The following is a 288358-nucleotide window of genomic DNA, read 5'->3' as shown; positions in this document are numbered from 1 at the left end:
AAAGGATGAAATATGTGTTATGACATCATAATACAGGCTCTGCCCTTTTATAGTTGTGTCACAGTATCAGCCCCAAGTAGACATAGGTTGGAATTTGCATCATGAATTAGCGATGCAAAAATTTCAACATTGGCCCTGCCTTGTTGTCCCCTGCAGATGTCAATTTGGTAGTAATAATGGCACATTTCCATTCATTAAAAGGAAAAGGAAACATAACACTGTTGCTGACTGTCACTTGTGCCAGATTCTAGTACCAAAACACAACAGTGATGATTGTTGTCATCATTGTTGTATATTTGACTTGATTCATGGCTTTTGCTTGAATGACAGGTTGAAATTAGTGTCTAGTTATTCAGTAATGTTGCAGTGATTATTTTCAAACTGTTAACAAGTTCTCTTCTGTTGTATGAAAATATGAGATGCGCTCACACATCTTTCTCTGTTTCTAGAAGGGAAAATTCATTATCTCTTTCTACCCAAAGAGTTACTCTTGGTGGGTCCCTGGAGGAAAACTCTTGGAAAATAGTACACATAAATTACAAAGTAAGAATCTTGGAACTGGAGACTCTTGGACAATTTGTCACAAACAAGAATAGTATACAGGCAAGCATCAAAGTATTTCATGTAGGCCTAGGGGATACCATGGCATAGAATCTAGATGGTAAAGCTTCACATTCCTGGATTGTGAAGTTTTGTACCTTGGCAATGTAACCATAAATGTAACCATAAAATCTGACTTGTCTGGTGAAATATTATGGTATAATGCATAAGAATACCAATAAGGAGGGTATGCAAGGTGTAGCAATCTTTTAGGCTAAGCATGTACATTATTGGCACAAGAGAGATTGAAAAAGAACCATTTTTCCTTGCTGTATTGTTATTAATAAAGATAATACAGGTTCAACAACAGAGTTGCCCCAAACAGAGAGATGAATGGTAAATAAATTTAATAAATACAATAAATAAGTATTAAATTAGAAAGCTATTTCTATACCAATTGTGTAGCAGTATAACTGCATTTTTAGAGGGTATGCTGTATGTAACACCAGCAAGACTTCTGTACAGTTTAGTGGTTTAAGGACTATGAAAGGAAAATCTCCCCTGGCTTTCAATTTGACTCATTTACAATTCCTCACTTTCCTTAGCCAGTTGAGAGAAGAAAAAGAAGAGCAGAAGAAACAGTAGGAAAGAAGAGACAGACAGAGAGACAGAGACAGAGAAATTGTGTGGTTTCAGCATTGTGGGAATTCAGAGATTGAATGTACTAGATTAGCACACTAATCCAGAATCCAGAATATCAACGTAGCAAAATCTAGTCACCCAAATCCCCAAAATTTTCCTCTGTCTGATCTATGTCAACTGGATTACAACTAAACTACATTTACCTGTCTTGCCCTGATCCAATATGATGAAGGCAACTCTAGAATGTAAGATACTGAAGGGGAAAAATGTTCATCCAATAATGATGTAACTGGAAAGTATAGATAACTATTTTTGTGGGGTCCTTGGTGCTCTCTGAGTTTGGTTGTTTTCTTGCAGATGTTTCATCGTTAGGAGCACTGATGATGTTACCTAGTTTGAGTAAAGAAATAAAAAACAAGAAAAAAACCAAGCTCAGAGACCACCTCATTTCTGATCCACAAATAATCTCCTTCATTGGAACTATTGCTTTATGAAAGATGGTGGTATATTTACTTAAAACAAATGCATTGCCTGCTGACCGAAGGCTTAACAGAACTATATTATATTTTATTATTTTTATTCGGGTTTGTATTCATTTCTTTTCTTTCTTTTTTTTTACTTTTTTAAGGAAGATCTTTAAAAGTCTGCTGCCAAAAATGGTGATTTGCAGCTGAATTTTAACAGCATGATCTTGAAGGGGCTCAGAGGGCTGGAAATGGGATGGTGGTTTGCCCATTCCTGCAGTAGTCAGCATGAATGTTTCAGCATAAATATGTCACAAATGTCTTACCAGGCTACAACACAGCAAAACTTTCCCCATTGTGGTCTCAGACACACCACAAGGTGACTCGCATTTGAATCAGTAAAAAGGCTTCTAAGCAACTTTAGCTGTTTTGTAGCAGAGCGTATTTTTTTGAGCAGTGCATCTAATTCACTGAATAAGGCAACAAAAGTGAACCCTGGTTTGTTGTGATTTGCCAGATCTTCTGTATTAATAAATACATTTGGGGGTTTAGCCGTTCAGAAATTTGTACTTGGAGACAACCGTGACCACCAACTCTTCATTACATTCTGGAAAGCGTCAAGAAAAAAAAAATGTAAAACTAAACCATAATCTTGTTCAATTGATTTATTGATGCTGATTTGTTTGTTCTCTTTTCCCTCCCATCTTCTTTAAAGAGCGGGCATATGAGAAGCAGGAAATTACTGCAAATCTAGAATTTCTAATGCTTTTGTATGCATAAGAATTGTTTATAATAGCAAGTCAGGGGTTGATCTAAAAATGCATATTTAGCAAAACAAACTATTATGGATGGAAGCAATAGAAAAACAAAAGAAGTATGCACTATTTCAGGCTCCCTGAGGCACATCCTATAAGCTTCTAGTTGCTTGTCAAAAAGGTTCTCAGGCAGAATTTATTATGATCTTAAATCACTGGAAGTACAAAGAAATGGTACTCCCTTAAATCACTGGGGGAACATATCCAGAAGACCCAGCATGAAATCATAAATGTTGGGAATTCTTTTATGGCATCCAAACCAAGCAAACATTCAGCTCCCAATAAGGGAATATATTTTGCATCACAGCATCAGGTTGCCATCTCCCTAGATACTCTCCATCAGGATGCAACCTACAATTGAGATACCACCTGCTTTTCTCAAACTAGAACCAAACTCTTGCTTCAGCAACCACAAGAGAAGCCCCAAGACATTTGGGGCTTGTGATGTTCCCCACATGAAACTGGGAATGAGAAGACAAGCCTCTGTTTGGACTGTCTTCCTTGTCTTAGTGCATTTAGGAAGGTTGGTTTTTTTTGTTTTTTGTTTTGACAATCATCTTTGAAGAAGAAGAGCTGTAGTTTCTGCTTTGGGGGACAGCCACCGTTTCATCAACTCACAAGCTTCTTGGGTTCCTTTGATGCCTCTTGAGTTGTTGCTCGGTTACTTTTTCAGATCCTCATTTCATTATTTTCTAGGGCTTGTTTCCTTATGTTGAGTCATGCAAGAAGACAGTGTGATGCACTCCTGGTGTGATGATGAAATTGGTCCTGAGTCTGCACTGGTCTGTAGCAGCTTATAATTACTGTCAAAGAAGAAAGAGTCTAACCCTGACAGGAGCAGCCTGCAACAAATCAATATTTTACAGGTAGCCTGTGTGGAAGGCATGACACGTTGACACTCAGAAGGCAAGCAGGTGGGAAGGTGAAGACAAAAAAGAATGCAAGAGAGAGAATTTATCCTGACACCCTGGGAAAGGTGTTTCCGCCTGAGCTTGAGTGAAAACATGCACAAAACACAGCGCCTAATACTCTGTCTCCAGGCTAGGTAGCCTCCTTTACAAGAGATGTCATTTTCCACCTGCTTTCCCTGCAGAGCTTTCACTACACAATGCAGAAAAAAAAAACCAGTAACTGGTCTTTGGAAAGTCTGCAGGGAAACAGATGGCACACGGTGCACTGTACCAATGCAGGGTCTCTCAAAGGAAATTACGCTGGAAAATGGCTTCTCGGTGTAAATTCAGTGTGTGTATCTGTCTCCCAAGACTGCTTTCACTTTCCAGACTAACCCACAGTCCTGGGTTTCCTGATCTCCAAGTGATCTCTTATCCAATGTCCCCATGGTAAATTTGGGAGGTGGAGGGGTAAGGCAAAGGCAGGCAAGGCTCTCCACTTATATATATATACATCCAGCTAAATTCTGCAGGATTCTGCTTCTGCATAAATGAGCTAAACACTGCAGTTTATACAAAGACTCTCTCCATCCTATTCCCTTTCTAGAGGTTGTTGTGCAGAGTGCAGAAAAGGAATAAGACATGGTGGTGGTGGGAGAAATGAAATTAATGAGATAAGAAAACAAAGCATAGCTAAACTGGTTTCTACCTCATTTGCTAGATCTTTCCATAACTCCCTGTCTGGCCAAACCATGCTTGATTTTGTCAAGCTACCTCTCTCTTTCCCCTCCGTCCCTTTTAAAATTTCATCAAATCCATCTAGTCAGTTTTTTAATTTTGATTTCATTATAGCCATGTTAAGATTTATTTCTTCAGATAGCTCTTGTTTCTGAGATTGTTTCAAAAAAGTTTAATTATTAGTCTTGATCTGATTGTTTATTTGATTGATTGATTCAAGGAAGGAAGGAAGGAAGGAAGGAAGGAAGGAAGGAAGGAAGGAAGGAAGGAAGGAAGGAAGGAAGGAAGGAAGGCATTTTTAAGACTATATAACTCCAAGAAGATTTTGGACAGCCCAAATACTTAGGTCAAAAACACAAAAAACTTTATGACCATTCAGATTAATAATATACTTAAATTTCTGTACAGAAGGAAAAAGGGAAGTTAAGGAATATTATTAATTTGAATGGTATACACACACACACACACACACACACACATACACACACATATACATAGATACACACACATATGTTCCATTGGAAGTTATAATCTATTGATATCACTATAAAGTGTAAGGCATTATTAATCATCATCAATCTTCTGGTATGCCAGGCTGGATTATCATGGTAAATCTAAGTCCTGTTAACGATATCTGCAGTATATTACATTAGAAAATTAGAAAACTAAAACATACCATGGACCTTTTCTGAATGTTATTTAAGGAAAAACAGATAACATCAGAATATAGCAGTGACTAAAGATTGGTATACTAACAAAGGAAACAGAAGAAATTTTTGCTGTAGTCCAAGAAAACTATGCATAAATGCCATCAAGGCATAAAAATAGAAAACACCACTTTGGATAGTAAATCCAATTGTACAGAGATAAAGATGAAACAGTTGGTCATATAATAACTGAATACAGCCAAATTGCAGAGACTGATTACCCCAAAAAGCATGATCGAGTTGGGAAGACATTACAACTGGCATTGTTATATTTTTAAAAATGGATCTGCCGCCAGTAGACATGAAACCATCAATAAAGACATTAAAAATAATAACAAAAATGTTGTTTAAGTACTAAAATTCAAAGTGATGAACACTTGGAACATAACACATCAGATCCTACTATCATTGAAAATAATCATATTTGATTTATTGATGTATTGGCTCCAAAAGAGAGTAATGCTAAAGACAAAAAATTGGAGAAGATTAACAAATAACGAGACTTACAAATAGAGATCACAAAAATTTGAAAGACATTGTCAATAGTGGTCAATTGGAGTACCAGTACCAGTCACAGTACAAAACCATAAGGACTTAGAAATAATTTGGATTGTCTAACTTGAAATAACACCCTAACTGTAAACAATAAAACTGTGGGGCATCTCATATGTACATAATTAGATATTACCTTTATGATTCCCAAACCCTTGGATAGGGCTCATATTAGGAAGACGAAAATCAGCCATCGCTGGCTGTGATACACAATGAGTAGAATTAGAATACTAATACTATTGCAATTTTCAACAAGGTGCTTAACAACCCATTCAAAATAAATAATGTGAAACCTTAATTTAGCAGACCTGAGCACAATGGATTTTGTATGCAATGGACCAAATTTCCACAACAATTTACTTCATTTGCATAATGAACCTATCATGCAAATGATGTAAATCACTGCAATTGTGTATTTTTGTATTTAATGGATATTCATGAATAACAGAGATCCCTTCCCTCAAATTAGTGTATTAAAATAAGGTTTTACTGTAATAAATGAAAATGAAGTACGCTGCACAGCAGAACTCCAGCTTCAAACAAAACTATACTTTCAACAATGCCTCTGGGTCCAATGTAGATAAATGGCATTCAATAGTAATAATCATAATGGCAATAATGAGTAGATATATTCTGGGATTTTTTGGGGAAATCTATCTACCCACCCAGAAAAAGAAAGAAAAGATGAGTTGGGACAGAAGATTTCAATAAATAGGTGTGTATTTTATGATTGGCAACATCAGATTTGGTAACTATTTATGGAAGGACCCATCAGAAAATGTGTCACTAATGCAAAGAGTTGGAGAACACTTTGATTATTGTACACTTAGGCATATTCTTATTGGAATAACAAAATATTTGTTTGGTTATATAAGGACACTAGATAATTATATATGTTCACTGAAAATAGATGAAATCTTGGTAATTTATTCTAGAAGTTCTAAACTAAATATGAAAAAGGCTATCATATCATCTTGATTTACTTCCACTCCTCCTTTACAAGCCAAATTAAATCATTTTGAGGGCAATTTATTAAGTTACAATCAAAAAGATCTGAGTAGCATTAAAAAGATTAAATTAAAATTTAATTTAAAATGTAAAATTTTACAATTAAAAATACACTAATGCAATTAAAAAGATAATGAATACGAACTAAAACAATATGAGAATACTGTAAAAGAAAAAAAATGGAAAGAAAATAGAAATAAAGAAAATAAAAGAAATAAAAAAGGAAGGAAATATAGCAAGAAAAGGCTTCTTCATCACAAATCAAAACAATTTTAGTAACTTATCACCCTCTCTTAAAATACAACAAATGACCTCTTCCTCCCATATCCCATCTTACATCCCTCAACAATCTTGATTTTTAATCCCTTCCAATAATGTTATAGAACTTGATTTCAGCTATAACATATACTATAAGGACTGTAACAGTCACTATGTAGGACAGATAGGTAGAAGTCCATCCATAAATACCAAATAGTAAACAGAAGATATAATGAAAACTGCTTAATTGCATAACATAAAGACAGATTCAGCCAAGTCACCTTTCAAACGGGAAGCTCTGAACATCCTAGACCAAGCCAAATCCAAAAATGTTAGGGAATGTCTGGAAGCTTGGCATTTAGAAAATCAGCCAACAATTGGCATATAGAAATAAACCATATTTACACACCATTTAAAGAGACAACAAAAAGAAAAAAAAAAGACTAGAACATTCCTTCCAGCATAATACCACCAGCTATGCAGGTATTAATATCAGACAATCAAGCAGAAAATAATACCATGATCAAGACTTTTCATAGAATGGGGATTAGAACCATGCAGGCACTATATAAATTTCAGTCTTTCACATTTAAATTTAAAAGGCAAGGTCATCTTCAAATTTTGCTTGAGTCCTAGTTACTTCACACATAAGTCTCTGGAGGATTGCCACTGCCTTTTTCAGATCTTTTCCCAGTTTCACAATCTAGCCTATAACTTTTATACTCCCTGGATTCAGAAGTACTATCTGGATTTTTAAGACCTGACAGGTTGATCAGGTGGTATCACTTGCAGAGACATGATGGCATATTAACATAAAGGCCTGAATAACATGTGTAAGCACTGAAGAAATTGAGGAAATCTTTGCCACTATGTTACACTAACCTTGTTCATCCCCCTCAGAAAAGGGATGATAAAGGTTGCAGTCCATGATTTTTGGAGAAATAACTGTTGAAGCAGGTCTCTGTAAAACCAGTTTATTCTCATCATAAACTCCACTTTTCCATAAACCACCTTTCTCCAGGCAACACAGCAGAAAAACAATGGTTATTATGTTTCACATGAAAAAAACCTAGAGGTTTAAAAGCTACCTTGAAGGAGTGCTTTGATTCTAATAAATAAAAAAGGCAAACCAAGCATTTTAAATGGTGCACCCCACATTTCTAAAATTCACCACATAATATTTGGCTGTTCTCTTGAGGACACAGCGTCTATCTAATGACAAGAAAATGTAAAATATAAACCAGGAGAGTCTTATATACCTTGTGTTTTCAGACAGCCTCTTTTCAAAATATTTTTTCCCCAAAAAGTTTTTTTTAATTTTAAAACAAATCCATCTTTCAATTATACGGTGTGTCGACTGGGTACATATATCTTGTGCATATGTTTATATTTTGTATAGGTTTCTCACTGAAGTTATATTCATGTTACAACCTACTCAACCTTATTTATCTTATCATTATAACATTATCATTTAATTTCTTACTTTATTTTCCAATCATTTATAAAATAAATCCCATATCATGTAATATTCCACTTCTTCTTGTTCTTTAATTGCTAGTATTAATCTACTCATTTCTGCACATTCCAATATTTTCATAATCACCTCTTCCTCTATTGGAATCTTTTCATTTTTTCCAGTTTTGTGCAAATACAATTCTAGCTGCTGTTAATATATGTATAATTCAAAATATTGATGTTTGATTGTTAGGCTGACATCTTTCGTGCAAGATTATAGGCAACGCATCTGTAACACTGTTTTCAGAAACAGTAAAGACAGCTGTTGGAAGGATAATTTTTCAGATTGAGCCAAACATCTACCTTCAGTCCACTTCAAGTTTCTGAAAATTCACAGTTCCTTCAACATCACAATCAGGATAGGAAAGCTTGGTAAATTGCAGATGCCATCTATTAGGTAGTCCTTAACTCAGGACTGCAACTGAGCCCAAAAATTATATTTATTTATTTTATTTTATTTTTCTCAATTGCTTACAAGATAATAGGTAAAAGTAAAAATATAGTTATGAATACATGGATACATATAAGAAAAATAAAAGAAAAGAAAAGAAACAATAGGACAGGGACGGTAGGCACATTGGTGTGCTTATGCACGCCCCCTACAGACCTCTTAGGAAAGGGGTGAGGTCAACAGTAGACAGTCTAAGGTGAAAGTTTTTGGGGTTTGGGGAAAAAACCACAGAGTCAGGTAGAGTATTCCAGACATTGACCACTCTGTTGCTGAAGTCGTATTTCCTGCAATCAAGTTTGGTGCGATTAACCTTGGGTTTGTATCTTTGTTTGCTCTTGTGTTGTTATGGTTGAAGCTGAAGTATTCATTGACAGGTAGGACATTGCAATGTATGATTTTATATACTATACTTAGATCGGACTGAAGGCGACGTAGTTCCAAGGTTTTCTAGGTCTAGAATTTCGAGTCTGGTGGCATAAGGTATTCTGCAATGAGTAGAGGAGTAGAGAACTCTTCTTGTGAAATATTTCTGGACTTTCTCAACTGTATTAATATCAGATACGTAATGCGGGTTCCAGACTGATGACCTGTATTCAAGTGTTGGTCTAGCAAATGTTTTGTATGCTCTAGTTAGTAGTGTAATATTACCAGAGAAAAAGCTACGTAATATTAGGTTAACAACTCTTAACGCCTTTTTGGCTATGTATTTACAGTGGGCTCTGGCACTTAGATCATTAGAGATGAGCACTCCAAGGTTCTTGACAAAGTTTGGATCATCAACAAGGTCTTGACTGTTCAGCTTGTATTTTATTTTCTGATTTTTTTTGCCAATATGTAAGACAGAGCATTTATTTGTTGAGATTTGAAGTTGCCATTTGTTTGACCATTCTGATACATAGTCAAGATCTTTTTGTAGGGTAGCAGTATTGTCTGTGGTGTTGAATAGCTTTACATCATCAGCGAAGAGAACGCAGTTGCTTTTAATTTGATCACAGAGGTCATTTATGTAGAATATGAAGAGAGTTGGTCCTAGAACACTGCTTTGGGGGACACCACTGTTGACACGTACAGAATTTGATAGGATGCTCCCAATTTTGACCATTTGTTGTCTGTTTGACAGGAATGCTTCTATCCAGTTATGCAGGTGTCCAGAGATGCCGTAAGATTTTAGTTTTAGGAGTAGTTTGTCGTGTACCACTGAATCAAAGGCTTTACAGAAGTCTATGTAGATTGATATTGGTAAGTGAGAAAACTGTTAAGTGATTTTTTGCCCCATTTTACAATTTTTCTCGCCACATTTGTTAAGTGAATCATTTCAGTTCTTAAAAAGTAACACAGTTGTTAAGTGAACCTGGTTTCCCCATTGACTTCACTTGTTGGAAGGTTGCAGAATGGGATCACATGACTCTGGGACACTGCAACCATCATAAATGTGAGTCAGTTGTCAAGCATCAAATGTAAATCACATGACCAGTGGGGATACTACAACAGTCATAAGTGTGAAAAATTGTCATGTTTTTCAGTGCCATTGTAACTTTGATGAGTCACTAAATGAACTCAAGGATTACCTGTGCCTCAGATGGGACCACAAAAATGGACCTTCTTAGTGGTTGCTCCTTCTCAACAGAACACCATTCTTGCTGTTCTTCCAAAAGGCCCTAAGACATGGTTTATCAGCAGGCCTGGGGATCATAATGGAGATGAAGCTAATGAAGTGGTTGATCTGATGGTAGGGGTGTATTTTATGGGTTTTTAAAGTTTTAAAAGATAGAGCTAGCATGGAGATTGAATCTATTATATTGGTAAGAGATTACAAGAAACAAACACTGATATGTGATCCAGGATGAATTATTTTTAGCTTTGGGGATGATTTGAGACAGATAAGATACTGTGGTAGGGCTTCCAGAAGTGGATTACAATAAGTTGGTTAACAGAGAGTTTTGAAACTTTAACCTTGTCTTGTTTCTTCTTCTTCTTCTTCTTCTTCTTCTTCTTCTTCTTCTTCTTCTTCTTCTTCTTCTTCTTCTTCTTCTTCTTCTTCTTCTTCTTCTTCTTCTTCTTCTTCTTCTTCTTCTTCTTCTTCCTCCTCCTCCTCCTCCTCCTCCTCCTCCTCCTCCTCCTCCTCCTCCTCCTCCTCCTCCTCCTCCCCATTTTGTCAATCTGATATATAGAAGACAGGTCAATAAGTTGCAAAAAATTCACCAGTTTAAAAATTGGGGGGGGCTGTTTCACAAAGGATGGGAATCAATATTGAAGTAATGTATTAATCAGTATTCAGTTAGGAGGATAATGTGTCCATAGGTGTTGGTTTTTTCCTCCTTTCTTTTTGATGTACTTTTTAATGCCTTCATTGTTTTGTTTACTTTTCTTTTTTCTGCTTTGAAAAACAAATAAGCCTCAAGAAGTATTTCAAAATCAAGCAACAAAATATCCTCCAGACAGCCACTCAGTGTAATTTTATCTCGTATTTTTGCTTTTGATTTTGGTCATTGAAAAGAAATAGCACATCTATTAAAAGTGACCAGTAGGTCACACTTCTCAGAAGAAATTTATCTTTGTGAAGTATATGTTGAGAATTGTGAATGTTGTGATCCTACCACATCTAGAGTTGTTGTGGACAAATAGAAATAGCCAAATATTTATAATGAAAGACACACATCCCTAATCCCTGACCGCTACCCACTTTCCACTCTGTACATTGTATAACAATACAGTTACAATATACATGAAATAGCCACAGATGCTTTCCCCCTGCTTCAGATTAATAGCACTTGATTCCTGGTGTTCTTATATAACATTTTGACCCAGTCAATTAGTCGTTCAGGTACATGGTGATCCCGGAGGGCATATCAGATCAGTTGGTGTGGGACATGATCAAATGCCTTCTTCAGGTCTAGGAATGCCATATGTGGTGCTTGTCTCTTCTCATGATGTTTTTCTATGAGCTGGTGGGCTTCAAAGATGGCATTAGTTGTTCCACAGCCTTTGACAAAGCCGCATTGGTTGATCATGAGTTGGGCAATGCTGCAAATGCATTGATCAAGGATTCTCTCAAAGATCTTCATAGTATGAGAAAGAGGGCAGATTGGGCGATAGTTGGCACAGTCAGCTGGGTCACCCTTGTTCTTGAAAATGGGAACTGTTATGCTTGTTGACCAATCAGTTGCTACATGGCCAGTATTCGTTACAGCATTGAAGAACTCAGTCAGCAAAGTATCTCAGCATTTTGGTGTGGCACCAATTACAGAGAAGATGAAATAAGGCCAGCTATGCTGGTATGGACATGTCCAGAGAGCAGTACCTTCCACTGTTGCCAAGACAGCCTACCAACTAGAAGTCAATGGCCAGCAACCTCGAGGCTGTCCAAAACATAGATAGCAAGATACCATCAACAAATATATGCAAGCCACAGGCCTGCACCCCAGAGATGCAGCTGACCATGCAAAGTACTGTTCAGTGATCTGAAAAGTGGACCCTGCACCTGCAGGAATACGCTAGGAAGAAGAAGGAGGAGGACGTTAATATTTTTTCCAAGTTTCATATTTTGACTGAAATTCTGTAATTCTGGAGGTGGGGGTGGAGGATGTATGTGTGTAAAAGAGAAAAAAAAGAATAAGTAATGGTTTGGTTACAGCCAGTTTGCAATGGTTAGTTTCAGTGATTCAGACAGATGGACAAGAATAAATAAAGCATATTCTTGAGTTTCTATAGCACATCCATTGTAGCTTCTCACCCATCATCCGAAGTAACAGTCTAACTATAAGCTGCCAAAAGGTTTACAAATTAATCGCAAAATCTTCCTATGAAGGCAGGTCTGGAATCTATTCACTGCCCTTCCTAAACAGTTTAAGAACAGCATTCTGGAAGCAGGGCCCAGGACCAACCTTGTAAAATTCAGTTTGCAAGAATTTTCTTCACAGGAAGATAAGATATTTGAGTGTGTAGCACTTTTCCAATTCTAGTTTCAGTTTCTGTTCAAATATTCTGATTATTTTCAATGAGATTTTGTGTATGGGTGTATACAGATATAAATTTACAGTGAGAACACATACATGCTACAGAACTAGAAACATCTGACTAAATCAAAATGCCCTTCTTCACCTCCACCTCATACAGTGATCAGGTAAGATACATGGTTATTGTACCCCAGATATCAGTGTTCCATACCACTGTTTGTTTCTCATTAGCAAACATTTTCTTTAAATTATCTTGGATGTTCATTAAATAATATCAGCTACTTAGAACCAACGGATAATTATGAGTTTAATGAAGCATGTAGTAGCTTGCTCAAGTCTAACACTCGCTTCTCTGCTGGGACTCCATTTTATTCTGCACTTATCCTTCAGCAAAGCTACTCTACAAAGTCACTTTGGCAATAAGAAGTATTTAATTAGATTAATGAATTTTTATCACCTCTCTCAGGGATTAGGCTTGTTAAATCCTGGCGACCAAAGAACAACAGATTTTTTATTACTAAATACTTGGGGATGCGCTAGTTCTACTGCCATGGCAGCCCTCATATTCTGTCTGCTTTGAGAAGGATTTTGTTTTATTTTACCTTTTAAGGCCCCTTGACAGGTTTTGGAGATTTGGCAGGGGTGGAATTGGTGCCTTCAGCTGAAATAGAGAATATAAATGCGAACAAGAGTATACTTGAGCCTCAGACAGTTTGGGGGGTGGGGTGTGTGACTTTCTTTCCAAGTTTGAACTGTGACACAGAAGAGTTCTTCAAATATTTCATGGCAAACCTTTGTGAAGGAACAATGCAAACATTAAATCCAGATTCCCGTTAGATCACTGGTTTCATGAGCACCTGCACTGATAGAGCCTAGCCTGCTTCTGACCAAAATGGACCTTATGGAGACACCTAATAGGGTCTGTCACAGCAGGTGTTTGGGATCCCTTCCCTGAAAACGGACACTTGAAATCATTTTCTCCGTAACAAATTTAGTGCAGACTAGGTAAGATAAGTGTTTGCATGAAAGATGTTGTACCATTTCCACAAGCACTGTCAGCAATTCCTTTCTACAAACACTATCTACTTGGAAATCAGCATTTATTCTGCTTGCGTTGAGACCAGGCCCAAAGATGAAACAATGAGATACAGTTAAGTCCAATTCTTTATTTGCGTCACCTAATAGACAGAATCTTGCCAAACTAACATCGTACCTTTCTAAGCTGCTACATAGATATATCCAGAGAAAAGTGAGGATATGGATACTCTGAAATCGTTTCCCCTCCCCTGTCCACCTCAGACTGCAGTCTCTTGGTCCAAATCTTTTTCTGGGAAAGCTCTGAGTTAGCCAAATCCTCCCTTTCTGCTATTGCAGTAGTACATTCCATCCAGCTAGATACCAACGATAAACTTCCTTCTTTCTAATATATATTTGTCTCATGACAGATGATGATGATGGTGATGATGATGATGATGATGATGATGATGATAACAATGACCATATTTGTGAGACTGCCTGCCAGATTTCAGGATCCAATCTGAGTCAGTCATCAGGACCAGTGGTTTAGTCTTTAGAGCTTTTGGACTCGTGCTGGAGCCCATCCTCAGGAAACTTCTCTCACACCAGAATGTGAGACCCAGATTGGATCCTGCAACATTATCCTGGGACGTGTATATTTGTCTTCATTAGTGCCTGTCAGATTGCATAGGATAGGCCTGTTCCAGGTTCCTTCCCTGAAATCTTGCCACCTCCAAAACGTAGGGTCCTTGGTGCTTTCTGAAGTTGGTTGTTTTCTTGCAGATGTTTCACGATCCAAACTAGGTAATACCATCACTTCTGATGTTTCCTAGTTTGGGTAATGAGGCGTCTGCAAGAAAACAACCAAGCTCAGAGAGTACCAAGGACTCCTCATTTCAACCCTGAGCTACAAATATTCTCCTGTGCCTTTTCCTTAGCTGCCCTTACCTTAGGGAGCACCCTCCTCCTTGTGAATCAGCAGGCCCCCACCCTTTTAGCCTTTCAGAAGATCATCAGCTTCCAAAGATCTTCATCACTCGTGGCCTGTTTATAACCGGATGTTAGGATGGAATGAAGATATTTAGAGTTAGCTGTGGGACATCTAAAGAGAATGACTGAGGTGCTGGCTTTTTGTTTTATGGTTTATGATGTTATAGTTATTGGGTTTATTATAATTGTGAGCTACTTGGAATTGTCTAAAAAGGAATTGTTTAAGGCCTTACAAATTTTAAAATAAATCAATAAAATGCTATTCTGGTTGGTGATTTACATTCCACCATTCTCTTCCCAGGTCTTCCATTCAGCCACTTTATGTAAACAGTGTTCTGCTTTGGTCACTGATTCAGGAGTCCCGTTGTGGTCATTAGAACTTACTATCTGATAAGTAGGCAAAGAATAAATCTAAAAGCAAGAGTAGACAATATGTCAAAACAGAGTTAAGCACTGGTGATATTACCTAGTTGGATAATGAAGCACCTGCAAGCCAACAACCAAGCTCAAAGATCTCCTAGAACTCCCCAAGTTCAGCCTGAGCTACAGATATTCTCTCCTATTGGAATAGTAAGTGCAGTTTAAAGGAAAACAGAAAAGTAATACCAGAGAAGTCACATTTAAGTGTTAATTAAATATTCTTCTTCCTTCTCCAATTCATCTCAGCTCTTAGCAGTTCCATAGACACATCCATCCAGTGTTCTAGCAACAGTGCAAAAGTAATTAATCATTGCCTGTGCTGTCCAGACAGTTTAGAGTTAATGGGATTTGGGATAGTTAGTTAGGATTTGAGAGCTGTCCCCTTAAGGGAATACATCATGGAAAATGTACTTAAGGTATCCTGGGAAATGTAGTTCATGTCATGTGGCCACATCTGTAATCCTGATGGGTCACTAAATTGACCCTTGTTGGGTTGGGGAAGGCTCCCTTACTCTTGCCTGAACACAGCCTCATGGTAGCAGCTCTACCCCCTGCCTCTACGATATGGGATGAAAGAGATAACCATCTTTCTACACCACAATTCAGATATGCAAAGGATTGGACATTAAGAAGAACCTCGTCATAAATGTGAGTTGATAGGATGCCTGATGAACCAATAAAAAAGACTTCGTATGGATGCTTTGTGGAGTTACCCTGTCTGCTTTATGCCATCCAGACATTAATAAGCAGAACATTGCCTTTTTTAAAAAAAACTTTCGCAACTACCCTACTATCTAAATTCTGATTGTCTAAAATGCAGGTAAAATCGAAGATTCACAATGAAATGACTCTCTCTCCATAGACAATGCTGGGATCGTATTCTGCATAACTTCCCTTCTCTTCCTATAAAATAAATGTTTAAGTTGCATTGTAGGAAGGTTGTTACTTTGTTTTGCATGAACTTGAATGAATATTTCTTCAAGGCTGCAAGCTTCTATTGTGCCCAGTTGTTTCTGATTATTGTAACCTCAGAGCAAGGAAGGAATCATCAGGGAGAAAAAGAGAAGAGAAAGGGTCTGTGAAGTCATCCCCTTGTACAAAGCTCTGGTAAAGCAAAAGAAAGGTGTGGGAGTTAATGAAAAAGGATCAATCATTAAAAGGGAAAGGCAGGATCAGTAGATGGATCTAGGCAGAAATGAATCAGTGAATCTCAGTTTTCCTGCATGGACGGCAAGTGCAAGAGGCAGGGGAACAACTGGTCACGTCCTTTGTGATGGCCAGATTGCAAACTGAGCACCAGTCCAGCCTCGTTGACAAACCACTGAAATTTGAGCTGAAATTTCTAAAATTAAGACACAGCCGGGAGGACCACGGGAGAGAAGCAGTTTGGGTGGCAATGCTGAATTGCCCCCAGTCTGGTTTGCAAAGATTCTGGCACTGCTAGGAAAGAAGCAGCAGCGAGCTTGCTACAAAGACATTTATCTGTATTCTGCAGAGTGCCTGGCTGAGTAATAAAGTCACCTTCTCCAGAACCCTTTTGCCCAAGAGTGAACTCCATCCTTCACAGCCTGTTTGAAAGAGTCTTCTAAAGTGTCTGCATGAATAATACGGGAACACGAGCTACTTGTAAAAATTTTAAAGAAGCGAGATTCAAAGAGAAATGGTAAGAAGGCGGGGAAGGCAAAGAAGATAAAAAGAAAAGGGAGGGAATTGAAAGAGGTCAAAAACAAACTTCGTAGCTAAACCCTGAAGAAACTTGGCATGAAGTTGGATTCAAGTTAGTGAAAGGTGCAAGGTGGAAAAAAAAAAAAAAGAAGCATCTGCCACCTCTGAAAATGGCAGAGGGAGATAGAAAAGGGTATTTTTGTTTTGTGACTGTGAAAACATGGCAGCAGGCAGGGCAGGCACAACTAGACAAAATTCCTGGAAAGGGTATTTTGGCACCTCTTCTCCAGTGTAGCATCTTTGTTCCAACTCCCTTCCTCTCCCTTCTCCCTTCTAAAATTATTACAATTCATTTTCATTGCTCGGATGTCATTGCTCAACACCTTTCCTACAGAATTTAAGACGAGGAACCTTTTTTATCCATCTCCCTTCATAGATAAATTATTATTCATTTGTAAGCAATGATAACCAATTGTATCAGCAGCGGAGATATAATCTATCAAGCACCTATACAAAGAAAAAACCTGATGTAGGAGATGAGTAGGCAGAGCCTGGAGGCAGAGTCATTAGGTGAAGGCTCCCCTCACATATACATGCTAGTCATTCCGGCTCTAGGGGGCAGTGCTCATCTCCATTGCAAAGCCGAAGAGCCAGCGCTGTCCGAAGACATCTCCGTGGTTATATGGCTGGCATGTCTAAATACCGAAGGCACAAAGAATGCTGTTACCTTCCCACCAAAGGTGGTCCTTATTTTTCTACTTGCATTTTTACATGCTTTCGAAGTGCTAGGTTGCCAGAAGCTGGGACAAGTAACAGGAGCTCACTCCATTATGCGATGCTAGGGATTAGAACTGCCGAACTGCTGACCTTTCTGATCGACAAACTCAGCGTCTTAGCCACTGAACCATCGTGTCCCTTCTAGAATCATCGTGTCCCTTCTAGAATCATCGTGTCCCTTCTAGAATCATCGTGTCCACAAACACAGCCCCTCTCCCTCAGCTCTGTTAAATCTTATCTAGCACAAATTTGGTCAACTAATGGTTGACTAGATTCTTGTCTATAGGCTTGAGTAATACATCTTCTTAACTGGGACTTATGTGTGATCCTGATTCTTCACACCTCATACCTCTTTTTTTTAAAGGATAACCATATGATTATAGTAACCAATACCAGCTAAGTTTAATGTTAATACCTATGACAGTGAGATTTGGACAAGAATTGTGCATACAACCCAGCCAATTCTCTACCACTACCTCCAAATAAATGTGAGTGGGGTTTCCTGCCAAGTACATATGTATGGCTTTGTAGTCTCGAATTTTATTTATTTTGTGTGTGTGTGTTTTGCGAGGAGCAAATTGAACATTTTATCTAGTTTCAAAAGATGTAAATGCGATTTGGACAATTGGTTTTCAATACTTGAAAACTGTGAGGTGACTCTTCTGCATTTTTAAATTATTTATTATTATCTATTTTTCCTCCATTTTTTGCATGTTTGGTACATTACAAACCAATAACAAATACTATGTCAGCATATTCCTCTTACATAATTTGTTTGTTTTTGATCTGTTTACAAAGCAAGGAGAGGAATACATCCACTCCAAATGCTGACTTATGAGAAAGTTATTTTTTAAACCAGACATTTAGACCTTTTACAAATAAGTATCAGAAAACATTGGAAAAATTCAAATGACCACCTGGAGTGAGAGACAAACACAATCAGAGAATGCATAAAATAACTGGCCTCTAAAGCAGTTTGGAATGCCACCTGATAGATCTTTAATATAAGTGGACAAAGAAGCATTATGCATACAGAAGTTAATGCTTCACATATTGCAAAAGAAATATAACTAAAAATTAATTGCAAGACATCTGTACCTATGGCTGATACAATCCTAGCGTCTGACCATCCTTAGCCAGCTTCACATTTGCTTTGGTGCAAAATTTAAATCACAATCCAGGGTTTATGATACTTTTGTTCCGGCATTTGCAGACTTTCAAAGGGGCCAAAAGACATTTGCCCAGGCTTGTTTAGCATTTGTCTAAGCTCATTTAACTTTAGCCTTCTATGTAGCCATACAAACTTCAATGCTGCCCCCCACTTTCCACTGGGCTTGCAAGAAAACTGATAGCAATGCATTCAGCTATCCAGCATAGATCTTCACACCTCTTGTGTATAGAGAGATACCAGCTTCAATGGCTGTTCTACAGCTGCACATCTGCAATTTGCAGAATAGTTTATAGCTGCACCATCTATTTGTGACAAGCATGAGCCACGTGAGACAGAGAGAGGGAGAGAGACAGAAACAGAGACAGAGAGAGACAGAGAGAGAGAGACAGACAGACACACACATACAGAGAGAGAGAGAGAGAGAGAGAGATGCAAGACCTGAGTGCCTGCTTTGCTTCTCAGCTTTAGAAAGTCACAATGAAGTAGTTAGAAAGGTGATTTGTAGTGTGATTAAAGTACAGTTAGAAAATTGTTACTTCTATTCTCACCTTTAAAAAACCCCTGAAATGTGCAAAAAAAGGTGCAAACAGGGTGGTAGTGGTGAATGTTTTTAGTTGCTTGCATCTTTAGTCATAAAGACTAAAATGAAAGAACTGAACCACCCAAAATTGTCCATTGGCTACTCAACTTGGAAAAGTGAGGGACTCAAGGGCAGCCTGAAGGTTGCTCATTCTTGCTTTAATATATAAGTTAGGCACAATTGTAAACAAAACACTAGACCTCCATCCTTTTAATTTTATAAGAGCTTCTCTTGAGTTCCCAGGGATACTCTGGGAAATAAAGATGATATGGCAGATAGGTCCTTGCCATTTAATTTCTAAATAAAAATGATCTACAATGAAATAAGTGTAGGTGGAACAAAGAACCTAATAGGCAGAATGGAGGCCCAGTTTCCAAAGCGGCATGAGATGGTTCTGAAAATAAGTACCAGTAACTGGTCTTCATGAGTTATTTTGGTGTGACTTTTTATATACTTGGCATGTACATGATATCTAGTGCAAAAGATAAACTGGAATTCCAGGACCAAGCTGGATAAAAATAAACCCTCATCAATAATTCTGAAATATCAAGGGTAGAAAGGGAAACAGAAACCTAAGAGGGAGTGAAATGGATAAATAGGCAAAGAATTAGGTAGGAAGAAAGCCAAAAGAAATAGAAACTACTTGTAATATGTATCCTCACCCCTGTAAATTAATGGCAAAAATACTTTTCAACTGAGGAAAACAGTATCCATGCACTGAAATTAAAATAATCACCCACCTAATAACACAATAAATAAACAAATCCCGGTGATTGTGAGAATGGAAAAGAAAGACAGGATATGAAGGTGCCTAGGCATAAGAACACTTGTGACTAAGATATAATGCTATTTTTCATTTCATTTATCAGCAGCTAAAAAGACACCGCTTAAAAATAGCTGAGTGGTTGCCTTTGTGCTAATATAATTTAGCACTACCGTTTGAGTGGCAGCTCTGATTCATCAAGGTAGCAAGATCTGTCCTGGTTCAGGCAGCTTTTCTTTATGTGAAGACAGCCAAGTGAGTGGAGATTAAGACTCGCCTCCTGGGAAAGCCAATCCTATGTCAAGACCACCCCCTGGTGGCCGGATGGGAGAAGCCCAGATGGAGAGGAAAGCAAAAAAAAAAGGAGAAAGTCCGTTTTATAGCTCCACTTAAGATTCTATTTTTTTTTATTTTTTGGCTAAAAAAAATCTAATAAGAATAAAGGTTCCCTGGGTTCTTATTTAAAATCTGGGCGCAATTCAGCTACACTGATAACAATGATAAAATTATATTCAAATGCTTGTATGCTGACATACTGTGTGTGTGTGTGTGTGTGTGTGTGAGAGAGAGAGAGAGAGAGAGAGACAGACAGACAGACAGACAGACAGACAGAGATCTTATATATCCCTTGTCTGAAAAACCACAGGTCAAGCCAATTGCAAATCAGAATGAACTGATGTGATGTCTGTATACAATCCACTTATGAAACACTAAAGCCAATGGGGAAAGCAGCGTAAGGCCTGCCACACAGTATAGAAAAATCCTGCACTTCAAAATAATTTGCCCTCCTGTGAAGTGCCACTGTGAACAAGGCAGGTGGGTATTGTTCTCATTCGCAAAGTTGTGTCGGTTGCCATATAAAAATAATGGCAATTATTTACATGAGTTTCCAGATCGAGACTTGACGAAAAGAGCCGTTTTAGACATCAGAGCTGGGAATGTTACAGATTTGCCTTGATTCTTGCTCTGTGTACTGGGGCACACTTGGGTAGATGGGCTGGTTTAATACATTTTTTCAGAAAGTGGGAGAGACCTGTGATTATTTTCTCTTTTTCCTGTAGTAATGAGAACCAACCTTTTCAGCTTAGCATTAGTACAACTGTGAATATTAGACAAAGTTAGGAACAATCCAAGTTGCTTACACTCTTCTCAAAAAATGCTGGATGTGGTAGGGACAGTAGTGGGGTAATAGAGGGAAACAACAGGTGGTCCTTGTTTAACAACTGTCTCATTTAGCGACTGTTTGCAGTTACAGCAATGATGAAAATTAACTTTGCAACCAGCCCTTGCATTTATGACCTTGGCAGGTCTGTAAAGCAAAGGAAAACCCGAAGCAAGATCATAAACACAGTCATAAACTCACCACTTTGCTTAACGATCAACTTGCCAGTCCCAGTTGTGGTCTTTAACCGAGGATTATGCATTTGTTACCTTTCAGACGTGGCTTTTTCTATGCACAAATAGAAGTGTGATCAGTAGTGGCCAGGTGCTAAACTGAAATTGCTGTTTAATATTTTGCAGAACAAATAGTTGCCTCTAATGCTTAAATATAAACACTTAGGTGGGAGGAGGAAACGAGTCAATCATATAATAAATGGCATAGTCTTCCTATCTTTCCCCTTTCCCTGAAAGCGTTTTCAGTCACTGGTTTATTAGGGGCCCGCTTTTGAACGCATTTACCAGTAAGTACATCTGACTGCTTTTCAATCTTAACTTCCAGATAACTATAATTCTAGTCATTGATCTAGGAGCCCTTCTGGCAAAGAGATCTTTGCATAAAATTGTTTATTGTTTTGAGACTTGGAATGGAAGACTAGATCAATCAAGGCCCATTCACACAAGTAAATTGGCATCTTCAAGATGCTATCCGGTTAGTACCAAACCACAGTTAGGGGGCTGCTCGCTCATCTAGGACAGAACCCTAACGAAAAAGTGTTCAGCAGGCCTTTTTCTTGAGACATAACCATGTGCTGAGGGGCATGTAAGCAAAGCATTTCCAGCAGAGGCCTGCAATGAGATAAGCGTGTTTGCGGGGCGTGGGGGGGGTGTATTTGTGGCATGGTCATTTCTGACGGCTCTGTGGGTGCAGCTTATTCTGACCCATCATCCTTGATGGAAATATGTTCACATATTGAATTGCATCTGCTTAAAATCACCTTTGAGATGAGCTGTAGAAGAAGAACAAATGTCTGTGCAAGGACTTTGAAGCCCATACAGACTAGACTGGTTTTCTAACACTGCAGGTACCAGGAATATCATTATTCTTGTCATCCTAAAACAGCATACATCTGAGAGTACCAGGGTTATTTTAGAGAGCCTCCTACCTTTTCTTTTGGCCCTGGCTAGGGTGTCCCACCTTCAGCTTTGCAAACTGAATTGTAACTTCTTCTTTTTAACTAGCTTCAATCTATTTTACATTCTGCAAAGAAGGGTTTTCTAGGAAGATGTTTGCAGATATCTTGCCCCTCCTACTGTTCATAATTATAAAGTAATCAGTGATTCACTGCTCAGTCATTCTAACTTCTGCAAGAATGCTGGCTTTGCTTTCACCTTTCCTTCCTCTTCTCTTTCACCTTAATTCATTTCAGATGCACATTCTTATGACATACTCAGTGCCTATATGGGTCTCGGTAGTGGATGCACCAGTCAGATCTACCTTGAAAAAAGGAATCACAGCTCCAGAAAATGCTTATTGAGGATGGAATTTTTAAAATTAAATTGTTCTGCAAGAGAAGGGGCTGTGAAAGAGACATTAGAGTTAACGAGCACAGTAACAAGGTCAATTTCAATATCAGAATCTTTATGCACTATAAAAAGCATTGGATTAACCGTTGTAGAAGTTCGTCACCATATCAAAGCATTATGACAGCCTGAGATACTATTGCCATTATAGTACAAACGAAGGAACATAGATATCTATTCTTCTGTCCTTACAAAATCATAAACTCTCTCATGTACAACTGTCCAGATGTGTGTGGCTTTTTTAAAAAATATGGCCTTCAAGAACATGGGGAATAGCTACTGTATAGTGGCTGACAATTCAACACACCACGCAATTTTAAAATATTTGCACAGGTACGCAGGAAAGGAATTTAGTTTGTATATCTATTCCTAGTTCACATATCAAAATAAAATTTCTAATAACCATTCCATCAACCAAGCAAACTGGAGTTAGGATTTGGCAAATAAGAAATGGCAAAGGAAGGATGGTTATAGGCAAGGAAAACCTCAATGATAAATGAACATAGTGAAGAAAGAAACATAAGATCATAAGAAGTGCCTGCTGGATCGAACCACTGGCCCATCTAGTCCAGTGGTCTGGTCTCATGGTGGTCAATCAACCGCACAGGAAATCCGACTGGTCTCATAGCAGTTGATCTCATCCCACTCCCATCAAGGTTAATAGCTATTAATCCTCATGATTTCTATAAATAGGCCCCAACCAGTGGTGGGATTCCATTTTTTTTACTACCAGTTCTGTGGCCATGGCTTGGTGGGCATGGCGGGGGAAAGATACTGTAAAATCTCCAGTCAGAGGTGGTTTTTGCTGGTTCTCCAAACTACTCAAAATTTCTGCTACTGGTTCTCCAGAACTGGTCAGAACCTGCTGAATACCACCTCTGGCCCCAACCTTTTTTTTGAAGCTAGCCAAGCTGGTAACACATCATGGGAGCAAATTCCAAACTTTAATTACACGTATTTAAAAATATATTTCCTTTGTCTGTCCTGATTCTTCCAAGATTCCATTTCATTGGTAGGTCTCTGAGGAAAATGGTTTCTCCATGTTCACTTTATCCAGACAAGGAATAGTTTTCTACCCCTCAATCAGGTCCTGTCTCATTCACCTCTTTTCTCGACTAAAAGGCCTCATATGTCACAAACCTTTCTTGTAGGGAAGTTACTCCAACTGCTTAATAATCCTAGAACCACATACAATATTCTAAAAGCAGTCATACCATTGATTTACATAATGGTGTGATGATATTGGCATCTCTATTTTCCATACCGTTTTTATTAACATGCTGTTGGCCATTTTTTTACAGCAGATGCATATTGAGTTGAGTCGACCACTGAACTCTTCACCATTATTCCAAGATCTCTTTTTCTCTTCAGTCATTGCTAGTTCTGGTCCAACTCAAGTGTATGAATGGTTAGGCTTTTTAGCACCAATGCTTATTATTTAACATTTGCTCAGATTGAGTATCACCTGCCACTTTGATACCTCTTCCCCTAAAGGCAGAGAGATTCCTTTGTAGCTCTTCACAGTCCCTTATTGTTTTTACCACTCTGAACAATTTAATGATCTCAGCAAACTTTGGCTATTCCACTACTCACACTAATTGCCAATCATTTAGAAACACCAATCCTAGGACAGAACCCTGGGAGATCCTCCTAGCTATATCCTTCTATATATTCCTACTCTTTGTTTTCTATTCCTTCACCTGTGGATAAATATCCACAAGAGGATCTGGCCTTTTATTCCATAGCTGATAAGATTGCTGAGAAGTCTTTGATGAGGGACTTTATCAAAGGCTTTTGGAAAAATCTAAGTAGATGAAGTCTAATTACACCACATTCCTGCTCCAGTTTCAAAACTGCGTTTTCCTGCTTCTGTTAGCTCAAGCCCTGCTGTCCAGTGTACCCTTAATTTTCTTCTAGGAAGTGTTGATTGGCTACTTTATAAACACAGCTCATTTTCCTGAATAAAGTCTGTTGTACTGGAGGGAGAAAGGTGGAAAGAAAGGGCCGGGGAGGGGAAGGAGACAGAGAGGGGGAGAGGGAGAGAGAGGTTTTCAATATGAGCACCATTTTATCATATTATATAGTGCACTAGTGTTTTTTTTAATGTAAAAGCTCAAGTTTTGGGGTTTTTTAAAAAGGATTTTCTGGTTTTTCAACTGGAAACATTTTGCATGTTAGACAAGTGTTGGAAGCACTGTGGTAGGAGAAAAGACCTGCTACAGTAGAGCTCTCTGTAGCAAAAATGCATTCAGGAAAGCAAGAAAAACGCTAGAAAAATATTTTAGTGTGGTGTGTGCATATATGTGCATGTTGATGCTTAAACTCTACGCAAATATGTTGTATTTATGCAGGTATATTTACACAACACAGGGGATACTGTATAGGCAAACATACACAATTAGAAATTGCTTTTCCAGAACAGGAAGATGAGATGGCCCAACTGCAGGGGACTTATCCAGTGGGAAGACCTAGCTTACTGTCTGGACTGAAAACTTTACAAGCTGCTGCCCAGGGATTTGCGTCCACATCGGATTCTTTCAAACCAGGTTTTCATTCAAACCAACAAAAGCCCAGGAAAGGAGTAGCATAAAGATGTAGTGCAGAAATGTCCTCAGTCAGGAAAACTTTTGTTTGAAGGAGAGAAATGTTATCTTTGAATGTCTGAGCTACCACTGAAAGTAGGGAAGTGGGGAGGGGGGCAGGGGGGGCTTGCCTGCCCATTCATCAGGGTCTGATCTAATATCCTGTAATCTGGAGCAGAAACATGTTTAATAATGCGTGTTGGTTTTTCTTCTGCAGCCAATGCAGCAGAATGATGTAATCGCAACAAAACAGCAACGGGACTTATTTGTGGATCGTGATTCCTACAATTTAATTTCTTATAACACAATTTTCCCTGAGGTGAAATTGGAAAGTTCTTATGAATCATCTTCATCCTGTGAGAACCAGGCTTATTTTACTAGAGAATCCTTAGGAATCCATGACCTACAGAATCACAACAGGAACTAATTGAGTATCTTCAAAACACACTGGTTCTGTTTCTCAGTTACTTAAGATTTAGTTCAACATTTTGTATTTTTTTCCTATAATACATCTTGAACCTCGGTAAAGACAACCCAGCATGGCCTCTAACTACATTTTGCAAAGACTTTGACAAATACATAAAGTTGAATTCAATATTACTGGTTTTTTATTTTAATACAGCAATAACTTCAGCTTTATAAATCTCTTTGTTTATCTTGTGTACAGAGAACGAGAATGGATATGTCTTCATGTTATCTTCCTTTTTGCAAAGAGATTTTAATTTAATTTTGGGCTGTGTGGCATTTATTTTACCAGTTATGATTAAACGAATTCTTCAAGGGACACTAGAAAGGTAATTGAAGGTGACCCCTATAATCTCCTGGAAATATTTACATGTATGGCCTTCTATCCAGCTAAGATGTGAAATGCCATTGAACAAGATTAGAGAGGGTGTGTAGACAGTGTCAATGTGACTTGCTATACGAGAAGATTTTTTAATATATATTTAAAAGACTGCAAATAAAGTAGAAAGCATGCTATAATTTGGAGAAATAAGGATTAAAGATTCCCCACTCGTCCTGTTTTTACATATTGAGATAACAACATGGAATCATTCCAAACAAAAATAAAGCCTACATAGGAGACTAAAGGGATGCAGATAAATCCCTACAGCTTCTTGTAATAGATGCAATGTTAGTGTCATGTTTGTGTGTGGCCGTAAATAGTTTTAGGTTTCAAGTTGGTATAATCAGGAGAGATTGTTGCTTGATGCACTGTGATGCACCAATAGCGTCAGTCCTGGAATACAAAGAGCCCTGGGATAGAGGAGCACCAAACCAGCTCTCACTGCTTATCAACTTCTAATATATGAATTGTCAAAACTTCAGTGCGCGAGCTGCTCACCTGTGGTGCTGGCAGCTTTATTTTCTCAAAGATTACTTGAGCTTTATGTAATTGGTAAGCATAAACCTTGCCAGTGCTGCTGTGCAAATAAAATAAAACTGACGAAGTTAGGAAGCCCAGTGGGCAGTAACACAGAATATGTATATAGGTGGCCTGATGACAGACATGAGAAGAAGCTGTGATTGAGTTTATCCTTAAATTCCTCAGAATAGATGCTAAAGGTTATTTCTAGACTGTATAAATTCAGGCTGTGGGGACCAAATCTAATATTATGTGAGCAAATGTCTGTTTATGCAATGGGACTTCTCCTCATTTTGTCTTCTTATTTGTCCCAGCACAAGCTCAAATCCTACATGGAGGGAGCTCACAGAGAGGCATCACATGATTCTGTTCCAGGTATGTTGGAGAAAGGGAGGGAGGAGGCAGTGGTGGGGTTCAAAATATTTTACTACTGGTAAAATACTACTGGCTTGGTGGGCGAGGCAGGGGAAGGATACTGTAAAATCTCCAGTCAGAGGTACTTTTTCCCGGTTCTCCAAACTATCCAAAATTTCCACTACCCGTTCTCCAGAACTGGTCAGAACCAGCTGAATACCACCTCTGGAAGGAGGGAGGGAGGGAGGGAGGAAGGAAGGAAGGAAGGAAGGAAGGAAAGAAGGAAAGAAGGAAGGAAGGAAAATATCGGCTCCTTTAAAAAACAGAGACTTCAAAAGAAAATTCAGCTTGGCTTTCTTTTTCTTAGACATATTGAAATTCTATATGAATTTGTTTATTTAATAAATAAAAGTCTACTGTGTAGTTCAACAGAGCATACAAACTAAGCCTTGGATTGTTAATTGTTTGTGGTGTCTTTGGTTGTTTTTTTTTAAAGGTAAAGTTGAGTAAAGAAATGTCTGCAAGCAAACAACCAGCTCAGAGAGCACCGAGGACTTCACAGTTCAACCCAGAGCTACACGTGTTCTCTTCTATTATTAAACATTTGCCTGTCTCTTTTCCCCTTACTTTGTATGAATCTCCCCAAAAGAAAATTTGCCTTGCTTTTTGAAGAACATTCTTTACACTTTACTTCAACCAGCACCTGAAAGTTCATACTTGACTATCCCACTGAAGTTTTAACACTAGCAGCATAGGCCAACCTATATGCAAATAATATAAACATGGGTACCCTGTATGCATAATACGAGTCTATAAGTTATGAACATGCCTCATATAACTGACACAACAACCTTCCAATTTGATGTCTACCTGAGAAACTGGATCTATAGACCTTGAAATCACCAGACATTATGTCCATTAGTTTGTTCCTGCTTATGCAAAGATGATTATATTGTCCAGTTGGGGGAGCCAGTAAAATCATCTCTTGATGTTCCCCTGCACCTCTTCTGATTTTTATCCAGAACTGATTACAGTGGGAAAGTGCTCTAGTCACACAAGATCTAAAGTTCTATTAAATAATTTACAAAGCAGGGGCGTCTCTATTGGATGATGCCCAAGAGAACCTTTATTTAATTAATGTTAATATTAATGCTTTCCTATTTATGATTTTATGCCATTGTAAGCTGGCCAGAGTCACTCTGAATACTGAGACAGGTGGCATATAAATAAATAAACTGGGACATGAAGCCAATTATATCAAAGATGGTTTATGTGCTCTACAGCAACTCTCAAAATTCAGGTGATATGACTGTTGGCCATATTTATCACAAATTTTGGGAGATACAATCCTAAGTCACCTGGAAAGTACTATGCAGAACATAGATCGATGTCTTCCAATGAGCCTTTATTGCAATACTGAATGTGATCAGCTCGTTTAGATCTTACTTGCAGGGTGCAGCTTCTATAAATGTTAGCAGGACCATTACCCAACTTCCCAGATCCTGTAAAAGACCCTGTCCAGGACAGAGAGCAGTTCTTTAACAATCTAGTGATGCCTTCCAGCTTGCCCAAATCTAAGGCTTCCTAACTTTTATGATATGTAAAGTACTAGCTAGGCATAATCAATGGCAGCTGGGTAGGGTAGCTATGGAGTCTGATGTATTTACTGCAAGTGCTGCAAAGTCTGTGCATATTTATATGGCAATGAGCTGCTTCAGCATCCTGAATCATTCTCAGCAGTCACAGAAGAACAATTGAGAGTAGACTTATGCAGGCAAGTACAATTTTTAAGAGTTACTGCCATGGTAGCATTCGACAGGAGTGCTTTTCCACTTCTATAACACAGGAAAGGAAACCATCAGCATTTTTAATCTTTAAAAAAAAAAATGAGGAGGAGGTGAACAGCCATTTGACCCTGCAAACAAACAAATAAAAAATATATGTGCCAGAATACAAAATAGACCACTAAAAAGCCATAACTCAACAGAACTAAATACATTATCCTATGAATGACCTCAAGTTGCAAAATTTAGACATAGCAAGAAAAATATTTGGAAACCGGCAAAAGTAACAGTGAGATACTTTGTGTCACTATCAACTAAACTGACCATGCACTTTACAGTTGAAATGATGCACAAATTCAATTTTGGAACCCATCTAGGAGAAACTGAGATACAATGAAAATTGATATGCATATGTTCCATTTGTAAAAAAAATGCACATGAAGTTCATACAGTGAACAATAATTACAAGTTCGTCAGCTTCTAAGGTATTTAAAATAAAATGCATGCTTTTTTTTCTGAAGAAAAGCTTCTATTGGCCATCATCCATTTATAGTTAGTGAAAACCACTCATAAAGTTTACCTTACTGGATGGAATTCAAATATAAACAAACAAACATGGAATGAAGCTAAGGCTATCTGGTCAAAATTGAGCCCTATCAGATTTCTTTTCCAAGTTTGCTATACATTTATACATTAAAGAAGAAATAGAACAGTTCTTCTGTTCAGTAAGAAATGTTCTGTCTAATTTGAGATAGCAAGAAAGATAGGCATACTTTTAAAAAAATTAAAGGATATTTTATAACCTGTGGGATAATATTGGTGTTTAGTACTGGATATGCTGACCAATTTTGCACAATTCAAAGTCCAGGCCACAAAAGCCTAATATATGATCCTTAAATTTTGTTCATCTAATTTTAATTTTTAATATGACCCAGAGCAAAAATAATTAAATGCACAATGAATGGCTAATAAGGTAAGCCACAATATTTTAATTTAATTCAAACACAATGAGAATGAATTTAATTTTGATTTTCATCCTGACCTTGCCTACTACTTTTTGGAGTGTGGCATTCAGCATGCCATTTATAAGAGACCAAGTGTGGATCTCAGTGTTTTTTTTTAAATGACTACCCTTATGCTAAGCTGTAAATAATTTGTTATTATAATTATAATCAAAATCTGAATTATTTTCATCTTCTATGCTTCCTGCTCGCATAAACTGAACAGAAGAATGCCTGGGCTATAAATATCGGTAGAGTTAAGTGACTAACAAATTTATGCAACTATTACAATATTGTTTTGACCCTTAATTCCTACAGTTAGTAGGAGTTTATTACCAATTAGGATTTTTTTTCTTTAAATTCAGAAAGGAAGGGACTGATACATCACATGATAATTCATTGTTTATCATGCTTGAAGACAACTATAATAAGATGTGGAAGATGGGTTTCATATCCATGTTCTTGGGTGCAACTGCTATAACTCTTAACAGAGGTGATTCAACTTTAAGCCTTCCAAGCAGATTATAAGAGATGTCGTTGGTTCTGGTCTATTGTTTCTGTACTACATTCTTGATCATTAGTCACTATAATACCATCCCACCATTTGGCTGGATTTATTTTGCATTAATTTAGTAGAGAATCCTCTCTACCCTGTCTGCTCCAATAATTCTTCATATGGTCCTTTTAAATTAAAATGATTATATATTTAAAATAATTACTCTATTCCATCCATTACCCTGTTCTATACTCTCTCCTTATGGAATACTTCCATGTCAACATGGAGAGTAAAAAACTAACCGGCTGCCTTCCCTTGATTTTTAATCCTCTCTAATCTGTTCCAGGATTGCTAACATTTTCTACTTTGGTTCATTATCAAAATATATTCCTAGTGTAATTTTTTTAAACCATAATATTGCTTTTATTTCTTATCTCACAAAAAGGATTATCTGTGATGGACGAGTCACAAAGAAGAGAATTTATCTTTATGAACATGATGCTGCTAAATGTTTCTCTGCATGACATTGATATCATGGCTCTCTCATACCTAACTAACATTAGGTCTTCTAGTCAGGGCTGAGCTTCCAAAATTTTAGCAACAGGTCCTCTGCCCAGTTGCTGCGTGAGCATAACCATGGTGGGCATGGCCTAGTCGGTCTCCTACACAATGGTGGGGGGAGGGTGTTTTTGCCCTCCCCGGGCTCCAGAGGCTTTCCTCAAGCCTCTGGGAGGGCGAAAACGGCCTCCCTGGGCTACAGAGGCTCTCTGGAAGCCAGAAAAGGGCCTGTTTCCAGCCTTCCCGAACTTCTGGGAGGCCCGTTTTTCGCCCTCCCTAAGCCTCCACATGTGCCATGAACTTACCTGCATCTAAAACAAGCCAGGTGGGGACTCCTGGGAGGGGCAGGGCAGGGTGGGTGGGGTCAGGAGTGGGATTTGGGGGTTCTCCGAACTGTGCATAATCTTAGCTAGAGGATCTCCCAAACCCTTGCGAACCCACATCAGCCCACCCCTGCTTCTAGCCCAACCAAGGCTGAATATTTGTTACCATCCCTATAAATGGTCTTCTCTTCTTTTGAAGATCTCCAGAGATGGAGTATCTACAACTCAAGGGAGGTCCTTTCTTGTTTGGCCACAAATTTGTTTAGATATTAAAGTAAAGAGGGAGAAAACTCCCACTACAGCAGCTTTGGTGGGCAGAAAAGGAAGATCAAGAAAAGGAAGAGGATCAAGAAAAGTAACAAGGGAGGAAGGTGCTGGTATGTAGAGTCAGAGGGCCCCAGAGGCCATTTTGTCCAAGATTGCTCAATTATGGTAGTCTGTATTGCATTAGGACAGCCTGTTCCACATATTTGTAGTGGTGCCATGGCGTTCTTGCAATGTGATTGTGAAAAGCTTGCTCATTCACAAAATGGATGGCAGATCAGGTCATTCCCATTCAGTGTCTTCTAATTTACCTTTTTTTGGGGGGACGACAAAAAGACATATTTTCAACTAAAGGACTAGGTTGGAAATACACTCCACTTTTTTTTTTTAAAGAAAACAATCAGGAGCATGTTTGGAAAGAAAGATGATGTTCAAGTCAGTCATTTAGGTTTCCACATGCAAGGTTCGTAGTCTGCGCCTGTAGTCCTACCCTTCTTCCTATTTCAGATAGAGGAAAGCTATAAAGTAGTGGTTGCCAAAGTGGGCGGTACCGCCCCCTGGGGGGGTGGGATGCCTTAGGGGGGGCACTAAGAGGCAATGGGCCTGGCAGGGGGAGCGCTAAGAGGCAGCAGGGGGGATGTTCGAGGCGCCGGCCCTGCAGGTTCACTCATTGACTGTAGCACCACTCTGGAGACAGCGCCTCCAATGCGGAAGCGGTTGCACGTTATGTGCCGCCGCGGCCGCATTCAATGCGCTGCATCCTGCCGCCTCTTCTGTCTTCCTGCCTGCCTGCCTACCACCTATCTATCTATCTATCTATCTATCTATCTATCTATCTATCTATCTATCTATCTATCATCAATATATCTATCTATCTATCTGCCTGCCTCTCTCTCTCTCTCCTCCCCCCTCCATCCATCCATCCATGTTCGAAGTGCTGGCCCCGCAGGCACATTGGGAAAGTAGAGCAAAGCCGGTCTGGGAGGGAGAGAGGGAGGGAGGGAAGGGGGGAGGGAGGGAGAGAGAGAGAGAGAAAGAGAGACCTGAAGCATCAGATTGAATGAGACCTAGTTTAGACTGAGGCCCTTTTCCACATTGAAACATCTTTGCCAGCACATTGAAACCTCTTTGGCTTCTATTAAAGGTTTTGTGGATGAAACATGGTCAAGACTATCAGGAATCTCTCACATTTTGTTGAGGCTTTAAATAGGATCCATTGGACCAGATCTCCACCCTACAAAATTACTTTTCCCCAATGTATTACGGTGCCAATTCTGAAGAAGGCAAAACTAGAAGGTAAATTACAAGGAGAAGACACACACACACACACACACACACACTCCCTTCTAACCCTGCTGAAGCAGGTTATTGGACTAGAATAGATATCTCATTATCTTTCTCCTCCCTCCCTCCCTCCCTCCCTCCCTCCCTCCTTCTTTATTTCTTTTTCTTTCTGTCCCTTCCTTCCATCTCCCCTTCTTTGTCCCTTTTTCTTTCTTTCCCTTTTCTCTTTCTTTTCTTCCTCTCTTCCTCTTTCTCTCTCTCTTTTCTCTCTTTCTTTCCCTCTCTCAGGCTCACCCCTTTAGATCAGGAGTCGCCAAACGTTTGGACCTCAGGGGCCACCAGACTCATCATTTTAAATCCCGGAGACCACTAATATGAATTTTGACTGACAGTGGCTTTCTGGCGTTGGTGGGAGAGAGAGAGAGATCTGATCCAACTTCTCTCTCTCCCTCTCTCTCTCACACACACAGGCAGAGATGGGATTTAGACCCCTGATCTAAAGCTGTCAAAACTCCAAAAACAGGTCAAGTAGCTCTGGGGAGACCAGTCATAAATTAGAACACTTGCTAAACAACTGGCCATTAAGTGAGGACCACTTGTATTTGGTTTGCCAGTCACCCACCCAGTCACATGACCAGCAAACCACGCCTACCCAGTCACATGACCAGCAAGCCACACCCTCAAATTAGGCCATGCCCACAGAAATTTGAATCCCTCCCCTGGGTGGGGGGCACCGAGGATGAGTTTGTAGCACCAAGGGGGCGGTGGACTTAAAAAGTTTGGGAACCACTGCTATAAAGAATCAAGAGAAATTGAAAAACTGGTATCCACAGATGCCTTGTTCCCGATCTTAGGTATAGTTTTGTCACTGCATGTTTCTTAACTTCACCTCTTGGCCTGAGTGGAAGTTTGGAGTCAACCCAGATACCAGAGTAGCTGCTCTTTAACTTCTCTTCCTTGCTGCTGGAAACAGAGCTGAAAGCTAGGCCCACAGTAATCTGAAGGAAGGTGCTAAGCTAAATTTCAGAAATGATACTTTAAATGAAAGCAGTAAACCTCTTGTTTTTCTCCTGTTCCATTGCTGTTGTTCTTGACAGTTCTGTGCAAATCTGAAGGGAGAAGGGAAATGACTCTTCAAATGCAAGCACTGGGGAAAGACTGTGCATTTATTTGTACGTTGTTTGTATCTCTTTTTTTCTTTCCCATGTCACAAGATTTTTAGATCACTAACAAGTTTGAATGGCTGTTTAAATATGTTAGAGATTCTTTTTCCCCAGTGTGTTAACTGGTGCTATATTTATTCTAGCTTGAGATACAAGTTGTACTTTACTCCCTCTGAAATTCGATCCTGATTTATGTTCAAAGGCCGTAAAATAAAGGTAATGTCTTAAATAAGATTTTGTGAGGGAGAATGCACAGATAACTAGGCAAAGAACCTACATAAAGATATGAAAATACAATGAGTGTGTGTGTGAGAGAGAGAGAGAGACACAGAGAGATATTTTAAACTGAAATTGCCATTGTGCCATTTCATCTCATTCTTATTCTCTCTCACTACAAAACCAGGTTTTACTTTGTGTGGGTGCTCGCACGCTTGTGTAGATGCCTCTGCTTGTGTGCTTGAATCTGATCTTCTTTCAATGAAGCCCTTACCAAGCTGGCTAAGTGCTGGAAAGCTTATGTTTTCCAGCATTACAGATGTCTGCCTGTTGAGTCACATGGCAGAACCAGCCTATGAGGCTCCCCCGAGCCCAACGTGGAACCAAAATCGTTTGGTGCCCGATCCAAAACAGCCGTATCCCTTTCCAGTTCATTAGGAGGGCCTATTGTGTGCACCACATTTATCTGCCATCACTGCTGCTTGTGAGCAAATGGGAAAGGAAGTGCCAGCCTCCTTCTTCAAGCTTGCCCTCTGAATACTGGAAAGGGAGCCCAGCCATTGAGTGACAGATGGTCTTTGAATGATATACAGAACCTCTGCCCTTGGGCCTGCCTGCGGGAGCTGTTTTGGATTGTTGCCCCTAAGATGGGGAGGTTACTCTGTGATATGCGATTATTCCATAATCATTTTAATTATTTTTGCCTGTTTCTCAAAACAATAGTTGCCGCTTTTTTTTTTCCCTTTTTTTTTTTTACACTCACTGACTTGTGACACAAGCATTCTGTTTTTGTTTGTCTGAGGTGGTTTTGTTTCCCTTCCCCCACCCCCTTTCTTTTTTCTTTTAAACCAGGAGGAGAACATCGCTGCCTTATGTGCAAGAGGATTAACAACCCAGTCTTGTAGCTCTTCCCATTTTATAAATAATCCTTGTCCAAATAAAATTGCGCCTGTCTGGAAAAAGCGAGGTCCAGGCCGTACGCTGGGCCTGCACAATGGGAAGTTGAAAAAAAGAAAACTGGAAGAATTAAAGTGCGGTGTATTTTTTGTGGAGACTGTCAGAGAAGCAAGTCCCTCCCCTCCCCCCCAGCTGCTCTTTAACTCCTCTGCCGCCACCGCAGAGAACAGGCCTGCAGGAGCCTCATTTACATGCATATGGGTGCCTGATTGGATCTGTTCAAAGGTACAGTCAGAGTCAGTCAGATTGTATATGATGTGCATATAAATGAAGATCCCCAAAGTGGAGCATGGTGCTTCAGGAGAGAAAGGGAAAATATGCTTGCTATGGTTCATCCAAAGGTCCAATAGGAACTTGGAGCTTTTTTTATTTTAATGGGTTTAAAGATAAGCAGAAAGGAAACACACACACACTCACGCACGCACACACGCACAGAGAAGTTCAGTTAGCACTGCCTGGTTTCTCCTATAGGTGCCATGGTGTGCCACAAGGACGATCAGATTTGCTTCTTTGACAGCATGTAAAATGGGGACAACATAGCAATGGCGGCATTTTGGGTAGCCACCAAATTCTGTCGCATAGCGATTTTATCAAGCCCTGATAAAATCCTAGCCCAAAATAATGCCGTATGCAGGTATTCATGGTTCAACTTGTGCTCCCGTGCAAGCACAGGGATTTCTCTGCTATTCCCTTTCTATTTTATAAGTCCAGGAAAGGTAGAACATGATGGATGAATGGATGGATGGATGGATGGAAGGAAGGAGAGAAGGGAGGAAGGAAGGAAGGAAAATTCTAATCTACTTCATTCATATTTGATGAAGTTTATTTTATTCTTCTTGTTAATAGAAACTAACTTACTTATATTCAGCAAGATCCGAAGATATGGTATATGTTTTTATGCATTATTTATTTATTTAGCATATGGCAAAAATGTTAGAAAGCACATCACAATTACCTTCTCAATGGGCAAATGTAAAACCATTTACCCTATTTACAAATTCAAAGGTAGACTATTTACATAGTCAATATATATTGGACGATAAGGAGAAGCTTCCCCAAAGAATGTAGGAATCCTAAATTTGGGCGTCCTTGGGCAAGGCCACAGAGTCAGCTAATTCTTCCACAATGGCAGCCAGACAATGAAAAGACCTCAGGAAAACAGTCATTTTAAGGGCTGGGCATACAGAGGTTTTGGGCCAACCAGCTGAATAATGCAAATCAACAAAGAAAGAAGAAGCAGACCTAAGTGCTTTTATGCAAAAGATCCCAGATTCAGTCTTTAGTATTATCAATTGCAAGAAATTGAATTGACAACCACTCTTAGTTAAGCTTCCTTCAGATCAGAGGTCATGCTGATTATGTACCACCAAGTCATTGTTGACGCTTAGTGACCACTTCCAATGGTTTATCCATTGCCATTGTAACTATCCATCCACTCCTTGGATGTTCAAGGCAGTAAACAACAACAGATATAAACATATACAAACAGCCTCACCCAAAAATTTTTGTGTGTGTGTGTGTGTGTGTGTGTAATCATGAGTGGGATTCAAATTTTGTAACAACCAGTTCTGTTGGCATGGCTAGGTGGGCATGGTTAGGTGGGCGTGGCCATGTGACTGGGTGGGTGTGGCTTTTGGGGGGCAGCAAGGCCCCTATCTTTGGGCCTTCTGGGCCTCATGGAAGCCTCCTGGGGGGCATTTTTGCTCCCAAAAGGCTTCCCTGGGGCTTAGGAAGGAAAAAAAGGAGCATGGGGGGACACGCAGCACCCCCTGCTCTCTGTTTTGGCACCTCCTGGGCCACAGGAGAGCCTCCTGGGCAAAGCAGTAAGTAAGCAAGCGGAAAAAGAAGTACCTTAAGGAGTGACTGGGCGGGGAAGAATGCAGTCAGCGATGCTGGGCATGCACACAATGTTGTGCATGCGCGATAAGGAGTGACTGGGCAGGGAGAGAAGGGGCAGGCGGAGTGGGGGGCAGCTAGGGACACGATTTGATGGTTCTCTGAACTGTGCAGAATCATAACAACCAGGTCTGTAGAACCGGTCTGAACCGGTAGAATCCCACCCATGTGTAAACAAAACAATAATAACACAGTTAAAAATCAGAGCTAAAATAATCAACCAATTCAGAAATCCTGGATGAAAAGGAACTCCTTTCCTAAATGAAAAGAATGTGCAGTTGAATTGCAGCTCCTCGGGGCATGCATGTTCTTGATTGGCATGATTATGCAGGGGAAATTGTTTCCCTATTTAGTCCTATAAATTGATCTTTGGAGTCATCTTTAACAAGGTTTTCACCTGTTGACATATTGCCCAGACAGATGCATACTAAGATAAAGATACCTTAACCTGAATGTTCAGTCATCTAGATGATTCAAGAAAACCAATAATGATATTGCTGCATTATAAAAAATAGACTGTCCGTGGCTAAGGAAAGAATAAAATAGCCATAATTGCTGTGAGCGCAAGGGCCCACCAAATTATTAAATACATTATTAAAGGTAAAAGTTTCCCTTGTCCAGTTATTACCAACTTTAGGAGTGATGCTCATCTCTGTTTCTTAGACAAAGGAGCCAGAATTATTAAAAAAACACTTCTGTGGTCATGTGGACAGCATGACTATATACTGAGGCTCACGGAATGCTATTACTTTCCCACCAAAATGGTACCTATTTATCTACTTGCATTTGCATGCTATTGAACTGCTAGATGGGCAGGAGCTGGTACAAATAACAGGAGCTCACCCACATTGTACAGCACTTGGGTCTCAAACCTAGACTGTCAGTTTTCTTTAACTGCTGAGTCATCGCGTCCCCTAAGTACATTGTTAAAAGGACTAAATTGAGGACTACATATGAATAAAACTATCCAAAGTTAAAAAAATTCTTCAAGAATCTCAATAAATTATTTTAGTCTATACTAATGCCCTCTGAGCAGAAACAAATATGAATATGTAAAATTCAGTTATCTCTCCTTAAAGTTTTATTTTTTTATCTATGCTCACAGATTGCATTCTTTTTCTTTTTCTTTGCCTTTGCCTTTTCTTTTTATTTTGCTCTCATCTTGTAGCTTCAGTGTTAAATTAGGATTTCAGGTCTAAATTTGACTTTCTGAGAATAACACTTGAAAATGTTTCCTGCTTGTTTTATCTTCAATAAGTCAGATCTTTGCACTCAGAGATTAGGTTTATATACCAAACTTCAGATAGAGGCTTAGGATTCCATGTGAGTTCAAAATTAGGATTCTGGGTTAGGATTAATTCCAGTGGTGGGATTCAAATAATTTAACAACTGGTTCGCCCAGCATCAGGTTGGCTGTTGTGGGAGGCATGGCCCATCCCAGTCCTCCAGCTCTGCCACAGATGTGGAATGAGCCTCCCGCAATGGCCAACCTGACCCTGGGTGAACTGGTTATTAAATTACCCCCACCCCCGCTATCAAAGTGGATCCTGGGCACTGTGCTGCAATGGAGAAATGGGCAACGAAGCTGTCGGCACAAGGGAAGGAGGAGGAGCAAGGAGAAGAAAGAGGAAAAGCGCCCTTCTCATTCCCTCCATTGTCCATTTCTCCATTGCAGCACAGTGCCCAGGATCCACTTTGACAGCTGGGGGGGAGGTTGGGAGTTGGGGGATAATTTAACAACCGGTTCACCTGAATCGGTACAAACCGGCTGAATTCCACCACTGATTAATTCCCCCAATTTTCACCCAAATTGTACTGACTGGGGAATTATGGGAGTTCAGCTCCACCTATCTGATGCCTTGGGTAGAAAATGGGGTAGCAAATCTATGATTGCACAAAACCAATTAAATGTGGGCATTGTTTGAGCGAGAAAGAAAAAGGGAGTGCATGAGGGGAATGAGAACAGTAATAATAGGCAGATTCCAGAAAGCATCATGACTGAAGCATCATTATCAACCCAGCAGATACATCTTTCAAGTTCTCAAGATGAAAGAACCAGTTATATTGCCTTCCAAGAATACTCTCCTCCCCCACTCACCACCAAAAAAGAGAAAGCAATTCAATCAGATTCACTAAGGGTTTTCCATCAGTATAAGAAGTACTTAGATTAGGTGGGTCAATAATAGGATAATGAACTTGGAATATAGTTGTCACTGAAATTTACCAAGCAATATTTTATGGAAATGAAAATCAGTAAATCTGTTAAAATGGTTATAATACCATTTTAGTCCCATGTGAAAGGCAAAATTTATTTATATAATCTGAGCAGAAAGAAGTTAAAATAAAAGCTTAATACTTTGATTGTTCTTTTGCTACAGAGTTGCATGAAATGTTTTTTGCTCATATTACCTGAAGAAAATTTGCTTGTTTGTTTGTTTCTTTGTTTGTTTATGGAATTTTAGCCCATCCCAAATGTTACAACTCTGGGCAACTTACAAATACATGGTAAAAATACAATGGAAAAGAAAACATTAAAGCAAGTATCATCAGAAAGTCCAGACAATGCTACCATTTTGAACAAACAGAATGTCGCCCACTCTAATCCAGGGCCTATTTAACTAGGGCCAGTTTGGGGATTGCATGAATCAGGGAAGAGGAGATGACATTCTCGAGAGCATATTATCTTATACTTTGTAACTTCATCTGCATCGCAGATTCATCACCTTCAGTACAGGTAGTCCTCAACTTACAACAGTTCAATAAGCGAACGTTGGAAGTTACAAGGGCACTGAAAAAAGTGACTTATGAGCATTTTTCACACTTACGACAATGGTCAAGTGATCAAAATTCAGATATTTGGCAACTGATTCATATTTCTGGAAGTTGCAATATCCTAGGGTCCAGTGGTGGTATTCTACTGGTTCAACCCAGTTCGGACAAACTGGTAGCTTTGACGATCAGCTGCTAGGCCCTCCCACCTGCCTCGGCTCTATACTGTCCTTTATTTCCTGCTTTTTCACGCAGCACAGCCAATTGCCGCACGTCAGCTGTTTTACACAGGACTTGCAGCAGAAGGTGAGTTGCAAACAATGTGCGTGCACACACTGAACTGGTAGGAAAACTTTTTGAAACCCACCACTGCTAGAGATCCAAAAGCTAGAGATCCAAAAGACTAGACCCCTGGACTATAAGGTCCCTTCCAACTCTGATTGTATGTTATCTGAATAAACCATTAACAGGTTGGACTTTCATGTGGCCATACATCATACTTTTCAAAGCCCTAGAGCAGGGATTCATCAAACACATCAAACAAAAACAACCAAACCATATTATGGCTTAGCATGAAGTGTAAATGTTATGACCAGTTCTCCCCTTTCCATGTAGAGAGCTTCTGGCTTATCCCACAAGTGGCAGAGTTCTCAGCTATCGAATCAACTTTGTACTCACTTTTGAAGCCTATTCTCTCAGATCTCTGATTGATGCTTCCCATTGGTAAAAACAAAAGCTACATCAATTGTGTTCTGTTGGAACCCTGTCCGTGTTTATTACCTGGCAAGCTTGACTGAGAATCCTCATTCCTCCCTTTTTGTAATAATGGTTGGAAGGTAACATAGGCAGAATGACTACAAAAACTAGAGATCTAAGACGGAATGACCTATTGAAAGGCAACTGCTCTTCTAAAAAACAGAGCTGTCAAGGTCACTGAACCCAACTTGTCCTGACTAACTAGCTGACCAACACCCACTCAGAGCCAAAATGCTACAGCTCAGGTCACTAGATTTAATTTCCCAACCTTAAGTCCAAGAGTAAATAGCTGCGTCCACCTCCCACTTCTTATGTAGAGCCAGAAATATGTGAAAACTGGCTGAAATTCTATTTGCCCTCACTTAACTTGGCATAAGATCTATTACACTTTCTGAAGCAAGCCCGTGGAAGTATTTAATAACAGAATAGCTCAGGGCCATTGATTCCTCAAAATCGTGTGCATTCCCACACATATGTGAGCATCACAGGTGCATAATATTAATGCAAGAGTTACCCCAAATAAAAGAATGTGTTAAGAGAAGCAGGGGACAGCCAGCATCTCTTGACGCAGAATAGTGGAAGAATATACAGCATGCATAGAACAAAGGCTCTTCAGAGTTACTGAGATTCAAGTAAGACTTTGATGCTTAATACAAAAGACAAAACCGCCCACAACATCCAGCTGCTACTATATCACACAATGATACAGTATGAATGAGAGATACACAAAATTTCCTGCGTGCATATGTCACCAGCCAAACACTGGGCTTTAATAATTTTATGCACTTCAAAAATGCACTCAACCAGGGGAGATAAAATTGTCTGTTTCTGTGTGATTTAAACACCACCATAATAATACCAGCTACATGACCCTTGCCTATTTGTATTTAAGCAGTGCAGCTGCAGGCAGAATCAAGGAAAATGTTTCTTGCTAGTCGATGCAGTAGCAAAGATTCACATACATTAGAAGTACCAATACACATTTCCAACAACGTTGTGCTAAAAGATACAAATAGTTGTACCTCTTGACCCCAGCCCCAGTGGAGAAGCTGTTCACAGAAGCCAAGAGTCCATTAGGATTTGGATGGGAGAAAATAGGCTTAAGTTAAATCCTGGTAAGATGAAAGTATTGTTTCTGTATCAAGGTTCATCCGGGTTCTCTGTATTGTGTCTGGATGGGAATGTATTGCTCCAGAAGGGTCCATGATTTGGGTATCCTTCCAGGACTTGTAGCTCCTGCTGGATCAGCAGGTGGAAGTTGTGCATGGAGTAGTTTACCCAGCTGTAATTAGTGTACTAGTTGTGACTTACTTTACTTACCTGACTATGTTAATTCACATGCATAGACTACTGCAACATACGCTACATAGGGTTGCCTTAAAGACCACCCAAAACCTTCAATTGATGAAAAAGGCAGTGGCCCAGACGTTCATGAATAGTTGCAAGTATGCCTATATTAATATGTATTTTGTGGCTAATATATGGCTTCCTAACACCTTCCAAGTGTGTCAGCTTTGAAAGGTGGACTAGACAGGGAACATGGCCAGATGACCTAATTCTACTTTAGTGTTGGATTATATTAACAGAATGTTGCAAGTGCATTTCTCCCCTTGTGCAAGAAACTGAAAGTGCACTTCTGAACATGCATTTCTCCCTTGTCCAAGGGAGGACTTTGGTGTGAGCTACTTGTCCTATCCATATTCCTGCTCTGGGCTAAGTAGCTTTTTATCGTATTGTTTCCTTGATTGCATCTCTTTTCCCAGTCCCCCAAGATTATTTCTACTTATCATAACAGAGTGCAATATAACAGAATAACAGAGTTGGAAGGGACCTTGGAGGTCTTCTAGTCCAAACCCCTGAAAGATAAAATGCTGGTTTTAACCAATACAGCTGTTTAGGGTTTGGTGACTCACACTTGTGACCGTTGCTGCATCCCAAGGTCATGTGATCATCTTTTGCAACCATCTGATAAGCAAAGTCAATGCGGAAGCCAGATTCACTTAACAACCAAGTTACTAACTTACCAATTGTAGTGATTCACTTAACAACTGTGGCAAGAAAGATCATGAAGTGGGGCAAAACTCACTTAACAAATGTTTCACTTAACAACAGAAATTTTGGGTTCCATTGTGGTTGTGAATTGAGGACTACCTGTATTACAGGAAATCAAACCAAACTGCTCACCAGAAGCACAAAATTGGAGCTTAGATATTTGGGACATGTAATGTGATGCTTAAAAGGTGTTGGATAAGACTTTGATGATGCAGAAAATGGAAAAAGAGGATGGTTGGATAGTATCATTGATAACAGAGGTATAAGCTTAGGATTTCAAAGAAGCAATTACTAAGAGACAATCCTTGTGAAATTGTATCAGCCAATTTGCAAAGATCTGCAAGGGACTGAACAACTATAAAACAGCTCTAAAAATGGAATGGGCAGCCTGTGGCCCTAAATCTCCATTTTTGCCCTTGAAGGCCAAAAATTGATGGATCACTTCCTGCCATAAAACTCCTGCCTGGGGTAGACACACACAAAGCAACTGTAATGTAAACCCTAAAATAACATCTTAAAAACAAAATAGAACCCCACCCAAAAAAAACCTTTCCAATGTCCCATATAACACTGTAGTTTCTTCCCCAAACCCCAAAAACTTTAACCTTAGACTGTCTACTATTGACCTCACCCCTTTCCTAAGAGGCCTGTAGGGGGCGTGCATAAGCGCACCAACGTGCCTACCGTTCCTGTCCTATTGTTTCTCTTATTCTTCTTTTATTTTTCTTATATGTACCCATTTCATGTATTCACAACTATGTATACACTTATACTTATTATCTTGTAAACAATTGGCAAATCAAATAAAATAAATAAAAAAATAAAAATAAATAAACACAGAAAGAAGTGGTTCAACTCATATGTGTGTGTTGGAACCTCATCCACATTAGATCAGTGGCCCCTCACTGGCAACTCTTGATTCAATACAGGCCATATACATTAAAAAGTTATTTGCCTCTGCTGTAAAACAAATGTGCAAAATTTGGGGGTTATATGTGCTTTCAAAATGAAGGAATTGGAACAAGGAGTTCCAGTATAGAGAAAGAGAGGATTTCACACAGCCGTAATTCTATTTAGATTGCTGTCGGTGACAGGCAGAACTTACTTAAAGATATTTGTGTGCTTTCCCGTTACTCATTCATGCAAATAAAGATAGCCCTTGAAGCGCTGCCCTTGTAATCATCCACCTTGCCCTTTGTAGCTGTGGAGAGGCTGCTAAATTAAAAATCCGGCTGCGCTGGCAGAGGTGGACTTTTTTATATAGCACCAAGATAATTATTCAGACATATGTTTACAACCGCAAGGTTACATTTCTGAAGACTTTTAAAAAGTGAAGTATGCCAACTTCTGACTAGTAATATTTCTACTTATATCACCAAAGAGTTTGATTACATTTTCTACTGAACTCTTTCTGTTTGACCATCACCCATGTGAACTGCTCGCTGCTTCCAGGAACGGATGACATCATCCTCCTTGCACTGCCAGCCCATTGCAAATGCATCTCAAACCTGGGCTTTCCAGCATGGATTCAAAACTCTTGTTTCTAACCTGATCTATCTAAAGACCTCCAAACTGGTCTCCAGTGCTTCCTTCCGTTCTAACAGCAGCCTTGGCTCTGATTGAGTGCAGCATATAGCAGGACCTTCCCATCAACTCATTTCATTCTGGGCTGCTGGTTTTCTACGTTCTCTGCTGGTCACTACTTATTGTGTATATTTATAATCTTGAATTTGATCCACATAAGCTCATTAAGTCAATAAAATATCCTCAAATCTAGACTCTTATTGTTCTTTCCACCTTTCCATTCAGTGGTGGGATTCAATTTTTTTTTACTACCGGTTCTGTGGGCGTGGCTTGGTGGGAGTGATAGGGGAAGGATACTGTAATATCTCCATTTCCTCCACACTCCTGGGGGAAGGTTACTGCAAAATCCCATTCCCTCCCCACCCCACTAATCTGCTTTCCAACTCTGTTCTCCTGTGGCAGGGCAACAAAAGAAGACCCAGCCTCAGCTGGGACTCTGGAGGCAGAGAATAGATGGGGGCTGGGGCCAGTCAGTGGTGGTATTTGCCATTTCTCTGAACTACTCAAAATTTCCGCTACCGGTTCTCCAGAACTGGTCAGTACCTGTTGAATACCACCTGTTTCCATTTCTGGACAGCCATTCTACTAGGTTGCATGAGGTCTGTTCCTGTAGCTTTCCCAGCCTCTATCCTTATTTTGCATAACTTCTCTTTCTTTAAAATAAAAAAATTAATCTGCAATGTAGGGACACTGCTATCTGGTTTCATCAGTTATCATTTGCTACATAGGGAGGGAGGGAGGGAGGGAGGGAGGGAAGAAGGAAGGAAGGAAGGAAGGAAGGAAGGAAGGAAGGAAGGAAGGAAGGAAGGAAGGAAGGAAGGAAGGAAGGAAGGAAGGAAGGAAGGAAGGAAGGAAGGAAGGAAGGAAGGAAGGAAGGAAGGAAGGACCTGTTTCCTATGTCTTTGGTTATCATAGCATTGGAGTCATGGCAATATCATAAAGCAAAAACATATAAAATAAAAAGGTCTTAAGATATTGTGAGGGTAAAGGTGAAGGCAAACATCTGGAAAAGCAAAGAAAGAGCATGGGGATTAGTGAGGAGAGATTAATCCATAAAGGAGAAGGTCGTCACCAACAGACCAGTCCATACAAAAGTTAGCCACTAAGGTTTGCCTTCCCTGCTGGATGGAAATGAAAAGAAGCATGGGAATTATGAGTCAGGGCTTGGGGTGGCAATAGTATGGACTGAGCACCAGCCTGGTCAATACAGAATTTCTGAAGCTGACTTAAGAAATATGTGGAATCAACACAGGAGACAAGCAGCCTAGCCTGTGGTACCAAATTGCGCCAAGTTATCACCTTGTGTGGTTTTTTTAAAAAACTATTTTATTAATGCAGAGGGGGGCAATCAATCATCTATAAGGTCATGCTTTATTTGATGCATCCAAATGGGAATTCAAGGGCTCTTGCAAGCTATCCAATATATATAAATGGAATTCTGTGCATGGATTTCAAGGTTAATAATAATCCAGTGCAGGCAGAAGATTACTTGTATGAATGGCTGTAGTAGCAATGTTGAGAATGAATTTATGGGACAGGGTCTTTTTGTAAAACTTTGGCCCAACAGTTCCCATCAATACAAGTCTTCAGATCGGCTCTCTAGACTCCCTTGTTTACCTAAATATGAGATAGCATTTTGAAATAACCCACTATATATATCAATGATGAACAACATTTTAGTGCCCAAGGCAGGGATGGGATTCTACTGGTTTGGACCAGTTCTATAGAACCAGTTGTTATGATTCTGTGCAGTTCAGAGAATCAGCAAATCGTGCCCCTGCCTGGCCCTGCCCCTCACCGCCGTCCCTTCTTCTCCCTGTCCAGTCAGTCCTTATTACGCATGTGCGACACCGTAAGGTATTTCTTTTTCCCCCCTCTCGACGATCAGCTGTTCCAATGAACAGCTGTTCCAGGATTCCCCCCCACTGTCTTACTGCTTCGCCCAGGAGGCTTCCAGGAGGCCCAGGAGGCAAAAGTGGGCAGGGGGCAGGGGGGCTGCCCCCTCATGCTCCATTTTTTGCCTTCCTGGGCCCCAGGGAAGCTTCCTGGGAACAAAAATGGCCCCCCAGGAGGCTTTCCTGAGGCCCAGAAGGCCAAAAAAAATGGGGGTGGCTGTAAAAAAGAAGAAGCCGCCACACCCACCCAATCATATGGCCGTGCCCACCCAGCCATGTCCGCAGAAACGGTTGTTTAAAAATTTGAATCCCACCCCTGGCCCAAGTTCTGTGTTTAATATTTAGGGTGATGTTATGCAGGTATTATGAGGACTGTGGTGTTTGATTACAAGTGGGGTTCTAGTTCCAGGTTCTAGTCATAGAGGCTTGCTGGGTGATTATGGGCCAATCATTCTAGAAGTCAATCTGACCATACAAAGTTATTGCACATATAATGATACCTGCAGAACACCACCTTAAAATTGCATACTATATTCGAACATGGTCAACTTCGTCATTTGTTCATTGTATTGCTCAGGCTTTTCAAATAAGATATCTATGGAGACACTACAGTGGAATAGCCTTACATCAGCCTTCCACATACCTCAAAGGAAGATTTTATAAACGTCCAGTGGAGTAGTGTCTCTGCCTCTGTGGTGCTCCAGAAGTTGAAGCATAAGTCAAAAAAAAAAGAAAAATTACAAAGCTCAGATCTGATTTTATGATTGCAACCACAGGTAAAGAGTGAATCTATTCCACCATCTAGGTTAAGCAACTCAGCTGGCTAATGAAATCTATGCTAATTTGGTAGAGAAGGAGAATGGGATGGAAATGGTGACTTTTAGGCACTTATAAAACCTGCAAAGTTTTGGTAAGTAAGATTTCTTTAATTCTTTATATAACCCACTCAATAATTTAAGCAGAAGCACTGAAAAAAAAAAGATTTCAACATGTTGAAGAGTTTTACAAATATTTGGAAAAATCATAATAAGATCATCAACAACAAAGCCATCAGCTCATAAAGGGAGCCTGACTAAGCAATAGGACAGAACCAAACTACTCTCTCGTGGAATGAAAACGCTGTTTAGGACATGCTAGAAATGTGGGGCTAAAAGCAACTTTCTTTGGATCTTCTTGATATCTAGGCAACATGTCCATAGAGCTGTTACTTAGCAGAGCATCTTGAGTGACCCCAGCAATTAAATCTTTAATTCATGCTTGTATCAATGAAGGCTGACATCTGTTAATACTCTTGGGTACAAGCTGTTGTATAAGGACAACGGAACAATATCATGGCTGTAGTATCGTGGCATGAAGTACCTTAACTGCAGAGCTGCTTGTCACCTTAGCAAAGGCTCAGATGTCTCCTGTTTAGAACCCATCTCCGCAGGGTATGCATTTTTTGCTATATTAAGCTGACAACCCCACAGTGATATTAATGGAGCTGCCAAGGTACACGCTTTTCTTGAAAACATGAGGCCCAAATCAGGGGTGGGATTCAACCAGTGTAACTACCAATTCGGTGATTATGTTTTGCACGCACATGCATTTGAAAAGGCACTTTTCCCCTGCTTTTTCAACCTCAGCTGTGCCACGCAAAGCAGCTGAGGTTGAAAAAGCAGGAAATAAAGATCAGGTAACAGCCTGGGCAGGCGAGTGGGCCAAACAGCAGCAAACACAGAACTGGTTCGGTGTCTGCTGCTCTTCAGAGCTACTGGTTCTATGGAGCCGGGCAAAACCGGTAACATCCCACCCCTGCCCCAAATGAATAAAAATGAAGCATCCTTTACATTGAACTCAACCCTTGACGATTTCATAGACACATCCCTCGCTGTAGTATGGAAATGGTTTCTCACTACCTTATTTTCAAATGACTTTTTCTCTTTCCAGTGTAACCTGTATTCTTAGGATTTCCTACTGGCCTCCCACCTCACTACTTGCTATGATTCATCCTGCTTGGCCTTTCAAATGAAGCTTAACTGTGCAATCAAATGAAATAGGACATTCCACCTGCTGTTGGTGTATTTTCCTCTTTATATAACTTCAGTGCAGTCTGAAAGATGAACATAATCCCAGAAGAAGTTTAAACCTTTTACCTGGCTCGTTTTCCCCTGAACAGTGCACATACTCACAACTATACATATCCTATAGCTGGTCTTTGCCTATGAAGCCCCTACTAACTACAGAGTGAAACACCAGCTACAGAAGCCACCCCACAAGAAATCACAAGACAATAGTCACAGCCACGTCACCTCACCTAAGTATCTTTCTATGTGTATCGCAGCGCATGATGCCTAGTTCCTCACCCGCTAATATAAACTGTGACTATTTAGTGCACGGGTGTCAAACTCACTGCGTCACATTGCCATCACGTGATGCTTTGCAATGTTTTTCCCATTCGTGGAGCTGGGGTGGGTATGGCCTGCACATGATGCATCTGGCTCATGGGCCACCAGTTTGACACCCCTGATTTAGCATAGCCAACAAAGAGGTTACAATACATCTCAACTAAGCTTTAAATGAATTCCCATTTTGTTGCCTTCCATGTAGTGAGAGTGTGATGTGGAAGAAAGAGTGGATGGGTGTGTAAAGCTATAGTTTCAGATATAGAGCTATAGATGACATATAGATGATAAAGATATGTTTATATTTATTTATAAATTTTACAGATATAGCTATAGATGATATCTAGAGATAGATGATAGATAGATAGATAGATAGATAGATAGATAGATAGATAGATAGATAGATAGATAGATAGATAGATAGATAGATAGATAGATAGATAGATAGATAGATAGAGATAGATAGATAGATAGATAGATAGATAGATAGATAGATAGATAGATAGATAGATAGATAGATAGATATAGATAGATAGATAGATAATAAAGTCTCTTTTGTTAGATTTACCCCACTTCTAAAGCAGAGAGAGGGTAGCTTCTTCCTACATCCCTGACACGATTGCTCAGGTTGCTTTCAGAATCCAAAAATCCAAGAAATATATTCACAGATGTTCCCTTGTTTATTTGTTGACTCTGTGTAATTTGTTTGCCCTAATTTGTTTTTGTCTGTCAAGGGACTTCCCTTTTTAATTTTCCTTTCTCTGTTTACCCCTCTTTGTGGAGCAGCGGTCTGTTAAGCTGTGAGAGGCACATGCCAAATTAAAAAAAAAAAAATATAAAAAAAGAGGCACTGCAGATTGTTTTAAGCCTAGGCTGCCCCTTTGGGCCTGCAGGCCTTGCTTAAAGCCTGCACCTGCTCCTTCCCCAGAGACGGAGGGCTCCTGATCTTTATCCCTTGCCTTGAAGCTGCCTGATTCCTATTATCCAAAGTCAAACAGCGTTTTCTACATTCACGCCTCCAGCACTTGGCATGAAATTAATAAGCCTGGCTGATATATTTCCCTGGAAGCCTGCCACTCTTTAACAGTGGTGTTAGATTAAAAATTTTGGCATGGTTAATGAACAGGGAAAAGTCAGAGGCAAAAGTTTCATGCAGCAATGCAAAGATTTGGGAGGGGGGGGATGCTGTTATGAAAAGAATACCAACTTTGTTCACATTTTCTGAATGCCATCCTAATTACTAGATCTAGACAACACACTCAACAGAAGAGAGGGAGCTGGAAGAAAGGGCAAGTTCTCATCCTGCCCCGGCGTTTAGATTTTTATCACCAGTCTTTTCAAATTGCACACTACTCTGCTATATTATCTCAAAAAGCAATAATAGTGCTAAAAAGAAAAGAGAAGAAATGCTATCTTGTTGTTAGCTGGAGTCCCAGAAAAGCCCATGCCAAAAACATTCAGATTCACATTTGAACAAAAGGGACATGATTTCCAAACTTTGTGAAGATTAAGACGTTGACATTTTTAACTAAGGACAAGATTTAAGCTAAGGAGTATAACGAGAATATTGCATAAATATAAGCATGTGCCATGGAATTCAAGCACAAACAAATTCTCACCTGGAGACCAGTTTGAGATGCCGTCTGCCTCAGAATTAAATGTATTTACTTATTGAACAAAACAGCATTAACTGGAATCAGTTCCTGCATAATATTCAAATCTCGTGAATTGAATGTGCTCTATCCCTTTAAGAACAGCCCAAAGCTTGTATCCTCCTCTTTTCCTGTCTTGCTTTAGCTATCATCACCAATTTGATTGGGGTTAGAGGATATGGTCTGCAGAACTACAGATCACCTTCACGTGTGTGTCTTCAGGTAAGTTTTTGACTCCTGACAACTGCCTGGACTGGTCCCTGCAGTTTACTTGGCACGATTTCAGATACGGTTTGCCACTGCTTTCTTTCTAGGGCTGAGAGACAGTGACTGGCTCAAGGTCATCCAGACAACTTTGTGACTAGAACTTATAATATCCTGGTTTCTAGTCTGAGGCCTTAACCACTAGCCCAAACTGGCTCTTCCAGAGAGTCAGTAGCTGCCAGCAAAAAGAGATACAGAGCACTCTAATAGCAATAGACTTAGACTTATTTACCTCTTCTTGGTACTTTTCAGCCCTCTCTAAGCGATTTACAGAGTCAGCATATTGCCCCCCAACAATCTGGGTCCTCATTTTACCCACCGCAGAAGGATGGAAGTCTGAGTCAACCCTGAGCCTGATGATATTTGAACTTCCAAATTGCAGGGAGCCGGCAGGCAGCAGAAGTAGCCTGCAATACAGCACTCCAACCACTGTGCCACCGTGGCTCTTTTAATGCTTTGTACAATGTGCTCACAGCCCACTCTGATAGCCCATATCTAATAAAACTGAATTATATTGAGTTACACCTCTCTGAGATTATGAGAAATGATGGAAATTATGGCCCAGCCAACTGTTCTACAGAGCAAAAGAGAGAGAAATTCTGCATGAAGCCCTGTTGTCAAATATGGGTCATTTGACGAGAGCATAAAGTTAACCAGAGCTCTATTCTTTTATTCACAAAAAAGCCCTGGAACACCCCATCCTCTGAGATCGGACTGGTCTCCACCTTCAAGCCCTCATCTCTTCTCCCAAGCATTGGAATGAGATGAGACTGAAGCCCACAGCTGCTGTTGTTATTGTTAGGAGCTGTTGCTTTTTAGGGCCTCGGGTGAAAGAGGTGCTTTTTTTTTTTTTTTTTGAGATGCGGGGGGGTAGGGCAATTATTCCATATTATTAACAATCTTATTGTTATTGCTGTGAGACACTCAGAGCTATGTCATATGGTATAATTTACATAGTATCTAAGATGGGCCACCATATAAGTTTCCTAAACAAATTTACAAAGTTAGGGTTGTTCATGTTTGTTCTCTGTCCTCCAGTGATAACTTTTGCAGATTTTTGCAGCTCAGATCTGATAGCCCAATTTTAGTGTCACAGACTTTTTCCACAGAAACTTAAAAATCTTCCCTTAGCCGTAGGTTACTGAAACCAAAGGGAGATCTTATTTTTACTGTATTTCTTTTTTGTTGTTGTTGTTGTTGTTATTATTTTCATTGCCTAGTGCAAATTGATTGTCATGAGCAGGAAGCGGGGGGGAAAAATCCAGCAGGAACATGACTGTGAGGAACGCAGGGGTGGGATTCTACCAGTTCTGTCCGGCTCTACAGAACCGGTAGCTCTGAAGAGTAGCAGACACAGAACCGGTTCTGTGTCTGCTGCTGTTTTGGCTCACCCGCTTGCCCGGGCTCTTACCTGTCCTTTATTTCCTGCTTTTTCAACTGCAGCTGCTTTGCACGGCACAGCTGCAGTTGAAAAAGCTGGGGGGAAAAAGGGCTTTTCCCACCACTGTGCACCCGCACGCAGCGCTGCTCAGCTGTCTGGGCAGCTCAGCAGGTCGTAAATTGTGCACGCGATGCAGAGCAACAGAACCGGTAGTTATACCAGTCGGATCCCATCCCTGGAGGGAAGGGTTATATCTCCTCTAGATGGGCTGTAGTCAGTGGTGAAATGCTACTAGTTGGACCCATCCAGCTGAACCCGTAGTAAAAACAAACTCCGACGATCTGCTGAGAGGAGAAAGAAGAGAAAAGTGCTGGATCAGCCCTCCCACCCGTCTCTGCGCTTTTCTGTTCTTTATCCTCTCAGCTGATTGGCACAGTAGAGCCTCAGCTGGTGTTTGGAAAGCTGCACACGCACACATTACGTGTGCATGCGTGAAGTGCCCGATCACCGAACCGGTAGGGAAACTGGCGGAATCCCACCACTGGCTGTGATATCATGACTAAAATACATATCCTGCATCCAGTACTATTTTTGAACAAAATGCTAACCTGCTTGCTAACTACATAATTAAAGTAATACACAATTGGCCTACAGACATTTTTCATTATGTTTGTTTGTTGTTTCCCAACTTTGTTATTTTTATAAATAACTCAAGCCTAAAGCAACAACCTTGTGAAGTGATTTTGGTTGAGAGAGTGACTGGCCCAAAGTCACCCAGCTGGCTTTCAAGGCGTAAAGTGGGAGTGGAATATCCTGATTTCTAGGACTTCCATATTTCCCAGACTCATTGGGGAGTTGCGTGGAATATAAATTTTAAAAAATGTTCATAACCATAACAATCTGTGTTGTGAAAACTCAGATTGCGCAATTGCAGGAAAGCTATATACAGAAAAGTTTAATTCTTTGCTGCCATCCTGTGATGAAACATTACCAGTCTGTTTAAAATGGCATCTTTTTCTCTTTAAAGGCTTTCTCGGAAATAAGTTTAGTGATATTTAATGCTCATTTAAGTTCCACTCTCCTTTGGTCTTGTTGCCATCTAAGGCTATCTAGAATAATTCCTATCACATGATCCCATAGGAATTATATAATATTTAGCACACTGAATGCCTGGATCTTCAATTCACAACCAGCTCTTAATTATTGAGTAAGGATAATGAACATGTGTCTTTCTCAAAAGAGTTTTGAAATTGTGGAGTCCCTGATGCTCTCTGACCTTGGTTGTTTGTTTGCAGATGTTTCATTACCCAACTACATAACATCAGTGTGAGTAAGTGTGGGGTTTGCTCCCTATTTGTATACCGTACCTCACTCTGCCAGTATTGGTAGAGGTGGTTTTTTTTCCTGGTACTACTTTGATTAAGATACTGGGTTTTTGTTTGTTTGTTTGTTTGATTGATTGTCTGTTTGTCTCTTTTGGTAGTTTCTTAATTAGGGTATTATGTTTTCTGCTTGGAATTTTGCCTGTGTTAATCCCTGCTTATTTAACTAATAGGTCCTGGAGATGATGTGTTCTGGTCTTTTTCTTTGTTTCTTAGCTTTTTTTATTGCCTTGGTTTCTTATTGTATATTAATTGGTGTTTAAATGTGGTTAGTTTTGCTATTTGTCTAGTGATAGCTAATGCTTCTGAGAGCCAAACTTCTAGGAATACTCTAAACTTTTGGATTTAGCTTAGTCTACGGTGCTCACAGTTTCCTAGCTGAAACTTATGGTTGAGTCTGTCCGTGTGTTGTAAGATTAAGGAGTTTTGAAATTCCTAACAGCAAGGATAATTAACCAGTGGAACAGCTTGCCTTTAAAAGTTGTGGGTGCTTCATCACTGGAGGTTTTTAAGAAGAGACTAGACAGTCACTTGTCTGAAATGGTATAGGGTCTCCTGTTTGAGCAGGGGGCTGGACTAGAAGACCTCCAAGGTCCCTTCCAGCTTTATTCTGATTGAGATTGAGATTGGTTTTAGTTCTCTAGAATATGTCTCCACCAAATAATTTTGTCTTGTTTCCCCAACTCTTTTTCCCCTCAAGAATTTTCCAAGATAAGGTAGCAACAGGTGATGCATATATCTTCCATCTCACATTCTTATTCAGAGTATGTCAGTATGATGACATGTATTCAAGGGAATACAAATGTTTTCATTATACTTTTCTCCTTTAACTGGCATATTCTGGATTTTGGATTTAACATTTGCAAATAGGTCTGAAAGTGTTCTCCTACTGTGAGAAGAAACTGCCATCACATTGAATTGGCTGCATTGTCACTTTCAGGCAATTGTAGATGCTTTGGATAATTTAAACCATTATTTCCAGAAGCATATCTTCCTTTTGAAGTATCTAAATCTTTCTTCTATGATAGCTTTCCTCAATCTGGTAGCAGTGTTTACATGGCTGAGGAGGAACTTGAAGCTGCATTTCCTTAGTTCTCGCCTCATGCCTTAACCATTACTTTAGTCTTTGGAAGTCACAGAACTCAGCACAAACTGTAATAGTCATACAAGTGACAATGCTGTCATTCACATAAACCCATTCAAATCAGATCTCTAAGCAGTTCATGAAAGATCTCTGTGAACATAATACCAACAGGAAACTCCTGGTTCTACTAGGGCCAATATCTGAGAGTACAGGTCTGTCCTCTTCAAAGCAATCTCCTTTCTCAAAGGAGATAGATCTTAAACCTTCATAAACATTCATAAAAAATGTCAATTTAATATCTCTTCCGTCCATTGCTAAAGTAATATTACAAGTACCCAATATCCAGCTGATTCTCTCTGACCTGGTTTGTAGTAGATTGACAATACATAGCCTTTGGGTTAGGGTTTGCCATCGTGAAGAAAGATGTTTGTAAGACACAATGTCATGTGACTGCATTACTTAACAATAATCTCGGCATTCCCATTTTAGTCGTAACCCCAAGACATGACAGTCATTAAATGGGAAGTGGAAGGTGTCCCTAGTAAGAAGCACAAAGATGTTGCAAGAGTGCTATAGAATTGTGGTGAATGCCCTGGGAGGGTCTGCGCATATTGCATGTGAGTTAGGAGAAACTAGAAGAGGCTTGGGAGGCCCGGCACAAAATACACAAAGAGTAAGAAGGCACAGGAAATTTAATGGAATGACTTGCAATCTTCCCCTAGCAACTTTGCCTCTGGGAAACTGGCAGGGAAAGTAACAAGTAACAATAACATTATGGTGGGATACTGCAACCACCTTCCAAGCATCTGGATTGTGGGATTCTACCAGTTCGCACCTATTCGCTAGAACTGGTTGTTAACATTCTAAGCAGTTCAGAGAACCGGTTGTTAGAAGAAATTACTGGCCTAATCCTGTAAGGAAGGCAGGAAGGAAACATTCTGGTGTTGCTTACAGAAACTGCCTCTCCGTTAACCCTTATTACATTCTTGGCAGGACTAGACTTCCTGTCTCAGGAACTTCTCTGGAATTTTTTTTCCCTCCTTTGCTGGTACTTTGCTTGTGTGACCATTCAAAGTTACAATGGCACTGAAAAAAGTGACTTATAACCATTTTTCACACTTACGACTGTTGCAGCATCCCCACAGTCATGAGAGGCCAGGCAAGGAGATGCCTCTATGTGAGTGATATTGAGTTGGCCACACCCAGCCAATAACATGACCACCAAGCCACATCCACCAGTCATAAGACCACCAAGTCACACCCACCAACTAAGACACGCCCACAGAAACAGTTGTTAAAAAATTTGAATCCCACCCATGGCATCTGGATTGTGGGATCACGTGACTGTGGGATCTGCGACAGCTGTAGTTTTGAGGACCAGTTGTAAGTATCATTTGTTCAATGTTGTCGCTACTTCAAATTGTTGTCAAAAAAGTAATCAGTAAGCAAAGACTATCTGTAGTCCCGATTATCTACAAATCAGGCTGTATTTTCTGTAAATTTTTCCAGACTCTCTAGATCAGGGGTCGCCAACCTTTTTGACTTCAGGGACCACCAAACTCATAATTTTAGATCCCAGGGACCACTAACCGGTTCTGTGGGCATGGCCTAATTTGTGGGTGTGGCTTGGTGGTCATGTGACTGGCTGGGCATGGCTTGTATTTAAATATTATAAATATTTATATAAATATTGATTTTTTTATAAAAAAGAGCAACTTTTACCCAAAATCAGGCAAAGCAGGCAGGCAGATTGAGTTGCTCACAGAATCACAGATTCATTCAGAGATCTATCTATCTGCCATTGGCTAGCTCAGTCTGTCACAAAACATTTGCTTGCAAGCAAACTCCTAAAATTTACTAGCAAGCAAACTCACAAAATTAACTCACAACACACCATGTATGTAAATATTGATTTATTTTTTTTATAAAAAAAGCAGGCAATTGAGTTGCTCACAGAATCCATTCAGTAAATTATCTATCTGCCATTGGCTAGCTCAGTCTCTCAAATTTGCTTGCTGTGAGTCTACACTGAATTTGCTTGCAAGCAAACCTTCAGTCCTAAGGAAGGTTCGGCTGTGCTTAGCTAGAAAGCAAGAAATCCAACCATTTCCTGCTTCCTAGCTAATCTAAATCTCCCGGCACAGCAGAACAGATGATGGTCGGAAAAAGGAAAAATAGCAATTTTAGCAGGCAAGTTTGCTGGGTAAGGAGTGAGTGGGCAGGGAGCGTTCCTGCGGGCCATGTGGGCTGAGCAGCCTTGTGTTTCTGAGCAGTCTGGATTAATTGCTTTGTGGGGGTGCTCTGGGGGTAGATTTCTCTGTGGCCCACCAAAATTTTCTCAAGGCCCACCTGTGGGCCGCGGCCCACCAGTTGGCAACCGCTGCTCTAGACAAAACCTTCATAGCTAATTCTTCTATATAGGTAGTACTCCACTTACAGCCATAATTGGACCCAGAACAGGGATGGGATGCTACCAGTTCGGCCCAGTTCTATAGAACCGATAGCTCCGAAGACCAACTGACACCGAACCAGTTCGCTGCGATGATCTTCTGGTCGTCTGTTTGGCCCACCCACCCGCCTGGGATCAAGGCTGTGCTTTATTCCCTGCTTTTTCCTCCTCAGCTGCTTTGCGCGGCAGAGCTGAGTGCCACTCGTCAGCTGGAGCAGGTGACTGCTTGCTGGACCCGGTAATTTGTAAGTAATGTGCATGCACATGTAATGTGCACCTGCATGCAGCACGCATTTGGCATGCATGACCGCGAAGCAAACCAGTTGTTATGCCGGTAGGATCCCACCTCTGGCCCAGAACCTTAGTCATTGAGTAAAGTGACATTAAGCAAGATGCCACATGACCACTATGCTCAGTGCCCCTGTTCCAAGACCATAATGACTGCAAATGGTGGTTAAATGACCAGTCGTAAGACAAGGACTACCTTGTACAAGTCTCTACATAAAACAGAGTTTACAGTTGTTCTTTGTGGATAAGGTTATCTAAATATAAAAGTCTAGTATGGATTGGTAGATTGGATTAAGAGATCCATACTTCACCCATGTAGCTTTTTACCACCTATTAAGCTTCTCATTTAGACTGTTAAGACATGGATTTTTAGAATATGGACAACCTCAAAGATTTGGTCAAGCCCACATTGGTGAAAACATCTCATAAACTAAAAATCCTTCTGCTTCAAAAATTGTGCATGTTAACTAAATGTTTATTCTTGGTTTTTTAAAATGTCCATTACCAGTAATAATAACATGGAAGGATGAAAGGAAAATTTAAAAGATAGCAGAAATAGTTTGAGCATTTTCTTTTTAGACCAGAAAGAAAATTATGCAATATCGTTTTAAAAAGTACATTTATAAAATACTTTGAGAATGTACAAAAGTGAAGAAGAGATCCATATCTTTCTTTTTCTTTCCTTTTCTTTATTTTTGTCTCTCTCTCTCATCTCTTTTCTATGGTCTTGGGAAGAATTTAAATCTTAAGTTTGTAAAAGGTACTAGAAAAGAGACATCTGGAACAGGGGTGGGATTCAAATTGTTTCACAACTGGTTCTGTGGGCATGGCTTAGTTGGTGGGTGTGGCTTGGTGGTCATGTGACTGGGTGGGCATGGTCAACTCGATGTCACTCACATCAAAGGGTGTTTCTCCTTGCCTGGCCTCTCATGGCAGCGGGGATGCTGCAATGGTCATAAGTGTGAAAAATGGTCATAAGTCACTTTTCTCGGTGCCATTGTAACTTTGAATGGTCACTAAATGAACTGTTGTAAATCAAGGATTAGCTGTACAAAAATACAAAAAGCTTCTTTGCTTGCAGAAAGCTGCCCTAAATACCAATCATTAGATTAAAAATACCTGCAAGCTGGAGTTACAAATCAGGCAGGGTGCCAGAGCACCTTGAGGAATTAAAATAGTTAAAATACAATGGTAACTATCAGCAGCCAACTCTTGCTCATAAAGTGAAACCCTTTAGCAGAGAGGTCATTTAAGCTCTCCAGAAAGAGCACACCCAGGAGAAGCAATCCTTAGATCCATTTGCACCACTTAAAGATACCAGCTGGTCTCACTCACCTCCCAAGATATCCTAAGGAAATCATCCAGGTTTAAGGAAAGGTCACATGCCCCCCAGAAAGGCAATAAAAAAATCAGTGCCAAGCTTGCATCCTGCCTCTTGGAAGTACACCCCAAAAGGACAGTGCCAGATACCACTAAAGCAGTGAAGGAAGACCCCCTCCCCAGATAGAAAAAGAAACCATGAGGTAGCAAAAAATTCAAACAGAATACAAATAATTAAATCACAACAGTAGCTGTTGCTTGTTAAACCAATCACCAGAACAAATAGACACAGGAACTAGCCAGATTTCTCAAACCAGTTTCTTTTCAGGAACAGAGATTAATCTTTTTCCTTTTAAACAAAGCTGAATAGGGAAAATTATCCCATCAATAAACACAGGATTAAATGTCACCAAGCACAGAATTAAACTTCACCAAAAACCAGTTTTAGACCAAAACTCAGAAAAGATATGTAAACATGTTTGAATGTCAATCTTTCTAGCTAGCCAAGAAGTATTTCCAGGGGAGTATTTCCTCCCAATAGCAGTGTAAAAAACTTAAAACAACCCTTCCCCTTTAAGTATCAAGAGAAAAAAAACCTCCTTCAGAGACAGTAAGTCTAGGCATACTGCCAAGAATGTAATAAGGGTGGAAAAAAACAAAAGGAGATTTCTTCTAACTATCTGTTCTCCGAACTGCTTAGAAAGTTAACAAGGGGTTCTATAGAACTGGTCAGAACCGGTAGAATCCCACCCCTGATCTGGAACAAAATGTAGCTATGTGGAGTAATTCTGGGCTGAATCTGAATTAGGCAGTAAGATACTCCTCTGGTCACTTCATTTCCCCAGGGAATGGATGTGGTAGCATTCTGCTGAAAATACACAGTAGGGAGAAAAAAAATCCCTGGCAAGAATTATTTGTCTTCTGATCTTCAACAACAATAATTTTACACAGTTGTCTTGGAAACATGCTCACCCACATCCTATTACCTCCCAAATTCTTAAACTGTCTTATTCCAATTCCACTAGATTTCTGTCTCATCTTTCCCCTGAAAATGGAGGGAAAAATGGAAATTTTTCTCTCTCTTTGTCTCTTTACACTGCCTTCAGAGACAACTCAGAAACCAGCCACTCTAACTAGAAATGGCAAAATATTTTCACTTACAATTTTTCCCTGACATTTATTAAAAAGCTATTTCTCCATTTACCAATTATTTGATTAGACATTTTCTCCCCTTTTTTCTCTTTTTTGCTTCAACCTCTTCTCTGTAGTTTAAAATAAATTGCTTTCACATTTTGCCATGAGTGCCTCCTTTTCTTTTCTGCAAAAAGAATACATTATCTAAACATAGAATCTCAAAAACTTCATTCTACTTCTTCTTCTTTCTCTCCCTCTGTCTCCCTCTGTCTCTCTCTTTCTTTTTAATGTTCTATACATCTTGTCTAAGTCAAGCTCTATGCAAATGATGGAAGACAAGATTGAGCAACCTTAATAACATCCGCAAAACCTGTTCACTAATATGCTCCTATTTTAGTTAAATAAAATATTCCTATTTAGCCTTCAAAAAAATAATAAGCTCCAGCCTTCTTGTAGTTCAAGTGCTATTCTGGAAGTTGCAAGCAGATAGTAAAATACAATTAAAATTAAGAGAGTGGAAAATATTAATATTGCATCACTAGAGTATAGTAAAATGCCCTGCATGGAACAATTCTACAGACACAACCATAAGAAATAAAGGATATACAGTATGTACTGGTAGGTTTGCATAGTTTCCTAGCAGAGAATGAACATATTAAAAAATATCTTGCACCTGCATTTGTCTGAGTTGGTATCTGGAAGTATTAATCAATAACTTGCAAAAAGAAAAAGAGAAGACAATTTGTGGTGTTGTGTCAGCCTTCAAGATAAACACCAAATTCATGAATGCTATCACTATTTTTATTATAAGATCGCGATAACAAAATCTTGCAAATCTTAATGAGTTTCCTCCTCCATACCTTTATTTTTCATGAGAATTAGGGAGGGTCTTGTCTAAAATGCTCACTCAGATTATAATTCTGTTCTGGATTCAGATTTCTTTTATCTGAATATGTCCCGGTAGCTTCAAGACAGCCTCAGTTCTGAAGAAATTATACTTATCCTTTATCCCTAAAAAAAATTTCTTTTTTCTCATTTAATTTCAAAACTTTGTAACTTTTCTCCACCTTTTCTCTTTCTTTCTTCCCCCAACAAACCTTTCTAGCCCCCCTTCTAGCCCCCCTTCTTCTAGCCTCTGCCTTACTGGCTTCCCTTCTCTGTCGCATTCCTCTTCCCTTTTGTTTACCATCCTTATATTGATTTTGCACCTTGTTTTTCCCTTTCTTAAATGTTTTTTTAAATCTTAAGTCCTTTATTTCTCTTCTTTTTCCTCTTCCTTCCCTCTTGGTCGAGTTCTGAGATTTATTAAAGATGGCTTCCTTTCTTTGTTCTTCTTCTGCTGTCTTCATCTGTTGCAATGTTTGTTGATAATTAATAAGCGCCATTTCTAAAAAAAGGAAGGCTTCTTTCAAACCAGCTTTACCATTTTGTTTTGCTTGCTCATAGTCTTTTCTCAGTTCCTCGATAGAAGAAGCCATTATAAATCTTTTCTTTTCTTTTCTCTTACAACAGCCAAAATATTCCAAAGGAAAAATAAGACAATCCCAAAGTTCCCAGTCAGTCCAAACCAAGACAGAGTTCCCACTCTCTCCTCCTGGGGTAGTATCAATTAAAGAAAAGGAAAGTCCAAATCTGTTTCTTAAAGTCTTATTACAATATATTTTAGTCTTTCAATCCTTAAGGCATCTCCTCCAACAAAGTCTTAGCATACAAATATTTTTTTTTAAGTCCTCTCTTTTCCCACTCACCGCTTAGAGCCAGTTTTCACCTAAAAAAAATAGGTTTCTTAATGTTCACTTTTTATTCCGTAAAAAAAAGAGGGTAAGCTATCCTTTCAGCACCATTAAACTGCCGCTTTTTTCCTCTTCTCGAAGGTATCATTCAGAAAGTCATACTTTTCAGGAATTTTGTTAAATATGTCTTAGAGTCCTAGGAACCAAGAAAGACTTTCTCCTCTCAAGCACTTTCTCCACTTCCTCCTGCGCATTCTTACCCGGCTGCCAGCTTCTTTGTGGCGGCCATTACAGACGCCGCTGCACTGTCCTGGGAAAAGGGGTTCTGCCGGCCAGGGAGGGGTCTGCAACACCCCAAACCCTTCTCCGGATCCCCTACCTTCAGCTGCCCCTGCAGGGCAGCCTAGCTCGTACCCGTCTGGGTCGGAGCCCCAAAAACGGCTAGCGCGGCAGGGATCGCGCAACCGCAAATCCCTGCCGCTCGCGAAGCCGACAAACCGGAAACTCCCAAAGTCCATTTCTTCAAAGAGATTTTGCAAGGTACATAAGATGACATTGTAGTATTGTATCTGAAATAGAAAATTTAAATGGTTTGAGAGTTGATAAGAGATTAAAATGTTGGAATGTTAATAATGATTGGTTTGAAAATATAATATGAGGGGAGATTTAGAATATTAAACTTTAATTAAAGAGTTTATTAAGATTATGGTATTGATGTTATTATAAAACTTTCATTATAGTATTTTGTTTTTAATATTTAAATCTATTGCTTAACTAGGTATTTAATTGTTTTAGATGTATTATTCAGTTAGAATGTACCAAGCAAAATGGGATTGGGTATTTTAAAGATTAATTTGATTAATTTAGTGGGGAGATAGAAAGGCATCATACTCTGATTAGTGATTTCAGGAGAAATTTCTTTCTTTTTAAAAGGAATGAGACAAAGGTATAATAGAGAATGGACAAAAGATATAAATATAATGACTCAAATTAAGATGATTAATTAAGATAGAATCAAGAAGAGTGAAATATGTGGAGAAGTTAATATAGAAGACTTAGAATGGTAAATAAAATAAGTAATGATATGTAAGATGAGCTTGAATATAATTGAAGTCCATGAAAAGAGAGATACCTGGGTCCAAGTTACTTTCCAAAAAGATCTTTTATATGTTTTGTGTGTTGTGTGATTATGTTGTTTTTTTGGGGAGAAAATTAATAAAACCTTGTAGAAATATAGAATGAGAATAATGGTAACTAAGTCAGAAAGAAGTAGATGAAATAATAATAATAAAATTGAATAAGAGTGAAGAGAAATAAAGGGAAATTGGATAAGAGGTTTTTGTATGTTTATATGGAAATGGTTTAAAATAGAATTATAGTTTACCTGACTTGTTAAATTTATAATGGAAAAAGGTTTAAACATGTAATGGAAAATGATGACTTGTGTGTTTTGAAAATTAATAAAACTTGTTTAAAAAAAAAAAAAAAGACAGCCTCAGTTCTCAACATGGTGGTTGCCCTGTCCCTGTTCTGCCAATTACACTTTGAAGAAATAAAATCAATCAAGGAAAGCAGGCAAAACATGGCCTTTAGAATTCTTTCCAAAATTTTTGCCAGCAGCAGTTGTAAGGTGTCTCTCTTTTCTATTACATAATGAAATAAAATGTTTGTTCAAGTATGTGTGTTGTGCCAGAAGTGGTATTCAGCAGATTCTGACCAGTTCTGGAGAACCGGTAGCAGACATTTTGAGTAGTTCGGAGAACTGGCAAATACCACCTCTGACTGGAGATTTTACAGTATCCTTCCCTGTTGCGGTAATTCCCCGTTAGGAGAATAAGCGCATACAGGGAGACGTATAGAGAGTAGTGTTTGAATAATACACACACAGTACACAGATACACTGTGCAGTAAATGTAGGTTTTTACTTCCAGAAAGTTTAAGCAAAGTTCAAAATAAGCAGTCCAAAAGTCATTCACAGGTAAATCAGTCAGTTTTTCAATCCAGGGATAATCCAGTAACAAAGTCCAGTGTCAAAAACAGTTCAGTATCAGACTTACATCAAATTCCAGTAATATCAGTCAATTAGAAGAAATGGAGCAACGGCAATACTTTCCAACAGAAGGAAGCAGAGATACACTCACACTCTCTTCTGAGACTCAGACTAAACAACCCAGGTTTCTGGCTCCATCTTATGGCCGTTTGAGAAACCACACCTAATTGCAGTTTTGCATTTTCTTAAAGATACAGTTTTAAAATGTTTATCCTGGTTTATATATTTCTAACCGAAATAGCTGTTAGGTGACTCATATTCCTAACATTCCCCTGCCATGCCCACCAAGCCACACCCACAGAACCAGTAGTAAAAAAATTTGAATCCCACCACTGTGTTGTGCAGCATCTGTGCATGACGTAAGATAAGAAGATAAGATAAGAAGAACTTTATTGTCATTGTACAAGTACAACGAAACTGTGGATGCACCCCAGGAACTGTTCACAATACAATAAAACTAGGGCACTTAAAGATGAAGATAAGAAAAATAGAGTACCCGCATCTTCATTTGCAATTAGAGAATACAATATCTATGAATATACACAAAATATACATCCAACACTGACTGTGACACTTTTCCAAGTGTAATACACAAGAGATGGATTGTATTGTAATATGTTATTATACATCTGAATGAGGTATTGCTATTTCACATCTTTTCACATCTTAATAAAGTAGTGACTTTGTATTTATTTGCAGTTCGGATGACCCAGGGAAAGAAACTATTTGTTAGTCTAGTGGTGTGGGATTTTATTGACCTAAAGTGCCGTCCAAAAGGCAGCAGGTCAAAAAGATAATTGCCAGGGTGTGAGGGGTCTTCTATGATGGCCTTGATTCTGCTTTGGCAATGGGACCTGGCTAAGTTTTCCAGGGAGGGCAGAGGGCAACCAATGATCTTTTGAGCTGTGTTTATCACCCTCTGTACAGTTTTCCTGTCCTCAGCTGAGGAGCCTGCATACCACACACCCAGACAGTATGTCAGAGTACTCTCCCCAGAGGCTTTATAGAAAGCCAGCAACAGCTTCTTATCCAGATTGTTTTTCCTGAGAACCCACTGCTGAGCTTTCTTCACTATGGCCTTGGTGTTAGGGGACCAGGAGATATCAGCTGAAATATGGATGCCAAGGAATCTGATCGTAGGGACAGTTTCCACTCGTTCTCTGTTGATGATGAGTGGGGCGTGGTCCTGTCCATGTTTCCTGAAGTCCATAATCAGTTCTTTGGTTTTATGGACATTTAGTGACAGATTGTTCTGTGAACACCAGACAGACAGGTTCTCTACTTCTGCTCTACATGCCGTCTCATCCTCTCCGGAGATGAGACCAATCACGGTCGTGTCGTCCGCAAACTTTATGTGTTTGTTGCGTGGCTTGGTGAACAGTCAAAGGTGTACAAGGCATATAGCAGAGGGCTCAAGACACAACCCTGGGGCGAACCAGTACTGAGTGTAATAGTGGAAGAAAGGTGGGGGCCAAGTCTAACAGACTGTGGTCTGTTTGTCAAAAAGTTCTTAATCCAGGAGCACGTGGGGGTGGGGACCTGCAGATTATACAGTTTGGTTATTAGTATATCTGTGATGATAGTGTTAAATGCAGAGCTGTAGTCCACAAAGAGCATCCTCACAGAGCTCTGTTTGTTCTCCAGATGACTCAGCGCTCTATGAAGTGTGATGGCCACAGCATCCTCTATAGATCAGTTTGCTCTATAAGCAAACTGATGTTGATCAAAGGAGGGTGGGAGGCAAGCTCTGATGTGCTGTGAAACTAGTTGCTCAAAAACCTTCATGATGGAGCTTGTTAACGCTATGGGCCTATAGTCATTGAGAGTGTTTATATTTGTTTTTTGGGGGAATGGGGATGATGATTGCAGCTTTCAGGCATTGTGGGATGATGCCATGTGTTAAAGATACATTGAACAGCTCTGTAAGTATTTCTGCCAACTGGTCAGCACACACTTTAACTACTGCACCAGGAATGCCATCAGGCCCTGCAGCTTTCCTGGGATTTACTGCTCTCAGTGTTTTTCTCACCTCATGCACCCGAAGAGAAAGAGGTGCAGTGTCATAGTCCTCGTGAGGCAGTAGTCCAGGTTCTTGATGGTCTCAAAGCGTGCAAAAAAGCTGTTTAGCTCCTCTGCCAGAGTGCTACTGCTCTCACTGTTTGTTGGGCCCTGGCCTTTATAGTTGGTCAGGGCCTGTATCCCCCTCCACATCTGCCGTGGTTCACTGTCAGTAAAGTGGCCCTCGACCTTCCTCCTATACATCTCCTTAGCATGTTTGATGCCCCTTCTCAGCTCAGCTCTGGCAGTGCTATACTGTGAGGTGTCACCTGCTCTAAAAGCCAGGTCACGGGCCCTGATCAGAATCTGGACTTTGCTGGTCATCCAGTGTTTCCTGTTTGGGAAGGTCCGTATGCGTTTGTCCACAGTGACATTTTCTACACAGGTCTTCATGTAGAAAAGCACAGTCTCTGTGTATAACTCGAAGTCCTGTTGCTTGAAGATACTCCAAGCTGTGCGGGCAAAACAATCCTGAAGCTGGGAGATAGTATTTTCAGGCAAGCATCTAATAGTTTGACTGCTTGGTTTTGTTCTCTTCCTAAGGGGAGTGTAGGCTGGTAGTAAAAGCAGGATGAAATGGTCTGATTGTGCTAAGTGTGTGTTCTCTGGGAAGATCACAACAGGGGAGCAAACGCTCTTTTCCAGGTCACATGACTAGAAGCGAGAAGCAGTTGACAGCATTCTAAGCTGCTGCCCAATTACCTTTCTCCTAGGGATCCAAGGAAGGATTTTAATTATTTTGCTGGTGTTTTTCATTGCATCTCCAATCGAATCTAAACTGTTGGTGTACTTAGTATTTCTTTTGCCAGCTTTTTCTACTATACCAAATTTTGTTCCATTTCCTTCTGGTTTTAGAGAGTTATCCTGCCAGTGGACAGATGGACAGTTTTAGAATCACAGGCTTGTTTACACATTTTTGTTCCAGAATTCCATCGAGCTGGAAAGAATCAAAAGAGAGGGGAGGTCACATGATGTAGCACTTTTTATTACACTAGAGGTTCAAGATATGCATACCATTTTGTTGGCCACTGAGACATTCTTGGGAGACTCTCGGGAATCTTTTTGGACTATACTTAAGAAATTGTGGCCTATCTCATACATCTGTTTGTTATTTATTAAGAGCCATGATGGTGCAGTGGTTAGAATGCAGTATTGCAGGCTAACACTGCTCACCCTGCCAGGAGTTCAGTTCTGAATAGCTCAGGATTGACTCAGCCTTCCATCCTTCCAAGGTCAGTCAAATTGTTGGGGGCAATAGGCTGACTCTGTAAACTGCTTAGAGAGGGCTGTAAAGCACTGTGAAGCGATATATAAGTCTAAGTGCTATAGCTATCTGTTATAATATATAATATAACTGACATAACAATGAAATCTAAGCATAAGGAATGAGAAACAGGAAGGATATAACATGAGCAACATGAACATTGTGTTCTATGCATTGTTTACAATATTTATAAATATGAAGCCCAAAAAAGAGGGGGGTTACAGAATAATTTTTGCCTCCTATATCAAGAATGCACAATGTATTGGACCTGTTCAGTGCTTTGGAGTGATCTTCAAAAAGTACTTTGGAGCGTACAGGAGCATGAATGGAACACCTGACTGCAATACACACACAAAAAGCTGTACCTTTTCCCAGAAAATTGCTATGAAAAGCTGGGGAAAGATGCTTTATAATATTGCCCGTGGGTGCTACATTCACATTCTGAGGCAGCATTTGGAGATAAATCCAAACCATTGCATATCCCTAATGAGCAGTACTTGAAAATAAAACCTCTCTTCTAAAATAAAACAATCCTTTCTCTGGAATAATAGGCAGTAGTTCAAAATAAAATTTCCATCTAAATCAGAAAAGCCCTGCCCTGTATAATAAGTGATGCTTCAAAATAAATTTTCTATTATCAGTCAGAGAAACCCCCACACTTCCTGGTCCAGAAGTGGACTAATAAGCAGTTTAAGGTCTTTGACATCAGAAGCAAACCTGCCAAGTACCTCCTAAAAGCCAGACCAAATATTGCCTTCACCTACACATAATAAAATTGTTTTTGCAACTGTGAGGGAGGGACCCATGTGAAAAGGATATTGAACCGGTTTGGTCATATAGAGAGAAATTGTGTTTGTTCCTAGTGAAAGTGAGAAAGAAACACATTTAGTAGAAAGGTTAAACATTTCACTCTAAATAAGATGTAACTTTCTTAACATGTGAAAATAAATGTGAAAGCCAACATGTAACTTTCTTAACATGTGAAAATAAATGTGAAAGCCAACATGATAGCTAAGGTGTCCATCAAGTCATCTTTTCAGATCCATTCCTAAACCACAAAAGTTCATGTTGACCTTGTTGTCTTTCAGTTGTTCAGTTATTCTCTAAAAGCCTCCCTCACAAGCTTCCTCTAGTGGAGATTAAAGAAGATGCACATGTAACTTGCCTTGAGTTCTTGGAGAAAAATTGACCTGTAAATCTAACAATATATATGATACTGTCTTTCTTGGTAAGGCATTTTGCTGATTAAGAAATATGTCATGATAGCTGTGGCAGAAAATTAGCACCCACCCCTCTCCTAGAATAATGAAATATTTTGAGTAATATTAAAAAGGCAGAATATTTTATTTCCCTGGATGAGAAATGGAGAAACATGCTCTTGGAAAGCAGCCCTCACCTTCCTTAATAACCGATAGCAGATGTCAGCACTTAAGAGATAAAGAGATAGATAGCTCTATTCATAGGCAAATACCTTCACCCAAGATCCAACAAAGATAGGATTAGCCCTCAGCCACAGTAGGAATTGCCCAAAGCCCCTTCATTGCATCACCCTTCAAACTTCAACCAAATGTAGCTCAAACATCTAGGATTTGTACTTTGCCTATAGAGCCAGCTATGACCCCTACATAACCCCTAAATGGCACCATGGGAGTCTGACAACAGCCAATAGAAAACATGTTCTTGCACAAGTACAGGAAGCTCAAGTGCAAAGCCCAAGAGAAGGTATAAAAACCCCTCACTCTCAACTCCATGTAGTCAGCTGCTCCATGAACCCATGTGGTTCTGCTTCATCATTAAACCATCTTTCCAAACAGCCTCCAGCCTCCATTTTGTCTCCAGTGCCTTTCTCCCAGCTTGGAACTGAACCAGATGGATAGTTCTTCCAACACTGTATTTCTGGTAACAACTCTGTGTACAGAGAGAAGTTGGTTTGTTCTGGGACATCTGTGGCATTTATAACAAAGATTCAAACTATTTCCTGTTTCCTAGTTCAGTTGTAGAGCTCATTACAGATTTGAAGTTTTATTTCAGATCAGATATTTACAAAATCAGCTACTCAGTCACTCTTAAGATCTTGCTGGGATTCTGTCCGTTCAAGTCAGGATGCAAAGTATCAACAGCTTGTCGAATTATTTTTGGCTTGTGATATCTTTCCATTGATGGCAATATAAAATGCAGTGAAAACAAAATAAGTGCAAGCCACTTATTGCCATTCAGTATCTCCTACCTCAGACTAGTATCTCATTAGTGCAACCCTGAAGTAGGGCAGAAGATACACTATTTAATAAGGAGGTCACATGACCTCCCAAAATATCAGCCGTATCCTAGCATTTGCAGTACATTGAGTCATTTTCAGCAGGCCACGACATAGAACAGGGGCAAGGAAATGACACAGTGAATCAGGATTGCTCAAGAAACAGCTTTGGGAACATCACATAAAACACATCTCTTCAAGGTATTTCAAAGCAAATGAATTTATGAAAAATAATGAATATTCCTTCTTGAGGTCTGTTCTCTATGTTATACCTAACATATGCAGTGCATTGTTAATCTAAGAAAGAAGCCCAGAGCACCTTTTTCCAGCTGAATCCATTATGTTCAGTTTTCTCTGCCTGTAGCGTAACAGTTCCACATATACTACAGGGTTACCTGACTTTTATACCATTGGCATTACACTCACACATTTTACCTCTGTGACTCACATGAATTTCACCTATGAGGTCATAAACTGAAAGATTCAAGCTCTGTGTGCCCAGAATCAATGCAGCACAATCATGGTTGGAGACAAGAATTTGTACTAGCTTATCTTCTCTTTCTGCAAAACAGAAAGAAGGAAAATAGGTCTAACAATTAGACTTGAAGCTAACTTGAAATAAAGCCATTGTACTTGAAGGCAATATACCTTGAGCAGTATAGAAACAATACTCTTTCTTCATAAACACCTTGGAAGCTTCTGAAAACAGCCTCTCTAGTGGCAATAATTATGGATAGTACATTAAGCTGGACTAATTTAATATAGAAGGCATGTTTTTAAATGCCATAAAGGCAGTGGTTCCTAAACTGTTTGACCCAGTTACCTATTTCTCAATCTTCACTAATGTCATTACGCATGCACATATAGAAAAATCAGACTGTTGTTTTGCACAAGCCTCTTGGCAACAGCAGGGCGAAATTGTCAACTCACAAATAAGCAATTACAAATTGCTCTGTTACCCCAGGATATGGCCAAATTGTCCTCTTGGGGGGAATTATCCCTGTTTAAGAACCATTGCTTTAGACTGTGTGTCGATACCCCTACACAGTAACACCACGAATCCTTGGATATGATGATCAGCACCTGAGAATGAGATTTCCCCAAAGAAATCTAGTAAAAGACAGGATGAGTTAAACTAAAGCATGAATAATGTTTATGGTTTGGGTGCCATAACTCTACTTCCTGACCTTCTTGGGGGCTCAGGCTGTTCCATTAATGTTATTTAATCCTTTTTTTTAATTGTCTGACACACAACACAAAACTAAATGAAGAAAAAAAATCTAGTTGGTACTAGCAGATTCCATTAAAATTGACTTTGCTCAGGAGAGACAAAAAGGAAGATGATACAGAAAGAGAGGACAAGAAAGAAAGAATTCAGGAAAAAAATAGTTTAGGAGGATTTTCACAAAACTTTGTTGACAGGGGAACAACAGTGGCATTGGGTAGGAAAAATAATAAGGTACATTGAATTACCTTCCTGGTAGAAAAGAAAAAAAGGAAACAGAAACCTGAGATTGGTTAATTGACCCTGATGCTTAAAGAGTTTGCCACTTTGTACAAGGCTGTGACCTCAATATTAAGAAGACTCAAATTGTTTTATTAGTACTATTTGATATGCATTGAAAAGTAAAGTAAAATAAAAGTAAATTTCTGTAATAGAAATTCTGTGTCATTAGACGAATGCAGAATAAAGTCAGTAGGTGATACTTAATGACATCTTACTAAATTTAAATTTAGAGGTGGAAATATACCCAGTAAAGGGGAAAAAATCATCGGGACTGAAAAAGGTCAAGTTAAAGCCTTGTACGCCAAAGTGAAGGATTATGTTTTCATCTTATTTGTATTTTTTCTACTGAGGAAAAGATTTGACATGAAGAATATAAATGTTATACTTTAAATTGGGCAGATAGACAGCAAGATTTTGAAGGGTGTCAGTGTGATCATTGTGTGTTGATACATGTTTCATAACTGAAGATCCTTCTTAGCTCTTTTTTGATATTATCCAGTGACCTATCACCTGGTTTGTGATGTTAAAGAAATAAAGCCATAGGGCCTGAGGGTTCCACAAGGAAAAGAAAACAAAGAAAGAAAATACTGCATAGCTTAATCCCCCCCCCCCCCACAGCTGTTTGCTTTCTTTCTGAGGAACAAATCCTGACCTTGATTACTCTGTACAACTCTTCACATTAAACAGGACCAGAGATGGTGTTGCTAGCCTTCATTTGTCGTGTGAGAAGTGAAACCAATCGAAGTACACAGAGAAGGCATAAAGCATGGTACAGAACTGAAAAATCACATCCCCCTTTCTGCATCAGTCCTTCTAACATTAAAAGTTCAACCGGGGAAAGAGGCCAACTGATTACAATATACATATAAATATACTGGAGCCTGTTCACTTAATTCAAGTGTTTGACTACCCTCCAGTGGTCCCTATCAGAATAGCATAGGACAGTTTCCCTGTAAGAAAAGCAAAACTAAAAAGAAGGTGTTAAAAAAAATCCCCTAAAAGCAATTTGTATAATAATGCATGGTACTCAAGCATTGGTCTGAATTAATAACCAAAATATAAAGGACATTTTCAAGCTAATAGTCAATGCCACCTTAGCAGCAGCAGCAGCAGCAGCAAAATACTGGTTGGTGCGATTTAGTATTTAGCAGCAAATTGTTGAATATTCTAAATTGTGGAAAACATGGCAAAATATATGAATGAGAATGAAAGTAAAAGAAGGTCAGTAGAGGCATTAAAAAGGATTAGTAGGTAGTTAGGCTGTCAGGTAGCAGCTGGCCTTCAGGAGTTTTCAGGCTTTACAGCAGAAACCAGGCTTATTACCATATCAGTAACTGTGAGAGGGATCTTGGAGTCTTAGTGGACAACCAATTAAATATGAGCCAACAGTGTGCAGCGGCAACCAAAAAAGCCAACACAATCCTAAATTGCATTAACAGAGGGATTCAATAAAGATCACGTGAGGTACTAATATCACTCTATAAAGACTTCATAAGACCACACCTAGAATACTGCATCCACTTTTGGTCACTACACTATAAAAATGATGTGGAGACTCTAGTCTAGAAAGAGTGAAGACAAGAGCAATCAAGATGATTAAGGGACTGTAGGCTAAAACATATGAAGAACAGTTACAGGAACTGGGCATGGCTAGTCTAGTGAAGAGAAGGACCAGGGAAGACATGAGAGCAGTGTTCCGATATTTGAGGGACTATGACAGAGGGGAGGGGGTCAACCTACTTTTCACAGTACCTGAAGGCCAGACAAGGAATGATGGATGGAAACTGATCAAGGAGAGATTCAACCTAGAAATAAGGAGAAATTTTCTGACAGTGAGAACAATCAACCAATGGAACAGCTTGCCCTCAGAAGTTGTGGGTGCTTCATCACTGGAAGTTTTCAAGAAGAGCCTGGACTGCTCTGTCAGAAATGGTGTATGGTCTCATGCTTAGGCAGGGTTTGGACTAGATGATCTACTGGTCAGAACCTGCTGAATACCACCTCTACCAGGAGTAGAAATAAGGCTCCTAGGGCTTCCCAAGAAACATCTCAGGACCGGTATGCTGGCAAAGTAAAGTACCTATGTACACAGTCAAGTGAACAGACAATCGGGGTTTCTTGAAAGCAACCATGCCAAGCTTTGCAGAAAATGTGACTGCTGTAGCAGCTCATGATAAGGATTTTCACCTGAGTCAGCATGCTTTGTAAAAGTTTGGCTCAGGTGCTTTGTAAGCAATACTATTCCTTTGTTTTATCTTTTATCCTAAACTAGAAACGGAAAATCCATGATAGAAGAAGGCCTTCAGTTAACAATGCTTTACTGAAGGGTAGGGCATCTCTGTCCAGCACTGTCACGCACACAAAAATTCCATACTAGATGCCGATTTGAACCTGCCCAACACCCTGGTATTTTCTCTTCCATTCATGTCTCTTTCCCTTGTTCTTTTTAGTTGAGACAATTATGAGCCATAATCAGGAAAAGGAGAAAGAAGGAGCAAAAAATAAGGGAGCTGATCTTTTTAATTGTTTACTAATTTCATTACATTAAAAGGCAAGTTTGGAACAGCAGGCAAAGCACTTCTTCCAGAATTCTTTCCAATTGCTTCTTGGCAAAGGCCATTGGATAGGAATTGTATTCTGTGTAATCAAGTAGTTCTGCATATGGAGCAGTGGTGGGATTCAAATATTTTTGCCACCGGTTGGTGGGTGTGGCTTGGTAGGCGCACTTTGCGCACGTGCACATACTTTGTGTGTGTGTGTGTGCGCGCATGCCAAATGTGCACTTTGCGCAGGCACAAAGGCATTCTAACTCACCTCCTGCAAGCCTGCACGATCCCGGTTGCTTCAGCAGCTGCCGCGCGGCACTCTTCTGTGCTGCGCAAAGCAGCTGTGCTTCAAATTCAGTGGATAAAGGTGAGTATGGGAGCCCAGGTGGGAGGGTGGGCCCAACAGCAGAGCAGTGGAGAGAACCAGTTCGGTCACCACTGCTCATCGCTGCTACCGGCTCTGTAGAACCAGGCCAAACCGGTAGAATACCACCACTGATATGGAGACTTGCTCCCCAGAATGCATGCATATGTTGCCTCTGTGTGCTTGAGAGAGTTTGGATGCATGTGTTGTGTCTGTCTGTGTATTTGTGGGTGTCCACTGAGAAGCATGGGGCAGACAGCATCTGCTCTATTCTGGGTCATGTCACCAGGAAGAAAGAGGGGTGACTTAGAATGGAAGAGCTGGTAGCATTCCAAGCTTCTCCCCAATTATGTCTCCCCCATGGAGCCATGACCAGTTCTGGCCTATTTGTCTTACCTGAAGTTTCTTTTGCCAGTCTCTTCCGCCATAACAAATTTGATAGCATCCTACTCTGGTTTAGGACAGTTATCCTGCTAGCAAATGGGTAGACAGAGAGTCCCTAAAATTCCAAATGCTGTTGGATTGGGAAAAAATAATGAATTAGGGAAATCATGCAGAGTATGGCTTCTGGAATTCCTTCCAACACCATGACCAGCAGTGTCCATAAGCAATAATGTTTTCTTCTATGTAACAAAGTGTTTTGTTATGCCTGTGTGTTTCTGCTCTCACCTTGTACTGTGTCTCTGAACGTTTGTGTCATGTACACACTGAAAAACATGGGGCAATTTACATAACCTCTGCTCTGGAATCACATGACTAGGATGGAGTAGGAAAGGAGGGCATTGAATAGAGAAGTTGACAAGCTGCCCAGAATTATCCTGTGGTAAGATGGGTGGCCAATAAATGTTTACAAACAACAAATAGAATTTATAGCTAACTGCTAATTTCATAGAGATATATTTGGGGCTTTCCCTAGGATATTTTTCTGCACAGTCCCAGGTTAGATCCAGATCATCTTTCTTCTACTGGCTTCTCCTCCCTTTATCAAAGTTGCTGGGTATTCAGTTCATTTTTTTTTTTTTTTTTTTTTGCAAAGTTATCCTAGTGAATGACAGGCAGACAAATAGATGGAATCCCAAGTCACTTCATACAATTTCTTTCCAATATTTGACTGAGTTGGAAAGAATTAAAAAGAGCCAGTTTAGGGGTTTTTTCTGCATATTTGGAATAAGTTTATCATGAAGAACAAAGGGATTGTATAACTCTTCAGATTTCATATTTGAACAGCCTTTTTTATAATTATCCAATTTTGACATGATTGCAGTTGTTGTATCCATGTTGTTATTTTTATACAGACAGATTTTTCTAACCATGAAACGGTGTGTTCTGAAATTCTGGTCAGTTGGAAGGTCAGTGTATATTGTGTGCATTGGTGGGAGAAGGAAGGAAGGAAGGAAGGAAGGAAGGAAGGAAGGAAGGAAGGAAGGAAGGAAGGAGGGAGGGAGGGAGGGAGGGAGGGAGGGAGGGAGGAAGGAAGGAAGGAAGGAAGGAAGGAGGGAGGGAGGGAGGGAGGGAGGGAGGAAGGAAGGAAGGAAGGAAGGAAGGAAGGAAGGAAGGAAGGAAGGAAGGAAAGAGATACAAATATGTGCATAAATTCACCCAGAGAGAAATATTTGGATATTGTTGTCAAAATAATATGTATCCAATATCCACAACCCAGATTTATATGAATCCTTGCTGGTCTGCGTGGAAGATGGGGCACAAATTGATAATAAATGACAGTGCCACCACAGACAAGTCATGCTATTTCATACCAATTTCTCTTTTTTTTAACTAGAAATAATTTAGATTTCCTATGCATTAAATATATCTTCAAAATATACTTATTTTTCATTTTAATTCCTGAAAATGTTTTGTGGCAAACATAACTGACACTTCCAGTTTATTGCAAGGGCATGGCAATGACTTTAAATTATCTTTGGCTAAAATAAAGGCACCAAGGAAACTGAGAGTTGACAATAGGGCTCAGCAGTATTTGTACCTGAAAGCAAAAAGTAATTTGAAGTCCACGGAGTAGGGATCAGAATATGTTACAGTTCCTAAAATCAAACACATTTTTCCTAAGATCTTGCAGCAACCATGGGAGGCAGCCATGAAATCCTAGGGGAAAAATTGCTTTAAGAAAACAAGTGCTGTGACCACACCTTGAATGCTCTGAGTATTCTGTCCTTGCATCCAAATATGGCACCACACTCAAATATTATCTTTATGAAAACAATACAGATCTCTAACAAGAGAGATCAGACTCTTCCAATATTTCTGCGATTCTCAGTATAGCAACTACAGGCATTTACATCCTACAGGCACCTCAGTTAGCCCCTGCCAGACTATGTCCTAACTGATTAAAAAAAAAAGAGTTTATAATTACAAGCAGGGATGCTGCAAAGCACCAGATCCCAGCATTATTTTTGTTATCAAGTATATAACACCAGTGCTTCCTTTGAAGGCATGACCGTCATCTAAGAGTTCGGAGGAAGCTGCCAAATTTCTTCACCACTTCATCTTCTAATAAATCTGTGTATTTTGACTAGCCATATTCAGCATTACTTGTCATTTTGTGAAAACATCCACAACCTGGTCTTTCACTTTTTCCTTTGAAAACATTAGTGTATTGAGTAAGGGATGGATGGATGGAGGGATGGATGGATGGATGGATGGATGGAGCAATGAGTATTGTTCTGCCTGAGGCTCTCATCCATATAAGTTAATCAGAAGAGTATTTAAATGAATATACATTCACCTTAAACAAGGAAAAGGAGACATGGATATTTCAGAGCTATCAAAAAGACAGATTATCACTGCCTCAGAGGAGGGAATGTGTTAATGTAAGACCAATAAACCAATCACTTTGGCTTTTTTGTTCAATAAAACATAATGAGCTCTAACAAAAGTTCTTCAGATTTCACCCATGTAAATTACATTAAAACCTTGAAACGGAAAATACTGTACACTGAGCCTTTAAGTACACTTTTGATTTTCTGTTTTGTTAGTTTCTATTTTCACTGCATAACATCACAGAATTAGAAAAGGTCATTCTACACCATCAGATATACGGTAAATCTCTGTTCAGTGCAGATACTCTATCCAGATTAAAGCATTCTGGCAAGTGGGTAACTAGCCTCTCGAACATGTCTGATGGAGAAGAGAGATACATTGACATATGACATTTGACGTGATAGATGGATGGATGGAAGGAAGGAAGGAAGGAAGGAAGGAAGGAAGGAAGGAAGGAAGGAAGGAAGGAAGGAAGGAAAGAAAGAAAGAAAGAAAGAAAGAAAGAAAGAAAGAAAGAAAGAAAGAAAGAAAGAAAGAAAGAAAGAAAGAAAGAAAGAAAGAAAGAAAGAAGAGAGGTCTAAGACTTGTAGTTTGTGCAACTTTCTATTTCTCAATACTTGATGCAAGAAGAAAAACATGACAAACAACATTTCGGATAGCTATTCATTATAATTTACACTTCAACTACGTATGCATTGAAGCCAAATATACAGAATTCCACATATATATATATATGTATGTACACACACACATTAATCAACAGAGTGCACAATTTAAAAGTATGTTACACTCAAGTGCACAAGTTTAAACATGGCTTTAAAAACTAGTAGTCATAACAGTGCTAGAATAATGACTGCCTCATGTAACAATCCACAGCATTGGTTGGTCGCATACTAATGTGCAATTGGTAGTTTTACACATAATGCTGATAGTTTCAGTAAAACAGTGTTGGCTTCCATTTTCATATCAGCATTGCATTCTTTCCACCATCACAATGACCCTGTCATTTTTCAATGTTCTTAAAATTGAAATCATGAACAAGTTATTGGGACAAAAAATTCAGACGAGTTGTGAGAGAAAGCACTCAGGAGAAAAACAAAAAAGAACAGTGCAACAGCATAAATTCCTGCATTCTTTAGTGAAGTTTAAGCAATAGCACCAAAATCATAGCAGTCAAAATCCTGGTTATTTTGTAATACAGACATTTAATGGTTTGAACAATGAACATGAAGGATGTTCTATCACTACTTCATCCAAACATTACTGAAGTGGATGTAAGATCCATTTATATGAGAGCCAATGTATTGTAGCGGTTAATTGTATGACTAAGAGTGAGAACAACCAGGTTCTAGTCCATCCTCTGGCATAGAAGTTCACCAGAAACTTTAGCTCAGGGGTGTCAAACTCACGGGCCTCAGGACGGATGTGTCATGTGCTGGCCACACCCCTGCCCAGTTTAGCTAAAGGGAAAAAAAGTCCCGATACATCACGTGATGCCGCCATGAAGATGTGAGTTTGACGCCCCTGCTTTAGCTAGTCTCTTTTTTAACCTAACAATAACTACATTACAGGAAAAGGGGGAAGAGAGAGTTGCATTTACACTGGTTTAAGGTCCTGAAGGAAAGGCAAGATATAAATTTAGCAAACAAAACAAAGAACAGCAATTATGATATTTGGAAAGGATACATTTAATTTAATTTACACATATATTACTAATTTAATTTTTTGACCTTGAAATGGTCCCTCACACAACTTGCAGCAAACTTTGCTTTAACCATACATATTGTGCAGCACAAATGGTGACATCAGCTTCTCAGGCAGTTGATGTGATCATTTATACCATGGAAAAATATTTCATGTTAACATACCTCAGTCAAATATGCATAACTGAACTTTCATCTGGATATATCTCCATTTGCTAAATTTATGTTTAGCTGTATATTGAAGGGCATTATGAACATAATTTCATGAGAATAAATATAAACATATAGAGCAAATGAGAAAGATTTTCAAGGAGGCTTTCATTACTCACACAATATAAAGAAAATACCAATTTAAGGTATTGATATTCATTCCAATAGGAAATTTCATTCATTCATTCATTCATTCATTCTTGCTGGATGATAGGATATTGGTAGTTGTTAATGGCATAAAAGCAAAATGCACAATGCTTCTAGTTAGTGTGATGTATATTGAGCAGTTATGTTAACAACATACTGTATATCATAGCTCCCGCTCCATACAAAACTCCATTATATTCTAGATGTCAAATGGAAAATCCAAAGAAGTTTAATCTTGGACAGCAACAAGAACAAGAACAAACAGAAATATTTTTAAAAATCTCCCAAGCTACTACTAACTTTAGGTAAACACGTATTAGTAAAGATACAACATGTCCTCTCTTAGGTTTGCAAACTCAAAATTGCTTCCTTAGCATTATTTTGGTGAAGAAAAAGTACTATTTAAGTGGTCGTATATTTACCTGAAACCATCATTGAATTTACAGTGCAAAATTAAATTATTATGTTGAGTGGTTTGTAGTGATCAAGACAAGGAAGTAGTCAACTTCCCTATCATTGATTATGGACGACAAGGAGAAAATTTTAAAAGAGAACAGAATGGTTATAATCGGATTTATTGACAAACTATCTTAATAAAACTTCCTTATCCCTTTGATTTTCTTTGAAAAAATATTATTATTTACTTGGAGAGATGTTGTATTGGATTTTTTCCCTTCATATTTGACTTCTATCCTTGAAAACACTTTTGACAGAAAGGTGGAGTATAAATTCAATAAACAAGTACTGGATTGTCAGATGAGAGGGGCTGTTCCCAGTTCCACAATGGGTCAACTTGGAACATTTTTTTCCTTAGGCTATATTTAAAATATTTTCAGATTTAAAAAAACTAAATTATTTTGCTTTATTATTTGGGGGGGAGGGGGTACAGATTTCTTTTGGTCTGGCTGAACCAATCCAATGTAATCCAAATGATAATTATTAACCAGATCGATCTCCATAAAGAGATTTAAAGGCACCAAGAACCAAATTAAGTACTCAGTTTTTCAGACTCTGGGACTAGGAAAAATAACTGTGGAAGTCAGGATGGGCCAAACACCAAAGGGCTTAGGACTACCTGCTCTAGACTAGATCATACTACATATGTATCTCTAGGTGTATAGCAGGTGACACAGAACTCAATAAAATATATGCACTGGTATTGTTCTAATTTAAACTAGTACAGTGGAGCATTATTTATACAGAGAAATGTGAAAGTATTTGAAGGAAAATAATGTTATTTGTTTATTAATTTAAAAAAGTATGCAAAGAAGGCAATGCATTGAACTTGAATACTCTGCAGTGAGTGTGTGGGTGCTACAGAGTCTTTCTGCAGTTCCTGTATAAAATATGTATATATTTATACATATATAAATATGTGTATATTCATGTATGTTTCTGCATTAATCCCCCCCCCCTCCAAATTTAACTTCTCTTGTAACTATATATTTTAAGACACATCTTGATACAGCTGTCCTGGATTTTCTTTTCCTCAGCAGCCGTCCTTCAGGATGGAAATGAATCCAATAAAGCAAATGACGCCCACTGAGCCCACATAAAATCTAAAGAGCCATTAGCCCAACTATTTGTCTACAGCAATTATGTAAATGGGAATCAGTGAGGAAATTATCTCAGAAATTCTGAGATTCTCAGCATTTCTGTCTATTTGGAATGCATTTGAGACTTTCTTGAAAGACGTTTGCTGCTCCTTCATCCTCGGCTGTGGTGAGATTTGCTAGTAAGACTGCTGTGACAAGGAACACTTTTGCAAAATGTTGTCCAGTATAGCAGCTATTTTCTTTCCTGAGCTGGTAAGATTCAGCAATGGTTCTCCACCATGTGTTACAATATATCCCTCTTGACTACTGCAATATCCTCTACATGAGGCTACCCTTGATAAGCATCTGAAAGATGCAGCTAATTGATATAAGATACAGGGACCATACTGACAGATCGCTGCCCAATATCTACGGACCGTTGGGGTGAAAGGGTGGGCTAGCATTTACAAAAATGAAATACGAAATGAATGAATCAATGGTCCTGTACTGAAAGAATTGAAGTGGTTGCCAGCTGCTTACAAGGCACAACTTTAAACATTGGAAATAACCTTTGAAGTCCTAAGTAGTTTAGGGTCTGACTATTAGTGACCCTGTCTCCTCTTAAAAACCTTCCAGGCCCTTCCATAACACAGACAACTACAGCAAATGAATTTCATCAAAATAGCAAAAACTCTTTTCCATACCTAGTCACAACGCAAAAGAAAAGGGAACGATTGTACATTGCCACATTGCATCTCAACTATCCCACCCAATAGTCACCCATATTTTAAAGATACACCCAATTGTCAGAACCCTGTGTTTCTGGCATGCACAAGAAAGCTTCAAGGGTGGACTGCTGGGGGTTCGCAGGAGTTCAGGAGTGCCCCTAGCTAAGATTCTGTATAGTTCAGAGAACCCCCAAATCCCACTCCTGGCTGGCCCCACCCACCCCGCTTTGCCCAGGAGTCCCTACGTGGTCCGTTTTGGATGCAGGTAAGTGCAGGGCACACACGAAGGCTCAGGAAGGGCGAAAAGTGGGCCTCCCGGAAGTTTGGGAAGGCCGGAAATGGGCCGTTTCCGGCTTCCAGAGAGTCTCCTGAGTCCAGGGAGGCCATTTTCTTTCTTGTGGAGGCTTGAGGAAAGCCTCCAGAGCCCAGGGAGGGCAAAAACACCCCTTCCGCGCCATGGTGCTAGAGGCTGACTAAGCCATGCCCACCATGGCCACGCCCACCCAGCAACCGGACAGAGAATCCTTTGCTAAAATTTTAGAACCTCACCTCAGGAAAGCTTACTTCTGCTTTGCTATGTTATTTGCCTCTCATTCTCTCAGCACTGAGAATATGTGAAAAGGGCATTTCTTTCACTAGATTTTTAATTGTCCTGTTCTAAGAAATGGTATTCAGCTTCTTCTAGATCCTTTCCCCTAAAGATAGACCAGGAGTGCTGGTAGATTTGGATCTTCTAGGCCCAAATGCCTTTTCCACTATGCTCTTAATTTATTTTTTTAACTTGGTTGCTGTTCATTTTATTTATTCACTGCCACACTCCCAGGGACTCTGGGCAGTTCACCAGATAAAAACATAGACAAATACCGAATATAACAATAAAGACAAAAGGAACAAAAAAAAACCAGCATACCAGATAACAAGAAATATGCCCACGTGGCTCCAAAGAGGCTTCAACTACAGTCACCCTGGAAAAAAAAAAGTCAAATCTTCAAAAGATCTTCCAAAGCAGGATGGGAACCACCCAGATCTTGGGGGAATTTTATAGGGCATACTGCAATAAAGAAGGTACACTTCAGGGTCCCAAGAGATGCCATTGTCTAAATGAAGGCACCCAGTGTGTGCTACACTAATGCATAACAGCAAATTTACCAGAGCAGGATGGTAGGAGGGTAGAGGAAAGGATCACTTATGCTTGTTTTTATGAACTCCATATCTTACTCATCAGTAGAACACAGTGATAAATTGTCTAGTGGGAACAGAAGATTATATTCTGTTCTGTGATCAAACAGGCTGACCCATGGCTGACAAGCAATGGAGAATCAGATTTGAAATAGCTATATCAGATTCCGGTCCATAACCAGACACAATTCCAAGTACTGATAGTTTTATACCAGAGATCTCCAAACTTGGCAACTTTAAGACTTTAAGGCTGGCTGAAGAATTCTGGCAGTTAAAGTCCACAAGTCTTAAAGTTGCCAAGTTTGAAGACCCCTGTCTTATACAAAGCAATAAATTGCTTAGCAATTAAGTAATTCAAGCTCTTTCATCTCTAAAGTAAACCTCTTTCAGATATACAGATCTGGTCCAGAGGTCCTTTGCCTGATTTGACAAGAATGGAGTAATTCACAGTCCAGGTACTCTAAAAAAAACTTGGTTTGCAACTGTGCTAAGCCTTGCCTTGATTTCAGTAGTCTTTGACTTATGACCATTTATTTAAAGAACATTCAAAGTTATGACAGCACTGAAGAAAGTCACTTATGACCAGTTCTTGCACTTACATCCTTTGCAGCATCCTTAGTCATGGGATGAAAATTTGGGCATTTGGCAACCGGCATGTATTTACAATGGTTGCAGCAACTTGGAATCTCATCGGCACCATTTGTGCAGAATGGGAAAACTCATCACGGTCAAGTCACTGCGGGACAACAACACTCCCTGTGGGACATTTCAACAATTTAATCATTTAAAATAATCTTAAGAACATTTTATTTTTTTGTCAATCCCATTTCATTTTGTCCTTCCTTTTGCATTTTTTACTTAATGATTCTATTCCATTAATTCTTCAATATTAGTGTAACTCTTGTCCTGTAGCAAATTGTTCCATGGTGAGTTGGCCCACAGCAAGTTGGCCGCATTGAGTTGTCCTAGAACTCCATTTGTAACCTTCCCCAGCCAGCTTCCAATGAGCAAAGTCAATGAGGGATTCACTTAGCAACATGATTCACTTAGCAACCATGGCAAAATGGTTGTAAAATCCAGTGTGACTCACTTAATGACTACCTTGCTTAACAACATAGGTTAAGTCTCAATTATAGTATTACATTGAGGACTGTATGCTTTTTTAAAACCTGAGAGTTATAGAACCTAGAATCATACATCTAAGTTTCACAAGGTTTACAACCCAATGAATTCATGTACTATGCTAAACCAAAACCGAACAAACTACATATTGTCTCAGTGTGTTATATGATTTAATATCTGCTAACTTTTCAATAAGTTGGATTTTTTTTTTCTTCATGGGCTTCTCAGATTTCATTTGGTATAGAATTTTCCTTGGATTAGGCCAGTGTCGTGTATTATATTTATTCATCTGTATATTCATTCAGATCTACTTACATGAATTGGAAGGCTTTCGGTAAATAGTGTCATTTGATTGAAGAGAAAGATATTTGTAAAACAAAGATATTAATCTGCATATCAAAGGCTACCTGGCCATTGCAATGAAATGGTATTTCAGAGGAAGGAAACAAGATTCCTTCTTTCACAAAACTTAGGACTTCCGTTGGAGCCATCTCCAAATAATAAGACAATCGACAAGGCACAAGGGATTTAATGCAATTGTCAACCTTTCAGTTCTTTTGGGTATATATGAAAGCAGCAAAAAAAGAACACAAGAGGGAAGAAAGGTGAGAGAGAAAGAGGTCTTGTTAACTTCAATGAAAATTCCAGTATAGCAATAGCACTTAGACTTATATACTGCTTCGTAGTGCTTTACAGCCCTCCCAAAATGGTTTACAGAGTCAGCATATTGCCCCCAACAAACAGTCTTCATTTTACCCACTTCTGAAGGATGGAAGGCTGAGTCGACCTGAAGCCTGGTGGGATTTGAACTGCCAAATTGTAGGCAGCTGGCTACAGAAGTAGCTTGCAGTACTGCACTCTAACTACTGAGCCACGGAGGCTCCTTTGAATGCTCCACTCTTATTAGGGTTGGTCACACAGTCAGCCAGACGTTTAGACTGGATTTGGCTTTTTTATCCACCCATCGAGTCCTTCTCAAGGATCCGAGATAGGCACGCATTATTATTATTATTATTCCAATTTTTGAAATCTAATAGAAGCAAACAAATTTTGTATAGATTTCTAAGTTCAGCTATTATTCATATCCTATACTATGAAGAAGATATGGATTATTCAGCGATTCAACCAATTCAACCGATGGTTTTATGAAAGAGAAATGGCACTGCATGCTTTGTCAATTACTTTTGTTTGCAAAGAAATGGGGGAACTGTGTGCCTCTTGTGCCTATTAGACTCTTCAGTGGCTTTCAGTACCATCAACCATACTATTCTTCTGGACCACTTGCAGAAATTGGTGGCGCTATTTTATGGCAGTTCTGCTCCCACATCAGTAGGCAGTTTCAGCAGTCGGGGCCTGCACTCAAGCTCCAGAAACTTCAGCAAAAGTTCTTCAGGACTCCGTGACCTTCCCCATTTTCTTTAACATCTCCTGATGGGGTGGAAAGAGGAGGTCAATCAGCATTTTGGGGGTGGTGAGGTGTCATCAGAATACATTACCACTCTAGCCCAAGTCCTAAAGGCCTTGAACTGCACAGAGGGCAGGACAAGAAACAATGGTTGGAAACTAATCAAAGAGAGAAGCAACCTGGAATTTAAGGAGAAACTTCTTAACAGTGAGGACAATTAACCAGTGGAAGAGGTTGCCTGTAGAAATCGTGGGCGGTCCATCACTGGATGTTTTTAAGAAGAGTCTAGACCAGGGGGGTGGCTGGTGGTTGTCCAACCGCCTCTGAAAAATCGCGCCATTGGTCGCCAGCGGCCGCCCCTGAAACGCGGGCGGGGGCCCTGTGCCGGGGCCCCAAGTGCAAAACAGTGCGGCGTCTAGGGGTAGGAAAGAAAAGGCAAAGGCCCAGCTGGGGTTAACCACTTAGGTGACCTCTCCGTGAGTCCCCCCTCCCCTTTTTTCCGGGGCTTCGGCTACTTGCAAAGGCAAGCTTGCAGGCTGGGGGGGAGTTTCCTGCCGAGCGGGAGGGTTCCACCCGGAGGGGGGCGGGCACCTAGCTAGGCGTGGTGGGCGCCCGCCTTGGGCCCGTTCCGCTCGGCGGTCCTGCTGCCCACCCCTGGTCTAGACACTCACTTATCTCAAATTGTATAGGTTTTCCTGCTTGAGCAGGGGGCTGGACTAGAAGACCTCCAAGGTCCCTTCCAACTCATTCTGTTCTGCTCTGTTCTGTTCTAGAATCCTGGACACTGTGAAGATCTGGGTGCGGGTTTCACCTACGCTAGCAATAGAAAACTGTGGTCAGAGTAATTTTTGCTCAGCTCCATCTGGACAAGCCTACTGTGACTCTACTTGGACCAAGATGCCTAGTAATGGTAATCCTTGCCTTGATTACCACATGATGGTAGGAATATAACAGTCCTTACAATAGAGACATGCTCTACATCAGGGGTGTCCAACCTTGGCAACTTTAAGACTTGTGGACTTCAACTCCCAGAGTTCCTCAGCCAGCTTTGCTGGCTGAGGAGCTCTGGGAGTTGAAGTCCACAAATCTTAAAATTGCCAAGGTTGGACACCCCTGCTCTACATTTTCTACATTAGTTGCAGCTAGTTACAGCTGGTATAAAATGCAGCAGCTGGACTACTGATGGGAAGTCACTACACAGGTTGCCAGAAGGGTTTCAAGCACTCACTTCAAAAAGCTGTTCCCTGAAAAGTTATTCGCTTTTGAGCTCTGGGACTTTTGAAGACAAATGCTTTAGTAGAATTGAACTTGCCTATGCAGTCCAATCATTAAGAGTGGACCTGATATAGATCCCTTCCTCCAGAGGTACATGGGCTCAGGCCACAAACCTCCTTCAACCCAAAGAATGAATAGCCCCATACCTGCTGGCATTTGGTAAACAGGCTAAAATATTTTTTTTTATTGCAGCATGCACTTAGCCAGTTGATTAGATTAGTCTAAGGGAAACTATGATGGTTACTATTGATTTTGAATGATATTATTTTATCAGCTTTTATTTATTTTTTAACAAGTGAGCTTTTATTTTTGTATTTCTCTTTTGCTCTTGATTTTGTTGCACCTCATCCAGAATCTATTAGGATGGGTTAGACATATTGATAAAAAAAAATAAGTAAGCACTGATCGCAGGACTGCATGCAACGGGTATATAGGAGACACAGCAAACAAAATCCATTAAATATAAGGGGGGGAAAGTGACATCATCTATGTCTGATGAAAGGCTCATTTTAAGAAAAAATGAGGAGAGAGGGAATCCTACAGTAAAGCTTAACAGATACTAAAGCCTCTTGAAAACCGTTTGGGTTAAAAAAATAGAGGAGTAGGAATATCAATTATCAATATAATAAAGTCCAGAATCAATCTCCACAAAACAAAGGCATGTTCTTTGCAAGGAGAGGCATAATAAATAGTATTCCTACAGTTAAATAAATATCATTTCCCTTAAATAACTGTAAGCGCACCTAACAGATATCAACCCAAGGAACAGACTTTATAGCTCCTAGCAGCATTTCCTCTTCCCAAAATTAAACCCTGCATAGTTATATAGTAACATTGATAGTGTGTTTGAAAAATGCTTTAGAAACTTGCCTACAGGGTGAACAAAAGAACTAAAAACAAAGTACAGGTAGTCTTCGACTTACAATCACAATTGAGCCCAAAATGTCTGCTTCAAAGTGAGACATTTATTAAGTGAATTTTGCCCATTTTACGACCTTTCTTGCCACGTTTGTGAAATGAATCGGTTGCAGCTGTTAAGTTAGTAACACGGCTGTTGGTTGAATCTGGCTTCCCCATTGAATTTGCTCATCAGAAGGTCACGAAAGGTGATCATATGACCACAGGACAGTGCACCTGTCATAAACTTTGAGTCTGTTGCCAATCATCTGAATTTTGATCACATGACCATGAGGATGCTGCAACAGTCATAAGTGCGAAAAACGGTTGTAAGCCACTTTTTTCAATGTCATCATAACTTTGAAGGGTCACAACGAATTGTAGCAAGTCGAGAACCACCTGTATTTTACATATACAACTGTGATACTACATCCCAACATATAGCAGTTGTTTACAATATGCATCTAGCCAAACCTGATTGTCCAGGTGATTAGCCCCAAACAAAAATCTTACTATGATTCTAATCAATAGGTGTTGCATGAAAAGACATTCATGGACTGGAATGCTATCAGTGGGAAGATGCAGTCTGTTGCAAGATCTTACTAAGTAAGAGGCTCCTTGTGTAAAGTGGAAAAGCAGGGCATAAATCCAAGGCAGAAATACATGAATGCAATCATTCATCTCAATGAAAGAAAGTAAAATTTGGTTACTGCTCTTGGGTAAAGACTGTCTGCTTCTGCGTTCTGGTGGTCAACGAGAATCAAGTCTGCTTCAATATGCCCAACCAATTCTTCCACCCTCACATAACTTGATCTTGCAATATTTTTGGTATAATTAATTATTATATTCTAGTCTGAATAATTATGGCAGCAGAATTGATACAAAGGAACAAACCAAGGAGGATGCATTTTCTCCTTTAAAAATGCAAGGCTATCAAAATACATTTAAAAATAAAAATACATTTTTTCAGAGAGGACCAATAAATGATTGATTTCACTGCAAAAACAAACATTACTTTTTTCTTTTGAGAAACATTTCTTTGAGACCACGTATTTGAAGAACCTGTTTTACTACCTCTGCAAGGGGTCACCTGGCACACCCCAAGTGAAAAGACGTTACCATTCCTCATTGTGCTGATTTCACCACAATGTATCCTGGGGAAGAGAAAGTCCACTGAGGAGGAGGTTAGAACATCCAAATGAGATTTTCTTGGCCCTTATCTCCTCTACATCATTCTGGGAAGTTCTGCATATTTATTTTTTAACGTGAATCCTCATTCCCACCCACCCCCCATTACCTTCCTTGTCATCTTTCCAATTCCATCATGACCGTTATTAAAACCGGTTGGCCTAGGATCTGTGGGGGCTCTTTCCTAAGATGGAAAAAAAATGAAATGGTCCAAAGAACATATGAAGATAGCGTTGCGCGTAACGGTCTCTTCCCGACCAACAAGGGGCTCTTTGAAACCTGAGTCCGTTTGCCTGAGTCCCAAGAAGTACTGACGCTTCTGACACAAAATGGCGCAGGGTATTTTAGACACGTCATTTGCATGGTTCATGATCTGTGCAGTCATCCATATCCACATCAGAATCAAAGAGGGAGTGCCCTGTGTAATCGGTATCAGGCGTTCGGGAAAAACTGTTTTCAGGTCCTTCGTCATCAAATGTTTCTGTCCTTGAATAAAAACTGAAGTCCAGCAGTGGGTGGCTTTTGCTTGCTTCGCTGCTTTCTTCTGATTCATACAGCGTGTTGTCTTCCTCATGGTGCCACTCCGGCCAGAATTTTCTTCTTATTCTCTCACAGTACATAGCCAGGTTGATCAATTCTCCTGGAAAAACACCAAGAAGGGACGGAGAATATGGTTTACCACACTGTGAATCTTCAAACTAGAATACAGGTAGTCCTCGGCTTACAACGGTTCATTTAGTGGTCGTTTAAGATTACAACAAGCACTGAAAAAAAGGAACTTAGGACCATTTTTCACACTTATGACTATGTCAGCATCCCAGTGGTCATGTGATTTTACATTTGGATGCTTGACAACTGGATTCATACTTATGACGGTTACAGTGTCCTGGGACCAGGTGATCCCCTTTGGTGACCTTCTGACAAGGAAAGTCAGTGGGGAAGACAGATTAACAACTGTGCTACTAATTTAACAACTGCAATGGTTCACTTAACAAATGTGGTAAGAAACATTGTAAAATGGGGCAAAACTCTCTTAACTCTCTCTTAGCCACATAAATTTTGGCCTCAATTGTGATGATAAGTTGAGGACAGCCTGTATTTACATTCTCAAAAAGAGTAGAGAGACTGGTAAGAGAATACATTCGTAATATATTTGAACCACCAGATGGCAGCATTGTTTAAAAATTAGAGAGGGGGGGGAGAGAGGGGGGGAGGGAGGGAGGGAGGGAGATATCCTTGTCCATTCTTCCCCAGAATGTCTAAGTATATGAGAGAAGGACATAGAAAGCAGAGGAGAAGAAAGGAATAGCTACATAAATTTCTCTCAAAACAGCAGGATGCTTTGCATATGAACATCACTTATGAATTGCTTGTCACAGTATGAACTGTCTTATTGCTATGAGCCCAAAATTACAGCTTTAGTTTTATGCATAATGATTTGGTTTGCTGGTGGGGGGGGGGGAATGTAGCATGAGCATCTATGGTGGAGGGCCATGGACAACTTCCCTCCCACTCCTAATAAGCCGTAAATCCCAAATGTTCCTCTTTTTCATTTTTTAAAAAGAGCCAGCCTCTAGAAATATATTTAAAAAAAAACATATAATCAATCTTCTGATGGTTTTGGAAGCTTTTCAACGTCTTTAGCTCCTGAATGAAGAGTCCTCGCAATGATTCACACAGAGCTGCTCTAAAGAAGGGTTTTAATCTTCCTGGTGGGAAGAAATTGCTTTTTTTTTTTTTTCCTGCAAAACAATTCAGAGAGCCACAGCTTGGCATTGCTGTGATAACTCAGTAATGTGTCTACCCAAGCCAAATACAGAAGAGTTCATCTTTTTAGCTTGAACCTTTAAAAAAAAAAAAGGCAATGATTTTTTCCCCCTGAATTTCTAAACATGCAAAGTTCCAATGCCTGTGGAGCAAATCTATCCGTGTAATATTCATGTTGCAAAAAGCAGGATGGTGAGCGAGAGATTATGATAGTCCTGCAAGCTAATCCAATAAGGTAAAGACCATCTTCAAGAGTGGAGGGTAGGGAATGGAGTATGAGGATTATGCACAATCCTCTGGTGTTTGAGATTTAGTCTCCTGAAATATTGGGACTTGTGCTGGGGGGGGAGGAATACTATGAAGTTTACTGATTTATTTATGAATTTTCTGTTGTTTTCTAATTAATAGCAAAAAGCAAAAGCAGAAGAGCAGAACAGAAAAATGATAGTGATAGTGATCCATCCATTATTAAACAGAAGGCGGGGGGGATGATACACAAAATGTGCTCTAGCAAAAAGTGAAAAAATACAACAAAAAACCCCATAGTATATGTCTTTATAACAATAAACAATTGCAATTCTATATGCACTTTTCTAATGCAAATATTGTTCAAGGATGTATATCTTTCTAATACATTTATCTCTCCTTTTAACCTACTATTACTGTCTAAATGAGTTCCATAATTCATTATACATGTCCATACAAAGTCTTGTATTTTTTTTATAGAAATATGGAAATTGTTTACCGAATGAAGTTGTCTATAGCAGCAATGGGGGCATGTTGTTATGAGCAGAATTAAACAAGGCATGAAATTTTCTTTTCTCTCGCCTCTTGAGTGAGGCTTTTCCTGCTCTTTGGTGCTAAGGAGAGTTTAGCTCATAAATTGATCTCTTTTCCTACAACTAGCTGTCCTTGGGTGATTTGAAGTTTTGCTAAGGGTTTGGATGGCAGGCCAGCAGAAAATTCCAGAGTCAGGCTTACAACGGGAAGTGGTGACGAAATCCCAAGAGAAAAATCAAAGGATCACTCTTCCATGTTGTCGTTTTGGGGTCACCACAATTAGAGCTCACCCTGAGGAACTCTTCTCTGTGTCACTCTAGTAGGACACAACTTTTTGTGGAGACATCTAGTCTTTACAAGAGAACAAGAGAACTTAATGATAGGAAGCAAGCCATATCAAAAGCCATGTCAAGTGCTAATAGCTGAAAGAAACTGGAAAAAAAGGCTTTTAGTTATGTATTTCTTTTATCTTTATCTTCACAATAGCATAAAAAGTAACTGTTTGCCTCACCTTATTAAGTATTATAATTGTTTTCCTTTATCCGGTCCAAGACTGGTATTATGTAGATCTGGATAGCTTTCTCAGATTTCAGTCATTATAGTTTTTAGCTGCAAAATATCTAGATCAGGGGTGTCCAACCTTGGCAACTTTAAGACTTGTGGACTTCAACTCCCAGAGTTCCTCAGCCAGCTGGCTGAGGAACTCTGGGAGTTGAAGTCCACAAGTCTTAAAATTGCCAAGGTTGGACACCCCTGATCTAGATGCTAGATTTGCCAGTGAAAAAGAAGAGTGGACCTAATATACCAATGTTCCAAGATCAGACTAATTTATCTTGGTAGACTTGTTACTCAGCATCCTAGATCACAGGAACCGCTATAAATAAATGCAGTTCTTTAACCATGTCAGGTTTCTTTTTCACTCTTTATAAAAGGTTCTTTCTAAGATAAAGTAAACAACTATACTCAGTAACAGATCTGTTACAGAGAGGTTCTGGAATCTGGATTTTATCCAAAATCTTCATGGAAGTCTGACACCAGGCCAGTTGGTTTCCACACTACGGGGCAAGTTATTTATGACTTCCATGTTCTTATTCGAGAACGTAGGCCTTTTAATGACAAATCATTCAGTTCAATTCAATTCAAATAGAACTGTAGTATTTATTTTAAAAAAGGTGATGTTGAAGTCCTGTTGCTAAAAATAACCACAGCATATTATAGAAAGAAAATGAACATATAAATCACACACATATTCCACTTTTGAGGGAATACGCAGTGATGGCTAACCATTTCGGCACCAAGTGGCCAAAGCATTTGTGCGCATCACCAAAACGCAATGCGCCCACGTCCCCTGTGCATGTGTCCTGCTCCCACCCATGCGCACGCATCTCCCATGTATGCAAGTGCATCTCCCTTGCATGTGCCCCCACCCCAAGCATATGCATGCATCCCCATGCATGCGCCCCACCCCCACGCATGCACCGCTCCCCCCCACGCTGCATGGTAGAGACCTGAAGACCAGCTGGCCAGCAAGAGGAGCGTGCGCATGCATGGTAGAGTTGAGCTAGGCAACAGCTCGCATGCCCGCAGAGAGGGCTCTGCATGCCACCTGTGGCATGCATGCCATAGGTTCGCCATCATGGGAATAAGGTAAAGGGTGGATGTCCATGATTTAGAGTCTTTAAGAATTGTTACATTTGCCCATACTGTAAGACTCAGTTTCACTTTAGACGAATAACAACATGCATTTAATGTGCAGCCTGTGCACCATCCATTGCAAACATTTGTTGCTAGGGTTATCAGAGGCAGCTGTCAATTTTTAATAGAAAAAAATGGGGTATATGCTTTCAGAATAAATGAATGGAACACACAGTTGCAACATCAGAACTATATCAAAAGCAGCGATGGTGCTTGTTCTCCTTATTATGTCACACTTCCTTGAACAAATACTTGTCCTTCTGCAAAACTCTATCCCATTAACCAGTGAATTCATGGCCCATGGGACAGGTTAATGAGAAGCCTTACCATATTGGCTTCCATACATTATTTGTGAGGATCACCCTAACATTTTTTTTATAAATTAACTTTATACTGTTATAACACTGTTGCCTTTAGATTTGTTGAATTACAAGTCCCAGAAAACTCCATTAGCATTGATTAGATAAACTGGGACTTGTGGAACCTGGATTCCAATATCAATCTGAACAAAGTGGTCTAAATTATCTGTGGCCCTCTGGAAGGCTGTTAAAGCAAAAACCTTGGAGGCAGCAGGAAATTCCAATGGAATGTACTTGCAAACTAACACTATACCATCCATTATATCCACAGTTCATAACCTGTGCATCCTTTTACCGTATTAGTAGATGTTACTCTCATATGAGGAATTCTGAATATATATTTTCTTAATCATCAAAGCACTATGCTAGCTAAAGAAATCAGAATAAAATAATCTAGTTAAAATTATGGTGGAAACATCCTTCCCCTTGAAACAGCTTTAAACTCTGAAGAAGCCATCAGCTGTCACTGACAATAATTTAAATTATAGCATTCTCACCAAAGAATTAGTTTCTAAATGTATTCTTAGCCTCTCTGAGGCACTGTACTTTAGCAGCTAAGTCACTAAATTTGGCTCTTAATCTCACAACACCTTTGTATCTTTGGCTGGTAAACTTTAGTTGCACTGAGTCCAGATCTCTGTCACTGCAATGCAAAGGCAGCTTCCATTTTAGTAGAAAGTACTAAATATTAAGTTTAGAAGCTCAAGATAGGCTTCTGTTGCACAGACATTGTCAAAATATTTGGAACAAGTGCAAATTGTCCCTTTGAAAAGTATAGGCAGGTTGGTGTCTCAGGATGAAAGGAAGTAGGAAAACAGAAAATTATAGCATTCGATTTTATATTTTCATTCTGCCTTTATTATTTTTATAAATAATTCAGGGCAGCAAATATACGAATGCTTCTTCCGCCTCCAATTTTTCTATACAACATTAACCCTGTGAGGTGTGCTGGACTGAGAGAGAGTGATTGGCCCAAAGTCACCCAATTGTGTGACATGCCTAAGGTAGTATTAGAATCCACACTAGCCTGGTGCCTTTAACCATTAGATCAAACTAGCTGCTCACTATTAAAAACTCAAGACATTTTGCTAAAGAACTAGTAGGTACTGAGCTTAGTAAAGCAAATAAAACTTTTAATTATCTTACTATTCTGTTTGTAGCAATTCACTTTATTTTTAGTTTCAGAGAAGGAAACCTTCCATTTTAACTTTCGTAACTACAGCTAGAAGTTGGAACACCTTTTACTTTCTCTGAAAGCCCAAATTACTCAGTAATACTATAAAGCGGTTATTTACTATACTAAAAAGATGCCTTATACACACCTCTGTTTGATATCCTTTTATTTCCATGCTGGCTAAGCATTTGCGTGCAATTGTGCATGTATGTATATATATACATACATATTCTGGAATGATACACCACTCACATATTTTTTGTCTTTCTGATTCCTACATCATTACTTTGGTCAACATTTTCAGATGTCATTAGAAGAACATTCGTATGCTCCTGTTATAAGTTTGAAAGCATATGGAGGAGATCTGGCATAGTTTTCAATGACCAATATAAGTTGTTAGATTTAGAAGCAGCACCTACATTGAGTGGTCCTTTGTTTCCCTCATGACAAATGAACTGAGATATGGAAAACATCCAATGCTGAAAAAAATATGGCCATGAAGCTGACCCAGAATAGGAGCTGTGGGGTTTTTTCCTCTTATCACCATCCTATGTTCTTCCTGGATTTAAAGCATTCATACCTTTAATGAGGCGCTCCGGTCTAGTTCCAGGCAACGTCCACATTGCTTGAGCCAGATGACCAAACACCGTAGCATCTAAAGTAGAAAGCCTGGGTCCCATGATGTACTTTTTATCACCTAGAAAATAAACAGATGTCAAAAAACATTTAAGAGGGTTGTGATATTTTACTTCACTTGTCTTTCTTAATGCATGCCCTATGTTTCAGTCTCATATTGCTTCATGCTTGCTAATGCCTTCACAAAGGTAAACGTAGCAGTCACCACCTGATGGTTTGCACTGATACATATATTCTATAAAATGGAACTAGTTGTTGTGAACTCTAGTCATTCATGGATTTTTCACTAATTAACCCATTTTTAAAAAGAGTATGGAACATTCAGTATATGTTTGGCTATATCTGAAGCCTGTTGCTCTTAAGAATTTTACAGATTTGGGTTGACACAGTTTTTTTCATAGCCATATTGGCTCTTGTGTATATGTATATACATTAAAACACACATATACACACACTCCATTGTATATGCATTGTTGCATTTGATAAGATTTGTGTATGAGATGACCAGGCTGAACCCAAGGGAGGGGTCAAACGCACCATCAGTCTTTAGTCCCTTCGCGCCCATAAGAGGTCTAAATCCAGCCCCCCTTGAATTCTTTTGACTCTTATCTACCGACAATTTGCTTTGACAGTTAGTAGTTCAGATTCTTGTACAGAGCATGAACTTGCAATAAACTTTTATATTCATTTTAAACTGCCTGGACTTCCCATTTTTCCTCCGCTTGACAATTTGTTTTCCCCAATGCAGTTGATTCTTAGTTATGGCAAAAATCATAATTTTCAAACAACGTTTTTTTAGCCAGTAAACAGTAGTCTTTCCAGGTGACTGGGCAAAATGCAAATGATGATGCCCAATCCCAGGAACATACCATTCCCTCACAATGCCAACAAAAGTAAGAGCTTATGCAGTATGAAATTCTTGGACAATGCAATATCTCACTATGTATTTCCTGCCCAAAGAAATTCCTTGTGCACTTTTTGCAGTGGAAATGATATCACGCCAAACAGTCTTGGTCTATAAATGGGAATAACAATCCCTCAGTCATTGTTGGAATGGAACTGAATTAATCAACCTTGCTGATAGAAATGGAAAACTGTATCTTCAAGGAACAACTCATGTGACTCAACTCAGCCATGGAGCTTCTCCAACAGGGCTTCAATAGGCACTGAACATTTAGGTGACTCAAAGCGGTTTTTATTTTTAATGACAGGGGAGTTTTATAATAACTCATTATACTTTCTGGAAAACAATCTGAATCTTAGAATTTTGATACAGGCCTCCAGTAACCTCTAATTTGCTGTCTCTTTCATCAGAAAGTTACTTCGCATAGATGTGATTCAGATTTAACAGGCAACACTATATTGGATTGGATTGGATTGAATACTTTCTTTGCCCAAGTATGATTAGACACACAACAAATTTATCTCGGGTGCAGAAGCGCTTAGTGTACATGCAAAGCAACAGAATAATAATAATAATTATCATCATAATACCAATATGAGGGGGTGGTAAAGAAGAAAATAAGAAGGATAAATTATAATACTATAGCCATACTACTTGGGTAGATATACATAGACATTAGATAGCACTGTATGAATTAGGTGTTCAGCAGAAAGATGGCACAAGGGGGGGAAAAAACTGTCCATGTGTTTTGTTTTGGCATGCAAGGCTCTATAGAGCTGTCTCAAGGGGAGGAGGTAAAACAGTTTATGTCCAGGATGTGAGGAATCTCAAAAATTTTTTAGCCCTCCTTCTGACCCATGCAGTATACAGGTCTTCTGTGAAAGGCAGGCTGGTTGCAATAGTTTTTTCTGCAGTCTTAATTATCCGTTGGTTGCTGTACTAAACCAGACAGTTATAGAAGTACAAATGACATGTGCAAATCTTTCCAAACCTTGTGCTATTAAATAAAATGAATGTTTCTTATAATGTCTCATATTAAACCTTAATGCGGAAACTGTGCATTAGAGGTATTGATGAACATATGCCATAATGATAAGCCAGGAGCCTTCATATCCTTTCAAGAAATTAAAAGGTTTCTGGAAAGGAATTTGACAGCTTCTGACTTGGGCCAACTCTTCATTCTAAGTTAGAAGTTTCAAGTTTCAATGGATTTGTACATGTCAACTCATTCCATTCCAATGAATTGCAGTACTGTAAGCTACACAAGGAACTGCACAAAGAATAATACTTCCAAACAATTTGGGTAGGTAAGTCAAACTGATTCTTGCAGAGTTAATTATCAAATAAATCATAAGTAAGTATTACTACTGAAGTGACTCGTCAATTTCAGTACCAAGCTGAAGAATAGCATGTTAAAATATAGCCTGCACAGTTTGTGGCCCTTTAACTCCAAAAATGTTTAACTAAGCCAGTATAACAGAGAAATACTGACTTAATAGAAACTTTAGTTAGGATTGTTCTCAGTGGAACAGGAAAAATTGTACTATAATATACGTAGTCCTCAACACAGACCCTTAATGGAGCCTGCCCATTATGGTCTTATGTCTTAATGGTTGTAAAATGGGTCAGTCATGTGGCCTATTGGATTTTACAACCTTTTTTGTGGCAACAATGTCAAGGACTCTCTGTACTTCATGCCAGTTTAACTGAATGGGTCATTAGTCATGCAGGCCCATGTAAATTCAATAAGTTCACAACAGTCACATGACTAGCTAAAAGTAATAATCTGAAGTTTAACCAAATACCAGAAATTGCAAAAGAAGAAAGATTGTGCCTAGAGAACTTAATGAAATGTACTATTCATTACCCAGAAGACTGGCCAACGAGCGCATATCTTTCTCCATCAGCTTGTATATTTCTTCCTCAGAAAAGCGGCCAATGCCATGTCCGTACATTTCCCGCTTCACAATTCCTTTGGTTATGTGGCAGAGAATCCACTTCAGTAGGTCACTAAAGGGACCACCAAGAGAAAGCATCTTCTGGGTCTCATGGAGATTGTCCACCCATTGGCAATAGGCTAAGGTCCTAAACATTGAAGACAACCACAACATTGATTTCCAGCAGTGCTATAACTGCAGTAAAGAAATACAGAAAATGAGAAGACAGCAGCTTCCCCACCGTTGACTTTATTGTACTAGATGGACAAAGCACTTCAAAGAAGAAGCACCAACTGGCTATCGAGCAACACCAACCTATCTTTGTGTTCAGAAACAAACTTTAGCAGTCAAGCTCTTATGGAAAATACCAGGTTAGGAAAGAATGGACTACAACGTCTTACTGTTGACTGCACTTTCAAAAAGGGAGTGGGGGGGAACTGGGTAATTAAATGATTTATTAAATTATTTGCTTTAATAAAATTTGCAACATTTTCTTTAAAAGACTGAGGTTTGTCTAAAAGATTTTCATGCAGAAGTAGAAATGGTTCAACGGTCTACTGCAGCTTCCTCCAAACTAATATCCTATTGATACTTTGGACTTCTCTATAAAAATGGTGAGCATTTGCAGAGATGGAATCCAAAACAACTGGAAGAATGCAGGTTGGAGAATTCATGGTTGTAATTCTTATGAAAGGATTTTATATGCCCACATTACAATATTTGCCCTTGGTCACTTTTTGGACACATCTAGTGCTACTTTCCACCTCACATTCTCTTTCAACTTTAAGGATTGATGCTCCCATTTCATATATTCCTTTTTCCTTTGCTCCCAACCCCCTTTTTTCATTTTGAAAAAAACATATTGTTTAGATTGCTGGCTTGTAAGTATCAAGCATCTCATGTTTATAACTGTTGGTGAGCCTTCTAGGTGATTTTTGGTGGAAGAGCAGGATGAAGCTGCTTGATGTTAAACAAATATTCTATCTATGGAAAACTGATGAAAGTACAACCTCTATTGTAAAAAATGAGTTGATCCCTTTTTTGCTCTTCCAATGTCAGCAACTGCAAATGAATGACGAGGAAAAAGTTGTGAAGCAAAGGAATTGTCACACAGATGGATAATAACAGATGGCACAAATATTTGAGTGTGAAAATTATGTTGCGTGGGATTGTTAATTCTCCTTCACAGCAGTAACCTCACATAGCCCTCTCTTGAATATGTCACAGAATAAACCCTAGCTTCAAAAGGAGAGAGAGAGAATGCTATGAAAACAGGCTCAGTAGTTTCCCAACAATATGCGGGATGAAATATTTATAAAGCCCAGAGTATTTTCTAAGTGGGATCAGGTCAGGTCACATCCTGACAGAGCTTATCTACTCCCTCTCCCTTTGCTCACAACTTTTGAATCAAGTTAAATTACCTCAGCTGATGTTAGAGAACTTGGCTGGGAGTGAGGACAAGGGAATGCAGACCATTATGGCTGATGACAGGCCTTTCTCATAAAACAGGCTTTGCATAATATAAATACTGGAAATCCTTGACTTATGACAATAATTGAACCCAACCTTTTTTGTTGCTAAATGAGACATTTGTTAAGTGAGTTTTGCTCCATTTTGCGACCATTCTTGCCACAGTTGTTAGGTGACCCACTGCGGGTGTTAAGCTAGTAACATGGATGTTAAATCAATATGGCTTCCCCATTGACTTTACTGGTCAGAAAGTCGCAAAAGGTGATCACATGACCCCAGGACACTACAATGCTCATAAATATGAACCAGTTACCAAGCATCCAAATTTTGATCATATGACATGGGGATACTGCAATGGTCATAAGTTTGAAAAACAGTCACTCAAGTCATTCTTTTCAGTGCCATTGTAACTTTAAATCAGAGGTCTCCAAACTTGGCAACTTTAAGACTTGTGGACTTCAACTCCCAGAATTCTGGAAGTTGAAGTCCACAAGTCTTAAAGTTGCCAAATTTGGAGACTTCTGATTTAAATGGTCACTAAACAAATTGCTATAAGTCAAGGACTACCTGTAACACCAAATACACCTATCAGGCACTCCGGCCAGGTGATTTTGAGAACTCTTGAAAAGATTGATATTGAGAATTCAATAGTTTTGTTAGTGCTAGCAGAAATCATTCGGGAATAGCTACAAAATGACCCACATTGAGTTATTTCCTTGTTTTAAGGGTAGGAGTGGGTTCATCCAGGACAGAGCACACTGACCCATACAAATTAGATCTGCCGAGAGCTTGGAGAGAAGAGAGAAAAACACCAGGAGAAAGAGCAGATACTTTGCGGATTTGCATCTTAATTATTTACAAAGAGAAGCATCTCATTCAAATGGAAGGAAAAAAACATGCATCAATAGAGGCACGTACAAAGCGGGATAACAAGGGAGTGATTTGTCCTTTGCTCCTGTGGCCTGAGCCTCTGCTGCTGAGCAGGAAGGCTTAAGAAAGATTCCAAAGATGTAAAAGTATTTTACATTTGACCTGCACTGATGTGTTTTCCTTAAATTACCAGGAACCTACCAATTGCATTTGTAAGCAGGTATTTTGGTTCCATCTCATTTTCTTCCTTATACACTATTTGACTCATTTATCTTTTTCCCCCCTTATTCACTTGATATGCAAGGGGCGTGAGAGCCCTCAGGATGCTAGAAAATAATTTTAAAACTGTTCCAAATGCTTTTGTCAAAAAGCTATCCTTTCAAACAAACCAAGAGAAAAACTCTGCATTTGCCTGCAGGCATATTTCAAAAGGTACACGTTGAATTCTGTTCTTCAACTTGCACCTGCTAGTTTTGTGAAAGACAAATATGCACCCACTGTCTCAAACCCTGGACCATATATTCTGATAGCAAACCTCCCTTCAGCAGAGTGTTTTTGTGTTTTCATCTCTTCCTTCTACCCCATCAACTAATTGATGCATTAGCCTATTTTGGGAAACACTTTGGTTGGGAAGAACATTAACTCCACATAAGACAAGGTATTTTTAGAAACACGAAACCCCTCTACGGTGCTTTGCGTATTTCATTATCATCAATCCTCCACATCAGGAAGAAGAAAACATTCTGTTGGCTCAATGCGAATTAAGAATAATAAAAAAGAATAATCTGGGTGCAAATTAATGACAGGAAACGGGGCTATAAATTTTCAGTCACTTTTATTATTTTTCATCTAATCGTTTTATAACTATTGCATCCCTTTTTAGCCCATTAAATAAACTAATGGATATAAACTTAGGAAATGGCACATTTTGGAGAGTCATTGCAAAATCTAAAAAGTGGTAGGGGTGTGTGTGTGTGTGTGTGTGTGTTTTATGCACGTTTTCACTCACTTCTCCTTTAAATAGGGGTTTTAATTTCTTATTTATTTTAATTTCTTCCCTTTGGTTTTATTCCTCATTTATCCCACTTTTTATTATGTCCCTGCCTATTGGGGCTACAAAAAGTTGGTTAATGTGTGCCAGCAGGCCCAGGCACCACATGCTTAGTTACAAGGGTTAAATTGGAGAGACGGATATCTTCTTCTGAAAGTGGGTAAAACTTTCCATGGGGTTAGAGACTCTTACAACAGAGAACTTCCAAATGTGCATTAAGTCTAAGTGTATTCAAGTACTTTGAACAAAATCTCCCTTAAGGTCTTGCCATACAGGTAGCCAAAGGGAGAAACACATTGGCAGCAGGCTCACTGCACATACTGCATGCACCTCACAAAAAGTATGTGGTCCACTGTAAATGTCTCACAGGGCCATTAAACGCAGCTACATCCTTTAATTCTTTCAAGAGCACTCCTATTCGTATGTCAACTTACCAGTAGAAGTGCTCCTCCACCATTTTTGTTACTGCTCTAGAAACAGCTCTCTCATGTGGGCCAAGGTGTTTGTTTAAATTCACTCCAAGCTTCTCTTCCAAAAAATCAATAATGAACTCTGTGCCGGATACCTTTTTGCGATTGTATTCGATCCATGGCATTTTCCCTTGGGGAGAAAGCTTTCCATCAAAGTAGTTCTGTGAAGCAAAACAACAAAACAAAAATAAAGCAATCACATGGAAGCTAAGTCAGGTTCAGCTCTTGCAATGAATTCAATTTCACTCCTCCATAAAATTGGCATGATCACCTAATGGCATCTCAAACCTGTTTGCATATTAAATCAGGTTTTCTCTGGCACAAATGTCAAAATAAAGGGTTCCAAATCTCCCTCCCTCCCTCTCTCTCTCCCTCCCCCCCCCTTTCCTCTCTCTTCTCTCTCTCCTGATATTGAGGTTGCAAAATCCCCCCCAAAATACAGAAAATACTGATTCTCTGGTATCATCTAATGGTCATTCATAGCCCAGATGTAAGAGCCCCTAAGATCGAGGTAGGTTCTATCATGAAGCATAGGGAAACAATCTACAGCAAAGCAATCTATTTCAAATCTGGGAGGTAGGACAGTATAGAAAGCCAAAACGTCTCTCTGACTAGTTCAGTAAGTATTAAGACAAAAGGAAAGATACAGTCTTTGGGCTCTGCTGCAGTCTCTTTAACATCTTGGGATGACAATCCTTAACAAAAAGTGTTGTTGTGGGGAAAATGGGAGAAGGAAGGAGTATTGGTATGTTCATCACTTTCAGCTTTATATGAAAAAACAGCAGGATAAATATCTTTTTCAAATGTGCAAGTGGAAAACAAGCAATCCCTTTTCATTCCCTAGGCTTTTAAAAACTGTGCTAGTTAACGTGTATTAACATTCCTTTTTTATTTATTTATATATCTATATCTATTAATTACTTTATCTAACAATCATATTTAGGAACTGCCTCCCTCACAGAATGACCCTTAAGCTGGCACCCATGTGTTCTTTATCTCAAAGGTGCTTTTTCAAGAGTCAACTGGACTTCCTTTGTTTTTCATTGAAGACATTTCACGGTTCATCAAAAACGCTTCTTCAGTTCTAATGTGTTCTTATTTGGGTTTTTGTATTATGAAAACATTTTTATAAATATTTTTTTAAAAATATACTTTTCATGTGGTAGCTATAAAGACAGAAGGAGAACACCATCAAGGACTTTTTAAGAAACAAGATCTTACCAGAGGATTGGTAATAGTATCCCTGCCACTGTTATTACTATTGCTACTACTATTACGACAAGTAGTAATAATAATACACAAATGAAGGCAAATATACGTGTCTCAGGATAATGTTGCAGGATCCAATCTGGGTTGGTCACTCGGACCAGAAGTTTTGTCTTCCAAGCTTTCAGATGCATCCTGGAGCCAATCTTCAGAGAACTTCTCTCTAGAGTTAGGGCTAAGTTCCCTAAAGATGGTCTCCAGCCCAAGTTGGATGACAAAACCTCTCTTCCCAGTGACCAGCCCAGATTGGATCTTGCAATAATAATACAGGAAACCTAAAAAGTGTACATAACACATAGATATTTCCATATGCTTTATTTTATTTCGTTTGCATAATTTTAAGATACAAATAGTATAATTTTCTACACAGCACCTATTGGATGAGAATGTCAAAGGTAGCAAACAAAGAGTTATGATGGAATTCCCACTCTTTTTATCCATCTGTAACTGCCACATGGACATTCAAAAACAGAGGTGGAGCTTCCATCATAATCCTCTATCTTCAATCTTTCCTAGTTTTGACACCCTCACACTGCAGATGCTACTGCTTCTGATTATATATTTAGAACCAAAAAGAACACTAAATTACATCGAGTTAGGGAAGCTAAATAATTCTGCTTGTTGATGATACACCAGTTGATGATACACCAGATTACCTGGTAAGGCAAATCAGCCATCCTCAAGTAAGTCTCCATTTTCAAGCAGAAAGGAGATAAACTGGGAATGCCATTATTTGGCCTTGAGAATTGATGTAGGATGATGGCATCTTTTGAATCGACTTCTTGTTCTTTCCTAGAAGAAAAATAAGCAAGGTTTAAAAAGCAGAAAACATTACATCTTGGATATTCATCAAAGTACATAACACACACAAACTACATTGTAGTTGCTCAGACAGGAACTCTATCTGTCTTGTCTGAGATTACTGGCATTGTTATTTATCATTTCTTAAGTTTCTAAGAGGCACTTTGTAATAGCAAAGTAATCCAATAAGCCAAACTGAATTTGTATTGGAAATTACAAGCCTTTCCAAGTTTTACTTATTTATTTGTGTGTGTGTATGGTGATGTGATTATGATTACAATAATAATAATAATAATAATAATAATAATAATAATAATAATAATAATAATAATAATAATAATAATGTTCTCTAGGTATGGCTTGCATTGTAGGTTCAAGTCCATTTAGTTGATATCATATATTTCATGCTACAGTAATTTAAAAGCGTATGAATATTAAAGTTAATTAAAACAATACAGGCTTGTAGTAGACAAAGTTTGCAACTTTAATCCTAAACTATTCAGCTAAACGTTAACTTGGGTTTTATTTCTATATTATTTCTTTCAATACCTTATGGTATTAAATGAATTTACTTTATATCTACTGAATTAGCCTTGTACCATAATTAATCCAAGTCTTTTAACTTAGTGGAAAATGGTTTCAAAATAAATGTTAACTAGGAATGCAATCTTGCTGGGGACAAACTTATTATTTGGACTTCACAATACAGAAATCAGCAAACTGTTCTACATTTAGTATCGTTGATTGTTTAGTTTTACTACTGTAGATAGTTTAATTGGTCAGTTATAAAATAATTATTTATTTTACTTATTCATTTTATTTCTATTCTGTTCTTTCCCCAAAAAGCCCATGCCACTACATAATAAAGAAAAACTAAAATGAGTATTCATAATTTTAAAAATAAAAGTACACACCAAAAGCACAGCGTAATTATTATGTTGCATTTCTCTCAAAGTCCAGATAAAACATGCAGAATTTAGTTGAACTATTGATAAATAGAGACATCACCCTGCATAAGGCATTAGAATACAACGCATTGTTCATCCAATTGTTTCATTTGTTGTGATACCAAGACAGATGTCTTCATAAACTAGAAGATCATTTCAAAGAGAATTATAGACCTTTGTTCCCATACTGCCAGTACTGCCTTTGATTATCTTGTTGTATTCACACACACTATGCTATGACATACAAAAAGCTCTTATCTTACAATTGGGCAATTGGGACCAGAATTTCCATAGCTAACTAAGGCAATTGAGTCAACCCAACTGTGTGACCTTTGTGCCACAACTGTTAAGCAAATCATGTAGTTGTTTAAGCAAATCCGGCTTCTCCCATTGATTTTGCTTCTTGGAAGCCAGCTGGGTAGGTGGCAAATGGTGATCATGTGACCCTGGGACACTGCAACTGTTGTAATATTGCCACTTGCTAAGTGTCTGAATTTTGATCACACGACCTTGGGAATGCTGTGATGGTCATAAGTGCAAGGATTGGTTGTAAGCCAGTTTTTTCAATACCATTGTAACTTTGAATGGTTACTAAACAAGTGGCTGTAAATTAAGTGACCACCTGTTGTATGGTTTGCTTTTGTTTTGACTTAGTACAAGGATGAACAACCCATGACTAGAGAACTATGTAACACCTCCAAGACTCCATACTGAAATTCAATAGCCAAGTACCAACTTTTGATGGTCCTTTGTATTTGTGCCCCAAAATGCAAAATAACCATGATTGCTTTATAATCCTAGTTCTCGTTTTAAATCCCTGCCCAAGTAGAAAAAGGCCAAATTGTATATAAACACTTCGTCATTACAATCAGTTGCATTATTTACAAATATCATATGCATGATTCTGCATTTCAGCCACAACACCCTTGTCATCACGTACCTTAATTCTTGAATCCCTTTCCCTCCCTCCACTCATCACTTAGGGGAAAATCTTATTCCAGCAGAATAGGCTAATAATGCATTATGCCAGTTTCAGAATTTGATGTGGATATGTTCCAGCCAACTTCCAGGAGACCGGACCGAAATTTAGCTTCAGTTCCAGAAAATAAACATTACATCAATACCAAGAGACTGAGAGCAGACATTGGCTTTTAGGCTGAAATATAAATTATTTTTCAAAAAAAAAAACACCACTAAGAAGACAAAACTAGTGAAAGAGAAAGCAAAAACAATCTCCTTTTCTATTCACCCTTCTCTCATCCTTCTTAGGAAGTTTTGTCACACCAACCTATGGATTCTTCAATTTCCTCTGAGGCAATAAAAACAAAAATGGCTTGTTGTAGATTTTCCTGGAACTATTTCCTTTTTGCAGACCATTGAGAGAAACTCTCATAACACCCATGATTCTGTGGGACAATCTTGGTCCTTTGGAGACTCCATCTTCTACAATATGGCCAACTTTCTTTCACTTGGACATCCTTTTATTTACAGGTTCAAGGAAAGAGAGAGAGATTTTTATTATTCTGAGAGCTAGATTTTTATTATTTTTTATTTTTATATTTTGGGGTGGGATGTAGGGTCTTGCTCAGTAAACATGCCAGACAACCCTATAAAGGTTTAATGAATTGGTCCAATGGCTTAATTTATTAATAACAAGAAAGAGAGGTGAGAATGCTTGGGACAACTTGTGATCCGCAGGCTTCTGAGCTCTGCTTTGCAACAGAATATTAATTGAGGCTGAATACACAATCTCTCTTTGTTTGGGAACTGGGATCCAGAGAACACAACCCTCCACCAGATTCTCCTTCTGGTTTGCAGATTCCAACAAGAAGCAAAAAAGACTCTTGTGTTCTTATCTGTGCTGCTCATAATGGGTACAAGATTCATGAGGGATCTTCGTATCTACACTGTAAGTGAATATGTCAGTGGCTTTATTGCTATATATACTGTTCTCAAACACACTCTGTAGCAAATGATGTTTTGAAACACTGACTGATTGTTGCTGTTACAAGAATATGCTTTTATGATGACTCAGGCCAACACAAATCATATTTCAGGATCAATCCATACTACAAGCTTGCGGAAAATATAGCATAAAGATATGTTTTCCCTACTTTGAGTTAGCTTATTCTAATTATTTAACTATTTTTATTTATTTACTGGGGATTAAAGGCCACTCCAATCCAACAAGACTCTGAAAGGTTCACATTCCCTTCTTCATTTAGAACAGCATAAAAAATAACAGAACTGGACTAAATTATAGACTAAGACTAAGACTATGAAAATAAATAACATCCAAGCACAACCCTGCATATGGGATTTCCATCAATACTCCATAATAGCTAAAACATTGTTTAGTATTATCTATACTGCTACCCTGATTTGTCTTTATTTTGCATAGATGGACAAAGCTTTTAGATATAACAGGTGTCTATTTTATGTGACTTATGCAAATGATGGCTATTTTACCTAGCAGAATTAATCTGTCAGAACAATTTCCAGGACCATCTCCTCCCATTAATCAATAAATTTACCTGTAGATTGCTGCACCAGGTACCACCCCATAACAATTACAATTTGAAGCCATGGTTCTCAAATAAAAACTTTCTCTGATATAGAGCTGTCCTGAACTAATGGGATTCCCAGAATTCCCACCCAACGTAACTAATGGTCACGGAGTTCAGGAATTCTTTTTGTAACTGTCTGCACTTATCTGGAGAACTCTGAATTGGTGAATGCTACTTAGCAGCAATAATAAAAACTACAATGCCTTATGGAGATATTTTAGTTATATTCATCAACTGAGTTTGCTTCCAAAATTCAAATTCTTATACATAATCTTCCCTCTCTCCTTTCTTCCCACAAGAACGCTTGTGGTTGAGTTTAGAAAGAGCAATCAGCACCTAATCACTCAGTGGACTGAAGGTGGATTTGACTTTAAATCTCTCTGGTGCTAGTCTAACACCTTAACTAGACCAAACAATCTAATATCCTGGGGTACAGCAGCTAGAGTCACATAACTAATCTATGGAGAATCACAGAGATGACCTTTCGTCAATTACAAAAATATCTTTTAAGTTCAAAGTTCAAAGCCTTTATTGTCATTGTACATCATGTATACAACAAAATTGGTTTAGCCTCTATTGGTGCAGTCCGTATAATGTTTCTTGTTTCTTAAGCCTGGGAAGCAAAGAAAACATCAGAAAGAAATTCATAGCGATTCCCTCTTAACACCCTGGGGTATAACAAGGAAAGAAAGGAAAAACACAGTCAAGCTTTGAAGATTCTGTTATGATAGCCTACCTCCGGACATTCTTGTAAAGTCTGTTCTACCCCCAAGGGCTGACCTAACCAGAACATTCCTTATTCTCTTAAGTTCATTTTAAGTTCTTTCCAGCTTTACAACAACCACAAGTTGCCTTAGAGATTAATTTGAGTTCAATGCTGTAAATATATTCTCCAGTAATGTAATTCAAGATAGCAGTACATATGTACCTTTTCAGAAAAGAGCCTATTAAGTGGGATTTATTCATGATTAGGATTGTCCTATTACAAGGTAATGCTAGACATATCTGTTCAAGCCCTGCCCCCTGAATTTATTTGGTCTTACTCTCAAATATATAATCAACTATGCATTTGATTAGGATTTAAAAATCAACCAGTACATAAATCAGATCAGTTAAAGGCAGGGGTAGGATGCTACCGGTTCTGCCCGGTTCTATAGAACCGGTAGCTCTGAAGAACAACAGACATCAAAATGATTCTGTGTTTGCTGCTGTTTGGCCCACCAGCCTGCCTGGGCTCTTACCTGTCCTTTATTTCCTGCTTTTTGAACCTCAGCTGCTTTGCGTGGCACAACTGAGTTTGAAAAAGCAGGGGGGGAAAGGCTTTTTAAACACTGAGCACCCGCGTGCAGCTCTTTTCAGCTGTCCGGGCGCACAGCTGATGGGTTTTTTTACACGCACTTACAGCAAAAAATAGTCACCGAACCAGTAGTAACACCAGTTGAATCCCACCCCTGGTTAAAGGTAGGATAATCACCTATACTAATTTTTTCTAACTATTTTCTTCAGATATTTAAGAATTCTGGATTTATGATGAAACTTCAAACAAGCCTTAAATTGTTGCCTTAAGGAAACACATTTAAGAGTTTTCTATGACAAAAATCTAAATCCCATGAGCCATTATGGAAGACATATAATACCCAAGTAAGAAAGATATACAATGATTTCCTTTAAAACAATTATATATAATTGTTTATGTTTGTAATTTAGTCATTGTAAAACAATTAATTAATCAAATACGTAAAAATGTATGCTTCAATGTCTCCACTAGCAATTCGTGAAAGTTTGGATACCATATTAAGACCATTTTATAACCAGGTCATGAGAATATAAAGCAATTCACATTAGGCATTAACTGGTTAAATTAATATCAACTTCCTTTTTTATACTTTATTATACTGGGGAGATAATTTAGTAGTTATGCAGATATGATTGTCACCAATCTTACTTTGCAATGTATCATTGATGAGAGTTCAAAACCTGATTAGCCAATTTTTAACATCAAAACAACCACAAATATATTATTCAGAATGTACTATGTGAAACAATGCTAATATAGACTCGATCTGGATAGACCCAGCTTTGAATCTCTGCCCAGTTATATAATCCTTTTTAATTGCTTTTTGAGAAATCATCAGTGCAGTCTACCCTACCACACAGAGTAATTGTGAAAATAAAATTGAAAGGGGGGTGGGCGGAAATGCAGGACAAGGACAATATAAATGAAACAAAACAAATATATCTAATCAGCTCCAAATAAACTGATCCTCAGATTTACCATGATTTTAAAAAACACTGGAAGATCAAAAGATAGAAGAGCTGGACTTTGGTAATTCTAGGAATCCTCTTTCTTGAAGCACCCTACAAATTCTCAAGTCATATATCTATCGTACTATATTGCCTTGAACTTAGAGGTGTTTTCTTCTGAAGAGATATGAATTAGTGCCATTAAAATGACAAAAGCAACACTGGCATCGTGCCACAACTCTACCCCTTTGGTGCATGCATGAGATGTTGTGGTGCCCAAAGGAAAGCTGTGCCACTTGGGATACAAGTAAGCAGTGTCAAGTGTTTTACGTGTTATGGGCACAGAAGGGCAATTAAATCTGTCAGCCTTTTCTAGAGAGGTGTTTTTGAGTACAATAGTTGCTCCCGCAAAATGTTTAAATAACTATCTCCAAATTCAGCAGGACATTAAAGCTAGCATTTTTTAATAGAATTCGATGGAAATATGTTCTTGAAGGGAAATTAGAGAGGTAAAATCACTTATATTAAGACTGGTACAGAATTTCAAAATACTGAAAGCATTGTAACATAATCATGTTATAAAAACATAACAATATATAGCACAGCTATATTTTAGAACTCCCTTTTTTACATTTTCAGGTCATTCAGTTATATGCTGCTGTTCACTGATCTGTATGACTCAATTTCACTGAATGTGAGCCAAATTCTATTTTACTGTTTGTAAAAGTTACCATGACCTCACCATATTGATCATAAAGCTATTTTTACTTTTTCTTCACTTTATGTTGTATGCTTTAAAATTTTATATTGCTTTTAGCAAAACATTGCTAAATGTTTGACCACAATAAAGTCTGAATTGTGATAGAAAACAGGCAGTGTTTTCTTTGGTTAGTTTCACCCTCCCTGCAGACTTTGATGGATAGTCTTTCAGTGCCTCTCCAAAAGTTTCCATAAAACTGTCAATTTTAATGTGATTGAAAAACAAAATTATTTACATACATAGGAAGTCATCATCAATTTCACTCAAATAAATGCAAGTTTAATGAACCAAAATTTACTTTTTGTCTGGCTGCATCTATTTGCCATGGTCCTGCCTACTTTTGGAATTTGGCTCTCGGCAGGTCACTCTAAACCCAAATATGATTCTTGGTCTGAAAAAAGGTTATTTTTTTTCTTATGAGTTATTGTCTCCAATATTTGCAGTTTATGGGGATGGGGAACTACCTTAATGAAGTTAAGGTTAATGAAGAGAAAACTGTTATAAAGAGAAATCTGAACTTTAAAACATTGTAATTTGTTACCAATAACTGAACTGATACTGGGTATAAAGTAATTATGTGGCTAAGCTACTGGTCTTAGCATTTGCAATGTATTTTAAAAGTTGCAATTACTCAGTGCTTGTTGATTCAGAGTTGAGAGTGGCAAAAACCACCACAACAAACTTTTATCAGCACCCATAAAACTATCACAATATAGGATAGTTTCAATGTTGTCCAGAATTTCTTCCTTTTTTCAAGAGGGATGCTAAACCCTTGGAGAAAGAGGCAGGTCACAATGGAGGTTGGAAATAGCGTTTTAACAGTTTCCTATTAAGATTACACACACAAAGAAAGAGAAAACAGACTTTCCCACTACAGTACTGACTTTTGATGATTGGGTGTGTAGTGCAGCATAAAATTTGGTGGTCTTTGAAATGAGGAAAGGCTGATCATCCCAAAATTTGCAAAGCCATGTACAACAGCTGAAATGTCTTTAATCTTCTTCTATTTTCACCACCATCCCACTCCCCCCCCCATTCTATTTATTCATTTACCCAATTCAGGTATTTTTAAGGAAATAGAAACAGCTATTGTTAAATATCACCATCTATCTCGTATTTACTAAATACATTTCAGCATAAATATTAACTTGCTTAGTATGCAAATCTGTATAAATCGTATTACCACAGTTCTGTACAACTGTTCTTGTGTTGTTTCCATTAATTCAGTGAAGATCATGGGAAACTTTGTAGTGGGCCTGTTTCTATATTTCTAACCAATATGGCAGCTAAACAGGCCTAGGCCTGATTTCTATGTTGCGTGAGAGACATTAAGGAATACAATAGGCTTTGCCTAGACTGGGGAACTAAAAACATGTTTGTTATTGTCAGAGAAAGCTACAAGGATGTGTCCATCCAAAGTGCAGGTTGACAAGAAGACTTCTATTTTGTGTACAAAGTACTCATGACTAACTTACATCACCAAAACTGGTCCTCTAAACTAGATCATAATTGAATGTCGACTCCTAATGTTTTATGGTGATATTATTTCTTTTACAATCTCTGTTTATGTTCAGAGGCCCTGCCCAGGGGCCCTGCCCAGGGGCTTAAATGCTGGCATCCAAAGTAGATTTTGCAGTACAGAAACAAATTAAATTAAGGAACGCATTCTTAAAACCCGATTATTTGTATCCTAACCCTGCCCTCCCCACGCCTTCCCAGCCCACTGTCAAAGAAAACCTGGCTCTAAGGAAAACATAATCTTCAAGACCAGGCCCCTTTTGTGTTATCGGCATCTATGACTGACTTCCAAAAAAACCAACAACAAAACCCCGGGTCTCTCGCTCACCTAATAGCCAGGAGTTCGTGGAACAGATAGGCAGCAGCGGCGAGCAGGGCCCCCCCAGTCAAATAAAGGGTTTTCTTCCACCACGAATCAGATCCCAGCCCTGTCATGATCCCGCCGTAATCCTGCAGTGGGAAAGCAAGGATTTCCCCATAAAAGGAAAAGTGATCGTCGGACCCCGTGCACCAAAGGCTCTGATTCCTGCTTAGATCCACCACGCACGACCTGGATGAGGTGAAGCCAACCCCCCAGGGCATGCTGCGCGACGCGGGCTTTGCTAGCTCCCGTTTGCCCACCGACCGAGGCCAGGGCCGTCTGCATGAGGTAGAAACCGGGCGGCGTCAAGGTGCTGACGGCAGGGGCAAGCCGGGAGTTCGGCAACAGAGGAAGAGGAAGAGGAGGAGGAGGAAGAGAAAAGGGAGAGCGCGGCGGCAGCGAAGGCTCTGCCGAGTGTCCTTGGCGAGCTCTGCAACATCAGCACCACCATCCCCGGCGGCGGCGGCGGCGGCGGTACTTTTTCCTCGCCGCTACCTCTCGGTCTTTATGTCTTCGCTCGGAGGCGGGAGGGAGGGAGGTGATGTCATGGCTTTCAATCTGTCTAAAAACCCGCGGGCGAGTCCAGTCCGTGGAAAATTAAACACGAAAGCAAGCGAGATTAACGGAGAGAGGAAGGCGGAGGTCACTCGTTAAGCGAAGGACACGATTTTAGGGGGAGTTCCCGGCACCGGGAAAGAAGGCAGACCGAAGGATGGTTAGGAGATATATACCGTTCCGGGTGGAAGCGGAGCTCTTGTTCTATTGGTTCATTTTGTTGTTGTTGTTGTTATGTCCTGCATCTTTCGTGGCATCAGCCAAGGATTATGTCACGTGGTCTCCCCTCCAAGCGGTGAGCAGCACCTTCGGAGCAAAAATATAATCGCTTCCGTTTGCTACAAGGCGACCTTTGTGGCTTAGCATCTACGTGTTTCCGCATTTTATACGACCCCCGTATCCCACTCTCTCTCTCTCTCCCTTCGAGATTTGAGTTTCTGTTCTGCAGGCTTTATTTGGCCCAACACAAGGTCATGGGGGAAATTGGGGGGTCCAAGATCACTGTACCTGTAAAGTTAGGAGAGGTAATTTTGAAAATAAATCTCTTACAGCAAGGAAATGTGGCAAGTGGGATGATATAAGCCATTCCATTTCTTCTGCAAGCCTAATATTGGGACTCATTGCAGCCATTTCTCTCTTACTAAGGCAATTGGCCTTTTCTATAATCAAATTCTCATGTTTCCGTTTTTGTTTAAGAAACATTCTTGTACATGAAAGAATCAGTTCCAGAAAGTACTCATCCGCATCCCTAATTCTTTGCAAGTCTTTGCACACAGAAAAACCATTATTGCATACAACTGAATGTACGCATTGAGTTTTTCTTGCAAAAATTAGCCAAATTTGAATGAAAGAATTGAGTATCTAAGCTGCAAGATTGCCAAAGACAAACCCAAGAACAACTTGCTCTACTTCTCTTGCTCTCTCGAAGTTTATAGCAGGATCCCTTCTTGTGACTTAAAGCAACCCCTGGGCTGAGGCCCACTACTAGGCTGTGGCCTATTGGCATTGGCCCATGTAGCCCAGTTCCCCTCTCCCCACCTCCCACCCCAGCTGCCTGCCAAGTCACAAAAGTTGGGGACTGTTTACTTAAAACATTTTCTAATATCATCCAGCCATTATTGAGATGTCCAGAATAGGATTAATTAGCATTATTAATTAGCATTATTTCAACACAACCAGATTCTACAATAAGCTATATTAATAAGGGGCCTATCTCTGCTAGTACATCTTTTTATCAGCTTAAGTGCTCCAAACAATAGTAAGGAGTGGAGGAGGATGTTTCTTTACCTAGCAAATACGTACAGTATTTAATATTCTCTAGTGACATCTTAATAAGGTATCTCCTCTCAACCTTTTACTCGAAAGATAAAAAGCTTGGTTTAATTCTTTGGGTTACCAAGATGGATTTTACTTTGGTTTCTAAAATAATCCAGTGAAATAATCACCAGCTTTCAGGTATCTTTGGAACACTTTATTGTTTATCCCAAACAGGAACAGATTAAATAATTGAAACCATTTCTAAGACGACTGCTTCCGAGCCAAAATTCAAGTTGAGAATAATACAGCACTCCTGTAGTACCCATTGCTCCTTGCTCTTGAGAACTAGGGAAAACTTATAGCAGAACTGCTTGTATGAGGTAGTTCTTCCTCACATACATAAATCCTAAAAGCTAATTATTTAGGGACAAAGCAGAAAGGGCTTTATCTGCTCACCCCCTGGACTGCTATTGTTTAAATATAAATTATGATGATGATGATGATGTTATCCATTCAGTTGTGTCCAACTCTTGGCAATTCTAAGGTGTCGCCACATCTTCCAATCTTGCACTACATCTTTGTTCTATGCTCCGGTTGGTGTCATCTTTGATGGTGTCCAGCCACTGTGTTCTTTGGGGGGCTGGTTTCCTTTTACACTAATTCTTCCAAACATAATTGCTTTCTCCAATGAATTCCTCTGCATGATATAGCCAAAATAAGTGAGATGCAGTTTTGTCATTACACCTTCCAGTGACATGTCTGGTGTTATTTGCTCCGGTACTTGCTTGGAATATTCATGAGCCTTCTCCAAAATCAGTTTCTGGATAATATTGTTGAAGACAGCCTTTGGCAAGGAATAAAATCCTTTAGATGCACGAGTTTAGCTACTTTAACAGGGCAGAGCAGAGGACACTGAAGTCTCCATTCAAGAAATAGAATATAGTAACTTGAAGTTCACTGAATAAATTAAACTTGGCAAACAGTTTCTCTTTGCAAACAACTACTGAAGTGTACAATCTTGTCTTTTTTTTGCTATATATGGAAAAAGGGTCATTACTTTAACTGCTGGGCATCAAAGGCTCTATTATAACCTCATATAAAATATTTATGCTAGCTAATGCTTAAAATGGTTGTGCTTGTTCTTAAACATGATGGGTGCAATGCAGATCTTAGATCTTCTAAGACTACACCTTAGCTATTTCTATTTCAAAACATTTTTGAAGTGGTCTGTAATTACTGTCCTTTCAATACAAAATATGCTTCATCCGTTGTGAAGCATATTTTGCAACCCATGTTTCTTAAAGTATGTTACATCAACACCCAACAAAATAATTCTGAGCACTTTTGTAGCCAAGGTAAAAGTGAAGATGAAACAGTGGCAGAACCCAGACACTGAACACTTTAAAGGTATTTTTCAGTGGCGCAAATCTGACTAGACCATCCGTGACCTATTTGCAGGTGTCATAGTTTCTTTCTGCCCATAAAGTAACCATGCATTCAAAGAAGCAAGCTGTGATCATCTCCCACCAGTTAGGATCATTTCCCCCTTCCTACTGTCCCAAATTTCTTCATTTAACACTCCATTACTACCTTCCACCATAAAGCAGATAGTTACTGAAACAGATATAGAAAAAGTGAAATTACTTTCTAACACCTAGAAAATCTCTGTGAAGGGAAGAAAGTTTGATAAAACGTGAAAGGTTTATATTCCCAATAAACAATTCACAGAATGCATCCCATTCCCTTGTTCTGCTTTACTACATCAAAGACTGTACTTAGGCTCTTTGTGTGCATCAATGTCATGAACCAAAGCTGTAACAATCAGACTCATACATCACACTAAACCATGTTGTCTTTGTATTTTGTCTTAGCATGGTATGTGAGCTCAAATTAGATTTATTTAATAAAAGTGTTTAAAAGCCATTATATCATTCAATGTACCAGCCAGTCACAAGTTGTCATTAAAGCGTTCTGGGCGGCAGATACATTTTAAATTTCAACAACCCATTATGGACACTTCTGCAATTGATTTCTGTGAGATTTATCCACAAATCCATACATATATACATATGAACTCAGCAACAAAGCACCAAATTAGCAGGCCCACACACAAAGGAAATTTTCTACCACCGCTGTTTATTTCAGTTCTTTTTTTCTGAGTAGATGTCTACAGCTGCCCGCTATTTTTATTACTAAGGAAATGCATGAAACCTGTTTGGTTCCCACTGCATTTTTAGAAATAAAGATGATGGCAGGGACAAAATGCTTTCTGCAGCATTTCAATGTCACTTTTTTAATTAAAAGAGGGGTGTTTTTTTGAGGGAGGGGTTAATACTAAGAAGGACAGGTGAGGCTTGGCAATTAGCATTACCAAATTTGGGCTTCAAATTCCAGATAGCCACTGGAGGGCAGCAGAGTTAAAAAAAAATTGCATCACTTTTCTGCCCTCTAGTGGTAATCTGAATTTTTGGTGGCCCTATCCCAGGGTGGGCAAACTATGGCCTGCGGGCCACATCCGGCCCGTTGGTCTTTTTTTATGTGGCCCGCCGAAGATTGGTCCGTATGTAACCGCGGCCACTTTTGGCTGCTTTCAGACGCGTTGAGAGGAGGTGGTTGAGGCGGAGGCGGGTGGTGGAGAGCAAGTAGGGCGCCTGGCGGGCTTGTCAGGCAGAGCAGGAAACGGGGGCAGGAGCCGGCGGAGCGAAGAGAGCTACCCCAAGGAGCAACTGGTGGCCGGAGCGGCCGGGACTGGCAGTGGCGGCGAGGGCCCGACCTGCACAGGGGGGCTGGGGCGGTTTTCTCCTGCGCCCGGCTTCGGAGCGCCCACCGTGTGATCTTGGGCATCTGGCTCGCTGCGCCCTAGGCGCGCCTTTCCCTCACCTCTCGGCCAGCAGCAGCAGCTCTGCCGCCACCTCCTTCCTCCCCTAACGCCCGCTGTTGTGATGCGTATTCCCGTAGACCCGAGCACCAGCAGGCGCTCACACCTCCCTCCATGGCCTTCCCCTGCGGTAAGATGGGAGAGAACAGCGGCGCCCTCAGCGCCCGGTCCCGGGACCTCGCAGCCAGACCGAGGTGTGTTCGGTGGTGGACGCCCTGGCCGATCATCCGGGAGAACTGGTGAGGCCCGACAGCCCCAACTTCTTGTGCTTGGTGCTGCTTTCCCACTGGAGATGCAACAAGACCCTCCCGTGGCCTTCAAGGTAAGCCGGGAGGGGAGGCTGGGCGGAGCCGGCAGGTCCTGGGAGAGGCGCGCAGATGTTTCCTGCTGAGCGGGCTTCCCAAGCGCCCGGGAGGACTCGTGGTTTAATGGCAAAGCGGCGGCGGAATGGGCGCTCGGTGGGTGGGGGAAAGGCAAGCGAAAGCCTCCCCACACACACACCTCGGCAAGCGGTTTGCAGGGTTAGCCAGCAGTTTCTCAAGAGACTGAAGGCAGTCTGCTCCCCCAATTAGACGTTGGTTCAAGAGGAAGGGTCAGCCCTGCTACTAATTGGTGGTTCACAGTTTATCCGTGGGCACCGGAGGAGTTATGTTTTGGGGGTGGGCATTTATTTATTTTTATCTTATAAGTGGCCAACTTTTGTAAGCTGAGGGGGTACATTCATACACACATACACACACACAGTCGTTTATTCGTAGGGGAAGAATCTGTCTATCTATCTATCTATCTATCTATCTATCTATCTATCTATCTATCTATCTATCTATCTATGTTGTGCAAATTTAACTATGATGCCAAACTTGAGTTTTGGAGGATGTCTCGGAGAAAAAAATAGTTATTTTTCCTACCCCGAGTACGGCAGGCGTCTCTCCCACTTAAAAACAAAACTCTTTCCTCCCTCGCTTTGAAAAGGGGAACTGTTAACAAATGCAGTTTTTATATGTATCGTATCTTGTGCTGACCCGGCCCGTCCGTCAAATTTTAAAAGTCAATGCGGCCCCCGAGCCAAAAAGTTTGCCCACCCCTGCCCTATCCTATAGTAGCTGAATAAATGGGTAACTTGGAACTTCCAATTATGAATTCTAGGCCCCCAGAATTGGTCTTTACATAGAATTTGGCCTCACTCTCTTTAGAGCTGTAACATTATGCTCAGATGAAGTGAACCTTGGGGGAAAAAAACAAGTTAGCGATGTATATGATTTTACATTTAAAAATAGGCCACCTGTTGAATTTGAGTAATGATTGTACAAATGGCAATAAAAGCCAATAATTTTAAAGTTTTAAAAGCAATCATTCTGACAACTATTTCAGACTTCCAGCAAGTTGCACAGAATGTTTATCCATAAATATCTGATACTATGAACAATAATTCCTCTACCATGTATGCTGAGATGGCAGCAAATCCTTTAGCCAACACTTTGAAAACAAGGTTGCTTGCCCCTTACTGATTTATTACAGCTATTTATCACATCTTCTTCCGTGCTTCTGTAGCAACTATGGACTTCGTCTTAGCTAGCAGTTCCGATGTTAGCTTCTGCTTGTTGATGCTCTATGGAGGCTTCCTTCAAATCCAGTTGTTCTTGCAGGCTTGATTTAATTGCATGGAGTGCATAGTTAATGCTAGTGTTTCCAATCCAACTCCAGGATCCAAAAAGGGGGTTGTATAACATGCCTTTGACCACCTTAACTGAAAAACCATCTGCAGATAAGGAAAAGAAAGGGACAGGTTGAGACAATTTATGTTTTCAAAAGGTATCATTTACACTGAATGTCTCCAAGCTCTTGCAATGGTGAAATTGCTATAGGCAGCCCTCATTTATCAACTATAATTGGGACCAGCTGCTCTGTTAAGTGATAAGATCACTAAGTGGGAAACCATGTGACCATGACTGTGCTTTCTTTTTCTCAAGTCCTCCACCTTTTGGAAAGCTCACCTGGGTCTGCTGTGATAGCCAGCTTGAATGTGGCAAGACTAATCAGTTTTACACATCTGGCTTTTGTCTGCTTCCAAACTCACTCCCTCTCCTTCAGAATGATCACCTTGGCATTGGGGTAAAGCAGGAAATGAACTAAAGTTTGTATTTATATGCATTGGTGAGAGAGAAAGTAAACAGACAGTGGGGAAAACACATTGAAAGCAATGTGCTGATGTTGGGAGTCCCAAGTACACTATGCAAACAGTCCAATATATTCTCCATTGTGTGCCTGTTTATTCTTTTGTAATCCCTTCCTCTCCAATCTCTCCACTCTGGGGGTATGGGGGGTGATGGTAGAACCAAAGCAATTTCTGAAAACAATCTCTTGTATGCTGACTTTTTTTATTCTCCCCTCCTCCCACTGAAGAATGAAGAATTTGGAGAGGAAGGGATTATGAAAACACAAACAATGAACACAATGGGGAATATATGGAAAAAGTAGTAGCAGTAGTAGTAGTGGAGTGGATGTTAAAATTGCTTAATCAGAGAATTTTAACATGGAATAAAATATGCCCTAGAAAAGCAAGTTCATGGCCAAGAAACATTTTTTATCTCCCCCGTAAAATAATCAGCTTTATTCAAGTCTCCTATGAATCAGTAATGATAAAAGTTGCAGATCAACTTTTCTGGAAGGCACCAAATTGCCTTCCTCTCCTTCAACTTGGAATTCTCCAGATGTGCTATGACTTCAACTCCCTGAATTCTCAACCAGTAATGCCAACAATGAATTGGCTGAGCTGGACGAGACCAGATTGAACAAAGATGCACTACCAGATATTAACTTTTCATTTTTCAAAATAATCTGACCAAAGTGTTTTCTTTACGCAACATATTACAGATAACTCAAAGTCAACAAGTAGCCATATTTAAAGGATTCCATATGATTGCTTGCTTCCTTGAGATGTAATACCTACTTGATTCCAGAAGACGCTCTAACTCTTCAGGTGATATGAATTTCTCCCAGTCATGAGTGCCTGCTGGAACAATTCCCAGTAATTTCTCAGCAACGATAATGCCAAAAACATAGGAGAGCTGAGTTTTGTTCAGTGTAGTAATAAAGAGGGAACCTTCAGGCTAATGTAAAACAAAGGGCAATTTGCAAATTGGTTATTTATACAACTACCAATAAAAAGCATATAAAGAATATAATTGCAAGATTTGGTTAAAAAAAGTTAATACAAAAAGTTTAAGTCAGTGAAATCTGCATATGGATAAAAGGACTCTACTGGGGGAAAAAGTCACGTAGCTGAAAAAAATGAATGCTATTTACCCAAATCCCTAGGGAAAAATTTAATACTGTACAAAATAAATAAATAAAATTCATATGTATTCACTAGATTGCCTAGATCAATCTTTTCAGAATAGAAAGGGAACACTATGAAGGTTGTGACTGTATTCAGTCTAGATAATCAGAATATATAAGCCAAATTTATAAGCCAAATTTTACTTTGGAGCAATGAGCCACTAAATTAAAAAGAAACATAAATGGGGAAAAAAGTATAGTTAAAAAAAGTATAGCACTGAGATGTACTTTATCATTTTTTAAAACTTACTTTTAATACTTTGCCAAAGCATTTGATGAACTTTTCAACATCAGCCACATGTTCTACTACTTCAGAAGCAACAATTATGTCAAATTTTTCTGATCCCTCTTCCACAATATCCTCTAGTGTACAGGCTCTGTACTGAATTCTTTTGGTAAGGGCTGGATCATATGATTTATGCAGTTCTGCTGTCCGGATGTTGTCTTCCAAAGGATCTATTCCAGTAACTGAAGCTCCCAGTCTAGCTAAGGGCTAATACCATAAATAAATGTCATTTTATCCTGTATTAAACTATGAAAAAATCTCCACATCACTGACAAATATAGCTAAAGTTACTTAAGCTTAATAATGCTCATGCTTCCTTGCCCTCTAAAAATAAATATTGCACTAATAAAATATGAATCCTAACATTTTGTTATGGAACTTTTTGTTGGTTATCCTCGTTGGATATTCTTAAAATGTTGACAAACCCACCCACTCCCCAAAAAAGTTTCTTAGACCTTTGCCTTAGACTAATTCTGCCTCTTATTTTCTAATTGATTAAATGAGACATAATTATAATTAAATTGAAATTACAGTATTTAAGTATACTAATATTTTTTAAAGTTTAGGAGAAAAAAAGGGCCATCTGCCCAAAACTGAAATTTAATATCACTCAAATAGATTAATGGCAAATGTGGTCGAAATTTCAATAAAGCAGAAAAATTTAAAGCCAACATTCATTCCATGCTGTGGGAGTGTTTGGGAGACATTCTACTATAGCCAAGAAATGCACAATTTTGGAGTTAGGAATCACACAGGTGAATAGAGTCATTCTAATGCTTGCACATCTTCAAAAGCACAGACATATTAAGTCCCCTTACATTTGCCATATACTAGTTCCTTTCTATCTTAATAGCCTACTGCAGATGGTGGAGTTCCCTCTGTAATCAGCAATGGTGAAGCCAACTATACAGCCCACTGATGAAGTATTTTGCTGGCTAGTAAGGACCAGGTTTCCTGCGCTAAATGGCAATATAAATATGTTTCTTGCTAGCTACCTAATCTGGATAAAATGTAACACCATTTTCCATGATGCAGAAAGCAAATGTCTTTGTGGTTTCAAAGATAGTTAACTTTAGCTAAACAGGGTTTTTAAAGAAATAAAAAAAATATTTAAAAGCTTGGCATTTCCTCCTATTAATTAAAGGCAGAAGAGAAGGACATTCATCATCATCAAATGTGCAATTGCTACCTCAGTAAGTAGTCCACCACCGCAGCCAACATCTAGGATCTTCATGCTAAAGAGTGGGCTTCCTAGCTCATGGTCGTTTCTCAGATTCAATATAGTATCTCTTATACAAAATAGAAAACAAATATGATTTAATTTTTAAAAAGACTCTTGCATATTACCACAACTGCAACATTTTATTCTTTTAAAGTGTCATAAAGAGAAAAATCAATTTATTATCAACAACTTTGTTTTCAACATACACTATTACAATATTTACCACCACACACCTCCAAAAGCAACATTTACTCAGAAAAATAGCTGAAACTAATTACAATATTCCCTAATTAATATTGTCACCATCCTGCAAAGAGTGATGGTAAAATTCAGGAACGGACTTCTCAGTTTATATATATACCATTAATTATACAGTGGATATAAAGTCTACACATCCCTACTAAAATGGCAGGTTTTTGAGATGTAAAAAAAATTAGACCAAATCACTTCAGATTTCCACATTTCTTATAACATATAAGCTATACAATTCATTTAAAAACAAACTGAAATCTTTTCAGGGGAAAAATAAAAATATACACGGTTGCATATGTGTGCACACCATCTTATAAGTAGGGATGTAGCTGTGTTCAGAATTAAATAATCACATTCAAACTGATGTTAAATAGTAATGAGTACACACCTGCCATCAATTAAAGTGACTCTGATCAAGCCCATATAAAGTTCAGCTGTTCTAGTAGGATTTATCTGGCATTTACAACAAAAGGTTTGCAAAGAGTTTACAAAGCATCAGTACAACCTTATTGTTGGAAGGTATTGGTCAGGAGAAGGGTACAAAAACTTTCTAAAGCATTGGATATACCATGGAACACAGTGAAGATAGTCATCAACAAATAGAGAAAACATGGCACAACAATGACATTACCAAGAACTGGGTGACCCTCCAAAATCGATGAAAAAGAAAACTCATCTGAGAGGCTGCCAAAAGGTTTACAGAAACATTAAAGAAGCTGCACAAATTTCTGGCAAATATTGTGTACTACATGGGACAACAATTTCCCATAATCTTTGTATGTATGGGCTGTGAGGTAGGGTGCAAGATGGAAGTCTTTTCTTACAAAGAAAAACATCCAAGCCCAGCTACATTTTGCAAAACCTACATCAAATCTGACAAAAGCATGTGGGAAAATATGTTATGGTCTGATGAGATCAAGTTGAACTTTTTGGGCATAATTCCAAAAAATATGTTTAGTACAAAAAGAACACACTGCATCACCAAAAATATACCATACCCACAGTGAAGTATGATGGTGGCAGCATTATGCTTCAGAGCTGCTTTTCTTCAGGTAGAACTGGGGCTTCAGTTAAAGTGGAGGGAATTAGGAACAGTTTCAATCAATCGATTTTGCACAAAACCTAAAGACTGCTTCTAAAATCCTGAAGAGGAAGAAGAATTTCACCTTTCAACACCACAAATACTCAAAGTAACAAAGGGATGGCTTTACCAGAAGATCAAACTTTTGGAATGGTCCAGCCAGAGTCCAAACTTGAATCCAATTGAAAATGTATGCGGTGGCTGGATAAAAGGGCTGCACACAGGATATGCCCTCACAATCTCACAGATATGGAGCGCTTGTGCAAGGAAGAGTGGGCAAAGATTCTCAAGGCAAGAGGAGCTATGCTGATAAATTGAATGCTGTCATAAAATCAAAAGGTGCTTCAACAAAGTATTACTTTAAGGGTGTGCACACTTATGCAACCATATAATTTTAAGAGATGGGGTTTTTTTTTACTTTTTCCCCTACAAAATTTTCAGATTGTTTTCAACTGAATAGTACAACTTACGTTATATTACAGGTGGGTCAAATTCTAAAGTGATATATCTTGGTCTGATTTATTTTTTATATTTCAAAAAAACTGGCGTGTGTGTAAACTTTTTATATCCACTATATTTTAGTTTTGGGATCCACATAAGCTTTAACTAAACAGTAAGTAAGGTTATGATTCAATTTCAAAAGTTGATTATTCTTAACTAATTTCAAATTTCTGGCAAAAGATTGAAAATATTTTAAAATTTTACCTAATAAAAGGAACTCTAATATCATTCATAGAATGCAGGGCTGCATATTCTCCATCCTCATTCCACCACTTGTGTGCCAGCCTTTGGAATCTTCTAAGTTCTTCTGGGTCTACTGTTTGCCAAGTGCTATATGGTTGACCTGTAAATTTTCTAAACAAAAGTTTCATCAAGTCAAACACAATTAACAAAAATGATTGTAAAGTGCAACAAATAACTTTGTTTGTGGAAAACATGGATTTTTCAAACCCATACAATATACACTTTTGAATACTTAGTTTCACTCTTATCAAAAAGTGGAAGAAGTAGATAAATTCAGATTGCAGCAGGAACAATCATTCTGTTCTACACACGGAAATATCTGAGAAAATGCTGAGGCATTTGGGTTTTTTTAGGATAACACAACACTAATACATAAAAATTATGAATGAGATAATGGAAACAGCAAAATAAAAGCTTCTCTTTCAAATAGTATTTTGGAACTACAGTTCCACTGACTGACAAAAAGCAATATTTCAGGTACTCTATCATGAATTAATTCATGCAGTGTTACAAAAGGTGGTGACATATTGTCTTAAATTTAAAGGATGCAAACAAACAAGAATTAAATCTTAAAGTTACATAATATAATCTCCATATTCAAGAAATGATTAATGAGAGTTTGAATATCAGTGGGCACCACAGGTGATCTTCATGTCCTGTTTTTGAACATCAAAAAGCATCTGCCCAACTTCTGTTGGGTTTGATGGTACTTTGGTTAGGCCCAGCAAAACACTTCTTAAAAGTCCTGTTCATAGTAACGTATTATGTTATACATAATTATAACAAGTTCCAGATGTTGGAATTTTGAATCAATATGCTATAAGCAATCCATATGCTGGGAAAGTAATGTTCTTTATCTAGTGTGATGTTTGGTTTGTTGGAAGATGTGAAACTTCAAGTTTACAGAACAACAAGAATTGGGAGGGACCTTGGAGGCCTTCTAGTCCAATCCCCTGCTCAAGCAGGAAACCCTACACCATTTCAGACAAATGATTGTCCAATCTCTTCTTAAGAATCTTCAATGATGGAGCACCCACAACTTCTGGAGACAAGTTGTTCCACTGATTGTTCTGACTGACAGGAAATTTCTCCTTAGTTCTAGGTTGGTTCTCTCTTTAATTAGTTTCCATCCATTCCTTCTTCTCCTGCCTTAAGATAATTTGGAGAATAGGTTGACCCCCTCTTCTTTTTGGCAGCCTCTTAGATACTGAAACACTGCTATCATGTCAATTCTAGTCTTTCTTTTCATTAAACTAGACATATCAAATTTCTGCAACCGTTCTTTATATGTTTTAGCCTCAAGTCCCTTAATCATCTTTGTTGCTCTTCTTTGCACTCTTTCTGGAGTTCCAATATTTTTTTTTACATCATGGTGTAAAACTGGAAGTCCCAGTGCATCCAGAGGGCATTAGTTTAGTGCACTATAATTTCCTACATATGAACACTATATAAAAAAGAACAACTAGAATGTTCTTACAAATGATAATTTATTATGAAACACATTTTCACATTTTCCATAAAAATAATTATGAATAATTACCAGTAAATCAAAATATTATACTTACATTTTGCTTCTTACTTTAGTCAAATTTACAAGTTCACCATAGTTTAACTGAACCTTAATAGAAAAGGATTCTTGAAATATCTGATGTTGACTTCTGTGATTACCTGATAAAAAGCAATACTTTTAATGTACAGGTTTTCCAAAGAGCGATTACAAGAAACATATTTTAAGGGCACATTTGTTAAAGCCATAATAAATTTGTTTGTGACCATAGACTAATTCCAATAATAAATATTGATTGACTAAAATCCATTAGTAAACCAGATTCCTCATTTCTCCAATTTCCCATTCATTCCTGAAATCTGGAGAGATGTTTACAGGATATACAGTATATAGAGGGGACAGGAGAGTGAATGGAATTCCATTTATAGAATACTGGATTCAGGAAATCTTGATTTAAATATGTGTACTATGAAGTGATTATCTTAATAATACATAAGACATTTCTTTATATGCATGCCAATTTTATTTTTACATTTTAAATGTATTTTTGAACAAACATTTAACAAAAATTATCAAGAAACCTGACATTAACCTAATGTCACAAATACGTGTTTGTTTTTATAGTGGTTGGTATTCTTAGTGAAATTCCACCTCACTCACCCTAATTTCTAATATTAAAATTATTTATTAATTATAAATATATTTTGTAATATGTATGTATAGTAGGTATTTGTATAAAATAAATCAACTGGTGACGTACAGATTAATGATGTACAAAGACATACCCAAAACCTAAAGGCAAACTTATTTAGCTGTCTTACTCTATTTCATTTACTACTTATCTCTACCACTGACTGAGTAGGATAAACAGATCTCTGCTCTGAAGATTTAGCTTTGACAGAAGACATTAATCGCAGGATTATACGAGGTCTAAAAGTCAGGCAGCATTTGGATTAAATTCTTACCTGCTAGTAATGATAAACATGGTCAGTCAATAACTGACTGGCCATGTTTACAAGTAAGGACCTTTTTCTTCATTTGAAAATGGGATGATAGTCTCTGTTCTTTTTATGTTACCGTCACTAGCCCGTAAGAATTTAATTCTGTATGACAGTTGTATTAATTTTTGCCTACCTATGTCTGCAAGTAAAAAAGAAAGTTGTTCAAATTTGTGAAAATTTTTACTCCAGTCTGACATATCATCCCAAAATACCACAATTCTGTATTAACTTTGTCATTCTTATAGTTCAGGGTGAGAATATATATTTTAACCAATACAATGATGTTACATAAGAAAAGGGTTTGCAAATACCAATGGATCTGCATAACTTTCACCTAGGAATACAATGGCTCAGAAGCAGACAAAAATGACCAATTAGGCAAAAATGCAACAGATGCCATCTATATTCGATTTGTTAAAGTGTGAGGGGGGGCAATTTCTTTCAATTTAAAGCCCGAGGCCCAAAGACAGATAAACAGATCAACGCGGATAGCCTTCCCACCTGATGCTTTTAAGAGAGGTTGAAGATAAGCACCCCAAGGTTGGCGGTTAACTCGGGAAAGGCTGCCGAACACTCTTCGAAGAGGTTTTTCTCATCCTCCTCCTTAAAATCTTCGAAGATTTTAAAGGCCAACAACCCCAAATCTCCACCGCAGTTACCCTCGATTGCAGGCAGCCGAGGCCAGGCCACTCAGGTTAAGAGGCGAGGAAAAAGGTCTTGGACTCACCCGATGACTCCCAGAGATTCAAGGGGCGCCCACAAATCACCCGGCTTCGCGTCATGTGGGCGTGGGGAGCCCACAGCCGCCTTGCCCCCCATAGCGAGCTCCTAGCCCAGCCCTCCATGAGGTACGACGGCTTCCCGGGTAACCGGAGTGGAGGAGCGGCGGGCTGGCTCTGCCGAGCGCGGCTCCACCTCCGGGCTCCCGCTCGCCAATAGGCCTGCCCGTTTCTCGGCTTGGCTCCAGCCTCCAGTTCCGGGGAGGAGATATTTCGTCGCTTTTGACCTGACCTTCCTCGAAATAGCTTCGGAGGGAGCGTGGAAGCGCTCCGGCCGGTTGTTGAAGAGGAAGAAGACCGAAGATGCTCGCAAGCTTTTCTTCTGACCTCCAAATCTTCAACCGGACTGCGGTTTGGGAGGCGAGCTGGGCGCCAGAAGCCTAAGCGTAGCAAAGCTTCTTCCACAACCCAAGCAAACGAGCTCATTTGGGGGGGCGGGCGGGGGGCGACGACTACTACAGCACGCCTGCAGTACCTCTGGGTACCGAAAACCAAAAGCGGGACAGGTGCAATGTAGTAGTAGGAAGGGAAGATGGCGGGGGGCCGGGAGCGTAGTCCTCAGGGAGCATCTTATTGGGCCAAGCATCCTATTGGGCCAAGCATCTTATTGTGATTGTTGCGAGATTAAAATGAAGATGCACCCACGTAATCCGCCCTGAACCTTTGAGAGAAAAGGCAGCAAAGAAGGAATAAAAACAAAATGACTCTGTAAAGCGAACGATAGATCCTTTATAGTGCAATGCACTGTCGAGGTTTCCTTCACACCTCCGGAAAAAAAAGGGGAAGCTGCGGCCATGTTTTTGCTTGCTTCTAAATAGCAATAGCACTTAGACTTGTATACCGCTTCACGGTGCTTTACAGCCTTCGCTAAGCAGTTTAGTGGCATCATACAGGTAGTCCTCGACTTACGACCACAATTGAGCCCAAATTTTCTGTTGATACATTTGTTCAGAGAGTTTTGCCCCATCTTACAACCTTTCTTGCCTCAGTTAAGTGAATTGCTGCAGTTGATAAATTAGTAACTTATCAACGGTTAAGTGAATATGACTTCCCCATTGACTTTGCTTGTCAGGTCACAAAAGGTGATCACATGACATTGGGACACTGTAACCGTCATAAATATGAAGCAATTGCGCAGCATCTGAATTTTGAGCGCATGATCAGGGGGATGCTGCAAAGATCGTGTGAAAAATGGTCGCAAGTCACTTTTTTCATTGCCGTTGTAACTTTGAAGGGTCACTAAATGAACTGTTGTGAGGACTACCTGTATTGCCCCCAACAATCAGTCCTCACTTTACTGATCTCAGAAGGATGGAAGGCTGAGTGACCCTTGAGCCGGTGAGAATCGAAATACAGGCAGTCAGTAGAAGGAGCCTGCAATACTGTATTATAGCCACGTTATAACCACTTGGCCACCATGGCTCTACATCAGGACTGTCAAACTCGCAGGCTGTGGGCCAGATGCATTATATGCTGGCCATGCCCATGCCCAGTTTAGTGAAGTGGGGGGGGGGATTCACAATACATTACGTGATGCCCTGATGACACAAGTTTGACACCCCTGCTCTAAATCGACTCATGGTGGGCGAAGGAGCCGTGTTTTGTGGAGAGGAAGACCAAGCGCAGCAGGGATTACCCAGTGGGATATAGCTGCACAGGTTAGTATTAGGAAGAAGTGTCACGGACTCTACAGTAGTTTAGCGAAGCTCTTTCTTCTCCAGCAGTTAGAGTCCCTTGGCCAAATGAGAAGGGCAGCCCTGCAGCTGGTTCCAGGGAACCCAGAGGTGGCTGAGCTTCCAGAGACTCTTCCATCCCATATTAAGTGTTCTGAGGAGATTGCTTTGTTACTCGGTGGATAAATACTTCAGCTTAGACTGGCTCAGAGGTAAACTGGCACAAAGGTTGGGAGCGTTGTTGAGAGGATTTGTGAAAGCCAGGATATCCCAAATGTGCTTTTCCAAAAGGCAATTGGAGGTTTTTTTTTCCTTGAAAACATTTCACTTCCCATCCAAGAAGCTTCAGTTCTTTAGAACTGAAAAACCAAGTTTAGCTGCTTTTTGGAAAGCACCTTTAGGACAACCATGATCTGGATGATTGAGAATCTCCATAGAAAGCCAATGTGGTATGCTGGTTAAATAGCGACACTCATCTTCTGGGTCCACTTAACTCACAGAAGTTTCATTGGTGACTTTGAGCTGGTTGCCCTCAGCTTACTTAACCTTCCTCAGGATGGGAGGGAATAAATATAAGGGCACAGCAATTTGTTTTTAAAAAATTAAGTTAGCAAGCCATTTCAGGAACAAAGATGATATGTGGATGAGACAGGCAAGGATGCATTTAGGAATGCAATAAATTATGCACTATCTTTCTCTGATTTTTATCCTGTAGAGCCAAAGAAAAAAAATATCTGCTGTGAATTCTGCAGAATGTCAGGAAGGGCACCAGCCAGTAAACGCTCCATTCCAGTTGCCCTGATTCTACCTAAAATTAAGGGATTACAGGGTTATAAAGGAGATTTCTTTAATAAGTTATGGTTATGTGGGTTGATTGTAAGATATAAATCTATTGAATTGTGTGTGTGTAAATAGATAGTTGATAGATAGATAGATAGATAGATAGATAGATAGTAAAGTACCTGGAAGCTGGATACAAAAATATATGTAAATAAAGTATTATATGTAAATAAACAAATGCCTTCTCTGTGACAAAGCAAATGTGCATTCCAAAGACCATTTCTCCTCTATGTTAACATTATATGACAATTACATAAGGGAGAGGTTAGTGAAGTTCAAAGTTTTCTACTTTTATGAGTCAACATAACCTTGACATTTAGTATTTGTTTCTCTTGTGTTCTTATAACCTACGCACATGTTGGTATGTTAAAAAGAACAAACTGAAACAGCATTGTAGTTTTTATTGGAGCAAGTTAAATACAGAAACAAACATTTAATTTTCTATTATTACAGAACTCTTCTTTTTGGGCCTTATTTTTCTAAGTAGGAAAATTGGAGAAATAAAATAGAGGACACACTATCTGTTAATAGGATTGCTACAAAATGTGTATTACGTTCACCTACAATTAATATACACTGGGTGCTTCAAGTTTGTATTTGTTTAGAAATCACTTTTCTTGTTCTGGAGGTTTGGGGTGTGTAGAGTGGTTGGTGCTCTCTGAGCTTGGTTGTTTTCTTGCACATTTCATTACCAAACTAGATAACATTATCAGTGCTAGAAAGGAGAGGGGTTGCTCTTGGCTTATATGTAAATGGCATGCCCTACAAATGCGGGAGTGTTATTTTTTTCTTTGTGGTTTGATTGTTTTACTATTTGTCAAGTGGTAAACAATACATCAATCAAGAAACTACTAACTCAAAGAAGGGACTAGAAGGTTGCTCAAAATAATTGTACTCACTTCTGGAATCATGCCATATGGCTGCCCAAATCACACAGAGCTGCAGAAAATTCTGGATATCTTCAAAAGGTAAGGTGCTTGATGGGAGGGGGTGGAAGAGGCCCAAGCCCTGCGAGGACTTGGTGGGGGTAAAATAGGGGGAGTCTGTTAGTGTCCCTGCAATTGGTTGTAAAAGCAAATGACTGGAGGGGCACTGCAGCAGCTCTAACTTCAGGCTAGTAAGCAGCTTAAAGGGAGTCCACTGTAACTTCAATCGCTTAGCAACCAGTCATTAAGCAAGGACTATCAGTACTATGCACCTGGAAGGTACAATGCATGAAGAGGGTTACTCAAAGTACATAGCATGATACTGACATCTTAGTTCCTATTTTTTCAGGTCTTATGTTTATTAGGATTGTATCAACTCTATTTCCCTGCACCTTATAAATTTAGTCTGCACAGTTATAAGCTAAATACTAAGGCGTGCCATTAACTTTCTGAAGTAAATGAGAAATCAAAATGAAAGTTCCCAATCTCTGATAGGAAGATGTAACATACTTAAGCCTACTTTTAACACCAAGATCTCTCTAGAATTCATGTTTCCCAAGCAAAAAACTGCTTACTTTTTAGCATTTTCTAATGTTATAAACAGCATTTTTATTTTGCAATCATCATCTTAAGTTGGTAAGTTGTAAGATTAGACCTAATGAAATTTATTAACACAAGGTTATTTTAGTGACTTTTAATGTTATAATTACAGAAACTGAGTCAAAAGCAGTATTAATTTCTCCAATCATACGAGAAAGAGTGTTGCAAAGCTATAAACTTGTTTCATGTAAGTTAACTTACTTGGACTTACTATTTCTGTTTAGCTAGTCTTGGTATGTCTTACAGTAATTATCCACATTTCATTCACACATAGTATGATGAAGCATACCATTAAAATAAAACAAAAACCTTTGGGTTTTTTCCCCCCACACAGTTCTGTTATCAGAGAATTGACTGGGATTTATCCAAAGATGAAACCCAGAAGTTAAATTACTATTAAGCATTTTACAAAAGAAAAATGCCTTGCAAATAAATATTTAAAATAAATAAAAATAGAAGAAGTTAAACAAAAAAATGAACTAAAGAACTTTATTGACATCACAATACATTCAATAGCAATTTAAGAACATTACAGCTGAAAGAGAATGACATATTTCATAGCCTTAGGTAAGCACTACTGTTTTGAAAAATGTAAATACAAAGAATTCCTAGCAAGTACTTAACTCCGAGCAGTGTTTCCAAAAAATACAGCTATTTACAGATCTTTTCATTAAAAAATGGGTCAGCTTCCATCTACATAGCCACAACTGTAGCCTCTATAATGAGCCTCTATAATGAGACAAGCCCTTAAAAACTCATGGAATTTTAAAATCATTATGACTAGTGTCATATCATTCCTCAGCGTTTACGACGAGGAGTCATTGATCTGAAAAATAAAGAAAAAGTGGGGAAAATTAAAGGGAAAAGAATCATAAAAAGCATACACGTTAGGCTTAATAACTATTTCTTTTTTTTAAAGCGATCAAAGGTATCTCCCCATCCCACCAGAAGGATAATCTACAGTTTAATTTGCAAAGTATTTATATATATATATATATACGTTGCAGGCAAGCATGATGAAGAATTGAAATATAAAGAAATATATAAATCAAGCAAAATACTTAAAAGAATACTACCTTGATCGTGATTTAGACTTGTGTTTGCGGCTTGCCTTCTTACCAGACCTTTGAGATTTCTCCATGGACCGTGACCGACTATGCTTTGATTTCTTCGGCTTCTTTTCTTTGCTGCTGCCTCGTGACTCAGAACTGCTCCTTGTACTAGATTCTGAACCTGAATGCTTTTTGCTCTCTTTGGTAGAACTTTTTTTGCTTTCCTGCCTTGAATCACGCCTTAACATTTTTGAAGACAAGGAATCTCTGTGAGAGAAAGTTCTTTCGCTATCTCTTTTTCTTTTTAATCTCTCTTCATGATTGCCAGTTTTACTGTCTTTGTCTTCTTTTCTCTGTTTCTCCCTGCGCTTTTCCTGATCTCGGTCCCTCTCCCTGTTCTTTTTTTTATCTTTCTCTATGCTCCTACTGCGTTCCTTTTTTCTTTCTTGAATTTTGCTATCGTGACTATGTTTGTGCCTGTTCCCACTTATGCCCCTGTGCTGATCTTCACTTTTATGCCTATCTCGACTCCCACTACAAGTGGAATGGCAAGTAAGTCTATCTCTTGAGTGACTATCACTTCTACGTCTCTCCCAGTTTCGGTCATGGGAAGGACTATGATTTCGTCTCCTCTCCCTTCTTTCTATACTCTTGTGTCTACTAGATCTCTGCCTTTCTCTTACCTTAGCCCTGCTCCTGCTCCTTTCTCTTCTATTTCTATGTGAATAGCTCCTACTTCTGCTACGCCTAACTTTAGGTGACCTACTATGACTACGTCTTTTTTTTCTTTTGGGGGAGGAAGAATGTGTAGAGCTGCGACTGCTGCCTGAACTACTACTATAAGATGAACTACTAGCTGTGCTGCTACTGCTGCTACTGCTGCTACTTCTGCTATTATTACTTGAACTAGCACTACTTGAACTTTTTGACCTACTCCTTCCTACTCTCTCTTTCTCTTTAATCTCTTTTTTGGGTTCCATGTCTGGTGTTATTTCTTTTGGAGACTTTTTCTTTTCACCAAATGCATCCTCCTCCTCAGCTTCTTTCACATCTTCTAGTGGTGAATTGTTGCCTTGCTCTTTATTGGCAAGTTCACTCATCTCTTTTGCAATTCTCTCATTTTGGAGCTTTTCTTCTGTAAAATATGTGCCAAAAAGAAATAGATCCCCAAATCATACAAATAAAGTGGAACCGATAACTATTCCTATTCTTCTGGCCAGTAACAATTTTAAGATAAAATGTGTAAGAATAGTAATTATTCCACAATTGTTCTATGGCAGCAAAAATCACTGGAGAACATTCAACAGACGCAAGAAAAAAAATAACCTGATTTCCTACAATTAGTTTACCATAAGTGCAATAGCTTTGCTTGGGTATATAGTATCACATAATAAGTTAGGCCTTTTCCAGATCATCTCATTAGGTGTTTGTGAAAGGCCTCTATGGATCTGTATGACTAAGGTATAAACCAAGCACATGGCATGGCAGGGCTATTTCAAGGCCTTATCTGTGCATGTGTGCGCAAAAGAGGCTTCTGCCCTAACTGCCTCATGAAATGCTACACATAGAGTTAACATAGTAAGAGGTTAAAATATTCTGTATAAGCATAAGAGTCCCTCTCCCTATGCATATATACATACCTTCCAGCTGTTTCTCTAGCAGTAGTTGCTGTTCTCTCTCCTTCCTCCAAAATGCTTCTTGTTTTTGCCTGATTCTGTGTCGTAGTTCCTCATCATCAGTATCCGATGACTCAGAGCCTCTGTCACTCCTCTCATCGTCACTGTCTCCTGATCCATAACCACCCAGTCCACCTGCGTGCATAAAGCCTAGTCTATCACGAGGAAAGATTAATCCTGGTTCTTAATATTTCTGCAGGGCAAAGAGGAGTGCATATTGCCCATCTTTCACTTCTTCACTGAACAAGCCACTTATTCTGGAGGAAGTGCCAATGCTGGTTGACTGGAGTGTTCAAGGCCCACACATCTGACCTGCTGTTCAGTATCTGGTTTTACTTCATCCGGAATAGCTTGCCATGTTTTCCAGCAAGCAATTGCTAAGATTACATACTTTCTGCTCAATATGAGTAAAAAAGCTCTTTACAGAGCCAGTACCAAATGCTTAGAATACATCAGCAAGAAAATAGACTGTGAAGTGCATTGCCTAAGATCTGTCCTTCAAGATATCGTTACAGTGATTTCAGTCAGCTTCAATATCCAGGGCTTTAAAAAGTCCTAATGCCAATCAATTGTTCAGAAAAGACTGTACATTAAAAAGGTACAGATATGCAATAGGAATGGACTTCTCTTCCCCCAAAAGATAGATCTGAAAAACTGGTAGAAAGTAATCTTGAGCATCTGGTTCAGAAGCATTTTTACTTTCTTTCCCAGGTTCTTAATTTTAAAATTATTTTCCAAATACATTTAAACTAACAAAAGAATTAATCATAGTGGTCAAAATAATATATTTATTTAATGTCACAATAATATGACAGCATTATCAATGTTACACTGACATGCACAGTTTTTACACAATCTATTACAACATAGGATGCAATTCTGAATTTCATATCCAGCATGTTCTAATATCAAGCATTAGCTATGAGAATTCAAAATATGCATTTTGTTGTGTGGGATTTTTGGCAAGACAAAGTAGTAGATGTTATTGTGGGTTGTTTTTTTAATTTAAACATACACTAACACAGTAAAGTTTTAAAAAATAATACAAATCATTCAAGTCCATTGTATTTTAGATACCATATTAGATATCTGGCCAAAAACACCCAATCTCCAACCTCAGGGAAGGCTTGCACAGAAAGAGTACTACAGTTTTCACAGATTTCAGTATAACTTTTGTGAGATAAGTCCTAAGTTACTTGATGCTTGCCTAATGCATATTGGACAGTTTCACTCTTGTTTCAATACATATTTAGGAATGCAAGCGACAGCTCTCCCCATTAAGTCCCTCTCAAAAATCAGGAACATACTTACCAAGTCCAGTGAGGGAAGCCAATGCACTGGACTGTGCCAGCTGTTTTGCAGGAGCTTTGTATCACATCAACAACAGGAACAACATGTTAACACAAATAGCCACGTTTTCATAGTCATGAGTGTCTATGGTATTGTTAAATCTACTACTATTGCTGTTTTGTGGAGGAGAGAAAAAACATTAAACACGTATCATCCATTGAAAGCCCAGTAATTTCTGGCCATGATTGTTTAGAAATTTAAACTGTAAATTAATAATGGATACAATTAAAAAGGCAGTTCTTTAGAGTAAGGTATTAACAGAGTAATACATTTTACCTACAATCAGTATATTAATTTATTCAGAGTTATATGAAATAAGGTTACTTTAAAAAAAAAAAGCTGAATAGCAGGATCACAAAAACATTTAATTATACAAGTTTGACTTATTGGAATTTTTTTGCTCATCTAAATTTCAACTAGAAAATTCTATTTAAAAACTCAACACAATTTTTAAAAAGTTAAATTGAAAAAATTAAATATTTAATGCTATAAACTACGCAGAACAACATATGATTACAAATGAATTTTTGGAACTTTACATTTAAATTATTTTAGGTACAGATATTATATATGAACATATGCTTATATACTTTAAACTATTACAAGATATGAACAAGGACAATTAATGAACCTATTAGAAGCCTAAACATACCTTTTATTGCTTTACGATGGACATCTTTAGCCACATAATAAATTTCTTCATTGGTGACATCTAGGAGAATTTCTGTCAGCAACATTTTTGTCAGCAACATCTGAACAAATTTAAAGATAAACATTCATTCAGATGCTACCCCAATTCAAGGCATCTCACTTCTTGAAAAAGAAATAGCAAAGGATTGGCAAAAGTAAGAGAAACAGCATATTTATGCCAACAATGTTTATATGGCATCCTATGCAAAAATATCAAGTAAAAAAATGTTCCACAGTAAACCCTAATTGTAGCAGATTTCAATTTAACACATTTTGATACAACAGGTGTATCAGCACACCAATAAAAATTCAATTTAGCAACAGTTGCTTGATGTCTCCATTAGAATAATTTGACTAAAGAACAGCTTTTCTGAATATCTTTAACTGATTAGTTATTTCAATAATGGTTAACAATAAAACCCTTCCTAGTTAAGCTTAAATATATTTCTTTCAAATTACAAATTTATCATTAAATTTTATCAATTAAGTTAAAAAATTAGAATGTAATAATAAATTATTTTTTCTTAACTATGGCTCCTACTATATTAACAGTCAAATGTATGGCAAATACAGGGATCCAAAAATGAATTGTACCATCTGATAATCCTTTTCTTCCTCTGTCATTTCTGGTTCACTCTGCTCCTCATGAGCAGTTGGAGATGGACTTCTTGTGACTTTTCCACTACTTATAGCCTCTACATTATCAAAATCTTCTTCTTCATCACTATCCTATAAAACAAGAAATATAGCTCTTCAACAAGGAACTTTCATATTTGAAATGTTGACTATTCACACTGACAAAATTTAAAAAGATATTGATGCAAAAGGAAATTTCAAGGTTAAGGTCTATTTTGCCTGATCAAGACTGCCTGACATATTCCATCATTTTGCCAAAACAAAACCAGTATTTTGGGCAGGACCTTGCAGTTAAAATTACCCATCTGCTTTAGAAGACTGACAAATTAGGAAAAGTATGGACAAACTACTGCCTTTGCTACCAACGCTGTTGGTAAAATACAACTTTATTTTCTAAAAAAAAAAATATTAAAATGAAGTATTTTAAAAATATGTAAACTTGTTCAGGAATTTTCCCACTTACAAATTTACTTTTCTGTGGTAACCGAGGTCCATCCTCTTCTCCTGGTTCTGTAATTTCCTTCTTTTCCTTTTTAGACAGTTGAGAACGCTGCTGTTCCATTCTCTCTTTTTCTAGTTTCTTCTGTTTTTCCCTTTCCATCTTCTCTAAGCCCTCACGAATCCAAGCAGGTAGAGTTCTACGTTTAACAGCATCTACAGCATCATAAAATAAATTACTTAATAAATGCATACTTTATGAGCCCTATCAGGATTTTAAAAAGCTAACAGTCTCTAATAAGCTTCATAATTCTTTCCATGGGCCATATTGGAGAACATTTGTTAGGCTGTAGCTGAAGGTCCATAAAGTTGCTCTATTTAAGATGAAGCACAGATAAATGAAATTGAGTACAGTATGCATAACTCAATTACAGGCCGTGAAACCCAGCGACCAACAACTTGTATTTTCAAAATGTGTGTATCACATACATTAAACTAAATATACTGAAGACATACCAATTTGAGGAGGTTCCTGTTTCACAGGCAATGTGATTGGTGATCTCTGGCGATCTCTAAATGCTGGCCTTTCCCTTCGATTTTGAGGAGGCGCAGGAGGTGCTGGAGGTCCTGGGGGCCCTGGCGGTCCAGGCTGCCAATAAGGTGGATGAAACCCACCTTGAGGTGGACCAAAAGTGGTCCCATGCTGAAAAAGTAATGTTCATTTTTCTTTAACTCAATGCTACAGATTCCCCTAACAGTTTCTCAGTAAAAAGGTAAAATGGGATAGAAAAGAAGAGAAAAGAAAAGAAAAGAAAAGAAAAGAAAAAGAAAAGGGCTTGATCACTGTATAGAATAGTTCTTGTGTCTACTAGAGTCCAGAGTACTTTAGGGAGAATGCAAAGATTAATGAAACAAAAAAAGGATTTTTACCATTTAAAAAGTAATTTTGTAAAAGAGAAGCCCATGCTGTATTACACTATGACATTAGAAAGCACACTGTTTTAAAAACAATATATAATATGGAGCTGGAATCTTCCATTGAGGAAATAGAGGCCCAAAAGATCTATAGGAACATAAATGGTTTTTTATTTTATTGGAGGTTTGGCATTTATTTGTAGGCCATCAGGATATACCTAATATTCTCATGTTATCTTTCTGAAGTAATTTCAACAGAGAAGGGAAATTAAATCATGTGCTAATGAGCATATGATACTATATAGCTTTTCTATTATATAAATGAATTATTATCATGCATTTGCAGGATAACAAAGGCTGTGTGCTATCTCCACTTCTCTTCTCCCTATATACCAATGACTGCATCTCAAACGATCTATCTGTTAAAATACTGAAGTTTGCTGATGACACAACTGTGATTGGTCTCATTCGAGACAACGATGAATCTGCATACAGACAGGAGGTTATACAACTTGCCTCGTGGTGTAACTAGAACAATCTGGAACTGAACACACTCAAAACCGTAGAAATGGTGGTAGACTTTAGAAGAAACCCTCCCATACTATCACCTCTTACAATACTTGACAATACAGTATCAACAGTAGAGACCTTCAAATTTCTAGGTTCTACTATATCACATGACCTAAAATGGACACCATCAAAACATCAAAAATGTCATCATAAAAGCACAACAAAGAATGTTCCTTCTGTGTCACTCAGAAAGCTCAAACTGCCCAAGAAGCTGCTGATACAGTTCTACAGAGGAATTATTGAGTCTATCATCTGCACCTCTATAACTGTCTGGTTTGGTTCTGCAACCCAACAGGACAGACACAGACTTCAGAGGATAATTAGGACTGCAGAAAAAACAATTACTACCCACCTGCCTTCAGTTGAGGACCTGTATACTGCACAAGTCAAAAAGAGGGCTGTGAAAATATTTACAGACCCCTCATATCCTGGACATAAACTGTTTCAACTCCTTCCCTCAAAACAACGCTACAGAGTACTGCACACCAGAACAACTAGACCCAAGGGCAGTTTTTTCCCGAAAGCCATCACTCTGCTAAACAAATAATTCCCTCAACACTGTTCAACGTGTGCACTTTACACACGTGTGTAAAGTGTGCACTACTATTTCTGTTAATCTTCTCATCACTCCTTATCACCCATCCCCTCCCACTTGTGATTGTAGGACTGTAATTTTGTCGCTTGTATCCTTACGATTTATATTGACTGTTTCCTAGTATGATTTGATTGTTGATTGTACCCTATGACTATCATTAAGTGTTGTACATTATGATTCTTGATTCTTAACAAATGTATCTTTTCTTTATGTATACTGAGAGTATTTACACCAAGACAAATTCCTTGTGCGTCCAATCACACTCGGCCAATGAAATATTCTATTCTATTCTATTCTATTCTACTCTACTCTACTCTACTCTACTCTACTCTACTCTACTCTACTCTATTAGGTCAAATGCTCATGATCAATTCTCACTTCTTAAGCAAAAATTATTTGACATATTTAAGTAAGTAAATAACCTCTTTATGGTTAAAGACTATGGTTAACATCAATTGTCAAATATTCAATTTACAATGCTGATCATAAAGAACATGATGTACACAAATGAAGCACATTGGTTTTTTTCTTTTAATGAAAGATAATTGAGTAAGAAAACTGCCCATACTGTTTTTAAAGGATTTGCATGATCAAGCAATTTCTGTCTTGCTTTTAAATATTTGCATATTACTAAAATCTCAGTATAATAATTTTCAGAGTATGTGTGCATTCTTTTAAACATGAATCGTGATTTCAGGAAATAAAACCTATGCATTATCAGAAATAAAACCATCTAATGTTTTCCTAACGATTTGGGATTTTCTCTTATAAGTTTTAAGTGCTATCAGCACTTCTGGAAATGTAGATTTAAGAAATGAATTCATTTCAGTTGAATATTGTTACTATTAAAAGAAAAGCTGCTACAAAAAGCTAGTCAATCATGTTATTGTTTCATCTTCCCCAAATTATATCTAATTGTTAGTGTGTATAACCTTCATCAATTGTGTCTTCAATCTCAGTTCCATTAATACAGGGGTGTCAAACTCGTGTCATCACGTGACATATCGTGACTTTTTCCCCCTTCGCTAAACTGGGTATGGGCGTGGCCACAGCATGACACATCTGGCCCACAGGCCACGAGTTTGACAGCCCTGCATTAATACATCAATGTGGGTATATGGGATGGGATATACTTTATTCAAAAGTTCAGATGACCAAACTACCAAATAAATTATAGTTTGCAATTTTTAACAAACTATATAAGGACATAAAAAGCTAACTTATTACAAACAGTCCCTTCACTTATTTTGTACATATCTATTAAATGTAACATCAAAACTTAATATAACACTAACACATAATTGAGAAAAATGTAGCCATACCTTGTGCTCCTGAAACAATACACTTAATGCTAAGTCGTACCAAGGACTCCATTCAGATGTAATATCCAGAAACATGCAGATACCAGATGTGCAGAAATTCTCATGCCCCGCCCTCCTTTCTATCTAGAGACTAATTCTCTGCTTTCACCAAAATGAATGGGAATGCCTAGGTATATAAAAGTGCTCCAGGGTGTTTTTTAACTAACTAGCCCAAAACAGATGAATTAAATAAAACTATAGTCTACAGTTCTGATTTAACTCCAATTTTAGAGTGGCTAAAGGTGTATGCATCATGATTTTATACAATATTTACCTTTAAGTTAGCCCTTGTATTCTTTATACATAATTTTACAATATTTTATAAAAGTATTATTTATTCAGAGAATTAATAGGGAGAATCTCAACATATTTTATTTACTTAGTTTAGTAATAAGTAATCACATCCTTGTGATGTTAATATTTTTTTCCTTTCTCCTTTACAAAACATGAATCTGTTTTATATAAACACAGCTATCCTTTATATACTTTTAATATATAAATATCACATGGGGAGTTTAAAAGCAAGAAAAGCAAAAAAAGACACACACACCCAAAAAACTGAGTAAAAAGTATAAAAGCAGATAAAAGGAATTATCATGTAAATAAAATGTACATTTGCCTGCGGCTGAACTTTCATAAGAAATCCCAAATAGAACACATCACACTAATCCAGCGTAGCTCAACATATGTACAGTATCACAGCCAATCTGATAAAGAATACAGTTGGTATAACAACTAGTTGAGCTGGGTAAAAGTTTGCAAACAAATCTATTTTAATGAACAAGTAAACTCTGTAGAAATCTGCTTTAGAGCAATGCTGCTGGAACTCCACATGCTTATATTAAAATAACAAATGTTTCACCTGATAGTCAAACTGGTTCACTGGCCCCATTGCAAAGTTATCAGGTGGTGGTCCCCCAAAGTTGTGATTATTTTGATTAAATATATGCCTGCTGTCAGGGGTAAATTCCCCACTGTCCTGACTGTTACTGTCTTCAGATGGAGGAACAATATCCATTGATCCAGGGGCTGGAGGAATCCATGGCTGATCTGGAGGCGGATGAGGCGGCTGGTGGGGCATGTTCCATTCTGTTTTGATGTCGTAACAAAAAATGTTAATCATTTTAATCAGGTTGTATTGATTTTTAAAATGAAGGATATATTATTAAACATTTCTGGTTTCTATTTTTGTATGAATCCAAACTATTTTAGTAGTTCTTTGTATGAATAGTATTTAAGCAAATCACATCTATTACAGGGAAAGTCTATATTATATCAGCTAATTTTTCCCCTCAATCTGGCCTTTCAGATCTGAAATGCAATTTTAAGGATCTCCATCATCGAAGAAAATATTGATGTCAAATAAAATGGATGGGAGCTACACAAGCTATGTAATAATACATTTATTAATGTTTAAGTTATAAAAAATTCTTGTTTCTGATGGCTAAACTAATACAATATCCCTCTGGAAAATAATTACTTATGTCAGCATCTCCAGCTATTGTGGTTTATCACTTTCAGCATCCCCAGTGCATGTAACCAATGACAATTCTGGATATGGCTGACAAAGTAGTTCAATGAATCTAGAAAGCACTTGCTAAGGATCAACTCTAGTTGAAAAAAGAGGCCAAAAGGAATGTCATTTTTGTAGGAACTGGTTATCTTACACAGCAGAAATTGATGACTTTATGGTAGTACTCCATGTTTCTGAAGTCCAATTCACAAGAGTCCTAGCAAGTATAGTGAAATAATAATGGATATCAGAAATTGAAGTTCAATCGTGTTTGTGAAGCCACAATTTTTTCATCTATGTTACAGAATATGGACATATTTAAAATTTTAAAGTAGTAAGACCAGTTGCAACAATATCACAATATTTAAAATAAATATTTTGTCTTCTTCCAGTGGATACTTTGAAAAACATGTTCTATAAGTTTGTAGTATAATTAATCTCAAAATGGCAAAAAGTCAAGAGGAATTATGTTGAATGCTAAGATGTCAATGCATACATAAACAGCCCAAAGCGAACAAGCCCAGTTTTTGCAACTTTCTTTAAAAGGATGCAGGTTATTTGTATAAGATAAATCATAAACATGACAATGTGCAACTTGTCTAAAACAAGGAGAACTATGGCTGATCCAGTGAAAAATTTCCTCACATCTGTGTCCAACATACATTGATATTATGCTCAATTGAAAGTGAACTACTCTTTGAACTACTTGCCAGGGCTCCGGCAGTTACCCCCTTTTAAATCCTGAGTCTCAAGTCAAACTTCCAAAACTTAAAAAGGATTTATTGGGAGTTAACATGCCAGCACTGCCTGGGTGTATCGTAATTCATATTCTCCAGTGGGATACATCCATAGCCAAGTCATCAATCATGCTCTCCTTAGAATGTTGTGGCAGAAACATCAATCACCTAGTTATCTTTGAAAACATTTATGGAATGCAGTTTTGGTTTAGCAAGCTGCTACACTGCTCCCCCCCCTCCCTTTCTGTTGGCAACTCTAAAAAGACCATAGAAATATTTTATGAGTTGACAATACTATTGTCTCAAAATGTATTTTAAAAAATTGATTCAATTGCTTATCACAACCTTTTTACAGTACGTATATTCCTTTATCAAGGGTAACTTCTGCTATAAATTTCTGTTAAATTAAAAAACCTATGAATATTCTTTACTTTCACTCAGAAAGGTAATTTTTTTTGTTTTTTTACTCAAGCAGCAGAAATTGTATCAATGAAAACTATTCTAAAATGCTTTTGGGAGCAAGCACTGAACCGAATAAAATTGTTGGGGAACTATGGATATAATTTGGTCCTGTTGGTTTATTGCCAGTTCTTTTCAATTTTTATGCCTGTCTATACAACTTTGAATTTATTTAACCTAATTAACATACTTAATGTTACAAAGCTTGATTTTCAAAGCATCTAGATTATTTTCCGATCACAATCTGAATCGATATATGAAGTCTAACTGAGGCAGAGAAATCTAGAAAATATCATATATCGCTACAAGCAACAGTTACTTGGGAGAATCAATGCTTCTTGTCTTTCCCATAAAAGAAATTTTTGTCCTAACTCAATCCTGCCCAGTATTGATAAGAATTTTGCAAACTAAATCAGATTTAATTTCTTGCTCTTGTAAGAACTGTACCCACAACTAGGAAGATTCCAAATGCAGTGGGGGGAAAGGATCAACAACGTACCTGGCTGCCACATCCTGTTGAAATTTGGATCATTCTGAAAATTACCATGGTTGTTTGGACCAGGTTCCATTCCTGTCATCTCCTGGCCATTTGGCATCATTCCTTGCTGTTCTACCACACTCTGTTGCCCCGACGCTTCCCGCTGAGCAATCCATGCCTGAGCTAATGCAGCCCAGTCAATTTGGCCTGGAAACAGAATTAGATTTTCGATATATAGATTTCCACAGTACAACTAAGAACTGAATTTTATTCATACTCCATTAATAAAATCTGCATCATTTATGACTATATTTTGGAGGCCTCTAACATTGATACAATACCCCATACAGCAATTCTCCACAATGTGAGCTTTCCTGGATTAAGAACTTATTACTGAAAAAAATATTAAAAGCTTTGCAACTCAATCCTGAACATGGATCAGTTTCAGTGCGTTTTAAAAATTTAAGCACCTATATGAACACTCATATATAAACTGATATCCCATGGGAGTGAATTAATGAGAGATCAAGAAAGAGAGATCACTGACACAGATGAGCCTTTTCTTCTTACTCTTCTACAAAACACTACTTCTGAAAGAAATAATTGTAATACTCAGGCAAACAGAGTATTGGCTTGTTGCAACAATGTAACAATTAACAGAACTGGAACATTGGCCTCAAGTTAGTACATCCAGATCTGCCGGATACCATGAACATATATAGACTATTTATTCTTTTCTACTTTCTTGTTTTATAAAAGAATAAAAAGCTATTAACAACATAACAGAAACATGGCATAGGCATATAAAGGAAAAGGCATGAATGTAGTTGGTTTGGATAAATAAATCACATTTTAAAGAAAAGGTAGAAATCCCATCCCTTGCAATGGATGGGGCCAACATTTCTTAAGGGTATGGGGATTTTAAATAGCAAAACAGGTGACTTAAGCTTCTCAAGGTATAAGATTGCTCCTTTTTGCTCCTTTACCCTATCACCAATAAATAAAAGGGCAAAAAAGAGAAACCCCCCAATTCCAGAGGTCATAACATTATTGAATATATTCTTTTCAAGTCTCAGAAATCAAGTTTTTTTAAAAAACAAAACATCAGTAAAGCTCCTACCATAAGAAAGTTGCGCACCTCATCTTAAAGGAAGAGCTCGTTAACTTTTTACCATCAAACCTCTCTTAATGTAATCTTAACATACACACCTTCACTAAAAATCCAAACACCAAACTGAACATAATGAACTATGAAAACATTACAATGAAACTTTAAGGAAGGTGGGTTTATTCTAACAGTATAACGAAAAGGTGCTTCATACCTCTTCTGGGTTCAGTCTGCACCTCCCTGAGGGAGGTACACCTCGCTTTTTGAACAACTCTTTCTTAAAGGGGTAAGGATCAAAGAGCAAGAAACTCTTTTAACCAGCTTCTCCCTGTATTATTTTGCATATTACTGCTGAAGGAGAAGCACGCATTCAAGCAAAATACTGAACAATTTAAAATTTGTTTGAGGACTGCACTATAAAATGAAGAATACCCCAAATTTAAAACAAATTTTAAATTGTTCGGTATTTTGCCAAATGCGTGCTTCTCCTTCAACAGTAATATGCAAAATATTAGCTAGTTGGGAAATGCTCATTGGAAGATGTTGTTTAAGAATGTAAATTAAGGCATACTGGGATAGGGAACAAATCATTAGCTCAGCACATATTGCTGTTTACCAGCATTTTCTCTTATTCACTTAAGAGTCTAAAGGAGTATTTACAAGCAATATAGAAGCAACTTGTAACAACTTTCAGAAGATTGTAAACACTAAAGAACAGTTTGTTGGGCTTTGATCTAACAGGTTTCTTTTTTTGTGAACTCATCTTTTGTAGCAATCTTTTCTATGTGAATGAAATAGTAATATTCTAACCCAGTTTATAAAATGTGGATTAATAACTTTAATGCTGAAGGCACTGCTATTTACTTACTTGGATCTTGCTGATGCTGAAATGACTGCATCCATTGTTGCTGATTCAAAGGCCACTGTTGCCAAGGCTGCCCACCTTGATCCCACATCTTTAATTATTTATATGTTCTCTGCTGAAGCAAAAATAACATTTCAAATTTGAGTACAAGCTTCACTTTAAGCCTTCACTTTAAACTGTGTACAGTGATATCCAACCTTTTCCAAACTACCCATTCAAAGCTATCCAAACCTTGTTCCAAAAGATTTTTTGTGATATTCTTGTAATCAAAACATTCCACGGAAACTATATAGGTTTTCCCTGAAATTTGCAACATCAAACAAAAAAATTTGAATGTAAGTATTTTCCATTCTGATTGCAAAAATTGTCTATCAAATGTAAAGTGCTACAAGATCTGCTATCCTGGGTTGACCTTCAGAATTTAAAAGCCATAAAATTTAGTTTCCAATTATTTTAATTTGATTTTCTGCTATATTTTTAAACAGTCATCATTCATATAAAAATATTTGGAAAACAGGAGTAAATGAAATAAATGAAAAAAAAAAGCCTTATTTACTGGTGCTAAGAATTTCAACTATACTTTTCTTTGAGTCACACCATTTAGCTTAGTGGCCTTATAAATCATAAAAACAAATCTGATAACCACAAACCAGATAATCACTGTTAGAAAATTATTTTCTCTTCTCTTCACATGGTTCCTATGCAGATTACACAACTCTGAACAATGCTACATCATATTATATATAGTATAAAAGTTTAATTTTCAATTCCTTTGCACCATTAAATACTGCATTCAGACTACATGAAATGCAATGCTTTATTTGGTATACAGACTTTTCTAGCAAACAGGCATAAATCTGCAAAGTTATCCTAATCATAATCTTTCTTACAAATTTTATTATTATTGTTGTTATTATTAATAATGATAGATTTAAGCACCCTGTGGGCCGGATTCGGCCCACAGGCCTTCAGTTTGACATCCCTGCCTTAGTTCATTCTATTGTCATTTATGACATTTGTCTTAGCCACTGGTTCAACATATCATAATGTTTCTTTACAAAAAAAAAACAATAAAGTTAATATAAAATGCCTTCAGTTTACTGAACATTGGATGGAAGTATGGTAAATAAAATTTACAAGCTCAAAAACTTCTCAAGTACCACATACATATTTTCCTAACATAGTATAATCAGGAAACTTCAAAAATAATGACAGATTCATGCAAAAGCATCAATGAATCTAAAACAAATACAGGTAATCCTCGAATCACAACAGTTCATTTAGCGATCGTTCCAAGTTACAAGAGCTATGAAAAAAGTGACGACCATTTTTCACGCTTACACCCATCACACACACAGCATCACCATGGCCATGTGATCACAATTTGAAGGCTTGGCAACTGGTGCATATTTATGACAGTTGCAGGATCCCGTCGTCATCTTTGATATGATCATCTTTTGCAACCTTCTGACCAGCAAAGTCAATGGGGAAGCCAGATTCACATAACAACTGTGTTACTAACTTTACAACTGTAGTGATTTACTTAACAACTGTGGCAAGAATGGTCATAAAATGGGGCAAAATTAACTCATTTAGCAACAGAAATTTTGGACTCAAATGTGGTAAGTTGAGGACTACCTGTATTTCTGATTTTGTTTAGAAATTGAAAGTTAAAAAATAGTCCCCTCCACCAGAAATTATCATCTCTCTGTATTCCTATTAAGCATTATTTTAAGAACATATTCTGAGAAGTATACAGTCTGAAATATGATATGAAAATGGCATTACATTACAAAGGTGTATGACTTGGATATCTGCAATAATACATCTAATTATGCTACTTTTGTTTACAACACCACCACTTCTGAAAGTAAGTTGATCAGGGTTATTTATTCCACTAAAATGACAAATCTGTTAGTCACCTGCAGCCCACAAGGAAAAAGCAGGGGGACCTAATCTAGAGAGACAACCAAACCAACGGTTGCTTTTCTCATCAGAGCTGCTTTTGTTACCTTTGGTATAACCAAAGTGAGGTTATCACTCTTTTTCAGTAGCTGTGGGTTGGAAGTGGGTTGAAATGGCACAACTCCGTGAACTGGGGCTGACAGAATCCCACTCTACATTTTGAAACCAAAATCCAGACCCACAGCAGTTCTATTGTTTCATATCGATGCCCCATTACATTCAGCAAACTACTTCCAATAAACCTGATCTTTCTGCACAGTCCAGAAACATAACACAAAGATAACAGCTCTTGTTATTGGACGCCACACACCCCTCTATCCAGAATTTCAAGTACTATTTTAATCATTTGTGGGCAAGGGCATCCTATTAAAACTGGAAACAGCCTCCTTCTGAATTAATACTCACAGGGTTAGACTAACCACACCATACAAATTCCATTGCGAGAGTAATACAAGGCACACACACACACACCCTTTCCCGCATCTCCTAGCTATCAGCAATACCGCACAAGATCCCCCCAGCATGTTTACAACACAATGTGAGCGGGCGCCTGGCTCCTGGCCTTCTCACGTGGCAACCATAGCAACAGAACTAAGCTGTCGCCCCAAGTGTCAATTCAGGCTATTTATCCCGTTGAGATTAGGGGGCCTCAACGCAGGCGCACACAAGGCTCGTCATGAGCCCAATCTCAGCCCACCGCCGCCTGGATAGTCCAGCAAGAGAAAGATCGGGGCGCATGCGCACAACGGGGTCGAGTTTTTTCCCCTTTCCCCCCTATCTCCGCCCCTCCCCCCCCCTCGGTTAGAGTACCGCGAATGTGCCTGCTAGGAAACGATCCGCCATCCAGGAGAAGCAAAGTAGACTAGCGCCCCGCCCCGGGTTCTTAATCCGAACCCAGAGCACCGGCCTTGCATTTTCTTCCCCACCCTCTTTGCCTCGCCGCAGCGAGCTCCGCCTGTTCGGAATTCAGCACCGAACCCAAATGATGGTGGAAGGATAATCAACTGTCCGGCCGGCTTCCGCCTGTTCTCAAACGCAGCCGCTACGCAGGCAGTTACTTACCCCGCCCGCGCCTTTTGCGCTGACCGGTAACACTCGCAGCACTTCGGCTGCCCCCGTCACTCCGGTTAGCTTTGCGTTAACCACACAAAATGGCGCCCGCTGTCATTCACCCGGAACAGCAGGCTTACGTCACTGCAACCCGGCGGAGAAAAGTCTATCCGCCATCTTAAGTTAGGGCGGAGGCGTTTGACCGACAGACATCTGGAGGGGGTTCCAACTGCCCCACTAAGGTTGGCAGCAGCTGATGGGAGTGATAATACAAACGTCTGGGAAACTTACTCGGTCATGGCTCTAGAATCTCCAAGGGTTAGAAAGAAAAGTCTTTTTCAATTGACAGTTTTATGATAACTAATTTTTTTGTTCGCCAACAAGCGAAAGTTTCGCGCAAGCGCCTGGCTGAAAGTGTTCTGTGCGCGCCATTTTTATCGAGGACGTGGAGCCGCTTATTGACGTATGCATAATGCTTCAGCGGTTCAGCCGGTACCTTCGAAATTTCGCTTGCTTGTTTGATTCCGATCTGGACTACAGTCTTCCGCGCTTTTAAAAAGAGTTAAATACCGGCAGCAAGAACCTGTACATCCGTTATATAGCAGCAGAGAGACACGTTTTTGTTGCCATCGTCTGGTCGTCCGAATTTTAGCACATTTCCTGGATGCCACTAGGTGATGCTGTTTCATGGAATGGACCCAGAGCATGCCCCTCTGCCAGGACGAAGAGAAATAATTGGAGAAAAGTTGTCCTGTAATAATTTGGCATTGTACTACAAGCAGCTTTTTAAACGGCAACCAGCACTTTGAATTACATATGGAAGCTTATAAGCTACTAGTCAGAGGTGATATTCAGCAGGTTCTGACCAGTTCTGGAGAACCGGTAGCGGAAATTTTGAGTAGTTCATAGAACCAGCAAATACTATCTCTGTCTGGAGATTTTACAGTATCCTTCCCCCGCCATGCCCACCAAGCCACACTCCAGAACCAGTAGTAAAAAAAATTTAATCCCACCACTGCTACTAGTAAAGTGCTGCTACATGGGTGCACCAAAGTGCTTTCATAACTACTGACTACTGTATTTCAGATCAATTGCAGCTTCTACATGGTTTTTCAAGGTTAATCTAATATACAGTATAATCCTGCCAGGGGGTTAATGCAGATGGATGACTTCACCTGGAGAGTTTGTGTAGGTATTCAATAGTAGTTCAGAAACTGTAGGGGCCTGAGAAACCCCACAGAATAGATGCTTGGAACACATTTTCTCCTTTATCTACCAGCACTAACTGGAAATGCCCTGGAAGAAAGGAAAACCACTACACCATGCCTCCCATTCCTAATCTGTAGAACTAGTCCAGAGGTATATAGTGATTGTATCAAAGATGGATGAGAAATCAAGGAAGGCCAGGATGGATTGTACCACCTCATCCCAATCCTACCACAGGCCTTCTATAACTACAATCAATGCTATCCAGATAATCCATTTCATCCATAGCCCCCTGTAACTACAAGCTAATCAATTTCCCTCAAACTTCCATTTTCTTGGGACTAACAGTTATCATCCCGGATAGCTATGTCAGTCACCTCCAAGAGACATCCACAGCAAATCTGAATGATTTTATCCAACAGACACCTAGATTAGTTTTTATGGCAGCCCTGTAGATCTTCCTCCATTCTCTACTTCCCAAGAGGGATTGTGTTACTCTAATGTCTATCTCCAGATGGAATCAGAATAGAAAAACTACATTTTGCTGTTCTATAACCATGAGGTAGTCTTATCTGTGTTAAAACTGATTCACTTGTTTTCCATCAATGGCTCTGTGGGATCTACAGAGGTCACACAAGCACAATTTTATTAAAGTCCTTGGCTGCTCTTTCATTCCAGATAGCAACAAAGGCCTCAGATGAACCCAATCCAAGCTTCTTTTAAACCTGTAGAGATTATCAGGTGCCTGAGACAGACAAATTTAACGGGCCTTGTGCCAAGCAGTGCTTGAGCGGAACTCTAAAATAAATTATCTGACCACCAGAATGAATTGTTTTCATTTCCCAATTCCAGTTCATAGCACTGTGCCCCGAAACAGGTTTACATAAGAAGGGTTTCCTTCACTGACAGGTCCCTTGGTAAGCCTTTCCCAGATATTATTGGATGGTAGTTTTGTTATGTGAATAAACTATGTGTGCGTGTGTGCATGTTGAGTCTGGTCTCTTGTTATGTGAATTTTGTTATATGTATACTGTGTATAAACGTACAATGACAATGAAGAATTCAATTCAATGTGGGTTGCTGCATTCTGCAAAAGCTGAAGTTTCAACAGGGACTTTAAGGATAGTTCCATGTGGAGTGCACTGTAGTGCTTTAGCTCCAAGATGACAAGGAATGGGTGACTACAATTCTTAACTCCAACAGGACCAGATAATCTGCATCCTCCAGAATTTTTTGAAACTGCAGGTCTGCCATGTTTTTTTCAATAACCTTTTTAAAAATAGAAGGTTGGATACTGGATTAAAATTGTCCACACAGCTGGGTCCAAGCAATGACTTTTTCAGGCAAATAGAATCACCACTTATAGAGAGGCATTTACCTCTAGCTGAATCCAGCTACATATTACCTACCAGGACCCCCTAACCAGCTAAGAAGAGCATGTATCTTATACAGCAAATTGGTGATATTTCATCCCATGCTGGCAATGATCTCTCCCAGTGACTTCATATGGCTGTTAAATAGTAATGGGGAGAGGAACAAGCTCCGGGACACTATAATGAAATGGGCAAGGGCTCCATCTCTTCCCCGACCATCACTGAGTGAAACCAGGAGATTCCCTGAGGAACAGTGCCCTCTATTTCCAATCCTTACAGCGGGTTTAGTATACCATAGTCAATGGTGCTGAAGAACATTGAGAAATTCAGCAGGATAACACTCATAACATTTTGCCCCCTCATACTGCTTAAAAACAAACAGAAAATAAAACACTATTCTATAATAGTTATCTCTGATTCATAACACTGGATCTAGAACTGACAAATGCAGATTTTTTTATTTTAGCAGCCATAAGTTCAACAAGCCTGCTGCATTAAATGTACAAGAATTTGAAAGCACCTCCTCTCCCAAAATAAGTAGAGACATATTCCGTACTCCCACTAGCAGAAGTTACTTCTACTAAATTTTTACTATTTTTCATTTGTAAAATAATACTTACTGTTCAACAGAGTCCTCTACTCTCAAAAAGGGTTTTGGAGGATGATGGGATGACTAGCAATAGCACTTAGACTTATATACCGCTTCACAGTGCTTTACAGCCCTTTCTAAGTGGTTTATAGTGTCAGCATATTGCTCCCAACAATCTGGGTCCTCATTTTGCCAATCTCGGAAGGATGGAAGGCTGAGACAACCTTGAGCCAGTCAGGATCAAACTCCTGGCAATGAGCAGTGAGTTAGCCTGCAGTACTGCATTCTAACCACTGCGCCACCACAGTTCAGGTGACTGTCATCAATCCTCTTCAATATGGACACAAACCTTATGTCTGTACCAAGTGGCATAGTTACAAAACTTATAACCAAATTCTAAACCATACAGTCATATTTTACACATTAAAAGCCACACTTAATGTGAAGCTAATTGTACAGTTACTCAATATATAAAAATAAAACAGTGTATTGATATTCCCAACAAAGACCTGAAAGCTAATTCTATTTAAGTCATCTTAAATCACATACATTTGGACACCCTAACACAATCACCCTAACCAGGTCACAAATAACCATTTATATAATACAGTGTCCCATATACTTTCTCCAGGAAATATATAGTACATCAGGAATTTTATCCAAATATCATTATATCATTAGCCTCTTCCCCAGGGAATAGGCTGGCTTGAACCATGCCGCTAAACAGTGTTTGGTACATAATGTGTCCTTGAGCCTTAAAAATTAGTTCTGTCATTGAGAAGCTTGCTTTTTTTATTTACTCTTTTTCTTTTGGTCTTTTTCTTCTCAAGTATTAAGTAGATAAGTCTTTATATATCCCCACAATATGATTGGGTAAAGTTAAATTAACTTTTCCTTGTTGGAGTTCCTAGTTTAATTCTCTTCTTGACCTATTTAACATTATTATAAAAACAGGGCCACAACAGCATGCATTAAATAGTAAAAACGTATGTACAGTACACATACTTGTGCTTCTGAGACTGTTCTGCATAACATTGTTTTTCAATGTTCAGAGAAAGTAATTGTTCTCTAGAACATGCATTTATTTGTCAATATATTTATATGGAGAATATCCAATTGTTCTGAAAAGGTATGGCTTGATCCAGCTTCACAGTGCAAGTAAGGTGGATTCAGAGGTGGTTTGGGGGTTCACTAAATTTGAAAGCCAGCACATCACAGGAAGATGTCTGTTCAGCTTGCTTTCTAATAGAGTTTTCATCTATAACATCATCAGATTTCAAGGCATATTCAAATAAAGAAAAGCATCCCGGAATAAAATCAGGGCTAGATGCACTCCCTCATTCCCTTAGAACACACAATATAGTATTCTAGTTTTGTAGAATGAACCGGTTTTCTGAAACAAAACTACTTTCCATTTGTGGAACATATTAATTTTATACGAATTTTTCCTTTCAAGAATAATCGAGTGCCAAATATTTTACAAAAACATGCTTTGGTGTCCATAAACAGCTTTTTCTTCACAGAGGAAAAATCAGGTTGTCAGTCTTATCAAGATTGTTCCGGCAATTCACTTTTGAAAAAGCACATGATTTTAACTGGCCCATATTGAAACATTACTATTTCGTTTTATGTATTATTTCACATTACAGCTTAGGAGTTCAAAATCAATGTCTGCTTGGATTCAGAAACACACACATACACACCCATGTCCTTGCAATTACATATGATTTTTTTAATTAATTTCCATTTCAATGCAGTCTGTGTCCTCAACTCTTCATAAAAGCATATGATGGATATGGGTTCTTTTAAAACAGCAACTGAACAACAATGTTAGCCACTCTACTGTATTTTTGTATGCATGAAAAAAAGGGGAAACAATGCATGTGTAAGCTGTTCTGTATCCAAGCCATGATGTACAGAGTCTGAAACCAGGGTATATTTTCTATTAAAGAAGAACAGATAAAGGCACAATATTTACATATACTGTAATTTTCTGTGCACTTAAACAAGTTAAATAACACCAATTGCTTCTCTGTTTTCCATACAGAACATGGCTACAGAATTCTTTCATAGAAAAGCAAATAGGCTTGTGAATTTAATACTCTTGATTCTGGGACTGCTTGTACATAGGTATCACTGACATAAACCCATTGTCCTACAGCTGATCCTGGAGTTTCTTTTAAACCTGCAATGCAAACAAACACACACATCAGTATTCATTAGCTGTAATCAACAAATAAGAGAAGGTACAATCAAGCTAAGCAAACGATTAGGACTCAAATGCAAGTATCTCAGTCTAAAACATTTACAACTTTGTTATTAGGATCTTGGCTCTGCTCTTTTGAAAGCTTTAATGAAAGTTGTGAGAGTTCCTTGAGAAAGATCTTATGAAACAAGGAAGCCACTTACAGTAGAAATACCCAAATTGTGGATTGGAACAAGCAAGAGTATTTGAAAGAGACTAAAGTGGTTTTTGTAATAATGAGGCTACTTCTATCATTCTCTGCTTGAGCAAGGAGGCAATAGCTTCAAGGCTGAGGGAAAAATGATATTGTATACCAAATCCAGATTATTAAAAAAAAGTACATTTTTCTAATATATGGGCCTCTCCACCTCATGCCAAAATTAAAATCATTTTAACTGATACAACCCATGTAATGTAAAGGAAACAGTTTTCTGCAATTATTAGCATTTGTAACATTTTTTTGGGGGGGAGCACTACACAAATGAAAATATAATAAAGATTATGTCTTGGTCCTTCTTTCATTGGGAAAAAATGGGCTTGATGTCATAAAGAACGCTTAGCTGTATGTTTTTCATGAACTTTTAAAGCAGAGTGATGTTTATACACACGCGCACACACACACACACACACACACACACACTCACACAGGTAATCCTTGACATACAACCATTCATTGGATGACCATTCAGAATTACTGAACATGGCACTGAAAATAATAAGTAGAAGCAGTCCTTGCACTTATGGCCATAGCAGCATACGTTGGTCACCTAACCAAAATTCAGGCACTTGTCAACCAACATGCATTTATGACGGTTGTCATGTCCTGGAGTCATGTGATCGCTATTTCCAACTTTCCTAGCTGGCTTCCAACAAGCGAAGTCAATGCAAGAAGTCAGATTCGCTTAACGACCACGATTCACTTAACTGGAGCACAATAGGTCATAAAATTGGGTCCCACTCACTTAAGAACTGCCTTGCTTAGCAATAGAAATTCTGATCCCAATTGGGATCGTAAGTTCAGGATTACTTGCATACACAGCACAGGTGGGGGGTTTTTTCCCCTCCATCTAATCACAGAGTTTTATTTAGATACCTACCTTGAATGTTTTTATTGCTAGAGTTGTGCTCCAAATGTTTTTTGGGCGATGATCGGATTTTTACATAAGCCGCATAATGACCTCCCCGCATGGAGCCATTATGCTCTACTATCCCATAAAGCGCATAGAGGACCTTCCCGCCATCAGTCACATTCTAGGAAAGGAAGGAAAGAAGTGAGGGCCATGGAGTATGGACTTTGTAATACTTTCAGTATGGGTTTTTGTAATTCTGATGCACTGGCTAACTAACAGTTTTTCTTATATTTTAATTTGGCTTATTTGTCTCTTTCTCTTTTAAATGCATTGTTAATAATTAGCCCTAAGTCTAACCCAGCAAATTGTAGAAACTACAACTGACCAACTGTTTGATAGATGTTAAATAAATGCAATTTTATTAAAAGAAGACAGTCAGTTTTTTCTAATTTCAGGTAGCAAAGGGTATTTTCAGCTATTACTAAAGCTTGGTTTAACAGAATGATCTTGTGTTGTACAAGAATCTGACTGAAATGTTTGACTAAAAATGTTTGACATCTGTAAGAAGAAAGTGTCTTCAATTTTCAACTGAAACATCACCAATTTTGCTTCAAATGCAACTTACATTATGCTTTTATGTCTTACCTTGCAAAAGGCAGAACAAAACGGAGCCAAGTCCAAAACAAGTGGAAAATCTACATGTCGATTTACTTTGCGTACGCTCATGCCAGCCTTAAAAAGAAATTTGTAGAATTTGAATTTAATGCATAAATATTTGAAATGTTTTGAAATTTGAAATAAATAAATTAGTAGCTACTATGAGCGATCTACAAAACAAATGATCTTATATAGAGCTACAATATACAACCTAAAATATCACCTTGCCTTGTATCACTCCAGTCGAGGAAAAATTAAACATAGAATATGTAGGAATCAAGAGCAAAACCTGAACCTGAATGTCATGCTATATTTGAAGCATGTTATTAAGCTAGGAATCAAATAGTGTTAAAACAAAACTTGACCCATTTTTGAAAACTTCCGGTTTGTCGGCTTCGCGAGCGGTAGGGATTTGCGAAGCTGCGCGATCCCTGCCGCGCTAGCCGTTTTTGGGGCTCCGATCCGGACGGGTACGGAGCTAGGCTGCCCTGCAGGGGCAGCTGAAGGTAGGGGATCCGGAGAGGGGTTTGGGGTGTTGCAGACCCCTCCCGGCCGGCAGAACCCCCTTTTCCCAGGACGGTGCAGCGGCGGTCCATAATGGCCGCCACAAAGAAGCTGGCAGCCGGGTAAGAATGCGCAGGAGGAAGTGGAGAAAGTGTTCGATAGGAGAAAGTTTTTCTTGGTTCCTAGGACTCTAAGACATCTAAAATTCCTGAAAAGTATGACTTTCTGAATGATACCTTCGAGAAGAGGGAAAAAGCGGCAGTTTGATGGTGCTGAAGGGAAAGCTTACCCTCTTTTCCTACGGAATAAAAAGTGAATATTAAGAAACCTATTTTTTTTAGGTGAAAACTGGCTTTGAGCGATGAGTGGGAAAAGAGGACTAAAAAAAAATATATATTTGTATGCTAAGACTTTGTTGGAGGAGATGCCTTAAGGATTGAAAGACTAAAATATATTGCAATAAGATTTTAAGAAACAGATTTGGACTTTCTTTTTCTCTGATTGATACTACCCTAGGAGGAGAAAGTGAGAACTCTGCCTTGGTTTGGATTGATTGATAACTTTGGGACTGTTTTATCTTTTCTTTGGAATATTCTGGTTGTTGTAAGAAGAAAGAAGGGGAAAAGAAAAGAAAAGATTTATAATGGCTCTTTCTATTGAGGAACTGAGAAAAGATTATGAACAAGCAAAAAAAAATGGTAAAGCTGGTTTGAAAGAAGCCTTCCTTTTTTTAGAAATGGCGCTTATTAACTATCAACAAACATTACAACAGATGAAGACAGCAGAAGAAGAAGAAGGAGAGGAAGCCATCTTTAATAAATCTCAGAACTCGACCAAGAAAGAAGGAAGAGGGAAAGGAAGAGAAATAAAGGACTTAAGAATTAAAAAAACATTTAAGAAAGGGAAAAATAAGGTGCAAAATCAATATAAGGATAGTAAACAAAAGGGAAAAGGAATACGACAGAGAAGGGAAGCCAGTAAGGCAGAGGCTAGAAGAAGGGGGGGTAGAAAGGTTTGTTGGGAGAAGAAAGAAAGGGAAAAGGTGGAGAAAAGCTACAAAGTTTTGAAATTAAATGGGAAAAAAGGAATCTTTTTTAGGGATAAAGGATAAAGTATAATTTCTTCAAAGAGATTTTGCAAGGTACATAAGATGATATTATAGTATTGTATTAGAAATAGAAAACTTAAATGGCTTAAGAGTTGATAAGAGATTAAAATGTTGAAATGTTAATAATGATTGGTTTTAAAATTTAGTAATATGAGGGGAGGTTTAGAATATTGAGTTTTAATTAAAGAGTTTAATAAGATTATGGTATTGATGTTATTATAAAATTTTTATTATAGTATTTGTTTTTAATATTTAGATCTATTGTTTAACTATGTATTTAATTATTCTGGATGTATTATTCAGATAGAATGTACCAAGCAAAATCGGATTGGGTATTGGGTGGTATTTTAAAGATTAACTTGATTAATTTAGTGGGGAGATAGAAAGGCATCATACTCTGATTAGTGATTTCAGGAGAAATTTCTTTTTTTTTTATAAGGAATGAGACAAAGGTACAATAAAGAATGGACAAAATATACAAATATAATGACTCAAATTAAGATGATTAATTAAGATAGAATTAAGAAGAGTGAAATATGTGGAGAAGTTAATATAGAAGACTTAGAATGGTAAATAAAATAAGTAATGATATGTAAGATGAGCATGAATACAGTTGAAGTCCATGAAGAGAGAGATACCTGGGTCCAAGTTACTTTCCAAAAAGATTTTTTTTATGTTTTGTGTGTTGTGTATATATGTGTTTTTTTTTTTTGGGGGGGGAGAATTAATAAAACCTTGCAGAAATATAGAATGAGAATAATGGTAATTAAGTCAGAAAGAAATAGATGAAATAATAATAATAAAATTGAATAAGAGTAAAGAGAAATAAAGAGAAATTGGATAAGAGGTTTTTGTATGTTTATATGGAAATGGTTTAAAACAGAATTATAGTTCATCTGACTTGTTAAATTTATAATGTAAAAAGGTTTAAATATGTAATGGATAATGATGACTTGTGTGTTTTGAAAATTAATAAAACTTGTTTTTTTTAAAAAAAAAAAACTTGACCCATTTTTTTTCTTTTAACAGATATACTGTATTACTTTGCAAAAGTATTGGAAAAACAACAAATTCTAAATATAACCTATAGATATAGAAAAAGACTGTGAATTGTAGTCATATATACTGTGTGTCTGTCTCTCTGTGTGTGTGCATGTGTGTATACATGACTACAACTCAGATTCCCTTTTTCTAGTCTGTTACCTTAACCTTAGAATGTGCTGAGCTAACAACAGATACTTAGAATAAGAAAAGGGGGTTTTACAGATTAAAAAACAACGAAGACCACTTTGTTTTTGCAAATCTTCTACCACTTCTAGACAACTTCTGAAAATGAACCAAATATTTACTGTAGCTCTAATAAAAATTCCTCTCTGTCGGTATTAACTTTTAGGGAGAAAAGAAACCATCTGTTTCAAGGCATTACCTGATGAAATCTTTTCAGATGGAGGATCAGAACAGCAGGAACCAATGAAATCAGGAGCTGCTTCCTAGCATTTGTATAGACACCTTCTGTCTTCTTATCTATAAAAAAATGCACACCATTTATAGGGGAAATGTTTTGAAAATACATGAAAAATACATTATTTATAAGGCAGAGTACAGAGACAGAGAAATAGAGACAGAGATGATAGAGATAGAAACTGATGTTCTAATAATATATCCTGGTGGTCAATAATAACACAAGCTTCTGAAAGAACCAGTAGCATTAACAAGGGCTTTCCTTGTCATTCAGTATGTAGAGGCCAACCAAAGGGCAACTCCATGGCTAAACCCAAACTCAGAATGATCAAGATATCCATTCTGTTTTTTAAAAAACCTTCAAAAGTGTACTACCACTACTTCCCCATCAGCTTAGCTGAGTGTGGAATACTGGATATCACCCAACAGTTATTAAAACTGACCAAACTACACCTCTTTAAGCAACAGCCTCACTCTTTCCTTCTAGCTGCAAGAAGGAAACAACAATCTGATCGTTGGCAGGAGGGCTTTTTACAGGACCCTCAAAGCCAATTTGAGAAGAGATCCAACTGGCTCCAACAGATTCAAGAATATTCCCTTATTCTTCAGAAGATAAACTACAAAGCTGTCTCCAAAAGGATGGTACTGGACACTCTTGGTTCAAAGTGACATCCAAGCCAGCAATGAACCTGAACAATCTTACCTGCAAAGAATCAATGAACAGTTAACTTCTTGGGGAAATTTACACAAGGCCTTTGAATAAAGCAGACAGTATAGAATATGGGAAGGGCGCTGATTTCCAAAACACATAAATACCACTCTTGAATTAGCATGTCCTTGAATCAGAAAGATTTTTTATTACCAGCTACCTGTGGAATTTGCTTTTTTCTGGCGTTTGTGCTTCTGATCTGTACAGTTTTCACACAGCAGCTTATTGTTTCCCATTAGCAGCTCCACGGAGGTAAACTGATACAGGCATGATTGAACCGAACATTCCTTAGAACTTGTTATGTAACTCTGAGAAAGAGTCTGGAAAGCATTTTGAGGGTTTTGCATCTCTGTTGAAAAGGCAGTGTTCTTCGGCATGCTTGAAAGAGTGTTGAGAGGCCCTTCACTCTCAATGGCTGTGTTTCCAAAGTGAAATTTCGACAAGGCACTAGTAAGTGCCTCCATACTGCTATTGTTTGATTTGCTATATTGTGTTTTAGTATTTGGAGGTAAGTGTCTGTGTCCATCTGTGCATAAATCAGGGGAGGGACAAGTTTTATTGGCCGTAATTTGCTTAGAAGCGCTTTCACTTTCAGAAGCCTCACTATCAGCATCAATGCTACTTTCAGAATGGCTGACTTCTTTCTCACTGCCTTCAGTCTGACTTCCATTTCCTGGAGAGTCCAAAATAGCACCGCTGTCTCTTGTGCATGACGTATTGGCTCTGTCTTCTATTGTAGAGTTTCTGATTTTTCCAGGCAGAATAAAAGGGCTTGTTTCTTCTTCACCAGATTTGTTGGCAAGTCGTCTTTCATGGTTTACCTGGTTCTGCCAGTTGCCATGTCATCATCAAAGTATTAAAGGAAAAAGAAAAAAACACACATTATTCAAATCCCATTGATGCAAACACAATCTTACTTTCTTTATACATGCATAAATATGTAAGTATATGTACAAACTGGCTCTACTATATGGTTAGATTTTGGAGTTCAGCCTGGTAGTCTAAGCAAGGATGTTACCAAGTGGTTGGGAAGAAGAACTTGGGCATTTGCTCTCTGTTCTTGGAAAACTTGAAATCCTACCCATTTTATAAAAATGCATAGCTCTATTTTATATTGTGCATTAATTAAATTTCTGGCTCATTCAGATTTATCTTCTTGTTGTTGTTGTTGTGCCATATCCCTCATTGGTTGTTGGCGATCATGTTGGCAAATCCTATTTTTATCAACAGCCACACAAAAAAGTGCTGTTGAGTTTTGTCCAAACCAACCCCTTAGATTTTGAAGCATTGATGTTCTTCTTCTCCTTGTTTGCCTTCAATCTTTCCCTGGAGGATTAAATGAAGTATGCCGTATTTTTCTGGGTCTTGCATCATATGTCCAAAATATTCTAACTTTTGCTATTCAGATTTAGATTAGATATAATTGTTAGCAAGTCAATATGATTTGGTCTCTTCAGCCAATTTTTGTTTTATTATTTGTAAAATCTGTGGTAACTAAACATACTGATTATTTAAGTTATTGTTTGTTTTCATTTATTTTTACATTTCACATGTTTTAATTTATTTTCTGGTAAGTGGAATTCTGGTCATTGACCATAATAAAAGACTGGCTGACTTTTTCTCATATTCAAGCTAGTTTTTATTCACTGATGTCCAACTGAAATTTTATCTTACAAAAATTTTGTAAAACTGTTAAATATTTGAAGGGATCAAGAAGCCTGAATAAGAAACTATCCAAATAAAAGGAAATCTACATAATTATGAGGTGACAGAAATTTACACAAGGCATTTACACACATACAAAAACTATTTAGTTTTAGTCTTTGAGTAAATATTTTAAATTAATACATTATTTTAAATTGATAAAGCCTCTTGAACTTATTAGAATTTGCCAATCTCATATGTTTATAATTGTTGCTGCCATTTATAACTAATATTCCTGAACATGGAAAATAAAATTTGGTAATAATAGACAAATTGCTTTTGAATTTATTGAAGTTCTTTTCAAAAGATTTTAAATGATATTATTTAAGAAATCATTTTTCACCAAAGTTTCCAAATCAAATTTGAATGTTTGCCTTCAAGTAGTATATTTTAAATCTATCATTTTAAGGTGTCTTCAGCCTCTCCATACTTATATACAATCTTATATATATTTCAGTCACAATCATTTATTTTATTAAAATCTTTCAATTAATCAATGCAGTACTAAGTTTTCTGAAAAAAAGTGATTAAAGTACATTCAAACACTTGTGACCTAAAATTGGAAGTTAAAAATATGTGATCAGGGTTTTTAAAAAGAACAATGAAATTTATGTGAGGAACATTTGAATTCATGTTACAATTGTCCATGCTGGCTTATTCTTACCTTATCCTTTGTTAATGAACACTTTCTAGATAATTTTGATTGCTGATTAGTCAGAGCAGATATGGAAGAACAGCTGAATCGACCAGTATCTGCTCCTTGTATCTGTTTACCTTTGCTTGTCCTTCCAAAACAAACAGGTTTTGAAGTCTAGAAAAATCAACATGGGTTACTAGGGCGTAGCAAATTATCTAAGATATTATTTAATTAGAATTGATTTTCATACCTACCAATAATTAAAAATCATAATAGCTGCGTTTATACAGTAATCTAGTCTAAATCAAAACTAAACCAGATTTAAAGCGATATATGGCACCAACTATAATTTAATCCTAAATTGGCTGAGTTCTTTATATCAATTGGCACAAAGAAAACTTCTGACAATTAAAATGAAGGCTTTATTCAATAAGAACTTTCTTACCCTTTCCTCTATAATAGGAAGTGAAAGGTCAATGAAGGGTTCTTTTACTGTGGAAATCTTAGAACAGAAAAAAATGAAAATGGCAAATGAATATACACATCTTGTGGATTCCACCATACAAACAAAGTTATATAGTAAATACATTTTTATTAGGCATGGGAATACTTCACAAAAATGGAAAAACTGGGATTTGAAGGTGAAAAAAAAATCCCCACTGTACAGGTATCCTTATTTAATGACCACAATTGGAACTGGCACTCTGTTGCTAAGCAATGCAATCATTAAGTGAGATATCACATGAACATAAATGGGCTTACAGCCATATTTGCACTGTGGTTGTTAAGCAAATAATATCTGGACATCACATGATCGCAGCTTGCAGTTTTACTGCCAGCTTCTCCATTGACTTGGCTTGTTGGAAGCCAACTGTGAGCCAAGCAAACAGTAATCACATGACAATGGGACACTGCGACAGATTCTACTCTGTGTGCTTTGCTATTTAATAATTTTATAAAACATGTAACTATGTATGCAAGAACAGCTTTCATTCATTTTATACAAATAAAACACATTAAAATGCAGTGGTGGTATCATAAAATGCAGTATCCTATTACAACAGAGAACAGAGATTCCTTTAGAACATTCTGTTGAATTCTACAAGCCAGAACACATACTTTTACTACTATATAGATGGTTTCAGATTGTTGTCCTCTCAAAGTAGAGAAAAAGGGCGTTGGTACTTACCTGACACGCCCGTTCTCTTTGAGCTGTGAAGAGCATCCAGTAGTGTGAGGTGCTTCAATCTCTGCATGTCTAGGCTGGCTTAATTTGTGGAACGCTCCTCCTCCTCCACTGGACTTCTCCCCAGCGTTCCCCAGTTTTGGTGAAGACGAGAGAAATAAACGCCCTCATCCTCAATGTCCTAACAAATTTGTTGGCCGAAACAGGACCCCACCAAACGGAAAAAGGGTGGGGCTGGATGCTCTTCACAGCTCAAAGAGAATGGGCGTGTCAGGTAAGTACCAATGCCCTTTCTCCCATGAGCTGTTCAGAGCATCCAGTAGTGGGACATACCAAAGCTTGGCCTGTCCTACGGGAGGGACTCCATCTGGCCTGGAAACCCCTCCTGGTCCCTGTGGACCCATTGCAGAACTCTTCTGCCAAAGGAGGCCTCAGTGGATGCAAACACATCTATTTTATAATGCCTAATGAAGGGCGATGGAGAGGCCCAGGTTGCGGCTCGACAAATTTCAGTTATTGGTGCCAGCGTGGCCCACGCTGCCGATGTTGTGGTGCTACTTGTTGAATGAGCTGTTATGCCCCTGGGCACCTGCAGTGATTGAGTCTGATATGTTTTTGCTATCACAGCCCGTAGCCAACAGCCTATTGTAGAAGATGAGATCTTGTATCCCTGAGTGTTGGGCTGAAACGACACAAATAAGGCTTCCGTTTTTCTGAAAGTTGCTATGCGGTTAATATATATTCGCAATGCTCGCCTCACATCAAGCCTATGCCATTGTAGTTCCAACCCTTGGGATGGTCTGGGGCAAAAATCAGCTCTTGTGCCCTATGAAAAACCAAGTTAATTTTGGGAATAAATGTAGGATCAGGACGAAGGACCACCCTGTCAGAATGGAAAACACAAAGATCTTGTCTGATAGACAAAGCTGCAAGTTCCAAAATACGACGAGCAGAAGTGATCGCTACAAGGAAAACTACTTTATACGTCAGAAATTGGAGACTTGACGATTTCAAGGGTTCGAAAGGGCCCTTAGTGAGTGCGACGAGGACCTTGTTAAGGTCCCAGGTGGGATAATGGTGTACCACTGGAGGGTGTAAATTTGTGGCTCCTCAAAGGAAACTCCGTATGCGTGGATGATGGGAAAGAGATAGTAGACCTTCACAAGTGAGAACTGACGCCAAGGCCGCCACCTGCCTTTTCAACGTATTAGGTGATAATCCCTTATCAAGTCCCTCTTGCAAGAACTCTAGGATTTGAGCCACAGATGGAGAGATGGGATCAATTTGAGACTTGGTACACGGTTTGCAGAAACTGGACCATGTGGCATTGTAAATGCGAGTTGTTGAGGGGTGTCTGGCGGCTTGGATGGTGGCGATAACTCTGTTGGAAAACTTTTCACTCTTCAGACGACTCCGCTCAACCTCCAGATGGTCAGGTGCAACCATTGAGGGTCCGGATGTTGAAGGGGTCCCTGGGTTAGCAAGACCCTGTCTGGCGGAATTCTCCATGGTGTTAAAATGGATAGACTGCGGAGGTCTGCAAACCACAGCCGTCTGGGCCAGTAAGGAGCTACTAGAAGCAGCTCCGCCCTCTCATCTAGCAGTTTCTGGATGACCTTGGGAAGCAGTGGAAGTGGCAGGAATGCATACAGAAGTCCCGGGGGCCAACGACAGCGGAGTGAATTGAAGTTCTCCGCTCCTTGCAAGGGGTACCTGGAAAAAAATCTCGGGAGCTGAGCGTTGAGGGGGGAAGTGAACAGGTCCACCACTGGCTGTCCAAATGTCCTGACCGCCTCTTGAAACAGGGTCGGATGGAGGCGCCACTCCAATTGATCGATCGTGGCCCTGCTTAGCCAGTCTGCCTGTGTATTCGACAAGCCCAAAATGTGCTCTGCTCTGATGGAAAGTAGGTTGCTCTCCGCCCAACGACACAAGCGCTCCGCTTCCCGCATGAGATGTTTCGACTGTGTGCCCCCCTGTTTGTTTATGTGAGCTTTGGCTGTTACGTTGTTGGTCAATATTAGTATGTGCTGATTGCGTACCTGTGGAAGGAAGCTGCGGAGAGTCAGGTGTACTGCTCGAAGCTCCAGCCAGTTTATGCTGCACGACTGTTCTATGGCAGACCAGCGGCCTTGGGCTGTGAGCGATTGAACGTGCGCTCCCCATCCAAACAGGCTGGCATTGGTGGTGATGGTAAGTCTGTGTGGCTCTTTGAAGAGGCAGCCTCTGTTGATGACTGGTCTGGTCCACCAGAGGAGAGATATGAGGACCTTTGATGGTACCTTGACCTTGTATTTGGAGTTGCTTCAGCCGGAGTGCTGGTACAGGAGCAGGAACCACTGGAGGGATCTAGTGTGGAGCTGGGCCCAAGGGATGATAGATATACATGAGATCATCTTGCCTAACAATTTTGATAGTTCTGCTAGGGACACCCTCTTAAGACCCCTGATCTCCTTAACTAATTGCTGAATGCTATTTAGTCTGCTGACAGGTAAACTTTGCCTTCCACCGTATCTATGACTGCCCCCAGATGGGTTAACCGAGTCGATGGTGTTAAATGATCTCTTTTTCCAATTTATTGAGAACCCGTGTTGTTGTGGGGATTGTAATGTGTTCTGAGTATCTCTGACTGCTTGATGATCGGAAGATGACAAAATCAAGATGTCATCAAGATAACACTGGAGTTGTATGGGGATATCACGGAGATGAGCAGCTAGCACTGCGAGAACCTTCGTGAAGGTCCTGGGGGCAGAAGCTAGTCCGAAAGGAAGGGCTACACATTCGAAATGGTGGTTATTATAACAGAATCTCAGAAATTTATAGTGGGAAGGCCGAATAGCAATATGTAGGTACGCCTCCATCAGATCTATGGATGTAAGGACGTCACCCTTTCTGATGCAAAGTAAGATAGATTGCAGGGTGTGCATTTTAAACTTGCGATATACTAAGAAACGGTTGAGACGTTTCAGATCCAATATTGCTCTCCACCCCCCCCACCAAACTTTTGGGAACAACAAAAAGGTGTGAATAGAAACCTCACCCTCATTGATTGGTAGTTACTGGTTGGATGGCTCGTATGTCCAGTAGATGATGGATAGCTGTTTCCATAAGATTACGTTTAATCAGATCTCTGGAAACAGGGCATGACATGAAAAAGTCTGGGGGAGTGGATTGAAACTCCAGCGCAAGACCAAATCTGATCATGTCTCTGACCCAGGAATCAGACGTTGAGGAGTCCCATTGGTCCGCGAATAATTTAAGGCATCCACCAATGGGATCCAGGTCCGGGGGAGTTATCTTGGACTCCGGAAAGACCTATTTCCTGCTCCTCGAAAGAATCTCTTGGATTGGCCACCCCTTCTGTTCCTATCCCCGAAGTTGGACCTCTCTGGCTGCCCTGGTCTGAAAGATGGGGGTCTCTGGTATCTGGGTGAGAAGAATCCCTGATAAAAGGGCCGAAAGGATCCCCTCCAAAAGGACTGAGGGTTTCTAGAATCTGACTTCCGAAAAAGGGAAGGTAGAATTTTCTTTTTGTTTCGGGTTTCAATTATCAGCGGGTCGAGGGCAGGGCCAAAGAGTCTGTCTCCTACAATAGGAGATGAAGCCAGCGTGCATTTGTACTTAATGTCCGCTTGCCAATGTTTTAACCATAGTAAGCATCGTGCTGTGACATATGAGGAAATGGCCCTGGCTGAAAACTTGACCGCATGATAAGTTGCGTCAGCTGAGAATTCAGTGGCTGCTATAAGTTTTGCAATATCTTGGTGCGCTCTAATGTTGGAATTAGGGACATAAGAGATGGAGCCACCTGAGAGAAGCACAGGTAAAGAAGGAAGCGGCCATGGCCGCTCTGTTGGCCCATGCGTCAGACTGATGGGCCCTGCGTAAGGCAAGCTCGGCTCGTTTTTCCTCCGGCTTTAATGCCTCCAGCGCTTCACTGGGAATGGAGGACGAGGATGCTAATCCCACTATAGGTTCATCTACCTCGGGAGTATTCAACCATTTTGAGAAATCAGGGGCCAAATTAAAATATTTCCTGTCATATCCCATGGGGGCAGGGTACACCGCTGCAGACGCCCACTGTTTCTGTACCAGGTCTGAAAACATGTGAGGAACTGGAATCACATCTGCCTTGACTACCGGTTGGTTGAAAATTAGATCTTTTGGTCCCACTTCTGAAGGAGTTGGAGTGGTAGAAGGGGCCGACTTGTTCAGGTGTGCAATGTTTTTTGCCTTAAACAAAAGTGATCTGAATAGTTGTGGGCGGAATAATCCTGAAAATACCAGTTGATCAGGAATAAGGCCCTCATCCTCAGACATCCCACTTTCTAGGGGGTCTGCTTCTGACAGGGCCGGGTCACTGTCTTGTATTGATCCTGACCCAATCTGTTCCATTTGATCAATGTAATCCACTTCTTCTGCCTCCTCCTCCTCCTCCTGCGGCCCCTGGAGGGGCATGTCCCCCTGAAACTGTACCTGGGTATAGTGTTGCTCCGATCTGGTCAACGACCTTAGAGATTGAGAATCATAGTCAGTGGTTACCGGGTGTTCTCTGGTCAGAACTGCGTGTTGAAGACCTGCTGCAATTCCCTGGTGGATTGCCAGCTCCATCCACGCCTTCATTCTCTCTGGAACTTCCTCTGGAAGAATGTCGTCCTGTCAAAGACCAGCAGCCGTCGGAGTGAATGTAGCTTCAGGAGCCCTTTGCGTGGTCTGTGTTCCAGGTAACTGGGCCTGTTGAGTCTGGGAAACCAAGCAGTGTCTGGATGAGAGGGAGAGATCTAGGGGAGGAGGAGGATGGGAAGAGGTAGACGGTACTGGACTGGGGGGCAGAAGGTCCTGTGAGGCCCTGTGTGCCTCCCTTGCACACCTATCTATTTGCTTTTCTAATGCTTTATGGTGCCTGTTGGCATCCTTTTCTGAAGCTTTAGAATGACCTTTTGTCTGCTTGGATTTGTGCTGAGATTTAGCTTTGACCCTTGATGTTGAGGTCTGAGAGCTACTACCACCTGCCATTTTGAATTGAAAGAGATGCAGTATGCTCGTTATTCAAAGCGATACTGTCGAGGCGGTTGGCACGCCCAGGGGCTGATCCAAGAAGGGACCGGTTGCCCTGATAATATCTTATCCCCTTGTTTTGTTTTGTTTTTTGTTTTTTTTCAATTAAGATATATGTATATATAATATGAGTCGTATCACAGTAATAATATCTTTCCTTATTAAGATATTAATAGTGAATTTATTATTATTATTATTATTATTATTATTATTGGAGTGAATGAAGGTCACCAATATATAAATATAGATATAAATATGTATATATCTAAATTAATAGAGAAACAGCTTGATATAGTGAATATCCAAACAGCCAAATTAAGAACGCCTGAAAGGCCAAGATAATAAAGAGAGGCCTTCAAGAGCTTCCCTGCACAGGCGGACATGGGCCTGGGTGCTTGCTGTTGTGCTGCTGGGTAAGGCTGTGAGGGTTAAGCTAACAATAATACACGGATGGCCTCGAATCTAATAAGAAAACGAGGTGTAATAATTCCTTAGGTTATCAGAAGGAAAAACCTCTGATCGGGAAGGAAAACTACCTCACACAGCTCGAGTTACAAATAGCGCGGCCACGCAGTTTTTTTTTTTAAAAGGCAAAAACAATGGCCATTATTTTTGGCGCACGCATGCTTCCCAGCAACAAACTCCCGCCGCGTGGGGAAATGCCTCTGACGGCTTCTCCTTGTGGCTAAAAGGAACAGCGGGGGAAGGGGTGGAAAGAGTTCTTACTGCTTTCCACACTAAGACGGCGTTCTGAGGGGAAAACTCAACGATACGATTCGGATGAGAGCGAAAATGCCCACGCCGCTATTGCCGATATAGAGAAAGGCAATGCGGAATCATAATGACAGGGGGTAGAACAAGCAGATGGGGGGGGGGGACTTGGAGCAATGCCAAAGCCGCCCGCCGCTTCAGGCGCGAAAGAGCGCTGCCCGAAAATGCAAATGATCTCTGACGACCAGATGGAGAGAGCTAACGTCGGGAGATCGTAAAGTGATTTGGAGGCTAAAAGCCTGAAAAAAACGAACTGGACTATATCCAAACCTGCTGAGTAATACTCCTGTTTCCTCCAAGGAAGAACAAAAAGCACTGCCTATCCACAACGAGGCTGAGCCAAAACTGGGGAACGCTGGGGAGGAGTCCCATGGAGGAGGAGGAGCGTTCCACAAATTAAGCCCAGCGTAGACATGCAGAGATTGAAGCACCTCCCACTACTGGATGCTCTGAACAGCTTATGGGAGAAATAACTAACTTCAATATATGACTAATAGTAGTATCAAACCTCTGACACCAATGTACAAGCAATGAAGCAAGATTCATATGGAATTCTACTAATTTGGTTTAATACCAGAAAATGAGGAGCAGGATAGAGAATCTTGGAAACCAAATAAGCAATCCTCCTCCTGAATTCAGAAATACAGACACATTAGAAAAGATCACATAATTGTGAACTGTTCATTATCACCAATGAAAGCTATAGAAACTATTAAAAGATTCTTCTTCACAGGGTATGGACAAATATATTTAAATCAGTGTTACTCATAAAAAATACTTCTTGTAAATCATACTTAATCACCCCACAATTACATAACTATACATTCAACTAATTTTTGTCTAATAGGAAGTTTTTGCTATCTGTTAGAAGGGGAGAAATCATTTTCAGTTATTTCCCCTCTTCCTGCTCTGATGGATTTGCAACTTTTTAAAAGGAACTGTGGAAGGCAATGAGGCCAAAGTGCAGTTTTCAGAATTTTCATTCCTTTCTTTTAAGGCATAAACTTCAACTGGATCAACAGAATCTTCCTTCAGCAGAGACACCAATTAAATAGAAGCAAACTATGAAAAAAGGCCAAGTGTACTGGCTGGTAGAATCAGGCGCCAAGCAACTGAGTTGTCTCTAATTTTAGAAACTAGTATGCCAAAGTCTATACCGTGGTAAGAGGCACACTACCAACTCTGTTGCCTAAAGTTGCTTTTCTTCCTTATTACCGTAATTTTTGTTCACTTGCTTTTTTCAACAATGGATGGGCAGCGAACAAAGAAAAATAGATGTAATGTCTGCGGGTTTTTTGCATTTTTATCTTCCCGTCAAGCAGAGAAGATAGGATAGAGAAAGAAGTGAATAGACAACAGCAACAATGGTGCAGAGAACAACCAACCAGGACCATCCTGAAGGCCTCACACATTTCATACCATTACTTGAGGCCAGTCTATTGACTTCTGTGGTGCCTCCTTCTCTTACTCAAGCTGCAGACTACAAGTGTTGGTCTGCATGTACTAATGAATCTTTCAGGAGAAAACATTCTTTCTCTTTACATATTAGTATATTCCATAACTAGTATTCTTAGATCTATGCTGATTATAAGAAAGGCATTTCTTTCTTCTCCAAGTAAAGCAAATACAAATTGGAGAGGTGGAAACCAAGTTGAACTTAATGAATTGATTTCCATAATATTTAAGAAGCCAGTCCACATTGTCATGACGATATCAGAAATTAGCCTACCATTATCCAAATGATTATTCAGCATTCTTCTTATCAAATGCCATAATACTTACGTTTTCACATTCCTCACACATGATAGTGCTGGTCAATTCACCCACAAAAATTCTGTCTATGAAATTCATCTTCACACCCTCTCTTCCATATGCTGGAAAAAAAGAACTTCTTTAAAAATTGTGCATCTCTATTCTAAATTTAGCAGAATTAATTCTAGAATTTATTTCAGAAAATATACCGGTACATCCAAAGTAAGTTATAGTTTGCATCCCTCAGCGGAGGGTGGGGGGAGGAGGAAATCATACCAAAAATGCAAATACTTGGGTAGCCACCAGATGGCAATAAGAGGAAAGAAGTCACTGGATGTTTGCATCCAGATACAGTTTTATTATAAAAAACGAGTTATCTATGACTAAATTCAATTTTGGTTTTTATTTCATATGTATGTATGTATGTGTGTGTGTGTGTGTGTGTATATATATATATGTGTGTGTTTGTGTATGTGTATTATATATTTATTATATACGTATTGTAGTTCTTTTAATATATTGTAGCTTACGTTTCCAGCAGAATCTCATCTGCCATCATCAGGCTTTCCTGTATTGTGTCGTCGTTGACACAAGTGTGTCCGTCGGACACGTCACGACGGACACAATGTCAGAGCCTGATGATGGCAGATGAGACTTGTGAGGCGTGCTGTGTCTTTAAAGAACTACAATGACGTGGAAAATAACGGCCATAGTAGTGGTGCTTTTAAAGTTGTAGCATATATATATATATATATATATATATATATTGTTTTCTTAAGTTTTGCGGGTACTTACATGTATGGCATTCGGCTTTGTTCGGGTATTTTCCCATGTCATTGTAGTTGTTCTTTTAAAGTTGTAGCAACGTTTCAGCAGAATCTCATCTGCCATCATCAGGCTTCTGTATAGTGTTCATCTGTGAGTCAGACTTTTACAGTGGTTTCAGATTTAAATTTGGGGCAGCCTATTGCTGTGCCAGAATGGTTTTTTTTTCTTCATCCTGATTGGTTGGGAGTCTTGGTCTGTGTTTATTGGTCTTGGAGTTTGCTGTGTTCTGCTTGATTGGTGTTTCTAATATCTTCTGTCTATTTTTTGGCTCTTTTTGTATCTTGATTGGCTGGCAACATTGTGTTACTTTATTGGAAGCCTTTAGTGCAGCTTGGCTCCGGGTAAATGGACGGCTATCATTAGTTAGGAAGCTGGGTTTCATCTGGGTGCCTGGTTGGGGTGTGTTTGAGCTGGAGGTATCAGGGGGGATCTGTTTGTGCCCAGGTGTTTGCCTGGCTTGTGGTGTGGAGATTTTTTTGTTTATGAGTGCAGGCTTCCAAATGATTGACAGCCTGGTGGAATCATCTCTTCTATTCATGCTTTCTGGTCTTTTTTTCAATCTCTATGGCTTCTCTGATGATTCTGTGGCTAGGGTTTTCTATAGTGGCTAGGGTTTTGGTGCCATTGAAGTTGATGCTATGACCTGTGGCTTCCATGTGTTGGACTAGTGAGGAAGTGTGTTCCAGCTTTTTGACTGCATTTTTGTGTTCATCCAGGCGGGTGCTTATTCTTCTATTGGTCTGTCCAATGTATGTGGCTGGGCATGATGCACAGGGGACTTCGTATATGCCTTGGTTTTCCAGGTCAATTTTATCTTTGGGGTTGCTAAGGATGGCTGCTATTTTTCTGTCTGTTTTGAAGGCAGTCTTGATGTGATGTCTTTGTAGTACCTTACTAATTTTGTCTGTAGTACCTCTTATGTAGGGCAGGACAGCTGTTCCATAGGTCTGTTCATCTTCTGGGTCTCTATTATGTTTCAGTGTGTTTTTGTGGATCAAGCTGGTGATTTTGCTTTTGTGGAAGCCGTTGGCTGTCAGTACTTTAGTCAGGGTGCATAGTTCAGTCTTAATGTGTGTCTTGTCTGCCAGGTGTTTGGTTCTGTTAATTAGTGTTTAAGCCACGGAGTTTATCTGTGCTGGGTGGTGGTGGGATTGGGCGTTGAGGTAGCGGTTAGTGTGTGTTTTCTTCTGGTATACGGTGTGTCCTAGTGTGCCATCTGTTTTTTTGTAGATTAGTACATCTAGGAATGGTAGTTCTTTGTTTGTTTCCGTTTCCATGGTGAACTTGATTTTGGGGTGTGTGCTGTTTAGGTGTGTTAGGAAATTGTTTAGGTTTTCTTTTCCATGGGACCAAATCACAAATGTGTCATCGATGTATCTTAACCATAGTTTGGGTTTGTGGATGGCATTGGCCAGGGCTCTGGATTCGAATTCTTCCATGAACAGGTTTGCAATGACGGGTGACAGTGGTGATCCCATGGGGCTCCTTCAATTTGTTTGTATCTTTGTCCTTTGTATATGAAATATGTGTTGGTTAAGCAGTGTTCTGTTAGTTCCATGAGGTGTTTAGCTGGTTGGTATTTATTTTTGATGATTTCAAGGGTCTCTTTTATCGGGACTTGAGTGAATAGTGAAACCACGTCGAAACTTACAAGCAGATCTTCTTGCTCCACATGTAGATCTTTGATCATTTCCAAGAAGTGGTATGAGTTTTGTACATGTGAAGCTGCTGTTTCAGCATGGGGCTGTAGCTGTTTTGCTAAGTGTTTAGCTAGGTTTTGTAGTGGTGCTCCTCTGGAGCTGACTATGGGTCTGAGAGGTATGCCTTCTTTGTGTATTTTTGGGAGGCCGTATAGTTTGGGGCATCTGGAAGATTTTTCTCTTGGGATGACCATCTGTTGGATCTCTTTGCTCATGTGGCTTGGTATAATTTTCTTCTTGGTTAATTTTTCCAGATATGTGGTTGGGTCCGTGTTTATGGGTTTGTATGTGGAGTCTTGGAGTAGGTCTGTCAATTTTGTTTCATAGTCTTTTCTGTCCATTACTACAGTGGCATTCCCTTTGTCTGCTGGGAGGATGATTATGCTGCTATCTCTTTTCAGGCTTTGTAGCGCTTTAATTTCATTTTTCTGCAAGTTGCTTTTGGGTGGTTTGCTTGTGCATAGGATGTTGGTAACTTGGTGTCTTATTTTATCAGCTTCATCTGTATTTAATTTAGTTAGGCTGGATTCTACTGCACATATGATGGATTCTGTGGGGATTTTTTGGGGTGCTATAGCAAAAAACAGACAGAAAAATAGCAGCCATCCTTAGCAACCCCAAAGATAAAATTGACCTGGAAAACCAAGGCATATACCAAGTCCCCTGTGCATCATGCCCAGCCACATACATTGGACAGACCAATAGAAGAATAAGTACCCGCCTGGATGAACACAAAAATGCAGTCAAAAAGCTGGAACACACTTCCTCACTAGTCCAACATATGGAAGCCACAGGTCATAGCATCAACTTCAATGGCACCAAAACCCTAGCCACTATAGAAAGCCCCATTCACAGAATTATCAGAGTAGCCATAGAGATTGAAAAAAGATCTGAAAGCATGAATAGAAGAGATGATTCCACCAGGCTGTCAATCATTTGGAAGCCTGCACTCACAAACAAAAAAATCTCCACACCACAAGCCAGGCAAACACCTGGGCACAAACAGATCCCCCCTGATACCTCCAGCTCAAACACACCCCAACCAGGCACCCAGATGAAACCCAGCTTCCTAACTAATGATAGCCGTCCATTTACTTGGAGCCAAGCTGCACTAAGGGCCTCCAATAAAGTAACACAATGTTGCCAGCCAATCAAGATACAAAAAAGCCAAAAAACAGACAGAAGATATTAGAAACACCAATCAAGCAGAACACAGCAAACTCCAAGACCAATAAACACAGACCAAGACTCCCAACCAATCAGGATGAAGAAAAAACCATTCTGGCACAGCAATAGGCTGCCCCAAATTTAAATCTGAAATGGCTGTAAAAGTCTGACTCACAGATGAACACTATACAGAAGACTGATGATGGCAGATGAGATTCTGCTGAAACGTTGCTACAACTTTAAAATATTTATATATTTACAACTATAATGACGTGGGAAAATACTTTTGGCTCGGCAGCAAAACATGATTGGAGCTGCCATCTCCCTATATATACTGGTGGGGAGGTTGGCTGTGTTGTCATTTCTTGATTGGTTGATGGCGTTGATGTTTGCAGATTGGCTGGCTTTTTCGTAAGAACGTGTGGCTGAGGTATTGGCTGTGTGTCTATCAGCCTCCTGTGTTGTAGCCTCCTATGTTTTGACATCCTGGGTCTTGTGCTGTAATTTCCTGGGTCGTAATGACCTGGGTCATGGGCTGTGTGATGACTTTCTGCGTTCTATTGTTGTGACATCCTGGGTCTTGTGCTGTAATCTCCTGGGTCGTTGGCTGTGTTGCAACATCTTGAGGTTTTGTGGTGTAACCTCCTGAGTCCCATGATGTGATATCCTGAGTGGGTAGCTGTGATGTGACATTCCGGGTTTTGGTTTGGCTCCGAGTTTGAGGCCTGAATATGTGTTCATGGTGTGTGTCCATTTGCTTGGTTTGGGGGTCGGGGAGTGTGGCAGCTGGTGATGCAGTCGTGGTCTGGTTTCTGGATGGTGGTTGTCTTTCATCTATGGGATGGGTTTGAGTTTGAGTCTGGTGAGGGAGAATGGTGGTGATGTCATGTGTTTTTTTGGGTCAGGTGTTGATTTTCGTGGCTGGGACTCATTTGTTGATAAGAGCTAGTTTCCAGATGTCTGGTAGACAGGAGGCATCATTGTGTTTCCTGTATTGGAGGCTTTTAGTGCGGCTTGGCTTAGCCATCCGTTTACTCGAAGCCAAGCCACACTAAAAGCCTCCAGTACAGAAAACACAATGTTGCCAGCCAATCAAGACAAAAAAATGCTACAAAACAGACAGAAGATATTAGAAACACCAATCAAGCAGAACACAGCAAACTCCAAGACCAATAAACACAGACCAAGACTCCCAACCAATCAGGATGAAGAAAAAACATTCTAACACAGCAGTAGTCTAGCACCATAATTTAAAACAGAAATGGCTGTGAAAGCCTGACTCACAGACGAACACAATACAGAAGCCTGATGATGGCAGATGAGATTCTGCCGATATATATATATATATATATATGGTAAATACTATATATTGTGAATTTATTGTGAAATACTATATATATATATATAGTATTTCACAAGGAATATGGTAGATATTTTATTATGTTGTGTTATGCAGCAATAAATTCCAATAGATTTTATTTTTTCCCCTTAATAATTTTGAAAACTATTCAAAGAATATGGGGTTTCGGTATCTTTAACTAATTATATCAACTTTACTCATTAACAACAAGCTGAGAAGCACAACTGATTTCCTTGAGATGATGATATATCTGGTGTTTTATTAGCAGAAAATAATCTCCCCAATTCCTTACATAATTCTGCAGCTAATAAATGTGCCCAAATGCTTCCAGGTTAATATGTTCAGAGCTATAATCTTCTATTTATATTCTACATATCTGAAATCTTTTCTATGCACCCATCAAGTTGCCAAATTTTCAGCTTTTCTACTTTTCTAGTTAAAAGAAAAGTAGTGTCTGACACTTCATAGTACAATCCTAGTACCTTCTCAGAAATCAGTTTTCCTGAATTTAGTGAAACATTTTCCTAGATAAGTATGCACAGGTTCTGCCATCTTCGGTTTTTATGTACTCTTCTCAATTATTGATCAAGTACTTTGATATGCAGGTTAAATATATTATCTCTGTTGTACAATTCTCTGCCTCTTCCCCGAGTGAAAATGCTAGAATTGCCTTTTAGATAATATTATAAAGATAACTCATTTGTGCAAAAAGAAAACTCTATGCAAATAATATAGGGAAGTGGTGCCAAAGGAAACCATACCTTTGACTTTTCTTTTGGTTTCTTCATCTGCTGTTTTACTTGTTGGATTATTAAATGCTGTTAAGATTGCAGCTTGTATGCGCTGTAACACAGATATTTAGCACATTTTTTAAATTAAAGTTTGCAGTTTTAACTCTCTTTAAAAAAAAAAAATTAAACAGCCTATTAAACAGACTGGAGAATTACTGTTCTTTTGAAGACATAGGTTCATATTAATGACAGAATTTGAAATACAGTCTCAGAATTTCACAATAAGACCTCTACTCTTGTTTCCATATTCTTTTAATTAATCTTAGTTATTGTTATACTTCCTTGCCCTTAAAGCCTAATCAAAGGAGTTGAAAAATGAGTGCAACACTGAGATATATAACATTAAGAAGAGCTATAATAAAATACCATTCTAAAACAAATTAAATATATATTATCAGCAATAATTCAATCAGAAAACAACAGAAAAATGAACTTTTCCCTTCTTATACAAAGAATATATGTGTGTCACAAGAAAATATACACAGGATTTTATCAATTCTTTAAATACATTGTTGCTGCTTTTTTAACATAAAGACTAGCAGTTTGCATAATTAAAATTAACTATCTTTACAAAACTTGAGATATTTTATAATTTAAGATTTGCTTTAGGTAGAACCAGAAAGTGCCCACTTCAAAACTCATTCAGCCTAAATATGAAACTAGAAAACTAGGTTTATCCTATTCACCTTAAAGCAGCAGCTGTGGAAGGAACAAGGCAATCTGGATTACAATTTATGGGCAATAAATGTAACCTTTTATGTCTCTGCAGTCTTCATGAAAAATACCAATCCACCCAACTCAAGTTTCCATCCAGACCCACCCAGTTTCCCCACAAATCAGACTGCAACTTCCATCAGTCAATGCCATTAGAAAACATCTGGAAAGACCTAAACTGGAGAAAGTTTCCCTATTTTATTATAAAGCCTACTGTTGTCCGAAAACCCATTTCTTCAATAATGATGCAATTTGTGTATTTTTATAAAATGCATCACTTCTGGAATGGTTTAAAAGAGGATTGCTGCTTGCATCAAGTATACACAGAGAAAAACAAGAAAATATTGAAATCATCAGCAGAAAGAGAAAATATCTCCACATGGAAGAAGAAAACTAAATCCAGTTTTAGTGAGAAAAGGAAGAAGAGGTTCCTTTCTTTGCAGGATAACATATATCCCTGTGAATTGGCTAACAGACAGGGTTAATGTTACAAAGACAAAAGAACATAAAAAATTACAAAAGATAAATTGAACTAAGATACCTACATTTATCTAATTTTTCCAAACTGTACTGGAATGGTGTCATTCCAATTTGAAAGACATGAAATTATGATAAAAATGTAATCTTGGACTCTTTTACTTGAGCATTTGTCTTTCAAAAATATTAAAATATTAATATTAATGCGATATATTTGGAGCTAAAATAAGTCCTAAAATTGGGCAGGGAAAATACTGGGCAAGAACAAAAATTACACTGGATATTTTTGTTATTAATATATATGAAAGTAAGATTCAGGACAGACATCATTAAAAAAATCCATACAAAAAGTTTTAACATTAAAATGTATGTTACAACTGGGCTGTGATTATTGCATAGACCTCTGTGCTTGTAATTAAATCATACATGACTGCATTTTAAAAATAGGTCTCTATAAAGTGACTTCTCATATATGTGAATAAAATCTGTCTCTATCACCATCAGACAAGAAACAAAATATATAATTGTATTTATAATCAAGAAACAGATGATGGGTATAACCTGCTTATATACTACTGGTTTAATGATACAATGATGAATATATTGTGAAATATATTCGAACTGGTCTATCAAATGAATGTCTATTTCACAAATACTTGCCCTAGCTATTAATTCCCAATGCCTCAAAGATTTTTTCTGTTCATCTTAAATCCAACAACATATTAAAAAGAATCCATCCATGAAACTAAATAAATAACTCATGTAAATGGTGTCATAAACAATTCTGCATACAAAAGAAACTATCTTTTCACTGACATGACTGCATTGATTTATATCAAAAAGACAGATTTTTAAGGGTTTGAGTGCATCAGACATTAATAAATTAACCAGCCTTGGTATAAAGCATTCCCATAAGTGGGTAAGGGGACCCTATGCAACATTGCCTGAATTACAAACATTTTGAAACTTGGTTAACTGATAAGTATTAATTTATCTAGACCCTACATTTATAATAATGCAGGAGAAAGCAATTATAAGTACAAGTCCATCAACAAGACATATCACTAAGATAACTGTCTCACAGCTTCAGATTAGGTAACCACAGATCACGCTGTGGCTCTAAAATAAGAAAATTTAATTTAAGTGCTTATTATTTCTAATGGTTGTTTATTATTGAAAACAGTTCTTATTTTTAAAAAACTCCACAAGTTTACAAAAATACTTTTTTTTCAATTAGTCGTGCAGAAATATAGATAGCTCGGAAAGATGGGATAATATAGAACCATAAAGTAAACAAAAGCTGACCCAAAGTGAATCCTTATAGGAACCATGTTTAAGAGAGACACGAGAACAGAGTGCTTAGTCGTTCTAATCGGTTTTAAAGGATTCTGGTGGCAGACAGACTGCTGGAGGCTTTCTTCAATTAAAAAAAAAAAAAGTCACCATAGTGACACTCTCTAACAATAGTACAATTAGCAGCTGTAGTATTCCCATGACAGACAATGTTACTCAGGTTTGTTCAGGCTGGCACAACTGTCACTGCTCACAAGATGGTCCAGATTCTGACATTCTCCGTTTGCCATGATCATATAGAAACCTGAAAAGTGGGAGGGGAGGGAGGGGAGCGCAACAGCTTTTATTAGTAATGCCCCTTGCTATGAAGCCTGAGGTAATAAAATCTCCCATTTGCTATATTGCTCCTTTACAGTGAAATATGGGTTTAATTGTTGATGCAGGCTCAACATTTGTGCTCCTTAAAGGGAAAGGAAGAAGGGAATGTGGGATTTTGGGCAATGATGAAAAGGGATGATAGGATCATTTTGATTTATCTCTACTAATGCAGTATCAGATAGTGCTCTTTTGGGAATTACAATTTTTCCTACTATATAATTTCACAATGGGCTAAAATCAAGATAGTTATCTCCCTCTTTCAGACTCTCACCTTTATATATGATCTTGCAAATGAAATTATCAGCCCCAAACACATTTAAAACAGTGCTCATTGTGATGAAGAAAGTATACAGAATTTGAGGCTGTGGAAAGTGGAATGGGGAAAGTGGAATTTCTGCTCAAATTAAATATATAATTTGTGAAGCTTCAAAAGTTTATAATTAAGCTATATAACACAAAACATTGATAAATAAGAACCATCTTATATTTGACAATCCAGCGATTTTAACGGATGAATATAGCATGACAGAATAGCAGAATGGGATATACATAATTGAACTGATATCGGTAATTTAGATCACCTGATCTAGATTATTCAAGCATGATTAAGGACTATCTGTGATCTTTAATGGCATAAAAGCAGCATTCTAAATAGTATTCTACAAGTTGATGGGCATCTAATATAACTGGCACAAAAAGTGGTATCACTTCATCAGATTGTCAGGCATCCATTAGCATTCCAGGCCACATTTTTATTATTGATTGTGGAGTTTAGATGCTAGAGTCAAAAGCAGTCCAATGTAATGTACTACCACACTTATATAGCCAGTATGAAATTAAAGATCCTGGGTAATATCAAAATAACTAAATTAATAAGTTCAGTTATGTTCAATAGAAGAGATTCAGAGTTTTATTCTACCACTGAGGGTTAGGACAGAAGAGGCATTTTAATCATTGTCCTATCTCTTTCCAGGTTCCAACACTATTCTAGTAAGTTCTCCCCCTCAAATCTTTGGAAGAGAAGTTGAGGGAACATAAAGGGTAGGATGAATAGCAATCTACTCCATTCAACCAGTAGAAAAACTCCAGTGGTTCAATAGCCACCAATTGAATAAGGCATACTTCTGTCCATATTCAGAGGGGGCGGGAAATCTCTATAGGATAGTAATCAAAGCACCACTGTTTAAGGGTTTGTAAGGAAAGAAAATATCATAGATCAGGGGTGGGCAATTATTTTCCCAAAGGGTCACATGAGAGGCCAAACCAATAGAGCGTAAGCATTCATATAGACACATTATGTAAACTAAACTAAATGAAAATAAATAGCAGTCACCTTCAAAATAAAAGCCACCCTTGCAGGCCATGCAGGAACAGCCAAAGGGCCGGATATGGCCTGAGCTCTGTCATAGATCATATACTGTATTATTCAGACAGCTTAGATTCAATGTATTCTTTCAAATAAAAAAAGCAACAGAAATTCACAGCTAGACTGCAGAACTAGAGAGAAAAAAATTTCTGGTTGAAATTATTACTGCTTCTGTTTTAGAAGCTGCTGCTTTAAAGCCTCGAATTTAAAAGATAGGAGGGGAGGAGGACTGGGAAAATAGTGCAGATAGGCACTTTGACATTTAGCAAATGAGTTAGCAAAGTCAAAGATACAACTGCTATAGTCGTGCTTTATAAACTCCCATTTTAAATAAATATTTTAAAATGTGATTGACAGGTACACTGCATAGGGACATTCATTCAGGAAATCAGTCAGGCTGCTTATAATTCTTTTATAAGTATACATAAAAGAAATTGGACACAGAATAGTTTAGAAATTACCTACCATCAATAAATGTTTTTATTACATTATTATAATATGTATTATATTACAATGTAAAAACAACAGCATAGAACAGAAGAACTTTGAGTGAATCTCTAAACACAGTAAAATATGAGAGCAAATTTAAGTTTGATTTGCAAAACAAATTCACATAGCAATCAGACAGTATTCAATAAATTTAAGTTTGATTTGCAAAACAAATTCACATAGCAATCAGACAGTATTCAATTAATAAACATTTAAAATTAATAAATGGAAGAATTGACTACTACACCAAAACAGTGTCATAGTCATCATCAGTACTACACTGAAGACCTGCAATACATCTTAAAGATGCAGATCAAAGCAAATCATTTTCTTAGTATATAGCATAAAATAGCACTTTAAAAAAAAAAAGAAATAATTTGAGTCAAACTGGTGCTTTTATCAAAAATAAACACGTCACCTTTGTTTCTTCTATTCTCATTGCATCCAACAAGTAGTGGAGCACCTCCTGGCTGTCCTGTTGTTGAAATCCTTTAAACCGAGGGGCCCTGCAGAGGGGAAAATGGACAGTCTCTGGAGAAGGAGTTATAAGGCTTAAAAGTAGAGGTTTAACATGTACATGCAAACATATGTTCAAGAACAATGATGCTGTGAGGGGCAGAGAGAAAAACAATATTCAGAAAGAGGGTGAGAAACACAGATCAAAGTGTGAGAGAGATGGACAAAACATGGAAAGTACCTTTAGTTTCCAAAAAGACTCTAAATGTGAAATCTGGTTGAAAGATGACAAGTCTTAATGTGTGACAAAAATGGCAGATTATTCTCTTCCAGCTGGACCACCATGAATGTAAGCAACATAGAATAAGGTGTTCTACTGGCATAGGGAAGACCAGGTTCTTATCAATTCTCCACCATGGAAGGTTACTTTGGCCAGTCACTCCCTTGCAGCCCAGTTTATCTCAGGGTTGTCATACCATAATTATACATCAGGTCATCTGCTATGTGATTGTGGTAATTTTTGCAGAATTTTCTGCCAGAAGGGTTACTTGGGTGGGCCACCAACTACCTGTTAAGCCCCATGCTGCAGGTCATAATCCACAAAGCAAAACCATTCAACCGCGGACCTTTAATACAAGTAGTCCTCAACTTACAACAGTTTGCTTAGTGACCATTCAAAGTTACAACAGCAACTTGAAAAAAGCAACTTGTGACCATTTTTTCACACTTACGATCATTTCAGCATCCCCATGGTCACGTTATTTACATCTGGATGCTTGACTGCCGACTCACATTTATGATGGTTGCAATGTCCTGGGGTCATATGATCCCCTTTTGCGATCTTCCAAAAGCGAAGTCCATGCGGAAACTAGATTCACTGAGCAACATAAATTTTGGGCTCAATTGTGATTGTAAATTGAGGACTATCTGCACAAGAATTAGCTGTAAGTTATAGAATCTTGGAAATTGCAATAGGAACTTCCAGCTTTCTTTTACTAAGGAGTTCATCAAGGCAAAATCTCTGAATGTTCTGAATTTCATCTTCTGGGCATTCTTTAACCCAGCCTGAGTTGCCATCTATTAATGAACTTCTTTCCCATTTTTTATTTTGATTTAAGTTCCCCCATCTCTTTCCCAGCTTCCTCAAAACTTCTCACACTGCCCAAGCATCTTGCCAAAAAAATTACAGAGTATTTTAGCGTATATTGTCCTAGATAAGATCTAATCAAATTGATACCATGCTATGAATGTGTGGTTTTTATTTTCATTTTGTTCTCACAAATCAACAGAATCACTCTGATTTTTTAAGACAGGCATTGACTCAACCATTCTGATGGCTGGGAAGCAGTGCATCAAAGAGCCCAACTGTTTAATTTAGCTGCTAGCCCAATCATTGCATTTCTATAAACAAAACTGGAAGATGAAAATATGATACTTATCATTTCACCGAGTCACTTGTGATAAAGAATACTACAAGGTGACCAGGCAGGAAAGTTGAGATTTATTTTTATTTTTTTAGATTGATGAAGGTATATGTCAGGGAAGTGCTAGTAAAGCTTTTGAGCTTATCTGTGAAACTGGAAAGATCAGTCACATTTTAATATTACAATCCTAAATGCAACATCGTTTTTTAAATTCTTCCTGGAAAAGGAAGGCCGCTTTCTTATTGGAAGAATGGATGTTGCTATTCAATCAATTTTTATGACCATCCAACTCACAAACTGTGACTCTGGAAGGCTAACACAGGATGATCAAAACCAATTCAAAAACGTAGTATAGAACAAAGACATGACAAAATTAAAATTAAAATGTTCCCCAATTCTTCCTTTCTCAGACAGACTGTCACCCTAAATATGGCTGCCAACTAGTCATCTATGGTTATACGAGAAGAAAAATAACCGTGTTTTGTTGCTGTTATCACCCTAAATAACTCACCTGATTATGACATCGAACATGTAAACAAGCTAAATACATTACTAACATGGGCTGCATCCTGCCCATACCCTTTTATCTTTCTTGGTGATTTCAATCTACCTCATATTGACTGGACCCTAAATGATTGTACAACTGAAATCATACACACAACCTTCTACAATGCTATTGTTAGGGTTTGGGAATTAACCCCTAGCAGAGTATTGCAGCAGTAGTCAAGCCAGGAAGCCAAAGGAGAGCGGAAGGGCCCCAGAGTATACACACACTGAACACAAACACTGTTTGTAGTTTAAATAGTTTTTAATCCAGTTAGAGTTTAAGCATTGTCATTCAGTCCATTAAGTCATTCACAGTATTTCCATCCAGTAAGACTCACTAGTATAGTCCAAGTTAAGAGTCCTTGCAATATCTTTATCAGCCGATAAAGATATCTTCTCCTCCTCCGGTTTCACTCTCCAGAGAAACAAACGCTGGATATTCAGTAGAATTACGCAGTAATCAGCAAACAGTAGCAAACAATAACATTTCAGTCACAGGCACTCACAGTCAGTAATCACAGTTAGTCACAGCAGCACACAGTTACAGCCAGCTACAGTTCACAGTAACTCACAGTAACAGCCAGTTAGCTTTCCAGCTTCTAATGCTTCCTTATATTGTAACTTCTAACCGCACCCTTAATCGGCTAATTGCCTGCTGCATTGTGCTTAAAGTGATAAGCACTTAAACCATGATATCTAAGTTTTATATATTTATTCACCCAAACCATATTTGGTATCAATGTTATACCTAACATACTCCCCTTTTGGGTGAAATAAATATATAATACCTTACAATCTTATTCCATATTTTTCACAACTCTCCTGGTGCTTACTGGCACCTTGGGCTTTAGTAAAATTATCAGCTAAATTGTCCTCCGACATACAGTACTCTAGCTGAATCATCTTACTTCTTACAGATTGTCTCACGTTTAGGTATCTTAGATCTGTATGCTTGCTTCTTGTTTTTACTCCAATATTTGTGGCCATTTGAATTGCTGCCTGATTATCTTCATGTATAATTATAGGATAATCTACAGTTATACCTATATCAATTAACATTTGTTTATACATTATTAACTCTGTACATAACAATGATAAACAGGAGAATTCTGCCTCCATAGTAGACAAACTTATATGCTGTTGTCTTATTGACTTCCAGCCTATTAATGTATTACCCAGCATTATGGCTGTTCCTGAAGTCGACTTTCTAGTGTCTCTTTCTGATGCAAAGCTAGCATCTGCATAAGCACACAGAATTAAATCACCCTTTGGTTCTAAATACAATGAATAATTCATTGTCTTTTAAGATATCTTAATATCCTCTTAGCTGCAATCCAGTGTCTTTCACATGGTGCAGAATTGAATCTAGCCAACTGATTCACGCAGTATGAAATATCTGGTCTAGACCAATTACTAATATAACTCAAACTACCAATTAAAGATTGATAAATCACCTTGTCAAACTCAGGGCTTTGTACATCAGTGTTGCTAAACTCCTGACTCATTGGAGTCTTAGCCGGCTTACAAAGCTCCATCTTGTAATCTTTTAGCAATTTGCTTATCTTATCTTCCTGAGATATTTTAAAACCTTTCCGTGTTTTCTTTATATTCAAACCGAGATACTTCTTTATCTCCCCTAATTGCTTGATCTTTATTCTCTTTCCTAATGATGCTATTATTTTATTTGCTTCATCATTAGTTTCAGTTATCAATGCAATATCATCTGTGAATAGTAATAATAATGATACTTTCCCATTTGTCTCCCTCTTAAACAGACATGGATCAGCTAAACCAGCTTTAAATCCTATATTGTCTAGTTCCTTTACAATATACTGGTTCCATTCATAGCCTGATTGTTTAAGACCATAGAGACTTTTCTTTAACAACCAACAATCATTATTATCCTTATTTTCACTTTTAATACCAACAGGTTTTTTCATATAAATAATATGTTTTAATGGGGCGTGCAAGTAAGCAGTTTCCACATCTAGATGGTTAACTATATAGTTTTTACTAGCTGCCCACACTAAAGCTGCTCTCAAGGTTGCTGCCTTAAGACTAGGTGCAAACACCTCATCGTAGTCATTAGCATTCTGCCTAAAACCTTGGGCTACTAACCTTGCCTTATGGATTAAATTACCATCTTTATCTATTTTTACCTTAAATATCCATTTGCAGCTAATGGATTTCTTTCCTACAGGTAATTTGGCATTTTCATACACCTTCATATCTCTTAATGAATTCAGTTCCTTATTCATTGCTGCATACCATCTTTCTTTTTCCTTAGTAGGATACTTTTTAATTTCTTCTACAGAATTAGGAACTTGATTAATCTGGCACACTGTGTTAGCCTGGTACCTATCAGGCGGTTTAGATACACGTGTAGTTCTTCTGGGAATTACAGGGCTTACAGGAGGACTTTGTTGAACTACTACCTGTTCATCTTCCTCATCCTGTTCAGCTATTGAATCTGTTTCTTCCTTTATGGGCACTATTTCATCCTGTATTTGTCTCTTTACTTTATTTTTAAAGTTACAGGGATAACTAATGGGATTTCTATAGGATTCAATAATTACATCTTTATTGGCATCCTGTTCTAATTTCTCCCATCCTTCATGTTCTAGAAATTGGGCACTAGCACTACATAACACTTTAGATGTGCCTTTCTCCCAAAATCTATATGCCCTATGGTTTGCCTGATAACCAACGAAGAAAATCTTTAGCTCTATGTTGCCCTTTTTTCTGAGTTGTGCAGGAATATGCACCCATGCTGGTGCACCAAATGTGTGCAGGTAACTTAGATCAGGTTTCCTGCCATGCCATCTGGTGAATGGTATTTCACCTGTTGTTGTATTAACAACGTTGTTCAATATGTTATTAGCACACATTGTAGCCTCCCCACAAAGAATCAGGTAACCCAGAATCATTTAACATTGTTCTAACCATTGCCTGTAGTGTTTGGCCTCTTCTTTCAATAAAAGCGTTATGTTCTGGCCTGTATGGAGCAGACTTCTTATGCTCTATTCCAGCTACTTTTTAGTCTGTTCTGGAATTTGTTATTAATAAATTCGTGCCATTATCTGTCACCAGGGTTATCATTTGCCTTTTAGACTTTCTTTCAGCAAACCTTAGCCAATTGAAAAAATGTTGATATGTTTCAGTTTTGCTTTTCATTAAATAGCAAAACCCATATCTAGAATAATGGTCCATAATGCTCAGTATATATCTAGCACCCCCATACTGGGTTTCTTAGGACCTATTATGTCTGCAAATACTACTTCTAAAGGTTCTTTTGTTTTGAAACCATTTAGTCTATTTGCAGGCAATACTTTGCTCTTATCTTCACAGCAAACATTACAACGCAAATATTTATCACAAGGTTTTAACCTTATTCCTTCAGATAACTCAACTGTTCGTTTTAGCATTTTAAAATTTACATGCCCCAAACGTCTATGCAATAAATGGATACATTCATCATGAGGCTTTATATTATTAAATACAGTTTGAGCCTCCCCTTTCTTACTATTATCTAAGACATATAATGTTCCATTTAAAGCTGCAGTTACCCTTTTGTTATCTTTTTCAATTATGCAATTATTATCCTTAAAAGTAATTACATAACCTAATTTATCTAATACCCTTACTGAAAGCAAATTAAACTTTAGTTGCGGTACATACAACATTTTTATATCCTGGTTTATGTACGGACAGCGTGCAAAACCTTGACCTTTCGCTTTCAGGTTCCAGCCGTTAGCAAGTGATATATGTTGAGAACTTGTAGACATTTTTATAAATTTTGTCTTATCTCTTGTGATGCAGTGGGATGCGCCACTGTCAACCACCCATAAATTATTCTTCACATCAGAGTTGCTAAACGTGGCTAGTTCAAATGCTTTCTTTGGCTTTTTATATTCTGGCTTTTCTCTTTTTGCAGAATCTTGCCAAATGTCCTCTGCCTCCACAATTAAAACACTTTTTAATTGTGTATGCCGTCGAAGATAAATTCTCTTCTTCCAGGTGCTTTACTTTTCTTATCTGGTTTCTTTCAAGCTTTGAAGATAATTTCTCTTCTTTTTATCTTCTCTCAGCTCGTCACGCTCACGCCTTCTTCTGGCTTCTTCTAGTAGCCTGCCTGTAATCTCGGTTAATGAGAGGCTTTCTTTTGGCAATACTTCCAACGAAGTCACATAGTCATCATAGCTTTGATCTAATGAAGATAATATTATGTAGACTTGTTGCAGTTCATTAAATATAAGCTCTTTTTCTTGCAAATCTTGAAAAATGCTCTTCATACAGTTTAAATGAACTAACATATCTCCATTCCTCTGAAGATGCGTTCGAAAAAGCTTCCGTGTAAGATTTATATGTGCTCCTACACTGTCCCGAACATAAATCTTCCTGAGGTTCTCCCAGCAGTTTGCAGCATTTTCTTCTCCACGAATATGGACAAGCTGCTGATCACAAAGAGTCAGTCCTATGATGCATAAAGCCTGCTCATTTTTCAGTTTAAAGTCTTGTAACTTTTCGTTATCATCATCATTAGCAGGATCCCAGCTACTCACATCTGGTGGGTTTGCTATAATGTCCCACAAACCTTCTCTACGTAGAAGTAAACTACATTTCATTGACCATGAAACATAGTTTGTTCCATCCAGCCTGGATAACAAATCTGGGACTGGAACAACTAGTAACCAACAACACTAGACTAAACAACTGCCTCGATCTCATCTTCTGCAATAGTTTGAATTTAATTTCACGGAATACAAACTAAAGAACCCTTTTCCAGTAGTGACCACAATATGATTGACTTTTGTCTCAACATACGTCCACACAAAAATCACCACAATGATGTAATCCCCAATTGTAACTTCAAAAAGGCAACTATGATCTTATACATAACGATCTCTCATCCCTTGATTGGCAATCTCTATTCACTGGATGCAATACTGTTGAAGACCATTACAACATATTTTTACTTGAAGTCAAAAGAGTCATCAAACTATATGTACCAACAACAACTCCCAAAACAAAACAAAAAAGCAGATTACCCATATCAATAAGGAAACTTCAATCCAAAAAGAGATCACTCTGGCGGAAAAACAAATCTGGTCACGTTGCCAATTTCAAAAACCGATACAAAAATTTATGCCACCAGATAAAGACCGAATGCACCAATTATCACATTAAACAAGAGGAAAACCTTCTAAGCACCAATTCCACCCGTGCTGTTTACAATTTTGTAAACAACAAACTAAAAGACTCAAGGTCCATCCTCCCTTGATAGGACCTGATGGTAAAGACTGCAACGACGACACCATTAAAGCCAACCTCTTTAACACATTCTTCGCTCAGTATTTGTAAACAGCAATGGATCATGCCCAGTATTTCCTAGCATACTACAGATAACAACAATGATCTAATACATATCGATTTCACAGAAGACAATGTTGAAAAAGCACTACGCAATCAAAAACCATCTCTATCTATTGGACCGGATGGAACATGTGCCTACTTCTTAAGAAAGCTATCCACTGTCATAGCCAAACCTCTAAGCATAATCTTTGAAAATCTTTCAGAACCAGCTCCTTGCCTAACCTATGGTCACAAGCCACAGTCATCCCCATCTTCAAAAAGGGAGACCCAAGCCTAGTTGAAAATTACAGGCCAATCTCCTTATGCTGCGCACCTGTAAAGTCATGGAATCAATTATTAACCAATCCATCATCCTCCACTTAGAGACAAATAACCTACTCTCCAATAAACAATTTGGTTTCAGAAAAAAACTATCCTGTAATCTGCAACTCTTACACTGCAAAAACATATGGATGACACAACTCGACCAGGGCAAAGCAATAGACGCAATCTACATAGACTTCTGTAAAGCCTCTGATTCAGTGGTACACGACAAACTACTCCTAAAAATAAAATCCTATGGTATCTCTGGACAACTGAATAACTGGATAGAAGCATTCCTGTCAAACAGACAACAAATGGTCAAAATCGGGAGCGTCCTATCAAATCCAGTACCTGTCAATAGTGGTGTTCCCCAAGGCAGTGTTCTAGGACCAACTCTCTTCATACTCTACATAAACGACCTCTGTGATCATATTAAGAGCAATTGTGTTCTCTTCGCTGATGATGTAAAGCTGTTCAATACCACAGACAATACTGCTACCCTACAAAAAGATCTTGACTATGTATCAGAATGGTCAAACAAATGGCAACTTCAAATCTCAACAAATAAATGCTCTGTCTTACATATTGGCAAAAAAATCAGAAAATAAAATACAAGCTGAATAGTCAAGATCTTGTTGATGACCCATGCTCTGTAAAGGACCTTGGAATACTCACCTCTAATGATCTAAGTGCTAGAGCCCACTGCAACTACATAGCCAAAAAGGCATTAAGAGTTGTTAACCTAATCCTACGTAGCTTTTTCTCTGGTAATATCACACTACTAACCAGAGCATACAAAACATTTGCTAGACCAATACTCGAATACAGTTCATCAGTCTGGAACCCACATTACGTATCTGATATTAGCACAATTGAGAAAGTCCAGAAATATTTCACAAGAAGAGTTCTCCACTCTCTACTCGTTGTAGAATACCTTATGCCACCAGACTTGAAATTCTAGAACTAGAAAACCTTGAATTCGCCCGTCTTCGGTCTGACTTAAGCATGGTATATAAAATCATACATTGCAATGTCCTACCTGTCAATGAATACTTCAGCTTCAACCATAACAACACAAGAGCACACAATAGATACAAACTCAAAGTAAACCGCACCAAACTTGATTGCAGGAAATACGACTTCAGCAATAGAGTGGTCAATGTCTGGAATACTCTACCCCGACTCTGTAGTTTCTTCCCCAAACCCCAAAAACTTTAACCTTAGACTGTCTACTATTGACCTCACCCCTTTCCTAAGAGGCCTGTAGGGGCGTGCATAAGCGCACCAACGTGCCTACCGTCCCTGTCCTATTGTTTCTCTTATTCTTTATTTTTCTTATATGTACCCATTTCATGTATTCACAACTATGTATACATTTATACTTATTATCTTGTAAACAATTGGCAAATCAAATAAATAAATAAATAAATAAATTTAAAAAATATAATGTTGTTATTACCCTAAGTAATTAATTTAAAAAATATTCATTTGAACTCAGATTTGTCCTCTTCTAGCTGTCTTCTACATGTTTCTTCTACCACCTCCTCTCCCAGAGTTTGCCAGTAAACTAAGGAACTCTATGGATCAGTGGTGGGATTCAAATTTGTTTACTACCGGTTCTGTGGGTGTAGCTTGGTGGGCGTGGCAGGGGAAGGATACTGTAAAATCTCCAGTCAGAGGTGGTATTTGCCGGTTCTGCAAACTACTCAAATTTCCGCAACCGGTTCTCCAGAACTGGTCAGAACCTGCTGAATACCACCTCTGCTCTGGATGCATATATAGTTTTCTCAGATGCAGGTAATCTAAGACTGTCATCACCCCCTTATTCCAGGCAATGACACCCCCAAATTCCCTGTGAAACCCTAAGATCATACGAGGACCTAGAGGAAGACCAAGTTAATAAGTCTTTTTTGAGGAGCATAGTTTTATAAAGTGTTTTTTAAAAGAATATAAAGACTAATACAAGCTAATAAGAAGTGAGAAAAAGAAAAGGAAAAAAAATCAAAGATAAGCCCAAAAACGTAACAAGGGGGAGAGGGGATAAAGGTAAAAGAAAAATAGAAAAAGAAAAAGGATACAAAGAAGAAGTTTCTGATCTTCTTTACAGTACTTGCAAGTATAATTATAACTTTACCTCTTACTCTACAGTTACAAAACTGTTGTCTTTTTTCTAGAAGCTCTTCTGTGTAATCGCCAAAACCATACATCAGAAACTTGTTTTTTTCTGTTCCTTTCACATTTTGAATGGAACAAAAAAAAAAAACAAGTCTTACTCCCTGTAGTGAGGAGTAGGTACAGGGAACTCAAAATGACCTGATAAAGATGAATAGCAATGTTGACTTCAGATCACAGATCACACCAAATAAAAACCTGATCTAATTCTAGGTCAGGTCTAGGGTGACAATTCATTCCCCTGCTTTGCACCTAAAGAGAGCAGAATTAAGTCCTCTAAAACAGCAAGCAGCCAACTAGGAAACTGTCACACAGCACAAAGGCCAGTAGAGTAACAGCTCTCCCATCTAATCAGCAGGGTCTGGTGTCTGCTTATGTGGGGAAACAAGGCAAAAGCTACCAGAAACTCAAGGATGACAATAGCCATTCTACCACCCCTGTGCTTGGGTCCATGGGTTACACACCCAACAGGGCACATTTCCAAGGGGTCTTTCCCTTCCATACTAAGCCAAGTTTTAGCAAGGCATGTCAGGTCAGCTCCAGACCTCCAAGGTCCCTTCCAACTCTATTATTCTGTCATTCACTATTAATCCATGGGTGTGAGAGAGCTCATTACAGTCTAAACTGCAATTCATCAACAGCTAAAAGCTCAGAGCCCTGGATCTTGGGGGCCAAGTCCAGGAGCCAGGAACATGGAACCAATGCATATACACCAACACCACTTTCCCTATGAGTGACCCATCCCTGCCTCCCACCATTTCTCCTCTTGCCCATCACCAGCAAATTTCCAAGTTGCCCTTTCTTTGCACTGACTAGTGGAGCATGGCATATGCATATAACTGTTGTCTGTCCTTTTCTATATTTGGTGTAGGCTACAACTGACAGAACAGAGCTTAAGGGTGCTTTCCAAAAAACCCAGACTATGAGAAGAAAGAACATATTGCTAGCTTAGTGGAGTTTTCAATAAAATTTCAGGGAGGCCAATTTTTATTTGCTGCCTAAGGAAAGATGTTCTGAACAGTAGTTTTAATGTATGTCAGCAACTTGTCCTATACACAATAATTGCATTTGTCATTTGCCCTGAGAGGACCTTTTCAATAAAGACCTTAGGTAGCTTCACATATTAATAACTATAAGAGAGAAAATAATATTTACAAAAGAATCCAGAGAAGAAAATGGGGCAGTTTCCAAGCACAGCTTCAAAACTTCAGAAATCAAAGAAGGTCCTATGCTACAGAAGAAATAGCTATCACATTTCCTCAAGTTCTATAAAAGTTCTACCATATCCTTGATAATCCCCAGAGACATTGCTTTTAGGAACGATTGAGACCAGGAGTATTAACCTACAGTCTCAGTGCAAATTTCACGTAGCCTTTGGCCCAATTTTCAAAAATATTTTGCAAGCCTTTTGTTCAGCAGTTTTTGTTCTATGGAAAAGAATTCTAAAAACAACTGAGCAAACAGGAAAAGAAAGAAAGGAGAAAAGAGAGAAAGAGAGGAAAGTAATTCTTATTTCTGGCTCTCTCACTATTTTCAGTTTTTTGTATTTTTATTCTGCCTTAATAGATTTGATTGTGTGCCATCAAGTCATTTTCAACTCACAATAAATATATACAATAGTTAGGTTTTTCTGCACAACAATCTATTTCTAACCTGATCTTTCAACTCTTCCAACATCACCACTCTAAGTCCATCTACCTTCTTACAGGTCATCCTTTTCTTTTCTTTTTTTTTCCTTCCATCTTTCCCAGTATTAGAGCGCGAGAGCCTGGTCATTTATGCCTGAAGTAAGAACCCTGATTTGTAGAATAGAATAGAATAGAATAGAATAGAATAGAATAGAATAGAATAGAATAGAATAGAATAGAATTCTTTATTGGGCAAGTGTGATTGGACACACAAGAAATTTGTCTTTATTACATATGCTCTCAGTATACCTAAGAAAAAATTAAATACATTCATCAATAATCATAAGATACAATACTTAGTAATAGTCATAGATTACTAATATGCAATCAAAACATACTAAGAAAACAAATAAAACAATATAAATTATAAAGATACAAGCAACACGGTTATAGTCATAAGTGGGAAGAGATAGATGATAAGTGGGAAGAGATCAATGATCCATTTGTTTATTTTCTTGTCTGTCTACCAAATTTTCAGGACTCTTGATTGATGATGATTTGTCAATGCCAATGGTGTACAACTGGTGCTCCAGTTGTTTTTGGATTGCACTATCAAAGTGCCTATTATTATTACTTTTCCTTTCTTTTGCCACTTCTACTTGAAGGTCTTTGTATTTTGTGATTTTTCTCCAGTTCTTTCTCTCCTATTCTGCTGTTTCCTGTACTACAACATCCACTATCCCAGGGGTGTGAAACTCAAAGCCTGTGGGCCGGATCTGGCCTGCGGGTTGCTTAGATCTGGCCTGCAGGGCTGCCCTGGAAACAGTGAAGGATGGGCCCTCAGTGCCTCTGCCAGTGAAATCAGGCTCCTGAGCTCCATTTTTGGCTGCAACAGCCTCCCACAACCCTCTGCCAGTAAAAACGGAGCTAGGGAGGGCCAACCCTCCCAAGCTCCATTTTCGCCGGCAGAGGGTTGCAAGAGGCTGTTGCAGGCAAAAAATGGAGTTTGGGAGCCCGTTTTCGCTGGCAGAGTGTTCAGGCCACCACAGGCACCCCAAGGTGATGTCAAGCTGGCCACACCCACCCTGGCCACGCCCACCCTGGCCCCTCAAGGTCAAACACAAGCCTGATGTTGCCCTCATTAAAATCAAGTTATCCAGACTTTTTTTGTCTTTATTATCAACAATTGTTAAATTTGGGGTGTTACATGGCAGACATCTGTTATTACATGTTATTACTATTATTACTATTATTATCATAATGTCCAGTACAATTTAAATACATTTTAGATAAAATGAAAAGGATTTTTTCTAATAAACCTTGAGAGAAAACTAAAATAAGATGGGAAATATGCGGAGCAGGGGAACAGAAGCTGTAGTCCACATTGATATGTTTGGATTTGACAACTAAAAGATGTGCATTCCTCTCCCCTTGAAAATATGCTTCCAGGAAAATCCCTAGCAAAAATGGAGATTCTGGAATGGTTGACTGAACTGACCACTCCCAGATGACTTGACATATGGAAGCCAGTGCCAACATGATACAACCTGTTGTATGGCGTTAGAGAATGAATAACTGAACAGGTTGAATTACTGTTAATGGCCATAAGCAGTGAAGGATGATTAAGACAGCTATGCCACACTTATTCATGTTTATTATCTTAATACTCAACTTTAGAAAAACATAATTATCTGAATATGATCATTCTATTGTATATTGATTTTAAAATGTATACTCATTTTAAATCAAGTAGATTATTAGATAACCTGTCTGTTGCATAGTAATGCCGTGATTCAATTTCCTTTTTAAACATGCAGCATATGCTGTGTAAACATTAACTACAAATAAAATTAAATGCAAAAAATCATTTCTATTTGTTCCCCTACAAAGATTAAGTTCTACATTTTTTTAGTGTGGCTAAGAGATAAACAAATTACAAAAAAAATTCAGAATAAAGTGATATTGTAGAACACCGAAAAGAATGAAAAGAGATATTCCTTTATTAAACCATAGATTATCACTTGTTCCTGAAAAAAATCCTGTAAACTATTTATTTTATGATAACACGTCATCTACTCTAGCCTAAAATTTACAGCTGTAACTCAGGCTCCAGTTTCAATGATAAAAAAAACAAAGAATCTTGCTAATTACTCAGTCAGAGCCTGAACTGATTAATTTATTATTAACATCAGTCTCATATTCTATGGTAGTTCTAGCGGAATATTGAAAAGGCCTGGCCTATGTGCTTTAGAACACACTTGCTTGAAAAAGAACTTTGTTACTTTCAGAAAAATTGCTTTTAGATGTTATTTATTGAACAATTTCACAATCCAGAAAACATAATTTAAAAATAACTGCATTTGTGTTTTTCACATAAGCAGAACCTGAGCTTAGCAGTTCTATTTCAGCAATTGATATGACATCTTAATAAGATCATTTTGTGCTTGCCAGTGGAAAGATATCAAAGGAGGTCCTAACTGGATTTTGATTGGCAGGGAATTACAGATCTAAAAGTAATTATCAAAATTGCTAAACACCCTTTTGATAATGATGGAACTGAGATAGCAATAGCAACAGCACTTAGATTTATATATTGCTCTATAGTGCTTTACAGCACTTTCTGAGCAGTTTATAATATCAGCGTATTGTTCCCAACAATCCAGGTCCTCATTTTACCAACCTCAGAAGGATGGAAAGCTGAGTCAACCACTCTAAGCCTTATCTCAGAAGAGATAAATGTCTCTCTTGGGCAGAAACATGTGAGTACTTCAACTCCCAGAATTCATAGCAATGGTGATGGTTGGGAAAATCTTGGAGTTGAACATTTGGATGGTGCCATGACTGATGATACAGTATTGAGAATTAGTGTAGACCTATCAAAATATTTTTATCCTCCCTCTCTAATAATCTAGAAAGAATAATATTGGAAAAATTCTACTACTTGGTCTATTCTCTCTTAGTTCCAGGTTCGTGGAGAAAGAAGTCAGAGATTCACTACCAATGGATCCTTTGGGTTAAAAATAAATAACATATTTTATACCGTGTTTCTCATAAAATAAGGCCAGGTCTTTTTTTTTTTTTTGAGCCCCGAAAAAATGGCTAGGACGTCTTTTCGGGGGTGACTTAATTTCCTCCCCCATACGCACCCCAACCTAGAGCGCCCCAAGCGCACTCAGATCTCCACAAGGCTGCTTCTATTGGCCGATGAAAGCTCCCTGAAGGCAGAGTCACCAGCTGCTTCTATCAGCCGGTAGAAGTGGTGTTGTGCAAAGGTGAGTGCGCATGGGGTGCTCTAGGTGGGGGTGTGCATGGGGGAGGAAATCTACTGGCTGGTAGAAGCGGCCTCGGGGCGAGATCCCACGTGCAGTCCCCTCGCCACAAAACCATTTCTATCAGCCGATGGAAGCTCCCCGAAGGCAGAGTCACCAGCCGCTTCAGGGCGAGGCGTTGCTGCCCGCGGAGTGCTCCTGACAGGAGCGCCCCACACACACTCCCCTCGCCACGAAGCCGTTTCTATCAGCCGATGGAAGCTCCCCAAAGGCAGAGTCACCAGCCGCTTCTATTGGCCTATAGAAGCGGCATCGGGGCCAGCATCCACACGCAGTCCCTTGCCACGAAGCTGTTTCTATCAGCCGATGGAAGCTTCCCAAAGGCAGAGTCACCATCCACTTCAGGGCGAGGCATTGCTGCCCGCGGAGTGCTCCTGACAGGAGTGTGCATGGGTGCTCGCCCCCAAGGCCGCTTTTACCGGCCAATAGAAGTGGCTGGTGACTCTGCCTTTGGAGAACTTCTATCGGCTGATGTTCTATCAATAGTAGATTGGGGTATTCTATCCTAGCCTACCTGCAGGGCACTCCTAAAGGCAAGTTTTCTCCCTCCCCTTCCCCCCCCATTTCTCTTCACCTCGTGTAGTTTTAACGAACAATGTGAGAAATGGCGGGGAAACGCATGGATTAAATAGGCCTAAATTTTGGGGGCTTAATTTCACCTCATGCCTAGAAATCATGCTGGGCTTTCCTATTGGTGAAGGCCGTATTGTTGGAGAAACATGGTAATATCAGAATAAACATTAAATAATCACCTACTGATTATTCATTTACTAAGGAAACTCTTACTTAGCAATATTAAAGCAGTAAAATTATAATAATGATGGAAAGTAACCCATTCTATTTCTGTGAACATTTCACATAATTTAGAAATCTATACAATCAGGAGTATGATCACCGTAATACCCAATTTCACAATTTCTGTCAGCTGCAACAGGTAAAAGAATACTTTACTTAAAAGTATATAAATGTTTGATGAGCCGCTAAGCCTCTAGATAAGTCAAAAGTCTGCATCCCTAATATTCAGAATAGTGGAAACAAACAAAAAGGAGCCTGTAGTTATGCACACAATCTGTCTTAGCAAAATGTCCAACAGCTGCAACACTAAAAAAATTAACAGTACCAGACACTAAACAGTTGCTATGGAAAGAGAAATTGTCTGTTTTTTTGCTTTTGTTTAAAACTTATTGTAGGTTATTAATACCTAGGAAGGGGGTCCTCATAACAAAATGCAAATGCTTACTGTTTTAAATTTTAAATTTAAATTTAAATTGAAATACCGTAAGACATATTAATTAAATCACTTTAAATTTAAATAGGTAAATACTTTCCACATGGAAGTTACTACTGATAGAAGAGTGTCCTTACTTCTGGCAGAGCTGGTTGAACAAAATTTTAGGAGAAAGAGGACCTTTCCCAGCATCTTTCATGCTATGAAGGAACAGGAGCATGGCTGAAGTCAGGGATCCAGGATTTGAAAGATTCACTACCAATGGATCCTTTGGGTTAAAAATAAATAACATATTTTAATACACGATAATAACCCCCGGTATGTATGTTTAAAGTAAACATTTCATTTCAATTCAATATTATATAAAAATACTTCTATTCAGATAGTAGGAGCTCTGCTAGCTCTTCCCCAGCCTGCCCCATCTGGCATGTTTTCCAGATCTATTCTAAAGTATCTCACAAACCTGAAACAGAGGCAGAATCTTCCCCAGAACTTCTTTTGATTAAACCTATGATTTCAACTTTAAAATGGGCTGATTTTCTTATTGTTGTTGCAATGGCAACAATTTTGGCAGAAGGAACATTAGAGTGAAGCAACATTTATCAATGTAGAGAAACAATATATAGGACAAAATACAAATCTAATACAAATCTAAATCAAAAACAAAATACAAATCTAATGAAGAAATACATTTTTGCAGGGGGGTGGGAATCAAGATTGCTATTAGATAATTCCATCTAGTTTCTCTAGATGACATGGGTGGTATGTACATCACATAAATAAATAAATAAATATTTAGCCATATGCAAGTGCCATAAGGGCTTTTCAACGTGATTTTTAAGTATTTAGTGTCTAAAAACATTTGATAATGAACTCCAGCTACAGTATATTGACTCATAAACTAATGGCATTAGAGGAATTGAAAGGATGACATTTTCATTTCTTTTTCCTAAGAGAGAGAGAGAGAGAGAAACTAAAGCAGGTTTCATTCAGCAAAGTGTCCAAATAGTAATCATGGGGTTTGAGCAGTGGCTTAGTGCAACCAGGTAAGTCAGAATAAAAGTGTGTTCTGTGCCATCCTCTGTTTAAAGAAGACTTTCAATCTATGGAACAAATGGTGATGCATTGCACTCCTGCTTGGAGGCAGGGAAAGAAGGAAATGATTTTTGTCATTCATATTCCTCCTAAATCCTTTGGTGCCACACCTTCCCAGATGGTCCCCCAAACTCACAGTCCAAAGGGGGAAATGGGAAAAACAATCTTTCCCCAACTAGAATACTCCTTGAGCACAATTCTGCTGATTCAAACTCTAATGCTAACTACATAAGGATATGACTCATTGTACACTAGAAAAACAATCATGCAAACATTAAGAGTGCTCCTTGTTGGCTTCCAGTTTGAGCTTCTTCGGCGACAGACCGAAACCTCATTTCTGTGAGGCTTCGATCCGTGCTCGCCGCTGGAGCGCCCCGAGCCGGCTGGTTTCGGGGCTAAGCCACCCCGTAGAGGTGGTGAAGAAGTGGAAGACTGACTGCAGGGTTGAGGAGAGCCGCATCTCTCCTCCCCAGCTGGCCATTACTCCCTTTCCCGAAGGCGGTTGTAGCAGTGGTCAGAAATGGCCACCACAAAGAAGAACTCGACCGGAAAAGAATGTGCAGGAGGAAGATAAGAAGAGAAAGTTTTGGTTGACCAGGTCAAACAGCAAAAGCAACAAATAAGGTATCCTGGAATTGAAACTATTTAAAAAAAACAATAACATTGTTCCCTAAGAAGATTTTTAAGCTGCGAAGGAGAGAGAAAAGGGAAAAGATTTGGGTTTTTTTTCTCCTTTTCCTATACTGACAGCTAAGAGACTTAAGCAAGAAATTGGAAAAAAAATCCACTTTGACATCAATAGGCATTTAATGCTGAAAATAAAAAGTCAAAGAGATAATAAAGATTTCTGGATAATTAAAAGCTTTTGAAAACAGGAAAGGAGAGAAAAAGAATAAAAGGGCAGGATCTGGAAGGGAGGAGACTGCCTGGAATTAAAAAGAACTTACAGCAAAATCTCAACAAGACTTCCAAAAGATACCTTTTAACTGAAATATCGCATCAAAAACCCCAGGAAGAGAAAGTGAAAAAAGAAATAAGAATAAATAACTTGGGACTATTTGGATTACTTGATGATTTCTGGATTTTTGGTTATTGTATTTGAATGACTAAAATCAATCGGGTGGTTGTTTAAAACTGTTTAAAATGGCTCCACTTTTAGAAGAACTGAAAATGGAACTTAAAAAGTACAAAGAAGATGCACAAGAAGGAAGAGGTTCTTTTGGTTTCGTATTTCAGTTTTTAGAAATGGAGATTTGGAATTATGAGAAACAACAAGAAATGCCTGCAGAACAAGAAGATTGAGACAAAGAAGAAGCCATCTTTAATGAACAAGTAATCTTAGATGGGGGGGGGAGGAAAGGGGGGGAAAGAGAATGGAAAGTTTAAGATTGGGAAAAACAACTCCAAAAAAAATAGAGTGAAAAATAAGTATAAAATCAGAAAGCAACAGAAGAGGGAAATGCAGAAGAGAGAATTAGAAGTAGAGAGACAAGGGGGTAAAAAGGGGAGGGAGAAGAAGAGAGGGAAGAAAGGAAAAGAAGTCATAAAGGACAGAAACAAAATATAGAGAAACAGGGCCTATTTAGAGATAATGGGTGAAAATTTAATGGAAAAAGGGATTCTGCAAAGGTACATAAGATAGTATTGTTATATTAGAAACAGAAATAATTTTAGAAAATATGAAACAATATATGATTAAAATGTTTGATAAAATAGCTATCGTAATTCAATGGAATGCTTGTCAATAAATAAATGTAATAAAATGAATATTCAATGATTTACAAAACATATGTGAAGAGAAATAAGGGAAAAATTAATTATGGAGATTATATGTGTCTTTAAGGAAGTATGATATTTAATTGAAAAGAAGTGTTAAAGATGTTAAGATTTTAATGATTATTAATGATAGAACTGAATTGGAATGGAATGAGGGTTTATAATTACATATATTTATGATCTTTTTTTTTAAAGAATATAGTGTGTATTATAAGAATGTACCAAGCAGAATTCGATTGGAAGTTATGTATTATGTATTATATTGAAGGTCATAACGTTAAGGTATATATTGAAGTTTAAATAAGAGTTGAATGGATGTAATTAAAAGATATAAAGGTGTCATACTCCAATTAGTAACTACAGGAGAAAAAATTTTTAATGAGAAAAGATAATATGAAATTGAAACAGGACAGACAAAAGTATAAATATAATGATTTGAATTGAGATGAGATAATCAAAATAAAATTGAGAAAATTAAAAGAGGGGAAAAACTATATAGAAAATGTAGAATAGTATAAGATATGGAATAGAACACAAAAAGGAGCATGAAATTGAGTTTTGTGTCTGTATAAAGAAGTTCAACCCGGGACCATGCTATTTTCAAAAAAGATGTTTTACTTGTATTTTGTATGTGTGAAAACCCAAATAAAACTTTATTAAAAAAAAAAAAAAGAGTGCTCCTTGTTATGGTTTTTAGTATCCACACCAGTGGTGGGATAAAATGTTTTTTACTACCGGTTTTGTGGGTGTGGCTTGGTGGGCGTGGTATTGCTTGGTGGGGGTGGCTTGGTGGGCATGGCAGGAGAAGGATACTGCAAAATCTCCATTCCCACCCCACTCATGGGGGAAGGTTACTTTAAAATCCCATTCCCTCCCCACCCCACTAACCTGCTTTCCAGCTCCATTCTCCTGTGCCGGGCAACAAAAGAAGACCAAGCTGATCAGCTGGAACTCAGGATGCAGAGAATAGATGGGGGTGGGGCCAGTCAGAGGTGGTATTTGCCTGTTCTCTGAACTACTCAAAATTTCCGCTACCGGTTCTCCAGAACTGGTCAGAACCAGCTAAATACCACCTCTGATCCACACAAAGTAATGCTCAGAGTTTGGTTCAAGAGAATGCTTACCAGTTGGGATGCTGGGCTTTGAGCTATTTTTAGCTTTGTCCCCTTTTCTTTCATTTCACACATCAGCTCACTTAACATGTGTGTCTGTGCCAAATTCTAAAACAAAATGGAAAAAAAGCTATAAATAATGAGCAATTGGACTAATACAGTGAATTTTTTTTTACTGAGTTGCTTTAAGCTACAGAATGTATACAGGTAGTCCTCAACTTACAACAATTCATTAAGTGACCTTTCAAAGTTACAGTGTCACTGAAAAAAGTTATGACCGTTTTTCACACATTTTACGATCATTGTAGCATCCCCATGGTCATGTGATCAAAATTCAGACGCTTGGCAACTGAGTCATACTTATGAGAGTTGCAGTGATCCAGGGTCATATGATCCCCTTTTGTGACCTTCTGACAAGCAAAGTCAATAGGGAAACCAGATTCACTTAATAACTATGTCACTAATTTAGCAACTGCAGCGATTCACAGGAAAAGTCATAAAATGGGATAAAGTTCACATAACAAATGTCTTGATAGCCGCAAAAATTTGGGGCTCATTTGTGGTCGCAAGACGAGGACTACCAGTCTTCCATGGCAGTTGCTTGACTGGATTGTGGTACTTGTATCTATTGAGCAAAGCTTGTCATATTTTAATTAATGTGTCACTGCCTGTATCTCATACTATATATCTTTTAAAAGGCAATATCAAGACCAAGGAAATGACAATTAACTGAAAGTCTCTGGTCTCTGCTTGGAAATTTTCTTCTTGGATTAGCTTATAGATATAGACTAGGCACTTCTATAAATACAAGATGTTTAAATGTTAGATGTTTCTTGAAAATGTGAGAGCAATATTAGATGTAAATTAGATATCCACTTATACAATTTTGCACAACTTGTGTTGAAAAGGGAATGAACAACTCAAAAATCATAGTTTGATATGATTATTGCCATTGACACTCATACTTCTTTGTTGTGTGATTGTTATAGATTTCTGAGCAGTTTTACCTGCATAACAGCATTAAAGAAACATGTGTTTCCTAAGTTATTAATGCCTTTAACAGGAACAGATGCCCAGCTGAAACTGAGGCCTTTTCCTCTTAATATGTCATTTGTTTCATTGTTTTCTTCATGTAACCATATAATTTTTGACGATGAACCTTTAACGAGAAAAGATAAGAATCAAATCTTGTACACAAGGTACTGCATGCTGACCTTTAAAAAAAACAAAATATCAAAGGTAACATAAATGTCCAGTTTAGAATGATGCTACATTCTTAAGAGTTTCATTCAAAGAGTTTGGAAACAACTAACTAAAGTCAATCAGTTCTCAGGCTCTGATTGGCATCTGTTCCTATGTTGGGAAGACACAGTAGTAGTTGCTATTTATGCTGTACAGATTATGTTTATACTCACCTGTAATATAGAAATGATTTTAAGGCACATAAAACAATTAGTATCAACACCCTGCTTCCAAATATAACTACTGATCAAAAACTTTTTCCTGGAAACTTCATCACACAATTTTAGTAGATATATTTTTTTTAAAGACTAAAAATCCCAAGTCCAGTTTGCAATTTGTTCTACAAGGACTTTTTTGGTTGCTTTAAGAAATTAATAGAGTCTTCAGAAAATATTTTTACTTTCCAGGATATTCTGAAATATTCTGAAATGGTTTCAAACCAAGGTAATTGTTCTTAATTCCCATTGAAATCAATGGGAAGAGTTAATAAACAACTGAACCATTATTGCTTTCAATGGAACTACATTCAAATAATTAGTTGGGATCCAACTTCTAAATATTTCTTTAACATACACAAGAGATTCAACTTCCTGCTTTTGAACTATTACACAATATAATAGGAAGTACATATAGTAAACCAAATAGCTTTGCATGAAATTTGTACTATTCTGAAGTATATTCCAGATTCTAAACAATTATTTTATGAAATCAGTATGTCAGCATTAACTGGAAATGAGAATTATGAAGCAGAAGCTTAAACATCCTAGTTGAAATCATTAATTCAAACCTACTCTAAGATAATAAATAAACTGCAGCTTCACATTTTTGCCTACTAAGTGAGCAACAATTAATTATTTTAAGTAATTTGCTAGATCAAATTGTCCCTGTGACATCATTCTGTGAATCCTTATTCTAGATACTGAAACTTGCTATCTGCATGAAATTAGAAAGTAATGAGAAATCCTAAAATATGTGTTCAGCCTAGATTCCAACTTGCAACTTTCATATTGCGTCATGGGTCCTGAACTAAATATGAAAATTACTGACATATATAATATTTCAAGTAATTTCCAACAATTCAGGCTGATGGTAACGAGTAATGGGCTTAATAGATAGCAATAGCACTTAGACTTATCTACCACTTCACAGTGCTTTCCAGCCCTGTCTAAGCGATTTACTGAGCAGCATATTGCCCCCAAACAATCTGGGTCCTCATTTTACCAACCTTGGATGGATGGAAGGCTGGTGAGACTCGAACTGCCAAACTGCTGGTAGCAAGCAGGCAGCAGAAGTAGCCTGCAGTATTGCATTCTAACCACTGCACCACCGTGGCTCTTCCTGACACCTACGCGAGTAAGCAGCAGATATTTTTCTTTTTGTACCCTGATAGAGAAACATCTGTCATTGCCTAGGATTGAACTCTCAACCTTCCAAGTGCAAAGTGTGCATTTTTACCTCTAAGTCACCATCCCAGTGACCCAGAGGCAAATACTATCAAAGGCAGTGGCTACATCCTCCCCCTATGTCAAAATTAACTTTATGCAATAGTAGTGTATTGCTTGTGGACTGACTGCTCCCTAAAGAAACAGTCAGCAACAAGATCAACAACCTAAAATATGTATTTCTGACTTCCAGTGACATCGCGGCATGGCGAGGTAGGAGAACTCCATTCCGCTCTCCTACATCGGGGTTTTTGTTCATGGGCGGCTGTTTGAGGTGGGGATAGATCCTGGTGGGATCACCCAAGCAAGGAAGAACTCTTGGAGCCTAACCGGGGAATGCAACCCCGGAGGTAAAGAAGGGAGCCTGAAGCTCAGGGCAAAAGAAGTCAGCCTGTTGAGGCTGGCCCGAAGATGCGATGGAACAATTTAAGAAGGAAGCTGAGAGAAGAGATCAAATTTGAGGCAAATCGGTGTTGGATTATAATTGGTGGATAATATGGAAAAGTAATTGGTGTGTGTTTGAAACTCCAATGCGGAAGGGCGAAAGCTGAAAGTGGTGGCAGGACTGAGGTGTTTACCCCCAGCTCGGGATAAAGTGAATCTCACTTCTAAATAGGAAAGTGAAAAGGAGAGAAGAGCGATTATGGTTGGTGAAAACCCTCTCTTCCTAGCCATATGAACAAATCGTGGAGAGTACTTTATAGACGGACAAGAATCTTGAAACTTTGAAATTGAGTGGAGGAGTGACAGTGCAACTTGCGGTGGCGGCTATTGAGACTGGCAATCCTGGGAGAGTAGAGGAAGGCAGCTGAAGTGACTGTTAGAGCTGAGAACTGAGAACTGAAACTCAATTTATTATTGATATAACCAGAATACCAAGGCAACGACAGGAAAGTAGGAGATTGTAAATCCTCTTCTCATCCAGTGTTTATCTTTTTTCTCTTTTTTATTTCTCTTCCCCCTTAGAACTGATTGGAGTGGTATAGTTTTACTTTATATTTATTTATGATATATATTTAAATAATAAGAAAATAAGATTGGTTGGTTATTTTGAAATAGGATTTAATTTGAGTAAGTGATATTTAACCTCTTTGGATTATTTTCTATATTTCCTTTTTCTTCTCCCTTTTACATACATTTGATTGAATATAGATTAATGAACTTAATATACTGATTAATATAATGATAAGTTAATTGATTATTTCCTCCCTCTCTTTCCCATATCCCCCTTATATTGGATATTGTGATTTACTGGAATATAAAAAGCATTAACTTGAACTTAGAACTTTTATTATATGTATAGGGAAACATTAGTTGAAATACAGTAATTAATTTTTAAAGAAGTGACTGGGGTTATAATATTGTTATATATCTAAGCATAACAGAGTGATTTTTTTATCTGTTAAACGACTTATGAACTGATGAACTATTGATTGTATTAAGACTAGGCATTGTATTAATATAAGGTGAGGGGAACATTTAGAGTAATAATACTTAAGGTGGGCTTGGAAGTCTGAATATATAATTATTAATTGATGATAACTTCCTTAATTTAATGGTGTCAGGAAATTAGATTAAGCAGATAAACAATAATACAAAATATTAGATAACCGAGAAAATTAAATTGTAAAATACGGATAAGATTGATGGTAGTTGGCAATACAACCTAGAAAAACATACTCAGGATAGTACAGGAACAACAAAGAATTATCAAAGATATGACTAGTACAACTACCACCATTACAAAAACAGGAAGAAAATTGGTATCAACAGCAACACCATCAACTCCCACAGGAACAAGACTCAAAAAACGATTGAAGGGATGTTGGCGCCAGAAAACTCTACGGCACAAACTAACACGCAATCAGTTCAAACTACATTATTAACTATTCAAAGCACGATGCTGGCAATGCAGGAATTGATGTCTAAAAATCATACGGAAAGTAAAGCTGAAACAGAAACAATGAAAGAAGAATTAAAAAATGAGTTAGAAGAAATGAGAAGTGAAGTTAAGAATTTGGATGGAAAGATAGGCCAGATACAGGAATTGATTAAAATAAATGAAGAGAAGATTAAAGAGATTGGAAAACTAGCTGATCAAATGGAAAAAAAGTTGGAAGACATGGAACAAAAAATTATGGAGCAGAATAAGACCCTGACTCATCTCGAGATGGATAAGGCCTCTTACTATCTCAGATTCCAGAACATAGAGGAAGAGAGGGGAGAGAACTTACCGTTAGTGATGGCGGAGATATTGGCAGAGGTTTGAATACAGACAAGAATGAGATGGTGAATGAGTTGGACGACGTATACAGAGTGTACACGAGTTACGTGAGACAGCACAGACGCCCCGAGAAGTGCATATTAGATTTGCAAGGAGGCGAGTGAAAGATATAATTTATAGAATTACGAGAGATGGAATAAAATATAAAGATAGAGAAGTGATTGTTCTAAAACAGGTGCCAAGAAGAGTTCACGAGCAGAGGAGAGATTATTGGTACTCACGAATTATTTAAATAAAAAAATATATTCTTTAGATGGATTACCCCAGAGGGTATCTTAATATGGAAGGAGAAAAGGGTGAGAATAGATAGCTTAACTAAAGCTCAAGAATTTTTTGATCAAATAGGAGGAACAGAGGAAGAATCGAGTAGCAGAGATGACCAAGAGACCTCGAGTCCAAAAGAGTTACAACTCAGAAGCAGGGGGGTGGGATAAGGAGAAGGAGAGGGAAGGAGGTGAAGAGATACTTGGAAGAGAAGAAATAAGAGTGAGGATCAGAAGTCAAATGTTAAGTAAAAATATTGAGGGATAGAAGTAAGAAGAAAAATGGATAAAGGAGTGAATTTAACATCTACAAATATTAATGGATTAAATGATCCAGCTAAGAGAAAAAGAATATTTTTTGGGTTAGAAAAACAAAGAGCTGATATGATTTGTATTCAAGAGGTTCATATTAGGAAATGTGATCAAGGATTTTTATTAAATAAAAAACTGGGGAAAATGTATTCAGCATTGGTGGAGGAAAAAAGGGGTTGTACTATATATAAAAGAGGATATAGCCTCAAAATTGATTTATAAAGACAAATTGGGAAGAATAGTAATGGTAGAGGTGGTAATACAAAATAAAAAGACATTACTAGTGGGGATATATGCCCCCAACAAAAATCAAAGTGAATTTTACAAAATTTTATATGAGAAATTAATAGAATTTGGCAACTCAAGAATTTGTATTATTTATTTATTTATTTGATTTGATTTGATTTGTCAATTGTTTACAAGATAATAAGTATAAGTGTATACATAGTTATGAATACATGAAATGGGTACATATAAGAAAATAAAAGAAACAATAGGACAGGGATGGTAGGCACGTTGGTGTGCTTATGCACGTCCCCTAGAGATAGAGATTATTATTGTTATTGTTATATTATTATTATTGGAGATTATAACGCAATAACAAACAACAGCTAAGATTATGCCTGTGAACAAAGACAACATAAGAAACGGAATACATTGCCCAAGAAATTTTTAGAGATGGTTGAAGAATTAGAATTAGTGAATGTATGGAGGAAGAGGAATCCAGGAATATCACAGTTCACTTTCTACTCCAGCCCACACAAATCATGGTCCAGGATAGATATGGCTTGGGTAAATAGTGAGTTATGCAAGGAGATTCAGGATATAAAGATTTTGGCCAATACGTGAGCTGATCATAACCCAGTACAGATAATCTGGAAAAATAGTCTCTATAAAAAAGGTAGATGGACACTCAATTCGCAATTATTGAAGGAGGAAGAATATATTTAAAAAGTTAGGGAAGAACTGACCAGTTTCTTTAAATTTAATAAAAATTCCAAGAGGAATTAATTAAAAATTATTATATACAAAACAAAATTATTTTGAACATGCAAATAAATCTGGCAGGTGGCTGGCGTATAAATTAAGAAAAGAAAATCAGAAAAGAACGATATATCAATTAGAGAACAAAAATGGAATAATAGAGACAGATCTGGAGAAAAAAAGGAAATCATAAGAGAATATTTCGAGGAACTTCATAAACAAGAGGAAGTTGATTTAAATAAAATAGAAGAATATTTGAAATAAGAAATTCTTTATCGGATGAAAAAAAAGCTGCTTAATAAAGAAATAATTTTAGATGAACTAAAGGCAGCGATTCAAAAACAAAAAAGAAACAAAATGCCAGGTCCAGATGGGCTAACAAATGAACTATATAAAGAGATAGGTGCCATATTAGAGAACATGCTATTAGAGGTCTGCAATGACATATTACTAGAACCTAAAATTCCAGAAACATGGAAGGAAGCTTATATAACATTGATTCCGAAAGAGGGTGCAGATGCCAACCAAATAAAGAATTAATGACCAATATCCCTTTTAAATTCAGATTATAAAATTTTTATGGCGGAGAAATTAAAGAAAGTACTTAGTAACAAAATTCAACCGGATCAAAATGGTTTTCTTCCCACGAGGCAGATTAGATATAATACAAGAATAATAATAGATATATTAGAATATTATGAAAAGCATCCAGGAAGCCAAGTGGCCTTGGTCTTCCTGGATGCGCAAAAGGCTTTTGACAACTTAAATTGGGACTTTATGAAGAAACAGATTAACCTGATGGACTTTGGAGGTAATTTTGTAAAAATATTAAATGCAATTTATGCCACATAAAAGGCCAATGTATTATTAAATGGAGAGATTACTAAACCATTAAAGATAAGGAAGGGTGTCAGACAGAGATGCCCTCTTTCACCTCTGCTTTTCATAACAATCTTAGAAACTTTGTTGGATAGAATCAGATCAAATAAAGAAATTAAAGGAACTAAAATTAAAAGTCAAGAATATAAATTACAGGCTTTCACAGATGATATGGTTTTTGTTATAGAAGACCCAATAGACTCAGGACCAGCTTTACTGAATGAAATAGATAAATTCAGCAAATTAGCAGGATTAAAAATTAATAAGGAAAAAACTAAAATGCTAGTTAAAAATTTAACAAATAGTAAACAAAAAAAATTGGAAGAAAAGATGGGATTATAAATTATATGGAATGTATAAGAATGACAAAGGTCATAAATCCTCTTTTCTCTTGTATTATTATCATTATATATTTACTATATCTGCTTATTTATTATTTAAATAATATGAATATATTGTTAATTGAATAATAGTTATAAACCAATGAGAAAATTAATAGAGTATTGTGAGTTATTTAGTGATTAAGGTGTGATAGCAAATGAAAATGTGATAAGTATGAGTTAGTACTGACTATTAGGACTTATCAAATTTGATCACAAATGTAAAGAGGAATGTGTTATTTACATACTATTGTTTTTGTATTTTGAAATTTATATGTTTTTAATTCTTGTAAATAAAGTTTATAAAATAATAAATAAATAAATAAAATATGTATTTCTCAGAGTACCCACCCAAAATCATGTTCAGAATGTAGGTCTGCAACATGCCCCAGAAAAAAGGGGAAAAACTAAAATAATGCCCCTGAAAGTTCCCAGATGCCTCCTGCAAATTTGCTTCAGGGCAATGATGGACAAAAAAGAACAAGGGCCGTGATGGGACAGTGATTAGAATGCAGTACTGCAGGCTAGTTCTGCTGACTGCCAGTTACCAGCAATTTGGCAGTTTGAATCTCACCAGGCTCGAGGTTGACTCAGCCTTCTATCCTTCTGAGATTGGTAAAATGACCCAGATTGTTGGGAGCAATATGTTGTCTTTGTAAACCATTTAGAGAGGGCTGTAAAGCACTGTGAAGCGACATATAAGTCTAAGCGCTATTGCTATCTTTGGAATCATGCAAGAAGGAAGATTTGAAAAGCAATTCCTATCATAAATGTTTAAATCCACTTGCATAATTTTGGATTTAATATTCTAGAATTCTCAAAGCAAGAAAGTAGAATTGATGCTTTGAAAATTAGTGATTAATTATAATTCTGTTTCATCTTTATGGCAACTCAAAAACAAGCATTCTTGCTTTGGATTTCTTTCCTTTTCTCACCCATTTTATAGTTTTTTAACAATGCTATATGACATAAATAATATGAAAGGTAGTATCAGTTTAAGACTTTTGTGAATAATTTAAACTTTTGCTTTGCTGCACCGAGTCTGACATTTATCTATTATGTCAACATGACTCACATCTTTAAAAAAAAACAGGAAATGGATATTTTCATTTAAAGTACATATAATGGATTTGGATTTTCAACAGAAGCCTAAAATGTATTCTTAATTTGTATATTGGTATACCACAGTTGTTGCATTTATCCATCGGCATTCAGCAACATCTGGGAAAACATCTTAAAGTAAACAATGCTCAGTATGCCATCTGGACCAAACTGCAGGCAAAAATTAAAACAGAAGCATATGGAAAAACAGATTTTAACTCCCCTTCAGCACTGCAAGATGGCAAATGTCAGATCTGGATCTGTCCACGCTTCACTGTGCGATGCTTTGCAGCACCACCTGGCTCTCCTTGCATAGCCACCAAATATGGGCAACCCTGCCACAGCGGACCATATCCGCAGGGCAAACTGAATAAAAGCATTTCATTTCATGGTTAAATGACAGCTTCACACAAGTAGCGAGGTTCTGTCTACTGAATCTCCAATCCTGAATCATCCAGGAGAAAAATAAAACAAACCGACCCCCTTGAAATCGCCTCCCCATAAAACCACAAAAAGCAAACAAACTATATTACAAGACCTGAGTGCTCATATAATTATTAAATGTAAAAAACCATAATTACACAATCTTAAAAGTACATTGTTTTAATGGCAACAAAAAGATTAACCTTAGGGCTTCCGGTTTGAGCTTCTTCGGCGACAGACCGAAACCTCGTCTCTGCGAGGCTTTGATCCGTGCTCGCTGCTGGAGCGCCCCAAGCTGGCTGGTTTCAGGGCTAAGCCACCCCGTAGAGGTGGTGAAGAAGGGGGAGACTGCCTGCAGGGTTGAGGAGAGCCGCATCTCTCCTCCCCAGCTGGCCATTACTCCCTTTCCCGAAGGCAGTTGTAGCGGTGGTCAGAAATGACCACCACAAAGAAGAACTCGACCGGAAAAGAATGTGCAGGAGGAAGATAAGAAGAGAAAGTTTTAGTTGACCGGGTCAAACAGCAAAAGCCACAAATAAGGTACCCTGGAATTTAAATTTAATAACATTGTTCCCAAAGAAGTTGGGAAGAATAATTTGAAAGATAAGTATAATATTAGAAAGCAACAGAAGAGGGGATTACAGATGAGAGAGTTAGAAGTAGAGAGACGAGGGGGTAAAAAGAGGGGGAAGAAGGCAAGGAAAAGAAGTTGTAAAAGACAGAAACAAGAAATGGAGAAACAGGAAAAAGATATAAGGATTGTAACCATAAGCTTGTTTAGAGATAATGGGTGAAAATTTAATTGAAAAAGGGATTCTGCAAAGGTACATAAGATAGCATTGTTATATTATAAACAGAAATAATTTTAGAAAATATGATTAAAATGATGGATAAAATATTTACTGTAATGTAGTTGAATGTTTGGTAATAAATAAATGAATTAAAATGATTGAGAGAATTAAATGGGAACATTTTTAATTATTAGTGATGATTTATAAAAATATAAGTGAGAAATATGGGGAAAAAAGAATTAACTATGGAAAGTTTATAAGTGTTCCCAAGGAAGTATGATATTTAATTGAAAAGAAATGTTAAAGATGTTAAGATTTTAATGAATATTAATGATAGAATTGAATTGGAATGGAATGTGTGCTTTATTTACATATATATATAATTTTTTCTTTTTAAGAATATAGTGTGTATTTTAAGAATGTACCAAGCAGAATTCGATTGGAAGTTATGTATTATATTGAATGCTATAATCTTAAAGGTATACACTGAAGCTTAAATAAGAGTTTGAATGGATAAAATTAAAAGATATAAAGGTGTCATATTCTAATTGGTAACTACAGGGAAAAAATTGTTTAATAAGAAAAGATAATATGAAATTGAAACAGGACAGACAAAAGTATAAATATAATGATTTGATTGAGATGAGATAATTAAAATAAAGTTGAGAAAATTAAAAGAGGGGAAAAACTATGTAGAAAATATAAAATGGTAATAAGATATGGAATAGAATATAAAAATGAGCATGAAATTGAGTTTGGTGTCTGTATGAAGAAGTGATAACCTGGGACCATACTATTTTCAAAAAAGATGTTTTATTTGTATTTTGTTTTTGTGAAAACCCAAATAAAACTTTCAAAAAAAAAAAAAAAAAGACTAACCTTAATAAAATCCCGTCTTTCCATATCTGAACCCCACTCACAATATCAGTGAGATGGCTTGCATAGAAATTTATTCAATAAAACAAAACTTTCGAACTGTTAACTCAAGCCTAATCCCAAATGTACTTTCCAGGGAGCAGGTGCATTGAAAATAGTATGCCCTGTTTTTTAATGAAATGAGTTCAAGTACATGAAAATCAACTAAGCATTTGGTAGTAAGTCCTTTTGAAGTCTATGACTTGTACTAAATATGTGGTTTGTATAGTCACGGGTTATTGAATAAATCTCAATTAGCTGGTTTCATATCCACTTAGCCATAAACCATTGTTTAAAAACCACAATAGTCAGAATCACAGTATGTTGATCTAAAATCAAAAATATTTATGATTTAAAATAATGCAAAAGCCAAAAATACTTTCAAATAAATGTTCATAAAATCACATGGTCCAATCACTTGCACTGGAAAAAGGATAATGATACGCTACTTAAAACAAGTCTCAAAGCATTAATTGGAATTTCCTCAGTCTAAAATGAAATTGCAGATCTACAACATTCAATTACCTTCTCAACTATCTTTTTCCTAGTCTTGTTTTATTGTGAGTTTAACAGATATTTAACCAAACATTTATCCTTAAAAGCCTGCACTGTTCCATTTTAACTATCATACCACTAACAGCAATTCTCTGACTATACTCTTATTTTTTTTTCATCTTATTGAAATAGATATTTAAGTGGACACACAGATGGCACAAAAGTAAAAAAAGCAATTGTTAACTATGTTTATTTAATCATTGCATACTATCCATCTTTAAACGTTAAAAAGTCAGTATTTTTATCCGCTGAATATTTCAGTTACAAAACTATACCAGTCTTGTCTGTTATAAAACTCATATCTTGCAGCATTAGAATGCATTGCTAAGATCTTTAAAAGTAAATGTTTATGGAGATTCTCAGTCATCCAAGTCATGGTTGTCGCAAAGGTGCTTTTTTCAAGAGGCAACTGGATTTTCTGGTTTTTCTTTGAAGACATTTCGTTTCTCATCCAAGAAGCTTCTTCAGCTCTGACTGGATGGTGGGAAATGGAAGGATTTATACTCGATGCAGACAGGTCATTTGCATTCTTTTAGCAGATTGTTAAGGTCACCTGAAGCTTTATCTGTGTCATCAGTCACCTGAGTGGTGCAAATTGGTGTGGAGCCTTCTTGGAACTGTTGATAGGACTGCGTTGTAGATTGGAGATAGATGATGTTGTATCCCTCTCCCTCTGTTGAGAGAGGGCTATTCAATTTTGACATAGATGGTCTCTTTAACCCCTCTTTCAACCAGCAATCCTCTCTGTCCAAAATATGGACTTTGTTGTCTTCAAAAGAGATTTGCACCACTCAGTGACCCTGATGACACCGATAAACCTTGAGGTGACCTTAACGATCTGCTAAAAGAATGCAAATGACCAGCTGTCTGCAAGGAGTATAAATCCTTCCATTTCCCACCATCCAGTCAGAGCTGAAGAAGCTTCTTGGATGAGAAGTGAAATGTCTTCAAAGAAAAAAAAAACAGAAAGTCCAGTTGCCTTTTAAAAAAGCACTGTTGGATCTTTAAAAGTAATAATATATGTGCAAAACCAATTAACAATGGTAATAATGAACAGTATTAACTTGAAATCATCATAAAACAATAAAAAGGAAGAGGAAGAAAAACAAACAGCTGTAAGATCGAATCCAGTGGTGAACTGGATGTAATAATTGTGCAAAAATGAACCACCGGCTGCCTGGGAAACTCAAAATGGGCATGCTTAAAATGGCTCTCAATGGCTTGGATATCTGGAAAACAGTGGTGAGATTCAATTTTTTTTTACTACTGGTTCTGTGGGCGTGGCTTGATAGCGTGGCAGGGGAAGGATATTGTAAAATCTCCAGTCAGAGGTTATATTTGCTGGTTCTCCAAACTACTCAAAATTTCCGCTACCGGTTCTCCAGAACTGGTCAGAACCTGCTGCATAGCACCTCTGCTGGAAAAGATTTCAGTGATAATAGCTAAGGCTAGTTTAACAAAACCACACAAATGTTAACCTGGTGCTCTGTTTTTAAAGCACATAATCCCTGCAGAGTTCATCACGTATTGCCTCTTATAAAGAAAAATAATAAATTGGGTTTACCCCCCAATTTCCTGGGCACTACATGCAACTTCATGAGGCACATAGGTTTATTATGGGTTATAAAACCAGCTTATACAACCAGCTTTTCCTGAGCTTCACTTCTTATAGTCATTAATGTACCCAGAAAAACTGCTTTAGATAATTCCTCAACACTGTGGGGTAGATGATAGATCTGTGAGGTGAGCAGACAGTGTGAAAGAAAGCGTGTATTTAGCTAGCAGAAATTTAGATAAAATATCATGAGCAATTAATCCTAAAAGTTAACAGTACTTTTTAACCTGGTATATTTTAATCCATTCTAAACCTACTATCTATAAAATCTTCCAAGGGCCTATTCTGGTACTTCAAGTCTAAGAACCTTTACTGGAATTGTTAATTTTTAATTTTATTCTCATCGTAAGAAAAAATTAACTGACATTGTCTTCCTTTGAACATTTAATTACCACAAAACAATACATCCCTGCCAAATTTGTTTCGTAATTCCTAACAAATGACAATAACTGCTGGGATGTAAATGGTTTGCTTATTTTGTTTATTTTGTAAAATATTTTAATTTAAAATATATAAAAGTTAGGCAAAGCAATTATATAGTTCTTCAGGGCCTGATAAAATACATTGCAAAATATTCCAAAATTTCAAAATATTGTTAAAACCAGCATTTCTTTGAATTCAGATTAATTGGTATTCACACAAAGACCTTAGTTGTTAAGAATATCAGAGAAATAGTGCAACATCTTTTGGCTTGTTTTTTTTTTTAAAGAAACCAAACACAGAGCCTGGCAAAAAGGCAATTATTGAATTAGAAATAAAATAAAATAATAAAATAAAATAAAATGCAACCTTTGTAGCAATCCATTGGTACTGGAAATTAGAATAAAAGGATTCTGTAAATCTCAGAACAACTAGAAATTATTTTTGAATGGTAATTAACTTTTTTCCCCTCTTCCCATTAACTGAAAGATGCACTGGGGGCATAACTGGAGGGGGGAGGACTGCTTGTTTCCAGGGATCAAACAAACCTGCATTTTTAATCTTCTTTCCCAGGCGACAGACAGTCAAAACTGTAACAGCACAGCATGGTTCCTGTGTACTACATGTGCACTGGGTTCATGTGAAACTCACAAGTGTGCCATCATGACAATATTGCACCTGCTTTCCTGGCAAATGCTGTATAATGGGCCAGCCCCTGTTTTGCAAAAAACAAACAAACCCTAGCCTCTGCTGGATGGTTACTCTTTACAAAACACTTGTTCTATTCTTTCAAACAGATGATTTTCAGAAAAAAGAAAAGAAAACAAAAGGAGAAGAGAAAAAAGAGACAACACAGATTTTCGGAGCAGGGTAAATCATAAGATCCAATGGGAAGTCCATGTACTGCCAGAATTTTTGTGGGAAGAACTCCACACTTGGACTTATCTCAATTACTTAATTTAATTTCACTGGTCAGTCATGGAACAATAATGTCATTTGCCCATTTTTGCAAGCAAGTTGAGTGGTGGGGGGGAGCAGAGATCAGGGTGCCATGCTTGCTCTTGACAACTGCAAATATTTTGCTTCTGGTTTATTTCTCAAAATATATTCCTTAGAAAATCTGTGCTGCTTTTTCCATAATCCGGGTTGCCTTTTCTTCAGATTGATTAGTCTGAAGCTGAATAAGCAAGCTACTATCTGTTTATTTAGTTTGTCTCATTATTGACAGACCTATGGTACTTGAGAAAGAATCATAATCATAACCCATTTCTAGCAAATGCATGTTGTTATAAAAAAAGCATTGCTTGTTTCTTTACTTATTTTAAGGAACCGCCTGTACATGATGCACTAAAATATCTTTTTCATCTAAAGGAAAACAGCTATTGGCAGTTTGCATATTCCACTGGATATAAATAAAAGAACAAATCATATGCAATTAAAAATCGCCATAAGAGTAGTGTTTGCTGGTCAGGCTCAGTGCTCTTTCTGTTCTCTCTTTGGATTATGCTCGAATAATGCTATATTTAACTTCTTTATTATATGCAGTAAAGAAGCTTCTTTTAAAAAAATCAATGTAACCAATAATTTCAACAGAAAAAAGAAAGGTTCTGTTTAAATGTATATTTAACAAAAAATTTAGGCAAATAGAGAGACAATTGCTTTTTAATATTATTTTAAATAAGATCAGCTGAGCACTTTTAAAACTATTAATTTCTAAACTCACTCATGAGAGTAAATATTTCTAAGACAATACATAGAGTAAATAGTAAGTTATGTATGTTATGAAATTTATTTATATCCTGTCTTTTTGCCATTATGTATTTAAAGAGGCTTAAGAAAATAGGTATTCCTATTACAAAGAGACGAGTCATGCACAAATTTATTTTGGTATTATTGTGTAGTATACATATAACTGATCAACAAACATGAAGCCTATTAAAGTCTATTCTATTAGATTCAATGAGATTTACTTCAAGTAGACATGTAGAACATTCCATGGAAAAGCTAAAATCTTATGGATATTTATTAAAAAATAAGATCTACTAAAGTGGTTGGAATTTCTTTCTGATGAGACAAGCATAAGATTGTGCTTTAAGTTTTCTAGTCTACCAGAATTTCTTATTAGTATCTGGGTTTAAACATTTTAAACACACCACAAACCAGGTTCCATCTAGTCAACCCAAATATGAAACCAGCATCCATTCATCTGGCCTTAAGTATTTTTTACTGAATTCAATATTTTATGAAAAAATTTCCAACCAATTGCCAAATGGATTTTCTATTATATTTATATTGTCACTTATCCAATCCTACACTATTTTAACAGAACTACAATCCTTGATTCCTCAAGTATAGAGTACATGAAACATACAAAAATAAGACACATACATACATACAAAAATAAGATATTAAGATAGATATTTTCCAGATGGCTTGTAGCTCATCATAATTCTCATTCCTGCATAACACTACCTAGCAGTATCAGTATTAATATATGTAAACCTCTGCAAAATACATTATCACTTTTTAATTGGCACAAGGGTTGAATTCTAGAAAACACTTTTAAATTCATTTTCTGCCATGGGTTAATATATGTTCAGTAAATTATAACTTGGATTTCTAAGCAATGGGCTATTGCAGTACTAGCAGATATTCCAAGTATAAGATAAATCTGGAAAAAATCAACTTTTTTCCCTCTGCCTCTTCCATTTTCCATCAAGATATCCTTTTCTGAACTCCTTCTTCCTCTTTTTTAAAAAGAGAAGTTCAGCAAAAATACTCCTCTGATTTCGACTACCATATCCATTCGTTCATTCATTCATTCATTTGTTGTGGTGTCACCACTCTTCTAGTACAGTCCTCCAGTTGGCTGAGGAAGCGAGTTAAAACTGAACTTTAAGAAGTTGTCACTCTGGCTTAGTGGACAGATGACCTGACTTCTACTGTCTTTGACCTGTTCTAATCGTTTGGAATTCCAAATGCCCTGTCCAGTTAATTGTCAAGTTTTCCACCTAAAAAGTAAGAAGAGGGGAAGTATAAATCTCACCCAAATTCAATACATAAATACTAAACCCGTCTTGGATACAAACTGCAAATTAATTTCAGTGTAAACTGAAATATTAAGTGGTGTTCATTATATTTAAAGCATTACTCTACGTAATTTCAGACTATTTGAAAAAATGCCTTCTTCTATATGAACTTCCATGCTTATTGAATACATCCAAGGAGCTTGCCTATAGTTGTCCCAAAATTTTTTGGCAGCAACTCAGGATCAAACCTTTTCTGTTTCCTCTCTAGCTCTTTGGAATAAAATTTTTATTAGGCAAGTCCTTTTTATCATATTTTTGCACATTTAATTACTGATTTCAAGTATTAATTTTAAGTATTAATTCCACTTGTTTTAGTTATTTTAATCCTATTTTAATGTATTTAATGTCTCATCTTAAAATTGTTTTAGTACATTTGAAACCAGTGAGAATTTTTTGCTAATCTGACAGAATATCAAGTTCAATAAACAAATAAAACAAAGTGGGAATACATATTCTTATTTACAGCATAAATAGGACTAAAAGTAGAATTAAATCTGATCCAATCCAACATGTACCCTTATAATATTGTTTTCTACTGCTAAATTATATCATTATAAAGCACTATAGTCCCTCAAACATTCATATATCTGGCAAACACTGAGGACTAGAAACTTTGCTTTAGAGGTTAACCACTGCATCATTAGCAAGTGGCGAGTGGTCAAACATTTTTTGAAAGGAAACTTTTGCTTACTAGCCAAAAGATAACTCAGTCATTTATTTAAACTTTGTTTATCATGCTGTAACATCATGCAGGGTTCCCCCACCCCCTTCATTCTTCTGATGTATCTAACAAGATACATAGAATCACACTAACATAAAACGTCTCAAGTTAACTTACTTGATTCATTTCTAGTAACATGCCTTTGGAGGAAGTCAACGATCTGTGTCAAAGCCTTTTTGTTGCAATGTGTTGAGAGTTCCTCATTACATTCATAACACCTGAAATAAAGCATTTAAATGCAGTAATAATAACTCACAAGGACATTCTAATGACACTAGCCATACGCAGACATTCTAAAATCTAGAGTGCTCATGATGAGCGCTGGCTAGGTCACAACTCCACTAATATAATTCAGATGTTGCCCTAGAAGAGTCTGAAACTTACAACTAAACAAAAACCTTAGTTCCCAGGACTCTGGTTTGAGCTTCTTCAGCGACAGACCGAAATCTGAGATTGTGTGCAGCTTCGATCTGTGCTCGCCACTGGAGCACCCCGAGCCAGCTGGTTTCGGGGCTAAGCCACCCAGTAGAGATGGTGAAGAGGGCGGAAGACCACTAGCAGGGTCGAGGAGAGCCGCATCACTCCTCCCCAGCTGGCCATTACTCCCTTTCCCGAAGGCAGTTGCAGCAGTAGTCAGAAATGGCCACCTCAAAGAAGAACTCGACTGGAAAAGAATGTGCAGGAGGAAGATAGGAAGAGAAAGTTTTTGGCTGACCAGGTTGAACTGGAAAAACAACAATACAAGCTACCCTGGAATTTGAATTATAAGGAACAACATTGTTCCAAAGAAGACTTTGAAGCTGCGAATGAGAGAGGGAAGGGAAAGGATTTGGGTTTTTTTTTATTTTCTTCCCTATATTGACAACTAAGAGATTTAAGCAAAAAATCGGCAAAATCCACTTTGACATTAACAGGTATTTAATCTGAAAATAAAATGTCAAAGGGAGAATAAAGATTTCTGGATTCTCAAAAACTTTTTAAAGAAGGAAAAAAACAAAAGGGTGGGATCTGGAAAAAGGGAGGAGACCACCTGGAAGTGAAAGGAATTAACAGTGAAACTTTAACAAGATTCCTAAAAGATACATTTTAACTGAAACTTTGTAACAAGATAAGAGAACCCCAGGAAGAGAAAGTGGGAAAAAAAGAAGCAAGAAGAAACAGCTTTGGATTATTTGGATTACTTGGTGATTTTTGGATTTTTGACTATTGGATCTAAAGGACTAAAATTAATCGGGTGGTTGTTTAAAAGTTTTTACAATGGTATCACTCTTGGAAGAATTGAGAATGGAACTTAAAAAACAGAAAGAAGATGCACAAGAAGGAAGAGGTTCTTTTGGCTTCGTATTTTAATTTCTAGAAATGGAGATCCTGAACTATGAGAAACAACAAGAAATGCCTGTAGAACAAGAAGGGCGGGACAAAGAAGAAGCCATCTTCAATGACCAAGTATTTCTATGTGGGGAAAAGAAAAGAAAGGGGGAAAAGAGAGTGAAAAATTTAAGATGCGAAAAAACAACCCCAAAAAATAATAGTTTGAAAAGTAATTATAACAATAGGAAAAAACAGAAGAGAGGATTACAGAAGAGAGAATCAGAATTAGAGAGAGAAGGGGTCAAAAAGAGAAGGGAGAAGAAGAGGGAGAAGAGGGAAAGGAAAAGAAATTATAAAGGACAGAATCAGGACATAGAGAAACAGGGAAAATGTACAAGACACAGAGATAATGGGTGAAAACTTAATTGAAAGGGGGATTTTGTAAGGGTGCATAAGATAGCATTATTATATTAGAAATAGAAATGAACTTTGAAAATATGAAACAAGTGTGATTAAAATGATAGATAAAATACTCATTGTAATGTAATGGAATGTTTAATAAATAAATGAAATAAAGAGAATGAGAGAATGAAATTAGGAAAGGAGGGGAACATTTTAATTATTATAAATGTGTTATAAAAATTTAAGTGAAGAGGAATATGAAAGAAACATGAAAAAATTATGGAAATATTATAAGTGTTCCTGGAAGTATGATATCCTATTGAAAAGGAATGTTAAAGATGTTAAAGATTATAACTAACATTAATGATAGAGCTGAATTGGAATAGAATACGTATATTATTTATTATTGTTATATATATATATTCTCTTTAAGAACTTAGTGCATATTTTAAGAATGTACCAAGCAGAATTCGACTGGAATTTATGTGTTATATTGAATGTTATAATTGTAAAGGCATAAATTGAAGTTTAAATAAGAGTTGAATGGATAAAAATTAAAAGATACAAAGGTGTCATACTCCAATTAGTAACTACAGGGAAAATTTTGTTTAATGAGAAAAGAAAATATGAAATTGAAACAGGACAGACAAAAGTATAAATATGATGACTAGAAAGGTATTGAAATTTGGAAAAAGATATATATAATTGAATTTAGAAAGGAATGAGATAATTAAAAGTAAGATGGAGAAAACTAAGGGAAGGGAAAAATTATTGAGAAAATGTTAAAATAGTAATAAGATATGGAATAGAACACGAAGATGAATATGAAATTGAATTTGTGTCTGTATGGAGAAGTGATAACCCGGGACCATGCTATTCTCAAAAACAGAAATTTTACTTTTATTGTTTTGTGAAAACCCAAATAAATTTTTTATTAAAAAAAAAAAAACCTTAGTTCCCATTTTGCTTTTTTTCTTTAAAGACTAAAAAAAGCAGCAGTCTCATCTTAAACACATTGCTTATGCCATTCACTGATAAGAGTATGTTGACTAGTTCAGAATAAACCGTAAGTGACCAGAGAGACAATGGAAGGTATTCATTTCTTTCCTACTTCACTCTCTATAGCTATAACATGTAACTGGCTTTTGCATCCTGCAATGATCTCATGGTACAAATCTGGCAATGGATAAGAACATGGATGGGGGGAGTATATCAAAAAAGTATGTAATAACATAATAATCAAAAATGGACTGGCTGTTACTATTAAAGGCAATATAACAGATTTCAAAAATTACTTACTACTATTGAAATAACTAAATACATTTTAACGAGCTATTAGACAACTCATGACCTCTTATGTCTTTGTTTGAAAAGATATTTCTTTATCTAAACAGAGAAACAGAATGACCAAGGTCAAAAAAGCAGTGGGAACAGGAACAACTTCTCATATATCTCATTGTTCTGACCCAAGCCCTTTTCCAATAAAACAAACACAAACCAAAGGAAACAGAAACCTTTTAATGATTCTTACTAATCCCTGGTTAAAAGGCTTCTGCAAACGAATTAACTTCGATAAGCACAAGCCTCGCCAAAACTGTGCGAGGCTGCCAAAAATAACAGATAAGAAATATTTTACAACACAAGAGTCTTCAAATACCAACTTAAGATACTGCAATGTCCACGAGGCTTGAGTTTCAAAACGTTTTTGCTTCCTACAAAGAACATCTGATTCACAGCTGGCTTTTATCTTCTTGTAGGAGGGGCCATTACCTTGCAGCCTTACTCCCGAGTTGCCCGTGCTGTTGCAGCTGCTCTTTCCTACGAGCAGCCCTGTGTGCATGCGCACTTGGCACAGGCTCCTCGGGAACCTCCTCCTCACTGCTGCCAGCCCACACAATCTCTGAAGGCAGCAGTCCACTCCCTAATGGTCCTGGCCCCTAATCTTGGTCCTCACTCTCCCCAGCCGCCTGAACCTGCTGCCGGCTAACCACAACACTCATATAAAATTACCCAAATGATGCTAATTGCATCTTTAATCATTCATAACTAGAATTCTTGCAATAATAACTTGCATAAGGCTGAAATAAAGTTATTTCATTTCACATATGCATTCACTTATATACACCTAAACGTACAACTGCATATCTTTACTCTTACACGTACAAAACTTTCTCTCTCAAAATGTGAATTAACTTACCATATGATCCATGTGCTAAGATTGATTACAATACAATGAGAATCCGCCCGTGCAGTCTGGAAATGCTTTAGAGAATGCTGGCCTTCTGAATTTTGACCACAGCCCTAAAGACCATTGATAAAATATTACGATATAATTATATTCTACAATGAAAGCAGCAAGTATGTTTTACTCTACGTCAAGCTACCGACTCATCAGTTGTTTTTTAATGGAAATCAGCATACTTCAACAAGCATAGCTTGTCTGAATGTGGGAATTGTGGAAAGCATTATATTGTCTCCTTCATACTCAACCATTTCCATAACAAATGACCAGCAACATAGAGAAGTAATTGTTTAGGATAACGACTCTTCTGATCCACTCAAGAAATATAATAGCAACTGCTTTTCCTCCTGGTTATGATACAAAGCTTGACTAGCATTTTCTCAAAACAGTATCCAAAAGGACTATGAAATAAGAAGCTGCTGCATATTCCTAAATAAAAACTAAAGTGTTACATTCAGCTCCCATAATAGACAAAATTCCACAGGTTCTTGCCTTTTGATACTTTAGCAGAACTCTCCAAAAGCAATGAGATGTTCTATGACCTAGATAACAAACGTGTTTATTTATCAAATTTAAGAGACCGCACATCTTTCTCACAAAGTAATTCATATAGGATAAGGACTGCAGGCCAAATGCCTATCTAATCCAGCATTCATGCCAAAGACAACTAGATAATTTTGTGAAGCTCAAAAGTGTGAACTGAAGAATAATATCCCTGTTTCTGTACTCTTACTAATGATATTTAAGTATTTTACCTTTGTTTCTGGAGGAAATGCATGACTATCAGAATTATCTGTCAAATTTCTGTCTAGTTCCCTTTAAGACAATAAGTGAATCACGATATATTTATTTTATCATAAAATAAAGACAACATAAAATCAGAATTGATATTTAAAACTTAAAATAATAAATACTTCATGAAATTATCAACAATAAAATCCTGATCAAAAATGTGCCTTTAAAGCCTGTTAAAATTCCCACAAAGACCTCTGTTCTCTCGCTTCAACAGGGAGCAAGTGCCATATCTGGTGGTATGAATTCCATTGTTTAACAATGCATTGTGTATTTTTTAAAAATGTGTTTTTTTTTACTGATTCAGAAACTCCTTGTCATTAGGCATCCATTCCATAGGTGACCCTAATGTGAAAGAATGAACACCTTATTATTTTTTTCACACTAGGCATTAGTGTTTTAAAATCTCTGTTCTGTCTTTTCTTAACATGCTTTTGCAAAGCTCACAATCCACAAATGCTGTATTTGTTCCATAGGAATGATGTATAAGCTATTATTTTATAATCTTAATTACCTGAATGCCACATCGGAGACAGAGCCATATATCAGAAGGCATTACTGGTTCACCATTATATATTCTCCTTTCCTTTAAGCACTCTGAGCATATTGACCAAACATTTTGAGCCACTGCTCGCTTCACATGATGGACATCAACTGCCTGGCTCACATGCTGGCATGTTAATCCTACATTGAAGATTTTTAAAAAAGATTCAAATGATTAAGATGTATTATTGCTGGAGGAAATATTTAATAAGAATATATTTTTATAATTACAATGTAAAAAACCACATTGTTATGGTTTAAGATTTAAGATCTTAAGATTTAAGATTCCTCACAGAATTCAACATCTGTCCCACATAAAGCCTCATGAAGTGTAATTCAATAGGCTAATAAATTTTCTGCAGCCTTTCTCTCAAGGTGAAATTCTGCTTCTGGTTGTTGTTGTTTTTAATTTCTTAGTGTCCTCATTTTTATTTAGTCACTTCTTTCTCTTTCTAGCTTTCCCCAAATACGGTTTTTTCACCTGTAATATCATCTGAGGAATCTTCATCCTGATGCTGATTTGCCTTCTTTTGTCTCTTATTTTTATCATGGGTAACCTTTGATGGATCTTTTACCCTCATCAGTTATTTGCTAGAAAAAAGAGAGGGAGAAGAACAAAGCAAAAATAAGTGAGATATGCATTGGTAAAAGTAAATGCTTTGGTTACCATAAGCGTACAAAGCAACATAAACTATGAACATGCAAAACAACATAAAGAGCACAATTTCAGCACAAATACCAACCCAGATTATTTAGCAAAATCTTCTCTTTGACTTGCCATAGCAATTTCAAATATTTCTTATAAGCTAGACCAAGAACAGACAGTAAAATATAATTTTACTGATTCCAACCAGAAATAGTTGGAATGAAATCAAAATAGAATTGTTCTAACCTAGGCTCAAGTACATTTGGAAACATAATTCAGTGACTCTTATTTAATATCTATTATTTTGTGTGTGTGCCTTGAAGGCAGTGTTAATTCCTGGTGACTGTCTGAATAAGTACCTGCAGTTTTCTTGGCAAGATTTTTTGAAAGTGATTTGCCATTGCCTAGGGCTGAGAGAGAGTTACTGACCCAAGATCATCCAACTGGCTTTGTGCCTAAGGCAGGACTAGAAATCATGGTCTCCCAGTATATAGCCCAATGCCTTAACTATTACCTCAAACTGGCTCTTTTAATATCCTGCATTGAAAGGAAAATACATGTAGGCAGAATGTACAACAGAATGAAAACTTCTGAAATTCAACTCAACTGATTTTATTTCATATTTCTTACAAAGAGTTCAAGATGATATATTGTTTTTGCCCTTTATTTTATCTTACAACTACCCCCCAAATAGACAGGTCTTAAAAATAATTATAAATGTTAACTTTTGCATAAGACTGAGAAAAGAAATTTGAATTTCCATAGAAGGAAATTCTATAGAAAAGGAGAGTCTCCTATACAAAGAACAACATCAATAAGCACTAAGAATATCTAGTTTCAAAGAGAAGTCAGAAAAAAAATACTGGGTTCCTAAACAAATTTTATTTCAAGAATTATATAAATTTAAAAAATCAACCAGAAAACTGCATACACACAAAATGAACATTATATAATAACATTATATAATTATAAAAAGGAAGTTCCTTCCTGAAATTTCCATAGGAAAGCAAGTATGAAGTTTATAAAATGCCTTTTCCTTCTGAAGGAAAAGAAAGAGGTTCCTATCATTGTAACAACTATGTGCCTACCAGCCCACACTTCTCCAGTTTTAACTATTTTACAGATTCCAATTTACCAAAAATATTTATTTCTTATAAGTGGTATATGAGAAGAAAAGAGAAAGAGCGAATGAGCATCATAGTGTAATGATTAAAGTGTTGTACTGGGAACGGTTAGGTGATCTTGGAGCAGTCACTTCTCAGTCCTAATATCAGGAGCATGCATTGAAGGCTTCGTGGATGATGTGGACCAGGCAAGCACAGTGCAGATAAGTGGACCCTGTAGCTAAGCAGCAGGAGGAGGGGGAGGAGGAAGAGGAATTGAAGGTAGGTATATGAGAGAAAAAGAAGATGCAATTGCTAATATCAGGGCCAGTAATAGCAAAACATCTAACTTCAGCTGATTTCAGGGTGCTAAGCAGGATTGGATCTGATTAGAACTTGGATGAGAAATCACTAAGAAATATTGGAGCTGTCAGCTTGTTTGCAAAGTCAAAGAAATAATCTCTAAGAAGGCAGCAGCCAAAAACTGCCTCTGTAGTATTGCCAAAAAAAATTGCACAGGTTGTGTCTACAAAATCACTGGAAAAAAACTTGTCTTGAAAGCGACTTTAATACTTTCCTCCCTACTAACTGATATATAGAAATCTTACTTAATAGTGACTTAAACTCAATGTGGTAGCCAATGTGCTTCCTATATAAATCTTTAGTACACAAAAAGATGGTAACAAAGCCAATATAAAAATTATTCAGTATGCATCGTAATGGAGTAAAAAGATTATCCTAGGATCCCTATCCATCTTCATTGCTATGGTGACTCTAATTATTATATTAAAAATAATTATAATAAAACTGTCATCCTTAGTGACAAATGCAATTTACAGTAATTGTAGCACAAGGTTACAGTAATTGTAGTGCAGGTGATAAAAAAACCTGGAAAGCAAAGCTGCTTACTCCCTTATCTAGGAATGAAATATTTATAAAGTACTGTGTTTATGGAGCTGCATGCAGAAATGTTCCATATTTATGGCATTAGATATGTCCAGAGCTAGATCAATGCTGATCCAATTACAGAGAGGACTGTTGCTATCATAACTAGCAAGTAGACAATGTCATCAATCAGCAGATCAGAAATTTCATCGCTATGACAGCTCTGAAATCCTTTCAAGCATGCAAGCACTAAATGCTTCCTGGAGCAATAAAATAATCAGAACTACAGACCAGTAATGACAGAAGCATTCCTTTCATTTGTAACTGTCATGCAAAATTCTTCATAACCCATAACCTTGGTAGTCTAAACTAGAGGCATGCTCCACTTATAAATGGCATCTTGGAGGAAGTTTTTAAAAGGTAGCCTCTTCCACCAATGAAACAATCTTGTAAAGTTTTACAGAGATTTCACTCTTCACTCAGATGCTAATGCAACTAACTTTTTCAAGTTTATGTACGTTAAAAAAAAGACAGTAGAAACAGCATCAGTGAAGAATTCATAGAGAGATCAACAAGGCCCCACACATTCCTAATCCATTTGGATACCCAGAAGACGCTAAAGTCAGAGAAATGAGATTCAGGACAAACAGGAATCAATCCCTAAACCCTCTTCTACAACCTCCAAAACTTCACTGCTGAATTCATGATAAACCATTGAAAAATGAAGGCAAAATTTTCAATCCCTTTCAATAAACAAAAATCTTAACAATGTAAGTTCTTTTTCGTCTTAACATATCAAAAATGAAAATAACTTCACCACCGCGCATTTAACCAAATACTATTCTCTATCATTAACCATGAAGAATTGGGATTCAATGGGGATGTTGCAGCAGGGACTGATTCAAGCATCCTTTTCATACTTCACATTAGCAACTCTTAAGAGCTGGATGTACAGCAAATGAATAGCATTTAGATCTGTCCACCCTTGAGTGTTGAATTCACTTCAGGTACCCAAATAGTGTATGCATTCACTCATCTATAAATGAATTCTATTTCCAAGGATTTCATGGCTGTTTATAATACAGAAATGATGATGATGATGATGATGATGATGATGATGATGATGATGATGATTGATGATTGATGATCCATGGTGGTGCAGTGGTTTGATTGCAGGCTAATTCTGTTGACTTCCAGCAGTTCGATCCTCACTGGCTCAAGTTGACTCAACCTTCCATAATTTCGAGATCAGTAAAATGAGGAGCCAGATTGTTGGGGGCAATAAGCAAGTTTATCTGCACAGAACTAAACTAACACATCTGGCCAGGTTTGTCAGGGAACAATACAACACAGTCCTCATAACTATGTTAACATGCATGTCTCCCATCTGTCAGCTGGCAGAAAACTATGTCAGCCTAAATTGATCAGCTCTGGTACTATCCTTAACAGATTTGATGTAGAACAGTTTCAGGAAAAAGCTTTATGGATTCCTCGGTTTTGTCTCCCCTCCTATCATGTATCATATGCCAGCAGAGTAAAAAAAAAAAGTAATAAATTGTTCTCCAGAAAGTCTAATAGGACACCCTTCATGAACTCCAGGAGTATCCCTTGCATGCGACTGGAAAAGGTTAATTATCTTTCATATTTCTCAAGTAAAACCACATCTACCACTCATCTCCAATGTCAATGAAAAAATATGCCAGCTGGCAAACTGGTTGTTGGATCATACAGGGTGGAATGGGAAAGAGCTTGCAAACATATTCACCCAGATGTTTTTTATTTTGAGACACAAATATGGATCTGATTCACCCGTCTTAAAATCAATTTACAAAATAAATGAATAAATCTATCTATCCATCCATCCTGTGAGGATGTAGTTCTCAAGCATATCAACATACTTTCTTCCCATTTCATTATGCCCTTCCCCCCCTTCCTAAGTCTGTCTTCAGATTTTATTTATGATTGATAGGTGCATATGCACATACATGGTTTATAAAAGAACACTGAACTTCTGGAACATCCACAAAAAAAATCCCATGCATGTCACTCTTTGAGATGGGTTTTGTGAATCCATATGTATAAGGGTGTAGGTGTACATGTAAGTGCAATGTTTTGCATAGATTTTGGCACTTTGGCATGTGTGCATATTCCAATTACATGTATACCTATTCCTATATGTATGGATTCTACATTTGCTAAATCTCAATTGGATCGTGTTAAGTAGATGCCGTCATTATTGTCATCATCCCAACTAATGAACCCAAGCAAATCAGAATTCTGAGGCTAAGGTCTTCCTCTAAGAACTTCTTTATTGGGTACATATTGGCACGATCAAATGGAAAATCGACCCTAAATGTTTCCCGCGTCTTCAGTACAACTAAAATAACTCTCTCCCCAAAAAAAGTCACAAGTCACATTGGCCAATTAGATTAATTGGCGGGCTCAACACTCCTCCCCATCTTTATCCACCACCTGTAGAGATGACCTTGGCTCCCAGAGAAAGTTCTGTGTTTTGTCTAGCAACGCATTTCATTCTCCTTCCCCTCTCTGTGTGGCAACTGAGGAATAGAAAAATGGCTTCTGCCAGGTTCGATTCGAAGTTGACAATTATAGTGAAACCACTTCAGAATTAGAATAAACATTAACAGATTCACTACCACTTAATATAATCACAACTATATTCAAGTACAGAATTAATAAGGGCAAAACCTTGCATGCTGGCTATCAATGTCAGAAGAGCCACAGTGACTAGAAATAATCAGTTCAGATATCTGTTGCTACAGTTTGACAGGGAATGTACAATGCTTGACAAGAAAGTAGAATGTCAACATAATGAACATTCTGCTTCCCAGGGAGTTTGTGATTGCCAAGAGTATAATATTGTTATCAGAGTTTGGGGGATTTTTCTCTAGACAACAAGCTGTCCTACTTTGTTCTTTGTGATACACATCACTCTCAATGCTCAATGATGATATATTGCTCTACTTTGGACATTACCAGCTAACCCCAAGAGGCAGAGGGTATGTTGCTACAGAACTTAAGGGGAAACATAACTACAGAATACCAGCTTTGAATTAGTTCCTAAAGAAATATGACAAAATGTTTACAAGTCAATCACATTATAAAGAAATGTCTCAAGTCTATAAAACACAAGCCATTGTGTTGCAATCTTGCCTCTATTTTGTTACCAGAGAGATCTTTAAAATATTTTAATATCTGGCCCCCAGATTTTGAAGTATTTTATTCAATCACTGCAGATCTGTCACAGTGCACATAATTAACTTGTAATGAAGTGTTATTTTACTTCAAGGGAAGTGGGTGCCACATTTTAGCATGTCAGTTTATCTCTAGAATATCCAATATGTTCCCACCAAAAATAGAGAGTTCTTTTTGCAGTTTATCAGGCTTTCTTGTTCCTCCCCATCTTATTTTTTAACTTTGGAAGATTTTTTTTAAAATCATTCTGTAGCATAAGAAATGTGGGAGAATGAAGCATACATTTTGCCTATGAGCTGAGTGTTTCTTTGTTTCTTAGTCCCATGTACAGTATTTAACCTAGCTACTTTTTTCTTCCAAATGGAAGCTGATTTTATGGTGATGTGCTTGAATTTTTTGGGGGGCGGGGGGGCGGGTAGTAAAACATATTTTATATGAAAAGACAGAACAGTTTTATCACACAGAAATGTTCCCCAAACTAACTAGCTATATACACTACACTTTTTATTGGAACACAAAGCCATCCATGAATCACAGGAACAAACCTCTCATTTAATAGTTAACTGCAAGAATTACAGCTGAAATGCTGGATAAACAGATACTCTTAAAACCAATGACTCAAAAAAAATGGAAAATACTAACAAGCACGTTCTGGAGCTACTTGTCCTGATAGGTTTTGAGTTCTTTTTTATATATACATCTTCTTTCACTGTTTATTAGTTAGCAGCTTATCCAATAAATACAGGTAGTCCCCGACTTAATGACCACAACTGAGACCAGAATTTCTGTTACTAAGCAAGGCAGTTATTAAGTGAATCACACCCAATTTTACCATTGTTTTACCATGGTTAAGTGAATCAGTGCAGTTGTTAAGTGAATCATGTGATCATTAAGCCAATCTGGCTTCCTCCATTGACTTTGTTTGTCAGAAGCCGGCTGGGAAGCTTGCAAATGGTGATCACATGACCCCAGCCAGAGCGCTGAAACCATCATAAATATGACTGTTGGCAAGCCTCCGAATTTTGATCATATGATGGTGGGGATGTTGAGACAGACATGTGAGGAACAGTTGTAAGTCCCTTTGTTCAATGCCGCTATAACTTCAAACGGCCACTAAACAAATGGTTGTAAGTTGAGAACTACCTGAAGAGTATAATAATTTTCACCACCTAACTTTACCTACATGTCTATGGAGATTCTCAGTCATCCAGGTCATGGTTGTCCCAAAGGTGCTTTTTCAAGAGGCAGTTGGACTTTCTGGTTTTTCTTTGAAGACGTTTACCTTCTCATCCAAGAAGCTTCTTCAGCTCTGGCTGGTTGGTGGGAAAAGGAAGAATTTATTATACTCCTAGGAAGACTTGCCTTATATAAGGAGTATAAATTCTTTCATTCCCCACCATCCAGCCAAAGCTGAAGAAGCTTCTTAGATGAGAAGCAAAACATCTTCAAAGAAAAACCAGAAAGTCCAGCTGCCTCTTGAAAAAGCACCTTTGGGACAATTTTACCTACCACATAGCAATAGCAGGCTACATCATCAGGCAAGTCAGCTTACTAAATCTGTAATAGCTCTCTAAACCAAAGATACTCTGATTGGTGTTTCTCTGGAAGACTGCTTCTCCTCTGACTTGCAGCAGCCATTGGTGGGTGGATAAAAATATATTGGGGGCGTCTGGCAGGAGAGTAAGTGTGAGAGAATATTTTGAAGACACTGCTTAGTTTAGCAGATAAACAGCCAATGGCACGGCATGCTTTTCCTTCCCAAAAGACTGTTACAGATCACTCCCAGTAGATTGTTCATATAATCAAAGACTATGATACAAATCTCTCCCAAGTAGATTGTTCATATAATTCATATATTCCCTAAAGAAAGGGACAAACAGAATAAATGTTTGCGCACTTTGGCTCTGTCTCAAATTTCTTAAGGAAACCCTTAGGAATGTAGTGGCTGGAATAAGATACAGAGCCAACATGCAGTTGTCAGGGGGGAACATTAAATCGCCAAGGCCTTATGTTGCCTAAGTAAACAGTGTGGGGAGGCACCTCCTGGTTTCCACATTCTTAGAGGCCACACAATACAAACTGCACATAAAATTGCTTGAAATGTCAATGTCAATCCCACGACACCAGTTAGACACATCCATACACACCCATATAAAACCAGGCAACACCGTTTCGCCCACGTAGTCTTCCTTCCTCCCTCTCCCAAATCCTTACAACCTAGGCCTTCAACACAAATCTCACAAGCACTTAACAAAACCTCGACTGAAGGGGGGAGGGGCTACGGCCAGCCTCAAAGGCTGAGCAAGCTCCCAGATCCGCGGCTTTTCCAAGGCAGGCAGCGCCTCGGTAGAGCCGAGGATAGAGAGCTCTAGGTAGCGTCACGGGGGAGGCCCCCGACCTCCCAACAATAAACCAAGGAAAGAAGGAAGCCTCGTCTCCGTCAGGGCCGACTCCGTCATTCGGCAGCCCATCTCCGCCCCCAGCTTTGAAGACGGCGGAGTGGAAGACCCGAGCGACGGGCTACTACTACTGCTACTACTTGGGGTCAGAAAAGGCGGCTAGGAAGGCCCGCCAGAAGCCAGACTTCCCCCTTCCGGGAAAGTCGAGCGAGGAAATCTGCCTTCCGAGTCCCCTGCCCGCAGCGGCGGGCCCCACCAGCGGGCGAGATTCCAGGGGATTCCCCGGCTCGGCCGGCCCCCAACCTCTTACTCTCCTTTCCTAACTCACCGCGCTAAGCTTCTGCTTCGTCCAGAGAGACAGCCGGCTAAAGCGACAACCGAAAGAGGAGGAGCAGGAAGCGGACCTCCTGCCAGCAGGATACCTTCCCTTGCTGCCCGGCAGGGTGATGTCCCGTTTTGTTCTGTCCCGTCCCGTCCCCGTTTCGCACTCCCAGGGCTGCGGTCCGGCTGGAGCTCGCCGCTTGGCTGGACTGTGCTTTAAACAAGCTACCAGGCGCGTAAGGGTTAGGGGGGGTATTTGCCGTTCAATTCCCAAGGAATGGGGGTTCCGATCGAGGCCCTCCGCTGGATCGAGCAGAAATCCGACCTCCGGGCGCAATGCGTCGCCTCAACTTTCATGCCCAAGTGGGCTTCCAAAGGAGAAGAGAAAAGGCGCCTTTAATCTCTTTTTGGCATCGCAGCCACCTCCATGTTTTGCAGATGGGGAAAAAACACACACCCCCAGACTGCTTTTTTTAATGCAGAAGTTTGGTTTTGTTTCATAGCTTTCCACAGCCCTGCCTCCTCCCCATCCCTTCCTTGGCAGTTCCCAAGAGAAATGTAGGAAACTGATCTGCTGGTCATGCTGCCTATCTGGCTCAGAGAGGGCAAGCTTCTCCCCCTCCTCCCCCCTCATAGGGCAGAGAGAGTGACAGGTGAAAATAGGGGAGACCAACTTTTCTTCTCTTTTTATCTCCCCGTTTTCCTCTCCATCCAGCTTGTAAAGAAGGAAAGAAGCCTTTGATATCTGCCAGGATCCCTCTTCAAGTGTTAACAAAACTATAGCGTGTAGGAATGCATTGAATAGAGAATGGCTGTTTATAAGAACTTAAGAGCTATCCTGGGTTAAATTGCATGCCTGTCTAATTTATGGTGTCATTTGATATAGTGGCCAGTCAGATGCTCATAAAAAGTCCAAAGTTTATCATTCGTGATTGGCATTCAGGTCCTGCCTCTGACCCTGGAAGAACCACCATCATGACGAGGTGCCATTGATAATCATATCTTAAATGAATATATTTCCATTTTGAAACTGCTATAGAAAAGGAATACCATATGGCCAAGCTGACAGCCAGCAACTAGAGAACCAGTTTGTATGCCAGCTTAGATTTATCATACTTTCCATTTAGAAATATGGGTTGAGCTTTGCTTTATTTAAAGCAAAGATAAAACAAAATAAAATCACTATTGTGTTTATTTTAAATGCACTTCTTGGGATGGAAAAAGCACTTCTGAAATAGGTCACTCTGTATTAAAAAGAGAAAATGCTTGACATCAATCAAATATAAATCTGTAGGTACTGTATGTATGCTGTATATTGTATAGATTGATGAGTTAACTGTTACTGGGATATTGTTTTTATTTAAATTAAAGATTGGACAGCTTCACCTATTTATATTGTAGATGTTTTGTTTCTGTAAACAATTTTGCTAAAATCTATGGTTGCAAATGTTTCAATGTAACAATATTTATGTAAATCACATTAAGTCACAATATTGCAGTTGCTTAAACATCAAATGAATGAATAAATAAAAAGCCTGGAAAATCTCATGCAATCATAGCACCAAATGGATTTTCTTGATGGCAAAGAAATAATTGCCTAAGACATATAATTTTAATGTCCATGGAAAAATCATGCACATATGAAAGAAATATGGACACATTAGAATCTGGCAGATGCAAGAAGTCATTTGATGGATCAGGCTAACAATCTTTGAAACAATCCCTTTGATTTGCTAATGCAATCCTAACTTGCATTAACAGAGGGATACAATGGAGATGAAGTGAGGTACTAATACCACTCTATAAAGCCTTAGACCACACCTAAAGTACTGCATCTAGTTTTGGTCCCTACATTATAAAAAAGACGTTGAGGAGCTAGAAAAAGTGCAGAGAAGAACAACCAGGATGATCAGGGGACTGGAGACTTAAAAATGAAGAACGGTTACAGGAACTGGGCATGGCTAGTCTAATGAAGAGAAGGACCAGGGGAGACATGATAGCAGTCTTCCAATATTTGAAGGTTGCCACAGCTAGGAAGGGGTTGAGCTATTTTCTAAAGCACCTGTAGGCCAGACAAAAAATAATGGATGGAAACTGAACAAGGAGAGATTTAACTTGGAAATAAGGAGAAACTTTCTGACAGTGAGAACAATCAACCAATGGAACAGCTTGCCCTTGGAAATTGTCAGAGCGCCATCACTTGAGACCTTCAGGAAGAGATTGGACTGCGACTTGTCAGAAATGGTGTAGAGTCTCCCACTTGGGTGGGGGGGGCTGGACTACATGACCTACAAGGTCCCTTCCAACTCTGATTATCTGTTATCTGATTTCAGTAGACACGATGCATTCTAGTAGCTACTTACGTTATTCCACTCAAAATCTAACTGTGATGACTTGGCCACAAAAACAATTTCTTAATAAGAAAGTCAGACAAAATGTCCCAGGGTAATTATATGTTCACTTGCAAAATGGGTGAATGACATCATTGTCATATTTTGGTACTATATCTGGTTCCCAGTGAAAACATTCTTTTGGAGCAAGAACAGTGGCAAATTCCAGCATAAAATTCTTAATTATATTTGCTTTAAATATGATGCGTTGTTTCATTTGTGTTCAGGAATTTATGAAATGCTTTACTGTTACTAAATAGCTATCACATGACAAGTTTTATACAGTAATACGTCTTGCATATAGAAATCTAAAGTCAACATCTGCTACCCAGGTAGCTATTAAAAATCTTTCATAGTATCATGAATATCCATCCATCCATCCACACTGGGAGAAAGGGAAGGTGGGTGCAATAGTGATGTTTAAAAAATGCTGGTCAAGATTATTTGGTAAAGAACCTGCAGAGCATAGTATATATATGGGCGCCCAAATATTGAAATATTCCTTAAACCAGTCAAGAGGTACTACCAGAATTTTAACCTACTAATATATTTATAAAGCTTAATGAAATTTGAAACCTTTGACTAGTTAAGGCTTGTTGAATAGTTTTATAAATACAGATTGTATGCATGTGGGTGATATTTTCCCCAGGTACAGCAGGAATAGTCATTCTCTAGTACCCAAACCTTTCCATAAAAGTTTGTGATCACAGTTCAGTTTACAAAATAAAATTATAGATAATAGTGTAATACTAATATTAAAGATAATATTATTGATATTTTTGGAGCTTTATTTAGGTCAGCTAGTATTTATTCTCCATAGACAATATGTCAAATCACATGAAATGCTTTCTTAAATATACTTAGCAAAAAACAAAGGATCTTTACTAATTCCTGGGGTGGGGTGGGGTGTTGTATTGCAGGGTGTCTGAATCACACAAATCAAGTCACATTATGGCCTCTGTGAAGTCAGCCTTTAGTTCCTGTATTGGGTTGTTTTCCAAGTCATATTAAGGTTATAGTAGCTTATCAGATTTTGGCAGAGATCTAGAGTATTCCATGTCCTTGTTGCCATTTCCTGATCAAAGGAACTGTTGCAACCCAGATTTGGTAGCTGTCATACCAACTAAACTACAGTATATATCATGTTTAACAAACTATCCCGCAAATCACATTCGGTTTAGTTTATTTTTTTTATGAAACTCTCTGAAACAGGATTACTGTTATTCGTCCTGCAACAATCACACTGGCTTTTGGGATGAGCAATCGGGCTCCAGTCAGAGGAATAATTAAAAATACACCTGGTTTTTCAATTAGCATTTCTTGTTCCAGCTGAGATGCACCTTCCTGGGAAAGCGCAGCCAAGGAGACAGGCGAACTGCCTGGCCTACTATATTCGGGAAGCCCAGCCAAACTGGGCGGTGGCCTTCTAAGTTAGGCGAGAGAGCTCCGCAGAGTAGGAAGCATGCAAGGATGTTGGAGATGTCAATTTACTTTTGGTTTAATTACGCAGCTGGCTGCAAGTAGGCTAAGCGGCTGCGGTGGACGAAAGATAAGCCAGCTGACATGGAGCCACCGGGAGAGCGTCCTGCATAGATTTGAATCGTTGGTTGGCATCGGTCGCTTTTGCCCTTCAGGCTGTAAGTGCTCCAGCGGGGTTAAGAGAATCGGAGCGTAGGAGGGCGTTTCCTTGTTTCCTGGATTGCTAAATTCAGTGCTAAGTGCTTTAACTCGGTTGTACTCGGTTCCTGAAAAAAATACTGAGCTTTTAAAGAATCTGATTGCTTTAGTATAGCAACTTCATCAGTGGGAAGTGGACAGAACCAGGATTTAGACTGACGTCCCGTGTACCTTCCACTGACGTGTCCACTGGAAATCGGTTCAAATCCCAATTTTACGTTAGTGGGTTTGGTAGTTTCTCTGCTGCTTTTTTAGCCTGACTTCCTCATTTGTAAAATGTCTTACTCCTATCTTTTTCTGACCAGCGGTCTTAATGGTAGAAGATATTTTTGAGTATTACCTCAAAACTGTAGTGATGCACAGAAACAAGTACAACTATAACCTAATATTTACATTATGCTAAGCCATGGATTATTGCATAAGACACAGGTTAATGTATTTAGCTCAAATTGTATAAGAGAAAGCGGTCATAAAAGTTGGTATTTGTTTTATTAAAAAAAGTCTTTTCCAAGAGAATTGGAATGATTTCTTCTGGTTTATCACTCCACTACCTTCTCATAGTTTGCTAAAACAAAAACCATGCTTTACAATACACAAAGATTAAGCCAAAATCAAACCAGATTGATTAAAATAGCATAGGAACCGGACTATCATATCCAACCATCATGTGGTTTGATACTTTAGCTTCATGGGTTAAAAGCCAACACAGCTTTTGTGTTGTTGCTTTGAGCAGAATAAAGGAATAATATATGAAATTCCTGTGATCTGGAAAACTGCTGTGGGGTAAATATACAGACAGCGAGTCTGGGCTCTGCTTGTCCATTTAAATGCTTAGTCAATGCATTGATTCTTTAGCTGGTGTTGTTGCCCAGCAGCACTTAGAAGCAAATCAGTGCTTTGATGATCATGTCAGAATCTGTAGTACTACTGTTAACCTTTTTCTTTACTTTTTTTACAGATCCAGAAAACAGGAGACAAATCGTTTCCCACTTTTGCACAGCTGAAGATCATAGTGTCTCCTACCAACAACTCAAAGATTTGTTGGAATCAAAGGCAGTCCGGCTTATTGATGTTAGAGAAAAATGGGAAATTGCAGAGCATGGAAAAATTCCTGGTTCAATCAGTATTCCATGTAAGTTGCTGTTGAGTGTTTCAGAGCAAGGGAAAAAACAAAACAAAAGTCCAGCTCATTGTATACAAGGGGAAAACATGGAATAATCTTATGTGTGGTACTTTCGGTACTTGGATTTGTGCAGCAGGCCAACTCCTACCATCCAGAAAAGTCAAAGAGGTATAAGCAATAAAACATACATCACTACCCAGGTCCTGTCACTTGTGTATTTGTCGAGCATTGGGATACAAATAGAAAAGGGCAAGATTTGCACTGTGATGTCTTTGTGTGTGTGTGTGTGTACACACACACACACGCATGTATGCCATTGTGGCACATGGGATTCCTACCTAGTGACTCAATTTATGCTTAGCATGAAAATGGCACTCCAGCCAGTGGGTCACCATAAAAAAGACCAATGAAATAAATGATGATTGTTTATTTTTACAGTGGGAGAAGTTATGGAAGCTTTACAGATGGACTCAGTATATTTTAAAGAGAAATACAATCAAGATATGCCTTCTAAATCAGATCATGTAGTGTTTTCCTGTCTCGCTGGCGTGAGAAGCAAACAGGCTGTAGCTGTTGCAAAATCATTGGGTTTCAGCAGGTAAGTGTAAAGCATTCAGGAAAGGTATATATGTTAGTGTAGTTTTATTGCAAATTAATTGTTTCTAGTTTGATTTAAAAATATTATGGATTTAAAAGGAAAAATACAAATCAGGGGAAAGTGTTTATTCTTTTTAATGTTGCTGTTAAAATACAATGGATAGATTGATCCAATAAATAGCATTTGGCAGTTTTCAAATAACACATCTGAAAATCTAAGCCTAATGTACCATGGATGTACTAAATGTACTAAGAGTTCAAATTTGCTCCAACAAACACTAACCTGCATTCAAATCATTTGATTCTACATAAATTTTCTTATTCTCCCCACCAAATATGATTGTAGAAGGAAAAACAGTGCCATCATTTAGTTCATTCAGGACAAAGTGTTTAGAACCTTATGGCAAGACCCACATTTGCATCACTGTTTTATTTTCTAATATAGGCATCCCCTTTTCCCAGTTGGGTTTAATGTATTTTAAAGAGTATCAGTCCATTTTTAAAGCAAAATACACTGCTTCTAAATGATTCTTACCCCACAATTCAAAAATGGTGCCAGTATTCAGCCTTTTCCTTAGCTGATTAAAAAAAAAGAACAAACTTGGAAGTACTGTGAGTAAATGATGTTTGTAACCTTGTGAAATTCAATGTTTGGATTAAAGTATTCTAAGCCAGAGCCTGTTTAAAAATCCTAACATACTTGGCCAAAATGAAGTAGAGTGGCCAAGTACTAAGAATGTCTCATTTAAGAATTAAAGAAGCATTTTATTTTACATCCTTATATTTGCCATTATTCAAAATTATTATGTGGCTGATTTCCAAAAGTATTTAACTAGTGTGATTCAAACTTACTACTTTATCTCTACTAAACATTGTTTACTCTTTGAGGAAGATATTAAGCATGGGTTTTTTTGTTCCCTTACTTGGTATAAAATAAAATTACTATGCCAGAATATTTCTCCTACATCTCTGGTCAGCATACTCTTAAGAAGATCATATTCTTGAAAGTGGTTTGTGCAATAAGAAATGTTATCGAACATTTCTTATGTGCTTTCTTATGTCTTATGTGCTTTCAGAGTTCAGCATTTTCCTGGTGGCTTCAGCGAATGGCTGGAGTATGAATCTTCAAAGAAGAAATGATATCTAGAATACACAAACTGTAGGTAATCTGAAAATGCAGAGGGTGATATCTAATTTTGTTTAAAGAGCATCTATAAAAGGCATCTAGGCATATTAAGACAAGATTATTTTGCCAACAAAGAAAAAACACTGAGATACGCTTCAAATGTTTATCCTGATTAACATTATGGAAATTTTTGTTTAAAATTTAAAAAGTAATTCAAATAGATTTAAGAAACTTACAACTGATCATTGCAATACATTTAGTAATAAATATTTAAGTAAAATGAAGTGGAATTAAGTTGGCTATTTATTAATCAAAATTTATGTAGCTGCTCATCACATGAGAAATTATGTGTATCTCTGGTCATGAAACAAAAATATAAAAATGTTAAGTCCAAAGCTTGGGAAAATGGCACTAAAATGTTTAGCCAGATGGGATTTTTTTTTCAACTTCATATTCAGGAATTAAGCCTCAGTCCTGCTTATTGTTCTTGACTTTCAACTATCTCTAGATATTAAATATTTGCAGAAATAATATCAAGAAATACATTTTTGTACATGCAGAAGAAACTGATTAGAGACATATATGTATTGTATCTGTGATAAGGTTTCTATATGCAACTTTTAAATTAGGGACACAATCTATTTCTACATAAACAACTTATGTAAAATTGCTGAGATATTACATAACATAAAAACACTGAATTTCTAGTACAGTGTGTTATATGCTGAATGGTATGAGGACCATTATAATCCCACTTTAAGATAATGAAACTGGTAAAATTTTGTTAACTCATTTGAATATAGAACAGTGGTCACCAACCAGTGGGCCGGGGACCACTGGTGATCAGCGAGAAAATTTTGGTGGTCTGCAGAGTAATGTCACCCCTAAAGCACCCCCTGAAGCAATTAATCCAGGCTGTGCAGGAACACAAGGCTTCACCGCCCACATGGCCCATGGAAACACAAGGCTTGCTTCGCTTGCATTGCGAGCAAGGTAGTGAGGGAAGGGGGAAAGGGCAGAGGGGGGAACTTGCCCCATGCGCCCCACGCACCTGGCCTGGCCACCGGCCTGTTTCTTTCAGCTTCTTTCTTCTTCTGCTTATGGCTGCATGCAAGGAAAACAGCAAGTCTTTCTTTGTCTCCTGCAAACTCTGTCAGAAATGAGTCTTTGGGACCCTGCAAGGCATCCTGTTCCAAGAGCCTGCGCCGGCACGGCAAGTCTCACAAAGACTCATTTCTGGCGGAGTTTGGGGGAGAGAAAGACTTCTGCTTCTGCTGCTTTCCTTGCATGAAGCCAAAAGTCTCTCTCTCTCTCTCTCAGAACAGAGCTGGAGACGGTATCCTGCGATCCCAAATAAAGAATGATCAATCAGTAGGAAAACAGGGTGGGGAATTTTCCTGCACTTTTTTGGGGATTTTCCCAGGGTCTCTGGTCCACAGGATTTAAAATTATGAGTTTGGTGGTCCAAAAGGTTGGCGACCCCTGATATAGAATATAGAAAATAGCTCTCCAACCTTGGGGGTATGTTTCTCTCCTTATAGCCAGAGAGAAAAAAGGCAAACACATTACTTGGAACTGTGATAATGCACTCCAGAGAAAACTTTTTTATAATGTATGATATGCCCGTGTGTTCTGAATGCAGTACGTGTAAAAATTATTACTTATGGTTCTGAAATAAAATAAGTCAATGTTGTTAATTTCCATTGTTTTATTCATATGCAGCTAGTCCATATTACAAATAAAGTTGAAATCCTCAAGTTAACAAAGTAATTTCCAAAACACAACAGATGTGGTGCCTCAATCAATTCTGTTAGCAAATGTGTGGGACAACATGACCAGCATCAACAAAATTGGCAAAACTAAAAGGGGAACATGAAAAAGCTAAAAAATAAAATAAAATCCTCACAATTGTTTCTGTAAGTCAGTATCCAAACACTCTGTAAAAAAATAACTTCCAACACTTAAGTGCAGAGAGCCCAAGCGTTTGCATACAAAAACACTTTGGTTACCCTTAATTCAGTGACATATCAAGTAGACTCAGGCACTGCTGCTTTTAGATCAAGTTTTAGAACAAGCACCATTTGACAATACTCTTTCAACCAATGTTCCTTTGTTTGAATCATGGCAGAATAATGCTCCCTTTGGGTGAAAAGCATCTTAAAGCAGCCTTTCCCAACTGGCACCTTCACTATATACTATCTCCCTAATCCTCCACTAACACAACAATGTTGGTTGGCCTGAAGGCAACGGTAATCTAATACAGTGGTCCCCAACCTTTTTTATGCCGCGGCCCGGAACCGGCATCAGCTGGGTGCCGCGGCCCAGTACCAGCATCAGCTGGGCGCCGCCATCTTGTTTTGATGAAAAAGTGCTTCCGGTGAGCTTTCTACCCGGAAAAGCTCACCGGAAGCACTTTTTCATCAAAACAAGATGGTGGCGCCCAGCAAACCAGCGGCCTGGTAGTATTTGTTCCACGGACCGGTACCGGTCCGTGGACCGGTGGTTGGGGACCCCTGATCTAATAGAACTAGAAGGCATCGTGTTGGGGAGAGCTACTTCACACTGAAATACAGGATACTTTTAACTTGTTTTAGGGTCCCAAACAAATAGTCCATGAAAATTTAGGGCTCTGGACTAAATCCCTTTTTAAGTGGGGAAGTCTGACTAAAGAACACAGCAGATGGCCAGAGTTTAAAAAAAAGGGAACATCCTGTCTTTGAATGATTCTTGTGTTAATTTGTACAGTAATTTATATTTTATTATGGAATCATATTCTCAAATGCTTCTGTTTTCTCAAGAGAAAAGCCATTCCTAGTAACTGGGAAAGCAGAAGGCAAACTTCTAGCACACAACATATTCACCATTATAACCTCAAAGAGGTTAGATTTATTTGATTGGATTGCAAAATATGTCAAGGACTTAATAGCACATTCTTTCCTAAAACAGCCAGAGTTTTCATTATATATATTGCACTTTGGGGGTATCCTGGATTTCCTCTTGCAAACTACAGGTATTGTAGAGTACCTCCTTAAACTTCGGATGAGGAATGCAACATTTTATACATTTTAAGGAATTTTTTTTATCTCTTTTCCCTAAGGCATTTATTACAGCAGTGCATTCTTAAAACATCCATTGGCAAGTATATATCTGAACAATTAGGATCTCAAATCCAACTTCTCAAGTCATCTCTTGTATTCCATAGTTAAACTATAGTTGCAAGAAAGATCCATTCACAGTTATCCTTGTTTGTTTTAAGTTTGTTTAACTCACCACTATTTCTTTCAAATAACAAAATTTACTATAGTCTGTCCATACTGAATTACATCATTATTTTTATCCAGTTTTTGATTTCTGTTGTATCACAATTCAAATGGGTGTATGTTTAAGGAAAAGCTTTTGTACACTTGATAGAAACTTTGTGTTCTATCTGAAAAGACGTTATTGAAACCTTCTGTCCATGTCTTCCATGTATGAAAAGATCCCAATGTGTCTTAATCCAAAGTGGTCCACAATTCATTTCTTTGGAATGTCTAAGACTGGCTGTAGCTAGAATTCTGACTTCCATTTGGACCCTGGTCACTTTCACTGTTTGAAACAAAAATATTATAGGAAAGTATTACATTATATATTTATTATTAAAATTACTATAAACACATTTGATTTTAACTTTAAGATAACCTTTATTGTTGTTTTTTTTACTGTGAGCACATTGGCATACATTAAAATGAAATTTTGTTGCCTGCTCTCAAAGTATATATCTACCCCTACACTTTATTATTATATATACACTGCTCAAAAAAATAAAGGGAACACTTTACACAATGTAAAGTGTACATTGTGTTACAACAACACAATGTAACTCCAAGTCAATCACACTTCTGTGAAATCAAACTGTCCACTTAGGTAGCAACACTGATTGACAATCAATTGCACATGCTGTTGTGCAAATGGAATAGACAACAGGTGGAAAGCTTAGGCAGTTAGCAAGACATCCCCAATAAAGGAGTGGTTCTGCAGGTGGTGACCACAGACCACTTCTCAGTTCCTATGCTTTCTGGCTGATGGTTTGGTCACTTTTGAATGCTGGCGGTGCTTTCACTCTAGTAGTAGCATGAGACGGAGTCTACAACCCACACAAGTGGCTCAGGTAGTGCAGCTCATCCAGGACGGCACATCAATGCGAGCTGTGGCAAGAAGGTTTGCTGTGTCTGTCAGCGTATGTCCAGAGCATGGAGGTGCTACCAGAAGACAGGCCAGTACATCAGGAGACGTGGAGGAGGCCGTAGGAGGGCAACAACCCAGCATCAGGACCGCTACCTCCGCCTTTGTGCAAGGAGGGACAGGAGGAGCACTGCCAGAGCCCTGCAAAATGACCTCCAGCGGGCCACAAATGTGCATGTGGCTGCTCAAACGGTCAGAAACAGACTCCATGAGGGTGGTATGAGGGCCCGACATCCACAGGTGGGGGTTGTGCTTACAGCCCAACACCGTGCAGGACGTTTGGCATTTGCCAGAGAACACCAAGATTGGCAAATTCGTCACTGGCACCCTGTGCTCTTCACAGATGAAAGCAGGTTTACACTGAGTACATGTGACAGATGTGACAGAGTCTGGAGACGCCGTGGAGAACGTTCTGCTGCCTGCAACATCCTCCAGCATGACCGGTTTGGCAGTGGGTCAGTAATGGTGTGGGGTGGCATTTCTTTAGGGGGCCACACAGCCCTCCATGTGCTCGCCAGAGGTAGCCTGAGTGCCGTTAGGTACCGAGATGAGATCCTCAGACCCCTTGTGAAACCATATGCTGGTGCGGTTGGCCCTGGGTTCCTAATGCAAGACAATGCTAGACCTCATGTGGCTGGAGTGTGTCAGCAGTTCCTGCAAGACGAAGGCATTGATGCTATGGACTGGCCCGCCCGTTCCCCAGACCTGAATCCAATTGAGCATATCTGGGACATCATGTCTCGCTCCATCCACCAATGCCACGTTGCACCACAGACTGTCCAGGAGTTGGGGGGTGCTTTAGTCCAGGTGTGGGAGGAGATCCCTCAGGAGACCATCCACCACCTCATCAGGAGCATGCCCAGGCATTGTAGCGAGGTCATACAGGCACGTGGAGGCCACACACACTACTGAGCCTCATTTTGACTTGTTTTACGGACATTACATCAAAGTTGGATCAGCCTGTAGTGTTTTTTTCCACTTTAATTTTGAGTGTAACTCCAAATCCAGACCTCCATGGGTTGCTAAATTTGATTTCCATTGATAATTTTTGTGTGATTTTGTTGTCAGCACATTCAACTATGTAATGAACAAAGTATTTAATAAGAATATTTCATTCATTCAGATCTAGGATGTCTTATTTTTGTGTTCCCTTTATTTTTTTGAGCAGTGTATATTAATCCCTTTCCATTTTGAATACATAGTAGAAAGACAAAACTTGAGAAATCACTCTGTTGATACTATATGGAACAAAACTGACTAAATCTAAATTATCTGGTTCGGACACCACAAAGCTGCCTTCCAGATGGTAACGAAGAAAACAGGTCATGAAGGCAGATTTCAATCTTGCCAATGAAACATCATCCTAATTTTCCCAAGTTGCAGTGGTGCACAAAATATCTTACCATATGGTGTTACTTGCTTTAGTATTTAATAAAATTTGATTTAAATAGGTAATATAATTTAAATCACAATAGTACATATTTTTATTTTGATATTCAGGATTGCATAACGTTTTGTTGCAATATGACAAAGAAGAGTGAAATGGCCTTTAGGATCATCTTTGGGGTGATATCTATCCTCATTTGGTCTGGCTGCTACTTTTAATTCAGCAATTTCAAATACTTGACTGTCTGGCAAGGCTGTGTATGCTTCAAAAATGATTTGAAAGTATGCTATCCAGCAGGGGTCTCCAAATTTAAGATTTAAAAAGCATGACTGGGGAATTCTGGGAGATGAAGTTCATAAGACTTAAGGTTGCCAAATTTGGAGACCCCTGCTATATAGCTTCTGTATATTCACTATACAGACTATTGTTTCAAACTTATAAATAAGCTATTGCTTTATAGAGTTGACTCATTAAAATGAATTTGACTGCTAAAGCAGCCTCATTTTAATCTGACTCTCACGAACATTTATTTGATTTGTCAATCGCTTACAAGATAATAAATATAAGTATAAACATGAGTAAGAATACAGGAAATAGGTATAAATAAATGGGGACAATAGGACAGGGACGGTAGGCACGATGGTGCACTTATGCACGCCCCTAACAGACTTCTTAGGAATGGGGTGAGGACAATAATAGTTAGTTTGAGGTTAAAGAAGTGGGGGTTAGAGGATGTAACAACAGAGTCAGGTAGTGTATTCCAGGCATTGACCACTCTGTTGCTGATGTCATACTTTCTGCAATCCAGTTTGAAGCGGTTTACATTGAATTTGTATCTGTTGTGTGCTCTTGTATTGTTGTGGTTGAAGCTGAAGTAGTCACTGACTGGTAGGACATTGTAGCAGATAATTTTGTGTGCTACGTTTAAGTCTAACCAAAGGCAGTATACTTCAAGGTTGTCCAAGCCCAAAATCTCAAGCCTGGTGATATAGGGTATTCTGTTGCGAGCAGAGGACTGTAGTACTCTTCTCATAAAATACTTCAGGACTCACTCGATTGTATTAATGTCTGATATGCAGTGTGGATTCCAGACTAATGAGCTGTATTCAAGTATTGGTCTGGCAAAAGTTTTGTATGCTCTAGTTAACAATTCGATATTTCCAGAGGAGAAGCTTCATAAGATTAGATGTACAACTCTTAATGCCTTTTTGGCAATGCTGTTAAAGTGAGTTCTGGCGCTTAGGTCATTTGACATGAGAACTCCAAGGTCCTTGACAGAGTAAGGATCATCAACGAGGTCATATCCGCCTAGTTTGTATTTGGTGTACTGTTTTTTTTTTTACCAATGTGTAGGACAGAGCATTTGTTGGTCGAGATTTGGAATTGCCAGATGTTTGACCATTCAGACACATAATCAAGGTCGCTTTGAAGGATAGTAGCATTGTCAGTGGTGTTGAATAGTTTTACGTCATCCGCAAAGAGGACGCAGTTGCCTATAAGGTGATCACAAAGGATATTTATATAGAGTATAAAAAGTGTGGGTCCTAGAACACTGCCTTGGGGGACACCGCTGTTAACTGGAGCAGGGTTTGACATAGTGCTCCCTATTTTTACTATTTGTTGCCTGTTTGACAGGAATACAGTAATCCACTTATGGAGGGATCCAGAAATGCCATAAGAGTTTAGTTTTAACAGTAATTTGTCATGTACCACTGAATCAAAGGCTTTGCAGAAATCTATATAAATTGCGTCTATAGCTTTACCCTGGTCATGTAGAGTAGAACATATGTTTTTGCAGTGTAGGAGTTGTAAATTGCAGGACATTTTTTTCCTGAAACCAAATTGTTTTGGGGAGAGTAGGCTGTTTGACTCTAAGTGGAGGGTATGAATTGGTTAATGATTGATTCCATGACTTTGCATGTGACACAACACAGTGAGATTGGTCTGTAGTTTTCAGGCTGGGGTCACCTTTTTTGAAGATAGGGATGACCGTAGCTAAGGACCATAGGTTTGGTAAGGAACTGGTTCTGAATGATATCTCATATATAATGCTTAGGGGTTTCGCTATGACAGAGGAGAGCTTTTTTAAGAAGTATGAATATAATTCATTGGAGCCAATAGATAGGGATGGTTTGAGGTTTCATAGTGCCTTTTCTATGTTATCTTCTCTAAAGTCAATATATAGTAGGTCATTACAGTTTGTTGTGGTACGACTACCGTGTTTCTCCAACAATACGGCCTCCACCAATAGGAAGGCCCAGCATGTTTTTTGGGCATAAAATCAAATTAAGCCCCTCCCCCCAAATTTAGGCCTATTTTAAAATATACAAAATAAGGGGGAAGGGCGGGGAGACTTGCCGTTAGGAGCGCCCGGCGGGCCGGAATTCCTCGCCACCAGCCGCTCCTAACGGGCGATCATGGCCAAGCACAGAGAGCTCCCTACTCCCACCTTTGCTGCAGACACCTTTGGCACCCACCGCTGTTGCTTTCCCTTCTGCCCATTCCGCCGCCACGTTTGGAGCTGGTGCTTCTGTGTTTGGAGTGCCGTCGCCATTTGGAGCTCCAAACGCGGAAGTGGCAGCTCCAAACATGACGGCGGGCGATCTTTTTATTTTGGTCCGCGCGAAGTTCAGAGCGAACAAGAGAGGGAGACTGCGATGCCTCCATCCGAGATGGCAACCTCACTAGTGGATCACAACGTGGCTGGAAGCCCGAATCGGCGGGATACGATGGCGATCTTTTTGGAGCGAGAGGAATGGGAGAGAAGAGTTGCGAGGCGTAATTTGCAGGAGAAAGTGGGTGTACCCCACGGCAGGGAGCCCAAGGAAGAAGGGCTGGTAGGCAACGGAGAGCGTCCCGTAGCTCCGGAAGCAGCCTAGAGACGCGCCCGGGAAGAGGCGCAGATGCTGCCTTGTAGTCCCCAAGCCAACTGCGTGCGCCGCCTTTAGTTATGTGCGCTCCACGCTTTGGGCATCTCCGTGTGATTGCGACCCTGTCCTTTCCACCTGGCGCCCTTGCTGCTTTCTGGCTCTTTAGCAAGGCATCGCGGTCTCCCTCTCATGCTCGCTCTGAACTTCGCGCGGACCAAAATAAAAAGATCACCCACCGTCATGTTTGGAGCTTCCGCATTTGGAGCTTCCGCCACTGTTTGGAGCTCCAAACAGCGGCAGTGCTCCAAACACGAAGCCAGTTGCTAAAGAGGCAGAAAGCAGCAAGGGCGCCAGGTGGAAAGGGCAGGGTCGCGATCACACGGAGATGCCCAAAGCCACGTTGTGATCCATTAGTGAGGTTGCCATCTCGGATGGAGGCATCGCAGTCTCCCTCTCTTGTTCGCTCTGAACTTCGCGCGGACCAAAATAAAAAGATCGCCCGCCATCATGTTTGGAGCTGCCACTTCCGCGTTTGGAGCTCCAAATGGCGGCGGCACTCCAAACACGGAAGCGGCAGCTCCAAACGTGGCAGCGGAATGGGCAGAAAGGAAAGCAACAGCGGCGGGTGCCAAAGGTGTCTGCAGCAAAGGTGGGAGTAGGGAGCTCTCTGTGCTTGGCCATGATCGCCCGTTAGGAGCGGCTGTTGGCGAGGATGCAAGGGGGGGAATTAAGTCACCCCCCGAAAAGACGGCCTAGCCGTTTTTTCGGGGCTCAAAAAAAAATAAGGCCCGGCCTTATTATGTGAGAAACACGGTAGGAAATGTGGGGCATGAACCATTGCTGTTTACAAAGACTGAAGAATGTGTTGAAGAGATTGGCCTTTACAGCTTCATCATTGCAGTCTTTCCCATTTGGTCCTTTTAGGGGTGGGATGGTTCTTGATTCTTTAAGTTTGGTGTTGACAAAATTGTAGAAGGCGTGGGTGGATTTTGTACATAGGAGGTTTTCCTCTTGCTTGCAGTGGTAATTTGTGCGTTCTGCCTTTATCTGTTGGCATAGGTTGTTGTATTGGTTTTTCAAGTTTGCTACATAGCTAGTTTTGTTTTTATGCCACAGCTATCTTTTTTTAAATTGAAGTTTCCTTATTGTTATGGGTAATTTGTTTTTTTGTTTTGTTTTGTTTTGGGGGGTTACTAATGGTATATATAGTTTAATGACTCTTTCAAGTTCAAACAAGAATGCATTATAATGGTCTTCTGTAGTATTACAGCTAGAGAACAGAATGTGCCAATCAAGAGATGATAGGTCAGTATCTATGAGATCATAGTTGGTTTTTTTTGAAGTTGTATTTTGGGGATCCATCATTATGATCTTTGTGAGGGTGTAAATTGAGACAAAAGTCAATCATACTGTGATCACTGTTTGAAAAGGGTTCTTGTATTTGTAGGCCATATATTGAGTTAGAGCTACTGCAGAAGATGAGGTTGAGGCAGTTGTTGAATCTAGTGTTGTTAGTTACTAATTGATCCAGTCCCAATGTAGTAAGAGCATTATACAGAGTTGCATGTATGGGTTCTGATGTACATTCATTTAGTGTCCAATTTATAAGAGGTAGATTGAAGTCACCAAGGAAAATGAGAGGGTGAGGGCAAGAGGCAGCACATGTTAACAGTGAAGTTAGCTTGTTTGCATGAACTATGTCATTATCCAGGGCTCTGTAGCATAGTAAGAAGCGGATTGTGGCATTTGAGGACAGTTCACAGATGATGGCCTCTGGGAGAGCAAGTTCCTGTGTAATTTGAATCTTTTTTAGATTTAGGGATTTTTTTTGTAGAAGATAGCAACTCCACTTCCTTTACAGATTTTGCAATCTGACTGATAAATGTGATATTCGCTGACTGTGGTAATGGAGTCTGGAAAAGATGCATTTAACCATGTCTCACAGACAAATATAATGTCGAATGTGGTTGTGCCTAATAAGATGAGGAATTCATGCATTTTGTTTGCGAGGCTTCTTGTGTTGAGTAGTTTGTATTTTAGATATGTAGTAGTGGGTCTCTAGAAAATGCTGGCTATTTATGTTCACTATGAAGAAGTACTGTCCTAACTCAAAGGCAAACTACTCTATTTTTGCACAGGAAAAAAAATATTTTGGCCTTCCAGAGTTTGCAGAGTATTTTCTGGGAAGGGAGAGGTGTGTGTCAAGCAGAATAGGTACAATAAATCAACACTTAGCCCATTTATTATCTATACTTCCCTCTGCAGTAAAATGCAAAACCAAATGATGTTGGAAGATAATTTATATTAAATTTCAATGGAACAACCAAAGAACCTACAAAGCCTGTAAAAATGCAGCTGCCTTCTTTTTTACCTGAGTCAACCAAAAGAACTCAAGCATAAAATGAGGAGAAGTCAAATTGCACGTGACTCTCAAATCTACCAACAACCGTCTATGGAAGTTGAATAGTGAAGGATTGCTTTTATGTGAGTAAGGCATGACAGGTACCCAACTTGTTCCTATTTCAATTTTTTTGTAAGAAAATTGAAGTGTTCCATTTCACTTAAATTAATCACAACTTAAATGATCTTTATGATTGAAAAATCATTTCAGAATTAACTAATCCCTATTAGATTACTAAACAAAAAGGGTAGGTATGGAATGAATCAATGGATCAACTATACGCTGAGATGCATTTTGTGTATTTAACAGCAAGGCTACATCCAAGTCTAAAATTATTTTCTCTACAAATGGATTATTCTTGTTTTACAGTGGATCATTTATTCAAATATTTATTTATTTATTAATTATAATATATATTCAAATTTATTCAAAAGTGGTGGGACTCATCTCTGGGGAGGATGAGTCTGCCTACCGAGATGAGGTGGATCGGTTGTTTTTGTGATGTGGAGACAATAACCAATAAGACCAAGGAGCTTATAGTGGACTATAGAAGGAACAGATCAGACATCCAGCCCTTGCTTATCAATGGAGACCGAGTGGAGCAAGTGGCCGGTTTTAAGTTTCTGGGGGTTACCATAAAAGAGGACCTGACCTGGGGTGCTCACATTGCAGCATTGGTCAAAAAGGCCCAGCAGAGATTATACTACCTGAGACTTCTCGGAAAACAACAACTGAATGAAAAACTGCTGGTGATCTCCCACCGCTGCACCAGAGAGCATTTTAACTTACTGCACCTCTGTATGGTTTGCCAATTGCACAGTGGCAGATAGGAAAGCACTCCAGAGGGTTAACGTCATTGCCCAGAAGATCATTGGTTGCCCTCTCCACTCTTTTCGATTCAATGTGTGGAGGGTGAAGGATATGTGTTTGTGTTTATTTACATGGTCATAATGTGCACTGAAAATGGTGTTTGATTTCATTGTACAAAGTGCAATGACAATAAAGTAAGGTAAAGTAAACTAAACTAAAATGAACATATTTTGAAAACTTACCTATTTGGAGGTGGTTTGGGCTTAGGCATCTTGCTTAGAATTGTAGCCATTTCTTTTCTTTCATCAAAGTTTTTCCATTGCTCATACAATTTTAAAATGACCCTGATTATTTCTAAGATCTAAAAAAAAATTAGATGAAAAATAGTTTTGTGCAAATCTATGGTGATTGCAATAAGTATGTATGTGCTTCAATATAAGAAAGAAAGGTTTGAAAATATTCTGGGATCAGGGAGTTTATCCTGAAAACATTTTGCAGGCCACTATTTTTATCCTTTGAAGGGAAAAAAGGGCAAACTATCCTCAAAACACTTTATACCTTAATGCCCTGGTTTTTAAATCTTAAAATTCATTTTAGAAAGTTTTTAAAATTATTTTGAATTAACATAGCATTTTCTTGCGGGCTAATGTAAACTTGTGATGGACACTTAGAAACCTCTCACTCACCCATTCTTAAACCTGTTATTTAGAGGATGGATGTAATGGCTCAGCAGTTAAAAATGCTGAGCTTATCAGCTGGAAAGCTGACAGCCTGGGTTTGAGACCCTAGTGCCATGCAATGGGGTGAGCTCCCGTTCCTTGCCTCAGCTCCTGCTCACCTATCAATTTGAAATCATACAAATATAAGTAGATAAATAGGTACCACTTCGGTGGGAAGGTAACAATGTTCCAAAGACTTGGTGCATAGCCATGTTGGCCACATGACCACAAAGTGGGTCTTTGGATAACGCTGGCTCCCTTGGCCAAGAAACGGAATGAACACTACTGGACAGGGAAATCCTTTACCTTTTTTACTGCCATTTAGTCTCAACAAATGGCAGCAATGGGCTCAGAGCAGTGTCTGGACTGATTAATACTCAGATGGGAGACCACCAGTAAATATCAGATCTTGGAATAAAGTATGGATAGTGGTTTTTGTATTATTGACCAACTATTTAATTGCACCCATTCAATCATACATCAAGCTCAACACAGAATATGCAATCAATAAAATGTTTTGTAATTACTATGCAGTATCTTGTTGGTATTGATATATAAATATTACATTAAACAATTTTATCTGTTTAAATTATATGTTTTTCAATTTTTCACCAAGGGATACTGGGCCAATAAGAAACTTTTTATCTTACCCATTTTGTTCACTTGCCTAATAATGTACCAATCCAGACAAGTTACTTTCTGTAAGTCTGTAATTATTAAATAAAATATAACTACCTTCTCCATATCAACAGAGAGTTCCGCAAACCACTGTCTAGCATCCTTTTGCTGCACAACACAAGCCACATGTAGACAAGCTGTAAAGAGAGCATATGGTTGAAAGGTAAAATTAAGATGCAAAACTTGTGGTACAAGTGCTTTTACATTATTAAATGAAAAACACATTGTCAGAACATGTTCTGTGTGCTACTGTCTCCCTCTCCAAACTGGATTTTCAATTATACCATTCTACAAATGTAATTATTAACATTCATTTTAGGATGTACAGTTGAAGAATAGTTTTCCAGTTTACCTGTATGTCTGGACAATGAAAGTTCAATTATAAACTGAAAAAAAAATAATAGTTGAATTTCTATGAAAATGGCCATGGATGCAACTCTATCTTGAACCATTCCATTCAAATAGTGATACGGTACACACAACGTGTTACATACCTAGAGCTATCATGAAAGGAGGGTACAGCAGACAAAGATCAGTTCTGTATGTGTCATTCACTATCCTCCTGCACAGACAAAAGCAACAGATCAGCAAGTTGTCCTTCAGGACTCCACACAATGGAGTCAAAGCAATATGAAACTGTGACATGAGCTTACTTTTCCTTTAAATATAGTATCTAATGTAATGGGTATAATCTGAGCAGGAGGCCATAATTCAATATACCAGTATATCATTTCTATGTCTTTTTCTATATGGAGCATTGGCATACTTTCCCCCAAATAAAAGAACTCTGCAGTGAGATATAAGGTGTACTCGTCTTTCATGCAGTAAGGCAAGCTTCGTCGTGAGCTTTTCAGTTATAATATGTTCAGACTATAAGAATGAATAGTAGAAGATCTGATGGATTATCTTCATTCATAAAAAAAATGATATTTCGGTCAACCCCACCCCCACCCCTTTCAAATCAATAAATTAAACAACTTTATGGTTTCAGGCATTTTCCAAAGTGGATTAAGCAGATTCCCTAGGCAACAATTTTATTCAGGTCAATACTTTTCATAGGTTTTCTGTTTAGGCTAAAGGACTTTTTAAATAGTCTGTCTTCATTACCAAGCAAGAGGCAGCAGCATGTCTTCTTGGCCCATATCTTGTACATATTGAAGTAGAGGTCTATAGGGATGATATACTATCAAACAGCAGTCCTAGGGAGATTGCATTTAAGAAAAATGTTAAAAGCAGCAGCAGCATCATTCACAATACACAAAATGTTAAGTACTTCTTTGATGTTTATAGTGCCATTTATTACAAAGACAGTAGATGGCTTCACATAAATAATTCCTCTCTAGACTGACTGGCAGTTTACCAAATTCTATCACCCTCTGAGACACAAATGCTGACATATATGCAGCACACACAAACACAATTTGCCAACAACACCCTCACTGAAAATAAACACTGGCACAGTACGCTCTATTACGGAATAACAATATACAAGAAGCTTTGTGAGAATCCTATTAATATATAAAGAGAATCTGAGTGGGGAAGAAACAGTATCAATCTTTAGTGGTTTCACTTATTTTGTAAAAAATAAAGTTTGGCTTGAGTAACATTAATAGAAGAAGAGTTGGAAGGGACTTCTAGTCCAACTCCCTGCTCTAGCAGGGAATTTCAGTTCAAATATACTGTTTCAGACAAATGGCTATTCAATCTGTTCTTTAAAACCTCCAGTGTTGGAACACCCATATATAACTTCTGGAAGGCAAGTTATTCCACTGATTAATTCTCCTGTCAGGAAATTTCTCCTTAGTTCTAGGTTGCTTCTCTGATTAGTTTCCATCCATTATTTCTTCTCCTGCCTTTAAGTGCTTTGGAGAATAAATTGATCCCCTCTTTTATCTGGCAGCCCCTTAGATATTGGAACATTGCCGTTACGTCACCTCTAATCCTTCTTTTCATTATACTAGCTAGCCATATTTAATTCCAGCAATATATTCAGTAAAACATATTCTTCATATGTTTTAGCCTCTAAACCCCTAATAATCTTTGTTGCTCTTCTCTGCACTCTTTCTAGAGTCTCAACATCTTTTTTGATATAGTAGCAACCAAAACTGGATGAAATATTCCAAATATAGTTTTATCAAGGCATTATAAAGGGGTACTAACAATTCACGTGATCTTGATTCTATCCATCTGTTAATGCAGCCTAGGATTCTGTTGGCTTTTTTGCAGCTGCAGTACATTGCTGGCTCATATTTAAGTGATTGTCCACTAGGACTCCAAAATCCCTCTCATGGTGGAGTATCCTTTGTAAGAGCTTTCCTATTTAAAACGAAAAGCAGGACACTTTCTCATAAACAAATCTGTATGCTTATAGACCCTTAAGTCAGCTATTTCAGTTGATACACTGGACACTTTTTTCTCATGCAATCTTAGATCTATAAATTACTTCTCAGCTCAAAAACCTGGCATCAGTTCTTTCTAACTCCATGTATGGAATTCACATAAAAAATAGGAAATAGTACACAACCTTCTCAATCTGTAGCTCTTCATCCTTTCTCTAAGATTATTCTCCTAGCCCATTATATCTCATCATTCTTTTCTCACAGTACAGATCAATTCAGTTGTTCTGGCACACATGTGAAAAGTAGCAACATTTCAAGAGATGATGGAATATTCCAGATATAATCAGCATATAATTATGCAGAGGAGTTGTATTTGTACTATTTGTGTTACAACAGCAAGAGAGACCGGGATTGCTGCCACAAAGTGATGCAGTTGGTAAAATGTAACATCACGTGGCTACACTGTTCAGTGATGACAATCCCAAGCAGTCCCAGTTGCCATTGTAACCCCAAAATTCCTGTATAGGCCATGCACAATTTGCAGGCGGCTGGGGGAGGCCCTTGCAGGGCTAGCAGAGGCTCTACATGGGTAGGGGTGTGCTGAGGATGGGAGAAAAAGCGAGAGCAACTTGCAATTTTCCCTGCTGGCTTCCTCATAAACTTTGCTTGGGGTAGCCAGCAGGGAAGGTCGCAAATGGTGATCACATGACCCCCAACTCTCTGCAATATTACAATTACACGCATGGTATCTAAGTGCCTGGATCACAATAATGTGATTGGGTGTGTGTGTGCTATGGTCACCAGAACTTCAAAGACCCTGTCATATGTCCATTTTTTCAGTGCCACCATAACTTTGAACAGTCACTGAATGAATGGATATAATTCAGTGACTACCTGTACAAAAGATTGAACAGAATGTACAAAGTAAATGAACTTACCATTAACTCTAATAGATAAAATTCACATTCTAATATCTGTATAGAACAAAAAAAATGTATTAATTACAAGGACAAAACTTAAATAATATGTGCATCATAGATTGTCCTGTTCTACGATCAGCTGGATCTAAACTATTAAAATTCTAAATTTGGAAAACCATGGGAACAAAAACATATAGACTTTTTTGTCAGCAAGAATAACATCTGACATTTCCATTTCAATAAAGGAAAACATAAAACTCCTTTTTGAAAATGCATTTTACTCCACCAATACCTCTTTTACAGAGGTTAACAGATTTATCACATATTTCTTTTTTGCAATCAAATTAATTCATTCAGCTTCTATAGCCACCAACTCAGCTAAGTGACTCTTTTACAATTCTAAAATTATAAAACTATTTAAAAAAACATTAAAACAATAAAAACATCTGCAAAATAAATAATATAAACAGCAGCCATGAAGATTAATCAACTATTAGTAAAGCCAAGTAATGGGGCTCTTTATATATTCTGAGCCCCAAGCCTGGGTACATAGCAAGTTTTTAAAGTTTTGAAAAAACCTAACAGGGTTGGGTCCATTCTAATATCTGAGGGAAGAATATTCCATAAGGAAGTACAGCAGAAAAGGCTCTTTTTTGTTCTTGCCAGTCAACATTTTTTGGCTGACAGGATTTGCAGCATGTCTGTTGGATCAGACTGAACGGGTAAGAAACTCTTGGAAAAAGACGGTCCCTCAGATAATCCAGTCACAAGCCATGTAGGTTTTCAAAGGTGATAATCAGCACCTTGAATTGCACCCGTAAACACACCAGCATCCAGTGAAGCTCATAGAGTAGTGGTGTTACATGTGTCATGCAGCTGGCACCATTTATTGCCCATGCAGCCGCATTTTGCACCAGTTGAAAGTTTCTGAACGCTCTTCAAGGGCAGCCCCACATAGAGCAAGTTAGTGGATAGTAATCTAGTTTAGGTTTTCCTCTTCTCCAAACCTCACTCCTAGAGTCTTTCAGATGATGACAAAATGGCAAGACCCTTTTTTTTTAACTTCAATTTTCTATTTTTTAAAACAATTTAAAACAGCTGGGAGTACAGCAAAGCATAAACTCCCTGTCACTCTCTGGAAACAATGTTCTGATGTGTTCTCAACATCCCCACTCTTCCACATACAGTAAAAGTCTTTTCAAAATCATTTGCAGAGAAAGGGAAGTGCTAAGGCCAGAAATGTTTTTTTAGAGTATACTTACATGGTTCATCCTATAAGGAAATTCTTTTGGAAAGGCATACGAAAACCTAGTTTTCACTGCAATGAAGAAAAAGTCAAGAATGCTTTTTAAATGAAAGCAATACAAATTAATTTACCATACTTCTCTCTTTACACCTTAATTTAATTAGAATACTAGACGCTGAATGCAGGGATTTATGTTTGAAAGTGCAAGAGAACAAGAGTTAATTATTAAGCATACTTATTTTTTATATCTGACAGCAACAATTTATAGGAATTTACAATACAAAATAGTGACAAAGCAAATATTTCTGTTTAACATTTTGGAATATATACTGGAATCAGTTTATACAATGTTTATCAGTTTCTGCAAGTTTCAAATATTATCAAATGGAAAAGAAGCACTCACTAGTTTAGAAAAATTAAATACTGTAGCATACAATTTTTCTTCTTCTATTCAATCATGTCTAATTCTTGGAGACTGTTTGGGCAGGTCCCTGCAGTTTTTTTGGCAAGGTTTTTCAGAAGTTGCTTGTCACTGCCTTATTCCTAGGGCTGAGAGGGACTGGTGCACAGTCACCTAGCTGGTTTTATGAACTTATGGTCTCCTGGTTTCTAGCCTGTTGCCTTTAGCCACTACATCAAGTGGCTCTCACCAATACAATACTATCCAATAGCACTGTATTGCATTACATTTTATCATATTGAATCATACATTACAATAAGATAAAGCTTAACAGTTTTTTTAGTTTTTCATGTACACCCATACATATGTGCCATTCCATATGTCTGAATACGATAACTAAAAGCAATATTTGATTTTAAAATTCCTTTGAAAAGTGACAACTTTACAAAAATTCCACTTACATACAGAAGTAGCAGCAGATATCAATCTTGTATTTGAAACCACACCAAATTCCTAGATCATAAAAAATAAAATAATGGTAGAAAGTACACAATTCCAGAAGCACTGGATAACAAAATGTCAAACTTTGGTTACTATATGAAATTACAGGGGATGCTCTTGATCTGTGGGAAAAAAAGAAAGCAAGGGCACATTTTGTTCTGATTGGCAGCCTTGTCCAAGCCTCACTATGCCCAATTCCACAATACCCCATGTGATCTGATTTAAAGCTGCTCCGCCTTTCTGGCCATCTTTATTGTTTAGTTAAAATCACAGTATTTTGCAGATTCAAGGATTATATTACAATAAACATTTTTTTTTCTTGTGTGAGAAGAAAGCCATTTTCTTTCTTTTCATCGATTTCCAATGGCTGCTATACTGTTGGCAGAAAGCCACTGTGATGTTAATCCCCCATAGCCAAAAGGCAGGAAAACCACCTGCAAAGCAAGCACTGAAAGCCCAACGGATCAAGAGTCAAAAAACGTCAACTGGCTGATATGACCAGCAAAATGCTGTGGAGGCTGGGACGGGGAAGGCCAAACAGAAAAATCCTATCAGAAACAGGATATTAAATGTGCTAATTATTTATACAGCCACTCCTCATTTAGTAACTACCCCGGTTGGTGACCTTCACAAATTATGATGGTAATAAGCAGTAATAAAAATTCACTTCCAGCCAATGCATGGACTGACCGTGAAATTTCATGACAACAAAAGCCTTCAGTGTGAATTAAGGTCAGATAGCCGAGATTGTTAACTTGCAGTTAGAATTTTAAGGGACATGCTGTACTATGAAGAAAAATATTTTAGGAAGAGATAACTAGTTTAAGCAATTTCTCCAACATGTGAGGGATGAAAAAGTAGGGAGAAAAAAAAGACACGTATTTGCAGACTCTCTCTGCAGTGTGTGTGTGTGTGTGTGTGTGTGTGTGTGAGAGAGAGAGAGAGAGAGAGAGAGAGAGAGAGAGAGAGAGAGAGAGAGAGAATGAATTACATGTTCATTTATTGACCATTTCAGTTTGTCCAACAATAAAGCTGCTAGAAAGAATTGCAGTTGCTAAATTTGATGGTGTGACCAAGAGAAGAAAAACTAATTTACTCATTCATTATATCAATTCATTGTATTACTAATGAATTACTAATAATTGGCTTTATTTATTTCAAAAGAACATGGAAAAATAAAAATCAGCAAATCACCTGCTCTCTTCACCCTGTGCAAAGTTCCTCATGTAGCAAGCTACCTACTTACCTCTACTTTGGATGCCAAAAATACACACGTGGGAGCCATTAGCACTGGATCAATACTTTTTAGGGAATACCTAAAAAGTTATAATACATAATTTTAAACAGAAGAAAAGGGAAAATTACTAATCCTAACACTTTTAAAAAGAGACGTAATAATAACAAAAAAGATTTATATAGGAAAAATGAGACCATACTAGAGCTCATGATCTTACCTGGCATAGAATCTCTTGAAATAGACAGTAGCAGTGGCAATAACTTGTTGTCTTAGTTTCAAATGTTCACCTAATGCCTGAATAACTTAAAATAAAAAATTTTTAAATGAGTTAAATATTCATAGTTCAGTTTTGTATTCTGCAACAATTACTGAAACTGAATCCCAGAGTTGCAAATATTTTTGAAACATTGTTACATTATGTTCCTATACTTATTTTGGTTCTAAAAGCCCATTCATAAGATCCCCCAAAGATGAAATAATATATTTTATATTTTATTTTATAGGTGAAGATTGCAAACTGATACTATGACACAATAGATACCATAAAGCATTGAAACTGTAGTTAGAAAAACTAACATTAAATGCCTGCTTAATATTTCTGATTGAAATAACACTTCAAAGGAGACTGCACAGTTGGGATTATTAAATCTGATTCCTAAAATATTATATAGTAAACTATGAAATTGAACAATGCTAGCATTTTCTATGATTGGCTACTAAGCTGAGTTTGTTTAAATTCAGGCAGATGATATTTCCAGCTCTTGTAATGCATTATTCAACCTCTCCAAAAATGACAAAACAGATGCAAGGCATATTGAGGTATAATTTACACGTGAAGAAAAAAAATTATATTATCTGTAACTTCATGCAATTATCAACGTACTCTTATCCAGAAACTTAGGAACTTCACTCTGTGTGAAATGCCAAGCTTTTGGTTATCAGTTATCATATACAGAAAAAGAGATATTGGTCCAATGAATTAAGCTGCCAGTATCAACACAGTTATGGAGTTGGCAAAGGCAGCAGGTGCTTGAAGTATGACATATTTCATCTATGGAAAGGGAATAGGGTGCCAGGGGAAGGTAGATCAGGAAAAAATATATCAGCTGCTCCACACAAGCTCTATCTGCCAGTTGGCTAGAAAGCCACCATGGTGTCAGCTGTACAGGTAGCTCATTTGGCTTTCCAAGCAAAGGATATGTTCCAAGCATATTGGAAGCATCCATCCAAAATACCAAGCAGAGGTAGAGGCACAGAGTGACAAAACAAAACATAAGATGGTTACTTGATATTTTTCCAGACTCCACTATCCATTCATAATTTGAACATGGCAATGTTTTATCATATTTCTGCCATTTCCAAGATAATTCACACATCAATGCTCATTTTAAAGGTTGACAGCCAAGCAAGTCCTTTGTACACAAGGTGGTTGCCTAAATAATTTTTTTAAACTGTGATAAATCTGAAATGATCAGTGGAATTTTATTTAAAGTACAGCTTTGCTGGCTGAGGAATTCTGGGAGTTGAAGTCCACAAGGACTTATAGTTGCCAAGGTTGGAGACCCCTGACCTAGAATAAAGTTTAAAAGACACCCAAGCACTGTCTTAAAATGCAAGGTTAAATTGTATTTATCGATCTTTGCTACTATTGGCTCTGACTAGAAAGTAATGATATGCTTGAGTTTCAATACAAAAGAACCACTGAAATTAGTCATCATTTTAGAAATTTATTTTGCTTTTCCAAAAATTTCCTCAACTGCCATTTTGGTTTCCCATCATTTTCAGAAATGATACCAAAAACTTAGAATATTAACACCATTACAAGCAACTTAAAGCCTTCTCCACAAAAAAAGGGGAAAGGCCTATATATGAATGGGGTTGCATATAGTTTAGAATCGTAATGTTCCAAAAGGAAAATATACGTCTAACTTTAGGGGGAAAAAAGTGGACCAATGTTATATTTAAACCAAGCAAGAGTCCAATGGAAGCATGCTCAAGGGCCTGGAAAAATGTGCTTCTTCTAAAAATCAATGTTAAATCATTGTATTTTAAAAAATAAAGACAATCTCACTCATACACCCCTCTCTGTCTCACAGACACACAGAGAGAGAATATATCAATAACTTATTGACATCATTGTTACCATTTGTAAAAAATATCTGTAGTTTCCAATATTCTTCTTCTGTTAAAAATTTTAAGTCTTTTTGGCGTTCCTTCAGCAGATCTTGTTTATCCAAAATCCATTGTAAGCTACAGAGAAAGAGAGACTACTTTTAGATATTTGAACAGATGAGATCTAGAAAGAAAGAAAACATTTTTTTATCCTTTATTATATGACTTGATGTCAAAGATACGTATTCTCCTGAGTCAAAAGTATTCAGAATTATTATTTTTTCTAATGCTGCTTATATTTCTCCAATGTTTACTATTACCAGAATTTGAAAGCTCAGTACCAGGCCAGGAACAAAATTCTGGCAAATAAGAAACTATCATCAGACTTTGACAATCATTTCAAACAAAAAATATTTTATATGAGACCTTTTATAATCCAAAGATTATAATCAATCTCTTGTTAATAATGAATTTGTTCTAATAATTTTCCCTTTTCTAAGAATTTGTTATTTTATTTAAATATATATGTGAAAACTAGGATGATGTAATAGATGTCCAAGTAGAGTTCAGACCTACCCTCAAGCAGACGATGACTTTGAACTACTTGCATACATGCATACTAATTCACTCACAACAATCCAAGATAGTTGTTGTGCAGATAAAACAAAAGGAAAACCATATATCAATTGTCTTGACTTCTTGAAGTAAAGGCAGTATATAAGACTAATACATAACAATATTTATTTTAAGTTGCGTAAGGAATTTTAGATAGTTCTAACTTCTAATTTATTTTGTTTATATTTCATATTTCTTGACTACCCATCTCCACAGACAAATTGCATACAAATGTTGTATAAACCCCACTTTCTATCTCTAACTCTTTTACCAATAACATTTTTGTAATACTATGATTTCGAGTTATATGGCTGTATATTTTGTAGGCATTATTCATCCCAGGTACATTTGTCTGTCTAGTACAGAAAAGTCTGATTTCTGATTAAAACCCAGCATTTAAATCACATATTTAAGTTATATTTAAATAGAACACTTTCAAATGTTCTCCATGAATCTTGGTTTCTTTAGAAATAGTGGTTGCAAATTATACTCAAGCAGCAAAAAAAAGGAGAATCTTACCATTATAGCAAATATCATTAAAGATTTTCCCCCATGACAAGATTCCGAATTATGTTACTCAGAAATAACATTGCAGCAAATATTTGAACTAGAATCATATTATTCAATGTGATTACATTTTTGCCATTCATGACATTTTTCCCTTTCATAGTACAATATTGCAATTTAGTCACCTTAACATAATGTATTATGTATGTGAATTAGAACAATATTCATCTGTGTGAAAGTATTTAAATAAGGCTAAGCTATTTTGGAAAGAAGCATACACATGCCAGTACTTTCCTCATGATAAACCCAGGGTTATCAGAATACTTGTTTTTCGTTTTATCTGCTGCTATAAGAGTTTAACAAGTAAATCTTCGTTTTTGTACAAAGGTTATAATAAGAACAAAAAAAGATAAAATATAGTATCGAAAAGCAAAGAGGTGTGATTATCTGAACCACACTGCTACATTGAAGGGAAAATCAATATTTCTAGTAACAAAAAACCTTTGGGATGGGGAGTGGAAGTTCTACAGCAAACCTGTACTAATGCAGCTTGGAGTATATATTTTTACTTTGTCAAAGTACTTGCACTTATAAGGAGCTGTTGCTTTGTAAGTACCACAGAACGTTCAATAAATATGAATAAAGCATGTTCAAGCTGGGGCGAAAAAACTTCAACTTTTCTTTATACATGCACGGTCACACATGTCCAGGTTTGGTTTTTTTTGTTAAAAAAAAACATGTCCAGGTTTGGTTTTTTTTGATAAAAAGATAAAAATAATCTTGTTGGAAATAACCCATGTTCTAAACATAATGCATACACACACACACAAAATATGTGTATAAGCTGCATATATGTGTGTGTGTGCACGTGTGTGCACATGCATTATGTTTAGAACATGGGTTATTTTCAACAAGACTTTTTATCTTTTATTTTTTTTATCGATTCTAACAAAAAAAAACTGGACGTGTGACCATGCATTATAAAGAAAAGTTGAAGTTTCCCCCCCCCCAGCTTAAACATACTTTATTCACACTGAACGTTCTCTACACATACACACACACATACACACAAATAAATGAATTGAAAGCTCAATCTGCACAGGCATCTCTCTCCCAGGCATACAACAACATCCCACTACACTGAAATCCATCTCACCGTCTGCACTGAGAAAACACCTTCCTACAAAGAAAAGACCGAGAAAGCCTCTTACTCTCCTCGCAACTGCCCGGCCCCGCGCGCCTGCATTCCGCACCACCTTTTCCTTACTCCCCAGAACCCCCAGACTGCAAGGACAACTCACTAATGCGAACTCTGCCAGAAATTCCCGGCCATGTAGAGGGGTCAAGGTGGGAACGCTTTTTCTTTCCTGCTTGCCGGTAGCCAGGGCAAACCCTTCTTTTCTTCCTTCTCTTTTTCTTCTTCTTCTTCTTTCCCCTACCCCCACCTTCCAGGAACAGGAACAGGAACAGCTTTAGCAGCAGGAAGGAGTCTGCAAAAACAGCAGCACCCATACGAGCGGCGACCTCACTCCCTGTTCTGTGCTCTTTCTCTCTCCGTCCGGCGGCTCGCCGCTTGCTAGTTGTCCCGTTCCGCGGCAGACAAGTTCCGCTTACGGAAATCATAAATTAGCCCACGGGGCCCTTTTTGCTTATCAGTGAAATTGGACGTTACGCGCGCTATCGCTTTATCATAGATCTTTATTCTAAATGATGGCATCTGCCAGATAAACACATACTCACTGAATACGATAATTCATTTCATTTTATCTCAATATCAAATATCAAACCAATGTGATTGCTACATTAAACTTAATCCTAAAATGGAAGGTTTGCTCCATTTTAAAAAAAATCAACCTCCCTCAAGTCAAACTGATCACTACATGAATATATTAGTGTTACTGGGTTTGGTTTGGTTTTTTATAACCATGCAGAATTGTTTCACCTTTGCCATCTATTCATTTTTTAACTTCTCTGTCTTTCAACCCTGGTTTTTCCTAACTCTCAGATCTAAGTTTTAACCACATCTGAGCTGTTTAGTAAGGTGACCAACCATCCTCCTTTAGGGAGGACAGTCCTCCTTTTGTAAGTTCTGTCCTCTCTCAAAAAGTGTCCTACATGTCTTCCTTTTTGATATTCGAAGACTAATCTGTAAATCTCCGTATTTGATCGATGCCGATCCAATCCGTTGTGTGCGATGTGATGTATTTGTATTTGACATGGTGATTCGTCAAGGCTCGGTACAGTGCGACAAGACGCGATTATGAGATGCATGCGCTCCACACAGGAGAATTGTTTTGAGAGAGTGTGCCACGCACAAGGGTACGCTGTGTGCAAGAGTGCACCATGCGCAAGTGTGCGCCACGCGCAAGTGGCTTTGTTTTTTTCCCCAATTTATTTGTGTCCTCCTTTTCATTGTAAAAAAGTTGGTCACCTTAAGATTAGTCAAGGGCACCCAGTATGTTACTTGCTGAGCTTTTCATTATTTTCAAGAACCCAAACATTTCCATTACCTTTATTTCATTCACAAATGTTTTGTATTATCCTCTTATAAATGTTTATTTGTGTCATTAATCCTTGCCTATGTTTTGGATTTTTTTCTTCAATACCACTGTAATTTACCAACCAGAAAAAACAGAGATGCAATCCACAGATGGTACAACTGAAGTCCCAGCCTTGTGTTTATTTCCTCAGGATTAATAGCAACTGCAATAATACTTAGACTTATATACTGCTTTACAATGCAGCTCTCTCTAAGTGATTTACAGAGTCAGCATATTGCCCTCAACAATTTGGGTCCTCACCCCCACCTTGGAAGGATGGAAGGCTGAGTCAACCTTGAGGTAAAATTTGAATTGCCAAATTGCAGGCAGCCAGCAGCTGGCAGTCAGCAGAAGTAGCCTGCAGTACTGCACTCTAACCATTGTGCCACCATGGCTCAATAGATTCAAACTGTTTCCAGATAATCTCACAAGGATTTACTGAACCCCCATCCAACTCTGACCAACTGTAAATGAATTTATCCTCTAGATGCCTTGCAAATAAATAAGTGTGGATTTGTAATTGATCTTCTGCCCCAACTTTCCCAAACAAAGATTTGACTTAAATAGTTTGCTAGATGACAATCTGGATGTGATTAGCTTGGAGAAGTATTGACACCTCAGAGCTATTGCTGCCACTACAGAGGCTTAACTCCAAGCTTGTACTCAAGTTTGGTCATATTGCTTTTGTGATATTTTCTGACTTTTCAGCCTAGCTTTCAGCCTTTGGGTTTTCTGGTAGTCTTTCACCCAAATACTAAGACTTGTTTGATCTTAACATTTTCTTTATGGAAGACAGGTGGTTGATAGATTAATTTTTATGAAGCAACTGCAATATCTAGTCATGAATTAGAAAACATTTTCTAGAAAAAAATCCAGCTAAACTGAATACAAACAAAATTCAAACAGGGAATGAAAAAGTTAGCTATATCTTATAGTTTGACAGGGCATTACTAAAGAAAAAAATAGAATAAGGAAAATAAGATTACATCAATATTTAATATGTTTTCTAAAATAACAAGTTTCTGTCCTAACAGTACACCCTGTCAGGAAACACTATCAATACAGTATAATTAATAAATAAAAGCCAAATATTTTTAACCTATGGGGGATTTCCCACATTTTACAATACCATTAATCTAAGAGCAACTGTGCTTGCACATTACACATCTGGCTACTAACAGTAGATTGAATTAATTATTTAAGAAACTTTTTCCCTGCTGTATCAAATGAAGAAAACAATGTTACTGTACTGCATTATTTTTTATAAAATGGATGTGGCATGCAATTTTCTCAGCTACATGAAAACCTTTTGATCAAAAGCTTTACCCAACTGGTTATCACTACAGAAGTTGGAAATGCATGTCAATTTATTCACAATCTTGTCAATAGTCTAATAATATTGTGATTAATGTAATGTAATTTTAATGCTACATAATGTCACTGAAGAATTGGCTTACAATTGTGTCAATATATTGAAATGGAATTAAAATAAATTATATCACAAAAGTTTCACTGCATTTCATCAAGTTCAAAATCTAAATCATCTTCCCAAACATGCACTAGATTTTTAAAAAATATTAAAAAGCAAGATTCATTTACTGTTTAAATAGTAAACCCTTTACTATTTACTGCTTCTCAAATACTTCCAATGAACTTAACTTGTATGTCCTATATTAGGAAAGAATACTTCCCCCTTTATTTGGAACCAGTTTAGGGCTTGTTTTCATCCTGCATATATTCAGTGGTGACAGGTTGATTCTTTATAATTAGGTCACTAACTCAATAAAATCCTCTGTCTTTCCATTCCTTGAGTTGAGCAGATTCCTCTTCATATCCCAAAGATGCTTTTTCAAGGCACCTGGAGTTCATGCTTTTTCTTTAAAGATGTTTCACAGGATCATCCAAGAAGCTTCTTCAACTCTGGATGGTGGAGAATGGAATCCAGTCAGAGCTGAAAAAACTTCTTGGATGAGAAGGGAAACGTCTTCAAAGAAAAACCAGAAAGTCCGGTTGCTCTTGAAAAAGCACCTTTGGGACAACCATGACCTGGATGACTGAAACTCTCCATAGACATTTCTCTTCATACTTAATTAAATAATACTAAATTCAAGAAATAGGAATCAGATTGTATATTGTCTCTATCCTATCAAAACTTCAAAGGACAATTTTAAATATGTTAGGATTGACTTCATTTATTAATTTCTTACCATTTTTAGAAATTCTCATCTGACTTGTCTCAGTGGAACTGTATCCAAATACAAGCTCATAGTTCATATTCATAGACCTACCTTTTCTTGTATTTATATTGGACATCTTTCCTCATTCTAGTTTGACATACAAGACAATAATTTATTGTGCTCTAATAAATCTGTAAATTGGCATTACTTTTAGCAGCATTTGAAAAGGAAATAACCATTCTGGAAGTTGATTACTATTGTTTCTAACAGTAATGTTGAATGATATTGCCAGTTTAATTCCATTTTGAATTAAAAGATGCTTATCAATATACATAACTGCATTTCTGCAATGGTTCAGCCCTTTATAATTATTATTCCTATATATTTTATATGCCTTATTATCCACAGAATATGCAATTCACTTTTTTTTTACTCCTGTTATGATAAGTGGTTTGTCAGTACTTATGAAAGTGCCACAACATCATAAATTTATCTGCTTTGATTGCAACTGAAGTGTACCTCCATCCAGCTTAAGAAACATAAATACACACATACCATCTGCAAACAAATAAGCTACATTATTGAGCAAAAACCTCCATAATCAATAATCTTGCCCTATTACAGAGTCAAACTTTCCAGGCGGCTGCATCTCCCAGACAAAGCCGACAGTGAGAATCTCAGCACGGATAGAACTTTCTATTTTTTCCTTCTTTAGACCAAGCTGGAATAATAGAGAAGAGACGTGGGGATAATAGAGAAGGACTTGGTGGATGGAATCACCGGTGTCAGAGGTGCTCGCTGCGCATGCGTTAGTCTCTTTTTCTCCGTTCGACGGCGGCGTCGGTCGAGCGAGCAAAGATGTCAGCTAGCAGCAGCGATATCAGTAAAGACTTCTTCGCTAAGCCGGCGGGCGGCAGGACCGACTCAGCCACCCGATAGCTTCGCATTGACCTGTAAAGTGAAGACGGGGGAAAGCTGTGAGAGAGAATTCATCTGTTTAGGATCAAATCATAAGGCTTAATTCACTTTCTTCCTTGCTTGGCAGCTGTCGAGGCTCCTGGCCCACGCAATTAAGGCACCCGCGGGAAGCAGGATGAGCCTGCCGATTTGCAAGACTACGGAACGAAGCGGTTACGGACGGGCGGAAACCAACACAAACCCTGTCCCGCACGGGGACGTCCTGGGCTACGTTTCAAAAGATTTCCTTCGTCCGAGAAATCGGCCGGTGGATGTTAAAGGGACGTGGCCAGGCAGAACTGCCTTAAAAGGAATTAAGAGTTCAAATAGATGCAAGACGCGCCTGTGCGTCGGATTAAAAAAAAAAAAAAACACGAAAGTACGGATCCCTTTCCGTTTTGAGCCAGGAGTCATAGTCCTTTCCTAAAATAAACAATAAAATAAATTAGCCTTCAGTCATAAGGGTTAGAGTAGAACAGGAAGGTTGCAGAACTGAAGGCAGTTCTTTAATTTTTTATTTCCGACTTTACAAGACACATTAGTGCTAAGTAGCCAGGGCTTCACAGGGACACCTTACTGAATATTGCGCCACTTCTATTTGAATCAAGAGGCAGAATTATGTGGAATTCTGAAAACTCACTGCTTCTAGAAATAGCCCATTTTAAAGCAATTGACTGGCATAGAAAATGCCAGCTTATCTATTTATTTTGATCTTTTGACATTTCTATGATATGAAACCAAACAATAACCCAGTGCCAAAACCAGAAAATACTTAGGAATAAAATAGGAACTTAGACAGCAGTCTTAATTCGAATAGTTAATATTTACTGATTGCTAATGGACACATAATTCATGTCTTCAGGCTCAGATCATAAGGTTTCCTTCACATTATTTTTGTTCCCAGGGTCAGTCAATTTTTGACTCCTGGCAAGTGCCTGGATTAGTCCCTGTTGAGGTTTTTTGGCAAGATTTGGGAAGGGGCTTGGCATTCCTGCTTCCTACAGCTGAGAGAGGATTGGCCCAAGGTCACCCCGCTGGCTTTATACTCAAGGCAAGACTAGAATGGGCACCCCTGGTTTCTGGCCTGATGTCTTAACTACTATATCGGACTGGCTCTTTCACTTTATTTACATGTCATTATACAATGATATTTCTTTATGTTAAATATTTATTTTCATCCCACTTTTTATAAATAACTCAAGGTTGTGAATATATACAATAATTCTTCCTCCTCCTATTTTCCCCACAACAGGTGGATTGGGATTAGAGACAGTGACTGGTTTTTTATGCCTAAAACAGGACTAGAACTCACAGTCTCCTGGTTTCTAGTGTGGTGCCTTAACCATCAGATCAAACTGGCACTCTTTGTCTGATATTGACTCCTAATTGTACATCTTAATAATACAGACTTCTCTTTCTATAAACTTAGCATATTTTTATATAAGAGGTACAAGATATTAAACCACTGTATCCTATAAATTCTTCAGGAGTTGAAGAAACAGCTATAAAAGAGGAAATATAAAAATCCTATTCCATATAAATCCTCATTATTTCAATCTACAATTTATATCTACTCCCTGCCATTTTTCATCTTATATACTCTTAGATAGTACTCTAAAGCACTATGAAGTGGTATATAAATCTAAGCGTTATTGCTAAGTGCTATTGCTAATATGTGTACCTGAATGGAATACGTATTAAAGATGAGGAAATGGATGAAGAAATGTTAATATAAGTAGTTTATGCTTCTGCCCATTTTGTTACAGTAGTCCTCAACTTAAAACAGTTCCATTGTTGTGACCATTTGAAGTTGCAATGGGCACTGAAAAAATGATGTATGGCCATTTTCACACGGCGGTTACAGCATCTTCATGGTCACGTGATCAAAATTCAGATGCTTGGCAACTGACTCATATTTATGACAATTGCAGTGATTCACGTAACAATTGTGGCAGAACGGTCATAAATGGGCAAAACTCACTTAACAGATTTTTCATTTAGCAATAGAAAGTTTGGCTCTCAATTGTGGTCCTAAGTCGAGACTACCTGTACATCAGGAGAAATAGAAAAGGAAGTTGAATGTGATGCGAACAACATTTGATGATGTGATGGAACTAAATAAAGTCCAATTAAAAAGTTTCCCTTACCTGCAAAGCATTGTTATTCAAGGCAAACGCAGAGTCCAACCTGGTCAACACTAGTGGAAAGGTAAAAACCGGCCTAAATTCAAAGGCGCCTCAGATGCTCACCCACAAGGTTTTGGGGAGCTTCAAGTATTTCAGTTGATTGTACACAATATTCATTAACATGCTAATTATGGGAATGAAAAGAATGTGCCTTATCAGCTTCAAGTTAACTCAAGTCATGCATCCAACCTGCTTGCATAGGTGCCTCACTGTGAGCATATCATCTGTTTCTTTAATTCTTTCTTACATATTTGGGCTACTAGAGGGTGTGACATCTTGCTTGACAGCATGCTGCACATAACCTGAACTGCTGGTCCAGATGCAGTTTGGCGATCCTTGCCACTTCAAGGCAGTGGTGTGAAGGAATGTGTTGTCTCTCTTGCTTTGGTTTCAGATATGCTTTTGTGCCTTTTATATTGCCCTGAAGACACCTTCAGGGATAATCTTCTACTGTGATCTAGTCAAGCTACCCTAGGGCCCTTTTCACAGAAGGGGAAGAAAAACTGCTTCCTATGTGAAACTGCCCTCACAGTTAGGATTGCTGCATGGGATGAAACTCTGGCCCTAAGCAGCAGCCAACCAGTCAGGTCCATTGGTCATTTTAAGGAAGAAAGTCCCTTTCCCCTTTGAACTGAATAACAGTAATTCAAAGGAATCACTTTTTAAAGTCCTCTAGTTTGTTATATCAAACCAAACAATAATTGCTTACATACTGTATGTATGTATTTGTTTCTATGTGTGTGTTTTAAAAGAAACAATTAAAATCTTTACCAAAGAAAGCTTTGAAATGTTATCATGCTGCACTGAACATAATGCTTGGACTCAAATGCCATATCTTAAACTGTGACATTTTTTAGCGTCTTTGTATGTGACGAAATCAATAATGGTTTATTCAGTAGGCTATTATAAATCAAAGTCAAAATAATCCCTCAGTGGCAGTAGAGCTGATTTTAAATTTTACAAGAATTTGCTAGTAGCTGTCTGGATTTATGGCACTCAGATCTGAAAGCCTTAGTACAGAATTATATTTATTTATAATTAATTTATTTTATATTTTGTTCATTTATTCCATATTTTCATTTAAATAACTTCGATCTACTTGTTAAGAAGAGAGGAAGTACTGATAGTAAAGACTTGGTTTGGATGAGGCAAAGTCGAAACTCCAGCCTGCCTTGATTGCACTGATTGGAATGTTTTTGAAGATGCCTCTGCAGACCTAGATAAGCTCACACAGATACTGTAACATCATATGTTAGCTTCCGTGAAGACTTATATTGTACCAACAAGGAACCTGCAAATATATAGTAACTATAAACCTTGGTTCACAGCTAAACTTAAGCAGCCTAAATTGTTCCAAAGAGATAAGGTGACAGAATGCTATACAACCAGGCCAGAAACATATTAACAAGAGATCAGAGCAGCAAAAAGAAGCTACTGTGAAAAGTTAAAGAATCAATTCTCAACAAATGAACCAAAAGCGTGGAAAACTCTTAAAAACATCACTGGCTTTCAGCAAACCTCCTTCCCAGAGCAGAAGGAAATCAACAACTAGCAGATGACCTGAATGTGTTTACTGCAGGTTTGAAAAGGGCTTCAGCCACCTATCTCCACAACCCCCATCCCAAGCACTACAACCAACTTAGCCAAGCCACCTACAACTCGCTCAATCCATTGGGCTCAACCTCTGATGATCACAGAAAAAGAGAAAGTGCAAGATCTATTACAGACACTTAAACCAGGAAACTTCCAGGGCCAGATAAGATAACTCACTTTGCTTAAAAGTTTGTGCTGACCAATTATTTATCTTATCACCGAATCTTCAATAGATCACTGGGTGTGCTATGTTCCTTCCTGCTTCAAACGTTCTACCATCATCCTGGTGCCAAAGAGCATCAAGGAGCTGAATGACTACAGACCAGTTACTCTAACATCTGTAGTTATGAAAATATGACTGAAAAGCTTGTGCTGTCACCCACCTGATCCACTGTTGATCCCATACAATTTGCATGCCGAGCAAATAGATGGAGCAGATGATGCTGTTAACATGGCTCTGCATTACATCCACGCAACACTGCCAGATCTCCAAAAAATACCTGTGAGGATCCTCTTTGTAGACTTCAGTTCAGCATTCAATACCATCATTCAGACACTCTTCTGCCAAGTAGAATTAAACCAACTGGTGGTCTGCCTGAACACGCGCTATAGAGTGGATCATAAGCTTCTAACAGACAGGAAGCAGCAGGTGAAGCTACCAGGCGGAATCACATCCGATACCTGGCAATCGCGCTTTGCCCCCCTCCCAAGGCTGTGTGCTATCACTTCTCTGTCTTCCTATATACCAATGACTGCATCTCAAGCGTGATCCATCTGTTAAAATACTGAAGTTTGCTGATGACACAACAGTGATTGTGTCATTGAGACAACGATTAATCTGCATACAGACAGGAGGTTATACAACTTGCCTCGTGGTGTAACTTGAACAATCTGGAACTGAATACCTCAAAACCATAGAAATGGTGGTACTTGACTTTAGAAGAAACCACTCCTATTCTACCACCTCTTACAATACTAGAACAACACAGTATCAACAGTAGGAGAGACCTTCAAATTTCTAGATTCTACTATATCACGTGACCTAAAATGGACACCATCAAAAACATCAAAAATGTCATCAAAAAAGCACTAACAAAGAATCGTTTCTTTCTAGCAACAAAAGCTCAAAGGCTGCCCAGAAGCTATCCAAATACAAGCTCATAGTTCATATTCATAGACCTACCTTTTCTTGTATTTATATTGGACATCAAATAATTCCCTCAACACTGTTCGTCTATTTACTTTCCTCATTCTAGTTTGACATAAAAGACAATAATTTATTGTGCTCTAATAAATCTGTAAATTGGCATTACTTTTAGCAGCATTTGAAAAGGAAATAACCATTCTGGAAGTTGATTACTATTGTTTCTAACAGTAATGTTGAATGATATTGCCAGTTTAATTCCATTTTGAATTAAAAGATGCTTATCAATATACATAACTGCATTTCTGCAATGGTTCAGCCCTTTATAATTATTATTCCTATATATTTTATATGCCTTATTATCCACAGAATATGCAATTCACTTTTTTTTTACTCCTGTTATGATAAGTGGTTTGTCAGTACTTATGAAAGTGCCACAACATCATAAATTTATCTGCTTTGATTGCAACTGAAGTGTACCTCCATCCAGCTTAAGAAACATAAATACACACATACCATCTGCAAACAAATAAGCTACATTATTGAGCAAAAACCTCCATAATCAATAATCTTGCCCTATTACAGAGTCAAACTTTCCAGGCGGCTGCATCTCCCAGACAAAGCCGACAGTGAGAATCTCAGCACGGATAGAACTTTCTATTTTTCCTTCTTTAGACCAAGCTGGAATAATAGAGAAGAGACGTGGGGATAATAGAGAAGGGACTTGGTGGATGGAATCACCGGTGTCAGAGGTGCTCGCTGCGCATGCGTTAGTCTCTTTTTCTCCGTTCGACGGCGGCGTCGGTCGAGCGAGCAAAGATGTCAGCTAGCAGCAGCGATATCAGTAAAGACTTCTTCGCTAAGCCGGCGGGCGGCAGGACCGACTCAGCCACCCGATAGCTTCGCATTGACCTGTAAAGTGAAGACGGGGAAAGCTGTGAGAGAGAATTCATCTGTTTAGGATCAAATCATAAGGCTTAATTCACTTTCTTCCTTGCTTGGCAGCTGTCGAGGCTCCTGGCCCACGCAATTAAGGCACCCGCGGAAGCAGGATGAGCCTGCCGATTTGCAAGACTACGGAACGAAGCGGTTACGGACGGGCGAAACCAACACAAACCCTGTCCCGCACGGGGACGTCCTGGGCTACGTTTCAAAAGATTTCCTTCGTCCGAGAAATCGGCCGGTGGATGTTAAAGGGACGTGGCCAGGCAGAACTGCCTTAAAAGGAATTAAGAGTTCAAATAGATGCAAGACGCGCCTGTGCGTCGGATTAAAAAAAAAAAAAAACACGAAAGTACGGATCCCTTTCCGTTTTGAGCCAGGAGTCATAGTCCTTTCCTAAAATAAACAATAAAATAAATTAGCCTTCAGTCATAAGGGTTAGAGTAGAACAGGAAGGTTGCAGAACTGAAGGCAGTTCTTTAATTTTTTATTTCCGACTTTACAAGACACATTAGTGCTAAGTAGCCAGGGCTTCACAGGGACACCTTACTGAATATTGCGCCCACTTCTATTTGAATCAAGAGGCAGAATTATGTGGAATTCTGAAAACTCACTGCTTCTAGAAATAGCCCATTTTAAAGCAATTGACTGGCATAGAAAATGCCAGCTTATCTATTTTATTTTGATCTTTTGACATTTCTATGATATGAAACCAAACAATAACCCAGTGCCAAAACCAGAAAATACTTAGGAATAAAATAGGAACTTAGACAGCAGTCTTAATTCGAATAGTTAATATTTACTGATTGCTAATGGACACATAATTCATGTCTTCAGGCTCAGATCATAAGGTTTCCTTCACATTATTTTTGTTCCCAGGGTCAGTCAATTTTTGACTCCTGGCAAGTGCCTGGATTAGTCCCTGTTGAGGTTTTTTGGCAAGATTTGGGAAGGGGCTTGGCATTCCTGCTTCCTACAGCTGAGAGAGGGATTGGCCCAAGGTCACCCCGCTGGCTTTATACTCAAGGCAAGACTAGAATGGGCACCCCCTGGTTTCTGGCCTGATGTCTTAACTACTATATCGGACTGGCTCTTTCACTTTATTTACATGTCATTATACAATGATATTTCTTTATGTTAAATATTTATTTTCATCCCACTTTTTATAAATAACTCAAGGTTGTGAATATATACAATAATTCTTCCTCCTCCTATTTTCCCCACAACAGGTGGATTGGGATTAGAGACAGTGACTGGTTTTTATGCCTAAAACAGGACTAGAACTCACAGTCTCCTGGTTTCTAGTGTGGTGCCTTAACCATCAGATCAAACTGGCACTCTTTGTCTGATATTGACTCCTAATTGTACATCTTAATAATACAGACTTCTCTTTCTATAAACTTAGCATATTTTTATATAAGAGGTACAAGATATTAAACCACTGTATCCTATAAATTCTTCAGGAGTTGAAGAAACAGCTATAAAAGAGGAAATATAAAAATCCTATTCCATATAAATCCCTCATTATTTCAATCTACAATTTATATCTACTCCCTGCCATTTTTCATCTTATATACTCTTAGATAGTACTCTAAAGCACTATGAAGTGGTATATAAATCTAAGCGTTATTGCTAAGTGCTATTGCTAATGTGTGTACCTGAATGGAATACGTATTAAAGATGAGGAAATGGATGAAGAAATGTTAATATAAGTAGTTTATGCTTCTGCCCATTTTGTTACAGTAGTCCTCAACTTAAAACAGTTCCATTAGTGACCATTTGAAGTTGCAATGGGCACTGAAAAAAATGATGTATGGCCATTTTTCACACGACGGTTACAGCATCTTCATGGTCACGTGATCAAAATTCAGATGCTTGGCAACTGACTCATATTTATGACAATTGCAGTGATTCACGTAACAATTGTGGCAAGAACGGTCATAAAATGGGCAAAACTCACTTAACAGATTTTTCATTTAGCAATAGAAAGTTTGGCCTCAATTGTGGTCCTAAGTCGAAGACTACCTGTACATCAGGAGAAATAGAAAAGGAAGTTGAATGTGATGCGAACAACATTTGATGATGTGATGGAACTAAATAAAGTCCAATTAAAAGTTTCCCTTACCTGCAAAGCATTGTTATTCAAGGCAAACGAAGTCCAACCTGGTCAACACTAGTGGAAAAGAGTAAAAAACCGGCCTAAATTCAAAGGCCGCCTCAGATGCTCACCCACAAGGTTTTGGAAGGCTTCAAGTATTTCAGTTGATTGTACACAATATTCATTAACATGTAATTATGGGAATGAAAAGAATGTGCCTTATCAGCTTCAAGTTAACTCAAGTCATGCATCCAACCTGCTTGCATAGGTGCCTCACTGTGAAGCATATCTATCTGTTTCTTTAATTCTTTCTTACATATTTGGGCTACTAGAGGGGTGTGACATCTTGCTTGACAGCATGCTGCACATAACCTGAACTGCTGGTCCAGATGCAGTTTGGCGATCCTTGCCACTTCAAGGCAGTGGTGTGAAGGAATGTGTTGTCTCTCTTGCTTTGGTTTCAGATATGCTTTTGTGCCTTTTATATTGCCCTGAAGACACCTTCAGGGATAATCTTCTACTGTGATCTAGTCAAGCTACCCTAGGGCCCTTTTCACAGAAGGGGAAGAAAAACTGCTTCCTATGTGAAACTGCCCTCACAGTTAGGATTGCTGCATGGGATAGAAACTCTGGCCCTAAGCAGCAGCCAACCAGTCAGGTCCATTAGGTCATTTTAAGGAAGAAAGTCCCTTTCCCCACTTTGAACTGAATAACAGTAATTCAAAAGGAATCACTTTTTAAAGTCCTCTAGTTTGTTATATCAAACCAAACAATAATTGCTTACATACTGTATGTATGTATTTGTTTCTATGTGTGTGTTTTAAAAGAAACAATTAAAAATCTTACCAAAGAAAGCTTTGAAATGTTATCATGCTGCACTGAACATAATGCTTGGACTCAAATGCCATATCTTAAACTGTGACATTTTTAGCGTCTTTGTATGTGACGAAATCCCAATAATGGTTTATTCAGTAGGCTATTATAAATCAAAGTCAAAATAATCCCTCAGTGGCAGTAGAGCTGATTTTAAAATTTTACAAGAATTTGCTAGTAGCTGTCTGGATTTATGGCACTCAGATCTGAAAGCCTTAGTACAGAATTATATTTATTTATAATTAATTTATTTTATATTTTGTTCATTTATTCCATATTTTCTTTAAATATTCGATCTACTTGTTAAGAAGAGAGGAAGTACTGATAGTAAAGACTTGGTCGGATGAGGCAAAGTTGAAACTCCAGGCCTGCCTTGATTGCACTGATTGGAATGTTTTTGAAGATGCCTCTGCAGACCTAGATAAGCTCACAGATACTGTAACATCATATGTTAGCTTCTGTGAAGACTTATGTGTACCAACAAGGAACCTGCAAATATATAGTAACTATAAACCTTGGTTCACAGCTAAACTTAAGCAGCTACGTTGTTCCAAAGAGATAAGGTGACAGAATGCTATACAACCAGGCCAGAAACATATTAACAAGAGAGATCAGAGCAGCAAAAAGAAGCTACTGTGAAAAGTTAAAGAATCAATTCTCAACAAATGAACCAACAAACGTGGAAAACTCTTAAAAACATCACTGGCTTTCAGCAAACCTCCTTCCCAGGCAGAAGGAAATCAACAACTAGCAGATGACCTGAATGTGTTTTACTGCAGGTTTGAAAGGAAACTACAGCCACCTATCTCCACAACCCCCATCCCAAGCACACCAACAACAGCCAAGCCACCTACAACTGGCTCCAATCCATTGGGCTCAACCTCTGATGATCACAGAAAAAGAAGTGCAAGATCTATTACACAGACATAAGCCAGGAAAAGCACCAGGGCCAGATAAGATAACTCCTTGCTTAAAAGTTTGTGCTGACCAATTGGCCCCCATCTTCACCCGAATCTTCAATAGATCACTAGAGATGTGCTATGTTCCTTCCTGCTTCAAACGTTCTACCATCATCCTAGTGCCAAAGAAGCCATCAAGGAACTGAATGACTACAGACCAGTTACTCTAACATCTGTAGTTATGAAAATATTTGAAAGGCTTGTGCTGTCCCACCTGATCCACTGTTAGATCCCATGCAATTTGCATACCGAGCAAATAGATCGACAGATGATGCTGTTAACATGGCTCTGCATTACATCCTACAACACCTTGAATCTCCAAATACCTATGCAAGGGTCCTCTTTGTAGACTTCAGTTCAGCATTCAATACCATCATTCCAGACACTCTTCTTAGTAAATTAAACCAACTAGTGGTACCTGAACACACTTGTAAGTGGATCATAAGCTTCCTAACAGACAGGAAGCAGCAGGTGAAGCTAGGCGGAATCACATCCGATACCTGTACAATCAGCACAGCCCCCCCTCCCAAGGCTGTGTGCTATCTCCACTTCTCTTCTTCCTATATACCAATGACTGCATCTCAAACGATCCATCTGTTAAAATACTGAAGTTTGCTGATGACACAACAGTGATTGTGTCATTCGAGACAACGATTAATCTGCATACAGACAGGAGGTTATACAACTTGCCTCGTGGTGTAACCGGAACAATCTGGAACTGAACACACTCAAAACCATAGAAATGGTGGTAGACTTTAGAAGAAACCCTCCTATTCTACCACCTCTTACAATACTAGACAACACAGTATCAACAGTAGAGACCTTCAAATTTCTAGATTCTACTATATCACATGACCTAAAATGGACACCATCAAAACATCAAAAATGTCATCAAAAAAGCACAACAAAGAATGTTCTTTCTGCGCCAACTTAGAAAGCTCAAACTGCCCAAGAAGCTGCTGATACAGTTCTACAGAGGAATTATTGAGTCTATCATCTGCACCTCTATAACTGTCTGGTTTGGTTCTGCAACCCAACAGGACAGACACAGACTTCAGAGGATAATTAGGACTGCAGAAAAAACAATTACTACCCACCTGCTTTCAATCAAGGACCTGTATACTGCACAAGTCAAAAAGAGGGCTGTGAAAATATTTACAGACCCCTCACATCCCGGACATAAACTGTTTCAACTCCTTGCCTCAAAATGATGCTATAGAGCACTGCACACCAGAACAACTAGACACAAGAACAGTTTTTTCCCGAAAGCCATCACTCTAATAAACAAATAATTCCCTCAACACTGTTCATCTATTTACAAAGTGTACACTATTATTACCGTTAATCTTCTCACCACTCCTTATCACCCATCCCCTCCCATTTGACTGTTTCCTAGTATGATTTGATTGTTGATTATACCCTATGACTATCATTAAGTGTTGTACATTATGATTCTTGATTCTTAACAAATGTACTTTTTCTTTATGCATACTGAGAGTATTTACACCAATACAAATTCCTTGTATGTCCAATCACACTATTCTATTCTATTCTATTCTATTCTATTCTATTCTATTCTATTCTATTCTATTCTATTCTAAACTGAGAATGAGAATGTTGTGGTTCTTCAATATGCTGAACAATAAACTAGCCAATCAAATATTTAGCTTAGCAAGTTATGTGAACCTGGATCATATGGTTAGGTCATGCTAACAGAGCTTTGAGTTTAATAAATGTGGCATGCAATTCAATCAATGTTTAAGGATCTGTATGGTTGCAAGACTCTATTTTCTTCCTTTATGGTGGAAAAGCCAACTGTGTTCTGGATTGCTTAGGAGCATAGAATACTCACCAAATCATCAGTAGATTTATTCTAAAATTAAAAAAAAATCTGAGAATAGTAGTCAGAATATATCTGAGAGATTGATTACTTTTGCAAGAAGTTAGGACTGCATGTGACTGGTTGCAACAATCAGTTTCCTGTGAATGAGATGGACATTTAAGCAACTGGAGAGAAATCTATGTATCTATGCTTTAACAGTTTTATGTCTACATTTATTCAGAAATAAAATCTCACTAAATTCAATAAGACTTTGTTCCTGAATTATTTGATTTATAACTTTACAAGGCCCTAACTTTGAGTGGATTTTTCCAGAGTAAAAGATATTAGTTGAGCATATTCAAAAAGTAGAAGAATATGAAGCTCGATCATTAACCTTTCTGTAACTCAAAGCTGTCCAGATATCCTGAACTACAATTCCTGTTGCTCCTAGCTAACAGGTTCAATTGGATAGTCTTGCTAGTTGAGGATGAGGCATGTTGCACTTCAATTTGCTTGGAGAATTCCTGACTGGATTGTGTTAATTAATACACATTCATTAGAGGAACTCTCACTGCACATGTTACACTTTCAAGTTTGCAAGTAGAAAATTGTCCTGACTTTTGGTCTCAACACATTTTGATTGAGGACGATCTCACTCGATAGTTTGTTTGTACAACTTTATGCTTTAACCTTTAAGAGATGCTCAAAGTCACTGTTCTGAAGGATATCCATATTGTGTTTTAACATTTCTTGTGCCATCCTTTAAAATAGCTATTCTACGCTCTAGATCTTAGCCAGAAAAAGTCTTGGCTATTTATATGGAGACTTGGTTGGAAGAAAGATTGGTCATTAACCAGCAAAAATTAAGCATATTTAACTCCTATTGGTTCAAGGAGTGCACAGTTTTGAGATTCATAGAGCTATAAATACATTATAACCCAATATATTTTAACTAATTCCCGAGTTATTTCAATTCTTGCTAAAATTTAAAATTAGCCATGCTAATTTCCTCATCCTGGCAAACACCCTCATCCCAGTAGTTTGTACTATTTTTCCTACAGTCTTCAGCAAGCAATGCCATGTCACTGTGAAGATTATAAGATCCCATGTGAAGTGCTTAAGCTTAAAGAATGTGAAACAGGCAGTCTTCCTGAGAATCTCAAACTAAAGCTTCCTTTAGATGTATCAAGCTATTTCGCTGTAAAATACAAATCTATTTTTCCAAACAAATCAAATCCCCTTTAAATTTAGCCACTGGTGAGCAGCTAAAGGTTTTATTTTTTTGTCTCAAGTTTGCTATTCCATCCAGTTGCCTGGGTCACATTATCACCAAAAGTTTTTTTTTCTATCCATATTGCCCTCCTTTCTTTCTCCAGCCACAGAATACAGCCCAGAAGAAAAGGCCACCATTACAAGAAACATCTCAGCTATCTGTCATATTACCTAAGTTAGTGAAAACTCAGTGAATGGTTCCTTGAGAATGACAGATTGTGGGCCGGAAGGGCCTTTCAGATCTACTTACACTTCTTTTACAATTCCTGATTTCCTCCTTCAGATGTCTCACATTTGGGGCTGGGAAGAGGGGAGAAAGAAGCCTGCTGAAAGTCAAAAGACTCCAGTCTTCCACAATCTTGTCGTTGGTTTCCCGCAGGGGGGAAGATTAGACAGGATACTGCCAATATCAATATTATTGTCAGATTTGGGAAGCTGGAGAAGGAGAAAGCAATCTAAACAAGTTGTGTGCGCCATGAGGGGGAAAAAGGAGGTCCAACTAAATTAAAATAAGGTGCAGATGTGTCAGCAACTAAGATATTTTAATTGGGTGGGGCATTTAGCCATCAACCAATGCAGACATTGCCTCTTTCACTCTATTTTCTGGGCATTTTTTTCTAGATGCTTTGCTTCTCAAATCGGAAACCTTGCTCATTCATTGGTACATTATTTGTCATCTACAAACCCAGACACTAAATCATGACTTTCCCAAGATGCACTGCATGCATACCTCCTCAAGACGCTTGTCAAGTTCAGAGCTCCTGTTCTGGCTAAGCCAAAAGTGACAGCTGGGTTCATGTTAAGATTCTGCTGAAGTCTAATTTTACCTGCAGGTTCTCAGCTGAAATTCTATGCTTTCCTGCCCTACCATCCCTCCAAGCAGCTGCCAGGTCTCTCAGTCTGACACTGGAGTTAGTTTTTCTGGCTGCTTGCCTTCCTTGATTTGACAGTAGTCCACACATCCATCCTCACTCACGTGCACACGTCGATCCCAACTGATAGGCCATTCCTAGGTCTGTGCTAGAAGTGAGGGTGAGACAAGGCTCAGGAGTCCTCCAAATGCTGTGGAAATGCTGATGGAAATGGCCAGCCAAGAAGAACAATGTTTCATCTCCCATTCCTCAGATTTGGGCAAAGGCCAGTGCCTCTTTCTCAAAAATAATCCATATAGCAAGTTAACTCAATACTTACTTCTGAGTAAACATATATGGGTATAGGGTTGCTTGGTAGACATAGAGGCCATAAGATGTGCCATAGTTGCTATGCAATATGATTTGCAGGGAGTTAGAAATTAGAGTGATATAGAGATTGAGGTATTGAGTAGGCTGTGGAGAGGTTCAAGTGATTGCAAGCCAGAGAAGCTTACTATCTTTAGACCACACACACACACACACACACACACACACACAACTCAAACTCATGGTTTCCCAGTTTCTAGCCTAATGCTTAATTGTTACACTACTCTTACGTACTGTATACAGTTCTTAATTTGGTCCCATATATAAAATGGCTTGGAAAGCTGGAGGAAAGGCAGGAGATGTAATTAATCAAATGAAATAGTGGAATTTATCCTGTTATTCCCCATTGCTTACTCCATCAGAAACCACCTGAGTTCTGAATTTTTATGAGCTGTGCTTTTCTTTAGCTTCTTCTTTAAGTCAGACATGTATGACTTTCTGTTATGAGCCTTTATTCCATAAAGACTGAAGGAAAAGTATTCAGTCATGTTCAATCACAATGTTGGCTTGCTGTCCTTGATTCAATGTGTGTCAACCAAGCTAATTATGATTTATTCATACTTTAAACAGTATGATTAGCCAGTCTAAGGGTATTTAAAAGACTGTACTATTCTGTACCTTTACCTCTAAATATTTGTTCCTGTCTAATGTACTAAACCACTTCTGGAAATGGCATATGAAGTCTATATTTAAAAAAGGCAATTGCTTTGGAGTAAATATGATTTCAATCTGCAAGCACAGGACAGGAGCAGAGACTGGAGCTGATATTGCTCATTCTTTAATGTAGGCCAAAAAAGAAAGATTTCCAAAAGGGACAGAGAAAGTGGATTCCTAGCTTACAGGCTAAGACACCCTGCATCAAAATAATGGGCCTTGGGAAGCAAAGGGTAGTGAGCAGCATATGCTCTGAGATAGAAACAAGCATAGAATGAATGGTACAGTTGCCAACACTGATCTAGTTGCTGCTAGATTTGTTCTGGATTTTTTTTTCCTTCACAGCCCCAAGTCAAATGTGGCCCATTTTCATCTTCACTCCATTTTATTCACTTTACCAAATTTGGTTCCCTTCTGTTGTTGTTGTTGTTGTTGTTGTTGTTGTTGTTGTTGTTGTTTTTAATAGAGAAGTAGGTGCGGTCCCGATCCTCTGCATAATTTCTTGTGGAACTTCTGCAAGGGTGGGAAGAATCAAACTATGCCTTAAGATGGATGTTCCGGAAATGCCAAAAATTCTTGACCTCTTAGATCATGGAGGCCCCCAGCACCGACCTACCCAGGCGGGCCTGTCCCTTCCTGCAACACTTTCATTAACACGAGGTCCCCTTTTCTCTTTCCTTTAGGACATTCCTAAACGCCCCAAGTTATTCGGAGGGCGGAGCGCAAGGTCAGGGGAGAGAAGAAGGGGGGAAAGGAGGCCTCGGATAAGTGGCGCTGCGGGGCGAGGAGAAGCCCCGTTCGAGATGCCTTCCTGGGAGGCTGGAGTGAGATCTGTCGCTCCTCGAGGCCCAGTTTAGGTGGTCCCGATATCCACGTTTTCATTGCGATGGGGCACTGAAGCGAGTTGCTACGAGCAGCTTTCCTGCCGCGCGTGCGTGTGTGTGTGCGTGTGTTAGAACAAGCGCTCCGGTTGCTTATTCTCCGTGGCGCAAGACATTTTGCGCCTGATTTTCGTCCCCCAATCCGCACCTTTTCAAGGAACCGATGGACAAAGAAGAATCAGTCGCCTTGTGGGGAATCTGCTGGTAGGCTGAACTGCCAGGGGAATCCTTGAATAAGACGAAGGAAGGAGTTGGATAATGTAACGCTGGGAAAGAGCTCAGCTCGATGGAAAATGCCTAAGCGCGGGTTTTTTCCTGCCTCATTGGCACTGCTAGTTATCCTTGGGGCTTCAGAAAAGCAACCTCTTCACTTCCACCAGAGACCGGGGAGCACAGGTCTCGCCGTCTCAATGGGCAGCTGGCTATGGGGATTATGGGGAAGGTTCCTTCGACAAGGAATAGCAGAGAAATAAGGACTGGTAATGGAAGAACAAGTTTTATGCCAGTAGAATTTTCTGCCCATAAAAGGGTGAATTAAATTTCGTGCAGCAAGTAAGCATTAGGGTCGGCCTGAAACTATCATATTTGCAATTGAATTTGGATTCAAAGAACGTTTGCCCTCTGTTCTAATTGTTGGAGCTCAATTGTTGCTGCTTTTAACTCAGATTCCCTTCTCCAGTTATAGGTTTTAGTAGGATTTAGCATTTGTATTTAGCATCTACTTATGCCTAAGTGCAGTACAAAGCCTGTTTCCCCGCCACACTAAACCTGTGAAGAAAGTTGGACTGAAAAAGACCAAAGTTAAACTCACCTGGTTCTGTGAAAACTTGAGGAGACTTGCCCTCCTAAGTCCAATGTTTTAACCACATCCTGGTTGTTACTAGTTTTCTCCAGTACTGTATTTCCATGTTTTATGGCACCTCTGCCTGGGTTCAGCTGAAGCTGGTAGAATATCACCTCCTATTAATCTTAGTTCTGGTTCTTCACAGAAAACCTTTAGGCAATGTACTTTTCTACCATTTATGCTAGTCCTTAGTGAGCAGGACAGAGTGTTGATGTGCTTGTGGGCATTTGTCTTAGTTTAATAAGATGCAGGGACGTGTATGTTGATGGATTAAAACAAGAGAGCTTGAGGCATAGAATAATGTCAAGAAAGGGTTTCTAAATAATGGTAGCTTCACAGAAGTCACAAAGAAAGCAATTAAACCGGCATCTACAACCAAGTTAATAGTACAAGAGAGTGTGAAAGTAAATAGAAAGTGACACAGAAACAAGCCAAGCTAGGCATTTTAGGCAAAGAGAGAGAGATTGTCAGTTTGATTCAGGACAAATGCAAAAGAAGAATTTGAGACTTCACATATGGGAACCTGTCTTTTAATTGTGTCTAATCCCACTGAAATGGAATGGTTGGTGATGGGGGAGAAAGAGGCAGCTTCAGTGCTGGTTCAGATGCTGAGTTCAATTGTGTGACTTTTTCTCAGGAGGATTGAAATACTTTGGAAAGCATCAGCAACACTAGGAACCTCAGCATGGAGAGGAATGACAAACCCCTTCTGGTCCATCATACAGAATTACAGAGTCATCAGTTGGGGCTCCTGTTGAAAATATGAATGCAGACAAGATTGTTAGGTTTTTTTTAAAATACTCTGAAACACATTTTGAAGAAATAAATTATTTAAATAGAATATACAGTGCTCATCTGGAACCTTCTGACCCATATATTATATTACAGACAGAAAATACTGTATATAGAGGAGACCAAAATGCTTTATCAAGGTCTCGTGTATAACCAGTTTGATTAGCACAATACTACAGCTGTTACGACTGGTACAGAAGGTATTTTTCTCCATCAAGTATGTGCTTTTGTGATAGCTACAGAATATTACCTTTCTCCGTATCTGCCCACAGCTCTGGATAAACTATACCTGGACATGACATTCTTAATGTGTATAGTTTTTGTCATTCTAAAACTTTAATTACTAAGGAAATAAGCCAGTGTATGGCCTAATTCTCTTTTCTACCTGTCTAGGGAGTGAAAACTGCACCATATTTAGTCATGGCAATAGAAAGCATGGACTAAACTAAACAGAGGCAGTTTGTTCAATAACTGGTCTCCTGAACTTTTGAATGGTGTGTAAGAAGATGGAATGTATAAAAATGTATTTTACCAACTTGATTGATTTGCCCCTTAGTTTAATATTGAGTGTGGTATTTTCCAAACATTGATGATATCCAATAAAGTAACTTCTTCTAAACTATGAAACAAACATTATTATTTTATTTAGTCTTGTGCTATTTTTCAGTGTCCTTTTTGATTCAGCGTTACTGTTTTTTCTCTCCATGCTTTTTGATTAATTGTAATTTAATAAGAAATACTACATATTTCTTAACCTTACAAATCTTCTTGCCCTCTTCAGGTTAGGACTATTTTGCTGTGATTAAGTGGGAGCAAGGATATACTTAGCCAAAGCTGTAAGAAAGCTTTTCTGTATTTGCTGTATGTCGTTTGTGAATGCTCAAGAGAGAGAAAGTTGGAATATTTTGGCTATTGTCCCATCTCACACAATCATTCAGCCACATCTCTTTGGTTGAGGTTCCAAAACACATTATCACATTAACTGGGTCAAAAGTTACCATTCTGAGAATACAGGATCACCACACATTTTTTCCAGGAAGTGGCTGGTATGAGATCTTGGATTAGGTCAGTACTAGTAAGACTTCATAGTATCACCAGCCAGTCCCCCATTGGTCAGGCAAGTAGAAGTAGATGTGGAAGGCCCAGGAGAGAGAAAGACAGAAACAAAAACAGAAGTGCTGCAAACCTTGGCTCAGGCAAAACACACAATTCCTATGCACATAATCTGGCCTCCTATTTCTTTTTTCAACCTCCTTTCCAAAAACCAACCACTCAATAGCTACTTTGCTGATCTCTGCCCAGAATCATTCGTCACCCAGAGCAGGCAGAGGGAGCACTGGGTTGTCAAACTTGACTCTATTCCCTCTCACTCAGTCAGTGTCTCTCTGTGTGAATGTTGTCAGAATTAGGTATGAGATACATCCACATGCATGAGGTTTCAGGAGCACCATAGATACTTAGCAGATTCTGTACCAAATTCTGTGCCAACTTTCTATGCATTTTGTGGGTCTGACTATGGTTTATTTTGCAGTGCATGTGACAAAACATTTAGGTTTGCTGCTAAATGTTGAATTTTGAATAGTGGACTTTGGTAATGGACTTGCACTATATATAGACTTCAAACACTTCTTTTCTGCTTCCACATTTTTATTAGTATATTGACAACTATCTTGCTAAATAATCTTAGATGTCAAAACACACAAATGCATCAAGGGTAAAAGGCCCATCTGTTTAATCCAAAGATGGAGAATAAACTTTGATGAAGGCTTCATGATACTTATTTGATTCCGCTTCCTTTATTGCATAAACAAGTTGATCAGCTTTGGGCCCCAGATGCATACATATGCCATTTTAGCCCCCTTCTGGCAATGTGTTTGCTTCAGTGACCATGCAGCTCACATCCTTCCATCCACAGCTGCACTAGGTCCTTCCTCAAGATGGATAAAATCCAAGCCCTAGAAGCCAATGCTGCAGCAAGTAGAGTTCACTGAAGAGGCATTTAGAAACAGAATTTACGGGCATGTCATGAAAACTGGCTGCCACCATACCCTGACCTCTTTTCTGATAATAATTCTATCCACAAGTATGCAGAAAATGAAAACTTGGAAGCTTAAAGGTTATCTTTGCATAAAGTTAATTGCAAAGTAATTGAGGCTTAAAAAAAACAAACATATTTTACATTTGTGATCAGTGACAAGAATGATAGCTGTTGTTAAAGGAGGATATTGATGTTGCACAAAGTTAAGAAGCATCTACCCCAGATGGCACTTTCCTGGTTTTCCTCAGTCATAATTCCCTTTGGGGGTACTGGGAATTCTGGGAATTTGTTTGATTTTGGAACTGCCCAACTGTAAACAAATATTAGTGAACCAATATCGATATATGTGAAAAGCTACTTTGTAAGTATTATTTTAGTCCTTGAAAACATATCTAATAAAGGGCTTAGAAAAAAAAATCCATGACAGTATTTTACATATTACCTTTATAAAACATAAGTATACAGTCTGTTATTGCTAGTTTTGCAAATAGTAAAGAAGCACCAGCAGAGTACAGAAACTGTGGAACTGAGGTTCTGAACATGACCTCAGATATTAGATGGAGTCCTAAATAAATGTTTGCCACAGAAATTACATCAAAGTTTTCACATTTCATTTAGTTCAGTTTGTATTTCTACTTGTATTTATTACTTGTTTTCTTCAGTGAAGGCCTGGGATTTTTTGCTAGTATGTTTTGAATGGAAAATGCAATGCATAAATTGTACTCTTAAGCCTTTTATATGCAGTTAATTTCATGCCCCGTTTGTTTTGTAGTAACTCACTGCATTGTGCACTTTGTAGTCTAAAACATTTCACAGTCTTTTCAAATGCATATTTCGCGAAAGGCAATGTCTTGTTAAAAAAACAAAGAGACTTAGGGGGAAAAAGTTAAGTGGTGAAAAAAGATGCCATGAAGTTGTCTAAAGTCCAAGTATATAAAAAATCGATATAGTATGACAAAAGTTGTTGAATACATTGTGGATTTCAGCATAGCTTCCTGATTTTTCAGAACAACATTTAGTATTACAGTACATTAGGACATAATCCAGCTCAGCTTTTCATAATGACATTTGGAAAACCATTCCCTGTTTGTATGTTTGCTTTTATACTTTCTTACTTCCAAGTGCAAATGAAATATTTCACTCTGGAACAGTCTTGTTTGTGCAGTTTTACAGGCATTTAGAAAAAAAAGCTATTGCAAACATAGTTTTGCAATCTTATTTTCAATGCAAATATTTGGGGATGTTATTAAACAGTATCGTATAGGTAGTTACAACCTTAGCTCTTTTAAGAATTTTTCTCCATATTCTTAAGTTACAACAACATTGTGATGGCTTGTGGGGAAGAAATGTGGTACATCTAAACATACTTAAGTCCCACTGAATCTGCCCATACTAAAGATCTCTTCAGTGCCCCTCTCACATAGACTTATCTCAATGTACAGTAAAAGCTACCCAAAGGTACCCTCAAATATTTTCTCACTGAAAAATGAACAAAACGTGATGAAAACATTAAGGCAAACAAATAATCCTGTTTGACCAAACAAACAGCTCAAACCCAGCCGTTTCAGCAGTTGCCAATGTGACTTTCTTAAAAAATATTGTACAAGCAGATCAAAGATTGAGCAGTTCCTCCCCAATCGCTTTCTTTCTGTCAATTGGTATTCTGGGGTATATTTCTCTGTGCAAAAGTTATTTAGTTAGCACAGTCCTTGGGCAGACCTATCCTGGATGACTGTGTCTAAGGCCCAGTTGTGACAGATATTCTGATGAATCAATTACTGTACGCATTGTGTGAAGAAGTCCTTTCTTTTCAGACACTGATCAGTCACTTCTACTGAATTACTCCAGTATATTTATCTCTACTTTCAAATATTAGTAAACATGAATATTTCCTCTTTTCTATGTGCTACATTAATAATCACAGCAACTATTGCCCAATAATAATAA

At 38.2% G+C, this 288358-nt stretch overlaps 6 protein-coding genes and 1 long non-coding RNA gene across 11 annotated transcripts; 2 read left to right on the top strand and 5 right to left on the bottom strand.

Annotated features, from left to right (window-relative positions):
- Positions 1 to 64940: 64940 nt before the first annotated feature.
- Positions 64941 to 111697, bottom strand: FAXC (failed axon connections homolog, metaxin like GST domain containing). Of its 3 annotated transcripts, none has more exons than XM_087943009.1 (6): positions 110784 to 111532; positions 102275 to 102410; positions 100317 to 100513; positions 96422 to 96639; positions 93595 to 93711; positions 64941 to 66077 (listed from the first exon to the last, which is right to left on the bottom strand). In XM_087943009.1, the coding sequence occupies exons 1-6, from the start codon at positions 111035 to 111037 to the stop codon at positions 65992 to 65994; spliced, it is 1008 nt and encodes a 335-aa protein (XP_087799135.1). In that variant the 5' UTR covers positions 111038 to 111532; the 3' UTR covers positions 64941 to 65991. The 3 variants fall into 3 exon arrangements, with proteins under 3 accessions (XP_087799135.1, XP_026522300.1, XP_087799143.1); XM_026666515.2 differs by lacking the exon at positions 64941 to 66077 and adding an exon at positions 86433 to 87879 and having other exon boundaries at positions 110784 to 111697; XM_087943017.1 differs by lacking the exons at positions 64941 to 66077; positions 110784 to 111532 and adding exons at positions 86433 to 87879; positions 111548 to 111696.
- A 5228-nt stretch (positions 111698 to 116925) lies between these two features.
- COQ3 (coenzyme Q3, methyltransferase) lies at positions 116926 to 125809 on the bottom strand. The gene is made up of 7 exons (XM_026666594.2): positions 125666 to 125809; positions 123996 to 124098; positions 122392 to 122541; positions 120321 to 120420; positions 119096 to 119338; positions 118457 to 118616; positions 116926 to 117265 (listed from the first exon to the last, which is right to left on the bottom strand). Exons 1-7 carry the CDS (start codon positions 125781 to 125783, stop codon positions 117075 to 117077), a joined length of 1065 nt encoding a protein of 354 aa, XP_026522379.1. The 5' UTR covers positions 125784 to 125809; the 3' UTR covers positions 116926 to 117074.
- A 4422-nt stretch (positions 125810 to 130231) lies between these two features.
- On the bottom strand, positions 130232 to 147346 carry PNISR (PNN interacting serine and arginine rich protein). 3 transcript variants are annotated; one of them, XM_026666595.2, is made up of 12 exons: positions 147227 to 147346; positions 144203 to 144314; positions 142248 to 142433; positions 139902 to 140128; positions 136115 to 136301; positions 135624 to 135814; positions 135119 to 135253; positions 134487 to 134586; positions 133796 to 133849; positions 132449 to 132619; positions 130833 to 131943; positions 130232 to 130582 (listed from the first exon to the last, which is right to left on the bottom strand). In XM_026666595.2, the coding sequence occupies exons 2-12, from the start codon at positions 144288 to 144290 to the stop codon at positions 130555 to 130557; spliced, it is 2478 nt and encodes an 825-aa protein (XP_026522380.1). In that variant the 5' UTR covers positions 144291 to 144314; positions 147227 to 147346; the 3' UTR covers positions 130232 to 130554. The 3 variants fall into 3 exon arrangements, with proteins under 3 accessions (XP_026522380.1, XP_026522381.1, XP_087799113.1); XM_026666596.2 differs by having other exon boundaries at positions 144203 to 144311; positions 147227 to 147338; XM_087942987.1 differs by lacking the exon at positions 147227 to 147346 and adding an exon at positions 146975 to 146993 and having other exon boundaries at positions 144203 to 144311.
- A 4450-nt stretch (positions 147347 to 151796) lies between these two features.
- USP45 (ubiquitin specific peptidase 45) lies at positions 151797 to 231593 on the bottom strand. Its single transcript, XM_087942966.1, has 18 exons — positions 231533 to 231593; positions 223437 to 223546; positions 222927 to 223096; positions 221576 to 221679; positions 217783 to 217883; positions 201257 to 201408; positions 200262 to 200357; positions 196404 to 196534; positions 180226 to 180313; positions 175061 to 175142; positions 169275 to 169366; positions 160923 to 160979; positions 160505 to 160651; positions 158297 to 158963; positions 157393 to 157490; positions 154343 to 154429; positions 153725 to 153878; positions 151797 to 152567 (listed from the first exon to the last, which is right to left on the bottom strand). Exons 2-18 carry the CDS (start codon positions 223534 to 223536, stop codon positions 152437 to 152439), a joined length of 2457 nt encoding a protein of 818 aa, XP_087799092.1. The 5' UTR covers positions 223537 to 223546; positions 231533 to 231593; the 3' UTR covers positions 151797 to 152436.
- A 3736-nt stretch (positions 231594 to 235329) lies between these two features.
- On the top strand, positions 235330 to 240135 carry TSTD1 (thiosulfate sulfurtransferase like domain containing 1). Its single transcript, XM_026666606.2, has 4 exons — positions 235330 to 235552; positions 236551 to 236724; positions 237154 to 237313; positions 238389 to 240135. The coding sequence occupies exons 1-4, from the start codon at positions 235378 to 235380 to the stop codon at positions 238450 to 238452; spliced, it is 573 nt and encodes a 190-aa protein (XP_026522391.1). The 5' UTR covers positions 235330 to 235377; the 3' UTR covers positions 238453 to 240135.
- Positions 240136 to 241294: 1159 nt separating this feature from the next.
- On the bottom strand, positions 241295 to 262884 carry CCNC (cyclin C). The gene is made up of 12 exons (XM_026666603.2): positions 262703 to 262884; positions 260311 to 260417; positions 258385 to 258469; positions 258177 to 258246; positions 256891 to 256942; positions 256046 to 256101; positions 254802 to 254837; positions 252632 to 252723; positions 252019 to 252086; positions 251582 to 251661; positions 250370 to 250488; positions 241295 to 242023 (listed from the first exon to the last, which is right to left on the bottom strand). Exons 1-12 carry the CDS (start codon positions 262732 to 262734, stop codon positions 241969 to 241971), a joined length of 852 nt encoding a protein of 283 aa, XP_026522388.1. The 5' UTR covers positions 262735 to 262884; the 3' UTR covers positions 241295 to 241968.
- A 9912-nt stretch (positions 262885 to 272796) lies between these two features.
- On the top strand, positions 272797 to 276977 carry LOC148132937 (uncharacterized). Its single transcript, XR_015745291.1, has 3 exons — positions 272797 to 272912; positions 273004 to 273292; positions 276691 to 276977. It is a non-coding gene; the product is annotated as an uncharacterized LOC148132937 (long non-coding RNA).
- The last annotated feature ends 11381 nt before the right edge of the window (positions 276978 to 288358 follow it).

Source organism: Notechis scutatus, chromosome 1, assembly GCF_049901735.1.
Source record: "Notechis scutatus isolate UNSWTSFEM ecotype Mainland chromosome 1, rNotScu1.2, whole genome shotgun sequence".
NCBI lineage: Eukaryota > Metazoa > Chordata > Lepidosauria > Squamata > Elapidae > Notechis > Notechis scutatus.
The sequence above is the reverse complement of the archived record's forward strand: the minus strand, read 5'-3'. Positions and strand labels throughout refer to the sequence as shown.

What these genes read in the sequence shown, in the direction of transcription:
- FAXC (XM_026666515.2), bottom strand. Translation starts at nt 111,037, where the DNA reads ATGCCCTGGGGGGTTGGCTTCACCTCATCCAGGTCGTGCGTGGTGGAT. An exon ending in CACGAACTCCTGGCTATTAG is followed by an intron (nt 102,411 to 110,783) that starts GTGAGCGAGAGA and finishes TTTTTCTTCTAG; the next exon opens with GAAAGAACAAGAAGTCGATT. An exon ending in CTCGTTGGCCAGTCTTCTGG is followed by an intron (nt 93,712 to 96,421) that starts GTAATGAATAGT and finishes TTTATTTTCTAG; the next exon opens with GTGATAAAAAGTACATCATG.
- COQ3 (XM_026666594.2), bottom strand. Translation starts at nt 125,783, where the DNA reads ATGGAGGGCTGGGCTAGGAGCTCGCTATGGGGGGCAAGGCGGCTGTGG. An exon ending in ACTAAAGTAAGAAGCAAAAT is followed by an intron (nt 122,542 to 123,995) that starts GTAAGTATAATA and finishes ACTTTTGTTTAG; the next exon opens with AAAATTTACAGGTCAACCAT. An exon ending in GCTTTGGCAAAGTATTAAAA is followed by an intron (nt 118,617 to 119,095) that starts GTAAGTTTTAAA and finishes GTTTTACATTAG; the next exon opens with CCTGAAGGTTCCCTCTTTAT.
- PNISR (XM_026666595.2), bottom strand. Translation starts at nt 144,290, where the DNA reads ATGTGGGATCAAGGTGGGCAGCCTTGGCAACAGTGGCCTTTGAATCAG. An exon ending in TGAACCAGTTTGACTATCAG is followed by an intron (nt 136,302 to 139,901) that starts GTGAAACATTTG and finishes TTACTTTTTCAG; the next exon opens with CATGGGACCACTTTTGGTCC. An exon ending in AAGTCTAAATCACGATCAAG is followed by an intron (nt 130,583 to 130,832) that starts GTAGTATTCTTT and finishes TTTATTTTTCAG; the next exon opens with ATCAATGACTCCTCGTCGTA.
- USP45 (XM_087942966.1), bottom strand. Translation starts at nt 223,536, where the DNA reads ATGAGGGTAAAAGATCCATCAAAGGTTACCCATGATAAAAATAAGAGA. An exon ending in TGAGAATAGAAGAAACAAAG is followed by an intron (nt 175,143 to 180,225) that starts GTGACGTGTTTA and finishes TCTGTGTTACAG; the next exon opens with CGCATACAAGCTGCAATCTT. An exon ending in TTTGTTCTGCCTTTTGCAAG is followed by an intron (nt 153,879 to 154,342) that starts GTAAGACATAAA and finishes TTCCTTTCCTAG; the next exon opens with AATGTGACTGATGGCGGGAA.
- TSTD1 (XM_026666606.2), top strand. Translation starts at nt 235,378, where the DNA reads ATGCAAGGATGTTGGAGATGTCAATTTACTTTTGGTTTAATTACGCAG. An exon ending in TCGCTTTTGCCCTTCAGGCT is followed by an intron (nt 235,553 to 236,550) that starts GTAAGTGCTCCA and finishes CTTTTTTTACAG; the next exon opens with ATCCAGAAAACAGGAGACAA. An exon ending in TGGTTCAATCAGTATTCCAT is followed by an intron (nt 236,725 to 237,153) that starts GTAAGTTGCTGT and finishes TTATTTTTACAG; the next exon opens with TGGGAGAAGTTATGGAAGCT.
- CCNC (XM_026666603.2), bottom strand. Translation starts at nt 262,734, where the DNA reads ATGGCCGGGAATTTCTGGCAGAGTTCGCATTA. An exon ending in TTCAAGAGATTCTATGCCAG is followed by an intron (nt 258,247 to 258,384) that starts GTAAGATCATGA and finishes ATAACTTTTTAG; the next exon opens with GTATTCCCTAAAAAGTATTG. An exon ending in TCCTTTCATGATAGCTCTAG is followed by an intron (nt 251,662 to 252,018) that starts GTATGTAACACG and finishes CTCTCTTTACAG; the next exon opens with CTTGTCTACATGTGGCTTGT.